The sequence below is a fragment of the Ochotona curzoniae genome, unplaced genomic scaffold, assembly GCF_017591425.1.
Source record: "Ochotona curzoniae isolate NIBS_2020 unplaced genomic scaffold, NIBS_Ocur_1.0 contig_43, whole genome shotgun sequence".
NCBI lineage: Eukaryota > Metazoa > Chordata > Mammalia > Lagomorpha > Ochotonidae > Ochotona > Ochotona curzoniae.
Window position 1 is genome coordinate 30,139,637 of NW_024466218.1, and position 288,358 is coordinate 30,427,994.

Here is a 288,358-nt window from a genome sequence, read left to right on the forward strand (position 1 = left end):
CTCATGATTGCATGGGTAAATGATATGCAGATTTTTCTCTTTTCTGTGGGAAAGAAATGGCAAAGGAGAATTAGCAGCAATAACTGGAAAGGATGATGAGAAATGTTTCAGGTCAAAAATGTTACACTTTTGTTAATCTGATTTTTGAATCATGGTACTTCCATTTTTAAGAGCAGCATTTTAACTTTGCAGAATTCCAAATTGGAAGGGATTATCAGAGGTCATTTGTTTCAAGCTGTACTTTCTAGAGAACACTAAGGGAAAAAAAACAAAACCCAAATGGTCATTTAAAAATATGCCTTTTAAAAATAAACTAGCCCTGGCCGATGAAGCTTCTAATGCCTGAACTTGTTGAATTAAAACTGCTTAACCCAAATACTAAAATAAGCTCAAGGGAAAGGGATTCAGGTGCTCCACATGGCAAGGAGGTGTTCCTAGCTAACCCACAGGCAGCGCCTGCGACCAGCTTGCTTCTGCTTGAAATCCCAGGTCAGCAGGAGTAAGGCCACTTACTGATTCCTGTGTCATCAAATCAGCCTACTTCTTCACCCGTGCTGTTTAACAAATTAGTTAATACTGGTATTTTTAGTGATAGAGGTTGAGAAGACTTATCTTGAGTTAGTTAATTTAGGTCTACTCCTATAAGGCAGATGTACTTACTCAGCAGTTAAAAATGTCTAAGAAATTGGAGAAACTTTCAGCTTACAAGAAAATGTAACACATTGATTGGTTTTCTAAAGCAGAAGGTGAAGGAGCAGGAGATTTGCCAATAAGCCCTCGTATTACTTAGTGTGGAGTAAGATGAGGCAACAGCGGCATCCGATCCTCCAGGGATGACTAAGAAAGAGGAAAAAGGACCCGGAGCGATAGCGTAATGGTTAAGGTCCTCGCCTTGAACATGCCGGGATCCCATATGGGCGCCAGTTCTAATCCCGGCAGCTCCACTTCCCACCCAGCTCCCTGCCTGTGGCCTGGGAAAGCAGTCGAGGACAGCCCAAAGCCTTGGGAGCCTGCACCCGCGTGGGAGACCTGGAAGAAGTTCCTGGCTCCCGGCTCCAGATCGGCACAGCACTGACCATTGTGCTTACTTAGAGAGTGAATCATCAGACAGAAAATCTTCCTCTCTGTCTCTCCTCCTCTCTGGACATCTGACTTTCCAATAAAATAAATAAATCTTTTAAAAAAGGACAAGAAAGAGGAAAAGGGAACCAGAGAAATAGAAGGAGATTACAACTTCACTACTGCGGGAGAATGAAATACAAAGATATGCAGACAGCATCACCCGTAAGGTAATGTGTCAAAACCAGGATGGGGCCACCGGGCAGAGAGATAGCAGTAACTGGCTGAAGGTCACCTTTGTGTGCCGGTAGAGTAAGGCGAGCGGAAAGCTTCTGCTGGGTTGGAGTTGTGCGATAGAACAGAGATATTCCAAAGGCTGCATGTGAATAGAAAGTTGTACAGTGCATGAACACCTGCCAAGGGTGAAAGGTCCACCCTGAGCACTGCTGGCTAACCAGGAGGGACTATGCCCCCAGACCGCCCTTGGCAATGTCCACAGGCATTTCTAGTTGTCACAACCAGCGAAGAGGGAGCTGTCACTGGGCTCTGGGGAGTAGAGGCCAGGGCTGTGGAGGAATGTCACACAAACATAGAGCAGGGAGTTGTTCAGTGCGAAATGTCAATAATGCTGGGTTGGGAGAACCTGATCGAAAGGAACTGGTCAACCCAATAAACGGCTCTAGGAAGTCCTGGCAGGACTGGCCAAGGACCAGGACTTATTTCTTCTCTTTAACCTGCCCAAGCAGGGGTGTGCTGGAGCTGGCTTGTGCCAGCTTCACAGAGCCTAACACTGCTTTGAAAGCCTGGATCAGGCTATTGTGGCAGTATTGACACCAGAGAAATGGGAAAATATTGTATCACAGATGATACTGTGCTATCCCATACCCCACTTCCTGAGAGTTGGTTCTAAATATTTACCAACTCACAGTGGCTGGCATCATGGTGCACTGGGTTAGGCCACCACCTGCAAGGACTTGAGTATCCTTCACTGCTTTTCCAGGATACAAGCAGGAAGCTGGATCAGAGATGGAGCAGCCTGGACACGAAGCAGTGCCTACATGGGATGACAGCCCTTGCAGGTAGAGGATTAGCTTGCTATGCATGCCACTGTGTTGGTCCCCCAGGTGGCTTTTTTTTTTAAAGATTTATTTATTTTTGTTGGAAAGTCAGGTATTCAGAGAGGAAGATCTTCTTTCCATTGATTCACTCCCCAAGCGGCCCAACCATTGCAGCTGAGCCAATCTGAAGCCAGGAGCCTGGATCCTCTTCCAGGTCTCCCACATGCATACAGGGTCCCAAGGTTTTGGGCCGTCCTCAGTTGCTTTCTCAGGCCACAAGCAGGGAACTGGATGGGAAGCAGGGTCTGCCAGAACATGAATCAGTGCCCATATAGTGCGTGCAAGGTGAGAACTTTAGCTGCTAGGCTACTGCGCTGGGTCCCCCAGGCAGCTTTTTTACAACATACATTTTTTCATGAACTTCCTAAGGCCATTTTGCATGGAGTCCAGGACTTTTTGCACCAAAATAAACTTGGAATTCCTTTTTCCCTGAACCTTCTAATGCACCCTTCCACAATCTGCTGCCCTTCAAGCATGCGTGGAACTGACAGTTTCTGCTGTTTCTAGACAACAAGCATGGGACAAGTGATGGCCATTGCTGTGGCAACTGAGTTGTGGTAATTAAATTACAGGATATTGTGAGACCTGTGTGAGAGTCGTCGCTAGGCATTTAATTGTGTGAGGCAAATGGGTCAATTTCATTGTTTCTCAATGATATCTCAATAAAGTTAAAAAAAAAAAAAACTTTGGTTTCCTTCAGATAAAAATCTGATTTACTTTTGCAGTATGTTCTTCATCAGAACGTCATGTTAAAGACCCTGAACTTCCTTTGTTGTGTGTAGATACGGAGCCATGTCTGAGATGAAGGGGTAAGTGAAAAGCAAACAGTCTAGGTCAGTGTGTGCGCTGCCATGGGCGTTGAGATCTTTCTGGAATGCGACCCAGGAAGCTGATTACACTGGTTTACTCTGGAGAGTGGCAATGGGCTAGGAACTTTTTCCTGTAAATCCTTTTGTAGCTTTTGAATCCGGTGCCACATACGTGTATTAACTCTTCAAAAGTGTGAGAAATGAAACACTTGATAAAGTCTCAGCACACCACAAACCAAAGTATACACTCAACACTGCGTGTGGCTTTCCAGCAAACAGCAAAGTGGTGTTTTCTCCCAAAGATAATGTTTTCAGTTAATAAGCAAACCGCTCAGAGCTCCTTTCTGTCCTCGTGCGTTAAGAATATAGTTCATGCCCGTCCACCTGTGAGTGGGGTTACATGGCGAGGACGGAGTTTTAAGTATATGGCCGTGTTCAAGAGGTGTTGTGTTTTACTGGTTTACTCCCTTTACTTGGAGAAATGGGGGCATATTTTTTTAACATTTACATAATTGGATTACACAAGCAAGAAATCATTAAAACAATGTGATTGGTAGGGGGTGGGGAGGCCCTATTCTTACAAACTCCCCATACTAATCTGAGAGCTCTTATTTGTTGGACCGCAGTTAAAAAGGAAACTCTTACATTATTTCCTTGTCCTTTATTTTCAGTGTTGCTATTTATTGATTTGTCTTCATTCTCTTTTTGCTCTTGTCCTAATCATAAGATGCAAACTGAGATGAGCAGAATTTCCTGAAGTGCACTAACTGGCATCAGCAAAGAGATTCCTATAATAAGCAGCAGATATCCAAAGAAAACAAAGGAGACTCAATCGCCCTTTCTCAGAATGCTTCAGAGACCCAGAGTATATCAGTAGGAGATTATTTTGGGAGGGGTTCAACTTTTTTTTTAAGATCAAAGAGACAGAGACAAACATAAAGGCCTGTTCCATCCACTGGTTGATCCCCGAGATGCCTGTAACAGCTGGGCCAGGACCAGGCATTCTGGCCCAGACACAAGGACCCAATGCAGGTCTCCCATGTGAGTAGCAGGGACCCACATACTTGAGCCATCACCTGTTGCTGCGTAAGGTGCTTGAAGAGGAAGTTGGCATGGGAAGCCAAGCCAAGACTCGTACCCAGACCTTGAGTCTTTCATTGTTTCTGGTCCTTCCTGTCAGGTTGTGTGGTCCTGGTAGCCGAAGGACGCTGCACAGGGCTGAGTTCTTTGCTGTATTCTGCACAAAGACCTAAGAAAACACACGAACGTCACACTCCGGGAGCTTTCATTTCCTCATCGTGTCTCACTGGTCTGCCAAACTACCAAAGACATCAGGACCTTCACATAGAGAGCTGCTGTTGTGTGTTAATACAAGATTTTGGTTGGTTTGGGATTAGAATAGAAAAAAGGAACTATTTCCTCAAAAATGTGTTTTTCTGAGCCCAGTGTAATGGCCCAGTTAGCTAATCCTCCCTCTTCAAGTGCCTGGAGGGCATCAATTTGTGTCCCAGGGGCTCAGCTTCCCACGCAGCTCCCTGCTTGTGGCCTGGAAAAGCAGCAGAGGATGGCCTAAAGCCTTGGGACCTTGTACCTTTATGGGAAACTGGCAGATGTTCCTGGCTCCATAGTGAATAATTTGGTGCCTAGAATATGTATCTTCCAAATGCCAAAGTATTATTCAAAACTTCCATCGCTCTTTCTATAGTTTACAAAGTGTAGTCACAGGTTAATTTCATTTGATTCACTTACTGCCATTTTAAATGCAATTTTCCCAGTTCACAAATGAGCAAGGTCCAGCAAGACTCCATGAATTGCCCAGAACCGCCTCACTAAGCCCTGGCAATCGCGCTGCAGCATGCTTCTGGAGCCAAACGCTATTTGCTCCGTCCTTGCTCTAGCACCTGAATTCCTTTATATTCCCATTTCTTCTCTACCCTGCAAAAGGAGTTCAGAGTTCCTGACCATGACATGCTGTGTAACCCTGCAAGGATCTTTCACTTTTAAGGGATGATTACATCCATAGCATGAATGTGCCTTCTGTAATGAAGGACTTCCAGGCACTAGAACAAACGGTGATTGAAAAGTATTGATTCTTCTGCCTGTTTGCCTGAGGCCAGGTGTGGACATGTTTCATGGACCCTTCACAGGCTCAACAGGGCAGATGTTGCAATAAGCGCTTCTCAGACGTGGAGCTGAGGCTAGGAGGGAGCAACGCTATTACTCTCATGTGGGCAGAGAGTGAGGATCTGGCTCGGGGTTCTTGGAACTGAATTAACCAGCCCAGACTACCATTCAAGATGGTGAGAGAAATGTGTTGGTTTATTTATTTATTTTTCTTTGTATTCACCAATGACTCAGATGTAATGAGCACTAGATTTGTAATCAGGAGCCTCGGATAAAAATCCCATGTCTCAGAGCATTCACTTTTCCTGCAGCAGGTGGAGTTGCTCTTTCTTCATTCAGCCTTCCTATTTCCTCCACAGTCCTCTCATCACTCCTCAGTAGTTGAGTCAGGCACTAGGAGATCATTAGAAAAAATATTTGTGAGCAGCCGGTGTTGTGATATAGCAAGTAAAGGCCTCACTTGTGACGCTGGCATCAACATCGGTACAGTTCTAGTCCCAGCTGCCATTCTTCCAGTCCAGCTCCCTGGTGATGTATCTGGGAAAGCAGTGGAAGAAGGTCCAATTCCTTGTGCCTCTGTACCTGGGTGGGAGATCTAGAAGAAGTTTCTGTCTCCTGGTTTCAGTTTGGCTCAGCCCTGGCCATTGCAGCCATTTTGGAATTGAACAAGCAGATGGAAAATTCTCTCTTTTTGCCTCTCCCTCCTTCCCCCATTGTAATTGTACATTTAAAAATTTTAAATATTAAAAATATTGTTGCAGGAACTGCAGCAAACTAAGCTCACCGTGATTTAATATGTTACAAATGTTTCTTGGCAAGCATGCTGAATTTTCTCTTTGTTTTCCTCTCCTCATTTTGGAGGATACCCATTTAAGGATAACATTAAGTAGTTTCTGTGTCATGAAGAAGATATTCCAGTCCATGATCTTCATTCACAACTGTAAATACTTCTAAAAAGTTATTTCATGTTAAAGAATTTTAAACAACACTGGATTGTATTATAGAACTTTGGCTGACACTCAGCTCTCAAGGAAGCAGAGACATTCGCACTTACAGCTTTTTCCTTTAAGCTCGTCTCTAACCCATACATGCCACGCTAGAACCCCTACTCAATAGTGTCTAAAGGCACATCATTGACCTCCCCTTGGCCATGGGTTGTCAGGGTGAGAAAGAGAGCAAAGAACACATTGTAGGTAACACTGTGTATTTGTTTTCCATTGTTGCTACAATAATTAGCCCGATCCTGTGATTTAAAACACTCAGTGGGATGTTTAGCTTGGCATTTAAGATGTCTGCATCCGCATCACAGCTTGATGCTTGTGCTCCATTTCCAATTCCTAGAGCTAAGGTAGACTCTGGGAGTTGGGTAACAGCTCAACCCACAGGGAGGCCAACTGAGTTCCCTGCTCCTGGCTTCAGGCTGGCCCAGGCCTGACCATGGCAGGCATGTCGAGCGTGAAATGGTGAATGGAAACACTTGGTCTCCGTGTAGGACTCTCAAATGAATAAGCTTTAAAAATACTAGAAATCTTTAAAAAGAAAAACTCACATGTATGTATATAATCCTGTAGTCGGTTGGGAATGTTAGACATTCTAAAATCAAGGTATTTACAGGACTGCACTTTCCAGAGGCTCTAAGGAGAATACTTTGCCAGCTTTTAGGCTTGTGTGTCCAAAGCCTTGGGTCCCAAGCTTGCATCCCTTTGCCCTTTTCTTCTGCCTTCTTTTTCCACTTTCATTGGACCCTTGTGGGCATCTTGAGCCTCCCAGGATGGAGCCTATTATAAGGGCAGCTGAGTAGCAAAGTTAATTCCATTTGTATCTTTGTTTCCTCTTTGCCTAAACATGTGCTTCAGTTCTCAGGATCAAGAAATGGTTATCTTTGGGAGGTCACTGCTCTGGGTGCCGCACATGGTTACCTTACCTGCAGCCACCTGCCCATATTGCCCATATTGCCCCATTGGTACCATTGCTCACCTTGAAGGTCTCCTACCAGCCGATTCCCATCAAGGTCTCATTCCTATTCAGAACTATTCTGAAACCTTCTCAGACTTAGACCCAAGGAGCACCAGCCGTGTGATTTGAAGGATTGCAGTAATTTATCTTGTTAGGTATTGATTGTATTTCCTATTGGTGATCTGCTGAGATTAATAAATACAAATATTTCAAGGAGGAGTGAAAATTGAAGACCAGCAGTCAGGTTTTTTATAGTGTGACTTTAGAAAGACACCTTCCCCATTTTTGCCGTCTCTGAGGTTTCCAGGTCTTCTGTGCAGGTGCCTGGAGGACATCAATCCCCAAGAGACAACTGCGCTTTGAAGTAGGCCTGGCAGTACACTGGGGTCCCCTCCCCGATGGCTGGCATTGGTGTGTTTGCCTTGTTTTCTTCCCAGCAGATGAGGACTCTGTCTGGCACCATCATTGAGAAAGGACAGTGTGGGGCAGAGCTCCAACTTGAAATGGACAAGAAACGTGAATGAGAAATAAACAAACCTTTGTTGGTTTTGGCACTGAAAAAGTTTTCTTATTATTTTATTTGAGCAAAGAGAGTGTTACCAGAAAGATCACCGATCTGCTAGTTCACTACTGAGATGCTCACCCCACAGTTAGGGCTGGGCCAGGCCAAGGAAGGAGCTGGGAGTTCCATCGGGGTCTCCTGTGCAGGTGGCAGAAACTCAACTGCTTGAGGCACCATCTGCTGTCTCCTAGGTTGAGCATTAGCAGGAAATTGAGACTGGAGCCAGGACTCAGACCTAGGCACTCTGATATGGGATGTCCCAAGCACTGTCTTGACTGTTATGCCAGTGCCTGTTTTTGGAGGTTTTACTATATGCTTGTGGAATATTTTTGAGTATGAGGGGTCTTAAAAAATTCATGAAACATATATATTATGAAAAAACTTGGATGCCAAAAAATTTACTATGGCAGAAGAGTTTACTTCTAATTCCATTTTCCCATGAACCTCAAAAATTTCTATTTTCTCTCCTTCCTAAAAAGACCCACACATATGTTTTGAAGTGCCCTCATCTATATAAATATAAACAAAAGTAAAGGGAAGAAGGTAACTAACTCCATGTGGGCACGTCACCAACTTTATTACCAACACATGGCCCGTCTTGTTTCATTGACATCCTCTCTCCCCTTGCTACGGAGTAGTTTAAAGCAAATTCAGCAATTGTATCATTTCAACTGTAAACACTTCCATCACTGAGATGTGAGGGTTTTCACCACAGAAACACGCATATTTATCTTTCTTTGTGGCAAAAAGCCTGAGCCACAAGTGAGATGTAAAGGGATGCCATATGCCCTCTTCCCGGAGCTGTGGCTGATCTCTGAGATTAAAAAAAATATAATAAAGATGGTCATTTTCATTGATGACAATGATGGGGACACACAGGTTCTGACAAAGATTGTTGCTAAAAAGAACATATATGTCTTTAGGAAGCACCTTGGCAGCATTTATCAACATGTTAAATGTGTTTAGATTTTGTCTAAATGTTTACAGGAATCTGCACTAAGCAATTAATCCAAAAAAGAAATACAAATTATATTCTAAGATGTTTGATGTAGCATTGTTTAATTTGTACAATGTTGCATTTTGTGTAGGGAAAAGCTAAAGCAACAAAGAAGCCCATTAGTATAGCATTTAAATCAACTGAGGACAATCAACACAATGGAAGGCCATTGAAAGGAATGGTCATGAAATAGCTGTGAAAAGGAATGGTCAGCCCTCTGCATGTCCCAACATGAGCAATTGAACAATGTAATTTAATACAACAATTACATAAAAAAATCAGTTTCAGAATAGTAAGTAGAATATGCTCTCAATTTTCATTACAAAACAAATATAAAGGAGTGGGTGTTAAGCTTGTTGTCATGGTTCTGGTTAAAATGCCTATATGCCCAGTTAGAATGCTTGCATTCATTGCTTGCCTCCAACTCCTGATTCCAGGTTCCTGCTAATGAAAACCCTGGGAGGGCAGTAAGTGATGGATTAGGTGAGTAACTCCTTGCCATCTCTGATAAAGACCTAGATTGAGTGCCAAAATCCTGGCCTCAGCCTGGCCCAGATTCAACTTTTGTGGGTATTTGGGAAATGAACCAATAGGTGCAAGTCTTTCAGTTCTCTCTGTGTCTTTCAAACAAAATTTTAGCAAAATAAATTATGAATGTTAAAAATGAAGAATTCTCAATTAACTTAATTAATTAAAAGTAAAAATTAAGAATATGTCAGAGACTTTGGGATAAGGTAGTCCAGATAATACGAAACTTACAAATTTTACTTTATCCCTAAATCTTTTTGTAAGTAGTAAAGATAATAAAAATTTTAAAGTTTGTTCAATAACAATGAGAACTATTTCTTTTCTGTATTTCATTTTGATTACAAAAAGCAATACATGTTCTTAATTTTAAAAACTCAACTATGTAAGCAGGAACAATAGAAGTTATAATTCTTTCTCTATATCCACAGTTTTCCTGAGAGATTATGGGTTACTACTTGTATACAGTTGCTTTTTCCATTTAACAATGTATTCGTGAACATTTTTCATTATTATACTCTGTCATCCCATCTGTCACTGCTGGATAGGTAGGCTTTCATTTTTCTATCGTCTAAAAAGGACTTTGAGAAACTTTTATGGCTTTCCACCCTGCCCATGTATCCACGACTATTTGTTTAAAGTCTTAATCTTGAGTATATTTGATGACTCACTGCTTCAGAAGGAGGACATCAATTTATGACTTTACAGATGTTATCATCATACTTACAGAGCACACATTGTATGCCAACTTTGGCTCGCATTTTGCATGAAGCACTTGTTTAATCTTTAAGGACCATCCTATGACTAGGGACTATCACTTTGCCAGATTCAGAGTTGACCAAATGGAGGCAAAATGCAGATGACTTGCTCAGAGTCACATGACAAGTAAATGTGGGATTGGAGTTTTGAGCAGGCTGTCAGCACCCGCACTCCAGGCACTGACACTGTTCTCCCGGCTGGAAATGCCTGCTTCTTGCCACCTGTTTTTGCCTGACAAACAAAATACCATAACCTGGAGCAAACACCGGACACAGTGGCTAAGGTGGATTCCTCCAAGACAATTTATTTTGCCACATGTAGTGACTACCTTTTGTGTTTGCGTATTCTAAGACTTCTTAATCATTCTACATGAAAGTTTGGAGAAAGTATATTTATGCTTTACCTTTGAGTGTTTTTCTGAAGATGTATTTATTTATTTGAAATGCAGACAGCAGTGGGGATGGCATGATGGCATATCCGGTTAATCTGCCTGCAGCACCAGCACCCCCTATGTGTGCCAGCTTTTGTTCTTGCTGCCCCACTTCTCATCCAGCTCCCTGCTAATGGCCTGGGAAAGCAGTGGAGAGTGGCACCAAGGCCTTGGAAGACATGGGAGACCTGGAAGAAGCTTCTGGGTTCTAGTTTTGGACTGGTCCAACTTTGGCTGCTGTAGCTGTCTTCTCTGGCATGTTAGCAATAAGATGGTTTGAAGCATACCATATGGCATGCCAATGTCGCATGTGGCGTTTTAACTTGCTATGCCACAAAATTGGTTCTTTATCTTTGAATTTAAGAGCATGAAAAGAAAGTTACTGTTTCTGAAGACATTTTAGGACTTTTTTGGAGAAACTCCAGCAGGGGACCATTAGAAGCACGCCTGCTAGACACTGCAGAGCAAGTGGTTGGAGATAGAGGATTCCTCCTAGATGGCCTCACCCCACATCATCTCTGAAGCCCCTCAGTGTCCTGGAAAGGAATATGGCTAGATTCTGGAAAAGTTCCCCATCTTCTGTGTTTCCACAGTGGCTCCATTGGTCTTTAGATGTTCATGCATCTTCTTACTGCTCACATGGTACCACTGGCTTGAAAATGAGCAAAAGAACTATGACTTCATACTATGTATGAATATAGCCCCCGCAGCTGAAACTACTCTTCCCCATAACTGTTTGTAATACATCATAAACATTTGTACATTGCTAATGAGTCTGTGTCCATTTCCTCAGTGCCTTTTTTGTCTTCAAAAGCATTTAGAAAAGAGTGTCCAAATTATTCACTCCTTTAAAGAAATCCCTGTAGTTTGGGAAAATATGCATGTGAGAGGGGTACTGGGGTGCTTGCTCATTCCAGGCTCCAGAAACCCAAACAGTAAAGATTCGGAAATGCTTCTCTGTCCCCACAAAAGTCACTCATCTAATTGAGAGTTCAGGGCACAATGTCTGCCAACAAGACTCTCTGGAGTGTTGGGAATGGACTTGTGTGAGCTTTTCAATTTCCAACTTTATATCATTCTTCTAACTCTAGTGCCTGTGACAATGTCCAGGATGGAAATGTCCAGAAGACAGCAGTAACGTATAAAGATGGGAAAATTTCAGTGGCACGATGGGATTCAAAAAGTGCAGAAACTAAACTTCCATGTTTGTTTTACATTTGTTTGGGGGACCTGAGAGTGTGCAGCACAATCTATGATAGAAAGAGAAAGTGAGAAACAGTCTTGAGATAAACTGGGAAACACTTGCTACCAATTATGCTTTCAGTTCTCAAACCAGGCTCTGAATTCAATTCAGAAAAATGACATGATGAATCTTTCAGCAAGTCAGCTTTCATCGTAAGATGAAATTTAATATGACATTTGGTATTTTGATTGTCGCCACTGACACCAGCAAGGAAGAGCAGTTTCCCGTTGTTTGTTTCCATGTACAGCCTCCTTGTTTGGGGTGTCAACAATACCACGGCCTATGACAGGCAGCTGATCACCGGGAGATGCAGGCAAGAGGAAGATCCCCGCCAAGCCATGAGCGTTTGGTCAAACGCTCATCTCTCACAGACAATGCCATCCCTTGTGTGGACCAAAAAACGGGGACAGGGCTTTATAAGGGAATGGGAATGACAATATGCCCTCAGATTCACTTTCTTATTAATGCAGGGTTTGTGCTGCCGCACCATGAAAGACAACTGTGTATTTACTGAAAACAAGGTCATATTCATTGTGCAGTGTCCTGAAAAAACACACTATCCTTCCAAATGCCAAACTCTTTTTGTAAATGTAAGGCTCATTAAAGAGTGTGGGATTAATTCTGGGCTTAGAACACACATCCTGTTTAGAAAATTTGCAACATTTATTCTGACAATCTAGCCCTCTCTGACCCTGTGAGCACTTGTCTTTGATCACCACTTACTGCCTCTCAGTGAAACTCATTTCCTTTGAGTTTCTTGGTTGCTTTCTTAACAAAGTCTCGTTCTCTCCTGACATGTATAAAATGTTTGCCTTCAAGTGTTCTTACTTTGCAGTCACATTTTTCTTATGTAGCTAATTCCCTTGCAATTTAAATAATGACAGGGTCTCAATTCCATGCTGTGTCTTGCCTGTTGAGCTTCGGTTTCCCATTTCTGCTTACCTAAGTATTTTGGTTCTGTTACCAATGAAAACTGATTTAATAAAAATATTTATTTGTTTATTTGTTTGTTGGAACGACAGAGTTGCAGAGAGAGACAGAGAGAGAAAGAGGTGGAGAGAGCTTTCACTCCTCAAAAGGTCACAACAGAACTTGGAATTCCATCCTGGCCTCCCATGTGGGTGACAGGGGCCATCTTCTGCTGCTTTCCCAGGCACATTAGCCAGAAGCTGGATCAGAAGGAGAGCAGCAGGAACTTGAACCAGCGCTCATATGGGATGTCAGTATCTTAGTGCAATGATGGCACACCAAAACTTGATATTAAAACCAATTGCTGGGCCTGGTGGCGTGTGGCCTAGTGGCTAAAGTCCTCGCCTTAAATGAGCCGGGATCCCATATGGGCGCCGGTTCTAATCCTGGCAGCTCCACTTCCTATCCAGCTCCCTGCTTGTGGCCTGGGAAAGCAGTGGAGGATGGCCCAAAGCCTTGGGACCCTGCACCCAGTGGGAGACCTGGAAGAAGTTCCTGGCTCCTGGCTCTGGATCGGCATAGCACCAGCCGTGATGGAAGATCTTCCTCTCTATCTCTCCTCTCTGTATATCTGACTTTGTAATAAAAATAAACAAATCTTTTTAAAAAATTAAAAAAAAAATAAAACCAATTGCTTCCCTTCTGTCTCCTTAAAACAAAAATATGGTCCTTCTGGTTTTTAACTTGACATTTCTGTTTTAACAAAATTCCATATTATTTAATGAGTCAAATGGGTTTACTTACTGGATTTTCTCTTTTTTCTACTTTTTACTAATTTATTTATTTATTTATTTATTTTGGATAATCTTACATAGTTGATTAGGGCACAAAGGGTCAAGGGCTACAGAAAAGTGGGTGAGAGCATTGTTTCCACACTAATATCATCATTTTTTCTCTGTATCTGGGGTCAGGGGAGAAACAAAGGGAGAAGCCCCACCCAGCCTCCCACCCATCCCAGGTCTTTGATGTGGGGCATGCCCCGAGGGTCCTGTTCATGCAGTTTTGATAGTTCAACAGTTCTGAATTGCTGCCAGTCTCGCTGCTCCAAGCACGATGAACTCTCTTCAGAATCCAATGGCTGACATAGGCTCTTCATGGTTGAGGTTCTGAGATCAGCAGTTCAGCTGGAGGGATCTCCAAAGAAAATTCCTCTGAGGTGATCCCAGACCTGATTCTTATGTGTGTTTGCTAGTACAGGGTCCAGCACCATCTGTCGCCCCAATCAGCTTATGCATATACTGTTCTTTGCTTTTGCTGGGTCAGTTCTGTTTCCAGCCCTGTCTTCCACACGAACCAATGGTTGTTACAGTCCAGTCCAATCCTGCCCATCTCATACTTGACACTCTCACAAACTAGTGGGAGCTGCAGCCTAGTCAGAGTAATTCCCCATAACCCCCACCAGGTCTGCCCCTACTCTGGTTCCCATGCTTGCCAGTATGTGCAGCAGACTAGTACAGTCTGTTCCACATCCTATTCAGCTCTCAGACTTGTCAATGGGCATTGAAACCTAGTTCAACCCAACCAGCCCTGTTATCCAGTCCAGTCCACTCACATACTGGCCTTTCTGTCTAGCCACTCCTGCCCCTGTCCTGCTTTTCGTGCTCTCCAGTGGGAGTGGTTACCCAAGAGGGAGGTGCCCACTATCTCCCTACTAGGCTACTCCCACTCCCTGATTATGCACTCTAAAGGTGGTTCTGGAGTTCAACTTGACAGATTTAGCCCCCAGGGCCAGCCTCTGATAGCTGATGCTGTAGCAAACCCCAGCCAATCCTCACCCACTCTACTTATGCTTGCACCAGTTGGAACAGTCAGCCCATCCTGGCTTTTCTCTGATCTAGCTCACATGAGGCCCACAGGTATTGTAGTCCTGCCTGGTCTGATCTGCCTCCATCCCAACCCATGCTCTCCCAGTGGGAGTGGCTGTCCAGCAGGGGAGCCCACATTCCCCCTGCCAGCTTTGCTCCCTTCCTCCCTGGTTCTCACGTGTGCTGTTTGGGCATTGTGGCCACATACGGTACAGGTCAACTCACCTTGGCATTCCATAATGTGCACTGGTTTGTGTCACAACCGAACCTGGCCCAACCCACACTCTGTTCTGGTGCTTGGATTCACTAGTAGGTGATGTGAAGTGGTTCAGCCTGGTCTGCCCCCAACCTATGCCAAATGTATGCTGGTGGGTATCTTTCTCTGGCCTGGTCTGGGTTGCTCCCTACTGTGCTTCCTGTGCTCACTTGCAGGGACTGTGTCCCAACAGAGGAGTTTCCCAAGCTCCTCCATCAGAACCTATCCCAATGCCAATCTTGCGCATATTGGTGGGTTCATGGGCCAGCCCTACTTAGTCTACCTCCTGTCCTGGTATGAACAGTGGCCTTTCCTTGCTGGCCTTCAATCCATTCCAGTTCTTACTACAGGATGTTTCAGCCCAGTCAAGGCTTGTCCATACCCAGACACAGCTCACACATGGCTCAATAGGGGCAGAGACCTAGCCTAGTCCATCTTACACCTACTCAGGTTCTCCAGAGCACCAGATGGTGCTGGTGTCTAGCCCAGCTAGGTGTACGCAGCCCTATTTCACACTTGTGGCAACAGAGATTGCAGCTGTATCAGACCAGAAAGCAGCCCCCACTCTTGGTCCTGCACTCACCAGGGGGAACCCCCACCCAGCAAGGGTGTACTCTCACAGCTCCCCAACCAGGCCTATTCCCAGCCCTAGATTATGCATTTGCCAGTGGCTGCTCTGACCCAGTTGGCTTAGCCCCTCAACTGTCTCAGCCTTTGCCTTTGATGCTGTGGCCTAGTATCCCTGGCTCATGCAGACAGTCAGTGTAAGAGCCTAGTTAGACACGACCTGTGCTCCATCTTGATTTCTGTTATTCTCTGTGAGTTGAGGTTTGCTTGGCCCTGCCTGGTCTGCCCCCTTCCAGTTGCAGCTCAGCTCACCCCATATCCTGTTATAGGATGCACATTTGAGTGCTGCTGCCTTGACCTGCCCAGACTGTTGTCAGTTCCTTTACCTGTAGTGATGGCACGTACCATGGTCACACCTAGCTCAGCCCATCATGACCCCAGCTCATGAGCTAACCAGCTGGACTTGTATTTGCACAGGGTTCAACCCACACATCCCCCACAGATTCTACCCCCGGATCTGGTTCTCTCATGTGCTAGTTAGTGCCTTAACCCTGCCAAGTATGACCTATCCACTGTTCCACCTATCAGTCAGGTACTGGTACCTAGCCCTGCCAGGCAGGCCCCCATCCACAGCTTTGGTGTAGACTGGTGTGTGGAAGTCAGTGATGCTCTATGCCAACAGCCCATCTTAGGATTCCCATTTGGGCTGGTGAATCAGTCTGGGCCAAATAAATCTTCTGGACTCTCCCCTCCAAACCACCAGTTCTCAGTCTCCATGCTTTACCAAAAGTTCCATGATCCCATTGTTGGGAATCACCCAGAAATCATCCCTCACCTACACTCACATTGGCCGTATCCATGGATGTCCCTAGGCAGCAATTACATACCCCCAAAACTCCAGAACCTGCCGCTTGGTGGCCAGCAGGCAAGCCTGGTGCCAAATAGGTACACTGGCCACCCAAAACCTAGGACTCAGTCCCCACCTCTCGGCAGTGACTTTGGCCTGAGTCCCCAGCACTGTGTCTGGTCTGGCCGGGGCACCCTCCATAGCCGCTACACTGCAGGGAGCTGCTTTTGCCCCAGCCCCAGCCAAACCACTTCATGAATTTTCAAGTAAGTCCTCCGCTCCCCCAGTTCTCCCCTAAAGACAAACACTTTCACTCCTTTTATTTGGCATTTTCTCAGTGGTACAGAATAACCCGCCAACACTACCACTTTGTCTTTCAATTTTAAGTTGTATCTGTCTTCTACGCTATCTATTCACCCATTCTCCAAAAATATTTAAGTCACAAGGTTGATCAGATGAATTTTCAATAATTGTTCTAACCGTGTAACTCCGTGCTCTGAGTAACGTGGTCCTCTCAGGACTCCCTTTCCTTGCATCTGAAGCTGTCTTCCCTGATGTCAATCATTGCCTTAGCGTTCACGGGATTAGCCATGCAGCCAGTGCCAGCTAAGCCCTGGACTCTTCCCTGAATCCTACCAGGCACTTCATCAGTGTCACCTGTGGAAACACTGCACAGGAGCCTTTGAACCTGCTCTGTCCCATGGGGGCTGCACTCCAGGCCGGCAGCACAGTTCCTCTGTTCGGGATCTGCCTTTGTCATCCACTTGGGGACTGCTTTCCCCGTTCTTGAGTCTAGGTCTGTGTTTCCTCAATCTGTTACTTTCCTGTTTTTTGGCCCTTATTTCTCTGCAGCAGTTTTCCCAGCATCCTCCAGAGAAACAGAAGGTGATAGGTAAAATTTGGGAGACCTTGTGTTTCTGATAAGGTATCTTTATTTTATCTTAACTTTTTGTATTTTTTTATTTATAATTTTGTTTGACCAAGTATTAAATTCAAAGTAGAGAGTTATTTTCCTTCAGAAATGTGACAACAGGTTCCATTGCCTGATGATCTTTAGCAATCTGAAGCCATTCTGAGTCTTCAAACTTTGAATATTACTTGATTTAATAATTTTTGGTCTTAATAATCTCAAATTTTAGGATTATATAGCTTGATACAGAATTATTCTCAAATTTACTATGCTTTCAATTTTCGTTTTACTTTGTTAGAGACACACAGAGAGATCTGTCTGCTATTTTACTACCCAATGCGGGCAGCCCGTGGGTCTTGGTTAGAGCAACACCAAGTGCCTGAACTCAATCCAGTTCTCCCGTATGGGTGGCACAACTCCAACTACTTCAGCTGTCACTGCTGCTTCCCAGGGTGTGCAGAGCAGCAGGAAGCTGAGCTGGGAAGTGGAGAATGGAGTTAAATGCAGGGACACCAATAGTGGTGTCTGAGTCTCAAACAGATCTTAACCCAGGCACCAAGCACTGGTCCCTGTGTTGGGTTCTTGATACATCCCAACACTGAGAACTTATGTCCTTTAATTCTAGAACATCACCTTTCATGGTGCGTTCCTATTGTTCAGATAATAACCCTTTTATTCCTCGATTTCCCCAGTTGATGCAAGGTCTCTCTCTCTCTCTGCTTCTCTCTCTGTAAATCTGCCTTTCAAGTAAAAATAAATATATATAAATAAATATTTTTTTAAAATGTCTTTCTCAGACTCAGTTTTCAGTGGCTTGCAGGTGGTTGAGGTGAAACCAGACCTGCAGCTTCCACTGTGAGCTTTATGCCCAGTAACCAGGCTGGGCTGTCACTGGGGCTTGGAGAGGCATATTGGACATTCCTCAGAAAGCTGTCTCATGGAGACTGGTTGTCAGATTCCCAGACAGGACCACTGCAAGCGGAAAGGAGCAGTTGACGATCAGGGGCTGCTTCCCCTGGGCACACCTCACACTGGGGCAAACGCTGTGCAGAGGAGCCATGTGGCTGTGGAACTGCACTCAGCTGCACTGATGGCTTTGCAGCTAAGATGTAAAATTTCACTTGAATTCTCCTAGTTTCAGCACAGTGATCTTTAAGTGCTTAATGCCCCCTGTCCCAAATGGCTTTGCTAGTGTTTTCCAGAGAATTTATTTGAAAGTAAGAATGACAGAGGGGAAGGGATTTTTTTCATGTACTGATTTATTTCCCAAATTACTGCCACAGCCAGAGAGAGCTAAGCTAGACTGAAGTAAGGAGCCAGTAATTCTGTGTTGACCTTCCACACGGGTAGCAGGGTGCCAGGTACTTCGGCCATCTTCTGCTGCCTTCCTCGGTGCATTAGCAGGAAGCTGGATCCAGAGCGGAGCGTGTAGGTCATGGGCCAAGGCGCTGACTTGGGATGCTGCTATTGCAAACCATGGCTTCTGTCTTATGTATTTCTCTGGTGAATAATTATGGTGAGCGTCTTTTCAAATACTACTTAGCTTCTCTCTCTTTCTCTCTCTTTTAATTCCAGAGAGACAGGAAGACAAAGACATCCCATCTGCTGCTTCAGTGTCCCCAAATGGCCACAATAGTAACTAGGATTCAGCGAGGCCATAGTTGGGATCTGAAAAACGAATCCAGTTTCCCACCATGGATGGCAGGAATCCAATTACTTGAGGCACCACCTGTTGCTCTTCATTTGGCTCTTCATTTGCAGGAGGCTGGAGTCAGGAGTTAGATTCAAGAACTGAATTCAGGTAAACCCAGACACTCCAATATGGGTGCAGGTGTCTTACCTGCTAAGCCAAACACTTTTTTATGTCTTGCTTTGTGAAATGACTGTCATTTTGAAAGTATCATTTGTTATTGATTCATAGGAGCTCTGATTTGGAATATAACTCACTTGTTTCCTAGCAGGCTGTGATTTACATTCTTTGCTCTCTTAATGATGTCTTCTAATGAGAGTTTTGTCATGCTAAAAAGTTCAAATTACAATTTTTTCTTTTATGTTGGAGTTTCTCATGCTTAGACCTTTATCTACCTCAAGGTCACTTTTAGAAATGTTATTATCCCTCATATGTAGATCTAAGACTCATCTCAAATTAAATTTGGTATGATGCCCCATAGAATTTTAACAAAGCCCAAGGGCAAGGAGCTCTGTCTCACTTGAAGACCGTGGTCCTGGAGTGTATCATTTCTCTCTCAGTGGGCCATTTGTAGGTAGAGAAGCTGTGGAGATGTATTTATGGAAGGACACTGTCTGTCTTCTCATGTCATACCTCTTGGGTGCCCGCTCCTGCAGCGTTGAATCCATGTCCAATGCTTTCCATGACAAATTTAATTCATATACATCATAGCAATGTGCAAAAAAATTTACTGTTTTAAAAGTCATGGAATAGGGCCCGGCACGGTGGCGCAGTGGTTAAGGTCCTCGCCTTGCACACCCGGGATCCCATATGGGCGCCATTTCTATCCCCGCAGCCCTGCTTCCCTTCCAGCTCCCTGCCTGTGGCCTGGGAAGGCAGTTGAGGACGGCCCAGAGCTTTGGGACCCTGCACCCACGTGGGAGACCCGGAAGAGGCTCCTGGCTTCGGATCGGCATAGCTTCGGCCATTGCGCTCACTTGGGGAGTCATCGGACAGAAGATCTTTCTCTCTGTCTCTCCTCTCTGTATATCCACCTTTCCAATAAAAAAATAATAAAAATAAATCTTTTAAAAAAAAGGTCATGGAATAATCAGAAACTTGATTATCCCTCCCAAAGCAAGCACTTTACAAGACAAAGTTAAACAAAGGAGGAAGACTTTCTTCAAGGCTGTCCCAAAGAAGCAGAGCAGAATCTGCACTGAACTCAGCTCCACTGAGGCAGGGAACAGCAGCATATTCAAAAGCTGAGTAAGCAGGCAGCAAAGTCCTGGAGGATGCTGGGCTGTTTTCATTTTTCTCTAAAATGTTTATGATAGGAAGTCTTTTTCCAATTTGCAGTGCTATAGTTTGGATGTGGTTTGAGCGTCCCACAAGGGCGTTGGAAGCTTTGTTCCCAGGATGACGGTACAGAGAGGCAGAGGAACTTTCAGCAGCTGAGGTCTACTAGTGGTTGTTGGGTCCTGCCCCCAAAAGGGATGAAGATCGTTCTCATAGGAGGGCTGTTACCAAAGCGCCAAGCCTCATCCCATCCACTTCCCACTTCTTCCCGATGCGACGCTTCCACCCTCACACGCCACTTGTCATGGAGTTCTTACCAGAGGCTGCATCATGTTGGCTGGACTTTCTGTCTCCAAAACTGTGAGCTAAATAAACCTTTTTAATCAATGCCTCTTTATTACAAAGCTAGCCTGTGTCAGGTACTTCATTATAGTGATGCGGTGCTAACAGACAAGAGTGGCAGGGAAGCCATGTTTCTGATAATTACATGGCAATAGGATATATTCCAGATCCTTCAGAAAAACATTCCTGTGCTCTAAAACTGGCAAATGGCATTTTAAAAAGACTTACATACCTCTTAAAGAGGTAGAGAGAGGATTTAAAATGACAAGTTTTCCAAAGTAAATGTTTTAAGAAAAAGGAGGTCACAGCCTTGTGGCTGCGATAAGTTTGCCTAAAGCTTGTTCATGTGGAAGGGAATGGGTGAGTTACTTCATCGTGCTCTGGCTGGAGACCGGGTGAAGATGCTCACAGACTCCTGCTGGACTCATTGGTAATGGTTTCCTTTGCTTGCTGCCTCATCTGTCTACAGGTGAGAGAGTCCCTGTGGTGAGCGTGCCAGGACCCCCAAACCGCTTCTGCTTTGGGGCTGGCAGGCTGCGGCTCTGAGGTTCTCAGTGCTTTACAAGGGAAGTGCCACTGCTCATTCTGCCAGATGTCAGGTGCACTTCTGGCACCTGTTTCTCCTCGTGGCAGAAGAACAGCCACGGTTTCTTTGGTTCAGAGCAACTGGTCACATGTGTTTGCCCACAGTGAGAACTGTTCAGTAGGTAGCACGTTGGAGGTTGTGTCTTTCTCCAGAGTTTATCAAAGACCTCACCTGGACTTGATGTAATAAGAGCCACATTCGGGACTCATAGAGTACAGGTCATGCTGGGGAACTTGGTTATCTTTCTAGCTGCAGCCCATTCAATTTTCTGGGCCCACCTGCCTCAGACGCTGCTACCCTTGTAACCTCCTCACGCTGAGCCTAAGGAATTTTATCTCCTAAGAGAAGCTGTGACTCTGGAGGATTTGTTTAGAAAGAATCTGTATAGAGGAGGGAGGTAGGAGTGAGTAGGGGTCAGTGAGCAGAAGCAGCACGCCCCTGGCTCGGTTCCTCCAGGAACTTGGCCCCTGTCGTGCTGTGGGGCTGAGCTGGCGCCTGGTCGGGAGGAGAGGAAGGTCACTTACACAGCCCCCATGAGCCAGTTCTAGAAGGTTCACCTCCACCACTATTTATCTGAAACAAAAATTTAAAAAAAAAGTGGGCAAAACCCCATCAAAACTGAAGCCCAAGTACTTCGCCTGGGGCTCCCAGGCGTGTCTGAGGTACCTGTCTGTCCTAGATGCCATAGGAAGATGGGACCATGAGGTGCAACATCCGGATTGCAAAGGGCCAGAGAATGTGTCATGCGCCCTTGGAGCCAAAGAGCCTCTTCTACTGGGTTTTGTGTTTTATCATGTTCAGGAGCTGGTTCTATCAGCTGGGTCCCGTGCTTCCCCTCTACTCCATTATGAAGGAGTAATGGTAATTCTCAAAAACCAACAACAACAACATCAAAAATGAAAACCCAGGACACATCTCTGAGTGGGGTAGAGTTGGATTCACAAGAGCTAGTCGCTGGAGGGTGGCCCCAGTCCACTGTCTTACTCCTGTCATCAGAAGTTTTGAGTTTCCACAACCTTGCCTTGCACCTGCTAGCTGTGTGCCCTTCTATACCTTACTGATCCTTTCTGAGCTCTTCTTTAAAATTGGAATCCTACCTCACCGCTTAGAGGGGCCAAGGAGATGAAATCAGCAAACATACTTGACAGCCCTGGAAGTGCCTCCACCAAAGGTGGGCCGGACACAAGATGCCCAGTTCAATTCCAATCTCAGGCACACAACTAATAATTTGTTCACCTATTTAAATATCACAAGAATTGGGTGTCCTGGGCCCAGCGCAATAGCGTAGTGGTTAGAGTCCTCGCCTTGCACGCGCTGCGATCCAGTTGGTCTCCAGTTCTAATCCCGGTGGCCCTGCTTCCTATCCAGCTCCTTGCCTATGGCCTGGGAAAGCAGTGGAGGACGGCCCAATGCTTTGGGACCCTGCACCCATGTGGGAGACCCAGAAGAGCTCCTGGCTCCTGGCTTGGGATCAGTGCAGCTCCAGCCGTTGTGGCCTTTTGGGGAGTGAACCATCGAGCGGAAGATCTTCCTCTCTGTCTCTTCTCCTCTCTGTATATCCACCTTTCCAATAAGAATAAATAAACCTTAAAAAAAAAAAGACTTGGGTGTCCCGTATTTTTAATTGCTACACCTGGCCCTTGTACCCTGGCATGTTATAGGCATGTAGTAAGCATTTCCCCGTTTAACTTCCTCACAAGCTTGCATAAAAAGGTTTTCATACACTGTGATTTCAATGCTCCTGTGTTGTGGTTTGTAAGATGGGAGGATAAAGAGAAGAATGCAACAAAATTGAATATAATCTTACTCTTTATTATTATTATTATTTTTATTGGAAAGGTGGATATACAGAGAGGAGAGACAGAGAGGAAGATCTTCCGTCCGATGATTCACTCCCCAAGTGAGCGCAACGGCCGATGCTATGCCTCTTCCGGGTCTCCCACGCGGGTGCAGGGTCCCAAAGCTTTGGTCCGTCCTCGACTGCTTTCCCAGGCCACAGGCAGGGAGCTGGATGGGAAGCGGGGCTGTGGGGATAGAAATGGCGCCCATATGGGATCCCAGGCATGCAAGGCGAGGACCTTAACCACTTGCGCCACTGCGCCACCGTGCCGGGCCCTATAATCTTACTCTTATTTCCACAGGTAAAACAGCATAAAAATGAAACAAAAATGCTGAACTACAATTTCTGTTCTATTCATTCACTACGAACCACTTAAATCATGATTCTACTGAATACTGATCCAGAAATTGAAATTATGTTTATACTGAGTTCTCAATCACACTAAAAACAGAGCCACATTCACTGTCGAGGACAAGTCCTGGAGGAGATACGTGAACGTAACTCAATTTTGGCTTTTTTTTTTTTTCCATCTTACATCTATATACCTCTTATAAAAGTCCAAACTTTCTAAAATGAACTTATTACTCTTAGGTTAAAGTAATTTTTCAAGGTTCTTAGATTAAGTTTATAAACTAAAAGTGAAATTCTAAACAAACTATTTGTGAGAAACACCTTTTAAAACTCTTTTTTGTTAAGATCTATTAATTTTTATTGAAAAGGAAAGAGAGGAGAGACAAAGATCCTTCATCTATTGGTTCACTCCCCAAGTTGCTGCAATGGCCGGAGCTGAGCTAATCTGAAGCCAGGAGCCAGGAGCCAGGAGCTTCTTCTGGGTCTCCCATGCAGGTGTAGGTTCCTAAGGCCTTACACCATCTTCCACTGTCCTTCCAGGCTACAGCTGGATGGGAAGTGAAGTAACTGGGACATGAACAAGCGCCTGCATGGGATCCTGGAGGTTGCAAGGTGATGATTTAACCACTAGGCTATTGCGCCGGGCCCCTTTAAACTCTTAAGAAAGGAGAAAACATGGGAAGGCAATCAACAAAATCACACAATTGATCCTTCAAGAGAAAAAACTCCAGCTTAGTCTCCCACATGAGTGCTAGGAACTCAAGTACTTGGGTCATCATTTGCTGCCTCCCCAGTTACATCGGCATGAGGTTGGCTCAGATGTGTTTCAGCTGGGGTCAAACCAGTGGCCCACTAAGCGATGCTGATGCCGCAAGTGGTGGCGGGTTCACTTGCCACACCCCAACGTGAGTCCCTGTAACACTGTTCAGCAGTTGGAAGGCATTTGGGCCGATTCCCAGATCTGGCATTATGAATTGTCACTGTTGCTAACGTCCGTGTCTTCATCTCCTGGGACACAGGTGCTTACTGGAGCTAACGTTTAGATTCTGTGAGCTGACTCTACTTTGTAATAATGAGATTTATACACGTCTATGGTCATAAAAGAAAAAAACGATGAAGACCCTGCAGTTTGGGTTTCTGAGGCTGTGGCTCTTATTATGAATTGGTCCCTAATTGTGATAAATTCATATTTCAAAAAGCTGAAAAGCCAGCAGTATTCTTAAATGTCAGAATAAACCTGCTGTCACTCTAAATGCACTAAAAATGCTTTTAAATGGCAAGAATGAGCTTTAAAAGTGTTTTTTTTTTCAAATTAATAGCATCTGAATATGACTAACAGAAACATTTGTCAATATTCCAAAAAAAGACCATTTTGCTTCTAGTCAGAATCAGAAATCTCCTTAAGCCAGAAGAGACTGGGGAGACTCTTCTGCCCCAAGCCCTTTGTTTCTTGAGTCAGTAAAGGAAGGCTCCTTGAGGTCCAGTGTCTGCCCAAGGAGTGCTGCGCTAGTAATACAGAACCAAGACTTCTGGCTTCCAGTCTCGAACATTACGAACACTGCATGGTGCTACCTTTGAGGCTGTGGCATGTACGGGAGCCTGGGACCGTCCTTTGACATTGTCGTTCTCATCACACTAACCCGTTTATTAATGAACCCTCCCGAGCGTGAGACACTGCTGGCTTTTCTGGCATCCTGTGTTTGTAACACAGAAATGGCACGATCACATATGGCAGCAGATGGTATAAACTGGTCAATTCTTGAAAGCCACAGTCTGTACTTCCCCTGGCTCCTCATTACTGGCTTTACATTGGCAGGGTACTAGAGACAGTGATTCTCTTGGCACTGTGAGTGCTGTGACTCCAAAATACCAGCCCGAGACTGGGTACTTGTCTTGAAATTTGGTTTGATTTTTATGTGTGATCAAAGTGACCTTTAAAAATACAATAATCTATTTTAATAATATCTTTGAGGACAATGATTGCAACAGTTCTACTTACTGTTATAAACTTAGTTCATTGTACTGTATTTAGGCATATATCACCAATGCAGTGTGTGCTTAGGTAAATAAGTAAAAAGTCACTAAATCTAGTTTGGTTATCAATTTTATTTGTATATTGCAGAGGGAGGTTTAACTAATATCTAGAACCTGATACATTTCAGACTGTTATTGTTTTAGAATGGTGCAAAATTATCTAGTGTATTGGGATTGAGTGTTCCCCCAAGACACACCTACTCTGAGACTCTAGATAAAATAAAATTAAGATGAAATCATGGTGAATCTGGGTGGGTCTTTATCCAAACACTGATGTCTTTATATATGAATAATTTGGACCCAGGGGCATAGGGATAAGACCATATGGCGACAGACACCAGAAGGCGGAGACTTGGAGTGATGTGGACAGAATCCAAAGATTATTGGCACCCAGCAGAGGCTGGAAAAGGCACGGAAAAATCCTTCCCTATAGCTTTGGAGCGAGCATGGCTCCACCAACACCCTCATGTTGCACTGCCAACCCTCAGGACTATGAAGGGAAAAACAGTTCTGTTGTTTTCAACAAGCAACATGGAGAAACTTTGTCACAGCAACCTTAGGAAATGAGTATATTAAGGAATCCAGATCCCTGAAGAAGGCAGCAGGAGAGGGGAAAGAACAAGATAGATTTCTCGCGAGCCACGATGCCTCCTTTCTCTCTAGTGTGGGCCAAAAAGGAGAAGAGCGTGATGAATGACATGTCTGCGTGGTGAGTCACAGGTTGAAGGCATTTTTCCACTGTTAGTCCTGAAAGAATCGGAAGAAATGCTTTGGGATGTTTAGGAAGAATTTTTGGCAGCTCTGAGTTTAATGAATCTTGATGTAAAAAAGTGCTAGGTGCTTGGGATAGAGTACATCGCAGAATGTGTTTCTAAAACCTACAGATGAATCAAACTTAAAATTAATACATCTTAAATATATTTATTAAAGCAGTATTTAAAGCAAATGTATCATTGATTTATTTATAAGGGAAAGAATAAACAATACTTGAAATGTCTATATTCACAGAGGTGGAGAAAGTTTTCCCTTCCATAAGCCAACTGGATGTTTGTAAAATCATTCACAGGCCATACAGAATCATAAACTTAAAGTTTAGCCTCCCAAAGATTTATTGAATTTTGGGTCTCACTTGCAGTTGCCTTGGCAGACCCAGATCAAATGATTTTGCGGGCCTTATATGACCCTTGGGGCTACATATCTCCTACCCCTTCATTATTAGCTCAATTTATAATTTGTATATCTAGATTTTCATACTTAACATAAGTCTGTACAACAGAAGAGAGTAAGTTGATTTTTAACTGAATTTTTTTTTCTTTTTTAATGTAACAGCCATGCCTATCTCTAAGCTTCATTTGGGTTTTGTCTGTTTTCTCCTTCAGGTACATGATGTACACACACAATTCAATCAGCATCTCCTGAATGACTGTCCCACGTAGTTCACCTCGTTAGAAACAGAAGCTAGCAAAAGAAAACTTAAAAAAAAAAAGAAAGAAAGAAAGAAAAGAAAAGAAAAGAAAAAAAAAAAAAGAAGCAGGCTAGCTCGACAGGGCCTTGATTTCTGGCCTAAAACGTCTCCATTGTGACATACGCCACACTGTTTATTTGGGTGAAGTGCTATGGAAACCATACAAAAAAGCTGAGTAAAGGATTACAGAGGTTTCACTAAAATCTAAAACCATATCTATAAAATGGGCTACTTCAGACAACGGTGGCAACCTAAGTTCTGGCAGAATTCAGATTCTATATTTTATGAGGGCGGGGTAAGATGTCAGCGAGACCATAAGGTCTCATCCTGCCACTGAACAGGGAACATATTAATTCAGCCTGGCCACCTGGGGCCCATTTAGTGCACTAGAGCAGTAATTTGCTCAAATGGGCTCCTCATAGTAAAAAGAATGAGTAAACAGTGAGCAATTTAGGCATGGTAAACCACTAGTAGCTCAAGGGACATAAAAATGTGAAACTATAATTAGATCCCTTGTTCATAATGTACTAACTAAATGTATTACATCGTATATTGCATCTTTCTGAGTTTATTTCCGGACACAGCTGAGCCCCTAACAATTTAGACAGAAACCTCCCCGGTTATCAATTCATGGCTCCATTAAAATTCCAACTGCTATATTAGATTAAAAAAAATCCCGAAGACAGTTCCTTTTATCTTAGATCTAAGGGTGCACGCAGGATTAACTCAGATACAGAACACAGCCAGTCAGTTATAAATCACACAGCATGAAATAAACTATGGCAGTAAACTGAGAATGATATTCTTTTTCTAAACTTAGCTGTGAAAATATTTTAACAAGATGGCACGGAGGTTTACAACTTCTGTATCTGATGTTTCTTTCCAGGATTATCGTTTAGCCTTTTAAGATGTGATTCTTGGAAACTTGTGGCCAGTTAGGAATACACGCTTAGTTGGCACATGTGGAACATTGTAAAGGGGGAGGCAACACAACATCCATGGGTCTGGCAGTGTAGTGTGTCCCCTCTCTACTTCTAGGCAGAAGCTGCTGCGCTTTGATAAGTGTCTAGAAAAATATTTGTCTTTTATTGGAATCTTTTTCATAATCAGAGAAACTGTACAATGTGGGTTGGCACCTGCGGTCCGGATGCCATTCCATGATATTAGTTAACTCTGTTGAACTGCCCTGCATCAATTTGTTACTTCAGTTACAAGGATCTTGTTGATCTAGTCATAATGAGAATGTCTATTCTTGATTTTTAAATTTATTCGGCAGAATTGAACTGTTGTTGTGATGCAGGGAATGAAGCCGCTGTTTGCAATGCTAGTGTCTCATATCGGTGCTGGTTTGTCCTGGCTGCTCCACTTCCGACTCCTTGCTAATGGCCCCATCACCGCGTGGGAAATCTCGATGACGCTCTTGGTTCTGGCTTAGCCCAGTCCTGATTCTTGAGGCCATTTGGGCAGTAAACCAGCTGATGGAAGATCACATTGCCTTTCTGTCATTTTGACATTAAAAAAAAAAAAAGTGGAATGCCACACAGTCTTCCATCTACTGCTTCACTCCCCAAATGCTGTAATGTGTGGAGCGGGGCCAGGCTAAAGCCAGGAGCCAAGAACTCTCCCTGCCTCTCCCCTGCCTTCGCAGGCTCCTCAGTAAGCAGCTGGGTTGGGATCCAAGCAGCCAACAGGGCAGCAAGCCCTCTGATGGGTCATGCCCGGGTCCCAAGCCTTGGTGGCTTAGCCCCTGTGCACCACAGTGCCAGCTCTGGGCAACGGCTATTGGTGAGGAAGTATTTTTCTGTCTTTCCCTCCTTTCTCTCCATCCGCTCGCCCCCAGGTTGAATGCCTTCATTGAGAGTGGAACAAGGAAAGAGACCTACTGTGAACCCTGCCCTCCTGCCTTCTTCCCTTCCCCATGACTTTTATTATTGTGACTACAATGGAATTTGCTGTTTCAAGTTACAGACTGTGCATGAAATCCCACCCCCCCCCCCAAACTGTAGTCTTTATCTTCCTCCCGTTTGTGTTGAGGTGGGAATACATTTTCCTTATGCTGAGATACTTCAACTTATTTTTTGCCTCTCCCTCCCCCCATTTGGTGTCTGGTATCCCTGAAACCAAGTACGTGTTTGCTGAGAGACTGTGCCTGAACGCAGAGTCTCTGAGCAAGGCTGGTTCTTCAAATCGTGTGCTCCTGCAAGAGATGGTCTGGTTATAAATACTAGCACAGAGTAAACAGAACTCCTGGAGGATAAAAAGGGAGCGCCATGGTGACTGTGTAAATGCTAGGAATTAGACAGAGAGTAAATACAGGACTGGATTTTCTTAGGACAGAATTTACAGCTGGAAAAACTGTCCTAAAGTTTGTGATATTCGTTGAAGCAATGGAGCTCTGGAAGGCAAGTGGGCGGGAATTAATATCCATTTTCTAATATAGTAAAAATTAAAGTAGTTTTCTAAAATATCACCTGTGGCACTAATGAACATTAAGAGGTGTGAAATGTAACACATATTTGATTTTAAGTCGTAATAAAAGATGTGTAAACTAATCTACCTGTCTAGCCCTACACTAATAGATTATGTGACGTGCCAGTCTGGGCAATATAGGAGGTAGTACAGCTTAAATTTGATTCAATATCATCAGCTCTTTTTCTGCCTTTTTGTCTGTCTAGAGACTGGTTCTTGAACAAGTGCTTACTCTCACGCACTCCAGAAAATTTCACCGTGAGCCTCCATTTTCTGACTTCTTGGGTCAGGTCCGCCTCCCCGTGTTTTGAGTCTGTTCCCATGAGTCCTTGTATTTTTGTACATGGCCCACTTGAACATTCTTATTTATTTATTTATTTATTTATTTTTAATTTTGACAATCCTTACATATTTAATTGGGGTAAAAAAGGTTCAAGGCCTAAAGGGGGATATAGAGGAAGAAGCCCCACCCAGTTTCCCACCCACCCTAAGTCCCGGATGTGGGGCATGCTCTGAGATACTCAATCAAGTGGTTGCAATAGTTCACCATTCATGGGTCGCTGCCACTCCAAGCACGATGTGGTTGTTTAAGAGTTCATTGATTGACACAGTCCCTTCTAGAGTCTCCATTTGCCCAGTATTTTGCTGCCAACAGATAGCTGAGGTTGTTGCTTGACTTGTTCTGTCCACTTGAACATTCTTGCTAATTTATAAATTCTTTGAAGGCGTTGACAGTGTCTGACCTAGTCAACTGCTGTACCACAATGACTGGCTCATAATATACACGTACAATAACTTTCTAATTCATTGACTTGAATTTGTTATCGTATAAGAACGTGCAGTATTGCTAACTTTTAAAGTGTCGGCTGTACACTGAATTCAAACATTTAGTTTCACAGGACCAGGTAAGACTCAAAAAGAACAACATAAAAAAAATCTGCTTCCGGATATTTCAAGACTCCACTTTCTGAATAAGCCAGGCTATGGCTTCCAGGTGTCTCCCCTTGGCTCTTAGCAACTTTATCTTAAAAAGAGGACAGGTTATTTTAAAAAGTCTCCCAGGTTAAAATCCTGATTTACAAAGAGAATGAAACTCAAGTAAAAGTAGAAAACACTCTACTAGCCTTGGACAACACTTGCTTCAGCTGACGGAACAGATGCTAACTTTTCAGGCCACAACTAAACACAGTAGCCGTGGAGGGGAATGGGGTTTTTCTGCTGAACGGGACTAGGAAAAGCCCGGTGGACGAGAACATACACGGAGCATCTAACTTGGTCTCCATCTCTCCTTCTCTTCCCGCTCCATCCCAAACTTCATCAACTCTTTTCATCACACATCTTCCTTCCAACGGGAGAGAGAGGGGATCGCCTACTTTCTAAGCACTGCCTTGTTTTCGAAAAAGGCCGGTGATGCTGAGGTGCTGTGGGCATGTGTTCGTGTCTCACACAACGGACGGGGGCGAAGACCAAGTGTCTTCTTACAGTTTAGAGTCCCTGGAAATCCTCATTTTCAATTAGCAAGGAAAACAAAAGTCATCAGGCTAGCGAGAATGGGCGTGTTAGGCACAAGTGAATGAGCAAGAACAGACTGGGACACGGAGTCCAACAGCAGAGGGCACACTACCCACTGGTCACGGCCGGGCCAGGAGGAGCAGGGTCCAGGGATCGCTGGGGCTCGTAGTTCACACCGGTCGTCTCAGACGCGCCGGTCTCCAGAGCAGAACTACAACGACCGAGATGCCTCGCGCGCCCCGCCTCTTCACCGCCCCTCTCAGAGGCCGGCTCAGGAACCTCCCGGGAAACCGCCCCTGCCCCGCCCTCGCACGCACGCGTCACGTTTGTTTACCCTCAAGCCCCGCCCCCGCCGCCCTCCGGCGCTCCCCGACTCCTCCCGGGAATGCCGTCATGCGGGCGATGCATATTCATGAGGTGCGCGGCCGCCTCCCGCCTTCCCGCTCCCGCCGCGCCGATTAATATTCAATGAGCCCGGCGGGGCGGCTGGCTCGCGGGGGCGGGGCCTGGCGCGGGGGCGCTCGCGACCCGGCGGGGCGGGCGTGTGTGTGTGGAGGGGGGGCGGTGGCGGCGAGGCGGGCGCGCGGGATGGAACACCGAGCCACCGGCGGAATGCGCCGGACTGCCACATAATCCCCTGGAACGGCCGCGCCGAACGCCATTGGCTTCTCCCCGCTCCGCGCGCCGCCGCCGCCGGCGTCTCCCACCTTCGCCTCGCCTCTCTCGGCCCGCCGCCTCCGGAGCCCCGGGGGGCAGGAGGCGAAGCCCCGCTGCCATGGAGCCCGCCGCCGCGGCCCCGGCGCAGCGCCTCGCCGATCCCGGCCGCGAGGACCGAGCTCCGGCTCCCGCGGCCGCTCCCGCAGCCTCGGCGGCGGCCCCCGGGGGCGCTCGGAGCCCGGAGCCCGCGCTCCCCGCTGCGGCCCCGAGCGGCGGGAACGGCGGCGGGGCGCGGGCAGAGGCCCCCGGAGAGGCGGCGCCGGGCCGGCCGGGGGGCCCCGGGCGCAGGAGGCGGCGCGGGACGCCCCAGCCCGCTGCCCCGCTCGCCGCGGCCGGCCACGGCGCCAACTCCCTGCTGCTGAGGAGAGGGCGGCTCAAGAGGAATCTGTCCGCGGCCGCCGCCGCCTCGCCGTCCTCGTCGTCGTCCTCGTCGTCGTCTTCGGGCGCTGCCGTCGTCTCGCCCGGCCTCCCCGCCTCCTGCTCGGCCTCGGCGTCGCTGTGCACCCGGAGCCTGGATAGGAAGACGCTGCTCCTCAAGCACCGGCAGATGCTGCAGCTGCAGCCGTCGGACCGGGACTGGGTGAGGCAGCAGCTGCGGCGGGGCTGCGTGCACGTCTTCGACCGCCACATGGCCTCCACCTACCTGCGCCCGGTGCTGTGCACGCTGGACACCACGGCCGGCGAGGTGGCCGCGCGCCTGCTGCAGCTCGGCCACAAAGGTGGCGGCGGCGTGCTGAAGGTACTGGGCCAGGGGTCCGGAGCTGCAGCCGGCCCGGAGCCGCAGCCCGCGGGGAACGCGCCGGGGGCCGTCGGGGGCCCTCCGCGCGCGCCTCCCACCGACCTGCCGTTGCCCGCCGGCGGCCCGGGCGGCTGGGCGCGGCGTTCTGCCCGCAACAGCCCGATGCCCTCGGACTGCAGCGCCAGCGAGCCGATCGCGGGGGGCCCCGGCTCGCCTCCGCCCGGCGGCCCGCGGCCCCTGGACGGCGCGGCCGCCACGCCGGCCTCCGACACCGAGAGCTTCAGCCTGAGCCCAAGCGGGGAGAGCGTGTCCGATCGCCTGGACCCCTACAGCAGCGGCGGCGGCTCGTCCTCATCCGAGGAGCTGGACGTCGACCCAGCCCCGACCCCGGCCCCGACGGGGGTCCCCGGCCAGCCCTGCGACCCCGCGCCGTCCAGGCCGGCCTCCCCGACTGCCTCAAGCCGGCGGCCGCAGAAGCAAACCCCGAGGGTCGTGGATGTCGTGGGCGGCGTGGCCCCCGAGGAGGGATCTCGAGGGGAGGAGCAGGCGGCGGCAGCTGAGACCCCGGGAGGACCCCCGGCGACCCCCGGGAGGAGCGAGGCGGCGGCGCCCGCGAAGCTGCCCCCGCCGCCCACTCTGTACGTGCAGCTCCACGGAGAGACCACCCGGCGCCTGGAGGCGGACGAGAGGCCATTGCAGATCCAAAATGACTACCTCTTCCAGCTGGGGTTTGGAGAGCTATGGAGGGTGCAGGAAGAGGGCATGGACTCGGAGATCGGCTGTCTCATCCGCTTTTATGTAGGTAAGGCAACCACCTGCACGAGGACGTGCAGACCCTCGCTGGGACCGAGAGAGGGCTGTGTGCCCAGGGAGGCGGTGCGGGGTCCTGGTGAGGCTTTGTTAACTTAGCGGCGCGCAGGAGCTGTGCGGTGCTAGGTGGAAGGATCTGGAGACCTGCCCGCCCTAGTCCACGGGCTTCTAGACTGGAGAGCAGTGCGGAGGAGGCGGCTCGAATCCCCAGGAAGTGCAGGAGGCGACACTCCCGCAGGACGCGGGGGCCGGTCCACTCCTGGGGGCTCGCTGGGGCGCAGGGCTGTCAGGCGGAGGACAAAGCCCGAAGCCCGGGCCCCACGTCTGCTTGTCCAGCCCCAAGCACGGTGTGTGCTGCCGGGAGCTCCTTCCCTGCCAGGCGGGGCCCTTGTTTGTCCTGCTCTCTGCCTGCCTGTTCACCCAGGGAGTCCTCAGAAGCTTCAGGAACACGATCCATTTTTAAAGTGATACTTTTCTGAAGCAGTGTTTTGTGAACTTAATCCTGCTGTTGAGTCTTGCATCAAAATCATTTTTGCCTGTTTGTTTTGTGCCTTCCGGCCTCTGTGGTGGGCACTGACCTTGGCAGGGGGACTTGCAATAGGGGTTCAATATTACAAGATCTCGTCTTTCTAGTTGAGCCCTAAAGTGCTGCTCCTGCTTTCCAGGACCAGGTCGAAATGTTGATACAGCATTTCTGCTTTGGCTAAAGATTTGGCTCCACTAAGTTCAGGAGCCCTAGGTCCTGGTTATGTGTTATTTGTGTCCTGTACCTCCAGCGAGTTAGATAAGATTTTTATTAATGAGGACTTCTATTTAAGATGGAGTTAGTAGAGTAGAATTAAATGACAGCAATTAAATCTTGACCATCGTGTGTGTGTGTGTGTGTGTGTGTGTGTGTGTGTGTAGGCGATGGCGGGAAAAGAACCATGTCAGCCCCATTTATCTGTAGGTATTCTTGCAAACTTAATGTGTGTTTTGATCCTAGAGGTGATTTCGATTTGAATGAAGAGACTGTACTCCACGTTCGATAGGCAGGATTGGTAGCATTCCTCGTGACACTTCCTCCAAGTCTCATTGCCAATTTGCTGAAGTTCTTAAGTACATTTCAGGTCAATTGTTGCCTTGTTAACAAAGCCAGGTCATGATGCAGTAGCATTTGCAGTGTCAGCTGAGTGCCACGCCTCCTGCAGTTTATGGCCCGGAAAGTGAATTTTTTTTTATAGCAATAGCTATATCGCTTCCTCTTATATAGTTCATGAAATTTGTAAAATGTTGTTTTAGAGAAACACTGAATGCTAGTTTTACTTGGAGGGAGAATATTTAGTTATTGTGCAAGTGGTGAATGCCCTTGTAATTACACGGAGGAAATAGGTGTGGGACAAAGCAGGTGTTAAACACGCGGCGTGTTGTCCAATGTGGCATCCTTGCTTTGCTGACGATTGGCCATATGATCTTGGTAAGTGTCCATGAAAAAGGTTTTGGCCTCACAGTCTTGGAACTTAAATCTGCAGTTGTGTCTTCTTCAAGACTGTCTAAAATATTCTAAGGGGATGACAGGCAGCTCTTTGGGGGTTTTGTTTATTAAACTCAATCTAAAAAAATGACAGTTTTCCTTCTGGTTACGTCCATTTCTGGTATAGTCATTTTAATCTTTTTCCCTTGTGAGAAACAGTGGTTGTTGCCTCATTCTGAACTTTCTAAATGCGTAACAGGACAACCTGTCTACCTCTGTTTTATGCTCCTAAAAATAATCAAGAGGGGATGCCACAGGCAGCGCCCAGCGCGCTCTTGCACCTGGGGTCAGCAGGCGGTGTCACGGAAGGAAGACTTGTGGCTGTTGGAAAGAGCTTAATTAGCTCTTTCGGTTTTCCAACAAGGCTGAGTTGCTCTGACACCTTATACACTGCTGAGACGCCTTTGCCCAAGAATCAGATGTCAGATGTAGTGCGTGGCGAGTCCATTTGAACATTTTCAAGGAACTTTAGCTACACCTGCCGCCTGCTCCCCTAGCAGCGCTGTGGCCATCCTGGAGTGCAGGCGTGCCAGGCTGCAGGAGCCTCTCCGTGCAGAGAATTCATGTTTTCGATCACAGCCTTAAAGAGAACGTTGGGAAGTTGTTGTTATATGATTTTACGTAGAACTTTGATGCTTTGCTGCATTTCTTTTTGTTTGTGTGTAGATGGAACTGGTAGCTGGAAAGCTGCTTTTGGAATCTTTTGAGTATTCTCCTGTGTTTCAGTTGAGCTTGTTATTCAGGCTCCGTCTGGTTGATCGGTCAGCTCCTTGTTTGGGGTGCTCTTGTTCAGCCCAAGGCTTTCGCTGTCTGGAGGGTCACTGTTCAGTTACATCTCAGTGTGGACAGCCTGACTCAGGTTGTCCTTGCTTTCAGTGTTTAAGTGTTATGGTGAAGCTCTTTAATGAACTGAAAGGCACTGGATGAAAGAGGCTTATTACAGAGTTGCTCTTGGAAATCTTCAGTTTGAAAATTATTATTTTACCTATCAAGCAAACATTCTCTTAGCCGTTTTCACCTGTGAGCAAGTTGTGGCGGTCTTATCTGAAGTTGCTTAAGTATGTCAGGTTCTAAATTGCTTTTAAACTCGGACCTCTTCCATTTTACCTGAAAGGGTAATTTTAGATTTAAGCAGTTTAAGTAGTTAGGTTGCCTGGCATAAGTTACAGACTCATGGACATAAATGAGCTTGCTTTTGGACTCTGTGGGGAGTCTGTCTTTGATCACGTGTAGGATTAAATTACACATTTTACGTTCTGTTGACTTTGCCCTGCCATCTTTTAGATCTGGTAATCCAGCTAGTTCAGTTCAGTTGTTGGAATGAGGAAGGGTGTGGACAGAGGGAAGAGCACTCCCCCAGCCCCGCAGGAAGTCTCACACAGCACATTTCATGTGTGACTCCCTGGAATTGCTCAGGGGACAAGTTCTTCACTCCTCTCCTATTTCTTCGCTTTTTCTCTTCTGGGAATGAGCAAACCCTATATGGTTTCCTACATGGAAATCAAGAAGGGACGGTTCAGCATTAAGCTGTAATATTGACAAGCAGGTTCTTACTACTATAATTACAGCAGTATTGAGTGACATAGTTTGAGATGTGACACCAGTGTGTGATTGAATGGTCCTTTCAATTTTTAGTACAAAGGCTTTGTGATTGTTTTTGTTTTTTACATTTAACATTTTTGTGTTTGTTTTTTCTGATGTCAAGCCTGTGCTTTTTCTTTGACTGGTCTGATAACATCTGTAGCACACTGGATGTTATTATTTTTAAACACCTTAGAGGGCTCTCACTGGAATTATCTGACTTGTCCTTTCCAAGCTGCATGAGGGGAGGAGGCAGCTCGGTCCTCACACATGGAGGAAGTGATGTACAGTGGTTTGGCTCTCGCTTGTGGTTTTCCAGTCTCTTAGCTGAGATGAGGAGAGAGAGCTAGGATATTCATATCACTTAATATTCACCTTCCATGAATTGATGCTGAGTTTCACTTACATTTGAATTTTTCACTTAGTTAACAACATTTAGAAAATACACCAGTTTTGTTGGGAATGAGGTAATACTTTTTAATCCATGGTGATATTTCTCATGAAATTAACGAAGACTGGTCAATAGTGGGTCATACAGAATATCCTCTGAGTATTCTGGTTGGAAACAGTCATACTTGTATTTAAGTTGGTATGAAATAAAACTTACATTAGCGATGATTATTATTTTTTTAAAGATTTATTTATTTTTATTACAAAGTCACATATACAGAGAGGAGGATCTTCCTCCAATGATTCACTCCCCAAGTGAACACGACGGCTGGTGCTCCCACGTGGATGCAGGGTCCCAAAGCATTGAGCCGTTCTTGACTGCTTTCCCAGGCCACAAGCAGGGAGCTGGATGCGAAGTGGAGCTGTCGGGATTAGAACTGGCGCCCATATGGGATCCTGGCACATTCAAGGCGAGGACTTTAGCCGCTAGGCCACGCTGCCAGGCCCATTAGCGATGATTATTCTCTTACTCAAACATGCATCATTTGGCTGAGAAGTAGGAAGCTAGCATGTCACTTCATAGGGTTTGAGGGAATGTTCTTTTAAGTGTATTTTATAAAATACTGAAAATCCCCAACATTAAATGTTATTTGCCTAAACTTTTCGTTTTGAAATAAGATAATGTGTACCTAAATATTAAAGAATGCTTTATTGTGCTCCAGCATTCCTGTACAATTTTTATGTGATTCATGTTATAAACCTAGTAAGTTCTCACTGAATTCTATAGTCATTCCAAAATGGTACATCTCTTTGACTGCTTGGAATAATTGTGGGGAGTGGAGATGGGTGTAAATCAGTTTGTGTAAATTTCAAGTTGAAAGTTGCATTTTTTTGCTGTAAGAGTATCAAATCAACTAACTTAAACAATTAGTTGTGCAAAGATGAGTATTTCTTGATAGTTTTCTTGATCGGCAACATGGAATTTTCACTGCAATTATACTAGGCATTTTAAAGTTTCATGAAAAAATGGAACTAGCTATTTATTTTGGAGCATTTTTTTTTGTAATCCACTTAGAGTTCTCTCTTAATACACATTTTCTGTGAATTTGCTGAAGACCCCCTGTTGTGTGACTCAGGCCAAGCCTGATAGTGGACATGTTAGTTTGGCATTTGTTGGATTGCATTTGTGGAGTCCTTTGCACCTGTGGTGGTGTGTGTTGGGGTTGGGCAGCCTTCGAGTCCCCGCCGCTGTGTTAAACATGCAGATACACGGAGGCGGTTCTCCACAGGCAGGATTTAGGTGGGTCACAGGCTGTTGCTGTCTTCGGTTTCATCTAAGTAAAATCTGAGCATTTTGAGAAAGGAGCTCCCTTTCAAAGTTTCCTTAAAATGATTTTTTTTTTTTACTCACCTTTATAAAAGCATGTCTCACCTCAATTTCTTGATGAATTTATGGAGCCATCTCTCTGAGGTCAGGAGGCCGCTTATACTGTTATTTTGTTATATGCCAGGGTTTAACATAGTTCAGTCTTATCTGGCCAGGAAAAGGGCTTAATTGAAGTGTGAAAGTTGGAAAATTCTGAAGCCACTGAATGGCAAAACTGTTCCTTAAAAGACACCTGACATTTTGAAAAAGATAAAGAGATGCTATCAAAATGTCTAAAACTGACTGGTAAAAGAAAGCTGCTTTTTTCTCCCCTTTTAAAATCCCACCTTCTAGAACGCACTCCACCCCTTTAATCACATACAGCTGAAGGAGCACCGGTAATGAAGGGTTTTGAATCTGGCCTAATGTCACTGTGTTTGTAGCACAAACCCTTTTTTATACTTTGGTTTATACCTTTGGTTTTCTAAAAATAGTGCAATTAAGACAAACAACAGCAGAGTTGTGGGTGGAGTCTTGGGCGCAGGGATGGCAGGTCCCACTGTGCTGAGTATGCCTGCATCTGTGTGATACTTCAGCTGCACGGGATCCGAAAGTTTGATAAATTGAAATCCAAGGGTCTGAAAATGTATTTTCCTGGCACTGGAGCGCTGGGGAAAAGGGTAGTTCTTTGAAGTTGGGTGATATTGTATGTTTTATCAAGCATAGGAGCAGTTGCTTGTTAATGAGTTACTTACACTTTGATTTTAGAGGAAGAATGCTTCTGTTGTGTTGGTGAGCTGATTTTGTAAACCCTAATGAAACAAAGCATGACCCTGCCAGTGGGCAGTGTGTATGCTGGAGTAACTTTCCTGCTGTGTTCCTGCACTTGAGATTTTTCTGTACATGGTGAAACACGCTCCTTGGTAGGAGACTGAATCTTATTGAGGTATAAATCTAATGACCTCCAAGCGGTTGAGTATATGATCTGCTGGAAACTGGTTGAAGTATTTTATTTCTACCTTGTACTTAAAAGATATCAGTACTTTAGCAGAATGCTAAATGTCCAGTGTTTCTGGCACATGTGATCCCAAATGAAATTTAAATATAATTAGTCTCATTTCCAGTAATGAGAAAACATTCTGGTTAGAGATTTAATACAATTGAAATAATTTAGTTTTGAACCATTTAAGGAATGGGAGAAAAATCTAATTAGTAATTTGAAGTTTGAGATGATTTGAATTATTTTTTCCTGCATTCTTTAGAAGCAAGAGAATTATTTTATTTGTCGCTATGTCTTCTGACCCATATCCCAGCACTTGGAGAAGACTCTTCATATTTCTGCTTCAGTTAACAATATGTTAGAATGTTTGGGATTTCTTTTCAAATACCATGCATGTCTTAAAATAAAGCAAAACAGCGTGGTTGATTTTTGCATCTTTGATTATCTGGATTTTACAATCATTTCACTCCTCAGACATGTCTAGATCTTGACATTTTACATACTGAGCCAGTTTTTGACCAGCACTGTACTAGGAGGACATATTGCTAAGGAGTTCATTCTTTGCTTTCCTCCATGTGTTTTGAAGCATTGTGTCTGTTTGATACCTTATTGTTGAGTGGACATTTCTTGCGGCTTTTGAGATTGGTTAGTACTTGATGCATCTTTTGATGTTCCTGATGTTTGCTATTCAGAATGGAAATTTTACCAAAAACAAAAACTGGGGACAGTGTTGTGGCACACAGAGGATCAAGCCACTGATTGACCCGTTGGCGTCCTGTGCCAGAGGTCCGGCAGGGTCCAGCTGCTCTGCTTGGAGTCCGGCTCCCAGCTGTAGAGAAGGGCAAACAGCACAAGGTGACCCGAGTGGTAGGAGAGCGGGTTGCAGATCCCAGCCTTTATGGCTTACCGGGGAATAAACCAGTGGTGGAAGATTTACCACCCTCCTTCCATAAGGAAATGTATTTTAAAAAATTGTTACGTTTTATACTATTGGTAGTTTCTGCCTCTCCAGGATTTTCTAGCTTTAAAAAAAAAATTCTAATCAGTGTTTTTAAGAGGTTGCATGTCACTTTGACAGATTGTAGAGGGGGAGCTTCTAATGGAACAGCTGGGTATTTTAATTGCACAGAGGGAAATTAGATTTCATCAGTGATATTGCCCTTTGGAGATTTGTGAAAGAACTTTTGATAGACAGTTGGCTATGCTAGAAAACCAGTGTTGATGTGTCCTGAAGTTTAAATTGTTAGTCATTTCTTTCTTGGGCGTTTTCATTCTTCTAACTATAAAAAATGTATTTGGGAGGAATATTTAAGATTTGATTTTGAAAAGAATTCCCGTTCCAACACATTAAAAAGATTTTAGTGTTCATTGTGTTTTTCATCTCAATGTATTTTAACAAGTATGACCTCTCAAAATTAACTTCAAATAGGCAAATATAAAGTGCATTTATATATAGTTTTACTTTTGTATAGCCTCCCACATTGAAAGAAGTCTGTGAGCAATTATTGTTGTGTGCTGATCTTGGAAATCTTTGTCACTAAATCTGCAGAGAGAGGAGCTGTCCTCTTACTGTGAACTCTGGAAATAAGCTTCCAGATTTTAAAAAAAGGTTTATTTATTTTTATTGAAAAGGCAGATTTACAGAGAAGAGACACAGAAATATCTTCCACCCACAGGTTCACCCCTCAAGTGGCCAGAATGTCCGGAGCTAAGCCAATCCAAAGCCAGGAACTTCTTCTGGGTCTCCCACGTGGGTGCAGGGTCCCAAGGCTTTGGGCCATCCTCTTCTGTTTTCGCAGGCCATAAGCAGGGAGCCGGGTGGGAAGTGGAGCAGCTGAAATAGGAACCAGTGTCCATGTGGGCTCCTGGCACGCATAGGGCCAGGATTTAGCCACGAGGCTACTGCACCTGGCCCAGATTTTTTAATATTTCTAAATGGCTAGGTTGGGGATGATGACTAAAATGTGAAACAGTGCTTGCATATGGAAGTTTTTCCTTTATATTTTAGAGCCATTTAAAAACAGCAGTGGTGGAGCAGTGATCCCCATTTTCTTGAGTTTTTGAACCCTTTGAATAATTTACCTTGTTAGGCAGCTGTGTCAGCTGTTAGCTGAGGACTACCTGACACACATGTGGTTTGTCTTTTCTCTTTAGGAAAAGGAAGGCTAACTTGGCTGTAGGAACCTGCAGTGTCTGGAGGTTTTCTGTGGTTGACCTGAGAAGGTTGACCATATGAAGTCAGGAACTGACGATTGTTCCTGATTTGAAGAATGTATCTTGGGATTTCTGCGTTAAGACAGTAAGCATGGTGGGACCACCTTAGTGCTGTTGAGTGAATGAGCTTGTAGCAAAGATGCGGTCATTTAGAAATAGAATGGTCCCAGAAAAGGAAAAGGATGCAAATATAGCAAAGTCAGATGAGCACACCTTCCATACCTTCGTGGTCTAGTGACCAGTTCTTAGCTCTGAAGTGACCACAAGACACAAAGTATGTTCCTGCTTGGTTTTGTGGCCTCCTTCCTGCAGGCTTCCCATTGTACTCCTTATGTTCCAGCTCACCATTGCGGAGTATTCTAGTATTGGATTCATTAATGCTTATGGGTAAAATCTCCTGACCTTTGCTTTAAAGTACTACTAAATGCATGAAAACTGAGAATTTGCAAGTAATATTTTATTTTATTAATGCTTGTGCTGTGTCAGATCAGATGATTGTTTTAAAGTTTGAAGAATGCAAGTACAGCAGAATTACATAGCTCCAGCATACTTGTATTTAGTTGAAGAGAGATTGTGTAGTGCTTGTTATTTTTTGATAGTATAGCGTCCTTATACTGTCAGGCAAGTGTTTTATAAATGTTCACTAATTTAATCTTCACAAGACCCCGATGATGGAAGGCAGTGTTTTCACTCTGGTATCATGAGTGGACCAACGACCTACAGAACAGTTTGGTGACTTGTCTGGGTTTGTGAGGTATACAAGGCTAAGGCAGAATTCAAATTGCACCATTTGATGCCAGTGTTAACTGGTTAGCTAGTAAGCGTTCCCCTTGATTTGTTGAATAGGAAAACTTACGTGGCCACACCAGCATTTGGGAACTGAGACTTTCGAACTTGTTAAGATTAAGTCTTGGATCTGGCTGTGCCTCTGAGCTCAGGGCTGCATGGCGTCCTTTCTCTGTAACAGGATGCGGTTCCTACCTGCGGCATGAAGTGGGGGGGGGGGGGGCAGATGAGTGCAGGTGCCTAGAACAACGGTCCTTGTGTTCTGAGCCCTGGTTCCTTTGGGCTGTTATTTTGCCGCTGTTTCTTGAGACAGCACACTGGTTGAGGAACTGGAGACCTGTGCTTGTGTGGACTTCAGTGCTGAGTGAGGCCGGTGGTACTTGCCCTAGCCACCTTCATTTGGCCTTGTTGTTAGAGAACAGGAGGGACAAAAGGCGAGACAAGAAAATGTGTTTCCGAGAATCTGCGAGGTTCAGATTTGATGATACACGTGGAAGTGCTTTGTAAACTGTGAAATGTTATACAAATGTAATGTGGTTTTATTATTTTTAGCAAGAATAAATTACTAGCAATCTTAATTAGAGTTAATTAGGGCTCATTAGGGAAGGTGGGATATAGTGTTGTCGGGCACTGACACGCAGTTACATGAAGACTCTATCTACACCTTCATTCACTAGTATCTGCTGGGAGTATCTACTAGGACAAAGGTGCCCGTGGCTCAGAGACGATTCATCTGAGTGGTTGAAGATTCCTGGAACTTCCTGTAGATTTGTGGGCATATTTGTGAAGAATGTTTAAAATGAAAAAATGGAAGATGTTCTGATAGAGTTACAGTATTCATAGGTTATTGTAGTAGAAAAAGACCCTTTTTTTCTGTTAAAAATTTTTAAAAATTTTATTTGAAAAGTAGAATTACAGGAAAAGGGAGAGAGAGAGAAAGAGAGAGAGAGATCGTTGTCCTCTGGGACTGCAACTGCTAGGCTGGGCCAGGTTGAAGCCGGAAGGGTTTCTGGTGTGGGTGGCAAGGCCCAAGCACTTGGACCATTTTCTGCACTTTCTTGGGTGCATTGACGGGGAGCCGGATTGGAAGTGGATCAGCCGAGAATCAAACCTGTGCTTGCAGGAGGTTCTGGCATTCTGGGTGGTGGCTGTGCTACAACACCTATGTGCAGTTGCAGAGGGCTTGAGATTCTGAAGGACTGAAAGAGAGTAGACTGTTGCCTTCGTTTGGGGATGGTGAGTTGATTTTGGAACAATCAACGTATTGCTTCCAGCTCCAGTCCCAATTGAATTTAGGTTTAGTCATTGCAAGTTGAATCTTTAAAATTTTTCGAGTACTTTGCTATTTGTATCTAGGCTTTTTAAATCTTCTTGACTCGTTTTGGGCTCTATTTGGTGTCATGAAGAACAATCCTGGGTAAGAACATATTAATTTTGCCTTTTTGAACGGAAGATGCAATGTGTATTTGCTTGTGGTTGTCTGCAGCCTGGCAGTAGGCCTGCAGCACCCTGCAAGATGTTCTTTTCTTTTTTAATGCCTGCGAGGTTTTGTTTTTCAGTGGATTTATGAGATTTGTGGAAAAGCTACGGTGTTTATCTTCTGAAGCTTGGTACTTTGGCTTAGTTTGGTGTGTGCCTTGTTCATTTGGAATTAGTATGATGACGCGTTAATTATGACCTGGGAGCATTCTTTTAACCTAGTCCATCTACTGTCTGGATAGTCATGGACGTGGGGATTCTTGTTGTGTAATCTGTTCTAGTGTGATAGAAGGAAATACAACTGGTGAATGTTCATGGAAGCAGAAACAACTTATTAGCTCTTTTACCCATGGTCTCGCAAAGCCTCTGCTACACATATGGCAGCTTAAGTCTCTACTAATGAGCTGTTATGAATTATTTTGGCCCCAGGTGAATGGTAAGTGGTTCTGTGAAATACTGTCTCGTGTGTAATGTGGATGATAATACTGGAAAAATAATTTCATTTGGCTTTTTATGTCAGTTTTAAAATTATGACAAACACCATGGTAAAACCATTATTCAGATACTGTCTGATTAAAATAAGTCATGCTTCTAATTCAGACTAATCAACATGCAGGTTAATTACCTGCCAATTTGTATTTTCCACCAGCATTAACCTGTTTTTGCCCTCTGTGAAAGATTTTGTGGAGACTTCAGGTGACTCATTAGAGCAATATCAACACCTGACAAGCTGATTTTCCTGGGGAGTAGTAACAAATGCTAGTGACATAATCCTAAGAATAATGGCTGGCTCTTGGGATTTTAGAGCTCTGGAAACGAGCGGTAGAAGGCTTGATATTTTATGGTATCACCTCCTTGGCCAGTAAATGTGATAAAGTTTTAGAATCAGGTGTCTCCGAATTGCTTAAGATTGTCCTTCTGAAGATACCACACAGAAGTCTGTTTCAGAGATCTGGGATTTTCTTGTGGTTAGGAAAATCAGAATCTTGTTTTATGGCCTCATGTGACTTCTAGTTGCTCGTAGGAAGTTGGGAGCTGCGGTTGCTTCCTGCCTCTGTGGATGTGTATACCTCTTTTTCCCCGATGAAAGCAAAACTTATTACTGGCCTTTTGGTTCTGTGTAATTGACAAATTAATTCAAGTGACATCAACTTCTTAATGATGCTGATAGATAAAGGGAAGTAACAGAAAAGGAAAGTAGTTGCCTTTATTTATCTTTAAAATTCTTTTATAAGCATAATCACACCGTATTTTTATCTTTTAGAAACGTTTGTACTATTGGAATGGGCTAAACCAGAGTTTCCTCTAGATAATTACTAAGAAACTGATGAATGTGATCTGTGAAGTGCAAGACTTGCTAGAGTGTGGCTTCGAGCACTTGCTGCATGTCCCCAGAGTAGACGTGGAATGGTGGCGCAGGAAGGGACTAGAACACATACCTGGTATAGAGGCCTGTGCTTTCTATGTTCTGGTGGTTGACAGTACACTAGGCATTTTATTTCAGAACAGCATTGTGTGGAGTCTTCTTGAAATGTGATCTGTGGACCTGTATCGATGAGTCTCTCCCAGAGCTTGTTAAAAATGCAGAATCTCAGGCTACTGAATGTCAGCATTTTAACAAGCTCCCCAGGTGTCGCATCTGCACAGGACAGTTTGAGAGGCTCTAGTGCTGGATAAATTTGGGAGTAGCAGAGATTAGGAGATGGAGGGAGACCCTCATGGGATTTAAGTAACACTTGGAGCCTGAGTGGAAAGCAGTGGGCAGGAGAGACCAATCCCTTGAGATATTGTCCTGGAGTCAACATGCAGTTGGCTGCTTTTCTTTCTTTTCTTCTTCTTCTTTTTTTTTTTTTTTTTTTTTTAAGATTTGTTTTATCTGAAAAGGCAGAGTTACAGAGACAAAGAGATGTATCTTCCAATCACTGATTTCTCCCAGTTGCCCACAACAGCCAACACTGGGCAGGCTGAAACCAGGAATTTCATCCAGGTCTTCCATGTGAGTTCAGGAGCCCAAGGACTTGAACCATTCTCTGCTGCTTTTCCCCTGTGGATTAGCAGGGCACTAGATTAGAAATGGAGCAGCAGGTGCTTGAACCACTGCCCATGTGGGATGCCAGCGTCCCAGGAGGCGGGTTGACCCACCAAAATACTGACACAGTGATGCTTTGCTAATACAAGCTGATAATTTGTAGTTTGGGTGATGGGGAGAATTGTGGGTCAGTTCATAGAAGTGACTACAAAATACTGCGCAGAGATTATCAGTAATTAGCTAGTAGAGTAGGCAGTGCATTTAGCAATTGGTGATGGGATGAGCGAAGGTCCTCTGCTGTCTTGGCTGGGGGACTGATCCTGTGAGCTGGGAATGCTAAGATGTTGATTGCCCTGTCTGATTGGTTGGAAGTGGCCTGGCCTTCCATTCAGCTTCTGACTCTCACTGGAGCTTGGTTGCTTTCTGCTGGTTACCTGGTGGTAATCCTCAGGATGATGATATTGTTTATTTACTTCGTTTTCCTACAAGAGCCATTTTCTTCGTTTTCAGAATAAAAAATAGCACTTGTTACTAAGGATGTGGGATAGAATGAAAGTGGTCTAAAAAGAATGTATCTATAAGCTATCAGAATTAATGCCTTTTGAACTTCAAGGTTTTTCTATCGAGCAGTGGGAATTGCATAAACAATTAAAATCTGAAACTCCTTAAGGAGACATCTATATAGTGCCAAGGGAAACCAGCCGCTTTGCCTGGAAGCAGAATCCTCTGGAAAGACCTTCCAAGAAGGCACCTGGGTCCGGGGTCACTAGTTGTTGCCCAGAAAGGCCCTGTCAGATACTGAAGTGGGTAAGGAATGAGTGGTAGCTCGGAAGCGTTACCTGGGCTAGGTATGAGATAAAAGTTAAAGGGAGAGGGTGGATGGCACGCTGGAACCAAATGAAGAAGTCTTCATGCTAAGGACTTCACGTCATCAGCTGTGAAGTGAAAGAAGGATGTGATTAGGTTGCTTTTCTAGGGTAGTGGCTGGCACCCAGCTGGAGGCTGGCATAGAGGAGCTGCTAGAGGCTTGTAGACTGCGTCACTGTAATAAATATTGATTGACTTGAGTATTTATTTTATTTTTTATTGGAAAGTCAGATATACAGAGAGGAGGAGAGACAGAGAAGAAGATCTTCTGTCTGCTGATTCACTCCCCAAGCAGCCGCAATGGCTGGAGCTGCACCGATCCAAACCCTGGAGCATTTTCCGGGTCTCCCACATGCGTGCAGGGTCCCAAGGTTTTGGGCTTTCCTTGACTGCTTTCCCAGGCCACAAGCAGGAAGCTGGAAGGGAAGTTGGGCTGGCAGGATTAGAACCGGCAACCGTATGGGATCCCGGCGTGCTCAAGGAAAGGACTTTAACCGGAGTTCTGAGCAATCAATGGCTGTTAAGCTGCCTTTGCCTCAAGGAGCTAGCAGAAAGAATTGCAGAATGGAATGCACTACTTTTGATGATTGTGCAGTGCAGTTGTCTTACTAAATAAGGAAGCAGTTGCCTCTGTTGTAAGCCAGGTGGGAGAGTTTTGAAGATTGCAAAGGGTAGAACAGGACTAGAGTGGCTGGGACAGGACATTCCTGACTGGGGACCAAGGGTTACCTAAGAGCTCCGAACGGGAGGGCTGCAGGAGGCGAATGCAGTGAACCCCAGATAGAATTGTTGGGCCTTGGTGAGTGATCAGATGTGGAGGGAGAGGGAGTAAGTGGTTTGAATTTTTAATTGTTCTTGAACTATTTTCTTAATGAATTAGAAAATGGAGAAAACTGAATCAATTATTATCACAGTAAGTAAGCTTTTTTTTTTTTTTCCTGGAGCTAATCTATCAAGTTATTGTAGTCTGTGTCGTCTTTTAGGAATTTCTGCTTCCAAAGCAGCCTGCTGCCCTGAGGTGGAGCACTGGCAGCCACCGGCTTGTGTTGGTGGCAGTCTGTGGCTCCTGTGGCTGGGCAGGGTGTGGTGAGGTGGAGAGGCTGGGAGGTTGGAAGTCAAGTATCCAGGGAAGTGGTGCTAGCAGTGAACTATAAAACTGGGATTATGTCATATTACATTCTGTTTCTCTTTTAAAAATTATTTACAGATAACTTCTTAGATAGTCTCAAATTTTTTTTGAGAACATGTTGATTATACTTAGAGTTCGAGCTAGTTCTGAAAAATACAGTTTCTGTTCTAGATTTTCAAAGTAACTTATGGCTTAAATCTGTTTATAAAGGGAACACAGTGCTTGGTAAATTTTAACTTTAGATAAATGTAAGCCAGATGCTATAGAGGTCAGTTATTGTAAATAAGAAAAACTGTGACGAAACCGAGCTAAACCTGTCCTTGTTCCTCTTGTTAAAAGGAGCAAGCTTTGAGTTTCTGTTTTGTGCTCAGTACTGGGCTAGATGAGATTTCAGATTGTGGCTATCAAAACAAAGGGGAAACTGTCATTATTTTGGTTGCTCTTAAGAATATAATTGCTCAGTATTTACTGAAGACACTGGATCATGTGCTATTTTATATTCCAGTTGCAAGGTTAGAGCCTGTAATTTTTTTTTTTATTTTATTCATATATCTAGGGTAAAGGGAATATTGAGGGAGAAGCCCCACCTAGTCTCCCACCCATCCCAGGACCCCGATGTGGGGCATGCTCTGAGATCCTTGCTCAAGTGATTTTGATAGTTCACTGGTTATGAATCGCTGCCATTCTCGCCGCTCCTAGAGGCTGTAAATTTTTAATAAGCATTTTTTAAGATTTATTTTATTTTTTTAATTGGAAAGTCAGATATACAGAGAGGAGAACAGAGAAGATGATCTTTCTTGCGCTGATTCACTCTCTAAGTGGCCGCAATAGCCAGAGCTGAGTCGACCTGAACCCAGGAACCAGGAGCTTCTTCTGTGTCTCCCACGAGGGTGCAGGGTCCCAAGGCTTTGGGTCATCCTCAGCTGCTTTCCCTGGCCACAATCAGGGAGCTGGATGGGAAGTGGGGCCATTGGAACACGAACCAGTGCCCATATGGGATCTCATTGTGTACAAGGTGAGGATTTCGGCCACTGGGGGCTACTGTGCCGGGCCCAGTAAGCATGTTTTGAGAACTAGGATAAAAACTCTTATGAAAGAACCACAATTGCTCACTCTACATATCTAGTGATTTGGGAGCAGTAACAGTAGAAAAAATGGATTATTTACTTTTTAAATAATTATTTATTTAATAATCAGAGTTAGAGACACAGAGAAACCTTCCATTCATTGGTTCACTCCCCCAGATGACAGTAGAGGCCAGTGGTGGGCTAAGCCAAAGCCAGCAGTCAGTAGCTTCATCCGGATCTCCCACATGGATGGCACCGGCCCACACACTTGGAGAAGCTTCTGCTGCTTTTTTCAGGCCAAGTAAATGGATTATTGCTCTTGATCTTAGAGGGCCTGATGGGAAGACTGCATGCACAATTTTGTTGTCAGTTTGTTTTGCAGAAGATTCCTATTTATTGGTGTAGCAATTGCTAGTTGTTTGTGTTCAGAAGTCGTTTGATTGGTGGCAAAGGGGTTTTTAAATTTCAATGTGGGTGGCCTTTTTTTTTTCTCAGTCTGGTTAGGCCATTACAACTGTTGTGGAAGGCCTGGCACAATGGCTCAATTAGCTAATCTTCCCCCTGCAGCCACCAATATGGGTACTGGTTCACCTTCTGGTTGCTCCACCTCCCATCTAGCTCTCTGCGTATGGTGTGGAAAGCAGTAGAGGATGGCCTAAAATCTTGGGACCCTGCACCCGGTTGGGAGACGTGGAAGAGTCTCCCTGTTCCTGGCTTCGGATGGGCTCAGCTCTAACCACTGCGACCACATGAGGAATGAACCAGTAGATGAAAGATCTTTCTCTCTTTCCTTCTCTCTGTAAATCTGTCTTTCCAATAATAAATAAATAAATCTTAAAAAATAAAGAAACAAAACAACCTTGTGGAATCCTTGCTTCCCAAAGTAAGAGGTGCTTTGAAGGTTGCCAGTGAAAGATGAGTCAGTCTGCTTTTTGCCAAGATTCAACCAGTTGAGCAAAGGACTCCGGTGATCATGAAACAGTGCAGGGAGGATTTTCCCTCTTTCCTTGTGTGCAGATGTTTCTTGAGGTTTTAGTGCTTTCTGCATCTCAGGCTTTGACAAAACAGGCAGGATCCCTGCTCTTGTCACATCACAATAAGGAAGAAATTTATCAAAAGGCTACGTAAATAATCATTTAATTGTAATTGTAATGTGGGCTACTAAGGAAGGAAAAATGTAATTTACAGTGAGTCTTTATTTGAGATCTAAGATGTGAATGAATAATGGGTAGGGATACAGGATAAATGGAAGAGTGTTCCGGAAGAGGAAACAGCACTTGGGAGAAGTCCTGGAGGCAGGAGGGGGCCCAGCAAGGACCCCGAGGGAGGACGCACGCACGCACGCACGCACGCACGCATGCAGTGCCGCGGAGGAGTTTGTAGTCTGGGGCCTGCAGAGTTGCAGAATGCTGTGGTTACTACCACTCCCCCCTCCTCTCCTTAAATGCAAAGCACACAGGCATGCGGCCACAGGTAAGCTTTAGGAAATTATTTCAAGCATAATAGAAACCATTTTATTGAGTTAATAAACATCTTCTTTTCTTTTTCAAGGACAGGTGCTGTGACTCATTTTTTCAGAGATTGATTTATCTGACAGGGAGTGTGATAGGAAAGGAGCCAGAGGGAGAGAGAGAGAGAGATTGATTGATTGATGTTCTGTCTTGGTTCACTGCAAAAATTGCCTTAAGGGCTGTGAATTATTGTTTTTGTTTGTTTGTTTTTTATTGGAAAGTTAGATACATAGAGAGGAGGAGAGACAGAGAGGAAGATCTTCCATTTGCTGATTAATTCCCCAAGTGGCTGAAAGGCTATAGCTGAGTCGACCTGAACCCAGGAACTTCTGTGTCTCCCACACGGGTGTAGGGTCCCAAGGTTTTGGAGCAGCTCAGCTGCTCTCCCAGGCCACAAGCAGGGAGCTGGATGAATCTATCAGCTTTTAGGGATAAAGAAAGGATAAATATAACACTCTTTTGTGTATTTGTTAAGCCCCAGTTCTGGACATCTAAAGACACACCTTTTCATCAAGTTCCTTATCCAGCTGAACTGTGCTCTCAGATCCCAAGATGCTTGCAGATTTCCACAGGCTCTGATAGAAATGAAACTGTTGTTGTCTTCACGTTAATTTCTACAGGAAGCTGTAATTTCCCTTTCTTCTGTCCCATCCCAGCACATTCATTTTCTGTTTCTTAGAAAAGTTAGTGCTTGTGTTGAATGAGTGTGTGCCCTCGCACTTCCCTAGGTTAGCCCCGCAGTAGCAAGCTGTGCTGAAGCCCGAGGGAGTGAGACAGTGACAGAAACATCAGCTCATTGTGTTCTCTAGGCTCTTCAGCAACCAACTTCCTTGTTAGTGAACTTGGAATATAGCATTATGATTTTTGTGTCCTGTTGGGGAGACATTAAATGAGATTATACCTGCTTAGACTTTTTAAAAAAGAATTATGCATTTTTTTTCCACAAACAAAAGTTCAGGTCCTTTGCACACAAAATAAATCTTTTTTAAATTAGGGAGAAACAGATTAATTAGTTTCTTTATTGTTATTGAGGCTAATGCTTTCTTGTTTTTGCCTCTCTCAGTCTTCTTAATCCTTGGAATCATTTCCCTACTTTTCAGGAGATCAGATGATAGTAAATGGGGAAGAAGTGAAAAACAGATTTTCACTTCAGGTGTTTTACTTAAAAGTTTTATTTATTCATTTATTTATTTATTACTTGTTTGAAAGAGTTTCAGAGAGAGGGAAGGAGAAACAATTAGCGAGATCTTCCAACTCCTGCCTCATGCCCCATATGACCACAACGGCTGGAACCACGCTGGTCTGAAGCCAGAAGTCTGGAGCTTCTTCCAGGTCTCTTAGAGGGGTGCTGGGGCCCAAGCAAGTGCGCTATCTTCTGCTGCTTTCCTGGGTTAATTAACAGGGAGTTGGATGGGAAGTGGAATCCAGGCGGCAGTACTGGGCAACACGGTTCTGTCTATTGGAGAAGTAAATGGCTTCTTTTTTTTTGTTATATATTTATATTTTTTCTTTTTAAGATTTATTTATTTGACCATCTGCTGCTGCTTTTCCCAGGATCAGAAATAGAGCAGCAGGACATAAACTGGGGACCACATGGGGTGCTGTTTCCTTGACCTGCTGTGTAGGGGGGCTGGCCCCCCTGCAGGACTTCCTGAGAGTGGTTATTAGAAACTTCTTAGCTGTGTCACCCTTCCACTCAATGAATGCCGTTGGCAAAGGGTGTAGGTCCCCTTGGACTAAGGGAGCCAGACAAGAGGCTGGGCGTTGCCTTTATATTAAGGGATTTGGTTTCAGTCTTTCATGGAAGGACACCTAACAAATTTATTTTAATTTCACCTCTTTCAGTGTCCTGTCTTGAAAATACAGTTGCATTCTCCCTCCCCCCTTTGCTCTGTGTGTGTGTGGATGGATGGATGGATGCGTTCTCTCTCTCTCGGTAAAGCTACCAGGATTCAATTATGGAGCCTCAACCCTGGAATCCACCCAGTCATTTTCCAAAGGTGCTCCGCATGTAAATCCTGTGAGACTTTGGGGTTAACCTTCTGTGTCACTTCAGAGGGTAAATCATACTAATGGCCTTCAATGTATGAGTTTTGAGGAGGTGCCTCCCAGCACGGAACACCCATCTTCCCTTTGTTCTTCTGGCAAATGCTGCTGATTGTCACTCTGTGTTCACTGTGGCACCAGTCATATTGGCTTCTTGGTATCTAGGTCGTTAAACTTTCTTCTGGAAGGAATTTAGGAGGTACACAATAGCAAATCTTGAGCAACAAAGGTTTTACAGAGAAAGCAAAGACACTCACTGTATAGTCATGGTGGGGCCTGTTCAGAGCAGGAGGACCCTGACCTGAACTGTGCTCAGTGTGGTATGAATCCTTTCATGAAAGGGCGGGTACCATCTAATGGAGTGCAGGTACATTCTGTTGAGAGTTTTCCTAGGTTTTTGGGGGGAAAGTTCTCAGAATCTAACAGCTGCCTCCTTTTGCTCCTTACATGGGCGCACAACACCTTCTTGCCTGCCATGTGTGTTACGTCACATGCTGGTGTGTGAGAAAGAGGCGGTGATGAACTGTGCATCAGTCTGTCAGCGTTGGTCTTCTGAACTGTTATGAGCTTTATCTAGGCAGAAGGTTTGTCTAACTACAGAATCTGGAACCACCATGTTCCTGTAGCTCTTGAGATGCTAGGAACTATTTTTCCAAGTGTCTGAACTGTTTGCTTGCCTGCCTGTCTGAACTGAGGATACAGTGGTGAATGAGGCTATAGCTGATGTCCTTCACAAGGCTTATGGTCTAGACAAATCTAGTGATGACTTCTTTCTCTTTTCCCTCTGTACACTGAATCAGACACATACACAGAAGTATGTGTGGAATCATATTACAAATCATTGCTTTGTAATCATTAACCACTCTATTTTACATACACGGGGGGAGGGGATATAATAAACTTTACAGGCTTGAGAATCTGGTGCTTCTGTTTTTCTAGCTTAAGATTCTATTAAGTTTTGTGTTTGGGTGTTTTGTTCTGCCCTTTTTTCTTATATTTCCAGCTATTTGTGTGATTGGCACTGTTAGGGAAAAACTATTGTCTCATTTTAAAGTGGGGAAGGTGAATTTTCTGGGATGTTACCAGCTGTTAGACTCTACCTCTGTAAGTCATTAATACATTTCCTTTCTTGATACATCTGGGGAAAAAAAAGCTACAAACTGTCATCCCCTCCCTGCCCCCTTAAGCTTTAGTTGTTTAAATCTCCCCATTTTAAATGAGTGAGGTGAAAAAGTAGAAAGAATTCAAGGGTAATAGAGCAGGAGAAAAGAAGGAAGTTTGTGGAATTGGCATGTGTGGATGGCAGTTCACTTTAAATGCTGCTCAGCTACGCAAAGTGAGAAATGCATTTAAAAAAAAAAAAAGAAAGAGCAAAGAAGACAAAAGCATTCACATGGTCAGTAAGTACTGCAGCTGAGGTGCCACTGACCCCCGAATGCTTTTAGAACAGCCTGAGGTGTGTGGTAAGGTTTCTCCCAGTTTTTTACGTGTGGTAGGCAGAATTGGTCTGGAAACAATTTTGCGTATTTTTTATGATCATTTTAGAAAATAAGGGTGAAGCACACAGCATGTTCATGTGTGGAAGGAGGCAGGCTTTCTGAATGCCGTTTCTGTCATCAGCTGCAATCTGGGAATCTCTAAAGGAGGGACACTTCAAGTCCCTCAGAGTTTGACCTAGGTAAGAAAGTTTGTACTACTTAAGAAGGGTGGGTGGAATCATTGTCATCTGGCTAACTTCTTTCTGAAATGTTAGTCTGGGAGTGAGCACATCATCAACCCCAGGGGGAAACGGGCAGTGTGGACAGGAGAGTTCTTGGCCTTGTTAGTCCAGTTCAGCTCCTTGGAAAAGGCTTTCATTTGTATGCTGCCTAATTATACTGCAAAATAAAAGACTGAATCCATTAACTAGCCAGGCCCTTTGTGTTGCTCCTGAATCCCTTTAATTTCACTGCTGCATAGGAGCTTTATTCAAAGCGTTCCTAGTCCTTGCACTATCTTTCCTGTCTGGATGCCAGGTCCTATTCATGGTGTTCTCACTGCAGGAAGTTCTCACAGTCATTTGGGGTAGACGGAGGGGGAGGGGAAAGATGGGGGGAGGCTGAGGACTGTGTGGATCTTTTTTCCCTCCATTTCCTGCTCTGCCTCCTAATAGCCAAACAAAACTTCAAACAAAAAATAAACTCAGGAAGATTCTCTCAAGTGACTCAATGGGTTGATAACTCCTGGTAAATAACAGAAAATGTGTCCACCTCTGGCATCTATTTACAAAACACCAGACAAAGCATTCCAGGTCAGATGAGGGTAGGAGGCATAGGAAGAATAGTTGACGGTGTGCTCCAGAGGGCTGGGTTTGTTTTAAAGGTCTATGGCTCCCCCCCATCCCCCCCCGCAACTGCTGGCAAATCGTTCTAAAGGTTGTATTGGCAATTCAGAGTTGACACATAGAAGCAGGGGTTCAAGTGAACACCTTAAAATCTAAACTGAAGAGGCAACAGAGGTCAGGGAGTACATTACTGCCTTCTCTTTTCTGCAGTCTTTAAAAATAAGGTTGTAGGCTTGTTTTAGAATATGTGAACTGTCACCAACTGGTGCTTAATAGTATGTTTCCAATTTTTTTCCCCTCCCACTAGGTGTGCACATAAGGAGGGGAACCAAAATGACTTGAGGTTTGCTTTATTTTGAGAGGCTGGTGGTGGTGGCCGGCAGAGAAGCGGATAGTGTAGATGGGCATGTACCAGGCTTGAATTGTCAGGAGTTACCCTGATGATTGTATTTGTGTGGTGGAGGGAAGCTTTATCTGGTTAAAATGTATTTACCTTCACTTCCTGAAGAGTGGATTGGAGAAGCTGGGGATAGTCAAGGTTGGCTTCCACGCTTGTTCATATTCAGTGTCTTACTAAAACAAAATGTTGGGCACATGAGTTCTGATCTCTGTCACCATATATCTTTTATTGAAGCCGGCTGTGCAGTTGAACAGTAAAATAAAATTCAGTAAAACTTCAAATCTGCAAGATCTGCGGTAGAAAATGAGAGTGAATTATTGTGAGAAAATTAAAGTGAAGAATGTAGTTGCATTCTGTTGTGCCGTGTTTTCTGCTTTGAAGTCAATTTAAGAAAATCTTAAACACAGAAAAATGGCTATTTAAAGGATCTGAGAGGAAGAATGAATTCCTGATATGTGGATTCCTTGACTGACTTCATAGGAAGCCGAGTCATAGAGTTACATAGGGATGGACAACTGTATATTCAGCAGCTTTCATTGCGAGAAATAGTGTAGCAGTTTTGTCTGTTGTGTTTTGCTGAGATGGGCCTGGTGATATGTTGCAGCATTTTATTAATTTATGTAATTAGGCAAGTAGTTTGTGTGGTCTTGCGCAGATGATGCTGCAGCTTCATGAAGTGTGGTTCTTACACATTACGTTCAGAGTGGACAGTGTGCTACTGTCGCTTTCAGGCAGATGATCAGGATGAGATACTCTGAGACCAAGAGTCTGTTTTATCCACTGCTGGATCCCCAGTGTTACAGCTAGGCTGTATATAGGGATACTGATTTTGTTTGTATACTCTTGCATTCACTGTTTGCTCTAAATTTAGTAAAATTAAACTAAGACTTAAGTAGCAATTATTAAAACTTTTTTTCTTTTTTAATCCGAAGTTCACTTTTCCAAAGAATTTGTCTGGCACAGTTGGTTTTCAAGATGTCTGAAACTCAGTCCAAATTACTGAATACCTATGCACCACGTGTCTGGAAATATAAAAGAAAAGGAAAATGATTTCTGCCAGTGTGCAAGACAGTGCCTGAAGCCAAGAGTCATTAGCCTCATCGTCTGTCACCTGGGTTGGGTGGTTTACGAGAGCCTTTTAACTTCCTGTGTACCTGTGTCTGCCCTTTCACACGACATGACCCTGACAAAGTTGAAGTCTAACCGTGTCACTGTTTTGTAAACCCACCTGTGGTTTACTAGTTGGTGGAACGATGCTTGGCTTGTAGTAACCATTGGCATTTATTGGATAAATGTATGGCTTTTGTGACTTACAAAGAAAAACTGAGTGTTTCAGTTTTAGAAGAAGGAATTATAAATATGGTTCATATCAGAACCATAGATTTACACTTGGCTATGCAAAAAATGACAGATGCATATACCTTTTTATTATATCAAATTCAGTTATTTAAGGTTTTTGTTTACATTAATCTATATTTAATGATCTAGGAAAATAATTTTGGACTTATTTTAATATAGCAAGTCTAATTTTTTAACCCAACTAATGTCTTACGAACTACATGGACACTTTGCATGCAGTGTGAATATTTGTGTGCTATTCCCTGGCAGGTGTCTGAATCTTCTAGTTGCTGCCAATATGAATTCCCTCTGTTGTAGTGAGTTGTGTGTTGCTCCATTTGGTGGCCTGCTGAGTAGAGAGACTTGAGGAATTCCTCAGTGTCTGCTGGCAGCAGAAGCATTGACACAGGAGCACGTCCTCCCCTTTGTGGGTGACATGGTGACTTCATGATGGGATGTGGTGACTACTGCTGATGAACCTTCCAACAAAGAATAATAAGCTGTAATTTCCTCAAGGTTATGGCTTTTAGAAGTTTGGCATTTTTTACCTCTGTAAATTTGTTTAGACATATTGGCTGTTTTGTCATAGTTCTTATCATGGCCAAAGGAAAAGAAGCCACAGTCATTTTTGGTCCTGTGGGATTGAGGGTGTTGCTTTTCCCTGGAGTCAGCCCTTTTAGATTTGGGCTGTTTCCTTGAGCTGTTACTTCTTTCTGATTGCCAATAAGGGATGTGTGGTGAAAGTATTTTGTTACAGCCCTTCAGCCTTCATCCTGCCCCAGCTGTTCTGAACTGCTTGCCTACCACCATACCTTCTCTAGAGCCTGGAGTGTGTGCCCATTGTGCTCTGTGCCTGACTTCCTGCTCAGCTGTTCCTATTCCACTCTGGAATTCCTTTCATTGCTGGGCCGCAGGCAACCCCATCACCTGTCTTGTCACTCTAGCAGACTGCTTGGAGACAGGGCCCTGCAGTTGCTACTGGAGGTGAACTTTGGGTAGCAACAGCATGTGTCTGTGTGTAGGGGGTCATCTCTGCAAGTTTGGCCACTGGCCAGGGGGTGTGCAGACCCTTCCTTTGTACCTTTCTGAATTGTTCCTCTACCCCAGAGTTGACATTGTAAAATAGGTGGCTGTGAAGGAAAGCTTTCTGGTAAGAATGAGTGGGTTTTATTTTGGAGTTATTCTAGGTAAAGAGGTTAGATATTTTCGGGAGCATGATGGAATGCACTAAAAGAAGGCATAGTCTACCTTGGGTATACATTATGAAATAGGGTTCTCTGATTGAAGTGCCAGAAGGCAGGGCCTCTCAGCTCTGGTATAAAAGGGTAATGGAATTCTCTTCAGCTAAACTTAACAGTGGCATACATAATATGCCAAATTTTGTATGTAAATTAAGAGTTTACATTACAGTTGTAATTTTTGCAATATGTAATAATGCATCAAATGGTTGTAGTATTTCTATAAGGTCCCAAATACATGCATCCAGGGCCACACTATTGTAATTAAATTTCTTGCAGGATGTAGAGGTTTAGGCATTTTACATCTTCCTTTCTTTGTTGTCCGTTGGATGGATGGCCTTGATAATCCTTTCATGGATTGTGTGTTTAAAAGGAGAACTTGAAAAGCATTTCTGAAACTAGCCAGAACATCCCAAACTGACCCTGTCACACTGTCACCCCATTGGCTCATTCTTTCCTTTCAAAAGGAAGGAAGATTCTCACCATCTCCAGACGTGTCTATAAATAACTCCTTTTCCTCTGATGCTTCCCTTGGGGAGTGAAGAGGGAAGCGTTGGACCCATTCAGTGTCTGGATGTTTGTGATATCCTGCCTACCATGCTGAAGTTCTGACCCCTGAATGTTACTATTTCTGATCCACACCTGAGATCAGGAGAAGATAGTGACTCAGAAGGTGCAGATTTGGGGGGAAGATAGGGAGAAGATGTGTGTCTAGAATGCTAGTAACTGGGGCAGTGGTAAGGAGCACCTCAACATCCAACCTTTTCAAAGAGAGGGGAGTAAGTCAGGGTTTACTAGGGAACCTGGAATTTAGCTTGGTGACTACATTCATCATGATGCCTATTAGGGCGATGTTTTATCACTCTCTGTTTATCTTGTGACCAGATTATCTGTGCTGGGCTAAGGGGAAGTGCAAATAAAATCATTCATCACAGTAGGTAGGGGGTGTGGGTCAAATCCAGGTTATCCAGGTTAGCCTGTGTGCCCTCTTTGCATCTGTGCTGGCTCCTGCTCCACGTGGAGGATACAACTGGCTTCTCAACTGCCTTGCTTGTTTCCAGATTAGGGGTCTTCAGACTCCAGGTGGCCTTGAATATGCAAATTTGTATGACAACCAGACCAACATCTGCCATGGCAATTTGGATGACCCGGACCATCTCTCTGTGGATCCCATGCCTTCAGGGGCCCTTACTCAAACGACGCCCCGTTTCAGCAGGAAGCAGCCAGAAGACACCATCGCCCTTTACCCCTACAGAAGTAGGATGTGGGATTTCAAGAGGGGGATCTGAGACCATCCAGGCCTGCTGAGGTCTTGGCCACACCTTCAGGTGGGTGGCACCTGCACTGCCCACCCATTTCCTAATTAATCAGGAGACCACCTATGGGGAACATCTTACCTGTAGGTTTCCCGCCCAACAAGGAGGGGTCAGGGAATGCTTAAAATCCCAAGACCCTTCCTCAAACTTGTGGTGTCTCTCCCTCCTCTTTTGAGAGGCACCCTCACCTCCTGGCTTTCTCTCCAGAGGTGCTTCCCCTTCCCTGCTCAACTGGTCCTTTCTCAAATAAACTTTTCTGTCTACAACAGAAAAAAAAAAAACCCAGGTTAATAAAGGGTATAATGTTAGCCTATTGACAGTATATTAGGAGGTGGGGCCTTTTGGGAGGTGGCTGTGGCATGAGGGCCCACCCATCCTGTCCTGATGCAGTGTAGGGTCAGTGTCTTCCCGAGAAGGCCCCAGAGGGACTCCAGACCACCAGCTGTGAACTACCCAGTTTGCGGAATCTTGTTTTAGCAACTAAAAGAGACTATAAAAAAAACTGCTTCAGCTCAGGGGGCAAAAGTAATGGCCCCACCCAACTGCCCAGGACCCTGGAAAGGTGTTCCTGGGAGTGAGTGAGCCTCATGGGCTTCCTTAGTCCTTACAGCATGTGCATGCAATTCAGGCTTTTGTCTCTAGAGATGATGAGATGCTAATTTTCACAGGACATAAAAGGGAGACTTGGATGGACAAAGAGGGTCCTAAACTTGAAAAATTCTGTTGGAAGCTCAGCAGGTATGGCTTATCAACATTGAGTGGTGTCACAGCAGTAGGTGCAGGTTATGCAGTGTGGAAAGTTCTGTGCCTCCATGCATAATCCATGGTTAGTTTATCGAATCCAGCCAGAAACAAGCAGAGCCCTACAAGAAGTAAACCAAAAGCAGGCAGTTAATTCTAGTACCCAGGAACTTGTGTAAGGTAAAACGCAAGTGTGAATTTAATTAGCTTTTGTTTCATTTCTTGCTCTCTGTTAGAGGTGAATTAGTAATTTGTACCAATTTGTCCTGCTGTGGTTCAAATAAGGTTTGGTGTTTTCCATTTGATTTTTTATTTTAAGGCTTGATTTTTCTCTTTCCAGAGTGCAGGCGAGAGAGTTTTGGCTACTCTGCACACTTGGAACTTTACCCTTCTGTCTAGTGAAGAACCTAGGCGTTTCCTGCCTTTTGTGATTCTGCCTTAATGGTTTGGCTGGGGGCTGTGTGAACCTCAGGCCTGATAGTCTACGTGGCACCCGGCAGGACACCTGGCAGGTCACGTAGGCAGACCACTCCTCAGGAAGGAGGTACCTGGTGTTTGATAAGATTCACAGCCCAATAGCTCATCGATTTGTACTTTTTGAAAATTGCTTGTTTCAAACCCACCAATAGAAGCCTACTAAATCATGACTGTATAATTAATGAATTTCTTAATAAATTAATAAATAAATTTATTAATAAATTTCTTAATAAATTAATAAATTATTTTAAATTAATAAATGTATAAGAACTGGGGGGCTTGGGCTCTCAGCCCTTCCCTTGGGTCTTCTGGCTCGCGCTTCTTTTGTCCTCCTTGTGGATCCTTGCAGCCTCGGCTGCGGCTGCCTCTCCCCCGCCCAGCCATGCTGGGCTGGGGGAGGTCGCTGGGTTACCTAGGCTAACCTGAATAAACCACCTTTTTGCCTCAGCACCGACTTCAGACTTGATGATTATCTGGGGGTTTCAAAAAACCGGCACAACACTAGCACCTGCAGTGCCTGGACAGGGTGTGGGTCCTTGGAGCTGGCAGTGTGATAGTGCAGCCGGACTCTGTCTCTGCAACTTTATGTTGCGTTTTGGTGTCTGACTTGTTGGGAGGAAGCCTGTGCTGTGTCGCTCATCTCTGGCCGCCTTCATGCTCGCCTGCTTGCAGCCACACAGCTTTGCTGCTTCCCAGTTCTGCCGATGAGTTCTGTAGCTTGTGCTCTCACCTGCTTGTAGACTTGTATGAGCAGATCTGCTTGTGAGTGTTCTGTGGGAAACCCTTTTTGTCCTGCCCAGTTGGCTCTGGGCCCTTAAGGTGTCTGGTTTTTACGAGAAGGCCCTTTTACATTGTGTATTTGGGTTTGAAGGAAATGTGTCCAGTTTTTATCTGTGGAAAGTTTCAGGTTGTGGACTCTTAGAAATAAAGTCCTGTAGATTATAGTGTAATGGAGATAGCTCACATTTTTACCCCCTGAGACAAGTTTGCATTTGTAAAATGCTTTGTTTCTTAAGAGCTTTAGAAAAAATAAAAATGAAAAGGTCATTGTAGAAATCTTTTCTAAGATTTGTTGAGTATTTCATTAAAACTGGGTGAATGTAAGTTTCTCTGTCTTTTTATGTTTTAAGGTACCTCATTTATTCAAGTACAACATACCTAGACATCCAGTAATTAATTACACAGTAGGTTTTTTTTTTTTTTTAAAGGCCAAATGGAATAGTGCGTTCAGGGCCAGTACACTGACATTTCGAAGTATAGGAAACAGGCCTGTGGGGGCTGAGCACTCCAGATTGTCCAGCCAGGACTGGGCAAACTTCCATCCTCTGCAACTCTGTTACGATAATGGGCTCACACTGCATTCTTTTAGTTTTGCTTTTCTTTTCTTTCTTTTTTTGTCTTCTTTTGATGCAGCTCACATCGTATTTAGAAAAAATAAAGGGCCAGAGCCACACATTTTCCCACGTTTTTGCTGTTTCAGACTGGTGACCGAAGGAATTTTTTTCCTGAAGGTCAATCAAAAGCAAGATTTTTTGGGGATAGTCAGGGCAGCTTACAGTGACTGCTGCCTTCGCTGAGGCCCACGGGCTCTGGCACCTTGGCTTTCTAGATACTGTGTAGAAAGATGGGTGAAACCTTCAATTAAGTTTGTGATTTCCCTCAGTAAACCATGCTTGCATTTTACATAGGGAAAAACTGTCTAGTAGTGAACTGTTTCCTTAAGGATCTTCAAAAACATGCTTTCTTCCTTCTAACTCTTTGAAAATTCCTCCCTTTAGGGATGAAGAACAAAATGTAAATTAGCTTCTTTTCACACAGTGATCTCTGTACCAGCAGGTGGCAAGGTTAAGTCCCAGTGCAGAATGGAAATGCTTGTTGAATCCAAGATTTTCCAAATAGAAAAAAGGAAAATGATATGTCTGATTCCTGTGTTTATAGAACCAGCTGTGATACTGGTGATAAAAAAACAGACAAAGCAAAGAACAAATCCTAGGAATATGTGTATTTGTTAAATTTGTGAGTCAATCTCCTAGGAAATAACAAAGGATAGAGAGAAGCATCCTTATAGTAATCTACAGCTACTTTAAAAAAAATTCCATAAATAGGGCCCGGCGCGGCGGCGCAGTGGTTAAAGGTCCTCGCCTTGCACGCCCGGGATCCCATATGGGCGCCGGTTCTAATCCCGGCAGCCCTGCTTCCCTTCCAGCTCCCTGCCTGTGGCCTGGGAAAGCAGTCAAGGACGGACCAAAGCTTTGGGAACCTGCACCCGCATGGGAGACCCGGAAGAGGCTCCTGGCTTCGGATCGGCATAGTATCGACCCGTTGCGCTCACTTGGGGAGTGAATCATCGGATGGAAGATCTTCCTCTGTCTCTCCTCTCTGTATATCCGCCTTTCCAATGAAAAAGTAATAAAAATAAATCTTTAAAAAAAAATTCCATAAATATTACAAAGTGAGTTAGTAGTTGTGGAGGGATCTGCATGCATGGCTCTATATCAGGTGGCCAGCCTGTTTAGGAGATTGCCACAGAAAAAGAATCATCTTGAAGGGTCAAACAAACAACTTGGAAAAGTGACTTTTGTTTGAAAACTTGAAAATTAGCCTCTCCCACCCTAATCAATTATGTAAACATCATCAAAAATAAAATTAAAAAATTTACCTCTGCGCCCATAAATTAAAAAAAATCTTTTCAGTCTTAAATCGCTTTCTCCTTTCAGAGATTCTGTTGTGTTTAAAGAATGGGAAATGGAAAGAGTTAGCAATACTGGGTATGTTCTCATTTGGTGCCAAAATCTCTTGGGACTTGGTGCGATGGCTATGGGTGCTGGTTCCTATCCTGTTTGCTCCACTTTCCATCCAGCTCCCTGCTTGGGTCCTGGGAAAGCAGTTGAGGATGGCCTAAAGCCTTGGGACCCTGCACCTACATGGGAGTCCTAGAAGAAGCTCCTGGCTCCTGGCTTCAGATGGGCTCAGCTTTGGCCATTGTGGCTACTTGAGGAGTGAAACAGCAAATGAAAGATCTTTCTCTCTCTTATTATTCTCTTTGTAAATCTGCCTTTCTAATAGCAATAAATCTTTAATTTAAAAAACTCTCCTTGAACTTCTAAAATATTCATAAAGTTCATGCTAAGATGTAATCTCTGCATTCCTTCCCTTGGCTCTAATTTGATGCCTAAATCAAAGTCTAATATAAATGACTAGTTCTTCCTTGCCCAAGTTAATCTTGTTAAGATTGGGTGACATTACTGTTTTCATTGCTGGAGACTTGACTGTCTCAGTTCCAAGTAGGTTTTGTTTGGATGTTAAAATCACTGTTATATTCTCTCTCTAGTGCTCTCTAAATTTGGGGAATTGAAAACAAAAGAAAACTTGAGAATGAAGCATATGGCTGTAACTAATTCCAGCTTAGGTTAAAAGGATAGAACAATTATCTAATTTTATAGTCTTCCAGCTGTTCTGAACTGTGTGCCCGCCCTTTGGGGTCCACACTTGTCTTTCACCGTCCAGCAGCAACACTAAAACGATGAGGCACCCTCTTGAGGGTCCGGGAAAAGCCGGAACCACAGCCGGACCCCTCACTGCCAAAAGCAGCTAAGCTTTCCTCCCCATTTCTCCAGCCCTCTTTCTGGCACCCTTTTTTCCCATTTTTCTTCCCATACTTTCTGCTGCATTTCTTCGTTCTTGTCCCCGTCTCTCCATACTGCTCTTACTGCTCCTATACTGCTTCTGTATCCTTCTCTGCTGCTTTTCCTCCCCATACACCTTAGCTTTTCCACCCGAAGATCTAAACCCTTCTTCCCCTCTCTGCTGCCCTGTTCTTCCCGTTTCGTCCGTCATTCTTTCCCGAGTCTTTCTCATTGCCTCCAGTCTTTTTCTGTCTCTCTCTTAGTCATCTGCCCATCCGTTCTGTCTGTCCTCCGTCCGTCCGTCTGTTGTCCTAGTCCATCGTCCTTCTGTCGTCATTTGTCTGTCCGTCGTCCCTTGCCTAGCTTTTACTGGCTACTTTTATATCGTTCTCCACCAATCACTTCTCCCCGTGGGTCTACTTGGCACTATCTGATAGGCCAGTAGCAATGACACAATCGCAGCGAGCGCATTAGCCTATCCCTGTGACTTCCTGTTTACCTGCTGGCTAGACCAACTCTGTCTCCTGGCCCTGGGTCAGCCACCATCTTACAATGGCCATTCCCAATCCCAGGAGTGGCTTTAGCACCCCGCTCCCCACACTTGTCTTTTTATTTCCGCTTCTATTAAAAATGATTCCAGAGTAGTTAGTCTGGAGTCCTGAAGGCAGAAAACTGGCAGTTCTAGCAGTCCACAGATTTATATTGGTGTAGCAGTGGGATGCTTAATTTTTAAAAGTTGTCAGTATCTGAAAATAATGAGACTACCTCTCATATCTCTTGGAAAGCAGCAGACAAGCTGGCAACAGCACACCAGGCCCATGTTCCTGCAGGAAGCGAGGGGCAGCTGCCGCTGTAGATGGCTCACGTGGTGCTTTGGTTCCTTCATTTGATCCTTCTTGCTACAGGTGCTGCCCCATTTTTATGCATTAGATCCTCTACCCTTATTGCTGCTCATTCTGTGCATGCCATGGTTCGCAACTGATGAAAAGAACTGAGTGGTTTTATGAGCCAGATAAAATTGATTTCGAATCTTGGCTTTATGTCTCCTCCCTTAAATCTCACATTCTTCCTAGACAAAGAAGGTATAATTCCCACCTCAAGTTCTTGTGGCTTCAGTTGTAGGCCCTTTCTCTTTGTCTTACTTCCTTTTATTTATTTTCACTTCCACTCTTCCCTTAAAAATGTGTTTATTCTAGTTGTTACAGTATAAAGTAGGTAACATATATTGGTGTAAAATCCAGAGTTTTGAGAAAGGAAGAACATAAATAAAACAGGATTTCATATATAGGTGGGTATCTCGTTTGATTGTCGCCAGCCTAACAGAACTTAATAAAATGTGTAGTCTTATCGCTTGGGATAGTTGTCTTGGCATTTTTACTAAGGAATTGCACATTCTCTGGAGGTGGAAGAATCTTAGGTTAAAACTTAAAAGCAGAACAGCATTGCTGAATATTCTGACAGGACTCTGGGAGGTAATTGTTACGTAGCACAATTTTCTAAGCAAAGTTATAAAATAGATTGAACATATCAGTATCCTTTACATAAAAAGAGGTAGTTGATGTAGCCTACAGTCTCCTAAATCCCATATTGGTATGTCATTTTACGTTCTGTTTACTCTTCAAATCCAACTTTCTACCAGGCGTCTGGGGAGCCAGCTCAAGGACATGGGTCCTTGCAACCCACATGGGAGACCTGGATGAAGTTCAGGGCTTCTGACTTCGGCTTGGTCCAGTGCTGGCTGTGACAGACAACTTAGGGAATGAACAAGAGGATATTTAGCTCTCTGCCTGCCTTGTCACTCTTGCTTTCAGGTTGATTAAAAAACATTTAACAATAAAAAAATTTGGAGTAAAGGCACCTAAGATGATATGTTTCTATTAAGAACTTTTTAATATTTAGTAAAAGCTAACAAAAATCTCCTAGATTCTGTTTTCATTTACAATCAGATTATCCACAACCAAATAAATATCTGATAGGCTTTACTAATATGTGATAACTTTGGCTTCACATCAGCTCAGCTCTGGCTGTTGCGGTCACATGGGGAATGAATCATCAGATGAAGAATTTTCCTCTCTGTCTCTCCTCTTTCCAGTAAAAAACCAAAAAAACAAAAACTTAAAAAAAAATGTATGTGATAGCTTAAGTGATGACATTTGCTATTTGTAATAATCAATATTTGATTTTTAAAATGACTATTTATTTGATAAGCAGAGGGTGAGAGAAAGCTCCCAGATATGGGTTCATTTTCCAAAAGCTACTAACAACTGAAGCTAGGACATGAACTCGGGCACTTCATCTGGGATTCTAGCATTTTAACAATGCTTTGACTAGTACACCAAACACCCACCTGTTTATTTTATTTGAAGAAAAGAGAGAGGGAGAGAGACAGACAGACAGACACGCAGACACACACAGAGTCTTCCATCTGATAATTCCTTTCCAAATAGTGGCAGCTGCTGCGGTTAGGCTGGGCAGAAGCTAGGAGCTGGGAGCTGCGTCCTGTGCTTGCACTTGGGTTATAGAGGCTCTAGCGCTTGGCCATCTGCTGTTGCTTTGCCAGGCACATTAGCAGGGAGCTGGGCCTGAAGCAGAGCAGTGGAGATTTCCAGTGGGAACTCTGACATAGGAGCCAATTTTTCAGGTGGCAGCTTAACTCATCTACCAAAGTGTAGTTCCTCCACTCTCACTGTGCAACTAGAGTTCTGTTTTGTCCTAGAAATTGATTATCAGCATTCATGAGCTTGTGATTTTGATGTGCTTTGAATCTGGTTTAGTTATGTTCATTTACTGTGTGTAAATCGTGTAAGTAGCTGTCGAGTGGCTGTGAACCCAAGACTTTTCCATTCCGTTAATCTTGCTGTAACTTAAATTTTTCAAGAAATAATTTCTATTTTTTTATTACTACATGATTTTCATGTAGGTTAGGTGCTTTGAACTTAAAAAATAAAAATCAGAAAGATTGCTTTATGGCCTTGGATTTTATGAATAACCAAAATGTAATAGTAATTGCTCAAGAGTAACAGCTTTACTGCATATCTATAATCTGTTTCAAAATACTGACTCTATCCTACTGTATCGAATATAAAAGAATTATCTCTGGGAAAGTTCTTAGTGTATTTATCCTAGAAATATACATTGTAAAACAAAATATGTAAAAATCAGTGGTTACTTTATAATGCTACTTTGTAGCCCAATTCATAAAATCATCCAGCATGGTAATGCACCTAGCCTGTTCAGTTTTCATCCTCAGATCTCCGTGGTGTGACTCAGTTACTCATTTTTTGTCCTGTAGCAGTTGATTCTACCCTGAGGATATGGTTAAACTCCCAAACTGCTTAGGGAGTTGTAAGCGTGTCTGTTCAGCTCAGGTGGTTGCAGTAACTTGCTCCTCCGCTGTGCTCTGACTCTTCATTTCTCCCCATAACTTTGTATGTGTCTGACCTGAGTATGGTATCATGGTCTATAATCACGCCATCTGATCTGTATTTCAGGAGGAAGCAGGTGCTACCAAAAAGAGCAGGAAGGTCCCCATGCCTTCCTTTCTGCAGGTTGTGTGGGACCCATGGGCAGGTTCATACATTTCCCATGCAGGAAGTTAGACAGATACCTCATTTAGCCTCTTACAGTCCATTCTGCTGTTTTGTCTTCTATCCTTTTATTCATTTACAGGCAAACTCTATCTTTCATGTGTTGATCAGCAAATTAGGTGATAATAATACCTCATTAGGGGATAAAATGATTTCAAGTAAAATTCTTAGGATAGTGTGCCTAGCATGTGTGGCAAACACTCAGTCGATACAGTCTTTTATAATTTAAGTGTGTTTCCTTTTTCTTTTCTGTTGTAGCTTCAGAGCTCTTGTTCTTGTCCAGTGTTATTTATCACTTTTGGCTTTTTATTGCTTTATATTCCACTTTTCGTTTAAATATTTTTGCTGAGTCTTTCTATTAGTACTCTTCCCTTACATTGTGTTCTTCTGCTTTTCCATTTTGGATACTGCTGTTTCGTTCACTGAATCACTCAGTATTGTTGCCTTGGAATTATCTGACGTGTTATCACCCCCCTACTTCCCTTTTTCAAACCACTCTCAAATCTCACCTCATTCCAAATTTTGTTGATTGGACGACATTATGTGCATGACGTAGTGGTGTTTGTGGCCACTGTGCCATTTGAGATATCTAGTTCTTCCCCCCTTTCCTGTCCGTACTGCTGCCAGAGTTCCCTAAGCGTTCGTCTTGGATGATGCCTCTTCTGCTGGAAGTCAGTGATGGTCTCCATCACAGGACATTTGCTTTGTGGGGCAGAAGCTCGTTTGCGTGCTTCAGCTGCACTACTCATTTGATGTGGGCATCAACGTTGTCATTGGATCCTAAAGTCATTTGGTCATAGATCTTGAAATTGCTCAAGGGGAAAGAGTACAGGATGAGTTAACAGCCCTCCAGTTTTTTAATTGCTTCGTAGCATTTTACAGTCTATTAAGGTTTATATGTGCCTGCTTGAGTGGATTTGCAGAACATATCAGTTGTTAATAAGCAAGTGCTTCAAAATGGATGACTTAAGCAAAAACTTCTACAAAAAAGGAAAATTGAAGATGTTCATGCAAGATGAATAGGATTTGGATAAGGGAGAGGCAGGTGTTTCAGAGAAACAGAAGGTATGCGGGAACTTGGGGACGAACTTCTGGTTTTGTGCTGCTTCCTGTCTTCTGGTTTGCTATTGGAGATGACATATACTGGAGTAGTCCTCTCTGTCTCTGAATTTTTAGTCCATTTTCTAGAGTCTGATCTGCATCGCTAGTTATTAACTGTTAGCTTTACAGGGCCAGACTCTATGGAAAGGCATGTGGCTGCTATGCTGTACCTGTAATTGGGTAGAGAATTTAGATTAAATCTGTTGTGGAATATTAGTCATGACAACTTGACACTGACTGAGCTCAGCCTGCTTGGCTTTCTTTCTGTCCATGCTGATTTTGAAGGTGGGTAGGAAAAATAGGGTTAAGTTAAGAATGGAATGTTCTACTTCAGCACTAAAGCCTTTCTCTCTAAAGTCAGCTTGCTTATCACTAACCCAGAGAATTGTTTTATGGGGATGGATGTATATAAAATGCAGACTTTTTGAAAAACAAATTCTCTACAAATGTATAGGTTTATGAGTGGTCTTAGGGGTTGAAAGTAAAAACTGGTTGGGACCTATTACTGTTATAGTTAACAGCCATTCACAGATTAAATCCTAGCCAGTCACTCCGTTCTCAGATTCTTGGATTATAAGAAGCTGGACAGTGGTATGAGAGTAGTATTGATTGGAACAAATAGGTAGTAGCTCACTTAGAACATAAAGTGAATATCAAACGTTAAGTCATTGTATTGTCATATGACATGAAAATTAGGAGATATGAGGTTTAGAAAATTAGTTTTAGAGAATAGGAAAGTTAAGTAATTTCAGGAGGGACCATTAAAATGAAGAATCTCTGGGCTTTTCCAGAGTACTCTAGTGTTATTTGGTCTTCCCTTTGGTAGTGAACAGTGGGGAATGTTTTTGCATTGAAGTGAGGGATGTATAATCATTGTTTCTACTACCATCTGAGAGAGTGCTGGAATTAGGAAGAATACTCTTGTTCCTACTAAAAAACTAGAAAGAACATCATTTGTAGTTTTCTGTTGGATTTAATTCTTCTCTCTGCATATGAAAAAATACAGTCCATATGTAGCAAAAACCCAGTTCACTTTTTAAGAGCTTTAAATGAAATAATTTAATAGTTTGGAGCATGACTCACTTGTGGCACAGGCATAAAATCCTAGCAAATGACTCACAAGGGTTGCTGCCGCTACAGAATTTTAGAATTCAGAGACGTAACCATCTCTGAAAATATTTACATTTAATCACATTTATAATATTTATTTATTTAAAAGGGAAGGAGCAAGGGTGGGAAGGTGGAAGAGGGGGAGAGAGACAGATCTGCAAGCTACTGCTTTTCTTCTCAGACACTTTCAGACGGGCCAGCCTGAAACCAGCAGCTGGGAACTTAATCCAGCTCCTTCCCACACGGTGGCAGGGACCCAAGTACTTGAGCCATCAAGTGTGCGTTTGCAGGAGACTGAACCCACACTGTGATGTGGGACTTGGGCATCCTAAGATGCATCTTAACTGCTATGCCAAGCACCCATTCTCAGTTCTAGTTCAAAAAGTTGAATAGGTAACTGCTGTTTGTTGGGTTCCTGTGTCTGGAGACATGGGAAAGTTATTAAGTATACGGCTTTTAGGTATGAGACATTGTATTTCCCTTTTCATTATGTTTCAAATAGAGTAAAGCAGTAAAATCAGGAGTTTAGGGAGTGGCCCAGGGAGTGGTCTGGCACTCTTGATTCACAAGCAGATAGGAATCCTAGAACTAAGGTGCAGTATTCTGCCTGGTACTTGTTAACCAGAATATAGAAGAGAGAGTTGACAGGAAGCATATGTCAACTTAGGGCTCCCAAGTGAGGGATGCGAATGCATTGGCACTTCTGCAGCTGGGAAGACAGGGTATTGGCAGGAATCCCTGTTTGTAAGTTTGCTTCCATTGTCAGTTTCTATCTTAGAATCAATCAAGAAAAGTATAAAGTTAAAAGTTGGAGAACTACAGTGTAGTAGTCAGGGAAGCTGTCTCTTGGAAGAAATATTTCTGTTGCTGTGATTATAAATAAATAAATAAACCCAGCATTGTCCTCCACTCAAGTCCTGGGTCAGTGGGTGGGCACCTTGAGAAGCAAAGCAGTTGAACATAAAGGAGATGATCCAAAAAAAAAAAGGGAAGCAGACATGAGTGTGAGACAGAAGTGCAATTTGAATTGAAAACAACTCAGCAATGATATCATTGGCTGGTGGTGAAAGAGTCTTTTTTATAACTCCCTAAAATATGCGTTTGATAATTACATTACTCTGTAAACAGCAGAAACAATGCAATGAGAGACTGTTACAAATGTATATATATGGACTACAAGCAAAAATGAGAAAATGGGCTAAAAGTCTCTGAATATCTTAGTTAATATCACTGATCTTACCACTGTCAGATTTTCGTTGTCTAATTCTGCTAAGCTGAGTTATGTGGTTAGAAATGTGCAGTTGGAAAAGAGTCTGCTATTGACACTCATAGTGACAGTATCAGGCAAGTGTGTGGGTAGGGATGAAAAATGATTACCTAAAAATGAGAAAGGAAATGGAAAAAACAAAAAACCTATGGAAAGTAAATACAGGGCTTGAGAATCTTTTTTTTCTTTTTTTTTAAGATTTATTTTTTTATTGGAAACACGGATATACAGAGAGGAGAGACAGAGAGGAAGATCTTCCGTCCGATGATTCACTCCCCAAGTGAGCACAACGGCCAATACTATGCCGATCCGAAGCCAGGAGCCTCTTCCGGGTCTCCCACATGGGTGCAGGGTCCCAAAGCTTTGGTCCGTCCTCGACTGCTTTCCCAGGCCACAGGCAGGGAGCTGGAAGGGAAGCAGGGCTGCCGGGATAGAACCGGCGCTCATATGGGATCCCGGGCGTGCAAGGCGAGGACCTTAACCACTTGCGCCACTGTGCCAGGCCCAGGGCTTGAGAATCTTGACAACTCTATTCTATCCTGATGAAACAAAACAACTTGTACCTTAGCTAGCCTTTAATTATCAGGGTGAAAAGATTGGTTTATGTGCTGTGTTCTCTGGAGAGTTGGTAGTGGGGGTCTGTTAGTGATGACTGCTACCCTGATTGATCATCACGGTTGGACAGAAGGTAGACTTTGCAACTTTCAATACAAAATGTGTACCACGCTTGCTACTAATCAACCTTAAAAAGAATGATTTTCATGTTTAGAAACTATTAAGAATTTAGCATTCTGTGTATTTAATTCTAGAGAATATTTAATTGAAAGAAATGGAAAATCAAATCTGGTTAGAGGTTGTAGATAGAAGTACAAATGATTTTAATGCACCATTGAATATATGTTTTAATAAAACCTTTCTGTAACAAGAATCTTTTTTAATTTTATTTTTTTGATGATGTTCACATCGTTGATGAGGGTTGAGGATTATCGGAAAGTGCGTGAGACTATTGTTTTTACATGTTCTTTTTTTTCCTTCCTGTATTAGGGGAGGGGGTAGATAAGCAGAGAAGTTGCACCCAACCTCCCAAAGCCACCTCAGTCCCCAGGAATGGGGAGCAACCACCCGATGGTCATCCCAGGGTGCCTGAGGTGCAGCATGCTCCCAGGGTTCTGCTCACGTGGTTTCGGAGTTGTGAAATGCTGTGGATCTCACCTAGCCATAGGATGAGGAAATCCTTCCAAGGTCCCTTGGCTGACATAGTCCACCTTACAATCTCCATTCGCCCAGACATTTGTTGTCAACACTTGGTTGGGGTAGTTGTCCAGTTTATTCTGCCCTTCCTCCTCTGCTGTGGTACCAGGTGTCCTCTGCTGGCTCCAACGGGTTGCCCTCTCCTCCATGTGCATCTGGGCATGCCGTCTACTGTAGCGAGAATCTAAAGAGGGTTTCATATGATCCCTGATTTCTGCCAGAGTGTTCTGCAACCTATCAATTTAGAGGTTAAAAACTGGCCAATTGAAAACATGGCTTTTGATTTTGAAACAAATGGAATAATTTAGAAATGATTGCTGTGGGTAGGGAAGATGTGCAGTATCAATTTAAAACAAATTCTTATTTAATCGTTCTGGGATTCAAAAAGAATATAGTCATTGTTTCCAGAATGCAGCTTTTCAACATTCACAGTCATGTCCTAAAGCTGCTTTATCTCCCGTGTACCAGCAAAGATCGTCTATTACCATTTTCTGTCTGGGTTCAGTGTAAGCTTTGGGATTTGTGTGTGTGTTTTTTTTCAGTTTATAATTTACAAAACAATAAGGAGATAGGAAAGTAGTTTTGTTAGAACTTTTACTAGTAATTTAAGTATAGCAAACTTGAATTTTTATTTCATATTTTATAGGATTTGAAGGGACAGCTAATCCAGAATGGATAATATTCTCTGAACATAGTTAATTAACTGTTTCTCAAATGTTATGTGAATTTATTTATAATATAGCTACCTTGTTAATACCAGTTTCAGATTCCAGATACATCTCTGGTAGCTGGTACATTATCATTACTTCACTTAAAATGTTTTTTTTTTTTTCCCCTGTAGTTATTTGAAAGAAAAATTGATGAGGGGGAAAAAAGGTGAGAGAGAGAGCGAGCGAGCGAGCCTTCATCCACTGATCAACCCAACATAGTTAGGGTTAAGCTAGGTTGAAGGCAGGAACCAGGAATTCCACCCAGCTGTTCAGTGTGGGTGGCACAAACCTAGGCAGTTAGGCCAGCACTTTCTGTCCCCAAGTACATTCGCGGGAGCTGGATCAGATGCCTGGAGTAGCTGGTCTCAGTCTGGTACTCAGTATGGAATATATGCTTAACTTGCCATGCCTCAGTACTTGTCCCTTTCTTTCATTATTTCTTCCTGTTCTTGCACTTTCAAATCTTAGACAATTTATAGTTCTGGTGAAAAGAAGAATGTTTTCTTTGCTCTGTAATTTTTATTCCTGCATTTGTAAAAAAAAAATGGCATTCTCAATCTAATGACCATTTTCATTTACCTGTCATGTATTTCCTTAGTCATCTTATGATCCGCTGACAAACCAGATTTATATGAAGTAAATTTGGACAAACTTTATAATAGGTGGGTGAATACTGTCAGACCTTTTAAGCGAAAGTGATATAGCATTTGTTCTTGCTACAAAATGCTGCTTGATCTAGGAACACAATATTTTCCCCAGAATTTACTTATTTATTTGAGGCAGAGTACAGAGAGACAGGGAGATGGAGAGAGATGCCTTGCATCTGCTGGATCACTCCCACATGTTTGCAACAGCCAAGGGTTGGAGCCTGGAACCAGGCACCAGGAGCTTCTTCAGTCTCCCCCTGAACACTTGGACCATCTTCCCCTGCTTTCCCAGGGACCTGGATTGGGAGCAGCTGGGACTCAAACCAGCACCCATATTAAATGCTGGTTTCTCAGGTGGTGGCTTAACCAGCTGCAGACAGTGGCAGTTCTAGCATTTTTGTACTGAGAAATATTTGATCATTTGTCAGTTTTTGAATCATCTTCAGAATTTCTTCATTTGAAGGCTGTTGGTTTGATTTTATTTATACAAGTCAAAAGCCTTTACTTGAAGTGCTTGAAATCTTGATTCTTGGTTCTAGATTTTTTGAAATTTTGAAATAGTCTCATATATATAATTATTCCATGTCTAAACATGAAATTAATTTAGATTTGATATACGTTTATACATGTAGCCCAAAGTTAAGTTCATATACTATTTATTCATTTATTTAAGATTTAAAAAAAAATTTTTATTGCAAAGTCAGATATACAGAGAGGAAGTTCTTCTGTCCGATGATTCACTCCACAAGTGACCATAACAGTCGAAGCTGCGCCAATCTGAAGCCAGGAACTTCCTCCAGGTCTCCCACATGATGGGTGCAGGATCCCAAGGCTTTGGACTGTTCTTGACTGCTTTCCCAGGCCACAGGCAGGGAGCTGGATGGGAAGTGGAGCTGCTGGGATTAGAACCGGCGCCCATATGGGATCCTGGCGCGTTCAAGGTGAGGACTTTAGCCGCTAGGCCACGCCGCTGGGCCCTGTAGTCTCTTTAAAAGAATGGGAGAGCCTGGCACCTTGGCATTGCATGTTAAGCCTCTGCCTAAAGCACTGGCATCCTCTCTAGGCACTGGATCAAGTCCTGGCTGCTCTACTTCTGTTCTACCTCCTGTCAATGTGCCTGGAAAGGCAGCAAAAGATGGTCTAAGTTCTTTGGTCTCTGCACCTACATGGAGGATCTGGAAGAAGCTTCATGCTCCTGGTTTCTGGTTCCTGGCATCTGGTTTCTGATCAGCTCAGCTCTGACCCTTTTGGCCATTTAGGGAGTGAACCAGCAGATAGAAGATATCTCTCTCTCTCTCATCCTCTCCTTCTCTCTGCAAATAAGAAGAAACAATTTTTTTTTAAAGAATAGGAATAGTTGATTAGTAATAAAAATTTTTTTAGGGTATTGACATGCCAACATATGTATTTTGAAAAGATTTATTCCTTTACTTGAAAGGCAGAGTTAGAGAGGGAGAGACAGAGATCTTCCATTTGCTGATTCACTTCCCATATAGTCACAATGGCTGGAGGTAGGCCTGTTTGATGCCAAGAGCCAGGAGCTTCTCCTAAATTGCCATGGGCGTGCAGGGGCCCCAGTACTTAGACCCTTAGACTGCTTTCCTAGGTACACTAGCAGGGAATTTTGTTGGTAGCAGAGCAGCCGAGATTTGAACTCGTCCTCACTGGAATCATGGGATCCTGCTGCTGCTGGTGGTAGCTTTATCTGCTATGTCACAACATCAGCCCAGCAAAGTTCTGCTTTGCTTTGTTTTTTTAGATTTATTTCTTTTCAGGCCGAGAGTGGTAGCCAGTGGCTAAATCTTCTTGCATGCACTGGGATCCCATATGGGCACCAATTTGTGTCCCTGCTGTTCCACTTCCCATCCAGCTTCCAGGTGGCCTGGGAAGGTGGTGGAGGGTTGCTCAAAGCCTTGGGATCCTGCACCTGCTTGGGAGACCCAGAAGAAGCTTCTGGCTCCTAACTTCAGATTGGCTCAGCTCCAGCCGTTGTGGCCACTTAGGGAGTGAACCATCAGACGGAAGATCTTTCTCTCTGTAAATCTGCCTTTCCAATAAAAATAGGTAAATCTTTAAATAATTTTTCCTTTTTATTGGAAAGGCAGATCAGATTTATGGAAAGAACAGACTAAGATCTTCAATCCACTGGTTCACTCCCAAAATGGTTACAGTGGCTGGAACTGAACCAATCTGAAGCCAGGAGCACGGAGCTTCTTTTGGATCTCCCATGCAGATACAGAGCCCAAGGGTTTGGGCCATCTTGTACTGCTTTCAGAGGCCAAAAAGAGGTACTTGTTAAAACACAGGAAAAATAACATCACTAAGATCCCCTATTGTATCTTGCAGTGTAAGTTGTATGGAATTCCTCTAAGAAAAAATAAAAGTCATGAAACATAACTGTTGCAGATAGTTTTAGAGAAACTTTAGAAGAGAAACTTGACAAATTGAAATTGAGGAGCAGGTGTTAGTCTCGTGATTGAGATGCAGCATCCAATATCACGGTGCGAGGGACTGCTTCCTGGCTTGCTCCTGACTCCAGCCTCAGTGCAGACTCAGTGCAGCCATCACTGTGTCCATCCATGGGTTCCCACCACTCCTGTGGAAGGCCTGGCTTGTGCTTGTCCTTGCTTAGTTCCTGGCCCAGCCCTGGCTGTTGCGCATATTTGAGAGTAAATCATGGAAGCCACCAAGTCTGCTTCTCTGTCTTTGAAATAAATAGAAATAAAATTAACAAGAAAAAGCTCCTGAAGGTGTCATACAGTGGACCTCAGGATTGGCTGAAGTCTGATCTGGTTTGTAACTAGTCTGTATTACTGTTTTCACTCTTGCTGCAGCTAAATCAAACTGTTCCCCTGTGATACTTCCGCAGTTAGGTACATAGTATGGTATGGGGAAGTATTAGGGGACTGGAGTCAGACCAACAGCATTTTGAGTTATGCTCTATTGCCATGTAGGATTTTGACCTTGAGAAAGTCACTTGCGCTTTCTAAACTAATTTTTTCATCTACAAATGGATTGCAAAGTTGTGACATTTAAGTAAATGATAGTGTGAAAGAATTTGACAGAGGTTGTACAGTAATCTTCTCTTTCCTTGTTCCTGATTGGGCTCATATCATAATGATCCCTACTGCTTTTTAAAAAGAGGCATTTTAAAAAAAAGGTTTATTTTATTTGAAAGACATAAAGAGCGAAAGAGAGAGAGAGGTGTCTTTGGTTCTCTGGCTTGTTCCCCACGTGGCTGCAGTAGGCTGAAATCAAGGGCCCTTGGTGTTCTGGGACTCCTGCTGAGGTGCAGGGACCCAGATCCTCTCCTGCTTACCAAGGTGATTGGCAGGGCGCTGCATGCCAGTCCTGCTGGCTCCTAAAAGGAGTATTTTAAAATATATGCATATTCAGTTGAAATTGTGGCAAATTGTCTTGAGCATTTATAGTATTCATCGGATAATTTTTAAATGTGAGATTCATTTTAATTGAAAGTTCAGGTTACAAAGGAAGAAGGAGAAAGAGATCTTCTTTCTGCTGTTTCACTCCTCAAACATCCTCAGTGGCCAGAGCTGGAGTGGTGTGAATCCAGGAGCATCTTCTAGATATGAAAAACAAAGTCTTGAAGAGCAGAAGTTTAAATTTATAGTGTCTAATTTGTCAGATCTCTTCTTGTCAACCCAGAATCACAAAGATTTTTCTTCCATGTTTTTTTCTAGAAATTATGCAGTGTTCTTGTATTTAAACCTGTGATTTATTTTCTTTAGGGGAAAAAAATTACTTATTTGCAAAGTAGAGTGATGGAGAATTACAGAGGAAGGGAGAGAAAGGGAGAGGCATCTTCCAGCCAAATGGCCACAGTGGTTGGGGCTGTGCCTGGCCAAAGCCGGCAGCCCCTGGAACCACGTCTGGGTCTCCTGCGTGGGTAGCCGGAACCCAGGCACATTGGTTCTCTTCTGTTGCCTCCCACACGTCTTATGAGCAAGTGGGATTGGAAGCTGGACTTGTATTCTCCCGTGGGATTGGGCATCCCATTCAGCCTTGAATCTACTGGGTTCAGTGTGTCTACACCAGATGCTGTATCCCTTAAAAGAACCGCTTAGTTTTATATTGAGAGGCCCTAATTTAAAGGAAATTTAGGATGTAGTTTTTGTTTACTAGTAAAGGAATTTTTGAGAATTATGAAAGTATCACTGATTAATTATCCTGATTTTCTCTGTCATTTTGTCAATTGTCTATTCCATCAGAACCTTGCTGTTGTTTCTTTTGTAAGGAGATGACATATTTTTAGAAATACAGAGCTTTTCTTCTTTGGAAGGTTTTTTTAATGAATGTATCCCTAGAGCTCTAAAAGGCATCTTGTAAAGCTCTTTCATTACTGCTATATTCTAAGTAGCACACAGGCTGTGTGTCCAGGAGACAGAGTAATGTAACCTGTGGAATGTTAGTATGCTGATTTAGTGCTTATAGCTTGGTGCAGGTTTTGAGTGATTTCTCATGTTGGCTCATAATCTGATTTGCAAGTCTTTAACATGAAACCCTGACTGCTTTGATCCCATGAGGTTGGTAGCTGTGGGCTTGAGTCTATTTAACTCAGGGGAATGATAGTTGCTGGCTGATTGGGGTGGGTGCAATCAATGCCAAGGCTGTGGAGAAAATTAGTGATTTTGTTGTGCTTATTTGTAATTAGATCCTGTTGTGCTTCTAGGGGTTTCTCCTTGCAGTTTGAATGAAACCCCAGCACCCTCCTGGGCTCTGAGTTCCCGCCTGCCTGTGAGCTTTACTAACCAGTCCTGTGCTGTCCGTGGGGCGGGGTGGGGTGGGGTAACCTTGCTCAGGTGTTAAGTACCGGGCAGCAGGTACACTGCCTCCCTAGGCCTCACTTGTGGCCATCTCTGCCTGGCACCATCTTCCTCCAGACCTTCAGTGTCTCCTTGAGGCTGCACATCAGTGTGAGCCTCTCAGAGAATGTTCTGCCAGTCTCACTTCCTCTTAAGTCATTTGGTCCATTACGCTGTTTCCAGTGTCTTCTTAGTGCTGGTCATCATCCCTCTTATTGGCTGGAACCCCCAGGAGATGCCCGTACTTGGCTGTGTCTTCATTCACTGCTCTGTCACTGAGTCTGGGGAAACAAAGCAGTGCTTTATCAAGTGTGCCTGGGGGATGAATGTCTTTACCCTCACTGAAATAAGTTGGCGAGTCAAAATCAACCTGCGACTAAATAGGCACTAATTCAGATGACTGCCTGTTTAAATTACTCAATAATTGATTCATCTTTTCATTACATGGTACAAAATCCAATTATCATAGAAACAGATAGTGTCTCTTGTGGCTAGAGCTGTATGCAGATACATGATCTTGCCTGGTTTTCAATTTCTTAGGTCATGATTTCCTGTCAGGGCTTTATAACTAAATATTTGTCCAGTTTCTAAAAAGCTTTAAGTTTATATTAATTTAAGAGGCTTTTTGGAACTTGCTAAAGTCTCATAAGGTCATGTGTCCTGTTCTTTTAAAGTCAAGGCTTCTGGTCTTGGTTGTCCCAGCAGCCAGCTGCCCACATGAGTCTTCTGGCCCTTAGTTCCCTAATTTATAAAATAGTAGGGTTGAAAAGAATGACCTCACATGTTTGTCTTATTTTAAAACTATGATTATGTAGTTTTGAGCATGAACCAGCCATTTTTGCACTTCTGGGAATTTTTATGGGCTGTTTGGGTATGTGATTTTATTTTTTAAAGATTTATTCACTTTTATTAGAAAGACAGATCAGGTTTATGGAAGAAAGGAGAGACAAAGAGAAAGATCTCTCCTCTGGTTTGTTCCCTAAATGGCTGCAATGGCCAGAATTGAGCTGATACGAAGCCAGGAGCCAGGAGCAAGCCTCCTCCACATGGATGCAGGGTCCCCAAAGCTTTGGATATCCTCTGCTGCTTTCTCAGGCCTTAAGCAGGGGGCTAAATGGGGAAGTGGAACAACCAGAACGTGAACTGTGGTACCCACATGGGATCCCTGCACCTGTACGGTGATGATTTTAGCCACTGAGCCATCAGGCTGGGCTCTGATATGTGATATGTTGTCCAGATAATGATTAAGCTTTTGAAAGAATGAAAAAAAAATGTTTCTCTTAGCTCCTGGAGAATTCAGATATAATCTTGTTTATTTCACTTCATGTTTGTTTCTGGAAGTGGATTGTAGTAAGAAATATTAAACATAATTTTTTTGGAGTAGTTAGTTTTAAAGAGTTATTTACTTTTTTTTTTTTTTTATTTGAAAGGCTAAGTTAAAGAGAGACAGATCTTTCGTCTTCTGGTTTGCTTCCCAGATGACTGCAGTGGCTGAGCTTGGGCAAGTCTAGAGCTCCATCTAGGTCTCACGTGGGTGGCAGGGGCCCAATCAGTGTAGCCATCTTCCTCTGTTTTCTCCAGGTGCATTGGCAAGAGAGCTAAATGGGAAGTGGGACAGCCAGGATGTGAACCAGTGCATGTATGGGATGCCTGTATGCAGCTTAAACTCCTACACCATGGGGTCTTGTCTGTGTTTTTTTTTCAAAAGAATTTCAGAAAATTTGTGGGAAATGTGCTTAAAGTTCCATGACCTTTTTGAAGCTGTTGATTTAGATTGTATTTCTGACCCAGAGTCTGAGTCTTTCCGTGTTGCATACAGCGCGACTCGGCATTACTTTTTCTCCGGCCCCCTTCACCTTGTGGTCCCGTGGTTCCTTCCTGCATGTTCGGTGGTTCCACAGATCCTTCCCCGCCTCTTGGTAAGTGTGCACTGTAGTGCCTTTTTAAACACAAGTGGAGTCCTTAGCAAAAAGATGCTGTCAGTAATCCTAACCTTTGGTAGTGTTTTAACGCGAAAGATGCACCTAGAGGTGCAGTGAGGCTTTCCTTGTCAGAGCTGAGAATCCCTGGCTCTGGAGTCCAGAAGGCTCCGAGGTTGGCTCCATTACAAATGGGCTATTTGAGTTGTGGAAAAAGTAGCATTTCTAAGTCCTAGCTTCTTTATGTCTAAAGCGAGATTGATAGTATTGACTCATAAGATTTGGAGGGTGGATTAAGTTTGATAAGATGTCTAATACTTTGTAGACACTCAGTAATTGGTAGTTTTAGAAAAGTTCCCGGCAGTCTAAGTGGTCCTAACTTCTGTATAGTTTTGGATGATCTTACTCTCAGAGTGTGATTTGTGTTTGGCTTTAGTGGAAGTTGCTCACCTAAGCTGCTTCCTGGATCTCAGCTAGGGGCAGCAGTTAGGTGTCTGCTGGCTGCACAGGTCCCAGTGCCCTTGTTTGGAAATGTATCTTTTTCCTGTCCTTCAGGGCGCTTAGCTCCTGGTTCCCTGTAAGGCCTTTGTGCTCTGTGGACCTGTCGTGACAATGTTTCTCTGATTTGAATCTTCCTTGCATTCCCCTATGATCTTATGGTCCCACATTAAAATCAGCATTATTAGAGGTAGAAGCTCTACATTCCTGCTTGGGACTAGATGATGTTATACTGCAAGATTAACCATTTTAATCTTCATATGTGTTTCAAAGTATATGTGTTTTAATTTGCCTACATGTAAAAACTTTTTTTTAAGCTTCAGTTTTAGTACTGTATGTTCATTAGAAACAGCCCAATGAAGAGGTGATTTTTGTGGGTCTCATGTGGCCTGTGGCCTGGACATTCCTGCCCCGCCCCCCCGGCATAAAAAACCTACATGCACCCATAAACACTACACAATCACTAGATTGCTTAAAAAAAACACAAACTATTTATGGGCCCAGTGTAGTAGTCTAGTGGCTAAAGTCCTCACCTTGCATGCACTGGGATCCCATATGGGCGCCGGTTCATATCCCAGTGTCCCGCTTCCCATTTAGCTCCCTGATTGTGGCCTGGGAAAGCAATTGAGGATTACACAAAGCCTTCGGACTCTGTACTCATGTGGGAGACCTGAAAGGAGTTCCTGGCTCCTGGTTTTGCGTCGATTCAACTCTGGCTGTTGTGGTCACTTTGGAGTGAATCAATAGACAGAAGATCTTCCTCTCTGTCTCTCCTCCTCTCTGTATATCTGACTTTCCAATACAAATAAATAAATCTTTGAAAAAAAATTCTTGTAATTTTTTTTTGTTGGTAAGGTGGATCTACAGAGAGAAGGAGAGGCAGAGAGAAAGATCCTTCATCTGTTGGTTTATTCCCCAGATAGCCACGTTTTCCAGATCTGAGCTGATCTGGGTCTGCTACATGGTGCAGCATACAAGGCTTTGAACCATTCCTTTGCTTTTCCAGATCAGAAGTGTGTGTGTGTGGGGGGGGGCGGGGGGATGAGAATTTGAGTAGCTGGGACACGAACTGGCACTCATGTGGGATGCTGTCACTTAGCCAATTGAGCACTGGACCCACTGGATGGCTTCTAGTGCTTAGTAGAAATGTAGCTAATTTGTAAATCATTGTGCTGCATTGGTTTAGAAATAATGGTAGGAGAAAAGGCTACATTTTCAGTAGTCACACACAGATCTGTGGTTGGTTAACCTTGCAGAATTCAACCCTATCTGTATGGAGGAGCAGCTGTGATCGTGCACTGCTCCCTGCTTGAATGTTTCTTCACAGCACAAACTGAGCTAGATTCCCTCCATCTTTTGTATTCAATATAATCATACATGTGAAAGAATTTACGAGGACAGTTTCAACAGTATTAGATTTTATCCTAGTTTTCTTTGCTATTAATATCTGTTCCTGAGTAAGATGTAATTTCCTGTAAATTGTTTGAGGGTAGGAGAAGCAATGAGAAGTAACTTCTTGTGTTGTTAAAGATGGTATTGAAAGGACCATTGTGGTGGTGAGTTTTGGCAGATTAAGATCAGGTATTTTTGGAGCAAGCAGTTATTTTTTGACTTCCAGTTGTCTGCTTTTTGGCACTTCCTGGTGCTAGAGAAAAATAAATTTATTTACTTTCATCTTTTTTACAGTTTACCATAATGTGGGTTGATTTTAGTTTTCATAGGTAAATATCTTCTATGAGAGTTTTTTAAAAATCTGTTTAGCAACCAGACGTTGTTGCCAGAACGTAGATGGAAACATACTCATCAGTGAACTTGTTCTAAAACTTGGTGGTGAAGATCATTTTTCTGAGTTTTTTTTGACAAATCACCTGTAGTTATCATTCTTCTCTCCACAAGACTTTAGATAACTGCTATATTGTGATGGCTGTTGCAACAAGAAGCTGTTGTTCTACACTCATGAAATGAGTGTCTTTTCTGATCCATGAATAGCACCATTATCAAGGGGACACTTGAAGCCTTGAAGAAAGCTTTGCTTTTGCCCTTTCTTCTTGATACAGATTTTTTTTCCCTCTTAGAGCAGCTACCAGTTTATCCTGGGAATACAGTCTAGTAACTTATGCCTTAATCTAATTAAACTAACTTTCATACGTGATATTTTGAATGACTGTAAGCATGGTGATCTCTGTAATGGAGATAAGTCTTTATAAAGCCTTTCAGGAAACTCGCCCTTCTCTGAGTTTTGATTTGACCTTCTTGGGCCCGAAACCGGAAAGAGGAATGATGGCCCAACAGCCTGCTTGTCAGTCAGAATCTCGGGAGTCAGTTTGAAATTATTCCCAGTTTTGATCTTATGTTTCTCGTCCTAGACTTTGCACAGAGGCAGGCAGTCATGCATTATGTCTAAAGCAGTGGTTCTTATCAGACCGTTTTGCCTCTCAAGGGTCATTTGGTAACATCTTTAGAGATTGTTAAAAAATGAATTTATTTGAGAGGCAGATACTTGCTAAGGGACAGGGCTGGGCCAGGCCAAAGCTGGGAGCTGCAACTTACTCTGTGTCTCTTACGTAGGTGACAGGGAACCTACCTGCTTAGCTGTCACCTCTGCCTCCCAGAAACCTGGAGTCAGCAGTGAGGCTGCTACTTGAACCCAGGCACTTGGGAACACGGGTATCCTAGCATGAATCAGAACCACCACCTAGGAGTGTTGCTGCTGACATGTGTTATAACTGGACAGTTGAACTTCCTGCAGTACGCAGGATAGCCTCTCAAGGACTCATCTGGCCCAAAGCGTTGGTAATACCAAAATTAGGAGCCTGGATTTCAGACATCATTGTGATGAGAGGGAGAGAAAGATGTAAGAGTTTCTGGTATAACTTTCTCATCCCAAAGGATAGATTCAGGAATGAAAGCAGGGATAGAATTCTTACCTTTTTCTTACTTTACCTTAGAATGAGAATAGTAGAAATTGGTGTCAAACTCATGACGGGTTTTGGGCTTTATTTATATAGTTTCATGTTTAGAAGGAAAAAAGAAAGTTAGTGCCACTTCAGGCCAACTTGGAATTAAACTGTTCAAGTCACAAATGTGTTTGTGTGCTCCTAACTAAACATCATCATCAGTAAAACCCTGTTTGGTTTGCAAAGTTGAATACATTAGACTATGAGACTGTGTGTGACATGGTGGGACCTGCATTTTCGTGAAATCCATTCAGTTCTAATTGGACTTTTGGAGAGTGAATTGGAACAACACAGATCTACTTTCACTGACACTTAGGTCAACAGAAGATTATGGGGATCTTTTTTGAATTTAATAAGCATGGTTTCCTTTCTGAAGTAGCTACCATAATTGAGAATTGGAACATGGTCTGTTCAAGGGAAAATGAGTCATGAAGTCAGTAAACATATAGATGTTTGAAAGAAGATTAATATAGTATAGATGCTAGGAGAGGAGGGAACTATTTGAAAAACTTCACTTTTAAGACAAATAAACCGGAGTTGCAAATTTTCTTGTTATAAAACAAAACCAGATAATTGGTATGTTTTCTGTTTGAGTCTCGTTTTCAAAAGGACTCTAATTGATGTGTTGTTTCTGTTGTTCACTAAACACAGTGCTTGAATGATGGGAGGGAGTAGAGGCTGCACGTGATGCAGCTCAGATGTGCCATGCTTCTCCCCAAAAACAATGACAGCGTGCTGGCTGCCTGCGCTGATGTCACAGCTCGGAGATAAAGAGCCCTTTAAGACCAAGGGCATCAGTAGAAGATAGAATGTGTGCGAAATCTGAAGCAGGACTTGCAGTACTTACAGTCCTACTGTGTTCTCTTCTGCTTCAAGTGATAATGCTTTACCATTTAATTACTTATAAGCTGTAGATGACGGTTAACTCCGTCCAGGAAGGCAGAGGGTACTGTCTGGGGGTCGGCTGGCTGGAGACGAGGGGAGCAGTTGCCCTGGGAGAGGGAAGGCAGCAGCTCTGAGTGGGACCTTGACTGAGCAGGGATGGCAGTGCTGATTTCTGACTCTGTCGGGCAAGATCACGTTAATACTGTTGATAGGTGAGTGACATTTCTTCGGGGAGAGGAAGATGGCAGCCTTATAGACTTGAGTCATACATGAGGAAATAAAGCTTCTTCATGATCTGGGACAGCCTCATTTAAAACTAATCCTCAGAATGCCAGCGACCTTGGCATATTTTTTCCTGACTCATTTCCCTTCATGCTACATTTGAGGCCTGAGTAAGAAGGGAATCTGTGGTCTGAAAGTGAGGGAAACTTGCACTCATCTAGTGTGGCAGGAGTGGGCTGTGCAGGGTGAGAGAGTGGCAAGTGGTGAACCTCGGGGATAGTGAGGTTGGGTCATGGTCTGTATTGTATTTCATGAGTGTTGACCCATAACCAGCTCTTCTATTTATTTAAATGTAGTAATAATGATAGGTAAGTTCTTATAGGGACTTAAAGGTAAATACTTACAGGTACCTCTATCCCCTGTCATCTTTGACTTTCTAATCCTGCCTTAGTGTTTTGTTCCATAGCTCACTTAAATAGACAATGATGACCTCCAAAATGATCCGCTGTCTCTAGGTGGATGCCAAGTAGCTCCCTGTAGAGGCATTTTGTTTTATTTATTTTTTTAAAGTTGTGTTTGTTTATTTGAAAAGCAGAGTTAGAAAGCGAATGTGTGCACTTCCACCAATTGGTTCACCACTCAGCCAGGACTGTGCCTGGAATGCCACCCAGGGCCATTTTCTATTGCTTTCCCAGGCACAATAAGGAATTGAATCAGAACTGGAACAGTGGGATGCTGGCATCCCAGGTGGTGGCTTAAGCCACTACAACACAGTGATGGCTCCAGCATTTTATTTTTTTCTTTTCTTTCTTGCCTACCTTCTTTATCTCCCTACCCCATTCCCTATCCTTTTTTAATTTTCTTTCTTTCAGAGACAGAGAGGTGGAGACAGAAAGGGGTCTTCTGTCTACTGGTTCATTCTCCAGAAGACCATATTGGGTTGATGCTGCTGGGCCAGGCTGAAACCAGGAACCAAGGGCTTCTTCAGCTCTCCTACATAGGAGCAGAAGCCTAGACACATGGGCCATCTTATGCTGGTTTCCCAGCAGGGAGCTAGATTGGTTGGAAATGGAGCAGTTGGGAGTTGGACTGGTTCCCATATGGGATGCTGGCATGGCAGATGTCAGCTTAACTTGCTATACCACAGTGCCATTCCCAAGATAAAGATTACTTTGCTTCTCCAGTCTCTTCAGTAGGCTGATGAGTCTATTGCTTCCATCTTCTGGAACTTTGTGATTGGGTGTTTTCTGTTATTTATTCTCATTGTTATGTTTGGTTTTTAAAATCACGATTCTTACCATCACTGTTGACTTGGTTTGAAAGTGAAGTCTTTGGAACCAGGCTGGCTTAGCCGGCTCTGAGACCTGGTGTCTCATGGCTAGTCACTTGGGCCCCACTTTAAGAAATGGTGTCCTGTGAGATTTACTGTCGTCTTCTGTTTTCACTGCACATTTTCATTTACATATTTCATTCTCTTGATTAGTATCAAGGAAAAAAGTCATCGTCTCTCATTGAAGCATGCTGTGTTCACTGCAAAGGACAAGCCCGTGACTCCCTGTGTGCACCTTGCAGAGGGTCTGGCGCTGTTGCCTGCAGCTGCACTTGAACGGATTAGTCTGGAGAGAGTGCCCTGTGCCCCGCCATTCACACACACTGACTTTCCACTCTAGTGAAAGCTGCCCTGCGAATCAAACATCCCATTGAATGGTTTGTGTTAAGTTTACTTAATTTGAAACTTATAGCTAACATAATTAGAACTAGTATTTGGTTGATTATTTGGTGAAGCTGATTAAAGCAAAAACCTTAACAGCTTAAGGTAATCTACTTTCTTCATTCTAGTTTTTGTAGAGGAGCCGGATACGCTGTTTTGAAGGAAATGGGAGGCGAAGAGCAAGAGTCTCTAGTGTTCTGAAGCAGGGAGAGTTAGGAAGGGACTTGTTATTTTTGTTCTTGCCGTAGCACCAAAGGTTAGTTTTTTTATCAGGTGATACTCGTAAAACTTCTCCCCAAACCCATTTTTTGAAAAGATTTATTAATTTTTATTGCAAAGTCAGATATACAGAGAGGAGGAGAGACAGAGAGGAAGATCTTCCGTCTGATGGCTCACTCCCCAAGTGACCATAATGACTGGAACTGAGCCAATCCGAAGCCAGGAGCCAGGAGCTTTTTCTGGGTCTCCCGTGCAGGTACAGAGCCCCAAGGCTTTGAGCCATCCTCGACTGCTTTCCCAGGCCACAAGCAGGGCACTGAATGGGAAATGGGGCCACCGGGATTAGGACTGGTGCCCATATGAGATCCTGGCACGTCCAAGGAGAGGACTTTAGCTGCTAGCACAGTGCGCCAGGCCCCGCAAACCCATTTTGATGCTTCACTTTATTGGGTTTCTGCAAAGCATTTGGACATTTCATTTTGCTTTCCTGTTTCACTGGTATATGTAAAGCTTAATATAATTGGGCAAGTGCAGTTAGGATTTTCAGCTTAATTTGGACTCACTAATTAGCAGGGCTGATTAATTAACATAAAATGTGTTGTGCATACTATATATGTTGCGGGTGAGGGAGTCCCCATAGTTCTGTGGATTTCACTGACTTATTTTACTGGAGGTATAGAAGTGTGTGATTCATGTGATGGGTTGGCTGAGGCTTGGATAAGAGTATATTATTTTTGCTCTGAGTCTTTGTCAAGTCTTCTGCCTTTTGGGAGGATATTGTAAGCTTTTTCAGAGCTCTGTTGCACAGTACCCAGTCTCCTCCTGTTATAAACATTTTATATCTGTTTTATGTTGATTGATGTTTTTCAGTAATATGTCATTGAGTAAGTTATTATGCAAACAGCAGGTAGTCTCTTGAGACCGAGCAGAGGCCCTGTTAACAGGCTTATCTCCACTCCTTCCTTTGCGTTGATGGTAATGAGCAGCCTGAGACTGAGCCCAGTGAGGTGGCTCTTCTTAACACTTCCAGGTGTTGCCTAGTTTGCCTGTGTTTATTAGTAGGAGCTGAATGCTGGGTTTCCAGAAGGAAGCCACAGTGGTAAAGCAGGAGCTGGGACTATGAGAGGAGGAAGTTTGGCTGTGCCAGAGACAGCCAGCACAGGGCAGGACATGCAGTACATGTGTAATCCCACAGTAATTACTGGGCACAGGTCTAGCATGAATGAAATCACTCCTCCCATTCTCATTTTATATTGGAATTGTGCCTCCTGGCCAAAATAAGTAAATAAATAAAAAGGCTTTTTCCTTTTGTACGCTATTTATAACAAAGCATCGTTTTGTGCAATTCAGGTGTAGTTTCAAAAATGGTTGGTGAGAGCGTTTTGGGTTTTTTTGTTTGTTTGTTTTGACCTTTTTATTTATTTGAAAAAGTTAACAGAGAGAGGAAAAGACAGAAGAAATATTTTATTGGTTCACTGCTAGAGCAAAGCCAGGAGTCGGGTGCTCCAGCAATCTCCCACATAGGTAGCAGGGGCCGATTACTTGTGCCAGCTTCTGCTGCTCTCCAAGGCTCATTAGCAGGGAATTCAGTGGGATAGAGAGCAACCTAAGCTCAGAGTGCTGCTCAGAAAGAACATCAGCATTGCAGGTAATTAAAGCTTGATCTGGATTGGAAAACACCACTCTTTTTTTTTCTAAAAAAGATTTATTTTTATTATTATTATTTTTTTATTGGAAACACGGATATACAGAGAGGAGAGACAGAGAGGAAGATCTTCCGTCCGATGATTCACTCCCTAAGTGAGCACAACGGCCGATGCTATGCCGATCCAAAGCCAGGAGCCTCTTCCGGGTCTCCCACGCGGGTGCAGGTTCCCAAAGCTTTGGGCCGTCCTCGACTGCTTTCCCGGGCCACAGGCAGGGAGCTGGAAGGGAAATGGGGCTGCCGGGATTAGAACCGGCGCCCATATGGGATCCCGGGCGTGCAAGGCGAGGGCCTTAACCACTTGCGCCACCGTGCCGGGCCCGAAAACACCGCTCTTGAATTTAAAATAGCCATGCTAAACTCTTGATAAAGCACAGTTGCTGTTTTTGATGCTAGAAGGAACTTTTTAAAAGTATTTTGATTTCCAGAGAAAAGATTGTTTACCTAGAGTGCTTTTTCCCTCCTCTTTTTAATTCTTTTTTTTTTCCCTCTTTTTTTGGTTAACAGGTTGGTTTCAGTTATTGAAATGTAGCCAATGCCTGTGATCTGTATATGGACCATAGACAGATAGAACTTGCAGAATTTCTAGGCCCCCTCTACCCAGTTTCCCTTCTGTTTCTCTTGCAGTCATTAGCTACTACCTAAATTTATAGATTGCAAACTTCATTTTGTTCATTTTGGTCTCAGCTTCAGGAAAATTAGTACACACTCAAAAAAGTGGTTATTTTGGAGTATCTGAAATTGCACATGCTTCATCTTAACATGTTTAATTATATACAGAAAATGTTTATATGTCTTATGCTTTCATCTGTATATGCTCTTATGTTTATTTTTCAATTGAAGGAAGAGAACCAGTTCTGCCAGGCTCTTTCATCTTGGTGTTAGCAAATAAGAGAGTCAGAAAGCCAGCTCTAACTTGCTATTGGCTGGCTTGCTTTATTTCCCATTGCTGGAGATGTTGGTGTTGTGGCAAGCAAGCCCGTAAAGCTAAATGAGGCAGGCCCACATCAAGGCTTGTGTCAGCAATAAACCTGATGTGGAGCGCTGTGCCGGTCCCGGTCAGACGCACCAGCACACGTGGGGACACGGTGGAGCAAGAGGAACTAAAAATCCTTGAGGACTGTGAACTGTGATTTCTTTAAGTGTTACTGAGTACGTGTAAGACTCCATGTTTGTTTTCATGGAAACAAACGAAACAGTGGAAATTTTCATATAAGTAGGTGGCGTTGTTGTCTGATAGGAATCATTGCTTCAAATATCTCAACTCTGTGTGTGTGTGTGTGTGTGTGTGTGTGTGTGTGTGTGTGTACATTGATCACATGGTAGACTTAATTGTTTTTGAGTGGAAGTAAAACAGTATTATTGTTTTCATAGAATCAGTGGAAAAAAGCATCTCAGATTTTGTGAAATAACTGAATTTTTACCAGAATTTTCTGGGCTATTTTTATAAAGATTTGCAGAGGTGAAATGCTGATGTTACTATCTGCCTGCCACAGTGCAGGATGGCGTAGTGAGAAGGAAAACCCACGAGTTAGCAGTTAAGGGAGGTGACTGGTGACTCCTCCCCAGCTTCCCAGTGTCAGCTTAGCAGCATAGAACCTTCTCCACAAGTGTTTCTAGTCTCTAGGTGCTGTACTTTTCAATCTCGGCTTCCTCTTCTTTCTGGCTCTGTTTGTTTATTCTGCAAATCCCTGATGGTCATTTGAAATGCAGCTTTTGAGTTCTGTTGCTGGGGAGCTCTCAGAATGGTAAATCAAGGCTGTCCTTGAGGTCAGTTGCACACACATACACACACATGCACACATATGCAGATATACACATTAATGTAAGTAAAAACATATATGGTGCATTTCATAGCAACAACTTGGATTTTCTCTGGCTTTTTCTTGAATGGCTTCTATAAGCCATTTGTTAGGAAGTCCTATGGTAAGTACGCTTATTTTCCACTTGATTTAAAAAAAAAAGGTTGAAAAGGCAGAAAAAGGGCGAGACAGACAGAGAGAAGTCTTTCATTGACTAGTTCACGCTCCAGATAGCTATAGTGGTTGACGCAATGGGGTCTGAATGTTTTTATGATTCTCATTTATTATACTCTGTTGTATAAATGTATTTATACTTTTGTAAAACTTTATGTTGTTTTATTTGAAAGGCACAGTTATGGGAAGGCAGGTAGAAAGAGAGGGATTAAGGGAAGGAGGAAGGAAAGAGGAGACAGACAGAAATGCCTTGCACCTGCTGGCTTAGTCTCCCAGTTGGCTGCATTGGCCAAGGCTGGGCCAGGTGGCTTGTAACTCCATCCAGGGACTCGAGTACATGAGCCATCATTTGCTTTTTGTATCAGAAGCTGGATTGGAAGTGGGGCACTGGGACTTAAGCAGATGCTTATATGGGCTGCTCGTATTGTAGGTGGCAGCTTAGCCTACTACACTACAACATTGGTCCCATATTTATTATATTGTCATTTATTCTTGTAACAATGATGAGCCAAAGTAAAAAAGAAGTATTATTTACTATTTATTTGTTTTTTTGACAAGGCAGGGCAAGTTATGGAGTATTCAAAAGTACTGTAATAAAGTTATTGCCAAAAAAATTTACTTCTTGGGCGTATACAAAGCTCAGTAGTCTGAAACAGCACATGATCCACACGTTCAGGGAAGTTATAATTATTAACAAGTACAGGGATTTACAGTGTTCCACTGTGAGTCTGCAGTAACGACTGGTGCTGGTTGGCACACTGGTGATAACGTGTGGCATGGAGCAGCTGGGGAGAGAAAACTGGGGGGAAGGAGGTTGAGTGGGAGTCAGCCACTGCTGGTGCTGAGCTGAAGAAGCTGAGCCTGGGTGCTCTGACCTGGGAGAGCGAAGGGGATCTGTCAGGAGTGCTGCGCGGACTCCAGGCTGCAGAGACAACTGGATCCTGGCGGCGGAGGAGGGAGAGTTGACCGAAGACCCGATTTTGGAGCTTACTCCTGAGTCTGGGAGTTCATTGTTCACTGCTGCGGGGATTGCACAGGCCGTGGGGGTTTGCAGTAGGAGGAGTGGCTTTGTTTTCCTAGTGCTGAGTTGAGCTGACTAAGAGCTCCTGCTGGGGCTTGGGCTAGCTGGGCCTTGAGCTCCAAGAGGCTCTTTTTGGCAGTTCCCAAGGCAAGCAAAGACAGGCAAGACTCATTGTTACCTGGGAAGGACTTACTAATTAATTATTGGTTGGTATGTAATTCTTTTGAGTCTTGTGGGATGATTGGATTTGCGTGGAAGCAAACTTTTTTCAGATGCATGCTTTTTGCTTACAAGTAAAAGGTCAGTGCTGAGACCTGCTTTTGTACTTGGAGTAAGTGGAGGCAGGCTTGCTGGCCTCCTGAGGCCATGTGTCCTCTTGAAATGTTCTATAAAATCTGTCTCTGGTAGGGCTATGTGAATCTAGCTTGCAAAATTAAAAAGGTTAATAATTGTTGTGAGCTGTAATGAGAACTTTCCCACCGCCCTTGTCTCACGGTCCCGCTCCCCTCAGCTCACCTCTCGGTGAGGATGCTTCGCTCTAGCTTGCGTTGAACTGTCCAGGGACGTGCAGCTTCCTGCCAGCGGGGTGACAGATGGCTTCCAGTGTTCTTTAGGCGACTCTTCTAAACGTACTGACTGAGCTTTGTGAAATACTGTTAGGAAAAGCAAGATAATGCAGCCCCATATCACTGGAACTTCTTGTGGCTGGATTTACAACGCAGCGATAGAGAATTTACTAGGAGTACTCCGTGCCACTTTCTGTTGTTGAAAAATGAACTCTGGACAACTTGAGGGAAGGCAGCCTTAGGTGATTGAGACAGTACCCATTTGTTTTTCTCTTGTATAACTAATTAGCAATCCAGTAATTAATGAGCACACAAGTTTTTTTTTTTTCTAGAATGAGACATTTTTCTGAGTAAAGAAATGATAAAAATAGCTTCTTTTTCATTCTTAATATAGTCAGTTTGGATTACTATTGCCAAGGAGATTTTGTTATTATAAATTTAAGCATGTGTTTTTCAAATCAGAGTGATTAAATCAAACTCCTTCACTCCCTTCCCTCTCCCTCCCCCCCATGCTGCAAACTGTCATTCCAGAGAGTGCTGTAGAAAAAGGAAACTAAACTCCAGGGAGTGCACAGTACTGACTAAGCTTTGTTTCAGGGCTTGGAGACTTTCCCATCTTTTAAAGTGTTGGAGCCTAAAGGCCGTTTAGAAGCATTTTCTCAGGCATGTCTTATTGAGTCTTTAGTGGCTATTTTTCAGCAGAAGAATAAAACTGTAATTCATTTGTGTGCTTGTGGACATTGATGTGAAACAGTTGATTTTATTGCTGATGTTTAAAAGATCGCTCATAACTTTTAGATGGCATCGTTTTGGGAAAATAAATTCTGATTTTGCTACCCTTTTTTGACTAAGTGACGGTTTTTGATTTCTGGTGACTTTTCTTTATTATCACCGCTTGCTTTCTAATCTGTGTAGTCTGATGACATCACAGATACTTATTAAATCTCATGCAAAGGGGCACCAATTGATAAATTTTTAAAAAATCTTACTTTTTACAATCTTGTTCTGGATTTGAGTTATTAAAAAATTTATTTATTTGAAAGGCAGATTTGCAGAGATAGAGGGAAAGACAGAGAAGTCTTCCTTCCCCTACATGGTCACAAGACAGAAGCTTCTTCTGGGTCTCCCATGTGCACACAGGGACGGGGCCAGCTTCCAGTGCTCTCTTAGGCACATTAGCAGGGAGCTGGATCAGAAGTGGAGCAGCCAGGTTGGGAACTGCTGCGCCTGTGACTGCAGCTTTGCAAGCAGTGGCTTTACCCACTACACTCTAACTCTGGCTCCTGGATTCAAGTAAAAAATAATTAATTCAACAATCTCAAAGATTTCTTTTAAAATTGGTATCCTTTTTTTCTTCTCACTTGAAAATACGGATTTTCTCTTTGGTTGATGTTTTGTATCACATAAGAAATTACTTTGTATTTTAGGATAAAATTTATATTACGGAATAATGAAGACATTTCCTTTATAAAGTTTATACAAGGAGGTGCCAGTTTGTGTTATAGTGGGTAAAGCCCCCAGTCTGATTTTTGGCAACCATATTATGTAAGCACTGAGTTATAATCGGGCTGCTGCAGTTGTGACCCGGCACCTTGCTGATGGCTTACACAGAGCAGTGTAATACTTAGGCCCCTAGTACCCAACTGGGGCCTCTGTCTCTGTGTCTCTGTGTCTCTCTGTTGCTCTGTAACTCTCACTTTAAAATAAGTGAATCCAATAAATAAATAAAATGAATCAGTCTTAAAAGTCAAAACAAAATAAGAGCTGTACAAGGCATTTTCAATGCGTATTTTGGAAAAAAAACTTGCATGGATTTAAAAATTCTTTTGTAAGCTGTTTATTTCTCCATGTCATTTTTGAAGTAGACATTGAAAACATGTCTAATAAATGTTGATTGCAGTGCGGTGTTTGTCATGATCTGTGGGTCACTTAGATATTTGTACTGGAAAAATCAGTTCTAAAAAATTATTTAGTAGCAGACTATCTGGGTCTCCTGCATGGGCTGCCTCGGCCACGGAATTTGGGCCATCTTCTACTGCTTTCCCAGGCATCTTAACAGGGAGTTGGACTGGAAGCAAAGTGGTATAGTCGTGCTAGCTTAATCCAGTGTCACAGTGTTGTCCCTGCTGGTGGTGTTTTAAATACAAATCACTAGTTATAATTGTAGTTGTATTGTTGACAAAAAAAGGATAAAGGTGTCTTAGGAACTGTCCCTTACTTAAATTCTTGAAGTGGACTCTGGTGTTTGCAGTGCTATTTAGGATTAGTGTTAAAGATTAAATAGACAGGGCAAGGAACAAAAGTCTTTCTCTTTAAATATTTTAAACATTTATTTATATAAAGTGAACAGGATACACGTATTGCACAATACAGACTTAGGAGCCCAGAGATGGTCCTACCCTGCTTTTCCTTTGTCCGCATTCCCTATTCTCTCCTCTATTTCCCTCCAATTTTTGCAGTGGCATATTTTCATAGGCTTAATATTTCATTAGGTAAAGTTACCAACACATAGCAACTAGATTTAAAAAAAAAAAAAGAAAGCCTACTATTCTTCAGTTCTGTAAAGGCTGTAAGCAATAATCATACTCCAGGATTTCCATGTCTAGTTTGCAATTAATTCCCAGATTTCTAAATTTGTCATAAAGAATTGAGCGGACATACATTGAAGAAAATGAGTTCCAAGTTTATAAAACTCACAGAAACGACTCTGTAATTTTGAAATCTCAAGATACGCAGGCTGGGTATCTTTGATTTAACAGCAAACTGATGAGAAGGGAAAGAAACTAGCAAACGGGAAGGCGGAGTTAGGTGGGAGATAGAATTCACTCCTAGACTTATCTGACTTTGGAGTCTGTTTTTGAACCACTGTGCAGTCTTGCTTCCATCATGAATTAACAGTTAAAATCTTTGAACCTAGTGGAGGAGAGGAAGGAATCACTCAAAAATGGCTTTAACCTCCGTTCCTTTTCCTGGCAAGGTCCCAGGTCTCTGTATTTTGTTGTTTTGCCAGATAGCTTGTGACCTTGGCTGAACTTTACAGATGTGACTATTTGAACATTTGAAATAGGGAAGAGTTGAAGGTTATCGGAACAGAAAAGGTTCAGCAAGTTTCGCAAAGCACAGTCAGGCAGGTGCCTTGAAACTGTGTGCCGGGACGCCATCCTCAGACAAAGACAAGAGTATATTTCAGTGTTGTTATTTGTTGTGGAAAAATTGTTGACAACAGCAGCGGAGTACTGTTTGGTCAGCCATCTGCTGGCAGAACTTGTTAGGAATTTGAAGTTGTTTCAGAAAACTTGAACAGCATTTTGATTATGGGTTTTATCATCTGGGTTGTTGATTGCTTAGAAAGATTCTATTTTCTGATTCTTTCACAATCTATGCCTAAATTGCCAGATCTTAGAATTCTGTAGGTAGACAAATAACTTATGACTATTGACTGAGATAAATGTATCTTATTAAACAATAATTAATTTCTGTTTTTAACTTATCAGTTAAAGTCTCAGATATATAACTAAAAGAACTGATAAATATGATTCAGGCTTTCCAACCTGCTGAGAATAGGTAATTCTTTTGTAACTTTCTGTCATGGTAGAACACACCTTAAATTTATTACCTAGCTCTTCGTTCCATGATTTTTTATTGAGACTACGCTGTGTGAAGTATTGAGTGATTTGTTTATCCTGTCTACTGTTGTGTGGCTCAGGATATATATGTCTATAAATGAAACAGACTTCTGTGTCCCCATGAAGCTTATATTCTCATGGGGGGCATAAATAAGCACCAAGCATAACAACAGTACATTGCATATTAAGTGAGAGATGCAATTTAAAAGGGGTCAGTAGGCAAGGCAGCGCTAGGAGTGGAGGCAGGGCGGGCAGGAGGCAGTATTACACATAAGGCGGTCAGGTCCACCTCGGGGCTCTTAGGGAAGCCTTAAGAAAATGAGAAAGAGAGCCAGGTAACTAATTAGCTGAAAGCTTGTTATCTTGATTAATTTGAATAAACATGTTTAAGTATCTCAGCCTTCCTTACATTAAATGGTGTGATTTCTAGCCTCTTGGTAAGATAAAATGATGAATAGCTGTGCCTGGACCAAACTTAGTGATGACTCGGTGGGAGAAGGCTATTAAACTGCTGCATCATTTTGAACTGTTAGTTGGCTGGTGGGAAGGGAGAAAGTGTGTAGAACAAGAGCTGTTTAATTACTGCTATTTCCTAGTAAGTTTCAGTATATGTTTTGAAAAAGAATTATTGAAAGAATGCCTGATGTTCTTTTCTCAGCTAGGAACTTTGTTGGTTCCTTATGACAGTGCTTCCTGAACTTGAACATGTATCAGAACCACCTGGAAGACTTCTTAAATACAAGTGGCTGGCACTCCCAGAGTGTCTGGTTATGTGCTGTAAGGTCCACAGATGCACATTTCTAAGTTCTCAGGTCATCCTGATGCTGCTAGACCCAGTACTGCCACCACCTGCCCCAGAAGTCGCCATGCCTGCGGCTTCCAGCCCCGTCTCCAGACTCCCACTGATCTTTCCCTGTTCTGCCTCCTGCTACGTTTTTATTTGCAAATAAGCAAAATATATCACCTTTTCTTTATGCTGTTTATTCATGTAATGCTGATGTGTGCTTTTGCAGCAAAACTTACCCTCAAGTGTAATGGAAATTGTTTGATTCGTAATTCTCTGTAGGACTTGTCTCCTACAGTTTTGTTGTAGATCACGTTAGATCATTAAGCCCCGTTTAAGGGTCCTCAGAAATATTTTTAAAGTATGTTGTTGAAGAGTTGGTGAGAGTTGTATGGGCTTGCTTCAACAATTCAAGGAAACGTGAGTCTTTTTCTCCTGTGTTTTTACTGTTCAGTTGTTCCTTAGAGAGTGCCCCACGAACTGTCCTTTGAATTATGCTTGAGCTATCTGGGTGGTCGCTGCACATAACTGATCCACTAATCTAAACAGCCTTGATAAGAGCCAGAAAGGTCCCCAGGGAGACCCAGTGGCTGGGAAACGCGTGTTCCTGGGTCGCCTTGTGCATCTACCTCATACCTGGGACAGATACATGGATATTTAAAAAACAAAATAAAACCCAAGAAAGTCTGACAGATCTTAGTTAAGCTATTAGATTGAAAGTCAATACTCTCCCCATGCCGAAATGTTTTCATTGGGTTATTAAATAGCAAGCTTATATTCTCTACCACATGGAGTTTATGAAAAGAAAGAAAAGCAGCCATGGGCCCAGTGCGGTAGCCTAGCAGCTAAAGTCCTCACCTTGCACATGCCAGGATCCCATATGGGTGCCAGTTCTAATCCTGGCAGCTCCGCTTCTCATCTAGCTCGCTGCTCGTGGCCTGAGAAAGCAATCGAGGATGGCCCAAAGCCCACCCATGTGGGAAACCTGAAAGAGGCTCCTGGCTCCTGGCTCCTGGCTTTGGGTTGGCTCAGCCCCAGCCATTACAGCTGCCTGGGGAGTGAATCATCAGATAGATCTTCCTCTCTGTCTCTCCTCCTCTCTGTATATCTGCCTTTCCAATAAACAGTAAAATAAATAAATAAATATATTTTTTAAAAGAAGCAACAATGATCTTGGATAATCACCCACAAGGAAAGAGGAAGCTAGAGAGGTGTCAGATAGCTTGGTATGTGAGTTAGGCATCGAAGAGAGACTCAGAGTGTCATTTTCTTTCAGGGCTGTCATTTGGTTCCCATCAGTGTGCTTCTGTTTACTCACACACAGCTCTCTTGTGGAGAAACTGAGGAGGTAGGGTGTGCCATCTCCGAGAGCTGGCACCCTCGAGGCGCCATGCTGCTGCTGGAAAGCTCCCGACAGTTTGGTTTAGAGTACCTTCCAACCGGCAGGCCCTCAGAGCTCCAGCTGGAAGCTGGATGGAGGTCATCAAGGTGCACGGCTACGGGCAGCAGGGTCTGGAATGGATGGAATGACAGTCATGGTTTGCAGGCCCTGGATCTCCTAGCTGTTCCTCAACCCTCCCAGCCACCACTTGCTCCGGTCGTTTCTGCAGACCGGCCATTTGTGCACTGTGTTCTCCAGCAGGCCAGAGGAACCGTACTGCCTTGGCCTTATCGCACATTGTTTATATTGAGAAGTAACTGATTTTTCTTTTCTTTTTTTTTTTTTTTTCAGTACTGTTTATTGACAGAAAGTATCTCTTGAATGCTTATTAAAGCATTTGTTTTTTGCTGACAAGTGTCCCAGTCCGTGTCCCCATGCTTCAGTCAGGAGAACCTGGGGATGACGTGGGTAAGCTATAGGCAAACCACAGGGCTGTGTAGCATTAGTGCCCGCTGAGTGACGGCAGTGGACACCTGGAGGGCTCCTTGCATCTCGGGGGAGCCTTGGGGCAGACATAGCTGGCTGGAAGAAGGGATTAGGGGAACAAGTGCCTTAGTCACATTCTCCTCTGTCCCTTTTTCCCTTTTTCCGCTGGCTGAGTCGAGTGGAAAGCAAGACGGCGAGCCCTGCGCTAGTGAGCGTTGGGTTCATGAAGTAGTGCATGGCTGAGAGGAGGGAGGTATCAGAATGTGCTTTGGGTTTGGTGGTGGGGAATGATACAGTAGTTGTTAGGCAAGAAAGGAGGCAGCAGGGAATGGTAGCCCGGAAAGTGACTTTGATGTTTAGGACATCTCTCCTGCACCATTGCCCCCCTGCCTCACCCCTGCCTCCTTGCTTCTTCTAAAATCTTTTCTGTTGTGAACCTAGGACTCAAAATGGAAATTTGTTTTTCTTTTTTTAAATCGGAATGTCAGATTTACAGAGAGGAAGAAAGACTGGAGTAAGATCTTCCAACCGTTGATTCATTCCCCCAAGTGGCCACAACAGCCTGAGCTGCACTGATCTGAAGCCAGGAGCTTCTGGGCCTCCCCTGCACGTGCAGGGTCCCACAGCCTTGGGCTGTCCTCAACTGCTTTCCCAGGCCACAAGCAGGGAGCTTGTTGGGAAGCGGGGCCGCTGGGGTTAGAAACAGTACCCATATGGGATCCTGGCATGTGCAAGGTGAGGACTTTAGCCGGTAGGCTACCGGGCTGGGCCCTAAATTTGTTTTATTCTAAATGGCAAAAAGGGAGATGGTGTCAGGTCAGAGCAGCAGGACAAAGAAACCGCAAGGTACCTCAGCATGGTTCCTGTCCCACTCAGTATCTGCCCCAGGGCAAAGATATGGTTGGGGTTTTTTGTCAGTACTAGCTACCAAATCCTGACAAATGGGAGTTTCTAAGCCCTGCTGGTGCTGACTGCCTGGCACTGGAGTTCCTGAGACACTCTGGGTCCAGTGTCAGAAGAGCAGTACCTGAGCAGAGGTGCGCAGGGGACCAGCCCAGAGCAGTCATTTGGTGTGTGTCACACCAAGTACATTCCATGCTCTGCAAAGAAAGAAATGGGTCTCACACTCATGAGTGCAGGATTCAGAAATGAAGTTGAGATCATTGTCCATACGTTTCAGTCTCAGCTCACGATCTTAGATGATTTTGTTTGTTATTATCAGATATTGTGATTCCAGCTTGTTTTTGTAGTAATCATGTCATTTTATGTAACTGCTGTATATTTAATAGCACTGAACTTAGTAAGATATTTCTGACAATAGAAATAATTTGACATGTAATGAAGCCATGTTCTGACTCATTTCAGGTTCACAGTTTATAATGTCTTAATGACATTAAATTGTTAACTTGTGTGAATAGAGCCTTATTTTGCTGTATTAATTCTTTTCATTTAAAGAATCATTGAGGCAACCACCATTGTGGTGCCACAGGTTAAGCCACCTGCAATGTTGGCATCCCATATGGATTCCAGCTGCCCTGCTTCCATTCCAGCTCCCTGCCAATATGCCTGGGAAAGCAGTGAAAGATGGCCCAAATGCTTAGGTCCCTGGAGAAGCCAGGATGGAATTCCAGGCATCTGGCTTTCTGTGACCATTTGGGAAGTAAACCAGTAGATGAACAATCTTTCTCTTTCCCTCCATTTCTGTAATAAAATAAATCTTTAAAAAATTCATCAAAATAATTTGATAGTTACGTATGGGACAAACAGCATATCTGAACTATTTGAGAATAAATGACTAATATGCTGCCCAGTCATCTTCATGTACTTCTGTGTATTTCCTACACAAAAGGAATTCCTTCGATAGCACCATCATATAGTCATGAAAATCGTAGCTACATTCTATCCTTGGATCCTCCTGTTTGCACATTTCCAATTGTACCAACAGTTTTCTTCCAGATGGATCCAGTTCAGAGTCATGGTTTGGACTTAGTTGCCAGCCCCTTTCCTTTTCCTTTTCCTTTTCCTTTCCTTTCCTCTCAAGGTTTTCTTGATTTTCTTGGCCTTGACACTTTAAAGACCACCTGCCATTTATTTTATAAAGTATATCTCACAGTTTGGGAAAGTGTGACATTTCTGAATATTGTACCATGACTGCCTTCAGGGTTTGGATCTTTGGCAGCCAAATCATGGAAGAGATGATGGTTTTTTGTTTTTTTTGTTTTTTTGTTTTTTAAATTTCTTCCTAGTTGTCATGTAGTATCAATTTGTACCATTATTGGTGATGTTTTTTGATAACTTGATTAATGTGATATCTAGCAAACGTCTCTGTAAAGTTGTTCATTTTTTCTTTGTAATTAGAATAAAATTGTTAAGAAAGTTCATGCATGTCCTGTTCATTTATAAAATGCTTCGTTCTTTCATTCACTCTCATTGGCAGTTCCTGTTTCTGTTAATTCCTGTATGAGTGACATTTACTTGACTTAACCTGTGGCATTTTTTAAAATAATTTTTAAGAATCTATATGAAAGGTAGAGTTATAGAGAGAAGAAAAGAGAAAGAGATCTTTTATCGTCTGTTCCCTCTTCAGATGGCTTCAGTGGTCAGAACTGGGCTGATCCAGAGCTGGGAGCTTTGCTGAATCTACCATGCGGGCACAAGACCCCAAGGCTTTTAACCATCCTTCACTGCTTTCTAGGCCTCAAGCAGGAAGCTGGATGGGAAGTGGAGCAGCTGAGACCTGAACCAGCATTCATTTGGGATGTCAGCCCTGTATTAGAGGTTTTGCCTTCTCTGCCATGACACCATCTTTACCTTGTGAAATTTTGAAACTATTCTTTGCCATCACAGAGCAAATAAATTTAGAGTTTATGTTATGTATAATGTAATTTACTAGGACTGTGTGGTTTTTGTCGTTTGATTATTTTTGGCAAGTTCAGGCTTCAGTTATATTAAGAATCACCCTAAAATTGTTATTAAGTAAGAGTGCCTAGTAGTGGTCCCAGCAACTCTTGACCCTCTAGATAATTGTGTAGTGGCCATAAGCTCTCACCTGTCGTTCACTGTGTGTGGTAAAAATGACTCAAGGGGGAAGAGAAGAGGACATTTCCTTCTGGGGAGCCAATGGGAGGGAAACCGGTCTTTATTGTAAAGTACTTTGTAGCAGGCTTTGCCGAGGTGATCTGGTAGATTGGGTTTAGGTCTAAGAGATGGTATCGCCCAGTAGAAAATCTTTTTATGCAATAGTACAATTTCACCACCAAAATTACTTACTTATATGAGTGAGTTGATCTTGTCAAAAAATAATTATAAAATACTTGGGTAGTTAATTGGTGGGATCAGCTGCCTGGCCACATGTGTTATTGTTTGGCTTTTGTCCTCTCAGAGGCAGCTGGCCTGTTCTGTCTGTATTGTTAAACTGCTGAATGGAAGCCTAGAGGATGATGGTTAAGTTCTGATTTTGCTTAATTACTAAAATAAGGTGCTTTGTCAATGGGAGCCATGTTTACCAAATCTGAGAGCTTGGTAAATTTCAAAATCTTGATGTAAGTTGTATTCTGGAATTTGGTAAGTTGCCAGCACAATATTGTTTAAGACTAACTGTAAGAATATTACTTATGTTCCCTATTGTAGCAGTCTTATGGGAGTTACACTCCTCAGTAGATGTACTCAGATTTCTGCAGTTATTAACATTTAATGTCTAATAAAAACCCCGTGGGATGGCATGCTTGCTCATGCCTGCTGCTCTGCCGGCCTTAGGCGTGTCTCACAGTTGCCATCTGGTTTGGTGTGGCCTTCATTTTGTAGCTGAGGAAATGTCAAGGAGAGCCTAAGTGTGCTCACTCGTTTGTTCACTAACTGCGTGGAGTCTATCTGTGTGCCTGGAACAGCTCTTGGAGTTGTAACTCAAACAGCTGTCCAGGAGCTTGCCCGGAGTATCCAGGAACTGTTCCTTGCGCACAGACAGAGCTGGGACCTGGACCCTGGAAGCTGACAGCAGCTGCAGTTCCTCATCTTTTCTCATCCTTTGCTGGTTTTTTTCATCCTCTTTTGTGTTACGTTGTATTCAAATTCTTCCACATTAGGCATCTTAGTCTCTATGATTGGCTTTGTGTTGTTTTGTTTCATCCCTGGTACCACTGATATTTTACCTCCTGACTCTCCTACCTCTCTTATTTTCCTCACTCCGTTGATGACCTTCCTTCAGGGACCACAGTGTAAGTGTTAGAAGGTCTAGGGGATAAGCAGAAGTGGGTGATGTGAGCCTCTGTTGAACTGCCTGGCCTAGTCTGAGCAGCCAGCTGAGTTCCCTCTGGGGGAAAGCTTTGGGCAAGTGGAGACTTTAGTTCCCTGGAAGAAAGAAGAGAAACCAAAGGATGTGGGGATTAACCCTTTCTCTTACAGAATAGTTTTCATGATTGAATCATTACAGTTGAAGCATTTGTGTCTCTGGAACATCATAGTAACAAGCTAGTAGGGCATGTACAAAGATGGCAAGGCCTGGACTACAAAATGTAACTGAATCAAAACACTTTATTCTTGACCTCCTTTTTTTTTTTTTTTTTTTTTTTTTTAATTTATTTTTTTTATTATTTTTTCATTGGAAAGGCGGATATACAGAGAGAGGAGAGACAGAGAGGAAGATCTTCCGTCCGATGATTCACTCCCCAAGTGAGCGCAACGGGCCGATACTATGCCGATCCGAAGCCAGGAGCCTCTTCCGGGTCTCCCACGCGGGTGCAGGGTCCCAAAGCCTTGGGCCGTCCTCGACTGCCTTCCCAGGCCACAGGCAGGGAGCTGGAAGGGAAGCGGGGCTGCCGGGATTAGAACCGGCGCCCATATGGGATCCCGGGCGTGCTAGGCGAGGACCTTTAACCACTTGCGCCACCGCGCCGGGCCCTTGACCTCCTTTTTAAAACTAAGTATCTTAGATGAAAAAAACATGTATTAATAAATATAAATGCTGATAAAATTGAAACTACTTTGATCTAATCCTGTAAGTTTTTTGATGCACACATGCATGCTTTCATCCATCTTTTTGTTTTGTTTTTTAAAAATTTATTTACTTGTGTTGGAAAGTCAGATTTACAGAGAGGAGAGAGAAAGATCTTCCATCCATTGGTTCACTCCCCAAGTGGCCACAACAGCCTGAGCTAGCCAGTCCGGAGCCAGGAGCCTCAAGCCTCTTCCACATCTCCCATGTGGGTGCAGGGTCCTGATGCATTGGGCCATCCTCAACTGCTTTCCCAGGCCACAAGCAGAGAGAACCCATCTTTTACTGTGAATGTACATTTGTATGAACCAACACCCGTTTTTGGCAGGTGGAAGCCTAGTGATCGAAGGTTGACAACTTGTTGTCAAGCATATAAGCTCAGTGGAAGCTTATCAGTTATGCCTGATGGTTAGGAGTGCAGTCTTGCAGAATCCAAGTGAAAAATCTGGTTGCAGTTTTAGAAAAGCCATTTCACACAGTGGGGCGGCAGGGTTGAAGGCAAGGCAGATCTAAAGGTGGGCAGGGTGCGGGTGTTAAGCCTCAGTGGGGGGGAAGTCTAGCATGGTGACAGAAGGGGAATTTGGAGAGTAGGGGGAATGTGGTGGGAGAATCCTGCCTAGTGAGTAATTGTAGATATTTATTTTATGCCTGAAGAGTCTGTTAAATCAGATTTGGAACTAAGTCAAAAAACAAGCCATCCTGGAAAAGTGTGGTCTTTGGATGTGTTTAGTGTTCTGATTTGATTCTAACGCTGTGAATATTAGAAGGTTGAAGTTCAGAATTTGCTCCTTAGTTTCCTGAGTCAGGTGCCCTCTCTCCCCCCAAAATTAAGTCTTTTCTTTGAATATAATATGCATTCTGAAAGCTGCACATGTCTGAAGCACCAAGCAGCTACCAGTGAACTCGAGAAAGAACATGATCAGCATCCTAAATTCCTCCGTGCCCAATTCCTAGCCCCGTGCTCGGGTGGCCCTTGCGTTGAACTTTACCCGAGTGGAACTGTGCCATGTATGCTTTCGTGTTGAACTGTTTTTGCTGAAGTTAGTTCGTGAGAATCAGCCAGGTTTTTACATGTACCTTGCTGTGTGTTTATCACATCGTACAGGTCTACCAAAGTTTACACTGATAATGGACCCTAATGTTGTTTATAGAGTTGTTTTGATCCCCCTAATTAGAGCTTATACTGTCATGAACATTCTTTTGCACCTGTATGTGTTTGTTGGGTGAATCTCTGGTAATGGATGACTCCAACCAGGGTCCTAATGTTCTAACTTTAATCCTGCCTGTAGTTCTAAAGCACTGTTGAGTTTATATTTCAACCAGCAGTGTGAGAGAGTTCCTACTGCTTCGTATCCTCGTCAGCAGTTGCCGTTTTTGGTCTTAAGCCATTCTGATAGGTGTATAGTTTGGGCTAGTTGTGATTTTAGTTTGTATTTGCTCAAAACTAAGCTTAAGTACTTTTTTTGGGCTCTGTGTGTACCTGTGAAGTGTGTGAGTGGAAGCTGTATGTTTGGGAGAAAAGGGACAGGTTTTTTTTTTTTTGTGTGTGTGTGTGTTTTACTAAATTATATGTACATTGATTTTTGTTGTTTGTTTCTTTCCAATTGTAGGGGTTGTCATTCTAGTTATGAGCTTTCTTACCCAGATATGTTGCATCTTTATTCTGTTGCTTGCTTTTTCCAAGTTTTCTTGATGCTATCTTTTGATAGCAAACATTCTTACTTTTAAGACATTCTAATATGTCTGTTGTTTTCTTATAATTTCTCATAATTACTTTTTCATGTTACATTTGATAAATCTTTTCCCAGGTTAAGGACACTAAGATACTCTCTCCTCGCCCCTAGATTTAGTTTATTCATTTGAGAGGCAGCGTGGTGATGAGGGAGGTCAGAACAGAGAGAGATCTTCCAGCCTTGGTTCATCTTCCCAAAATACTGCAACGGCCGAGGCTGACGCTGGGAGTGTCTGACTACATCTGGGACTACCACATGGGTGACGGGGTCCAACCGCTGGAGCCATCGGCTTCTGTTTTTCCAGGCATGTCAGCAGGGGCTTGATCAGAAGCAGAGCCACTGGGACTTGAACCAGTTCTCAGATAGGCGATAGCAGTGTTGGGGTAAAAGCCTGCTGCTCCAGGGTATACTGTTACTTTAATGTCTCAGTAGGGTGTAAGATAGAGTGCCCCCTCTTTCTTTCAACCATATAAATGGTAGTGTTGCTTTTTTTATAAAGTTCCAAATCCTGGGACAGAAAATTTTTCAAAATGTTGTATCTAATTCAGTCTCTTCTATAAATACTTTAAAATGATCTGAGGTACTCTCTTTTAATAGAAGTAATGGTTCTATTTTTGTTAGAGTTTTCTAAATCGCAAACAAATTGATTTTTCTGCCTGTTCTCTTTATGATGACAGTAAAAGCTTAATTTTAAGAATTGTATATAGTGCCTTTACTCTGAGAAGTTATGGTTTTGGACTGAGCACCGAGAAGGCATACGCAAAAGAGTAGAGAATTGACAGGTTAATTTAGGAAGGCGGGTCATTTCTTTCACCTTACTCCTTCCTCTGTTCTTCTTCTAGGTTGGTTTCCTATAGTGAGTCCAAAAAAGACTCCGTTGTTAGATTTACAAGGAAAAGAAACCTTGTATGTTACTTCTCCCAGTGTTTATTAATTTGTTTTTTTCCTGTTTTTCCTGTTGTTCTTCAAAGATGTCTTGAGTAAAAATGTTACAATAGTGGAACTTACAAACAAGTATTACACTTTCTAAATGATAAAAAAAAAAGGGTATTACACTTCCAGGATAACATGTTCTTTAGTTGGTTCTTTCACTGTTTTTATTTTTAATCCTGGTATTTTAAGAAAACTCTTCTGAAAGTGTACTTCCAGAGCAAGTATTTTGTTTAAAAAAAAAAACAACAAGGTAACACAACAAGGACTTTGTGATGTGTGGGCCTTCTCCCTTAATACCCCCCTTTAAACATGAAAGAAACAATATGGGAAAAATAATAGTCTTACCCACGTTCCTGTAGCCCTTGAACCTTTTTACCCTAATTTACTATGTAACAATTGTCAAAATACAAAAAAAACCAAAAAAAACAAAAAAACAAGGTAACACAACAAGGATTTTGTGATGTGCTAGTTGTGCGTTGCTTTTTGTAGTTGGGCTGTTTGTTTTTTTTTTTTTTTTTCCCCAATTTTGAAATTATATCTTTGAAGGTTACATTGCTACCTGTTTTGATATCTGTAATTTCCTGTTTATCTTAGGCAGAACTTTGTTCTCAGATCTTAGTGTGAGATTATATTCTTTATCCCTAAAGCTCTTAAATACAGTTTTGTTTTCTGTGTAAATTTGTCTGGGATTATATGGTCTGAAGGGTTGTCTGTACGAGGTAAGGTAAAGAGAATCAGAACTATTTGCAGGAACTCCAGGGACTAGGAACTTCAAGGTAAATGAATGCCCACTTTGTCAGGAATTAGCTTAAATCAAGATATTATTATTTATTCACAAACTGTCAGCTTTTACTTTCCAATTTTTGAGCTTTTGTGATACTTAGTGATTAATCAAATTTTATTGCAAACTTAATACTCACTCTGTTATGTTAAAAATACACTGTGGCAATACTGAACAGAGGTGATACTGTAAGTATTTAGTCATTGAAATAAAAATAAAGATTGTAAAAACCAAAGATAAATGGTTGTTTAGATCAGAGATCAATGGTATAGTGAATTGTTGTCCCACTGGTGACTCAAAGTGTGCCCTTGGTGAGGGGAGGGGTGTTAAGTCCTGCCTGGTTAGAGCAGGCCCTGAACAGTGACTGGTGTACACAGACTATGTACCTAAAGATGTATACAGAGAAGAAGGTCATGTGAAGACAGCGGCCAAGACTTGAATTAGACAACCACAAACCAAGAAGCATCAGGGATTGTTTACAGTCCCCGGAAGCTGGGATTTATGCCTGAGACAGTCTCTGGAAGCCTCCCCAAGGAACCAGGCTGATCATTACCTTAATTTCAGACTTCTAGCCTCTAGCACCAGGAAAAGATGCTTTGCTGTTGTAAGACATCAGGTTGGCAGTAGTTTGTTTTGGCAGCTGTAGTCAGCTAATAAAGGTAGCTGAGGAGTCTCAATGAAACATGGTCAGTTGTGATCTTTGCTTGCTGCACAGACTCACTGCCTCTTACCCTAACTGAGAGGCTACCTTGCACGCCTGCCCCTCCCCCGGGACAGCAGGATGCTCATAGGCTTTTAACTTGTGTGTCAAGAGTGGTGTCTTTTTTTTTTTTGAAAGTCAGGATTTCAGAGGAGTAGAAATTGGGGGAGAGGGAGAGACAGGTAAAAGAGAGAGAGAGAGAGAGAGAGAGAGAGAGAGATAAAGATTGAGCTCCATCCACTGCTTCAGTCTCACAATGTCCAGTCATGGGTCAGACTGGAGCCAGGAGCTTCCCCCAGTCTCACAGAGTCCAGTCATGGGTCAGACTGGAGCCAGGAGCTTCTCCCTCCTGGATGCAGCGGCCTGAGGATTTGGGTTATCCTCTGCTGCTTTTCCAGGCACATTAGCAGGAAGTTGTATCAAAAGTGCAGGAGCTGGGACTCAAACCTGTGCCCCTATGGGATGTGTACATCTTAGGTAGCAGCTTTACCTACTACACCACAGTGCTAGCCCCAATGGTGGAAGTCTTGGCACATTATGTTTAAATGCTGGGATTCCCAGTTCTGAAAGTTTGCTCCTGGGTTATGACAGTTCAGTTTACTGTGTTAGAGAAATTCCAGCTACTGCAACAAGCATCCGTCAACATTTTATAGTTTAACATATAAAGGGTCTTTTATCTCATCATTTCTGTCGCTGATGTTTCTTTCTAAGCACATCCATTCCAATCAACCCGGCGACCTAGACTCTTTCCATCATGTGACTTGCCTATCTCCAAGAGCCTCTGCAGAGTCATCTGGACTCTATTCTTCCAGCTGGTCAGTGGGCGCTGACAGCATATTTAGATAGTGAGGGCCATTTAATAGGTTAATCTACAAATAGCATATCTATAGCTGCCCACATTTTGTTGGCTGGAACCAGCCTCGTGCCTAGAACTGCATTCAAAGAGAGGTTAAGAAATGTACCTGCTGGAGTATCTCTGCCTGTGATGCTCACATCCCGTATCGGTGTTGGTTCACATCCTTCTTGCTTCAGTTCCGATCCAGCTCTCTGTGCAGCTCAGTTCTTGGTCTGGGCCCATGTGGGAGACCCAGAAGGAATACCTGGCTCCTGGCTTCAGATCATTCCAGCTTTGGCCCTTAGAGCATTTGGTGAGTGAAGCAGTGGAAAGAAAAACTCTGTCTTTACTTCTATCTAACTCTACCTTTCCAGTAACAATAAATCATTAAAAACAGAAAGAAAGAGAAAAAGAGAGAAAGAAAGAGGAAGAAAGAAAGAAAGAAAGAAAGAAAGAGAAAGAAAGAGAGAAAGAAAGAAAGAGAAAGAAAGAGAGAAAGAAAGAAAATAAATTTAGCTGTTATGTGTTTTGTGTGATAAAATGACTTGGTACATGTTGAACATCTACCCAGTCTACCAAAATAGTATGAGTAATTTTGCTGCGTTCAGATTTTTAAAATTACGTTAATATTTTTTGTTGCCCTGGAGCTTTTATTAATTTGGAAAAGAGAATTAAATTTTCAAGTGAGTATTCTAAGTCCTCTCAAATTGCCCTGCAATTTTTTGAGTAATGACATTTTATAATTTGTCATCCCATTAAAATTAAAACTTGTCTTTGATACTTTAAAATTTAAAAGTATTATGATCTCACATTGTATTTCATTGCAACATATTACAAACCATAGTAGGAACAAGAAAAATTAGCCTTTTAATCTTTTAATGTGTTTATCTGAGAGAGAAAGAATGCTCCCATCTGCTTTTCATGCTCCAAATAGCCATACTTCCCAGGACCACGGAGCTGAAGCTGGGAACTCCATCTGAGTCTCCCAGGTGAGTGAGAGAAGCCCGGTTATTGGAGCTATCACCACTGTCTCCAGGGTGCTCCAATATGGGATGCAGGCGTTTGACCAGCATTGCAAGTGCCAGACTGCAACACCTGTCCCTGGAAATTCACATTTCTCTGTCTTCTGGTCACTTTATTATAATCTGAGGAATGATCCAGGAAATACTGCTGGTTATTATCAGCAAATTTGGGAGACAGATTTTGCTTCCTAACTACAGGGGCACTGAAGTCATAAATGAATTCTTGCCCCTTTTGTAAACCACAAGCTCTCTCTTAACCTTCCAGAGTCTTGCTAGTGTTGTCTCTTTTACCTCTGATTTTGTCATATCGGCTTTGTGTATTATATGCATGTGTATGTGTGTGTTTATTATCATCTCCTAATGCACTTATTATGAAGATAGTTATAGCTTAGTTTTTTGAAACCATCTTCATTGCTGAGGTTTAATTCATTGCCCATTGGAAATGCTCTCTCCTAGAAACCGTTCCTTTAGTTTCCAGAAAAGAAGTTTGTGACACATTTGGTTAGTAATACTAGGCACATTTTCTTCAGTTATATAAACTAAAGATTGTTAGAGGCTAGAAAGTTTTGTTTTGAGCCACCTGTTTTCTCTCCTACACTATCTTTTTTTCCAAACATAGCTTGAAGTTGTGTGGTTTTAGTTATTTGTACATGTTGAGAAATGGCTGTTTTCTTTGGCCTACACGTAGGAGTGTATTAATGTCTTTAACAGATAGTTATTGAGTACTATGTATATGTTATATATTGTTCTGAGCTTTGTGGCTGGGCGTAGAAGACTATAGCTCTTAAGCCATGTGTTTAGCTTCTCCTGGAATCTGCAAGCCAAGAAATGGGTCAGTTGGAAAGATTCCAAAGCCCAGGAAGACTAATGTGGGCGGTTAGAGAACGCCTGAAGGCTTAAAAGACTCACTTATTGTGAATAAATGATTTGGTCACTAAAAGTTAAATCAGTGCCCTAGAGCCGAAAGACATTAAACACGTTTTTATGATAGCATAACAAAATCCATTATGATCAGTTATATCTTTTGTTGTAGTTTGGACATGGATTTTTAATTCATTGCTAAATGTTCTGCTCTTTATACTAATAATCAATTAATGAATTATGGCACAATAACCTGTCCTTTTCCCTTTTCGTGGGAATCTGGTCTTTTCAGGAGTTTCAGAACAAAAAAGGAAGCAGTATAGAGCTACATAAAAATAGAATGCCTTTCATTTAAGTGCAAAAGTCATCACAGGAAACACTACAGGCTTTTTTCCTTTCCTTTTTTAAAAAAGTGTATTTTTAAAAATGGTGTATTTATTTTCTTGAAAGGAAGATTACACAGAAGCACAGAGAGAGAGAGAGAGAGAGAGAGAGAGAGAGAGAGAGAGAAGTGCAGTCAGACAAGCAGACAAAAACTGAAACAGTAATCTTCCATTTTTTGGTTCATCCCCACATGGCCACAGTGACTATAGCTGAGCCAGTCGGAAGTGAGGAGTCAGGAATTCATCTGGATCCCCTGTGTGGGGGCAGGAGTCCAAGGTCTTGGGCCATCTTCCACTGCTTTCCCAAGTGCATTAGGGAGCCGGATTGGAAATGGAGCAGTGAGGATTCAAACCAGTGCCCAATTGTCAGTTTCACAAGAAGCTGTTTTACCCACTATACCTTTTAAATTTTATTTTCTTTAAATTGTTCCTTAGAAAGTAGTGCCTGGGGACAGACATTGGCTCACTGGTTAAGCTGCCTGTATTACAATGTTCTGATTTCGTTTTTGGCTTTAGTTCCCAGTTCCAGTTCAAGTAAATGGGCCTCTTCCACCCATGCAGGGGACATGCATTGAGTTCCAGGCTTGTGGCTTCAGCCTGGCCCAGCTCTGGCTGCTGTGGGCATTTGGGAAGTAAGCCAGCCAATGGGAGTTTAATGTCTCTCCAATTTAGAAACTTACTTTAAGTAGTTTAGTAGTGACTTTGCATGTCTTAATCAATACAATCTACTAATAGTGTGAAGCCTACTTCCATTTTGGTAGTGAATGTGAGTTTACACTAATAAATAATGTGGTTCAAGGGGCAGTCGCCCTCATATTCTTAGGATGTCTGGAAAGCTACTTTGAGGGAAATACCCACTGTTGGCAACATGCTTATTTTTGCTCATTTTGCTTAATAGCTGCTGGATAGAAAGATCTGATAGCATGAGGAGTGATCTGGAATTATTAAAAAAAAAAAAAGGGCCTTGCTGCTTAGCCTAGCAATGCACAAAATAGATAGTAAGAAATAATCATCAAAGCTGAGGATATTAGAATAAATAATAACTTATGTAATGTTTTGCAATTCTTTTATCTTAAAGTATGTTTGATATAATTTGAAAGGAATAAATATAAAATTGTGTATAATAATTATAAGTAGGTGAAAGTGACGCATTTTAGAAATTGACAAAAAGTCATCAGAATGTTTATAGTACCATAAGAATAATGGAACTGGACTTGTATTTTTTTTTCTTTTAAAGTTTTGGCAACGGAGTCATCATTAAAATAATTGGAAACAATTTAAAGTTGGGGGATTTCTGTCTTGATTTTATGGATGGTTTTAAGAAGGTTTGTAATAAAATCTTAAGATTTCTTGTAGGTAGATCATAAGAATGAGTTAATTGTGAAATGTGGAAGGTTTTAAAATTTTTTTTTTTTAAGTCTTAGTCAATAGAGACAGTTACCTGTTTGGAATGGGTGAGTTTTATACATTTATGAAGTGATGTTTGTACAAGGTAGCATGTTATAGCCGGTTTTAATATCTACTCAGAACCATAGTTGCTGTGGTTTATCTGTGGTTTATTCTCCAGTAGTTCCTGGGTTGGAACTGTGGTCCCTGCTGTGGCCATGTGTAGTGGTTAAGAGGTGACAACCAGGGTGAATTTTTGGTGAAGTAGTTAAGTTGCTGCTTACCTGCTTCATCCCATTGTTGAAGTACCTGTTTGAATTCTGGCTGTTCTGCTTCCTGCCAACTTTTGCTAATGCATGCTCTAGGAGGAACCTGGTGCTGAAGACTTGGTTCGATGCTCTGGGTTCCTGGCCCTGATCTAGTCCAGTCCCAACTCTTTGGATCTCATACATTGATTCCCACTATTGAGACGCCATCCTCCACGGAGGTCCCTACCAGAGCCAGACAATTCCAGTGAGGGTTCAGTTCCTCAGAACTGTAAGCTTAAGTAAACTTCTTTTCTTTATAAAGTTACTCATTATCAAGGATCTCATTAAAGTAACAGAAAATGAACCAGTACACTGCTGCAATCAGTAGAGTATAAAATTAATTTTTTGAGGAAATTGTTTAAAATTTTTTTTGTTTATAAAAGCCACACTTACAATATCATTATATATTGGAAAGTTTAAAATAAATTCTATAGCTCCACCTCTCAGAACCGCTACAGAAAGTAATTTTGTGGTTTATGTGGTTGTAGACAATGTGCTTTGCAATCAGTCTTCTTGACTGACATTGAGATGTAGTCAGCTTTTTTCACCATGCTCAGGAGGGAGGAACAGCAGTAAGGATTATCCAAAAATCACTCATGCTTGGCCTTCGGATTTTTGTTTTAGTGTTTACTTAGGGATGGGTGTATGCCTGGGTTGAACATCCAGACACTCCTAATGAAAGCATCTGGCAGTGAGAACTCGGCTCAGGTGGAGCTGGGAAGCTCCCCGGCAGCATCCCCCGATTCCCACACCCACAGCAGTATGCATCACCTCTGATACAGTCACAGTTGTTATCCAGTCAGTAAGCCCACAGGTTTTTACTTCTTTTAGAGGAACTAAAAAATAAGTAGGAGTAAGCTTGAGTTTATGAATTCTCAGATTTAAGATTTGGTTATTCCCAAGGCCTCTAAAACCTTATGATAGAGATTAATGTGTAATTTTTCTGAGTCCTGAATTGGAATTAAGCCCTTGATGCCTAACTTCATCGTTTCAGCAAACTTCCTCACTTACAGCATTTTCCAGTCCACTCTTGGGTCTTGTGACCTTTTTTGTGTGTGCAGAAGGTGCCGACAGGAAAAGCAGGTGATAAAACTATGAAGTCTAATCAAAGTGATGGTTTTAAGCCAGAAAATGGAAGCTTTGGGTAACTTGAAATGTGGAATGTGGCAGAAGCTTAGTGAACCCATGTACATGCGCAAGCCTACCATCTATTATACAGGAAATGTCAGTGGCAGAAAATTGTCAAAATGGTTTCAGTGATTGTCCAGCCAGTGAAAATATCACACACATGACAAAGAACATTGAGGATGCTGAGAAGGACTTCAGGTGGTGCATTTCACACGGGAGATATGAGGCACCCATTTCTAGAGGGTAGCAGATGGTGAAGACCTGGGATGGGCAAGGGAAAATTGGTTTGAAAATTTTCACATGCATTTTGTTAGCCAACTGTGAAGCTAACAGCGAGAGGCCACTCCAACTCATTATATATTGCTCCGAGAACTGAGATGAAGAAGCTCATAAAATAAAGAGGTACGGTCTCTGAGTACAGAATTGTAAATTCAAAGCCAGGTGTGAAGATTCCTTCTGTAAGCACACGCTGGGACTCACATGGTGCAGTGGGTTAAGATGACATCTCCCAAGAGTACTAATTCAAGTCGCAGCTGCTCCAGTCCTGCTCCTGCTCCCTGCTACTGTGCCTGAGACAGCAGTGGGTGCTGGCTGCTACCCACACGGGAGACCTGGTTGGAGTTTCAGGCTTCTGTTTGCATGGCTCAGCCCTGGACATTGAAGCCACTTGAGAGAGTGAGCCAGTGGATGGTAGATCTTTCCTCTCCTTTTCTCTAACCCTTTGAAATAAGCAAATCTTTAAAAATACATTGCCATGACGAGATCTGAGCCCTGTTGATGGACGGGAGGAATGTAGATGAGGCCTTATAAATCCAGTTCCTTGTGAGGAAAGGGTGTGGGGCAGCCAGGAGGGAGGGAGAGGGGGAGAGGCAGCACCAGGTCTGGCTGATTGTGCTTGGAGGTTGTTGCGCTCATTTCTCCCTGACTTGGTTTACCTGCTTCTTTGGATGAGGTTGATCAGCCACATGCCATGACCTACCAAGTCCAAAAGACCTTGCTAACTTGGCCTACCGTAAGTTGGTGGGTCAGAAATCATGCTCTCTAAGGTCGGCAACATAAGCAAAATCTTAGCCCCCACCCCAAACTGTTGTATGGTAGATCTTGGTGGTCTGTGTTGAACAAGCCTTCCAGTTGAATTTGGTGCATACGAAACCTGCCAACGGTTTTTTCTCTTTTGCTATACTTGTGTATCACAGAAATGGAAAGTCTGAGCAATAATGTTTATGACTTTGGTTTTGATGTTTTGAAAGCTCCTGGTTAATTTTGCTGTAGTTCATGTAAGAATTTGCTTTGGTTGATACCTTGTTTTTCCTTTTAAATTACCTTTACTTTGTGTTTATATAATCTTTAAGGTTGTGGAAGGATAGCTTACATTTTTCAGGTACTGTTTAATAAATATGGTAAGGGAAATGATAAGAATTTAGAGATTAGAGGAAGGCTCAAGGCATGGCATTTATCAGTGATAAGGCTCTAGTGAGTTGGGAAGATCTGAATAAACCTTTAATTGAGTAACTTAGTAAGAAGTTAGAGGGGCCATTGACTTTCTGTGTATGGATCGGGTGCCTAAGTGAGCCCTCTCCCACCTGTGTAGCAGCTGGTAGTCATTTCCATCAGTCACAGAGCAGCTACGCTTCAACCTGGCTCCCAGCCCTGCCGGTGCACCTTGCTGAGCTCCTTTCCCCTCTGCACTTCAAGAAGAAATTTCCAGATGTAGTTTAGTGCTTGGTTCTCCATCCTTGTGGAGTGTTTCATTCCTTCTGCAGCTCTTGAGGTGACCTTAGGCAAAGAATTTAATTCATTCTTTCTGTCCCTGGAGATAGTCACAATGGATTTAAGGATTTATATCCAGTAAGAAGCATGCTTCTCCAGTTTTACCAGCCCTGGTGCTTCAAAGGCAGAGAAAGGGAAGTGAGAGCTAAGTGTTTTCACTCATTCCAGACCAGCTTGGTTTCCAGGGACATGATGAATTCTTCCATTAATTTTCTATAGTGATCAAAGTTTCTGTGTTTTTGCTGCTATATTGATATCAATGTTTTCCTTCTCTTGGCATTTTGGAAACTAGTGATAGCCTCATGTGCCATTTTTGGACTATTTCTAGTTGCAATGGACTAGTTTATGCAAAGCCCTGAAAATAAGTCTGTAGCTTTTTTAGAGGAAATGCAAATTATTAAAGTTTTACTCTGTTAGTTGATAGAGTGAACTAAAAAACAACAGAGGAATATTATATTGGTTAATGTTCCAAAATTTAGTGGCTTAAAGCAGCAAATATTTCTTTACTACCTCATTGCTTTCTCAGGCGGTTTTACTGGATGCCTGGCTCCTTGTTGTGAGGTCCGCCTTCAGGATGTCCTAGGTGCGGCAGTTCTGGCCCTGTGACTCACTCAGCCCGTCCCTTCCTGCCTGTCCTTACCCAGTTGGCCTTTTTTGCAGGGTTGTGTGTGTGTGTGTTTCTGGCACAGCAGCTGGCTTCCCCAGGGGGACTGATCCTGGAAAGTGAGCAAGGAGAAAGCTGTGTGCTTTTTGTGAACCAGTTTTAGAAGTTACAAGCTGCCATCTTCACTTCTGTCACATTCTATTGCGCTTCTAAAGTAAGCCTCAAACTGAGTGGAATTAGGCTCCACTTTTTGAAGGGAAGAATTTAAAGGAATTTGGGGACATACCTTTCAACTCGTACAAAAGTAGGATCTAGAAAACATTTCACAGAAACATTCAGTGACAATATATTTGTACATATTTGTATGCTGTGTAATGGCTTGGTTAAAATGGGTATTTCTTGTATTGATTGTGTGTGTGTGTTTATATGTATGTGTATGTGTGTGTATATATAAACATTTCTCAGAATTCTCATGTACTTCAAAAATCATACATTAAAAATAACGAGGCATATGAGAAAATGGTTTGGGGTGTGGAGTGTAAAACACTAAGTCCAAGATCAATAATTAAAACACTAACAAAAATGATAGCTGGTACCTTAAGATATGGGCAATTCAGGCAGCTTGCTGTGCTTGTAGATTGAGTTGTTTTAGAAAGTAGTAATGATGCAGTCATTGATGAGAGGATATGCTCATGGATATTGAGCTTGTGCGTTTGCTGAGGACATTTTTCTTTTCCTGGTAGCATTTACAGTTCTGTTCCTGCTGTTCTGGCTGTCCTTGCCCAGGTTAAATCCTTATGAATTAACAGAAAAATACCTACAACACTGGAAGGGATCCTCTGTTTGCAGTTGTAAATGAACCAATCGATATACATAAAATGTATTCTGCAGCAGAACCAACTATAGCTAGTTTCCCCAAAATAAAAATACTCTCTTCTTGTCATGTTTATTAATTTGTTTGTAAAAATTTCTGCTAATAGATAAGGCAGGCATAAATTTCAGTTTCAAGAGCTTTTGGCCAAAAATCTAAATTAGTGCAGTCAAAATTAATGACATTTTATTCTTTGTAAAAATTCTTACTCATTTTTTTTTTTTTTGAGAAAAAAAGAAGTAGAGATCTTCCTTCCACTGATTCACTCCCCAGATGCCTGCAATATCTGAGGCTGAGCCAAACTGAAGCTGGAAATCCAGAGCTGAATCTCAGTTCCTCACTTAGTGAGGACCCAAGGTCATAGAGGCGTCACCTGCCTCTGTTATTTTTGTGTGTCTCTGGAATTAGGTTTAGGGGAGCCCCAGACCTAGACTTCTGCTTAAATGTTTCTGATGCACACCGCTAATTTTGCCACATCCTCTCATCGTTCTCCGAGGTGTCACATCTAGTGAGCTGGAATACTTGACAACAAGGGCATGCTTGTGCTTTCCTTTGACTCATTTGTGCCGGTCATTCTTCCCTTACCCTCTGTCTCTTCACTTTCCTGCTCTTCAGATCCAAAGAGTTCAATGCCATCACCATCTTTGCTACTGATATCTTGCTTCCTGTGGTGTCTTCCGCATTGGCAGGGCTGTACTTGTCCAAAGTTCTTCATTCCTTGACGACTGACATTTTCCTTTTCATGAGTTGATAGAGGGTAGACTAAGGAATGATACAAGTTGGCAGGCAGTAGATCAGAGACCACTTCTCACACTGTGGTTTCTACTGGTGACATTGTGCATCTGTGTGGTGCTTAGAGGTTGTGGTGACTGCCCTGGGAGCTCCAGAGATGGACCTCTATGTATGTCTGCACCAATCCGAAGCCAGGAGCCAGTAGCTTCTTCTGGGTCTCCCACACAGGTGCAGGGTCCCAAGGCTTTGGGCTGTTCTTGACTGCTTTCCAAAGCCACAAGTATGGAGCTGAATGGGAAATGGGGCAGTGGGCACATGGGATTCTGGCACATGCAACACTAGGACTTCAGCTGGTAGGGTTCTCAATGGTTTCTTTTAAATTATTATTATTATTATTATTTTGAAGAATTGCATAGAGCAACATGGAAAAACAGGTCTTTCATCTTCTGGTTCACTCTCCTGGTGATGACAATGGACAGGGCTGGGCCAAGCTGAAGCCAGTAGCTTCATCTCCCTAGTGGGTGGTGACCGGAAGTACTTGGGCCATCTACCACTGCTTTTCCAGGTTGAATTGCATGTAGATCAGCTGGAACTCCAACCAGGGCCAATATGGGATGCTGGTATTGCAGATGACAGATGAATTTGCTATGCTGTGATATCAGATTCTGGGTTGCAGCAGCTTAACTAACCTTAAAATACCCTGGTCACATGAACTCAGAAAAAGTGTTTGAAGAAGTAATAACTGGAAAAGTTTTAACTTATTCATATATTCGAGACGTTTCAAAAGAGTGGGTAAAGTCTTAGAGTATTCCGACACTGAATCATCCTGCTCTTGGTGCTTGTCTTCTTTCTGTTTGCTCTTTAGTGGGTATTAGACATTTATCAGAACTACTGTTAACACAGGATTGAATGATTTATGCTAATGTAAAATATTAAGAATATAGTCCCTCTTGATTATTCTGCTGGCATTTGGCAAGTAGTCAGATGTATATATAAATATGTTCTTCTAAGTGGTTTCTACTGTTAGACATAAATCTCTTCTTAATTCAATTCTGGGTTAGGCCATGGGGCTGGGGCGAAAGGAACCTCCTGCAGCATGGCTGCTGTGGAGGGTGTCCAGCCAGGCCAGACCCATTGCTGGGACTCAGGCCATGGTCAGTGCAGCCAAGTTGTGACCAAGTCCAAGGCTTTAGGAGGCAAGTGCACCTATTTGGCACCAGGCTTGCCTGCTGGCCACCAAGCGGCAGGTTCTGGAGTTTTGGGGATATGCAATTGCTGCCTAGGGACATCCATAGATATGGCCAATGTGAGTGTAGGTGAGGGACAAATTCTGGGTGATTCCCAACAATGGGATCATGGAACTTTTTGTAAAGCATGGAGACTGAGAACTGGTGGTTTGGAGGGGAGAGTCCAGAAGATCTATTTGGCCCAGACTGATTCACCAGCCCAAATGGGAATCCTGAGATGGGCTGTTGGCATAGAGCATCACTGACTGCCACACACCAGTCCACACCAAAGCTGTGGATGGGGGCCTGCCTGGCAGGGCTAGGTACCAGTACCTGACTGATAGGTGGAACAGTGGATAGGTCATACTTGGCAGGGTTAAGGCACTAACTAGCACATGAGAGAACCAGATCCGGGGGTAGAATCTGTGGGGGATGTGTGGGTTGAACCCTGTGCAAATACAAGTCCAGCTGGTTAGCTCATGAGCTGGGGTCATGATGGGCTGAGCTAGGTGTGACCATGGTACGTGCCATCACTACAGGTAAAGGAACTGACAACAGTCTGGGCAGGTCAAGGCAGCAGCACTCAAATGTGCATCCTATAACAGGATATGGGGTGAGCTGAGCTGCAGCTGGAAGGGGGCAGACCAGGCAGGGCCAAACAAACCTCAACTCACAGAGAATAACAGAAATCAAGATGGAGCACAGGTCGTGTCTAACTAGGCTCTTACACTGACTGTCTGCATGAGCCAGGGATACTAGGCCACAGCATCAAAGGCAAAGGCTGAGACAGTTGAGGGGCTAAGCCAACTGGGTCAGAGCAGCCACTGGCAAATGCATAATCTAGGGCTGGGAATAGGCCTGTTTGGGGAGCTGTGAGAGTACACCCTTGCTGGGTGGGGGTTCCCCCTGGTGAGTGCAGGGCCCAGAGTGGGGGCTGCTTTCTGGTCTGATACAGCTGCAATCTCTGTTGCCACAAGTGTGAAATAGGGCTGCGTACACCTAGCTGGGCTAGACACCAGCACCATCTGGTGCTCTGGAGAACCTGAGTAAATGTAGGATGGACTAGGCTAGGTCTCTGCCCCTATTGAGCCATGTGTGAGCTGTGTCTGGGTATGGACGAGCCTTGACTGGGCTGAAACATCCTGTAGTAAGAACTGGAATGGATTGAAGGCCAGCAAGGAAAGGTCACTGTTCATCCAGGACAGGAGGTAGACTAAGTAGGGCTGGAAACAGAACTGACCCAGCAAAAGCAAAGAACAGTATATGCATAAGCTGATTGAGGCGACAGATGGTGCTGGACCCTGTGCTAGCATGCACACACAGGAATCAGGTTTGGGATCACCTCAAAGGGAGGTTTCTCGGTGATCCCTCCAACTGAACTGCTCATCTCAGAACCTCAAATGTGAAGAGCCTATGTCAGCCATTGGATTCTGAAGAGAGTTCATCGTGCTTGGAGCAGCGAGACTGGCACCAATTCACAACTGTTGAACTAACAAAACTGCATGAGCAGGACCCTCGGGGCATACCCCACATCAAAGACCTGGGATGGGTGGGAGGCTGGGTGGGGCTTCTCCCTTTGTTTCTCCCCTGACCCCAGATACAGGGAAAAAATGATGATATTAGTGTGGAAACAATGGTCTTATGTACTTTCTTATAACCCTTGACCCTTTGTACCCTAATCCATTATGTAAGATTATCAAAATAAATAAATATATATATCGTAAAAAAAAGTTCACTTGTGAGCATCGGCTCTAGAATATACTCTGATAGAAAGTATACTCATTATCTGGAACTGGGAAAATATTTGCTGCTTCTGCAATCCCATCAATGTGACAAGGTAATCGCAGTATTCTCCGCTTAAGTTGCCTGCACTTTCTGCTTACAGTTGTGCCGTAGTTACTTCCTGGGAAGCAGAGAGGTCGGGTTTTCTCAGCCTTCTCTCTCTCAGTCTCAGCGCTAGTCTTTGTTTTCCAGTCTCTATAAATCACAAGTTTCAGAGAACAGATCCTTCCTTGATTACCATTAGGTTTATGTTTGAGGGCTTACCCAATTGGAAAAACCTTCACTTTTTTTTCTTTTCATAGTAAATATAAATTGAATTTGAGTACAAGGGAAAATAGCAGCTAATTGACTAGTTTGTCAGATGCTGTTTTCTTGTTCTGTAATATTTTCTGATTGCTGTACCTACTTCTTGACATCAATAAGAATCCTGAATTCATGTTTTAAATAAAAGTGAATTGTGAAGGACACTGAATGAGTGAAATAAGGGAAAAAGGGGAGCTAAAATGGCCTGTTGGAGTTGAAGGGAAAGTTGCTTTACATAATGATAGGGTGTGTTTGTGGAGTACTTATCACAGTCATAGCTATAATGCTTTATTGCAACTCAGCTGTAAATTAGATTGTCACCCTGCAGATGTACCCTAGTCTGATTAGTTTATCTGGTGTCCAGATAAAGGAAAAAAAAAAGGCTCATTTTTTAAAATGCCTTGTTTTCTTGTGTTTTAGGAAAGCCTCACAGTACCAGTAGCTCTGAACGGATTCAACTCTCAGGAATGTATAACGTCCGGAAAGGCAAAATGCAGCTTCCGGTGAACCGGTGGACAAGACGCCAAGTTATCCTGTGTGGGACCTGCTTGATAGTGTCATCTGTGAAAGACAGCCTAACCGGAAAGATGCATGTTCTTCCACTTATAGGTGGAAAAGTAAGTGAAAAACAAACTCTTCCAGATTTCCCAACATCAGTAAGGATGCTTGAGCTGCTTCTATGATAAGGAGGTGCAGATGGTTTATAACTATCTTAGATATTACTCTGTTGTTGTGCTCTGCCACAGCAGCTTTGATTGCAGGAGCTGTGGGAGATGATGCCATTGGCTCATGTGAGGTTCTGTCCATCTTCCTGCATGAGTGCATTCACTTGACCTAGTATAGAGAAAATAGAGCAACTGGCATTTCATTGTTATGTTTTAGAGTGTCGATCAGAAATTCTTGATTTCTAAGTGGACATATTTTGGGATCTTGAGCTTATATCTTGTAGTAGAGAATACTGATCCTTAGTCCCTGACCCGAGGAATATTCAGGCGTAATTACCAAGGTGAGACTCTCAAACTCACGTCTGGTCACACTTTCCTTACCTCCTTTTTGTGTGAAGTGATAGATGAAATTCACGTTTTTAGTGTATAACTGGGTGTGGTCATATATTTTGAACCTGATATCAACTCATTTCAGAGAAAATTTGTGATATAACCAATAAATATCTCATATTTCTGGCTGCCTTTCTTTGTTGATAAAATGTAGAAATTCAAATTGTTTGGGAAGTTATTATTTCCTGTGCCAGATTTAATTTATAAACTCCAAGTATTTATAAGGGTAGCACCATTATAATATGTCAATATATCCCAGTATTTAAATGAGATAATCTGTGGATAAATAGGAACAAAGACTGGAATGAGGAAATACATTGTTAGAAATAGAGAACTTGTTAAATACTTCGCTATTCCCTCCTCATACTTTCCCAACCACACCTCATCCCTCCCCAAACACACACACACAAATAGGCATGAGAAAGCAGACAGGAGAAAAATATAAAGTACAAATAATAAGTCAACTTCTGTTAAAGTAAACCTTTTAAAATTGACAAATATCTGATCTTCTAGAGGTAGCAATGAAGGCCAAATGAGTGTTTTTGTCACCCACCTGCTGTGTGGCATGCTCATTCTTCATTCAGTTATAAGTGTAAACTAGTCCTTACTGTTAAATAAATAACAAAGACTAAATTGCTTTCCTTTCTGTTATTATGTGTACTAATCGAAAGAATGCTGATACTTGATAGTTTTCAAAATCATGTAGTCACTCATTTTGAAACCATTGCTGTGTAAACTTTGTTTTAAGCCTTGAGGAGTTAGTGATTGATACTAAGATTTTGTCCTTTGGATGTGCTGCTGAAAATTAGTCATCAGTACTACCACCTTAAATCATCATTAAAATGCATATTCAATGTTTGATAGTGTGTTAGGTCAACAGTCTACCTCTAGGATACTGGACATTTGCAGGCAAATCAATATCATTATTTGTTAGTTGGCACCTGAGGAAGGCACTGTGTTTGTAACCCCAGACGCACTGAAGCAGGAAGTCCTCATCCCTGCTTTTGGATAGGTTAGTTGGTTTCCAGAGGTGTGGAACGGACACAACAATGTCTGCTATAAGAGAGGTGCAGAAATGAGGGCTCAATGTGGTAGCCTAGTGGCTAAAGTTCTTGCCTCCTATGCACCGGGATTCCATATGGGTGCTGGTTCTAATCCTGGCGGCCCTGCTTCTCATCCAGCTCCCTGCTTGTGGCCTGGGAAGGCAAGTGGAGGACAGCCCAAAGCCCTGGGACCCTGTACCTGTGTAGGAGACCCGGAGGAGGCTCCTGGCTGCTGGATTTAGATCAGTGCAGTTGCAGTCATTGTGGCTGCTTGGGGAGTGAGTCACTCTATGGAAGATCTTCCTCTCTGTCTCTTCTCCTGTCTATATATCTGACTTTCCAATAAAAATAAATCCTTTCTTTGTTTTTTTTTTAAGAGAGGTGCAGAAATGAGGGAGCACTGTGAGAGATACGTGCGGAGATTGTCTTGTGGGTATTATATGATGAAAAGTAACGATTACAATAGACAGTGAAGGGTGAAAATTTTTTGACACATGAAGATGATCAGAAAGATTGTTGTATATTCAGAGAGGCTGAGGCAGGAAAGCATGTGGGATGTTCAGATAAGGTCAGATCTAGTTAGAGTTAGCATTTGCATTTGCTGCTGGGGACCTGTCCTGTGTCCCAGGCCTGTTACTGAGTGTACTTCTATCATTGAGTGAATTGGAGGCTACTAGCTCCCTCCTCTTATAAGCAGACTTTGTCAAACCTGTTCTGCATTGAATAACTGAATCTTTAAAACCTGTTGACCAAGTTAGCACGAAATATTACACTTTTGAGATAATGAGATTTAATTAATATCTGTTCCTTGTTTTCAATCTATTAAAGACAAAGCTAAGAATGAATTTAGACTCCTCCCCTCCTACTCTTTCTTTTAAATTAATAAATACAGAAGGGTCCATTGTGGTAGCCTAGTGGCTAAAGTCCTCACCTTGCACACAGTGAGAACCCATATAGGCGCCAGTGTATGTCCCAGTAGCCCAGCTTCCCATCCAGCTCCCTGCTTGTGGCCTGGGAAAGCAGTCGAGGATGGTCCAACACTTTGAGACCCTGCACCCGTGTGGGAGACCTGGAAAAGACTCCTGGCTGCTGGCGTCAGATAGGCCTAGCTGCAGCCTTTGTGGCCATTTGAGTAGCGAACTAGCAGATGGAAGATTTTCATCTCTCTCTGTCCTCTTCTCGTGTATCTGACTTTCCAATAAAAGTAAATAAATCTTTTTTAAAAATTTAATTATTCTTATTACAAAGTCGGATATACATGGAAGAGGAGAGACAGAGAGGATGATCTTCCGTCCAAGTGAGTGCAATGGCCGGTGCTGCACCAATCTGGATGGGAAGTGGAGCAGCCGGGATTAGAGCCGGTGTCCATATGGGATCCCGGCACGTTCAAGGTGAGGACTTTAGCAATTAGGCCATCATGCCAGGCCCAAAATAAATCTTAAAAAAAAAAAGATGTCAGATAAGATGTGTAATAGCTTGGTTATAACCTACATGCAATTGTTACGATATCAGATTAATGCAGAACGTCGTTGTTAGTTTACATTTTCAAATAACATGAATTTGTTGCTAAAGCTTTCAGTTTTTATTGTTGAAAAATTTGGTAGATGTGTTTTTATTCATTTTGCAGCTTTTAAATTAATCTTTTATAATTCAGTTTTCTTTTAAGATTATTTATTTGAAAGGCAGAGTTTTGGAGGGAGAAGGACAGATGGCTGTATAGATGGACTCTGCCATCCACTGGTTCACTTCCCAGATGACTGTAATGGCTGGAGCTTCATCTGGGTTGCTATATGAATGTCGGGACATAAGGCCTTGGGCTGCCTTCCACTGCTTTCCCAGGTACATTAGCAGGGAGCAGAATCGAAAGTGGGTTGTCTGGTGCCCATATGGGATCCTGGCACTACCACCAGCCCCAAGAATTTAGCAATTTTAATAGAATATAGCTTAGTTCTTTTATTGAAATTTGCTTACATTGTGAAGTTGCATAAATTCACTTTTTTGCTCTTAAAAACACTCTACCTATTTTACTATATCATATGTTTTAAACACTGACATATAATTTCTTGGTAAGGTAAAATAAAGGCATTATTTATCTTCTTAGAAATAAGTACACCACCACCTCATAGTCTTGAAACATTATTGCATTTTAAATTTTCACTATTGGACAAGGCATTTGTGAAATTATCTGCAGACTGATTTTAATAGGCAAATAACAACTTACGGCAGACAGGATTGGCCTAGTTTATTAGATATGATTTTTTTGCAGGCGTATGTGTGTTAGCAATAGTACAGCTGGAGGGTGGTGTGCGTTGCCCAAAGCACCCTAGAAACACCCTTAGTGTGCTGAACTGTGGCTTTTCCAGAGCCATGCTGCTGCTGCTGTCATCCCTTTCATTGCCCTGACCTTATGGACTACATTGGGTGGTCTACTCGGTGCCAGATTTCTTCTGATAGTTTTATGGAGTGAATTAGTGAGAATGATCTCATGGAATTTGTACATGGAATCCTCACCAACCTAGTAAGAAATCAGAATTCTTGGAATCATACTGCATGTGGCCCCCTGATCAAATTCTTTTCTTCCAATATTATATTTCATGATAAGATTCCATGTTACTCATGTGGTTTTCATTTCTGTATGATGATCCACTATGTAAACATTATATCATTTAAGTAATTTTCCTATTGACAGACATTTGGGTTACTTCCAGTTTTTTATTGTTACAAACAATGCTGTTGACATAGTTTTGTGTTTTTATATCTCCTGCTATGCAAGAAATTTTTTAGGGAATAATTTGCAACAGAGTTTTTATACCCAAGGTACATTTGGCAATTTGTAGGAATGTTTTGATGGTCAAATTGTTCATCTGTCAACATGTCAGTTAAAATAGTCTGAAGTTGTGCCATCGTGCACCCTGCCTCCCTAGTTCCTAGTGACATTTCACAGCTGTTCACTATGAGAAAAGGGGTTGAAATTCCTTTTTTTATGTAGCTGCACAAGAAACCATCCTGCTGATGGCTTTCATTTTATTTTTAAGTTTTCTTTATTGATTATTCTTGAGGAAAAGATGAGCTCCCATTCATAGAACCGCTCGCTGTATACCTGCAGTAGTTGCCCCAGAATAGGCTGGCAGCTGAAACCAGGGCTGGGTGTGTAGTGTATAATCTGTATGGCTGACAAGAACCTAATTATTAGCCACATCAGTGCTGCCTCACACGGTCTACATTAGCAGGAAGTAACAGGCAGGTAACAGGACCTGGTACTGAACCTGTACTCGGACGCGGGCCATGGGAAGGTGGGCGTCTTAACTAGTAGGCCAAGTGTCCACTCCTGTGCTGTTTTATCATTCCAACGCTTGGGCCATACAGCCTCTTTGGTGCTTTGGCAGGAGGTAACTGAAGAGTCAATCTCTGGTTTTTGTATATTTGGAGATAGAAGTGGCACAGAGCTAGAACTAGTTATGTATGATTCCATGTTAATTGCAACAGATCTTAGAAATATGGAAAAAACTAATAAAGTTAGGAGAGGGACTGAGAGTTAAAATGACACACAGAGCGTTGGACCTTGAAGAGCTTTGCATGCTGTTTTTACTCTCCATTACTGTCCTTTAAGCCAACAAGTATCTCCTGGCCATAATAACACTACCCACCAACAACCTTACCTACTTTTCTGTATTTCCAAGACCTAATTTCCTATTTCCTAGTTGCAACAATTAGCATACAGCCAAATATAATGACCTCCTTGAGAAATAATAGGATGGATAACAATGAAACTGAATTTTGACTATTGAACTTTCTTTGATGGCATCCTACAGATTTCTTTTAGTATTGTGATCATATGTCACATGATGGCGTGGCAGCATCTTCCTTTTTTACCTGTGGGACTCTTGTACAGTATTAGACAGAAGTAGCAGGTACTTGTCCTCTTTTAAGATTAATTTATTTGAAAAGCAGAATTAAAGAGACAGAGACACAAACAGATCACTCTTCCGCCACTGGTTTGCGACTGAAAGGGCTGCAATGGCCGGAGCTGTGGCTGGTCTAAAGCCAGGAGTCAGAGCTCCGTCTAGGTCTCCTGTAGGACCCTACGCACTTGGGCCATCATCTGCTGATTGTATCAGAAATGGAGTGCTGCTGTCGCAGGCATTGGGTTTCCATGCTGAGACAAGCTCAGCCACTAATGACCTGTTGTTTTGGTTTTGTTCTCTGTTGCATGCTTGTTTTTTATTTCAGTAATTTCTGATTTTATCATTTATGCTGGGATTTACTCAGTCTTTTATTTCAATTTTTTCCTCAATATGTGCTGCATATTTAAAAATTTAACTTTTCCTTCATGTAACTAATGTCATTACATTTCTCATATCACTTTTTTACTATTGTTCTAAGTTTTTTGGAATTTTGATTATGGTTTCATTTTAGACCCCTGTTTTGGAGCTTGTAGATTTAAAAATTGTTTACTTAGAAGTATATTGTTAATATTCTGAACATACATGGATTTTTACATTGATTTTGGAAAGATGAATTCAGTCATCTGAAAGGATTACAGAGAGAGGGAGAGACATAGGATGGGATCTCCCATTGGCTGATTCAGTTCCCAAGTGGCCATAACAGCTGGTGCTGGGTCAGGCTGAAGCAGGAGCCTCATCTGGTCTTCCAGGTGGATAGGGGACTAGAAGTATCTTCTGCTGCTCTCCAAGGTGTATTAGCAGGCAACTGAATTGGAACTAGAACAGCTGGGACTCATACCAGCACCCACATAGAATGCCAGCATTGCAGGTAGCAGCTTTACCTGCAACACCAGGACTTTGGCCTCTTAAATTAGTTTTTAAAAATTGAATTCCAATGTGATTGTGTTTTTGTGCAAGAATATTGTCTGTGTGATTTCTATCTTCTATAAAATCTTTTTTACACTTTATGCCAGTTTATGATCATCTTTGTAAATGACATAAAGGTGTTTGTAATACATTATTTTATTTTTATTTTCTCCATGTGTAGAATTTACTGGGAGTGTAAATTAGAATTCTCTGTTACTATACTATTAAGACTTAGAAGTTCTCATGGTGGAGTTTTATTTTGAGTAAATTTCACATTAAATTTTTTAACGCACTTAATGTGCTTGAAAGACCTTTTATGGAAAGCCTCAGCACACAATATGAATAAGTCCCATAAGTAAAAATTCTTAAGTAAAAACCTTCCTAATGAAGTAAATATCTTAGCATCCTATTATGAGGGTTCAGATCAGGGAAAAGGGGGGAGAAGAAAAGTTTACATCAATTTTAAAACAGGAAGAAGTGAATTTCACTCTGATGGGGAAATCTGATGAAGGTGAAACTCCCCTTTTTTTGGCTTCCTAGTAATGAAAAGTGGTTGGTCAGATACAAGAACTTGGTTATTTTCAGTAACCAGAGGAACATATATAGGGAAAGATGCAAATTTGTGTTGGCTCAGTGCTTCAAGGTGAAGTTGGTGAAATGTGTCCGATGCTGCTCATACTTGTTTTCCCTCTCTGTTTTTTTAGGTTGAAGAAGTGAAAAAGCACCAGCACTGTTTAGCATTTAGCTCCTCTGGACCCCAAAGCCAGACTTACTACATCTGCTTTGATACTTTTACAGAGTACTTACGGTGGCTGCGGCAAGTCTCCAAGGTAAGCGGGTGCTTCGCAGCATCTGTTCTGCTGGGTGCTGGCTCTGGGTGTTTTTCTGCTTCACTCAAAATAGATTTACATACTTTTTTTTTTAAGGATATTTCCCATGGCTAACGATATTTTAGTTTTTTAAAAGCTAAAAGCAGCTTTTAAGAACTGTGTTTTTATTTTTCAGATTGTTGTTACTTTAAAAAACTCACAGCATAAATTATCATTACAACTTTAGGGTTACAGATAACAATGAGGAGTCAAAGATTTAAGGGACTAACCCAAGGTAGAACAACTACAAAACCACAGAATACCCAGAGAATTGCTACAAATTTCCCCTCTTTGTCTCAATTTAAGCAGTCTAATCTTAGCAGATGGAAGATATCTGTCTCTGTCCCTCTTTCATTGTTTCTGTAAATAAAATAGAAAAGAGATCATGCCATTTCCTTTCACTTTTTTTCTTCCTTTTTTGTGATTCTATCTCATGGGCCATTTCAGATTCCCTTGATTAACTAAAACCACCATGTTCATGAAGTAATATGCCTTTGTGTGTGTAATTCAAACCAGAATAATACAATAAATAAGATTTTTAAAATGCTGGTATTTCATCTATTGAACAAGAGGCTGGTGTTTCATAAGTTATTTGTAGAATTATGTGTAAAATGATGGGTGGTTTGCAGTACCTACTACCTTGGTTTTGTGTATGTTTTTGAAATGATGAAAGCTCTCTAGGGCATAGGAATATTGCAACAGAATTTGCTCTCCTGTTTTTGAATTTATAATCTAATGTGTGACCCAAGTTCACTGAATTCATTTGGTTGTGTGATATCATGATTTGTCCCATGAGTAAGTAATAGAAAAACAATGTAAAATAGATAACAGAAAATTAGAGAATGATGTGTACAAAGTCTTTTTGCAGTCCTGGCCACATTTGAATGGTCAAGTCATCCATTCTCCAGTGATGTGATATTGGTTAAGAGCATCAGTTCTACCTGAGCCAAAAACTCTGCCTGTTGCCTCTTAGAGAGGACTTGGAAGATTCTACCAACTTTATAGGCAAAGTTGTTTCTGGATGTATGGGGCAGCCACCTCACAGGAGAAAATGGGGACAATGACACTTTTCTTGCAGACTTACATGTTGGATTTTAAGTAGAGTATGGGTTCAAAGCAATCAGTTAATTGTCTACGCACTGCTTTATTCAGAGATTATGCTAGTATGTACAGGGTTTATCTACATACTTATGAAACCATAGATAAATCTTTAAAAAAATGTAGCGATTCAGAGTGGTTGGTTGGATATAACTTTCTGAGGTGGGGATATTTGAAGTAAAATTTCAGTAAAAGATTAGCTTATTCTTTAAAGGTCTAGTGGAAGGAGAGTTCTATGGGGAGGAAATTGACTTCTCTGAGCTTCTGTTCTGAGAGAAGACGAAGAAGTAAAGGGCAAGAGTTAGAAATGGGTCTGGAGTCGGGTGTGAACATGTTGATTCCCAACTTCTTACCTGTGATTGTCAGTGTCCATTGTTGGCTTGAGTAGTACTTTTCCTGTTCCTGATTAGCTGATATCTGTAATGAGACCAGCGTTCTGATTGTGGGAACCTTGATTCTCATGTTAGACCTTTTCAGCTGGAGGTGGTAGAGAATCTTGGGAGATCCGTGACACCTTAGCAGTGATGATGGCAGAGTCGGGCAGAGCAGTGTTGATACTGCCTCCACTCTGTTAGTTCTTGTATTGTCATTAGAAAATGTTTCGGGATTGGCCAGTGGAGCAGCAGTGAAGATTGTGCTTGGCATGCCTTGCACCCCGTGTCAGAATGCCTTGCACCCCATATTGGGTTCAAGCCCCAGCTCTGCTTCTGATTCTATAGCCAATATGCACCAATAGGTAGGTGATGGCTGGGACAACTGCATTCAGTTTTGACTCCTAGCCTCTCTCCAACCCCACCCCAGCAGTCATGGGCATCTGGGGAGTGAAAGAATAGGGTTAAGTTCTCTCTCTACCTATCTCTCTCTGCCTTTCTAATAAAGTGAACAATAAAAATAAGGTATTGACATGGAGCATGTACAAGATAATTTATACTCATATACACGTAGCAATATACATAGCATACAAAAGGAAGAGGAGCTATGTTTTATTACTTTAGTTCATTAGGCTAAGATGAGTAAGAAAAAGAACTTTCAGAAACGGTTTGAATGTTTGGAACGGCTACATATTATAAGAGTAGAGTTTGATTTTCAGAGTTGGTAGACATGACCTCTACTACTATGTTACAATATTTAGGTTTTTAAAGTTTGAGCTGTTTCATTTGATAAGAGGACTAATAATCATTCCGTTGAAGGCTTATGTGAAATATGTATATAATGAACTTAAAGTGGTACAAAGTAAGTCAGTGAATAGTTTGTGTGCTGTTTATAAGACCATCATTCTTATTGTTGTCACCATTGACTGACCAGTTTTAACTGTTAGCTATTTATATGGTTGTTTTCAGAAGTATAAGGAGTTGTCCTTAGTATATCTGAGTAAGTTATCTTTCATTGCTCGTGCATTTTTTTTTTTATTTGAAAGGCAGATTTAAGAGACAAGGAAAGAGCAAGTTTTTTCATCTTTTGCCTCTCTTCCAAATGGCCACAGTGGCCGCAGCTAAGCTGATTTAAAACTGGGAGATTGCTCCTGGTCTCTGATGTGTGTGCAGGGTCCCTAGGGCTTTCCCAGGCCACAAGCATGGAACTGAATTGGAAATGAAGTAGCTGGGATACAAACCAATACCCATTTGGGATGCTGGTGCTAGCAGACAGGGGATTAGCCTATTGAGCCACTGTTCTGCCCTCTGTTGCTCTTAAAATGGCAACAACTTTAAACATTAGCTTTTTTCGGTGTCTGTCTCTCCCTCCTCTTTGTAGAGGCACCCCACCTCCTGGCTTTCTTTCTGGAGGTGCTTCCTCTTTCTTCTTCCTTCCCTGCTCACCTGGTCCCTTCGCAAATAAACTTTTCTGTTTGCAAAAAAAAAAAAAAGAAAAGAAAAGAAAACTCTAAACATTAGATGCAGGGAATAGAGAGTAACATATTTTAGTAATTGTAGATTTTAAATACAGTCTCTTTCTCTAGTCTTAAGAATCTGATAGAGGGAATTCAGAAATTTTAAGAAGTTCTTATGGTTAGGGACTTTTAAAGAATAGATGAGTCATAAAGGCAAATCATGAAGAAACTCCCCAGTTGGATATGATTTCTAAATAAGTTATGGCTATACTTTTCTTTAAACATTGTAAATGAAGACTTATTTTTTGAATCATGGGGATGTTGGAAAGAGGATGCGACTCAGTGTATTTGGGAATAGGTGCTTGTGGGGAGTTTGGGGTGGCCAAGGCTGCCAGTAGAAGACCCTTCTGCTTATTTCCAGCTTCCACTTTCAGTTGTCATCTGCTCTTCCTCATATGTCAGTGTTAGGAAGTTACCCATTTAGTCACATTCAAGGTTACTATAAAGACATTTATTTTTCCTCTACTTTGAGGAACAAAACATTCACTGAATGGATTGACTTTACATCCTGGTATTTAAATGAGCATTTATTTTCATAAGGATCTGAAAAAAAAAACCAGATAGGAATGTCTGAGTGTTTTTGTAAATTTTTAAATGACCGTCTCTACCATTGAGTAGAAGGACAAAAGGAGGGACCACAGCTATTCATAGAGGCATGCTAGTTTGAGTCTCAGCTACTCCACTCCCAATCCAAGTTCCTTGGGCTCCTGTATCCATGTGGGAGATATGGAAGAAGCTCCTGCCTCCCAATTTGGATGGGCCCAGCTCTGGCTGTTATAGCTATTTGGGGAGTAAACCAGCGGACGAAAGAAAACTCTGTGTCTTTCCTTTGTCTCCATAACTCAAGTAAAATAGATCTTTAAAAGAAAGACAAAAGGAGCCAAATATCTGCTGCTATTATTATTATTATTAACTATTAGATAAGTAGCTGGGAAGCAACTTTTTTACTTTCGGTTTATGCTTTTAGATTTAGCAATGACGAATGTTCATCCTTGTTCTAATTTGTTTCAGCTGTTTTTGAGAAAATTTATGGAAGTTATGTATTACCAAGAATAGGGTCTTATATACATACTATGTGTTTTTAAACCTACTAGCATTTAGTATTGCTTACCAGAATAGTATCCAAGAAGTCCGAGGAGCTGCCTTGGCAGGATTTCCATATTGACTCTAGAGTCATTGCTTAGATCCTAATTCTCAGCCTGCGTCAACAGCAAACTTGCCAGCAGTGCTGCATGCAGAGGGCCTTTGTCTCCTCCCTGTAGGTACATGTATGCAGAGGATCTTCAGAGGGCGTGGAGGAGCAGTCATGTCTGAAGGCAGAGCTGGAGGAAGGGCGGTGACTGGAGAAGAGCTCCTGCCAGGATGTGGGGAGTGCTTTGGAAAGGCACGCCTGGCTGTCATCTCTGTGGCCCACTTTTTAGACATGCTGACTGATCCTCTGAATTCTTGTCAGACTTTGTCTTTCATGTGAATCTGTAGCCTCAGTCTCATTCTTAATTTAGAAGTCTTAGTCACATTTGTGACACTGTATTATTCCAATTTAAAGTCTTTTTTATTTCACATATCGTTAGGCATGGATTCAGATCACAAAGTTAGTGTTGTGATTTTGACATCAGAAATGGCAAATATTTTAAGTAGAGCTGATAGTATTGTAACACCGTGCTAGGTGCCTGTAATGCAGCTTCCCAGTGGTCAACTCAAGACCAGTCTGCACATTCCTCCTCGCTCCTGTTATACAATGAACCCCAGATGTCTGTTATTTCACCTGCAAGTATTTGTGTGTGAATATATGTGTGTGTCAAGAGGAGGCCTCTTCTTATGAATATAATCACACTACCATTTTCCATGTCTTTTTTTTTAAAGAAGGAATAAACAGAGCAATAATTATCCTTTTACACATCTTCCATTCATATTAGAAATAGAATATTGGGCCTGACATGATGGCTTGGTGACTAAATCCTCACCCTGAATATGCTGGGATCCCATATGGACACCAGTTCATGTCCTGGCTGCTCCATTTCCATCCGGCTCTCTACTTGTAGCCTGGGAAAGCAGTGAAGCATAGCCCAAAGCCTTGAGACTCTGTACCCATATGAGAGACCTGGAAGAAACTCCTGGCTCCTGGCTTTAGATTGTCTCAGCTCTGGCTGTTGCAGCCACTTAGGAAGTGAAGCAGTGGACAGAAGATCTTTCTCTATGTCTCTCCTCCTCTCTGTAAATCTGCCTTTCCTACATGGATGTTAATTCGGGGGACAGCACTGTGGTATAATGTGCTAAGCTGCTATCTGCAAAGCTGGCTTCCCATGTGGGCCAGGATTGAGTCCTGGCTGCTCTGCTTTCCCTTCCAGTTCCCTCTAATGTGCTTGGGAATGCAGGGGAAGATGATCCAAATCCTTGGACTGTTGCACACATGTGCAAGACCCAGGAGAGGCTCTGGTTTCTGTGTGGCCCACTGCCATTTGAGGGGTGAATCAGCTGATGAAGGATCTCTCTATCTCCCCCTTTCTGTCCTCATAACTCTCTCAAATAAGTACATCATTTTTAGATGTTGATTTAGATGTCTGTCTTCTGAAGTAATTTTGTGAAACGTAAGATCCGATGGAATATACAGCAATTATATAGGACAGGGAGTGTTGTAAATTGCTCTTGTTTTTGTTAGACAGGATTGGATACTCATTACTTACTGGCTAAATGAAACGAAAAGTATTTTCCTTCTAAGCCCATTTCAAGGTTCGATATTTTGAATGTGAATACCGAAGTGATGGATTTCTGTAGTTAGGAATGCATGTGAAACATCCTCAACTGAAATGCTTAGAACCAGAAGTGATTTGGAGTTTGGAATATTTGCATATGTGTAATGTGGTAGCTTGAGGATGGGGTACAAGTCTAAAACATGAACTTTATTTTTGTCTTACAGTCACTTTACACATGTGGAGTAAGGTGATTTTAGTCTTTCTGGTGTGCTTGCATTTGATTGCAGCGTGTCATAGGAAATCAGATGTGGAATTTTCTGCTTTTAACTTCAGGTCATTGTTCCAAAGGTTTTTGCATTAGCGAGCAGTTTGGAGTTTGGATTTTCAGATTAGTCATATTCAGCCTGTGTTTTATCTAATAATAAGCGCTTTTCTCAGTGCAACCTCTTCAGGTTGGCCCAGTTGTGTACTATAGGAAAAAGAATCTCAAACCAGTTTAGTTAGTGAAACTTGGTGATAGTAAGTCCAGAGATAAAATCAGACCTCGTAAGGACTGTTGGTCTCAAGGTTGATCTGTGTTGATCAGTGGTTGACTGGCTGGTGGTTGTAGGTGGGCCATATTGGGAACCCTTGGTATTTACCACCATATTCTAACTCCAGGCCACTGGCTGAAGTTGGGGAAAGACAAAGTCTCTATAGTGAAAGATCAGGGCTGTATTTCAGGCTGCTTAAGGATCACATGAGGTGAGTAGACCTCAACTTTTAAATAAGAATAAAATACATGGAAAATCATTGAGCTTTTGGTGTCTGATGTTTAAAAGGAGCATTTTCTTGTGTCATTTTAGGGAGGAGGGGCTCTGAGTTGTTGACATACTTGCAGAAGTGATGTGCTCAGCACAAAGTGTCTGACCGTGATTTTTTCTGCCTTTGCTGTTATGCCCAAAGTGGATTAGTATTCATTTGTAAAGTCAGCACCTCCTCAGACTTGATGAGGTATTGTTGATAACAATTTATCTTATTTATTTATCCTACTGAGTTGATGCTGTAGAGGTAGCAACAGCTGAGGCGCCCTGTGAGAGGAGTGCTGACAACAGTTCTACAGCCACAGGGAGGGTCTCTGGGAAGGTGTTATCATTTTCATTTTGTAGGTGAAGGACCCGCTGCTGTTGCCTTACTCTTTTTATTTAATTGTATTGGGTTGTTTCATAGTGATATGAAGGGCCTTAGAGATTGAAATGGCAACTGAGAATTATAGAAACTGACCATGTTAAGTACTACACCTGCAGTTGTCAGCAGGATCCAGCCAGCTGACTGGGATGATGAGAGATGTGTCTGCCAGCAGTTCCCTGCAGTGTGCTGGTGAAGGATAAGTGAGCCTAGCCAGTGCGCACTGATCACAAATTTTGAAATGATGACCAGGAGGTAGTCAGGAAATCCTAGATGCCTTCTGAGTCATCCAAGTCAGATTAAATCAGTTGCAGTGAAGAGAGAGCTACTATTTTCTAGTATTTTTTTTGGAAACTGATGAAGAAATGTTATATTAGGATCATAGCGTATATTATTAACAGGATCTGTGAGTCTACTTATGCTTTGAAATTAAGTTGTTTTAAGACCAATTCAAACATATATGTAAAAAAATTCCTAACACATTCCTATTTATGTTAGGAATCGTCAATATTTTTAACCCAGAGGTTTAAATTTCTTCAACTGCTTTATCCACAGATCTAAGTTATAATTTTATAAAGGAAGGGATAGTAGAATAGTTGTTAAATGTATTGGACCTTCATTATTAACTTGGAACTTGAACATTGATTTATTTTGTTTCACATACAAAACAAGTGGCTTACTTACAATAGAATGATTTGTATCTGTCCTTAAGTTATTTTAAACTAGCCGGGTTATGCAGTATGTCGTTGTGGTTCACTTCTCCTTTGTGGAGGAGGTGCCACCTTTTAGGGATTGCTGCTGGGACTTTCAAATGTTCTCAGGTAGTGGCGTTCCAGCAGGTTGTTTACATGTGTTTTGCCAATAAGGAAATGAGGAAGGAACTCTGAGTTTAGAATGCTCTCCACCCATGCTGAGTTCCATGTTTTTGTTGTTGCTGAGACACAATGGGATCTGTGTGTGTGCAGGGAAGATAACTGTTGGACTGACACGATTTGTGATTTTGGAACACTGTTGGCACCGTCTCCTCTGACCCGGTGAAGTTACTTTTGGCTCATCAAGAGTGAGGTGCCAGCTTGGTGTTTTCAGATTAGGCTACACAGTGAGCTCACAGGACAAATAGAATTGCCTGGTTTTTTGTTTGTTTGTATGTTTTTTGTTTGTATTTTAATTCATTTGAAAGGCATGGAGAGAGAGGGGGAGAGAGACAGAGATCTGTCTTTTGGTTCATTCACTAGTTGACTGAAGCAGCTGGGTCTGGGCGAGTCCAACCCAGAAACCTGGAACTCAGTCCAGATCTCCCATGTGGGTGACAGGGACCCATTACCTGCTACTCTCGTGATGCACATTGGCAGGAAACTGGGATTGGAAACAGAGCTAGTACTGAAACCCAGGCATTCTAATAAGGACGGTGGTTATCTCACATAGCATGTTAACCTCTGTGCCAAACACCTGCCCTTAGAGGCTTGTGTTCTTTGTCTTGTGTGTGTGTGCATTACACCATTGTATATATACATTATTGAGTTATAGTTTGGATGTCTTGTCTTCAGCAGTATCAAGTTTAGTGCATTCTTCATACAAGGCAACTAGCGAATGCTGTATCAGACGTGTCACTCAGGGTAGCTTGATGGCTTTAAAGATACTAATTCCTCATCCTCAACCTCTCTGCGCTCTGGAAAAGGAAGGTAGTGATGTTTTGCAAGGTCTCTTAATCTCTACTTCTCTGTATTGATTTTTCTAGATTCTTACAGTCTTGTGCTTGAACAACAAGTCAGACATTTTGTTCTACAATTTTCTCCATGACCTGTAATTTTTGGATTCCTTAACTATATTTTAACTGGTGCTTGATAGCCTGTCATCATAAAGCACCACTCTGCTTCCCTCTTGAATATTCCTTCCCTTGGACTGTCATCACTTATTTCTGTAGTTAATCACAGCCTCTCAGGAATTTTCTGTTGTTCAGTCTCATTGACATTTCATAATCTCTAATAATTTGGATTAGTATGCACATTGGCGTATTTTATTCCTTGTGTTTTTTCATATCATTTAAACTTAAGGAAAACAAATGGAAGATACTGAAATTCTAGATGGAATTTACTGAGTTCAAAATTGGCAGCTTGATATACTCCTGTTAGAACTTCAACTCGTATTATAATTAACTTTTAAAAATATTTATTTATTTTTATTGAAAGGCCAGATATACATAGAGGAGGAGAGACAGAGAAGAAGATCTTCTGTCTTGTGATTCACTCCCTAAGTGACCACAATGGCCGGTACTGCGCCAATCTGAAACCAGGAGCCAGGAACTTCTTTCAGGTCTCCCACACAGATGCAGGGTCCCAAGGCTTTGGGCCATCCTTGACTGCTTTCCCAGGCCACAAGCAGGGAGCTGGATGGAAGTGGAGCAGACAGGATTAGAGCCGGTGCCCATATGGGATCCTGGTGCGTTCAATGCGAGGACATTAGCCGCTAGGCCAAGCCGTCGGGCCCTGTAATTAATTTTATAAGAAAGCTTTTTGTGTCTGCTGTTAAGCAGATTCTATAAAATGATCATTGGCAGAAGATCAAGAGATAAGCTGTCATTATGGAAAGGTCTGGAGTTCTTGCTTCAGTAGCACATATAGTAAAATTGAAAAGGTCTGTAGTCAAATTGCGTTGATAAGTTAAAACTGAAACAAGTTAACGGTGTAAGAGTGTGTCATTGATTTAAATTATATGCCCCCCTCTCATTCCTTCTTAAAGCATTTTGGCAGAGGTGGGCAGTGAAACCTAAAACTAGGTCATTTGAGGTTAAAAATTGTTTAGGGAGCTCTGGTAACTTCGCAGAGACTGTCCCTGTAGCCAGGGGCATAATTTCCTAAGCCACTACAGACTGCGCCACAGCAATTAATGACTCACAAGGCCACCTCACAGCAGTCTTATAAGCCGAGTTATTTGCGCTATTTCAGCTGCTGTGACCAAGCTTTTTAGAGTCATTTGGATTAATTTTGAGCATGCTGTAGGTATAATAAACATAAATATAATTTTGCTACTGTATAGAGGGAACTAACAAACATCACATGAATATTATTACTCTGAACTTCCTTTGGCCAGTAAAAAATGATTACCCAGTAAGCAAACTATCAAGAATGGTATGATACATTGCTTCTTGGCCTTTTGGCTAAGATCAACTGAAGAACGGTATGATGCAGAATTTAGTCCTGTTGTAAAGGAGCGTGACAGATTACAGGGTAAAGGAGATAGTTAGGGATAGAAAGACATAGTGGCTTAGAAATAAAGCTTAGCGGGCCTGGAGTAATGGCTCAATTGGTTAATCCTCCCTTTTGCAAGTGTAAGGATCCCAAATGAATGCCAGTTGTAGTCCAGCTGCTCCAATTCCCGTCAAGCTCCCAGCTTTTGTCCTGGGTAAGCGATGAGCATGGCCCATGTCCTTGTGACCCTGTACTCGGTTGGAGACCTGGAAGAGGCTCCTGGCTTCTGGTTTTGAATCAGTTCAGTTTCAACCATTGCAGCCATTTGGGGGATGAAACAATAGACGGAAGATCTTTCTTTCAGTCTCTCTTCTCTGTAAATCTGCCTTTCTAATAAAAAGAATAAATATTTTAAAAGCTCAAAAGATACAACTTAGGTAGACCCAAAAGAGAAGTCATTTTTCTCCTAAATGTCTCTAGGAGAGGTAAAGAAATGATTTTTGGAAAAGGGTCAAGCTGAAGAGGAAAAAAATGTGTAAAAAGCTGTTAAGTAAAAATTTTATTATTCCTGTTGTTTTATTTTACTCTGCAGTATCCCTTGGACACACTTTGAGGGCCACATGAACTTCACTCTCACATATGTTTATAAATCATTTGGAGACTTTATTGAGCAGGTCATTGGGATCCATGTTTGTGTTAATGTTTCTCCCAGGCATATAGGTGGGAAAATCCGATTTAATTTATCAACCTTTACAAAAAAATTGTTTTATTGTTAATACAGACTAGAACTGGCTTCCTAATGTGTAGTTAGCTCACACTGATTGAAAGTGTGAACCCATTAATTGGTAGGTCATTAATGGTCTCTGTTCCACCACACTCTGGGTAGCTGTTCAAGGCTGAGGCACTGGCCTAGACACAGCACTCTTTGTTCCATAGATTTGTATTTTGTCTTTTTGGCTGTTGGTGCACACTTGGTGGCCTGGAGAGGCCTCGTGATCCCACCTAATTTGTATTTTTAAAAAAGATTTACATATTGCAAAAGCAAGAGAACCAGAGAGAGGCAGGGACGAAGAAAGAAAGATCTCCCTTTTGCTGATTCACTCCTTAAATATCCACAATAACCAAGACTGGACCAGGCCACAGCAAGGAGTCAGCAGTTCCATCCTGTCTCATACTCGAGTGGCAGAAACCCAAGTACTTGGACCATCATCTGGTGCTTTCCCAAATTCATGAACAGGAGCTGGATTGGAAGCGGGATAGCCTGGACTGGAATTGGCACTCCAGAATTCCAGCACTACAAACAGCAGCTTCGTGCACTGCACAACAGCATCCTCCAGGATTTGTATTTGGACTAGGGATATGGGGTCCACAGAGCCTCCCCTGCTGTTTGTTAAAATGAGAAAAATGATTACAGTTACTTAGTAAGTTTATCAGGGCTGATACTATTTAGTCCCATTTAAGAACGAAACAGAAGGGTTGATTGAGGCCATGTGGTAGTCAGGGACAGAGCTGTAGACTGAAGCCTGTGTTCTTCTCCTGTGACAATGCTTGGGTGTTAGCTGTGTCTTACACTGTCTGGATGTTCGTAGGCGTAGTAGAAGTACACTAGTTTTTGTGGCAGCTTCCAGAATTCCTATTCCATAATGAATATTTGAGACAGATTTTAAACTTGTGCTTTTTTTTCTTAGTTTGTTTCTAGGTTTCTGTAGTCTTCCATACCTTAAAGTTTTTTTTTTTTAAAGACTTATTATTTATTTGAGATGTGGATTGGGGGAAGGGTAGGGCAGGTTGAGAAACCCCCTATCATTGATTCATATTCCAAATGGCCACTGGTGCAGCCGGGTCAAAACTAAGAGCCAGGAACTCCATCGTTTTCTTCACATGATAGGTGCTCAGGTGTTTGAATGGTCCTCCCCTGCCTTCAAGGCACATGAACTGGAAGCTGGCCTGGGACTCAAACCAGCGCTCTGACACAGGATACAGGCCTTCCATAGTGCCTAACTCTTTGTGCCAGAAGGGTGATTTCTTAAGGGGTTTGAACAGGTTTTTCCTGTTCGGAAGAATTTATTTTCATTCATTGGAAAGGCAGAATGAGAGAATGAGAGAGAGAGCGAGCTATCAGTTGATCAATAAATTAATCTGTCTTCCATTTTGTGCTTTGTGACACTGGGGGCTAGGCCTGGCAGTTGGAATCCAGGAACTCTGTCCCCATCTGTCACATGTGGCTTGAGAGCTGAAGCACCTGGTTTATCCTCTCCTGCATTTATCCCAGCATTTACATTGGTAGAAATGTGGATCAGAAGCACCGATGGGACTCAATCCCAGGCCCTAGGATACAGCACATTGGCTTCCTAAGTGGTGGCTCTAAACCCACTCTACCACACCCATACTCACCCTTTAAACTGAAAGTTTAATGAGGTGCTCACCAAGTTGGACATGCTGTGTGAAACTGGAGTGAACAGAACTCAAGATGTCCCAGAGTGTCACTCCCACAGGGCTTCACCCCTTCTCTGACATCTGTATTTGGTGTGCAGATGGGCTTCTCTGCTTCTCTTGTCTGTCACTGCCTTGTCTCCATCCTAAAGTGTAAGCTTATCTCAGGAACTACTTCTAATTTTCTTTGGTCTGGTTATGTCATTTTATCACGAAAACTAAGGAAACTCCTTTCAGCTGAGATCTGAGCTGTGTTCAGGGCTGGACCTGTGGGCTTGGAGTTAATGGTACTTCTTTTAGACTGTTCTTGTTGATGCTTTAAGTATGCGATCTTTATCTTTGAAACGGGTAAGTCCTAACTGTACTGATTTGTTACAGTGAAAACAAACATCATGTATTGAGAATCGCCATCGCAAGGGGAGCATTGTAAGCTGAACAAGGTCAGGGTCATTCTGTTTTGTTCAGATATTTCATGCTGACACTTGGTACAGCCCTCAATGCTTTTTGCTGGAGAGTGGGTCCTGGACTCTTTCATGTGGAAACTGCCTTGAGGAAGACAGATTACAGGCCAACTGAAGCATCACACTAAATATTCCCTTTGGACAACTAAGAGAAAATGATTAACTGTCAGGATGTGTTGCTTCCTTTCTTCTTTCTTTCTGTTTCTAATCTAGACAGGTGAGAGGGAACTACATTAACAAGGCTGAGAGCAGTCTTGAGGGAGCTGTGGCAGATCTGGGGACATGGATAATGTGAACATAAACTCAGCATGCCGTGATGACCGCAGGGCAGTGCTGCCAAGGTGACCATGAGAGCTACCGTTAGCTGCTCCATTACCCAGTCCCCTGCCCTGGCAACAAGATAAGAGAATGAAGTGCTTCCACCAAGAAGCACTGGGCATGCCAGGATCCCATCACAGAGAGGGAAAAAGCACTCTGGCTGAAAGGATTTGCTTGATTTTCAGTAAAAACTACCAACTGCAACTCGCTGACTCAGCAGCTGAATCCTTCTCAAAGGTACAAAGAGGAAACCAATTGTGTGTTTCTCATAATAAGTCATCTTTATTATTCTCACTTTTTTCCCCAAGTACTGAGAACAATAAGTTAAAATGTGAGTACAGACAGGCAGATAGCTAGGGAGCTGCAGGGAGCCAAGGACTGCCAACACTTGGCACTGCTTCGCTGCCCAAATCTCATTTTCCTCCATGCTTACTCATCAGGACTGAAGGCTCTCACCCATTCCCCATCATGCAGTTTGGCCTCACTGTCTGTCCCATACCCAGATGCCACAACACCTTTTTGGTGGTCATACCAGGTGAGCTGCAACCCAGTGCAAACCCTGCTTCCTCCGAATATTTATTCGGTCTGGTATCCTGACCTCCCAACATATGAATGGGCTCATGTTTGTAGAATGGTAAAAATTCAGTGAAAGCTGAATTGTGAAAATATGAACTTAGCCTTCCTCCTGAGATCATTGAAGATGGACACTGCCCAGTTCTTTTCACACTTGGCTTTTTTAGTTTTCCTTTGTATGCTGTAGCTTCTCTCTAGCCTCAAATAGATTATCAATATAACCATGAATGTTATTTTTTATGTAGATTTACCTCTATGTTTTTGGCATCAGGAGAATTATAACAACTATAAAATGTAAATCATTCTGTTTGGAATTAGTATTCATTGTAATAATGTTAGTGATAATAATAAATTAATCTTTGCATTCAGTAAATATTTTTGTGTGCCAGGCAAGAGATTGGTACCCTTTTTACACCTGTCATACATGTGAGAAAACTGGGAGTTGGTTATTTCTGTCTGCCAGTAGTGGTGTTACAATGTGCATCTACATGCTTTAAGCCCAGAGCCACACTCCCAAGAATTTGTGTCTTGCTGCCTTCTGTAATCAGGGTAGAGAAACCAGGGGTTATAGAAAAGACCATCATGTTGGTGACAGATCGGGAAGGATGTTTCTGTGTTGAAGTGGGAGAATCCTTGCATCCCCACAGCCTCTGTGAGGAGAGGAGGTACCCCATGTGTCAAGGTAGAGCTGAAGCCATGTGCCTTGGCACTAGCCGGCACTGCGATACAGGAGTAGCGAAGAGACCATCAGAAATGCAGACTGCCCAGCGTTTTCTGTTCACAGTGTGCATTGTTGGTCTGTAGTCCTGGGATCCTGGCCATGGTGAGAATCATTAAACCGGAAAGGCATTGTACATCTCAGTAAGTGTTTAGATAGTTAAATTTCACATTGAGACAAAGCACCAGTTTATAAGCGTCTCAACTGATACTGTGGAGAGACAACCAAGAACTTTGTAACATGTGTGTGAAGGAATCTGGTTATACCGTACTGCGTTTATTAAAGATAGGTATGAGACAATTGATAGGTACTATCATTTTTGTGTGCTGTTCTAAATCATTATATACAAAGGCTTTCAGAGATTCAGTTTGGACTTCAGCATCTTGTTATATTCTAAAATCTTGTGTTACTGAAACTTACATATTCTTAGCATGGATATTTTCAAGAATAAAACTTAAGACGTTGAAGAACTATGTCCCCATCAAACCCGATGGAATGATCTGTTCTCTTGAGAGTCTCCCTCCTAGGCTAGGTTCCTGAAGCATCCTCCAGCAGGAGACTTTTATGACGCTTGGCTCCTTTCTGTACTAGGTGAATAGCCCTTGGATATGTTTTTGAAACACCAGTGGTTACCTGTATAGAGAGTCTTGCTCCCAATTGGAGTTTTCTTATTTCTATACATAGGAAGTAGTTTTAGGAGAAGAGGATATTAAAATTGAATTGTGTTTTCATCTTCCTCTAGGTTGCATCCCAGCGCATTAGCTCTGTGGACCTCTCGTGCTGTAGCTTAGAACACCTGCCTGCCAACCTCTTCTACAGCCAGGATCTCACTCATCTCAATTTAAAACAAAACTTCCTAAGGCAAAACCCAGGTCTTCCATCTACCAGGGGGCTCAGCGAACTACAAAGGTGAGTATGCAGAATGGGTGGACCATACAAAGGAGGAGGCTGCATTTGCTTTTGGTTATTTTTTTTTCTGGAATATTTTGACTTAAACCTATATTGTGTAAACTTTCATGGGCATTTATTAAGGAAGACATTAATTCTCATTCTCAAACATTTTCCCTTATGATTCCTGCCTTAGAAATGAATGATTTTATGGTATTTACCGGCTGGTTTGATTTAGATAAGAACAGTTCTTATTGAGCTTCTTTCATTCCTCAGTTTATCTTCAGCTGTGAAGTTAATAACATTGATGTACTACTTCAGAAATTCAGAGGTTTGTTCAGTTAAAGTGATTGTTTTGAAATTTGCGAAGGGTCAGTTGGGTGTGTGTGTGTGTGTGTGTGTGTGTGTGTGTGTGTGTGTGTGTGTGAAACCAGACATTTCTTCAGAAACATAAGAACCAAGAATTACACTTGTTAACACTGTTATCTCAGTGGTCACTGTGAAGGTTTTGAGAGTTGTATAAATCGGATCTGTTCCCTTGTGATGGGAAAAAAGGAAGTCATATCTCTAAAATGGTTTAAGAATTTGCCATGTTAATTTTCTTTTTTAGAGTAATGATACAGTCTTGCTTCTGTGGTAAATTAGACCTCTGATAAATATTTGTTGCAAATATATAACTTGTAAGCAGATAGTTAATATTTCATTTACTTTTAACTGAATCATAATATTTGTGCATATTTATTTTATATTTTTAAATTTTTGTTTTAAATTTTGAATTTTATGGTACAATTCTATTGAGTCTGGGATTCTTCTCACCCCCAATTCCCACCCCCTGACTGGTTTCCCCATATCGTCACAATAGCATAGTCCTTCATAAGGAGTTATAATTCCATCAGTCTGCTATTTAAGTGTGCCCCGACATTGCTGATACAGGCAATGTTAGACAGTCCATCTCTAGATACGTCCAACAGTTCCACTGGGAGTCCATCCTGACTTGGAATTTACATTTAGCATTGCTGTGTCTCACACTGTGAGTGAATGTTCGTTCATACATCATCTGGTTGCATCAGGTGTTGATCAGTTAGTACAACTAGGTAATTGCATAATACACGTATTTCCATTGTTAACACAATTCATGATACAGTTTCAAAAAATCACATATGTTAATAACTGATCTCATTGTAAAATCCTTCAGGTAATGGAAAGTGTCAGTCTCATTTGTGGAAATAGTTTTGTTCTCATTTTAATTTCTAGTCGAAAGCTGGAAGTCTGTCATTGACCACAAATGGCATCAGTTTTTTTTTTTTTTTTTTTTGAGGCAGCATCTCACTTCATTCTGAGAGAATTTCTGCTCTATTGTGTGACGACAGTGGTCAGAGAAAATAGTGGCTAGTGTGGCTGACATCTCAGATGAGCTACAGGTGTTCCCAAGATTACCGTCACACTTCAGTGTGCATCAGAAGTGCTTCACCTGCACCTCTGATTCTATTATTCTGAAAATTAAAAAGACAAGTTACTCAAGGGCTGAGATGTGATTAAAATAGCTTTCTTGCATCATCAAGAATGCTCTAAAGTGTGCTCGGCGCAATGGCATAGTGGTTAAGGTCCTTGCCTTGCACGTGCCGGGATCCCATATGGGCACCGGTTCTAGTCCCGGCAGCTCCGCCTTCCATCCAGCTCCCTGCTTGTAGCCTGGGAAAGCAGTCGAAGACGGCCCAGAGCCTTGGGACTCTGTACCTGTGTGGGAGACCCGGAAGAGCTCCTTGCTCCTGGCTTCGGATCGGCACAGCACTGGCTGTTGCAATCAGAAGAGCTTCCTCTCTGTTTCTCCTCTCTGTATGTCTGCCTTTCCAATAGAAATAAATAAATCTTAAAAAAAAAAAAAAGCCAGAATGCTCTTAAGTGAACTAGTAATACAGATTGCGTCAGGGAACGTTCTGCTGTGACTGCCTTCAGGGTATGACGCAGTGACAGCCGCTGGGGGTGGCTTCTGGTCTGGATTAGAGGCAACAGGTTTCTGGTGTGGGTTTTGTGTACAATCCCGCCTTAATATTGCTCCCTGTGGCTGAGGGTACAATGAAAGTAAATCACAGTGGAACTGTTAAATACAAGTTTTTACATACCCTAATTATTGATAATATTTGCAATGACATTTCTATTTAAAGTTAATTTTGTGTAAGCAGGCTATGTCCTCAAACTATTGAGGTTTGAAATTATTTGGAAGCCTTTTTGTATATGTTACAGCAGTTTGGACTTTTGTTGTACACATCAACAACTTTCCGACAGAATCCTGGTGTCTTAGAACTGAAGGGAACATTGATATTCATCCAAACAAACATTTTGTTTTAGATGAGGTCTGTGGTGATGCTGAAGGCCAGATTCAGGTTCATGGTTAATTTGGGATAATTGGGGTGGTATGATTAGGTAATGATTTAAAGAGGGTTTCAAACATCTCTAGTTTTTTGGTTCTTAGTGTTTATTTCTTTAAAAGAAAAAAAAATGTAAGTTTTTAAAGAAATCTTTAAAAAAATTTTAACAGAAAAATTTAAAAAGAAATCTATAGAAGAAGTATTAATCAAAAACTTGAAATGCAAAGGCAGTGAAGATGCTTCTTATTATGTAGCGGAATGTCATGTTCTCAGCCTTTGTGGGATGAGTAAATATCCAGGTGAGAAGATGTGACATGTTTAAGCTTTCCCCAACCTTGAAAATAATAGCATATATTCAGTTTTTAAATCTTAATAAGCAACCAGGCTTATCATAAGAAATAGTTGCTGAATAGCTATTGAACTTTTGTGTTGTTTTCTTCCATCTTCCTTAATATTAGACATACATTTCTGGATATCTAAGACATTATGTGTTGACTTATTATTATGGATGATAAAGGATTGATTTAGTTTGTTTTGCATTGTCTCATGCCCCCTGTATTGCAGTATCACAAGTACACGTTTCTACCATCTCAATGTAGAGTTGGTAATTTTTGGAAAGGCCAGTGAGAACTGTTGACATGAGTGTGAGCATACTTCAGTGCAATGATCCTACGCTGGCTTGAATAAATAGCCTCTCTTTTCCCTGGGTACAGTTGTTTAGAGATCAATGATTCTTGCCCCTTTTTCTTGGAGCCTTCTGCACTCGGAGCCAGTGTAGGCACTTGCTTTTTTTCTGTTGTATCACAAACTGAGTATGTGGGTCTGTTTCCTAAGCAGTGCCATTTTTACTTGAGGAAAATCCAGTGTGGGCTTCTGTATGGACAGTGCATGCCACGACGTGGGGCACCGACTTGGGAAGAGAGCTGGAATCTCAAGGTTTCAGTGTGGATTTTAGTATCTTTCTGTTTTCAAACCGTGCTACTTTCCTTGATATCTTTGTACCTGCGACTCTGGCTCGCTCGCTTACAGGAAGTAAACTGCCTCCTTCTGGAAGTGGGGAGTCTGGGATCTGTTACCTGAAGAAACTTAACATAAATATAGACAAGGCCCAAATGTAAGCACAACTTGATGAATTTCAACTAAGTGAATGCGCTCATGGAGCCAGTCCCCAGAATTGAGAGACTATTCCTAGTATTCGGGAAACTCTCCCTATGTCCCCTTTAATAGCTCAAAAATAATCACCATCTCAACCTTTGTCATCATAGGTTCATTTTGCCTGTTTTTGTAGTTGGTAGTCAATGATTCACACACTTTCAGTTGTGTCCAGAATCTCTTATTAACATTTCTTTTTGAAAAGGCAAACAGGGAGTGGACTGTTAGCCTAACGGTTGGAGCACTGGGTTCCCCCACCAGGGGCCTGGGGTCCTTTCTGTCTCTGAACCTCACTCTGGCTTCCTGCAGACACACCTGCAGGAGGGCATGGTGGTAACTTGAGGGGTTGAGCACTGCCGTTCCTGGGGAGACCTGCATAGTGTGTTCTCTTCCTGGCTGCAGCTCTTGCCCATTCTGCGCATTTGGGAGCGTTTCTCTCTCTCTCTCTCACTGTCCCTGCCTCCCCAAAACAAAAACAAGCATACCAAATGACATTACCAGCTTAACTTTATAGTGTGTAAAGCAATGAGTTTGATTTGTTTAGATTTTTAACAATGCAGTAGAAGGTTAGTTTTATTCTTTTGTTGCTTTAGGCGTAAGGATTGGTGAGCAAGGAGTCTTGTTATGACAATTGTGCAACTGGTAGGCTGCTGCTCTTACCCTTGGGGAAAAAAAGCAGGCTGTAAACCAATTTCTTTTCACCACTTACATGTATGAGGTACTTGCCACCTTCATTATTGCCACATTTTCAAAGTAGTAAATTTTTAAGATATACATAATGTCAAGAATAAAAATATGCATCTTTAAGAAAGGCATCATCAAAAATCATTATTGTACCTTTTTACATTTGTACAATAAGTGATGGTCTTGAGATATATTTAATTGCTTATGGATTTGCATGTGAAGAATTTGTGCTGATCTCTAGTTTCACAGGGAATCTGTAAGAAATACTAAAGGGAAATTTTGTTTTATATTTTTACCAGAATGTCAAGGAATTAATTTTTAGATGACAGTGTTTGGACAAATATCAAGGGAGAATATGTTTTTCTTCCTATTGCAAGTTTTTGCTTTGAATGAATGAGTTGTTTTCAAAGAAGAGTTAATTTGGTGTTTGCCCCAGCATTCTAAATCTGGAAAGATGGCATGCTGGTGCACAGCGCACACACGGATCAGCAGTTTCAGAGGGGAAACATTGTTCTTGGAACTAACACTGTTTATTTTTCCTTTATTGGCATTGGAACCCTTCAACTTAGTTTTCAAAATAGGAGACACAAATATCAAAATAAGTTTTGATGGTTGTAATGACTGATTATATATGTCACTGATAACTATAATATCTTATTTACATTTCTGCTTATAATAGTACTAATGTCAGCTGTAAGTGTAGTTAAATGACCCAAGTAATCTTAATATTTTTATGTTTTGCAGCAGAGAATTTTGTTTAATACAATGTCAGTTTCTTTAGAATCATTGCTATTTTAAGAAATAAAAAATTTCACTCTTATATCTTAACTTTCTTTACTATGGCAAAGGAATATGTATTTACACCAAATTATGTTGGTGTTTAAGCATCTTATCATATCACACTGATAAATTTAGCTTAATTCTATCAGTTTTTTAACATTTATTTATCATGTAAATATAAGGGAGGCAGAACCTTACTAGTACCTTCTAATATTAATCTCCATTTGTATCTGAAAAATTGATATTTTTAAGAAAAAAGCTTACAGTTTTTTCCATATACATAAGGTGAGCCTGTAGGAAAATGACCTGAGAAAGTGCTAACACCTAAGTGTTAGATGCTGGATTGAGCAGAGAGGCAGTGGTGGGAAAGTAACTAAAGTTTGGGGAAAACAAAGGAAGATAATATTTATTTGAGTAAGAGAGAGAGGGCTCGCATCCACTGGTTCTACTCAAATGGTTCTGCACAGCCGGGGTGGCTCAGCTGAAGCCAGGCTTTGGAATTGAAGCCAGCTATCCCACATGGGTGGCTGGAGCACCACTGTTTAAGTTGTCAGGACTGCCTTGAGGACCTTTATAGCAGGAAGTAGGCACCAGGAGCTGGGCCTGGAGTCAGATACCGATTTGCCACCATGTGGAATGTTGGTCTCCTACTGATACCTTAACAACTAGACTGAACACCTGCCCTAGTAAGCCATTTCAGCAAGGCCTGTTTGTGTGGTGTTTCAGCTTTGACCTCATCCCTCTGGTGATGAGAAAGAATGTTGCTTTCCTCTGGGGTAAGGTGGGTATCATTCACACAGTTTTCTCTCACGCTTTAAGGTAGAAAGGGAAATCAGAGCACTCTTTCACTTCCTCTTTCTCAGATGGCATATTTTGGGGTAACATTCTGCTGTCATTCGTAACAGGTTGGGTATCAAAGAACTCTTTAGTGTTGAGAAAGAGAAGTATAGAGAACAAACTCAAAGTTTGGTGCAATATTTGACAAGTGATCATTGAAATACACATACATTGCTCGGTTTTAAGTGGTGCTAATTAGATGGTTATGGAGTGACTACTTTTTAAAATGGAAATGGACTCTAACTTTTCCTTTGCTCTGGATGCTTCTTGGTTATCACTTCTGTCCACTTACATCTGCCATCTGTAGGGGAACTGGTACAGAGAAACAAAGGTCACTTAGCTAGCAATCCAAGAATGGAATGCACTGTCACATGGGGAATTTTAATTTCAGTAGAATTTGAGTTTTAATGCCTACATAAAATATATGTATCTGTGGAGTTACTAGCAGAATTTTTTTAAAGATTTATTTGTTTTTATTTGAGAGAGAGATCTTCCATCTGCTCATTCACTCCCCAGATACTTACAGTGGGCAGAGCTAAACTGATTCCAAGCCATGTTTTTCCAGGTCTCCCACATGGGTGCAGGGGTCCAAGAACTTAGGCCATCCTCCACTGCTTTCCTGGGGTCCCAAGCAGGGAACTTGGATTGGTAGTGGAGCAGTCTGGTAAAAATTCGGTTCAGCAGAAAGAGGTTTAGGTAGCTATACCACCATGTGGGCCCCTAGCAGAATTTCTATACCATGTGTGTATGTGTGTGTTTATGCGCAAGCACAGATATGGTATTATATTTTGTTACTGATGTCCCTTGGGAATTTCACATCTTGTGCAATAGTTTAAGAGAGCCTACTTTTGTAAGAAGTGTAGGTAACTTGCTTTAACTTTTACTTTTAATATTTATTTGTTTACATCTACTTGAAAGACAGGATGATAAGAGCAGGGAAGAGATCTTTTATCTGCTGGTTTACTCCCAAATGTCCGCAATAGCCAGAGCGGGGCCGGGCTGATGCCAGGAACTTGGAACTCCATCTGGATCTCACTCATGAGGAGCAGGAATCCAAGAACTTTCCAGGAAACATTATCATGGAGCTGGATCAGAAGAGAGGCTACAGGCACTTTCACCCCACTTGAGATGAGAGGCATGCATCGCAAGCCATGGCTTGACCCACTGTGCCATTATTCCTGAGTGTGCCTTAAACATTTGATACATTTAAATTTTAATTTTTTAAATTTTTCGGTAATCATTTGCACTGTAGTTTCTGTAAAGAAAGAGTTGATTTCAGTCTGTTCCTTTTCTCTTTACCTTGTTTGCTTGGCTTGGAAGTCCTAGAGGGCAGGAATGAGGCTCCTTCAGAGCAGAATTCAAGTGATCATGAGTACATGGGGTTGGAAACTTGTCTTTCCATTTGGTAACATGTTCAAATATGCCTCAGCTGTGTGTAAGAATTATTTGTAGCAAGCTGTAGAAGGAAGTCAGCTGGTGGTCATTTTATTTCTCTGGGTGAAGATACAGTGTACACAATAAGATATTTCAGAAAACAGTACATCAGAAACCTTGTGGAAAGGATTAGTACGCGGACAGTGAGGGCAGGACACTGCACTGCCTTGGGAGAATGTGCCTTACTTTTCACCCTTTACTGCTTGCTGTGTGCAGCTTAGCCAGGTTCTACTTCATCCTCAGTCTGTTGGTTATTTCCAAATTGCACAAGTCCTTTTCCTTGTCTGAACTGTTATCTTTTTTATACTTACTGTATTCACCAATTAATAGTTTTTATAATAACTATTTAAAAGCTCTTGAAGTTGCCTGTGATTAATTCATTAAAAGTAGAAATGGAACTTCTGGTTTTTTTTTTTTTTATTCCTTTCCAGTGCTCCCCTGCAGTACATAGTTGTGTGTGTGTGTTTGTGTGTGTTTTAAAAACATTACATAGAATTAAGAGAGTTGATCATAAATGTTTCATAAGAAGCATCTAAAAATGCTTTGAGCTAAGTTCCCAAAGTGACTGGTGTAAGAATGATTGTAAATCAAAAAAAGAATGTAACTCAATCACATTACCTTTTATGGCACCCAAAGATTAATTTCAAGGAATTTAGGAGTGTGTGATTACTTTTAGGGGCTATGGTATAAATGAGTTTTACATCATCTGAAATAAGGTGAAGATTATTATTGTTGAATGAATTGAAGACTTGGGACAAAGAGTGATTTGATCTCTGGTTTAATATGAAATTTATTTCAGCTGAGAAGAATAGGGGAGGCAGCAAAGTGGACTTTATTGGGAGAAACAAAGTTGAGTAGAGTATGCAAGGATGTGGGTGTAATAGAATGAAAGTTATGGAGAAATGAGAAACTAATCGTGCCTGGCATTTATCAAGTACCTTTCTTCTTAGAATGCTCACATTTCCACATTTTTAATCCTCACAGAGTAGAAAACACAGTCTTATTTCCTATTCTCTTCTTTTGAGGGATATTAGCATTCCAAAGGTATAAAATTACTATTAATTATTTTCAATCAAAGTTCACAGTTTCAGTTTTTTATCAAAACACTTTAGTTTTTCCTTGCACCCCTTTTAGTAGAGAAATGATATATTTTTTTTTTTTTGAAAAATGGTAACTCTTTAGGGTATTGAAATAAAAAGTGGCATGTTGGAATGTTTCACATCTCATTTTCTCAATTTAGAGTGCAGTACTTAGGAACAATACCAGTTTTTTTTTTTTTTTTTTAATATATTCTGCTTTAAGAGTGTAAAAGTTAAAAACAAATGAATTCCTAACTACTGGAGAAAGGGTATGGCTAATGTAAAGGAAAAAAACATTTGGTACAAGTGCTGCTTAGAGAGAGATAACCTTGGGAAGGAATTTTCATACTGGGATTCTGTGAGGCTTGCCAAATGTTTAAGGAATTTCATGGAATGTATGGAATGTCCCTTTTCATCGGTTAACTATTCTGTCTGCTAACAGCAGAGCTGGGGCCTGCTTTCTCATAGAGCTGTGCTTTCACAAGCAATTCAGATCCTCTTGGGAAACTTTCCATTTCATAGGATTCCCATTTTTCTACCCTGAGCATTTGATCAAAGGAAAGGCTTATGGTGCTTAGGGCTGTCTGATTGTATAGTCTCCTTGGCTCGTTCTGCCAACCTCACTTCTCACAATAATAGCCCATTTTCTCTTTCTCTCATACACCACAGTTTGAAGAGAGGAAACAAAAGGTTTATTTATCAGCTAGGCTCTATAACATTATAGTTTTCCCTGTTGACCTCTTAGAATCGCTTACAATATTCTTTAACTCCTTCTCCCCACTTATATATAACTTGACTGTTATATTCTGCCCAGTTCCAGTCTTCTGAGCTTTAGTTGAGCTCTTTGCTGTATTCTGTAAACTTGAACCTAACAGCAAGAGTTTAGTGTTAATAGTCATGGAGTTATTTGCTCTTCTGAGTATTAATCAACCCTTCGCTCTGCGTGGCTCTTAGGCTACAACAGTGATCATAAAATCAGAGGGCTGAAGTTGTTTATTTTGCGTTGTCAGTGGTGAAGTGTTCTCATAACTCAAGAATTGAGAATATGATGACGGTCATTATTGATGACTTCTGAAATCATCCTTTGGTTGCCAGCATGAAACCCGCTGCTGGCGGTCGCAGTGCTCCTCCGTTCTAGTCGAACACGCACCTCTGACCATGGCGTTCATGCAGACAACATGTACGGGTAACTTCCAAAGACCCATGTGACTATCTCTTTTTCTTGAATGACTGTCATTTTGATGCTGCTCACTGTCCTTCTGCATAATGGAGCTTATAATGGGAGGAGTCCCTTATTATTTAATTTCCCAGGGGTGCGTGAGGATGAGGACACTAAAACTGGCAGGATGCTTGATAGTGGCCTTGGTTAAAAGTGGGACACACCCATCCCTCCCTGAAGATGTTTTTTGGGCTTAGTAATTAGCAAGAAAATCTTAGGGAAAGCTGACTTTTAAAATTTTTCTATCCCCTAATGTTAAATTTCCTGCTGGAATGTATGGTCTCACGCTTTACTCTGTGTGAATGTGCATGTCAGGGAAAGGAATCAAGGAGAGGGGATGTGTTATCTAATTTCTGTACACAAATCTGCATCCTAGGCTGGATTACTTCACTTGATTCAGAACTTTCCATGGATGAGTACCCATGCCTTCCTCTGCAGGTGCCTTGTGGTGGGCACTCTTCAGTCTCCCTTCCATCCACAGAGGTCTTTCCTCTTAGTAACCTGCCTTGCTAATGTTTCCCAAATATGCCCTGCACATCAGTGTTACCCACATAGGATTCAGGACCACCTGCCTAAGAATCGCCTGCAAGTCCAGGTCCCTCTTGTTCATCCCAGGCCTGCGGATCAGAAGTGCAGTGATGGGGCCCAAGAACGCTGTGCTGAGGTGTTCTTCCCTGGTCCCCATCTGCCTGTTCTAGTCTTGCTCACATCCCTTCAGTAAAAGTGAGTTTCCTCTTCTGTAAATACTTGTGATTTGAGTTTGTGAAGAGTGAGACTGTTCATAATGTAGGCTTCAGTGCTTTTGTGCATCGAGTATACAGAGTGACTGAGAGTGATGTTCAGTCTATAACTTCTGGATATTGCATTTTTATGTTTGTGAGTTTGTTTTTGATTCCTATTTATGTTGTGCAGTTTAGACTACTCGGGTCTAAGCATGTTTTCATGGTCATTAATCTTTGGCTTTTGCTTGAGGTGACTTTCTTTTCCTTGAGTAACTCAATACCCTTAACACAGATGCTATCTGGTTTTCATTTTATATGTTCTTAGATGACACAACTAGGCTTTTATCCAAATATGCTGTTTGGCTCTTTTCTCCTTTGCTTTAGTATGAGGAGTAAAAATCGTGATCTATTTTCCACCTTTTACTAAAGTCTTTTTACTTTCTATTTGTCCTGTTAATGTGCTAGTTAATATTAGACTGCTCTTGAATAGTTAAGTGGACTAATTATGACCAGATCTGTTGTCGAGAGTATGAAAAAATAAAGCCAGGGAAGCATTAAGAGAAGCCATCATGTAAGAGAAATATGCCTAAATGTAGTATAATGTCCTTATTGTTTATTTTGATTTTTTTCATTACCAATTTATGAGAATAATTAAAAATGGTAGATTTATGCTGCTTATGACTTATTGCTTTCAGGAAGTTAGTACAAGATCACCGTAGATCTAGCACTGCTGTCTCCCTATAACTACGCCAAGAATTTGGAGTGGTTGGTTCTCTATGTGTTGTCTTTCTAGATTCACGGGAGCCTGTCCCATACCACACATGCACAAAGGTGGGCTGTGTCTTTGTTGTGTCCATAGGGCTAACCTAGCTTAGGATCTGACATGTGGTAAATAACTGGGAAGTGCTGCTTGTTTGAATTGCTTTAAAACAAAGATTTAAGAATAAATAAGACTAAAAGTTTCTCTTTAGGGAATGCTTTCATTTGCTTTACAGAAATGGACATTGTTACTATTACAATACTAAGTGTTTTCGCTTTATTACTTTGCAGAAATAAAAACTTCTGGCTTTGCAGGTCTGTTTTGTTTTGTTGTTTTGTTTTTGACATCCGTAGCAATTATTTTCATCAAATCCTCTCTTGACTGTACATTTTTTGCTTTTACCTATGTAAAAATATACATATATTTTCTGGTTCTCTGGGAAGATGATATGGTTCATGTGCTTGTATCAAGAGTCATTTTTGCTTAGGATTTCAGTAGGGTGGTTTCTGTTTATTTTGGCTGCAGTATTGAGAAGCTTGTTGTGTCACATTAGCATCCATCTGCTGTCAAAACTCCCAGAAGATGATGGCAGATGCTTAGGGCAGGAACGAGGCTGGTGGACTGCTTGGTCCCTGGAAAGGGTGTGCAGTAAGTTCATGTAGATCCATTTCACGAGTCAGAAGGGGATGACAGGAAAAGCATTGCACCAGGAAACTGAGAAGAGATGAGAGTTCACTCTCAGGGCAGTAGAGCTGGGTGTGTGGAGAGCGGTGTGAGAGCCAAAAGGAGTTGAGTCACTCCCTGCTGGGTGGTACTCCCACGCGTTGTGCAGCAGACTCAGAGTGCAGCCACAGGCAAGTTCAGGAGTAAAGTGGGACAAAAGACAATCTTTATTTCCTTCTGCATATAGGAGAGAGAGCGCTCTTTGCCAGTTAGTTTGGTTCCTTATGTTACTACTACAACTGTACAGATTGGCCTTGTATCATGCCCAGATGGGGTAAACATAATCAGACAGCTGTAGGATTAAGTTCCAAAGTGAGTGAAGCCCCACACTAAGGGAATGAGGTTTGAGACTGTGGAGATAAGTCAGCACATTGCTGACCGGTGGCTGCCTTTCATTCCTTTACTGTTGTTTCTTATGTGCCAGGGATTTCAAAACATTCTACAGCATATTTGAACCCCTTCCCTAGATTTATCCTTTTAAAGAGAAAAGCTAATGTAGCCTTCTTGAAGCACTTTGTTGATTCAGAACCACGAGGTGGGCTCTTGGGACGAAAACCAGCATACACTTGGTTTTATAAATTGTCCTGACGAGAAGGAAACCAAAAGTATGTGTAACCTGTTTTCTCAAAGTTTTCTTCTTTGTGTATCTTGCTTGAACAGTACTAAACTTTTTGTCTTTTTTTCTCCCTTCCTGTAGTGTATAAAATTTATTTAAATTGAAATGGAAAAGGATTATTTATTAAATAAATGGTGATGCCATAGTTAGAAAAATAGTATCAGGTGAAATTAAGTTTGAAATGTGAAAAATAAAATGCATAAACATTAGCAGGACATGTAAGAGAACGTAAGTGTGTGTGTGAGAGGAGTGGTGTGAGGGGTGGTGTGAGAGGAGCTTTTCCTAATGGAAAATATTGCCTAGTGTGAGCAAATAAAAAGTTAAAATTTGTATGTGGCAAAAGTCACCATTAACTGAGAGAGGCAAAGCTCACAGGAGGTTGGAAGGGAATATTTACAACAATGCTAGCTCCTGTTCAGGGAGTACCTACACACTGGTCCGTGCAAGGCAAGCAGTGTAACTTGGAAAGTGAATGGAGTGAAAGGGTATGAATCTTTTTCACAAAAAGAGCATCCTCATTGATAAACTGAGATGATTGTCAAAATAAGAACAGCTGACAGAATGTTAACTTCAAATGCTACTCAGCACAGCATAAAGGAACCCAGCTCCCATGACTGATTGGGCATTATGAATTTCTACAGTATTTTTGTAATGTTGCGGTACGTATGATAATTTCCAGTGTACATACTCTTTGGCTCATGGATTATGCTCTTAGCAATAAAGCTCCCCAGTCCCCATTGTGTTTCAGTTGTCAGAGCTTTCCAGATTGCATCAATGTAATACAATACACGGCAGCAGGGTCTGGGAGGGAACAGCACAAGCGTCAGTCGAGTTTTTAGAGGGAGCAAATTAATATTCACTTCACTTCAGATTAGCATTGCCTTTACAGTGAGTGATCTTTGCATTTCCAAAATGTTTCAGATTTCAGAAATAATGAGGGATGAGAAAACATAAATATTGCTAATTTTGTGATGTACAAGCAGATATGTGGCCAGAATATTTCTTGTGGAATTTTAACAGTGAAAAACTGGATAATCCTGGAAGTACATCTAATGCCAGCCAGTGCAGGGATGCAATGCATTATGGTACTCCTGTACTCTGTTATGTTGCTGTCAAAGACTGAGTTGGAATTTACGTACTGACCCAAAAAGAGGTCTTGTACTAGAGAAAACAAGGTATGGGGAACAGGTGTGTGGTATAATTCTACTCTGAAAAATAGGGAGGGCACCCTGTCTCTATGCATTGTGTGCTGTGTAGAGCAAAGCTAGTTCTGGTTATCAGCTGACACTCAGGGGAATGGGGTTTGGATGGAAGTAGGAGAGATTGTTAACTTTTTCTTTAATTAAATGAAAGCAGACTTTGTTTCCCAAGCAAATATCTGAATCCTATAGAGCACTCAGGACCTGGAGACTATGTGGGTAGAGCTGTCCTAACCCCTCTAGGGATCCGAGTGTCCTTATAATGCAACACAGGCACCCGCCCCAACTAGACTTACAAGCTGGCCTCAGAACAGGGCCTTCAGTGCTTCAAGTCTAATAATTTTCAAGGTGTATTTGCATGCTTTCCCTACATGGAAAAAACAAGTTAAACAGGGCTGTTACTATCGAATGGAAATCCATTCACTTTGGGGATTTTTTTTTTTTTTTTAATAATTGAGCTGTTTGTGGTGAATAATAATTTGGGAAAACAGTAATTCTTCTCCACCAGAATCATTGACTAAAACAAGTATGATTTTCCAAGTGTCCTTTGTGATACTCATTTAGAAATATTTTTATTTGAAAGACATAGTGAGAAACAAATTGATCTTTCATCAGTTGTTTCAGGCTCCGGTCACCTGTAACAGATCAGACTGGGTCAGGAATGGTAGAGGGCGGGAGCTAGGAGCTCGGACCTGCTCTCCCAGTGTGGGTGGCAAGAACCCACCAAATACTTGAACCGTCTCCTGCTGCCTCCCAGAGGGTGACACTCTTGTTAAAATTATTTTTGAACACATTCAGAATATGTTCAAAAATAGAACTATTTCCATTATACTGTTTCCAGACTAGTTTTCCAGATGTGTCATTTATATCCTTAGTTTTTGGAAAGAAAGTTACTAATGGTTGTGATGTGTTTAAATCTAATTAGTTTTTCCAAATAGTCATCGTCCTTTTGTTTGGTTTTATTCCTTATGCTTTTAACAAAATACAGCCATTCCCTATAACATACAAGAGGATTTTTGTACTTAGCTTTTTGGTTGGACGAAAAAATGCTAAGAAGGAGAAATGATTATGTATCTTATGTTAACAAAACCAGCTCAGAAAGTAGAAATGTATGAGAATTGGGCCCAGTAACGCATATTTGTTTGCCTGTCTCTACTTTGATATTGTTAATATTAGTTGTCTTTTTCCTATGAATAAAAATGGCTCCACTGCCTTTTTCTCAGGGCACCTGTTTACTAGTAGTTGTTTGGAGGTCAGAATGAAATCGATTTATTAGGTCTTTGTAATAAAGATTGGGAAGCTGGAGCCTGGAGCAGTACCCTAGTGGCTAAAGTCCTTGCTGTTCATGCACCGGGATCCCATATGATCACCGGCTTGTATCCCAGCTGCTCCACTTCCCTTCCAGCTCCCTGCTTGTGGCTTGGGAGAGCAGTAGAGGAGAGCACAAAGCTTTGGGACCCTGTACCTACGTGGGTGACCCAGGCTCCTGGGCTCCAGACTCCTGGCTTTGGACAAACTCAGCTTCAGCTGTCGCAGCCACTTGGGGAGTGAACCAGCGGATGGAAAATCTTTCTCTGTCTCTCCTTCTCTCTAAAAATCTGATTCTCTAATAAAAATAAATAAAATCTTTTTTTTTAAGATTGGGAAACTGGAGGTGATAATTTATGATTAAGAAATTAAACACTTCGCTTTTGTAGTTAACTAATTTGTTGATTTGAATAACTTGGATGATTATACTTTAAGGCTTAATAATTGAGGAGAAAATCCATTGAAACAACAACACATGGTTTACTCTTGTCTAGATGAAAGGGAAAGCTAGAAAGGCACAGAGACAAAACCTAATGATCACCTGGCTCCAACAGCAGCTCTTTGAAGGTGTGAGCTATTTTTGCTTTCCTGTTAATGAGTTACAGTGGACAAGGTGAAAACCTTGATAGTTTGCACCTGTCGATAAATCAGCACCTGTTGTGTCTAGAGACAGTATCTCTAACTGTACCTCTGTCTTAAGTGTAGGAGATGCGAATTGAAAGGAATGTCATCAGTTTGGCAGAGGGAGATACTGATTGCATTTTGCCGTCCTTTCCCTGTCCTTGCTTTTCGATTTCTCAGGTCAGGGCCCATCCTTGGCAGATAGTCATACAGGTTGTGATAAGGAGCTTAGGATACCTGGTGGGGAAGGGACTTTGAGGTCCTTTTGCAAGAAAACTACAGTCTCTCTCTTTGTAAGTTATCAGTGTATGCAGTTGGTTACACTTTCCTGTGACAGTATTAAAAGAAGTAAATGTGTACGTCAGAGCTTTGCAGTAGGTCAGACCTGAGCCTGCAGTCCCGCAGCGCCTACTGCCTGCGGCTTTCTGTGACGCTGTCTTACTGGCTCCTTTGGCTTCGTTTTGATGATTAACCCTCCTGTTTATTAGGCTGTGCATCAATGTTAACTTGGTTTCTGAAGTCAGTCTTTTCAGATTGCTTCGTAGTTGGCTTCTATTGGTTTGAATGTCATTGTCCCCCTTTGGTGATCATCTTGCTGTTGATAGGGAAACATGAGAGTGAAAGATAGTGTTTTTCATTTAACTAAAGAAATTAAGCAAGGCTCCTATTTGTGCAGTAAAGTATTTCGCTTAACTGAGTAAATTTGTAAAATTACATCTCGAAGTGTAGTGACTAAGGAAAAATCAATTTAAAACTAAAAATGAACAGTGATACACTTACATGGTGTACTGTTGTCTAAATTAAAATGGAAGTTAGACAAACACAGGAGCGAAGCTGATGCTGGCTATTCTGGGGCCGACCTTTCACCTCTGGCTCAGAATAGGCAGCAGCAGGTTTTGATTTATGTGAAGTGAAAGTCTTAATACAATATAATAGAAAAACAGCATAGATGAGAAGGAGTAGTGGTATTGAAAGGCAATATTTCAAGGTTGTATGGAGTGGTCACACGATTTTTTGAGCTTTTTAATATTATCTTTGGAAATGAAAGAAAATGACTTTAGTTTTTGGTAGTCCATGTGAAAGAATGCCATTTGGATGGCTATAGCAAGTTAGCTGAGACTGTCAGTTCATCAGCAACAGAGATTTGTTCCTCACAGGTCCAGATGGTGAGTTGACGATCAGGTGCCAACAGGTTTGTTGTCTGTTGAGGGCTTGCTCTCTGCTTTTACAGGAGTGCGTCCTTGATCTGTTCTCACGTGAGCGGTGCTCCCTTCCTGCTCTTGGACCAGGACCTTAACGCCATTATTCATCATCCCCTGGAGGCCCCAGCCCTTACTCCCATCACACTTCTTTCAAGATAGATTTTGAGTGGACAGGTCCCTCCCTCCAGTTTAACTAAGCCTTGGATTTCTGTGTGTGTGTATGTGTATGTATACACAAGTATAACAAGAGATGTTAAAAAAAAAAAGCCAAAATCACCCCCACAAGTTTCTTGTCCTAAAACATGAAATAGACTCATTCGTTATTATTACTCAGTTGACCACTCTAGTTATTGTAATTTCCATTAAGATAATTTTTACTGATTTTGAATTCTGTAATGCTGATTATCATTTTACCTGTATTAAACATGTATATGGAAATTTCTATAGCCTGAATAAATATAGTGGTAAAATGGAAGGTTATAGCATGACAGAAATGAAATATTAAAAGAATTTGAAATGTTTTGCCAAATACATTTTTTCCAAGCCAACAGTTAGTTGGTCTTATTTTAGAATCTAAGTGTATACACATTTGATAATTTATTTGGCTCGCATATTAGCATGACAGAGCTGTAAGTCACACTTTTTATAGAGATGGAGATTTCAAACCCTTTCTTATATAATAGTTTGCAGGCACCTTGCTCTCCCCTTTCATTCTCTTTGCCTGAAGCTTTCCCATTGGGTTTCTTGTCTCTCAGAACTTAAACACTGCCTCTGAATATCTGCTTCACCATTTCAAATACCAGAACAAAATGGACTTTCCCTGCCTCTTTCTCTAAAGGGCTTTTTGAACCTTTAAATGCCATTAATCTGATGGCTTTCTGGATCTGAAGAAAAAGCCAAATGCTAAAAGTTTCTAAAACCCTCAAGTTTTAGTGTTGGTGGATGTGTTCTGAATCAACAACTTGCTTGTGACCCAGGCTTTTCAAATCTAGCTGTTAAGGACCATATCCAATATCAGAATGCCTTGAGTTTGATTCTGAAGAATAGCTTCTGGCTCCAGCTTCCTGCCAGTGCAGGCCCTGAGAGGCAGTGGCGATGGCTCAGGTGTTTTTGCCCACTCCTGGAGGGGTTCTGAATTGAGTACCTGCGCTGGCCCAGCTGCTGTCAGTATTTGAAGAGTGAAATAGCAAACGAGGGCTCTCTTGTGCTCTTTTTCTTTCTTAGAAAACCAAAAGTTTTTTGTTTGTTTGTTTGTTTGTTTTTAATGTGGATTCTCAGAAACAATTCATGCTTTTGTCTGAAGAACAAGTTGGGTGAGCATTCTGCTCTCTCAGGGGGGTTTGGAGTATTGGTCGATTAGGGAAGAACGCAAGGGAGCAGGGAAAGTGGTGAGCAGTGAGAAGTCAATGATACTTGTAAATGAGCTCATGAGATTTACAGGTGTAGGGTGAGACTCTATTTGAAGACTCACCTCTGTATATTCAGATGTTTAAGTGATGATAATTGGTTCTCAAGCTCTTCAGTGCATTCATTACCTCTACTTGTACTGATTCAGGTTTAGACCCTCCAACCCCTTAGGGCTTCATATTAAGTATGGCAGGCTGGGAAGACATGAGCCAGTGACGTAGTTCTCTTTTCCCATTCCAGTTCCATTCCTCACCTTACTGGAAAATGGACATTGCAGCTCACACAGCCCAAATCCTTCCTGCCTTAGAGCCCATAGGTCACACACATGAGAGAGGTTGCAGCCAGGGAAAAGGCTCATGTAAGTTCTGAAAAGGTTGATGTTATTCATATAGGGAATTCCAAAGTTCTACTCACTCCTCATATGGAAAGAACACTTATTTTAAAATTTTTATTAATATAAAGAGAATAGCTTTTATGTATTTCATAGATGCGGTTTTAAGAAGATTATTATACTATTTCCCTCCTTCTTTCTCTGCCTCCCTCAATCCCCTTCCTTCCCTGTTTTCTTTAACATTTGAAAAAATAGTGTCAATTCATTCTATAATCACATGATTAGTGCACCACTAACCATGGTATTCAGTAAAAAAAAAAAAATATAAAGAACACACTTCCAAAAAAGCATGGACATGGGCAAAAAAAAAAAAAAAAAAAAAAAGAGAGAGAGAGAAAGAAACAAATCACCAAGTGTCCATTGTGTTTTTATATATTTTGGTATTCTATATTAACCTACTACATGCAAGAGAAAACAGAATGTTTTTCTTTTGGGGATTAGTTTATTTCACCAAGCATAATGTTTCCATTTCCAACAAAATGTATCTATTTTGTTGTTAAAGACCGGATTGCATTTTTTTTAATGTCTGAGTAGTATTCTGTAGTGTGTATATACCACATTTTCTTTATCTAGTCATGAGTTGGTGTACATATGGGATGGCTCCATATCATAGCTATTGTGTATTGAGCTGTTATAAACATGGGAATATAATTGCCTATTTCATATGTTTGAAACGCACCAGACCATGAAATTCTAGCTTGTGCTTTAGGTTGTAGATAATTAGAACAGAGGATAAATATTGTTTCTCTTAATAAGGTCTAATGAATCCAAGTGAAATATAAAACAGACCACTTAAAATTATTATTCATATTTAGCAGTGTTTTTCATTGCATTTATTATTGTTAATTTGTAGTACTGTTGGGTCTGCACTCAGCCATCCAAGAAGACAGCTGTTACAAAAAAATCAAAGTTTAGACTCTTAGTCTTTCAGATAGGTGTGTCGTCAGCTTTCTGTTCAGGATAAAATTTTTTCTTTTAGAATGTTTTTATTATGAAACACATAATTTAATCTTTAAAATATTTTTAAATTTTTTACCTAGTTGAAAGGGATGCACACCCATGTGTGGGCCTCTAATTAGGGTGGGGCAAATTTTTCAATTATATTTTTCCCCTATGTCCACAGGAGGATTAGGGGAGAGGGCCCACTCCTTGCTGTCAAACTACAGCAGCACCCAGGCATGAGGGAACAGTCATTTGCTGACACCTTAGAGACCCGAGTAGGGAAGTCATTCTGAGGATGTTACTTGAGTGATTTTGATAATTCTAGGACACCGTCGGTTTCATTGTTCCAGGGTTGAGAACGTCTTTCCAAGGTCTATTGGCTAACCAAGTCCACCTTAGTGAATCCACAAGTCCAGGAACACGTTACAAAGCTTGGACAGGAAAGTGGTCCATCCTGTTCTGCTTTCCATCCTCTGGCTGTCATGTCCTCTGTGTGCATCTGGACATGTTTGTCCACTGCGCAAACATCAGCTACTGAGGAGCCCCAGTCCCAACACATGCACTCCAAGGTCGGATATATATTGTGATTTTCCCTGTGGCCCAGGATTGAGTCCACTGATCTAGTTGGGGAGTTTCTTATGAAACTTCTCTTGGGGTGACCTCCAAATTGACTCGTGTGTGCTAGCCAGGGTAGGGTCAGGTCCAGTCTGTTACCTGTACCAGCCTATGCACATACAGGTGGATGCAGCTGCCTGGTTAAGTTTACCCCCAGCACCATCCCTCATGTGAACTGATAAGTGCTACAACCTGACCCAGCCCAGTCTACCACAGGCCAGTTTTTCACACATACCAGTAGGTTCCATAGCCTAGATAGATGACTCCCACCAGGCCCATCCCCAGTTCAGGTTTTTTGCATGTGCCAGCATGTGCTGCAACCTAGCCCAATCTGCATCCCATCTAACTCTCGTGCACACCTATGGGTGCTGCACCTTAGTTCAGTCTTACCAACCCCCAGACCTAGCCCACACATGTGCCAGCAGGTGCTGCCACCTTGATCAGCCCAGCTTGCCTCCATCCCCAGCTCTCATGCTCACCAGCAGGAACTGCAGCCTTTGAGAGGACTGTCCACAGTTACCCTACCAGGCCTGCTTCCATCCCCAGATTTTGACCAGCCTAGTGAAACTCACACCCAGTCCTGGTACTTGGCCAGTGGGTGCAGCTGCCTAGCCAGCTGACCCACACCCATTTTGCCTGCAACAACCTAGGCCTGCCCCAAGGCCCAGTCCAAATGCCAGTTAATGGGTGCTGTAGCCCTGCCCAGATCAGTCCACCCAAGCCCCAGCTCTGATGCTCACCAGTGGAAACAGTGGCCCAGCAGGGGAGTCCCAGAGATCCTAGGCCCACTCCCAATGCTGGATCTTGCACATGCCAGTGGGTACTGCAGCCCAGTCTGAGATAGCCCACCCGCAGTCTCAGCATTCAGCAGCAATTGCTACAGCCTGGCTTAGCCCGGCCCACTCCCAGCCCTTGCACTCATGTGAACTGGAGGGTGTTGTGGTCCAACCAGGCCTGCATCCCATCCTGGCTTTCACTCATGCCAGTGTGTGCTATAGACTGGCCTAACCTGGCTCACCTCCAGACCCAAACCATATATGTGCTGACAGGTGCTGCAGCCTGACCTGACCTGCCCCCAGTCCTGGCTCTCATGCTCACCATCAGGAGCTGCATCCGAGTGGGGATGTTCTTCAAGACCTCATACCAAGCCTGACCACAACCCCGATCTCTCAAGTGCCAGCAGGTGCTGTGTCCCAGCCCGACATGATGGGTCTGCTGTGCTGGCATTCCCCAGCAGGTACTGTGGCTAGCCTGAATACCCTGCACCAATTTCAGCTCTCACTAGTTGGTGCTACAATCTAACCCAGTCTGGCCTACTCCCCAACCAAACACTCATATGATGACATGGTAGATGTTACAGCCTAGTGCAACCTGTCCCACACCCATTCTGTCTCGTAAGCACCAGCTGAGCCTAGCCGAGTCTAGTGTAAAGCTTAGCACCTTTTATTGCAGAACTTATCAAGTAAGTCACATGATGTTTTTAACCTGCTGATTGGAATGAGTCAAATATATTTTTAGAATATGTTATCAGTCTTAGGAAGAGACCACACTTCAGCAGTTTTTAAAAAACAGCATAACGGGGATGGCACAGTGGTGTAGCAGGCTAATTCTTCATCTGCTGCACTGGTTTCCTGTGTGGGCATGGGTTCATGTCCCAGATGCGCCCCTTCTGATCCCTCTCCCTACTTATGGCCTGGGAAAACAGCAGAGGAAAGCTCAATTCCTTGAGCCCTCATATCCACATGGGAGATCCAGTCTAGCTCCTGTATTTGGATCCACTCAGCTCCAGCTGTTGCAGTCATTCAGAAAGTGAATGAACAGATGGAAGATCTTTCTCTCTGTCTCTTCTCTGTAAATTCTGCCTTTCAAGTAAAAATAAATAAACCTTGAGAAAAAGCATAATACAATAATTGCTGTGATTTTCATCTCATAGAAATAGTGTGAAGTTGGGCAAAGCAATAAAAATTAAAGAGCTCATTTAATTGCTTTAGTTGCTTGAGTAATTAAGAAAATGAAAACAAATGTAAGAAAATAGAGTCAGATGAACTGCTGGTTTGGGGGTAAAGACAATAGGTTTATTTTGGGTTAGAAATGTGAGATAGCTCAGGACAAGAAGGAGGCATGTGATAGGACTCAAAGCTAGATAAGATTACCAAGGATGATGGTGCAATCGATAAAGTATCTGTCAGAAGTGCTTCATTTTGGGGTTGGAAATAAGGAATGAAATAAAAGAAAGCGATGTATGAAAAGAGGGGAAGAGAGATCTGAGAATAGACCGTACCAGGTGAGGAAAGTCGTGGTAAAGTGAGGAAAAGTGCATGGCCACCAATATCAGATTGAAGGATGATGATTGGTCCTTACGTCCTGGTTATCTTAGACAGTGTGTTGTTTTGGAAATTTGGTAAATTAACTTCATCCCTTCTAGGTTTGAGAGAAATCGAGAGCTCTTCATTTTTCTGGTGTAACAGTTCAGAATTTGGTGTCCTGTTCCAGCTGCTCTCTGTCCTCCACTGATACCATTTACATGTGTGTGTTACGCTAACCCAGGCACAGCTGAAATCTGATTGTAGCACAAGTTACCTCTTCAAATACTCAGCCTTGTGTTAGAGTGAACAATCTGTTTCTTTTTAATATAAACTTCACCTGTTAGATACAACACTGGACTATAGCTCTTCTGACCCCTTAAACTCTGAAGGATCCCCTTCTCCTTCTGTAGTATCTGGAGGTCAGACTAAATTGTTTCTTAAGGCTATTTCATAATTATTTGATCAAATGCTTCTGTAACATTTGCTTATTCTTTTGTTTTCTTTTATTAAATAGGTTCACCAAGTTGAAGAGTCTTAACCTTTCCAATAATCATTTAGGAGACTTCCCATTAGCAGTCTGCAGTATTCCAAGCTTGGCCGAGCTGAATGTGTCCTGCAATGCCCTGCGAGCAGTCCCAGCAGCCGTCGGAGCTATGCACAAGTCAGTACTTTTTTTTTTTAAAGATTTATTTTTATTATTTTTTCATTGGAAAGGCGGATATACAGAGAGGAGAGACAGAGAGGAAGATCTTCCGTCCGATGATTCACTCCCCAAGTGAGCGCAACGGCCGATACTATGCCGATCCGAAGCCAGGAGCCTCTTCCGGGTCTCCCACGCGGGTGCAGGGTCCCAAAGCTTTGGGCCGTCCTCGACTGCTTTCCCAGGCCACAAGCAGGGAGCTGGAAGGGAAGCAGGGCTGCCGGGATTAGAACCGGTGCTCATATGGGATCCCGGGCATGCAAGGCGAGGACCTTTAACCACTTGCGCCACCACGCCGGGCCCACAAGTCAGTACTTTAAACCCCACTGCAGGGAATCTGGGAAACTCCAGGAAACTGCATCAAGTTGTAGCACATGAGATTAGTTAACTTGGTCCCAGATCAGGATTTGAAGCAACACATTCCTTTGTTGGAATTTATGGAATATGTTTGTTTAGAGCTAGAAATTTCTACAGATGGGCAAGTCTAACAAGGATTTCTTTCTCGTTTTCTGAGTTATATTGAATTCTGAGACATGGAAAAGGAATAACAATGGAAGATGAGTATTTGGGATGGTTCACAATGCATTTCCCATTTGTGCTTGTGCATGTTGGAAGAGTTGATCATAATTTTTTTTAAAGATTTATTTATAACATAGTAATAAGTTTTGAAAGTCAGAGTCACACAGATAGCTGGAGAGACTAAGAAATTTTCCATCCCCGGCTTCACTCCCTAGGTGGCTACAATGGCCATCCCTGAGCCAAAGTCAGAAGCTAAGGGATTCATCCAGATCTCCCATGTGGAGATCTTCCAAATAGCTGTACCATCTTCTGCTTTCCCAGACCATTAGCAGGGAGCTAGATTAGAAGTGGGACAGATATAGGACAGGAACCCAGGCCCAATGGGATGCTGTCCTTTTAGGCAGTGACTATATCTGTTGGACCACAGCCATAACCCTGGCCTCATTGGTTATAATTTCTGTTTTTAATGAAAGATGAAGATGCATATGTCTGAACTTTTCTCTCTGGTTCACTCTGGTCTCCAGTCATACCATTTTGTGTTTGGTGAAGAGTGATGTATTTTCTGATATAATCTGTAGGTATAGAGCTTGTCTGTTGATAAAAATGTCAAGTTTGCACATTGGCTTTGTAATTCTTATGTTTTCTTTTGTAGCTTGCAGACATTTTTATTGGATGGAAACTTTCTCCAGTCCCTTCCTGCTGAATTGGAAAACATGCACCAGCTTAGTTATCTTGGTCTCTCCTTCAATGAGTTTACTGACATTCCAGAGGTATTGGAGAAGCTGGCTGCTGTGGATAAACTGTGTATGTCTGGAAACTGTCTGGAGACCCTGAGGCTACAGGCTTTAAGAAGAATGCCTCACATTAAGCATGTGGATCTCAGGTAACCATTTTGAGTGATTTTCTGTAGGTAGTAGATAGTAGATTTTTGGTGAGATAAGCCATGATTAACTGCCTAATTAGTTGAATTAGGGCCCATTTTTCTATTTTCTGCCCAAAAGAATAATGGTTGATGGTAGCATTTGCACATAGCTACAACTTGTGTTTAAAAAATTCTCATTCGTAAATGACTGTATCTCTAAAGGTCTTAACTTTATCTTGCAAATCTGAATCCAGGTTTAATTTGTACGAATAGACAGAACCATTGAGTCACAGAGCTATTTACAGTGAGTGAAAACACGTCATTGGAAGCAAAGTGGCTATTTTTTTTCTCATGGTTAGTTCTTCCTTTTGTTTGCTTATCTGAGGCATTTGACATCATTGAGGATTTCCTCTTCCTCAGTTGTTTTTCCCTTATTTGGCTTCCTTGATATGTAGCATTTCCATTAAGGAAATTAATGTAACTTATTTAATTTCCCATTTCTCCGTTCAGTGGCTATGCCCCTAGTTTTTTCCGTTCTTTACCTATAACTGTGTTAGACAGAGGTTATTAAGAGCAGATCTGCATCTTGAATCTGTCACACTGAGCCCTTCCTGGCGTTGGCTAGCCCACCCCTTACTGCATGGTGGATGCCCATGAGCATCCCTTGGCAAGTAAGGCCTGGTTTTTGGTTGCTTAGGTGTGAAGACCCAGTTCATGAAGAAGATATTCTAAATTTATCTATCAGAAGGGAACACAAGAGCCTCTCTCAGGCTTGAGTTCTTCTAATGCAACATACAGATTTTAGGCTTTAATACTAATTTGCCCAAGCAATTCCCCCATTAGCCAGGGGTCGATGTCTTTGTAATAACCTCACAAATATTTCCTTTAAGCTTTTGAGTTCAGAAGGGAAAAATCTGGTTAGATTGGCATATAATTCTGCCTGAATAGCTGGTAGGATAATTTAAGGGGAGTTTTGCTTAGTTTTTCTAAGTGAGAACTTCTTTCCAGTGGAAGTGTTGCATCATATTAAGACAGACCATTTTGTTTTAGTCTTTCTTCATCACATGGATGTTCCTTGAGTCTAATGTTATTTCTTTTATAGCATTAATCTTTCCTCCTCTTCTCCTCTCTAGTTCTTTTACTAGTTCTTCCCTTTTGTCTGCTGGCTAGGCCATGTGCTCTTGTGCAGCCTCTTAGGAAGGAACATCCTGCTCCACTTTCAGGTCTCTAGTTGGTGGTTTGAGCCAGTAGCCAGCAAGTCCCTCGTGGATGTGGCTGTGTCTCAGAGCTGCTCAAGTGTAGTCGTGTAACCTGTGCTGCCAAGCCAGGTATTGCTGCAGCTCCTTGAGACAAGCAATTTAGAAATGTGTAGTGGTCTGACGTTGCTGCAACACCCAAGTGTGTTATGAGTAGATGCAGCTCATTTTACAAGGAATCTGTGGGTGCTCACTGTGTGCAATAGGACACCACAGCAATCTGCAGTGAATTAGGAGCTGGTATTGTGGCACAGTATGTGAACACCACAGCCTGTGATGCAAACATCCCATAGTTCATGTCCAGGCTACTGCTGATATAGCTCTTGGTTTTGGCCTGACCCAGGGCTGGCCATTGCCACCTTCTGAGAGCTTAAGTGAAAAATGTGTCTGTCTGCATGTGTGTGAGTGTGTGTCCTCCATCCCTTCCTCTCTCCCTTTCTATAAAACTTTGGCTTTCAAAATAAATAAATCTTTTTCTTTTTAAAAAAAAAATTATTTATTTATTGGAAAGTCAGATATACAAAGAGGAGGAGAGACAGAGAAGAAGATCTTCCATCCGATAATTCACTCCCCAAGTGAGCGCAACAGCCAATGCTATGCTGATCCGAAGCCAGGAGCCAGGAACTTCCTCTGGGTATCCCACACGGGTGCAAGGTCCCAAAGCTCTGGGCCATCCTCGACTGCTTTCCCAGGCCACAAGCAGGGAACTGGATGGGAAGTGGGGCTGCCGGGACTAGAACTGGCGCCCACATGGGATCCCGGTGCGCTCAAGGCGAGGATTTTAGCCGCTAGGCCACGCAGCCGGGCCCAATGACTCTTTTTCTTAACAGGGACAAAAGGGCCTTCTACCAGAGATAATTTGCACATTGCTCTGATTTTTCCTTGCACAACATTCCTACTGCTGTCACTAAAACTTAAAGCACAGCGTTTGATAAATATTTATTTACTAGCCTGCTTTCTAACCAGGTTATCCCTGTTCTTACAGACACTGGACTCCTGAGAAAGCTGTGCCCCAGGCACGAGCTGCAGTCCTCCCTCCAGCCGAGCCCATTGTGCTGCCTTCTCTGTATTATAAATATCGTTTCTTGCACTATTGCTTGTAGCCCTTATATCTTACATTTTAAGCATTTGAGGCTATTCACTCATCTTTGAAACTTGTTAGCAAAATTGTTTTATTTCTGTCATTGCCACCAAAGCTACAGATCATCACACTTACCACAACCACTCACACTCTACCAAGTATCAGCACATGTATTATGCATGTCATCTGCTCAACTACTCCGTATGTCAAGGGAGGCATTAGCCTCATGTTGTACCTTAGAATTAGACTCACTAGCAACTCTATGCAGAACAAGGAGCAGCCAAGTGAGGCTAGAATATCGTGCTCCTTTATACTGCCCTTCTGCACATGGGAATTACCATGAAGTATTTATGGAATAAACAAAAAAGCAGTATTAGCCCAGGGAATTACTGAAAGGAAGTTTTAGTTATATTTTACCTCTTAAAAGTATATCCTAAATCAATGTGTTACTATGTGATACTAAAAGCTTTTGGTAGTTGAATTACAGTAAGAGTTGCCAATGTAAGCTAAATAGTGGGAATGTTAATTTTCCTTTCATCATAGATTTTTCTTTTGTCTCATTAAACCAACACTTACTGTGGTGGTAACATTTGTACTCTCGTGGCTGGTCTGAAATCAAGACAATACTGACATTATGAAGGTTGTATTAAGGGTAGTTTTCATAAAACATGGAACATTTTTTTGTAAGAATTATTTTTATTGCAAAGTCAGATATACAGACAGAAGGAGAAACAAAGAGGAAGATCTTCTGTCTGATGATTCACTCTCTAAGTGACCGCAATGGCTGGTGCTGCACTGATCTGAAGCCAGGAGCCAGAAACTTCCTCCAGGTCTCCCACGCAGGTGCAGGGTCCCAAGGCTTTGGGCCATCCTTGACTGCATTCCCAGGCCACAGGCAGGAAGCTGGATGGGAAGCAGGGCTGCTGGGATTAGAACTGGTACCCATATGGGATCCCAGCGCATGCAAGGTGAGGACTTTTAGCTGCTAGGCCACTGTGCTGGGCCCAACATGGAACATTTTTTTCAATTCCTACAGTCTGTTTTATCCAACGTGATAGTTGTTTGTCTTTTTTATTCTGTGTACAGACTCTAATAATCTAGTGAGCATTTGGCAATTGGCAAGTTGCTGGATTGAAGCCAGCTTCTAAATCTTACAACCTGTAATAGAAAAAAGGGAAGGAGCTAGCAGCACCGCCTGGAGACATTTGAATAGGCCATATGCTGTGTTCACAAGTTGACAAATCCCAACTCTTTGCTGTCGCTCATCCTCGTGTTGGCAGTAGCTTTATAATATTGCTGTTAATCAGTTGAGTTACCATAGTTTTATTTTAATTCTTTGTAAGGGTATAAACTCACTGTAGAGAATCTTTGGCTTTTTTCTAAACTCCAATCTTAAGATTAGTGTTTTTCCAACCAGGAGCTTGATCTTGGCACTTGACTGACTTTGTTATGAGATGTATTTGAAGACATTTGTCGTTGTTTGTTTTTGGAGAAGTTAGGCATAGCTTAACTGGGAGCTGAGATTTTTATGTATTTTCTCCTCTTTGATGCTAAACGTATTTTTCTTAACATTGGTTCCCAGTCACTGTCACTACCTCCTTATGTTCCAATAGCTCTTTCCAGCGACTTGGCAGGAGTTTGGTCAGCCTTTCTGCAGAAGAGTGGACCCCATCCTTGTCCTTTTTATCGTTTCTCAGTGAACCCAAGATACCAAGTTTCAATATTTTCTACACTTTGCTCTTTCCAATAGGTAGAGGTAGCTTTGATAATTGATTCAGATCCGTAGTAGTTGAGAATCCCTGCACTCTGCCACTCCCATTAGTTATGCAATTTTAATTTGTTTTTTCTTCCCTGTTCCTTTTATATTACATTATTGCTCATCTGCCTGCTTGCTCATCTTCTTGCCTTTCTTAAACAGTCTTGTTATTTATAATGCAATTAGTAAGTCTGGATTTCGCTTTCTTTGTTCTGTCCTGTATGTTATCAGTACTTTGGCTAATTCTTTGGAAATGAATGCCTAGCGGGGTTTTTTTCCCTCTTTTGAAATGAATTGAGGTAAAATCAAAGTGTTTGTTCATTTCCTAGCCCTAGTGGTCTAAAAAACTGTTTTTCAGAATGTGTGATGAGGGTAGAGACTCCTTGGAATTAGAGCTGACGTAGCTACCCTCGGGCCAGTGAGGCCAGGCTGGAGGTTAACCTTGGAGAACCGAGCAGAGATGGGGGTCCTTACTGGGTGCCCACCATAGTCACGTGTGGACATTTTTTGATGGCATTGCAGTTAATTACAGTCTTCATTTGTTTTCTTTACTCTCAAGATTGAACACAATTCAGAAGATAATAGCAGATGGAGTGGACTTTCTCCAGCATATTACTCAGCTTGACCTCCGGGACAATAAGCTGCGTGAGCTAGATGCCATGATTTTCAACAACATTGAAGTTTTGCACTGTGAAAGGAATCAGTTGGCGACATTAAACGTTTGTGGCTATTTCCTGAAAGCACTGTATGCCTCTTCTAATGGTACGTAAAGAGACCCCATCGGAGCGTCTTTTGGTCCCAAGATCTTACTCAGCACCATAGTCTCTGCCCTTCTGATTTTTCTCTCTTCATTTGTCACTAAAGTTAGTGTTAAATTTTGCTAAGCTAGAAGTCATATGCAAAAAATACTGATATGGTATTTAAAGAATCCAAAAAGGAAAATTTTGCAGTTCCTACCTTTTTAAAAAAAAAATAGATTTTGTCTTTAAGTCACGCCCAATTTAGATTTTCCCTTGTTAATTGAAGGGTGGAGGAGAAATGAACTGTTTCTTGGGCTACATTGTTAAGACAGGAAATTTGGTAAGTTTGATTGAGTACAGGAGTGAAAGATAGTCCCACTGTGGATTCCAGTTCAATATTCCACCCACAAAGGATTCACCTTAAGATAGCCTGACTTTTGTATCTACAAAGACACGTAAAGCAGACATCTTAATTATTTAATAAAATTTGTTCTTCAGAATTTAAAAATCATAACAAGTGCAACAATGAATGGTTTCTGTGGACATAAGCTTCCTAAGGAAGATGACAGTCCCATACAATCGCAAACAAATGAAAACAAGTATTCACTACTGCACATTGAAGCTGTGTTTACCAGGCTCTTGTTTGATGCATAGTGTAGCCCACAAGTGCGGAAAGGGGGTTGCAGTTTGTTTTGATATGCCTGTTGTCCCTGCACTGCTCTCTGAAGGCCAGAGCCAGCCTCCAAGTGGCATAGCTTCTGGTCTAATCAGTGCTGAGTGAGCAAGAATTGTAGGGTTTGGCATCAGGGGAACGGAGTGGGAGGAGAGAATCTCTGTATGATTTAATCAGCACTTGGAAGGCAAATACGAAGTCCTGAACGCATAGAAGTCATTATGGGGTGCATTCCTTGGAGTCGATTGTTGAAGCACTTACCTTGGTACATAGTAAGCAGCAGAAATCAGGAAAGATTAAGAAGTAGAGATGTGTGATGAAAGTTATACTATAGGATAGCGAGCATGAAGGGAACGTGGTTTGGGTGCATTTCTGGGACAAGAATGGGAATCCAGTGCTCGGCTTATCCGGGGTATTGTGATGGGCTTTATCAAGTGAGCTAATCAAAATTTGCCCTGAGACTGCATGTTTTGACTGAAACTCAGCTACTTACAGAAACTACCTGATGCTGCAGGAGAAGGGTAATTAAAAGAGAAGAAAGCTGTAACCAAAACTGGACTTAGAAGCCTCACAGAGGGTCTACCGAGGGCCGGGGCAGGCAAGCAGAGAGGAAGTAAGCCTTGACTGAATGAGAAAAGCAAAGCAGAAGGACATTTAGAAGCCATTGTTTCTGAGAAACAAAGCCCAGGTGGACAGTGAGGCCGCATGTCATAAAATTTTGAAGAAGTGTTGAGATTTGAACACAATTCTTTAGTGACCTTCTCGGGAACTGGTTCAGTACAGAGCTAAAGACAGAAGGTAGATGTGTTTGGCTTTGTAGCAGAAACACTGAGTGTTACTAAGGTGGTGTTGAGCTGATCTTCCAGGTACAGTTAGCATGCCTGACATGAGAAGGACCCTGAATGGCTGGAGAAGAGGCGAGAAGTAGAATGAATGATTTATTCTTGTCTCTGAATAAGATCTTGTGATTAAAGTAGAAGTTATCTTGGCTTTCCTGTAATTCCAAAGTTGAATGAATGCTTTGTACTTCCTAAACTAAACAAACAATGGAGAATAAAGCACAACAATCATATTCTACATACAAAGAGTCTCTGTGTCACTTGAATAGTAAGGTTTTTGTGTCTTTATTTTCCTTCTAGAACTCGTGCAGCTTGATGTTTACCCAGTACCAAATTATCTCTCCTACATGGATGTTTCAAGGTAATAAGATTCAGAGCACTGTTGCATCTGCTTAAAAATTGTTTCGTTTTGTCTGAACTTATGCATAAGCACACTTCTTTTTTGAATTTTAAAAAGTCATGGCTTTCACATACTATCTGAAATGTACTTACTGTCTAACCATTAAAATACTGTGTATGGGGATGGGTTGGTGTTGGTTGAGGTGTGCACATCCCGTAGTGGAGTGTCTTGGTTTCAATTCTCTTGCTAAGAATGAAACTGTTGGACATATCTAGACAATAGAATGCTGGACTGTCTGACACTGTACCAGCAGTGTCGGGGCACACTTAAATAACAGAATGATGGAATTATAACTCCGTCTGAAGGACTGTACAATTGAACATGGGGAAAAATCAGTCAGGGGTGGGAACCAGGGGAGATCTCCGACTCTACAGAATTGTATCATAAAATTCAAAATTTAAAATAAAAATTTTAAAAAAGAAGAAAATAACTACTAGGCTTGCCAAAACAGGAATTCTGTAAACCCTGCTTGGTTTTCTTAGTTCACTTTTAAGCAGGCTGATCAACTTATACTTCATGCAAATTGGCTTCCATGGCATACCATTCTTACTTTATTTCTCAGAGATGCTATAGCTGAGTTTTTCCAGAAGCAACAAATGCATGACTCTTTCTACAGAATATATTTGTACAAAAATTGAGACTCATTTCAAGGGTAATTCCAAAGGAAGTACCCCAGATTTCCTAAATACATGGGAATCTGTGACTCTCTCAAGGTGACAAGTATTAAGTCTGATTTTCATGTTTGTTAACAGTAATCATGCTTTGTAATCATGCTTTGTAATCACAATTACAGTTTGATGGATCTTGTACAGAGCTTTGTCATTCATTGAGAAAGTATAGATATTTAACTATTTAAGTAATCTCAGTCATAATTATGTAAATTTTGTCAATATTCAGTTATTAGAACTGTTGCTGTATTATTACAAGCTTATAATTGTAAAATTCCTCGGCTGGTGTATTTTCTACTAAGGATGAAAGTAATTCAAAAGGTTTGTGGAAAATGTGGAATTAAAAGATAATGGGGGAAAAAGGCTAATGTATCTTTCTATAAACGTTTTGACATATCTTTATATATTTCAGAGTTTAATTGGATGAACTTGAAGTTAGGCATTACCTGATTTAAAGTCCATTTCGTTTCCTTTTCTGTCATTGTTATGTGTTGTTATTTTTGCCTTTTTACTAAGAACAAGTATGTGGCCTGGTGACTAAGGCACCAGTTGGGGAAGCAGGATACCCTACTGGAGTGTAGATCTTCCTAGTGCTGGTTCAATGCTCTAACTGCCAGCGGCCAGGACTGGGATGGAGACAGAACCGGAAACTCCAGCCAGGTTTTATGTGATGGGGGAGGAGCCCATCACCTGCAGCCCCCCATGCTGTACACTAGCAGGAAGCTTGAATGGGGAGCAGAACTGGGACTTGACCTCAAGCACTCGGAATGCCCAAATGATCTGTTATGACAAACACCTGACCCAGAAAATGATTTTATTAAAAAAAGATTTATGTGTTTGTATTACAAAGTCGGATATACAGAGAGGAAGAAAGACAGCGAGGAAGATCTATCCAATAATTCACTCCCCAACTGGCCACAATGGTTGGAATTGAGCCGATCCGGAGCCAGGAGCTTCTTCCGGGTCCCTCATCCAGATGCAGGGTCCCAAGGTTTAGAGCCATCCTGGACTGCTTTTCCAGGCTACAAGCAGCGAGCTGGATGGGAAGCAGCGCCACGAGGACACAAACTGGTGCCCATATGGGATCCCAGCAAGGGCAAGGCAAGGACTTAAGCCACGAGGCTACTGCACCGGGCCCCAGAAAAATGATTTTTAAAGTTTGTGCAAGATGATCACATTAACATCACCACTATTTTATACCCTTTTACTCTGATGTCACTCAGGACTTGTTCTAAGCAGTATATTTTCAGAGTTTTTAATATATATGTGAAGAAATACATGGCAATGTGATTCTTTGTGCCTGGCCAGTTCACAAATCAAAAGAGAAGATAAAAGGGAGGGTTAGGAAGACATTGAAATGTGGATTTGTTTAAGTAATGGACAATTCAGTAAAAGTTTCTGAGAGCTTAGTTCAACTGTTTCTAATTACTAGCTTCTAATGCCTAAGTAAATGTTTTTTGAATAATTAATCCTGAATCTTATTAACCATCTGTACATATTTACTTGTGACAAATTAAAACTGCTTATCTTTTCATTTTTCCACATTAGGTTTTTGTAATTCCAGGTAGAGTTAGGAAATATTATAATGTTAAGGGTAAAAATGTAAATTTGAGCATAAAACTACATTGTGCTATTTGATTCATTGATTAAACTAGTAATATGTGTGTCTTGGGTTTACAATACAAAGCTCTTCAAACTTGCATGGGTCTGTAGGCTTTTTGCAAAAGTGCTTATAGAAACTAGGCTTAAAAAGACTTTGTAGGTCCCGGCGTGATAACGTAGTGCCTGAAGTCCCTGCCTTGAGCAAGTGCTGGGATCCCATATGCGTGCCAGTTCTAATCCCAGCAGCCCTGCTTCCCATCTAGCTCCCTGCTTGTGGCCTGGGAAAGCAGCCGAGGACGGCCCAAAGCCTTGGGACCCTGCACCCACGTGGGAGACCTGGAAGAAGCTCCTGGCTCCTGGCTTCGGATTGGCTCAGCCCCAGCCGTTGTGGTCACTTGTGGAACGAACCATCGGACGGAAGATCTTCGTCTCTGTCTCTCCTTCTCTCTGTATAACTGCCTTTCCAGCAACAATAAATAAATTTTTAAAAAAAGACTTTGTAAATAATGATATGGAGCTATGTTCTTTTCCTATCTTTTATCACAGTCCATCTTGCTTCTGAAATGTGGTAAAAGTGTATATGGCATTTGGATGTATGCTCACTGTTCTTTAATGTTTAAGTTTTGTTTATTCTTTGTAGTATCTTGAATTTAAAACCATATTGAAACCACAGTTAATACTCCAATGATTTTTGTGTTCTTGTATTTAGGAACCACTTAGAAAATGTGCCTGAGTGGGTATGTGAAAGCCGAAAGCTGGAAGTTTTGGATATTGGCCATAATCAAATTTGTGAGCTTCCTGCCCGGTGAGTATGAAAGGAAAGTGAGAGACTCTCAAAATGCATGAACCATGCTTTTTCCCTAGGATATGACATTGTCGGGGAGCAGAGTGCTGAATTATTAAACATTGGAGGAACAGATGGAATTCTCTTTCTCTTGGTGTGACATTTGGAGTCGGAGATCCAAGAACTTCTCCTTTCTCCTTTTAACTTGTCATGTGAATTTTTAGTAATTTACTTATTTTTAATATTTTTTGAGAGCTCAGCACAATGGCTCAGGGGCTAAAATCTTTGCCTTGCATGTTCCGGAATTCTACATGGGTACCAGTTCCTGTTCTAGCTGCTCCATTTCCCATCCAGCTCCCTGCTTGTGGCCTGGGAAAGCAGTCAAGGATGGCCCAAAGGTTTAGGACCTTGAATCTGTGTGGGAAACCTGGAAGAGCTCCTAGCTCCTGGCTTCGGATTGGCTCAGCTGCAGCCATTGTGGCCCTTGGCGATCTTTCTCTCAGTCTCTTCTCTTTGCATTTCTGCCTTTCCAATAAAAACAAATCTTTAAAAAAAAGGAGGGGGGAATGATTTATTAGAGAGACTGAGTGTCAGAGACATCTGCTGGTTTACTCCACAAATGACCCAAACCAAGGGCTGGGCTGGGCTGGGCTTGGGCCTGATGGAAGCCAGGAGACGGGGGTCTCTTTCCAAGTCTCGAATAGTGGCAGATCCACTTCATTGGGCCAACTTCTGCCATCTTCCCAGGGTTATCATTAAGAAACTAAATCAGAAACAGAGCAGCTGTTACTCAAACTGTTACTCGGATATAAGATGCTGGCTTTGCAGGTGGCAGCCTCCAGTCCCTAACTTGTGTTGCTTTTCATTTCAATGTTTTCATTTTAATGGAACGATGTGAAGCTATCTAAATAGAGACAGATGTTTTAGATTGATAATTATGACATAAAATGTCATTAATGAAATGAGCTACAATTAGTAACAAAAAATCTCATTGTTATCCTTTATAAGTTTCTGTGATGATTGAAATTCTGTATTGAAATGTGGCTTTCAAACACTTAAAATGTGATTAGTATGCTTGAATAACTGATTTTTAAAATGTATTATTTTATTTTTAGATTTTCTATCCTTTTTAAAAAGAGTTTATTTTTTTGAAAGGTGAAGTTTCAGAAAGAGGAGAAGGCAGAACAGAGGAGATAATCTTCCATCTGCCTATTTACTTCCCATATAGAAGATGCAGTGACCAGGGCCTAGGCCAGGCTGGAGCCAGGAGCCTGGAGCTTCATCCAGGTCTCCCATGTGGGTGGCTGGTACCCAGGTACTGGGGGTGTCTCCCACTGCTTTTCCAGAATCATTAGCCAGGAGCTAGAGATGCAGCAAAGCAGCTGGGACTGGAACTGGAACTGGCATTCTGGACAGGGAGGCCTGTATCCCAGGCAGTAAGTCAACTTGCAGTGCCACACCACTGGCCCCAATTTACTTAATTTTTAACCAATATACATGCATTTATTTAAATTTTATTTATTTGAAAGGCAGGAGACCGGGATGCACAGATCTCCCTTTCACTGGTTCACTGCCCAAATGCCTGCAATAGTATTGCTAAACCAAGCTGAAGCCAAGAGACTAGAATGCAGTGCCAATCTCCCATGTCATGGCAGAGACCCGGTTCCTGGTGTCGCCTAGGGTCTGCATTATCAGGAAGCTGGAATGGAGAGTAGGTCTAGAACTGGAACTCAGGTGCTCTGACGGTGATGCAAGCATCCCAAGGCATGCCGTAACCCCTGGGCCAAAAACCTTCACCTGGTTTTTGGTTTTGTTTTGTTTGTTTGTTTTTGTTTTTGTTTGTTTGTTTTTAGGATTATTTACTTATTTGAAAGGCCAAGTTACAGAGAAAGAGAGAGAGAGCGTCCACCTGGTGCTTCACTCCCTGCTTGTGGCTAGTAGCTATCAAAGCTCTGGCCTGTTTATTTGAACCATTCTCAGCCAGTCACTAAACAGTACTCAGTTGTTTTTGTACTGTGTATAGCCAAAAATAACAGCTGCAACATTGTAGAATTCTATCACTATATTGGAATAAGCTTTTAGCTACATAATTTTTTTTAAAGTACGCAATATTTGTGTTTCCTTTGAAAGAACGGAAATTATGAAATAATATACTCTTGGTAAGAATCATTAATGTATTAGCACTGAGCTATCTAATAGCCAGGTGACTATTGAGCAAATGAAGTATAATTTAGTCTTGATTGAAAAATGCCAAACATGCATTGGATATAAAATCTTAATGTTCACTAATTGCACCTTAAACTAGGATTTAGGACTCAGGTAAAATGTACAGTAAGCACTTGTTTCTGCTTACTTTGGCTGTTAGATAATTTAAAATGTGTCTTACGTTATATTTCTGGTAGATAACACTGTCTTATGTTTAGCTCTTATGAAAGAAATGAGTGACCTTTTCAGTCCCCGAAAAGGCTCAGTTAATTTCACTCTATTACTTAGCCAAGCGATATACCTGGAAATCTAATTCGTTTGGAAATGCTTTTTGCCCTGGAGTGTTACACTGACTGAGCATGAGGTGACTTGACATCAGCTTTATCAAGAGGCTGTGCAAGGGGTGTGCTTGCACCTGACCCTTTTAGAACAGGGACAGGAGCTGGAAATAATTTGTTGAAAACAATTTTTTAAATGATTTATTTCCTTAAAAGGCAGAGCATCAGAAAGATGTGGAGAGACAAAAAGAGAAACAGCTATCTTTTCTCTGTTCTCCCACTTTGCAAATGACCACAACAGCCAACTCTAGAGCAGCCAGGAGCCAGGAATTCCATCCTAATCTCCCGCCCACATGGCAGGGGTTATAGTACTTGGGCCATCTTCTGCTGCTTTCCCAGCCGCTAGTGGGAGCTGGATGGAAAGTGGTGCAGCTGGGCATGAACCAGCTGTCCAGTAGTGGATGCTGGCATTAGTGTGCCAGCTTTGCCTGCTGTGCTACAATACCAGCCCCTGGAAAAAAAATTGAATGCATTTCCTTCTGCCTGCTCTCTTCTCTTCCCCATGCCCCTCCTTGGCCCCCACAGCCAGTCCACTGCTATCTCAGACATCTGGATTTCTGTAGCCTACAGCAAAGATATTGTAAATATAAACACACAAGCAAATAAATACAAGATAACTGATGTTTTATCCAATTTTCTTCAAAGTTCATTAATCTTAGATTTGATTTAGAGTAATAGAGGCTTTTGGGGGTCTCAGGAAATGATATTCAAAGCCAAGTTCCAGGTGCTTTGTTGTCAAAGAATTTAAACACTGGTGTGTTTGTGTATCTGTCTTTCTGTGTGTGTTTTTAAAATGAAGCAGAAATAATTACTTTCTTATTTGTATGGTTTAGTTGTGAACTTTATGTAAGCCCTGATGTTGATGTGATATTCTGGCAACACAGTGATTCTTGAGAATTGACTTATTATTAAGACTTTGAGTAAATTGTATGATTGGATTAACAAATGCATTATTACTTAGAAGTGGGAATATCTTAAAAAGGAAAGCAGTTTAAAATTTGATATCTGAAACAATTGGTGCTGACATCCCATATCAGTCTTGGTTCAAGTCTTGTCTGCACTGCTTCTTACCCAGCTAATATGCCTGGGAGAGCACTGAAAGATAAATGAGCCACGTTTCTCAGTTTGTCTCCCATGTTGGAGACCAGGATGGAGCTCCTGGCTTCTGGCTTCAGCCTGGTCCAAACCTGGCTGGGTCATTTGGGGAGTGAACCAGCAGATTAAAGATTTTTTCTTCCTTTCTCTCATCCTCTCTTTTTCTTTTTTACTTTTTTATCTCTTAACTTAGTAAATCTTCAAAAAAAAAAGAATAGTAAGCAAAATTATTCCCAAATTATTAATACTTGTGAATAAGATTCAAAAATTTTAATTTGACAAGGGGAATAAATTTAAGATCTATTTTACAACATTGGAAACTATTTAGTGACAGTGAATTCTCGAAAATTATTCAACACAAAAAGATAGGTAATATATACATTAATTAGCTGGGTTTCACCACATTATTCTACAATATATGCATACATTAAAACATCATGTGTGCACCATAAATATATATACAATTTTTTCAATTGAAATTTATTTTTCAAAGTATGGATATCTGCAGTTGAGTTCAAAATGAAGTGGTGGGAAGCAGGAGCTGCATGAGGAAGCGTCTTTCTGCTCCTGCAGGGTAAATTCATGTTCTGATGTGGTCATGATTAAGTTATAATCTTATTTTTCGGAATTTTCTGTTTGTCTCTGTTGAAACCCAGACTCATTCCCTACAACGTTTGGAAGAGTCTGGAGTGATCATGAGACAGATTTAGTTTGAGTTAACCAGAATGCTTTGTTGTAAAGTTTTGATAACCCTTAGAAGAAACATAGCCAAGTTTCCAAACAGCTCTTTGAGGCTCACAAGAAAATAATGGATTAACAAGTACACTGTGCTCTCCTGCGGAGGGTCTAGAATTAAACCAAGGAGAATACAGAAAATATACAGGAAAGAGAGAAACAAGTATGATTATGAAACCACTGAAGAAACATGGAATGTTTTCTCCCTTGACTTCTGTAAAAGTTTAATTGAACAGAGGTGTTTCTGTAGCTGAGTATTCTTCAGCCCAGTTTCCTCAGTCAGATGTGGTTAGAACACCCAGCATTCTAGAATATTCCAAGACAGAGTTTTACCGTAGAGAGGCCTGGAGCCTTTGAAAGCTGATCACCTCTGTCCAATAGCATGAGCCTGATCACCCCAGTGTCTGCTTCTGTGAAAGGTGATTTTCACTAGGAAGAGCTTCTTTGTGCAATGCTCCTTTTCGCTTTTTCCCACACTCCTTTTCTTTCAGTGTATAGGAGGTATTATAGGATAAGCAGCTCCAAGTTTGAACTTTTAGTAGAATGGCCTTGGAATGGTTTTGAATGGATTTACAATTTTTGGACTAATGATTTTAAATATTTTGTTTATTACTCATTTTTAATTCCTGATCCTAAATTGGCTCTAATTAAGTTGCTTTCTGCCTTTTTTTCCTTCCGGTACAGTTTGTTTTGTAACAGCAGTCTCCGGAAACTACTGGCAGGACACAACCAATTGGCAAGGCTGCCTGAAAGACTTGAGAGAACCTCAGTGGAGGTCTTGGATGTGCAGCATAACCAGCTCCTGGAGTTGCCGCCGAACCTTCTGATGAAGGCCGACAGGTAAGCAGGTGCTATCACACATTCATCTGAGGCAGTAAAATGCACGCGCATTCGCAGTTTTTCTTTCCCAGTCTTAGAACATTGGCGTAAGCTTTGTGCTTGCGTTAGTCCTGTCTCACTTGGGATGTCGCTTTCTGTGGTTGCAGATCCCCATAGTCAACCATGAGCTGAAGTTACTGATACCTGTCTTGACTCTTGAGATCAACCATAGTCACACAGTTTAGAATATTACCTCAATTGTGCTATTTTGTTCATTGTTGCTGCTGTTAATTTACTGTGCCTATGTTGTTTTTGTTTTAAGATTTTTTTTTATTGGAAACTTAGAATTACAGAGAGGAGGAAAGACAGAAAGATCTTCCATCCACTGGTTCACTACTCAAGTGGCCGCAACAGCCAGAGCTGAGCCCATCTCAAGCCGGGAGCCGGGAGTCAGTTTCTTCTGGGTCTCCCATGTAGATGCAGGGTCCCAAGGCTTTGGGCCATCCTCTGCTGCTTTCACAGGGCACAAGCAGAGAACTGGATGGGAAGTGGAACAGCTGGGACACAAACTGGTGCCCATATGGGATCCTGGCACATGCAAGGCAAACTTTTACTACTAGTCTACTGTGCTGGTCTCCTGTGCCTAAGTTTTAAACTAATGTCCATCAGCCAACTCTGGAAACAAAGTATTTGGGGGAAATCACATCTTAATAGCCAAGTGCAGACTTTTTGTCATTATTCCCTACATAATACAGTGTAACAGCCATTTACATAGCATTCACGATGTATCAGATATTATAAGTAGCATAGAGGTTGTTTAAGACGTGTAGGACGATAGCAGCTGTTACACTGTTGGATGTAAGGCATTTGGGCATCCACGGATTTTGATATCCGCTGGGAAGGGGGCCCAGAATGACTCCCCTGCGGATGCCAAAGGATGCCTCTTTATAGAGATCTCGGTTCTTTCTGTTGCTTTGAGCACCAACTGGGAATTTTAGAACATTCCTTCTTTGACTGGCGATGGGAAATGATGGGAGTCCATATCTGGCTGTCCTATATGCATGATGAAAATGGTTTACCCAGCTGCTTTTCTTGCCATGTTGTGGGAGCTGGAGCCATGCTCGTGCTTTGGATTATTTGTTGCTGCTATCCGAAAAGAAGTTGTGAAGTTGTAGATAAACCAGAGTGTGTAGGTGTAAAACGGGAGTTAGACGTGTACTCCTGTTTTGCTATCTGATCAAAATCCATGCAGGCCTCTCCAGGCTTAGCTTGATCATCTAGAATTCTCTCTCTGCTGCTACAAATCTGAGTTGTGACAGAGATGAACTTTTCCTAGAGTTTGCTTAGTTTCTTTTTTAAAAAATTAGCCTACCCTCATATTTAAGTGAATTCTTTCAAACAAGAAAAGAATATTTTTTACTAACTAGTACATATTTAAAGAAGTTGTGGTTGTGGCGGTTAGTTAAAATATTAGGTGAAATTCCCTGTTCTAAAGTGCTGCCACATGCAGAACTTTCTTTAAAGAAAGCCTTAGCTGAGCCCAGTGCAGTAGCCTAGTGGCTAAATCCTTGCATTGCGTGTGCCGGGATCCCATATAAGTGCCAGTTCATATCCTGGCTGCTCCATTTCCCATCCAACTTCCTACTGTGGAAGACGACCCAAAGCCTTGGGACCCTGTATCCTGTGGGAGACCCGGAGAAGCTCCTGGCTCCTGGCTCCAAGTTGGCTTAGCTCCCACTGTTGGGGAGGGAACCAGTGGACAGAAGGTCTTTCTTTCTCTTCCTCTATCTGTAAATCTGCTTTCCCAATAAAAGTAAATCTTAAAAAAAAAAAAAAGAAGAAGAAGAAAAGCCTTAGTTAAGAATGGCTATTCATTTATGTATTTCATGAAGAAGACAAAAAAGTTAAACTTAATTTTGTGCAAAGATAAAGGAAATGATTAATCTTTTTACATGAAAAAAATTAATAGAATGTAGGTATATTCTAGCTTGCAGGATATTTTGTGAGCAAAGTAGCAAGCAGTGCAAGAATTCCATTCTCTCTCCTGAGCTGAGCAAGTTCATCCACATGGTGTTCCCAAATGCCTGTGCTCTGTCACAGTGCCCGTCAACACAGCGTGTAGTAACGTCTTCGTTCCCTCTACCTTGGCATTGTTAGGTTGTTTACTCTGTGACACTGAAGAGTATGTCTTTATGACAGGTTCTATTATGAATAACTTATTCTATTCCTGAAATGAAGATACTCAACAAATATTTGATTAATGAATGATAGAAAATACTAGGAATTTTTGCTCTTCTTTTTCTGTGGGTTTTTTTTTTTTTAAGATTTAATCAAGTTACAGCTTAAAATGTATATAGATTCTTGCCCTGTAACCCATTATCCAGATGAGGGCACAGACCATTTCCAACCCTGCCTCCTTCCCCTCCTTTTGCTCTGTTTTCATTTCAGATGAAGACAGCTGTCTTTAATGTACTTAATAAAGTTACAGTGAATTTCTATTTGAAGGATTATAGAGAAGCAGTGAAATTGCCGTGTTGTCGTTGACCAGTGCTGTATCATTCTGATCCATTGTGCAGTGTTTCAAAGACATCTTAAAAATTCTTGCTGCTTTTACACTCATATAAAATGAGGGATTCTAAATGTCTTTTTGTCATTGTTGTGAATACAATAACATTTGCTTTTTTCCCAATGAAGACTTAGAACTTGTATTGTAACCTGGTATTTCCTTTTATCACAATTCGCATGTGCTTTTGAAAAATCCTCTTGTTCCTCTAGAATTCTACACTCAGACTACATAATCAGTTACCATAGATGGATTCAGATTGCACAAGTCTTTGAGTCACATAAAACAGTCCTTAATCCAGCCAGTCTGATAAATTCACACCTGATAGGTAGATAGTACAGGAATTTCTGATTGAGAATAATTGTTACCCATTTCTGAGAGTTTGTGTTTTTTTGTTTTGTATTTCAAAATGTGTTCATTTATTTGAAAGCCAGAATTATACAAAAAGAGAGGGAGAAACAACCATCTCCCATCTGCTGGTTCACCCCCAAGCAGTTCTAACAACCGGATCTGGGCCAGGCCAGAGTCAGAAGCATGGAACTCCACGTGGGGGTCTCATGTAGGTGGTGAGGACCCACATAAACAGGTTGTCTTTTATTGCTTTCCCAGGCAGATTAGCAGGGAACTGGATCGGAAGTGGAGCAACCAGGACTAGAACCAGCACTCGAGAGATGCAAGCAAAAGTGGTGGCTTAGCCTGCCATGGCATCACAACGCTGAGCCCCAAGGGTTTAAGCTTTTAAGATCAGTTCTAGGGCTCAGTGTGATAGCTCAGTGGCTAAGGCCACGCCTCGCATGTGCCGGGATCCCATATGGGTGTTGGTTTGTATCCAGACTGCTCTACTTCCCATCCAGCTTCCTGCCTACAGCCTGGGAAAGACGGCCTAGAGCCTTGGGACCCTGCACTTGCGTGGGAGACCCAGAAGAAGCTCATGGCCTTGGGTCAGCTCAGCTGCAGCCATTGTGGTCATTAGGGAGCGAACCAGCAGATGGAAGATCTTTCTGTCTCTCCTCTCTGTAAATCTGCTTTTCCAAAAAAACCTTAAAAAACAATTTTTTTTTTTCTTAATTGAATCTGCTTTTCATTCCCTAGAGGTGAGTCAGAAAGTAGTCGTTGTGTGTACTTGACACCAGGGTAGACATGGAAACATCTCCCTGGAGGAGCTCACCACTTCCCAAGTCAGTTCTTGCTTTCAAGTTGCCACGTGTTTGAACAAGGATTTGAGCAAGGGCAACTGTAAGTTTACATTGCACCTCCCAGTTGACAACCACTGCCTGCCCAGTTGGCTTTGTGACCCCTTGCAGGTCAGACTAAACCTCAGGCTTTCTCATATTGTTTTGTACGGTTCCCAAGTGGAGCCTGTGAGCTGAGATAAGAAAGAATTGTGGGAACTTTAATATTTCTAGTGATGCAACATGGACAGATGAGGACAGGAACTGAGCCCCTGAGAGGAGACTACTGTCATAAATGCTGCAAGCTAAGCTAGTAGTGTTTGCTAAAGGCTTTTAGGCAGCAATCCCCATAGTCCAACTACTAGACTGGTCTTATGTGGAAAACAGAGGCTGTTATGGAGCAGTTGGCCGGTGGGGAGTCCTTCAGGGAGGGCAGGCACATGAATCTCCAGAGTAAGATGAACTCTAGGTGAACAAGATGGAGCGGGTATCCTGGTTTTATTTTACAAAATAAAAACCAATGACCAAAAAGGCCGAAGTAAGGAGTTTTGTCCAGATGACAGAATCTAGTGCCTTTGAGTTCCAACAGTAGCATAGCTCAGTCTCCAGCGTGGCCCAGCGGTTGATCTCTTAGTCATGACTGAGTCAGAATGGTAAGTCAAGAGAACTGGGTATCTCAGGCAGGTAGCATTGCGAAAAGGGTATTATTATTACTGAACTCTTTTTAAGCCACATTTTTGTCCTTTCCCTTGCTATAAGGCAAGAAAAGCAAAGCATGTCGTAGTAGTTTAAGGATCCATACCCCTGTTAGTCTCTTTTGCACTAGAGTTTAGTTAGTAAGTGAGATGGTTTAGTGTCTACACTAGGTAGAACTTAGGCTTAGAAGGATTAAAGTGTCAGAAAGAAAAAAGCATTTTTGTACAAAAGCAGAAGGGTAAGTGTTGACTGCTCATCAGCTCTCCTTTGTTGTGCATCTGGCCTGCTAAGAGCAGTCTCATGGTCTCCCTCACATGTAACACCGACACATGTGGGCGTTTACTATGGCAGAGTGCCTGCTCTCCCCCTTTCTGACTGCACTTCCTGTTGGTACGGACTCCAGGATGCAGCACTGGTGGCGCAGCCGATCAGGTCCCTGCTGCTCCTGCACAAGGCCCAGCTTTGTGTTCCCAGGTTCCTGCTGGCCTGGCCCACCCCCAACCTTTCCAGGCTTTTGAGGAGTTCCTGAGAACGCAGGTGGGAGGACTGGCTCACTAGCTGGCTGGCTGACTGCTTAAATAAAAATTGTTAAGATTGCATCTTTAGAGTCATATGAAGTCTGCCCTACATTTTCATAGGAGTGTTATTTGGTAAACAAATAAGGGAGACATCTACCTTGAAACAAGACTTTTATCTTCCTTTGAAAACTTGAACCCAGTTTTATTAAAAATTCTTAGGACTTGAATCAGAAAGTTTGATACATGAGTTTTCATGTTCCTCTTTGAGTTTATTTTGATTTTCTTTTCCTTGGCTGCTCAAAGCTACACAGAGATGTGATGTATGGTGGAACATGCACTGCCAACAGGTTGATAGGACAGAATTCAGTTTGTCTTGTAAACTGGGAAACATCCTAATCTAGATCTTACTGGCCTGAATTTTACATTTTATGGGTTTGGGAAATTGATTTTTTAAATGGAAATCTCCAGAGATAATTAGTTGTCATCACCAGATGGGCAGGGGGGCGGGTTGATCTTCCCTTTGGGTCAGCAGTGGGATGAGGTAGTGCCAGAAGAATGGCCATCCTTCTGCCTTCCTGAGATCTTGGCAGCAGCGGCTCCCTGCCCAGCCAGCATCTGCAGGTGCCCTTGACAGCCGGGTGACTTCTCCTGATGGAGTCGTCTTAATTAACAAAGCCAGAACGGCTACTTGAAAGGAGAGTTAGAGACTCCTGTTGGGGATGGGCATTCGGGTCTCTTTTTCTCCCTGTGTGCAGCAGTGCAAGGTATTTTCCGAGGCAGGAGTTGATGGTAATTATCCGTTTGTATTAACAGTGCCCAGAGTATCAGTCACATTACACACCATAAGTTTCAGTGACTCAGACAGAATGTGTGTAAATATCAAGGAGGCTAAAGGAGAAGAGAAAATTTAGAAGATCGTGGTTGATTGATCATGAAAACTGGTACATTTTGGCAAAGACAGACGCATTGTGAAGAGAAAAGTTGCCTACCAGTATGTCTTTAGTGAAGAGAACCATTTATGTGAAGTTCTGCTGTTTAGAGACCCAGGGTTGATTGAAAACCAGTGTTTCGGTGTGTCCAGAGTGTGATAGGCTCTGATTATTTCTGCAGACATGTCGATTCTTGGCCCTTACCTCAGTTCTATCCACCTACACATTAGAAAGGCAGCCTGGAGATCTGCGTATCTATGAGGCTCGTGCCCGCCCCCCAAAACTGAGATGGGGTTACCCACCCACTGAAGACTGCAGGTGGGCTCTGCTGCTCAAACAGGCTCTATAGAGTTTTCGTGTGAAAATTGAATGGCACAAACATCTCTTCTGTTTCATTCTCTCTCTCTTTTTCTTTTAAGATTTATTTCTTTTTATGGGAAAGTCAGATATACAGAGAGGAGGAGAGACAGAGAGGAAGATCTTCCGTCCGATGATTCATTCCCAAGTGGCCACGGTGGCTGAAGCTGAGCCAATCTGCAGCCAGGAGCCAGGAGTTTCTTCCAGGTCTCCACACTGGTGCAGGGTGTCAAGACTTTGGGCCATCCTTGACTACTTTCCCAGGCCACAAGGAAGTTGCTAATGGGAAGCAGGGCTGCCAGGATTAGAACTGGCACCCATATAGGATCCCAGTGCGTTCTAGGTGAGAACATTAGCCACTAGGCTATCACACCAGGCCTTCTTTTTCATTTAAAAAAAATTTTTTTTAGCAAATTCAGTACAATTCATAGATACAGTTCTAAGAATATAATATTCTTCTTCCTTCCCTCCCTCCTCCTTCCTTCCTTCCTTTCTTTTTTGAGACAACATTTTAAATTTTCAGTCGAAAGCTTAATGCTTCAACATGTAAGAAATTTGCCAAGCAAAAAATCAAAAACACTTAGTTTAGGAGGAATATAGGCAAGGACTGTAAATAACAAAAGGAAACATGACCATTTTACCCGTATCCAGTAAATTTTAAAGTAATCACAGATTTATATATTAAATATAGTGGTACAACATCTTTAACCTTTGGTTTGGCAAAGGTACAGAACCAAGACTGACAAAAATGTATTTGCAGCATTACTGATACATACATTTCTTTTTGTTTTTGGATATTTTTTTCTTAAGTGTAGTTCTCACATATAAGGAAGGTCACCTCTGGTTTTTAATGTGTTGAGTTTCTCGGGCAATAAGGTTCGAAATACTACAGAGAGCATTAGACTTGCACATGCACAGAGCCCTGCCCAGGATCTGCCTTGGTACTGCACGGAAGGCAATGACGCCGAGCCTGGAAGCAGGAACTCCAGGACCATGGGGAATTCCTAACACCCAGCCTTTTGTTTGTGACTACCATTCTCCAGGAAAGGAACTGGAAGCCATGGAAATGAGCTTGAGTCTGTGGCTAGAGCAGTGTAAGTACAGGAGGAGTCCAAAGGTGAACTCTTCAGAAAACACTTGAAATATGTCAAGGAAGAATGCAGCAGCTCTTGAAGCTTTCACTGGCTACGTCTAGAACGATCTGAGGAAGGAACACAGTAATCATGGATTGTATCCAGTAAACTGAGCAAAAATATCTGTGAGTCTTTTACTGATAAAGATGAATAATTGAATAACTAAATAGAGACTGTCCAATTAATAAACTGTGCATAGAGGGAGTGAGTTATGGAAATATAAAAGCCACCATTTGGCAAATATCAGAAATGATGGTTGCAAGCAAGAATGCTGAATTAATGTGTGAAAATATGATGAGAAACAGGATATTAGCCTAGTCTCAAATTATCTCCTGCAAATTTGCTAACTGCAAAAAACATTCTCACTTTACAGGGGAGGTACTTGGCAGACACCGATGAATCAAGTAGTTGAAGCTCAGACCAATAGTATGACCTTGGCACCAGCCATGTAGTTGATAGCAATGCCTGTGATGCACCAAGACGTACCAAGATGTGCTACAGGATACGCTGAGACACATGGGACTTTTGTGACATTTTTGCCCAAGATGCACTACCTTATTTCAATGATGGTAAAGTTAATTGAAGAGACATTCTGCAAAATAATTGTTTGGTGCTACACAAAAGCGTTACGATTGTTTTAAACCAGGAATAATGGTTAGAGAAAACTAAGGATTCCAGGATAACAAAACGTAGCTTGGGATCCTTGATTGGATCCTCAGTCATATAAACAACATTAATGCGATAGTCATTCAGTTAGGATCGGGCCCGTAGATCAGTTTATACTTTTGCATCAGCATGAATTGATTCTTTTTTTTATGAATTGATTCTTTTTTGTTTTTAAGATTTATTTTATTTCCATTAGAAAGGCAGACATATAGAGAGGAGAGACAGGAAGATCTTCCATCCGATGATTCGCTCCCCAAATGAGCGCAACGGCCGATACTATGCCGATCCGAAGCCAGGAGCCTCTTCTGGGTCTCCCACGTGGGTGCAGGGTCCCAAAGCCTTGGGCTGTCCTCGACTGCTTTCCCGGGCCACAAGCGGGGAGCTGGAAGGGAAGCGGGGCTGCCGGGACTAGAACCGGCGCCCATATGGGATCCCGGGCGTGCAAGGCGAGGACCTTAACCACTTGCGCCACCGCGCTGGGCCCTGAATTGATTCTTTTTAAAATTATTTTTTTGACCTTTTGCTTGACAATTATTAAATCTATGTAATGCTATTTCCTCTACTTTTTGCCTTTATAATCTTTGCTTCCCAAGCTAGGCTGTTTCTCATACCTCCACAACAATGGTGTAATTTCTATTAACTTATTACATAGAATTCTTTCTTCACTTATAATCTCTACTACTTAGGTGATTTTGTCCAACCATAGATAGTGGTGGGCTGTTTTTCAAACTGATTAGCAGGTTGTATCATTAATGTAGTAGTGTGTCATAAGCAATGCTTAGAAAGTTTAGTGTAGGAAATATCAGTAACATCAAAAAGTAAGAGCTAATGAAACTTGCAGCAGTTACACGTGTGTAGCATGTGTACTTGCTGGTCATACACAATACATATCCTTTGTTACCATCGTACAAAGTTGGAAAGCCGCAGCTTTAAGAGTTCCCTGCTTTGTGGAAGTAGATGAGCTTGTCAAACATGCTGTATTCTGAGGACAAAAGGAGGAGTTCTCACTGGGCTTGGCAATTGTAACAGGAAAGCCGGTCCCAGTATGGACTTACATAAAAATGATTCAATGCAGAATACCTTCCATATGTCCCAACAGGTGAATTTGTCAAAATCCTGTGCTCTTTCAAGGGACAGGATCTGACTGTAAAATTTAAGATTGTTTTAGAAATTACTCAAAAGCAAACAAAACCAAAACCATAGATGAGACAGATGGACAGAATGTGCCAAAACAGAACAGAGCGTTTGCTCCGAAGGCAGGAAATGGACTTGTCCCACTGCTGTTGCGGGCCACTTTCCAAGTACTCCTGGGCGGGAGCCATTTTTGAGTGTCTTTCCTACGTGATGTTGGCACTTTTTGCTTAGACAAGTTTCTAAGTCCTGTGCTATTTGCTGTTCTGTGGTGTCTCCTTACCCAATAGGTGCTGCCTGACTTCCAACTTTTTTTGGAGGAAAGGGACCATGAATATGTTCTCTCAAAAAGGCCTTTAATGTTTTGTTTTGTTTTCATGTTGAAGTTTTGAGGAAATGTGTTTGTAAACAGTGGCTTTAAGGTTGACAAGATCTGGTTTTATGTCAGTCTGTGCCACCAGTTACTACTTAAACTTTGCCAAGCAATTTTACTTTCATAGCTTTATTTTCAGTCTTTTGTGAAATAGAGGGGGCTGTCAATGGGATGATAGGAGAATCTAATGAGAAATGAAATTGGGAAGAGCTGTGACCTACACATATCACCTTAACAAATGAAAGCAGTGATGTCATGTACTACTTTTTCTCTAATTAGAAGAGAGCTATATGATGAGAAGGCACCTATAGATGAGCCATTTCTTGACACACTGAACAACCTTATACAACTGTTACAAAAATGTCTAACAGAAAAATTTGAGGATAATTAGCATATCAGAGTAGATGGAAACCAAACCTGGTGCTATAAAAATTTTTATAGGGTTTTTATGGGGTTAAAAGCAGGGATTCAAACTGATTATACAACCCGTTTATTAAGCGAGACTGTCACCCATACTGTAGAAGTTTTGCAAAGCTGGTGAAGAATTCCTTGCGATGAAGAATGACACCTGGAGCATCAGTTTCCTGTCTCCTGCTGCAGCTTTGTGGACGTGGGAGGAAGTGGTGTTCTTAGAGGATGGGTGATAGATTTAATTTTCCTAAGACCATGATAGTTTTAAAAAAAATCAGTCTAGTTGTTTGCTCTTTGACCAGTATATAATGAGGCGATTCAGTTGGATGTTAGGCCATTCAGTATCCTTCGGAACCAGCCCGGGTAGTTTTTGGGTTTTATTGTTGTCTTGGTTTTATCTTTTTGCTTTCTTTGCTTTTTGCGACCCCAGTGTAACTTGAATACTTTAATGCTGTGACCCATGTAGTTTTAAGTAAAGTAGTTCCGTTTTCCTGGAAAGATATGGTGCAGGGTTTTTTAAATTTTCCATAAACCATATAGTTATGTAAGTACAAATTTCAGAAAGGCGAGAGAATAGATCTTTTTGTAAGTCCTGTTCTTCCCTTCCCTCAGATTCCATGAGGTTTCTTTAAGTCCCTTTGGCAAACTGTTAAGATGAGCATTGCCTTGTCAGTATTTTTAAAATGACATTCCTCCTTTTCCTAGCCTAAAAATATGCATTCATGAGTTCATTCTCCTCTCTTCTTCTGTGTCTGTAACCGCATATTTCCTAGAGAATTGTATTATAATGAGATTGTCAGACAGTTTCCCAACCAACCTCAGTCAATGATATTTTGGGACCTTAAAATGTATTCTTAAGAGTTTTAATTTATTCTAATTCTACATGGAAGAAATTCCTAACAGGATATTTAAATCAGATGGTATAAATGGGACCTAAAGAAACAGTCATAAAAATACTTTAGAGGATGATGGTGCTGGACCTGGTTTCCTTCCTGGTTCAAAACCGTTTCAGACACTGCATGAATGACCTTCATTTCTTCTCTGTAGCACACATGACAATAATTTCCCATGACTATTTATGGTCTGTGCAGCCCTTCTCTAACTTCCTTTTTTTTTTAAAATGTCAACAGAATACATGTTTCTTTAATGGAAAATGTTCTATTTTAGGGAAGCTGCTTTTCCTCAGATAAGTAATGGAATTGGTGTGTATATAAGTGCGTGTGTGTATATACGGTATGTGTAAAAATGGAGTGAGTAAGATCAGCGAATTGGGAGCCTCGGATGACAGTCCTAATAAATCCTTTTTTTTCCAAGATTAAAAATAAATGTGCCTACTAAGGAAGATTTTATTCTTTTTCCATAGCACATGGCAGAGGAGGCTTGAATCAAATGCGGACAGTTTAGGCACACGAATCTGAAAGAAGAGGAGGGTGTGGCTTATTAACAGGATGGGCAAAGCACTTATAACTGCACTGACTCTCCCCGGTGGGCCTGAGCTGGGTGCTCGGCCTCCCCGCTTCTCCCCAGTTCCTGCACCTGTGCGCAGATCACGCCGTGCCGACGATCACCTGACTCGGAAGCAATGGGCCTGGTGCGCTCCTGCCCTATCCGGCTCATTCCTTCAGAATGACTTGGAACCTGATCACAAGGAGGATTGTGTTTCAGTCCCCAGCTTTGTATTGTGCTTTTATCTGTGTCTCAGTAACTGGAAGAACTGTGTGGCCTGTAACAGGATGGTTATCTTAGCAGTGAAACTGTCCTTTAGCTTGTATCTGTCGTCTACTGTTAGCATGTGGGAACCGTGGCAGCCTATATTATCTTGCTTGTTTGTAGTGGACATTTGATTGAAGTATTGATACAGAAAAGTGGCCAGATAATAAGTATCTCGCTTGAATTTTCTCAGCGTGGTCACTGACTGGTAACTGGTGCAAGCAGCATCCAGACCAAGAAGCAGTGTAGTGCAATATGAAGAGTGTTAGACACCGTAGCCTCACTACCGAGAACTACCCATCCCTGACTTGTATCTCCATGCTTAGTGTTGGCTGACTTTGAACTTCATGGTTATAGAATTGTGCAGTGTATGTTCTTATGACTGACTTTTTCATTCTGCATTATATTTGGGAGATTTATCCCTGTTGATACAGATGTCTGTACTTCTTCCTTCTCTTTACTATATAGTACTCCATTGTTTTTAACACAGAGCAAATGATTACCTGTAGTTGTGAGTTTGTAAGTCAGTAGAATGTGGTGGTTTGTTCATGATACTGAAAAGGACTTAGTCACTATGTGATTCAGTTGTGTAATGATCTAATACCTGAGATTACTAAACCTTTTATTTAAAAGAAGGAAGTGATTGCTTTTCTCTGCCTTAAGTCAGAATGTATACCTCATCAGTTTCCCCTCTACTCACCACCAGCTGTAAAATAGTTTCCTTTGTGCCTCAGTTATTATCTATTTATGTCTTATTTACTGTGCCTTAATAGTTATTGTGTTTATCCTAACAAGTGGGCCAGGGATCCTATGCCTGCTACATCAAATTGCTTGAAGCCTGGGCCTATCTTTCCATCCGTGTTTCTCAGCCAGCGTCTAGGACGGTGCCATTGATCACTTTCTAGGTTTGCTGAGGGTTCTGGAGTAGCGCTCTGGCTTGACACAAATATGCTGCATTTTGTCATTGTAGCCTGAGATTCCTGAATGCATCTGCCAACAAACTGGAAAGCCTTCCTCCAGCTACACTTTGTGAAGAGACAAACAGTATCCTGCAAGAGTTGTACTTGACAAATAACAACCTCACGGACAAATGTGTGCCCTTGTTAACAGGGCACCCCCATCTGAAGATCCTTCACATGGCCTATAACAGACTCCAGAGTTTTCCAGCAAGGTAAGAGAGGATATAAAGGGGTTGGTGTTCTTAACAGCATTTTTTTTGTTTGATCATTTGTCTTGTTTATTAACTGATTTCTTGGTGTAACACTTGACATGTATTAGATGCTCCATAAACAGTTTTGAAAAATAAATCTCTAGGTAGAAAGGGAAAACATAAAAGCTGATGTGGTTATTTCCCAAGGGTGTAAAGCTTCCTTGCTTGTTTCTCACTCATCTACAATTGTCTTATCCAAGCTTTGAGTGACATTTTTCTTTTAGCAATAATCGTGCCTAGGATAAACCTCATTGGCTACGATACTGCCACTGCGCAAAGCTGAGTGACATTTTCCTAAGAAAAACTGTGTTGATTTGTCTAATATGATTGCATACAAAAGAAAAATCTCTATATATTCTTAATCATTTGAAATAAAAATATCTTACTTTGTAGGTTAATTTTTTTCTTTGCCTCTGCTTAACCAATCAAGCAGAATTTTTTAAGAGACACCAATATGGTGTGTGGGCATTGGAGTGTAAACTGGGAACCTGGAGAATCTCCATTAGCTACCGGCTTTTTTTTCTGTGCTCAGGGTGTATAGAAAGCACTGTGTGCCATTGCAAATTATGCCTCTTGGAAGACTTCCTTGTTTAGTTTGTTTTCATTTTAAGTTCTGCTTCTGAGGAGCAGCAGCATTGTGTTTGCTCTTGAGGAAGTCTACGTTGAGCCTGCCATGAGGGTCTCCTGCATGTCCACTTCATGAGCACATGTCCATCTAACAGGTTGGAACATGGAACTCACACACATCAAAACAAGCCTTCTGGTATTCTGCTGATAGCTAGAACTCAGCATCAGGGCCAACTCAGAGCACTAGCACAGCTGCCCTCTGCTTCCTTCCTTCCTTCCTGACCCTACCCGACCCGACCCTACTCTACCCGACCCTACCCTACCCTACCCTACCCTACCCTACCCTTCTTCTCCTTTCCTTTCATTTCATTTCCAAAGCAGAGCAACAGAAGGGAGGGTGGGATCTTCCATCTATTGGCTCACTCCCGAAGCGGTCACACAGCCATGGCTGGTTGGGCAAGGGTAACACCAGTAACTCCATCTGGATCTCCCACATGGTGAGGGACCCATGTACTTGGACCATGGTACCAGGAAGTTGGGTCTGAATCAAGCCAGCTGGAACTGGAACTGACACTCCATCATGGGGTGCGAAGGCTGCAAGTGTTGGCTTAGCATGTTGTACCATGATGTTATCCCCTAGGACTACCTACCAGTCTTTCAAGCCTGGAGCCTGGGAATCAGTTCCTGACAGTCCAGGCACAGCTCTGGTCATTTCAACAGACAAAAGGAAGATCTTTCTACCTTTCAAATAAATAAATAAGTAAGCAAAACATTTTTAAGAAAAGATTGAATGGACTCAGTGCCCTGTTTGGGGGGGATGAATGATCCGAAGTTATTTTTTTTAATAAGATTTTTTTTAATTGGAAAGTCAGATATGCAAAGAGAAGGAAAGACAGAGAGGAAGATCTTCCGTCCAATGGTTCACTCCCCACGCAGCCACAACAACTGGAGCTGAGCCAATCCAAAGCCAGGAGCCAGGAGCTTCTTCCCGGTCTCCCACACGTATACAGGGTCCCAAGGCTTTGGGCCGTCCTTGACTGCTTTCCCAGGCCACAAGCAGGGAGCTGGATGGGAAGTAGTGCCACCAGGATTAGAACTAGCACCCATATGGGATCCCTGCGCATGCAAAGTGAAGGCTTTAGCTACTAGGCTACTATGCCGAACCCATGAACTTAAGTTCTAATGCCAAGTGACCCTTGCCAGATGTACTGCCTTAATTACAGAGCCATGTTCAGTGCATCTTGCTACAGTCTGTCTATGGAAGCTGTAATACAGCACACAGGCTCCCTGGGAAGACCTAAGCTCCTTAAGAGTTAGGACTAGGGCTGGGTTGTCCTGTCTGCTTCAGCCTCAGACCTAATACCAGGTCTGGCCCACGGTAGACACTCAGCAAATGGCTTCTGAATTGGAAAATGTGTCCCAGCAACCAGGTTGTTCATTGACTTTCTATGATAAAAGATGGATACATGTTTAACATTTCCTTTCTTGGGTCTGAGTTCTGTACCTTCAGTCATTTTCGATGCTCATCACCCAGTGGTTGCGCCATGTTTCTCTTAAAGTGACATTTATTCAAGTAATATTCCTAAATAAATCCAGGCTATCGTAGATGGATTAGTTCACAATCTGTGTGTGAATGTTGTTCGTAGTATGTCCTCATAGCCCTGGGTGTTCATGATACCACAACTTATGTCCTTATAAAACTCAGTTCTTGCTATATTCTAGGCACATACTTATTTTCAAGATAAGTAAATAAAATAACCTTTAATAATTGAGATAATGGAGACAGAGTGTGGCTGTCTAGCTAAATGTCTTCAAAATGTGTTGTGTGTTATAACAAGTGACATGATAAGCAGAGAAGGTGCTATAAGTGAAGTACTTCATACTACAAAGTTAGTCTAACTGGAATCACTGGTAGAAAGAAAGCCAGAAAAATGGATGCTACCACGGTGATTGCAGAAGTTAGAAGGGTTATTTTTTTTTTTCCACACCAACTTTACACAGTGCAAGAATCCCTGACTCTTGCATTTTTTAAAATTTAGTCACTGTAATCATTAAGCTTATAAAGATGTCAGCTGAATAATAAAAGCAGTGTTCTTAAATGTTAAATTGCTAAATTATTAAATTACATTTATTGAGGTAAGATTGGAGAGGTTTCTTCTTTGTAGGTGGTTAACAAGAGTTGGGGGGAAAAGGCCTTTTCAGTCTGTTTTGAATGTGGTCCCTCCCAGAAGGGCCAGATCATTGAACTCACCTTTGGACACAGCCCCTGCTCCTCACCACTGCCTTATTTATAATTGTGAGTGGTCATTGGACCTCGGGAAGCAAGGTTGAAGAACACATATCTTACCTTGAGCTGTGGCCCTGTACTATTCTACATCACCTTGAATTTTCTGTCAGTAAAAAGAAATCATGATCAAAACTAGCTTTTTTAAAGCAGTTACATTGGATTGATGATGCTGTTTGACCCATTTCAGTAGGATTTTCATTGGAGTGCAGACTAAGCTACACAGCAAAGAAACTGTTACCAAGGTAACTTAATTTAGACACAAGCTTTTATTAGGAAAGGGACAGCATTTTATTCTTTTTGTCAGTTTGAAGACATGAAGCTACATTTTTGTTCTATAGTAAGAAAGGGGGTGTTAAAATATTTTAATGCAGGGCCTGGCACGATAGCGTAGTGATTAAAGTCCTCACCTTGAATGCGCCAGGATCCCATATGGGTGCCGATTTTAATCCTGGCAGCTCCACTTCCCATCCAGCTCCCTGCTTGTGGCCTGGGAAAGCAGTCAAGGATGATCCAAAGCCTTGGGACCCTGCACCTGTATGGGAGACCCGGAAAGAAGTTCCAGGCTCCTGGCTTCGGATCAGCATATCATCGGCCGTTACGCTCACTTGGGGAGTGAATCATCAGACGGAAGATCTTCCTCTCTGTCTCTCCTCCTCTCTGTATATCTGACTTTCCCATAAAAATAAATAAATCTTAAACAAATATTTTAACATTAAAAAATAATAAAAGAGCAGTAACTTGGTTGTAAAAATGACTATTAGGAGTGAATCTTTAAAGTGATAATAAATTATTCTTTCGAATCTCATTTTTTAGGAATTGCTTTGTAATTATTGTATAACTCCCTTACCCAATGAATTGGTCTCTTTTAGTAAAATGGCAAAACTGGAGGAACTTGAAGAAATTGATATCAGTGGGAATAAATTGAAAGCAATTCCAACAACTATCCTGAACTGCCGGCGCATGCACACTGTGATTGCTCACTCCAATTGCATCGAAGTCTTCCCTGAAGTCATGCAGCTTCCAGAAGTCAAGGTGTGTGGTTTGATTTCACAAGCTCAGCTTGGTGTCCTCAGTGAGGGCCGGTTGCCATCATTCACCAGTTCTGAGGGTCGGGGTCTTCGCTGTGTTTCCTCGGGCTGCAGGCTCCCACTGGCCCTGTGCCACCCTTCCTGATGGCCTGGGCATGGGCAGGTTGTGTCCCTTCACCTCGTAGATAGCACAGCTGCTTTCCTGTGCAACTCTACATATCCTGCTGATTTCCAGAGTGCTCGTGAGACTCGGAGAACGAGCCTGCTCTAGCAGCAGTTTGAGAAAATGACTAGTACCAGTACACAGCCTTCTTTCCTAACTCATCTAGTTACATAGCACACACACTACCACAGTAGTGACCATTCCCAGTATATAGTACAGTGTCACTGTTGTCGCCAAGCAATCGTTGACATGAGCAAATGTTACTTTCATTTGATACATGATGCACCAAAGTGCTGAAAAGGGAAGTGATATATGTAAATGAAGACACCAAACTCGTGGCAGTTTGCAATTCCTGTCTCTTTTTTAATTGTAATTGACACATGTAATGAAACTACCAGGAGTGAAAGCTATCTGGCAACTTTGTATTACTGATTGGTTTCCTGTGGTTGCTGAGTGGGTTGGAGAACAGAAGTGTAAAGTTTTTTTTTTTCTTGATCACACAGTGTTTGCATCTTTAACATTTTAATTGATCAGTTTTGTGGTAATAAATAACTGCTATATGTAGACTTAAATACACCCTGATCTCTTGATGCAGACAAAAATAATCCTACTTGGCCACCTTCCATCTTTTACACACCATGTGATGGAAGCCTTAAGCATCACATAAAGGAACTGTATAAACGATTAAAAACATTAACTAGCATGTATAATTGCTCATTATACCGATTTTTATACATTTACGTGGTGATAGTGTACAAACTATTCTGTAGGTTTGTATGTGTGCTTGTACTTTGGCATAACATTTTATTATGAGCCTTAAGAGTACTATCATATATCACTACAGCATTTTAGAATGCTTATTAGACAACCTGGAAGAAATGTCCTTGCACTTCCTGTGTAGCACTTTACACGTGGTAAAGTGCAGGGCTCATAACTTCAGGGAGGCAAATATAGAATTGGATCCCAGCTGAATATTGTTGAAGTGGTCTGTTTCCTCATATGTAAACTAGGGAAAGAATAGCATTTCCTTTACAGTCTTGTTAGGCATGATGAAATAACACATGCAAAGTGATTGAAATAGGGGTGGCACAAGGAAGAACTCCTTTAAATGTTAGCCATTGTTAATAGAATTCCACTGTGATGTTGACCATGTAGAGCAACTATTTTGCATAAAGCTCAATAAGATGTAGGAAATGCAGCTGAAGCAGACCCTCTTTGTCTCCGGTACAGGTAAGATACGGACAGCTTGGTTTCCGGAGGTCTGGAAGCTGCCTCTTGCTTGCCGTGGTAGCTGTGCAGTGGCATCTCCTATAGGACCTTGCCGAGCCGGGCTCTGTCACACACCTGAAGCACAGGCTTGAGATTAGCATCCTATTTGCTAGTCTTATTTTCCACACCTGTTACGTATTTTAATGTTATGTCATTCTTAAGTCGAGGTTAGATCATTTTTTTTTATTTTTTTAAGTGTCTGATTGAAAAATACAAACCGATTCACGATTTGACTAGACTGTATGAAATATGGCCTTGGTGTATTAAAATGAAAGCCTTCCCCAGAATTTTGCTTATGCTTCTGGATTCTATAGAATATGCCTTCAAGTGCTGTTGGAACTCCATGCCCGTTGTCTTCTCTCTGTACCCTGCTGTACAACTCCTTGTCAAGGGTATTTTTCACATGGCTTTTTAAATGGTTTCCATTCTTCTCTTATTTGTTGGTTTTCTTCCTTGGCTCCACAGCTGTCATATCTTACGATTTTTTCTCCTGTTAACAGTATCAGGCTATTTAATGGTAGATGGAAGTGTACTAAATACTAGATTTGTTCTTAATAAATCTAGAGGAGAGGTGCAGAGTTTAAATAATTCTCCTTTGAATAGAAAATATAAATTTTGCATCCTTGAACACATGTTATTTTAAAGAATAGTAGTCAAATTATTTTGGACTTCTGAGTTGATATTTTGGTGTTCTTTCATATAACACTTGATACTAATTTTGCACACATTTAAACTGTCTAAAATACAATTTCTGATTAAAAAACCACTTATGCTATCCCAAGTGATAAATATACCTGTGAAAGCCTTCCCTGCAAACTGAGCCCTAAAGCATGTTTTTAATGAGAAATGAGTAATTTAATAACATTACACTGTATGCATACTGCTTGTTTAAAGAATAATATCATGGTATGTTTAACTATTTTTAAACGTTAAAGGAAATCACAGGATGGGTGTTATGGTGCTGCGGGCTCAGCCACCAGCTGGGACACTAGCCCCTCTGCTTCTGATCCGGGTTCCTGCTGATACGTACTGGGAGGCAGTGGGTAATGGCTGCAGCGCGCAGGCCCTGGCCGCCCATGAGAGAGACCTGGTTGGAATTCAGTCTCTGCCTGGCCCAGCCCTGGCCGTTGTGAAAGCGGGGGCGGGGGCAGGGTGCGTCGTGTGCCTCCCATTGGGTTCCTCCTCCTTTAAGGCAGGCTGCTGGTTCTGTGTGTTCTGACATGTGCGTGCACAGTGCTCCCCTCTGATGGTGAGCCCCTTCTCAGCTGTGTGTTACCTCACTTTTTCTCAGAGTTGGATAATTCCATTTTCAGTCATTTTTATAACTAAAACTTTAATCATAGCAAAATAATTTTAATAATAACTTTGGTTAACCATGTCCTACAGTGAACTCTCAAAGAGGTTATTTGCTATTAGTCATGTTTTAGGCAAATTTAACATTGCCTAAAAATGTGTTTTCAAGAAGTTGTACATTTAACAGAGGTAAACACTTTGATGGCATAAAATATTTTAGTACTGTTTTTTTCTTCAGTCCACCAAAATGTTTTCAATTTTTCAATTATTTATCCAACACATGTCTGTTGAGTACATCAACAGTCATTGTTGAGAACAATAAAGGAATCCCAAGTGGTGCCTTACATAAACCCCAATAGGGCAGCATCTCTCGCCCTCCTGTAAGTTTTGCAAGGATTTATTTATTTATTTATTTATTTTTATTTGAAAGGCAGATTTACAAAGAGGAAGACAGACAGACAGGTCTTCCATCTACTTTTTCACTCCAGAAGTGATCCTAATAGCCAGAGTTGAGCTGATCCAAAGCCAGGAGCCAGGGGCCCTCAAGGTCTCATGTGAATGCAGGGGCTCAAGGAATTGAGCCATCCTCTGTTGCTTTTAATTTAGGTCATAAGCAGGAAGCTGGATCAGAAGTGGAGCAACCAGAACACAAACTGGTGTCTATATGGGATGCCTGTATGCCAGAGGATTTGCCTGCATACCACCGTGCTGGCTCCAACCTCCTATAGTTAGTGTGAACAGACTTAATGTATGGAAGTATTAAAGGGTGATTTCTGTGGTTTTCTTCTAGTAAAGAAACTTTTGCATCTTCATGCAGATAAGTAGCATTTTAAATGTATCCAAATTACTTTACAGTGCCATTTACTCTAGGTTGAACTTAACCTAGGCACTTTTATCTCAGTTGCCATCCTAGCAGAACTAACTACTAAAGGACTTTAAAAGATTGATTCATTTGTTATTCAGCAAATAATTGCCTGCCATGTGCCAGGCCGTGAGGCCTTTGTTCATCCTTTTAAGCATCCTTTCCTGTTGAGCTTCTTCCCTTTCCAGTGTGCTACATTTAGGATGAGGGAAGAGTGGCTGTGCCTGCTTTCTCGGAGGTCAAGGTGTAGTGAAAGAATTAGTAAGATAATTATAACAAGGACATCCAGTTGAAACAGAACTCATGGCAGAATTTGGCATGGAGTTGAGTCTTAAAAGGAATGAGGCAACTTTGATTATTAAACAGCAAGAAAAGCTTGAAGAAGAGTCCCAAGGAAAAAGAGCAGCACATGGAAAGATGTAGGTAAATGAGCATGTGGCACAGGCAGGAAGGCACTGCTTTGACATGGCCGAAGTGCAGTGTGTGAGGAGGCGAAGGGCGAAGCGGGGCTCAAGGACCTCACTGGCCATGAGGGGGTTGGTGAGCGAACTGAAGGGAGCAGCTGGCTCCAGCTGACAGACGGAAGCTGAGCTACGATCAGGCGGGATGGAGCGCAGTGCAGAGAACACCCTGAGAGCATGATGAGTGAAAGCACAGTTATGCCTCACCTCCAGGGGATGTGCCAGGTGGCTCCAAGCCAGGACGAGGAATTAGGTGAGATGGACAGACTCGGCCAGGGGGCCCAAGGAGCCCAGGGGCCTGGGCAGCAGTGTGCATTGCAAAATAAGATCTACACCACAATTCACCCCCATTATCATTATCACTAAGCACCCTACTAAACCCGTTTTGTAATTTGGTCATTTTAAAAATTATTTTTCATGGTAACAGTTCCACAGGCACAGGGATTTCCCCTTCTCCTCCCCAGTCCCTTCCCTCCTGTTCCCCTGTAGATTGTAACAGTAACGGAGTTCCTCAACAGAAGTCACACGTCCAGCATTCTGCTGCTTAGTGTATTGTGACATTGTAGGTGTGGACAGTGGTAGTTCATCATTGGTAGTCCTCCTTTTACTCAGGCCTATTGCAATATATTTTCACTTCCTGGTATGCTAGTCTTCATAATAAAGTTCATATATGAGAATATGGATATACATGTTTGCCTGTTATCTGATGATCTTGTATTTTGCGTGGAGATTACCTTATATCAGAGAGAACATGTGATATTTGTCCTTTGGAGATTGACTTATTTCACTGAGCAGAATGGTCTCTAGTTGGGACCATTAGTTGCAATGACATAAAGCGTTTATACGAAAGCATTGTATTATTTGAAATCCATTGAGAAAGCATTTCTCCAAAATACATTTTACCCAATTTTTGCCTCCTCGGTTCATAACAGATTTAACTTATTTAGGAATGTTTTCCAATAAAAGGAAGATGTTCAGTATACCTTATTTAAGCCTTACATGAATTTCATGAAAGGAGAAATAATATGATTTACAAGTAGCACTATTTTTGATTGGATCAGTGTGATGGCCCTTTAGTTCAATGAGGGAGAACCTGCTGGAGAATCCAGATACTAGATGTCTTGAGGCATCTCCCGATGCTCAGTAGGATAGGCACACCTGCTACTCTTCTTTGACCAGTTCTTATTTAGCTTCTTCGGAAGTGTCTTACCATTTGGAGTGTATATATATTTTTGCTGATTTTGTTTCCTTTTGAGAAAGCCCATCAAAGTTGTAACTGTAGTTTTCTTGGCCACAACAGGCACAGAGATTTTGTGAGCAATAAGAAAAACTCCTACGCTTAGGATTTTTCTGTTCATGCTTAATTTAAAAACAAAAAATTTTTTAACTGAAAGGCAGATAAAAAAAAAAAAGGCAGAGAGATGGTGAGAGGGTCTTTCATCCACTGGTTCACTCCCCAAATGGCCACAATGGCCAGGGCTGGGCCAGGCCAAAAACAGGGGCTAGGAGCCTCCCTGCTCTCAGCATGTGGGTACAGGGATCCAAGGACTTAGGCTTTCCTCTGTTGCTTTCCCGGGTCACTGTGAGAGAGCTGGATCAGAAGTGAAGCAGCCGTGTCCCATATGTGATATCTGCACCACAAGTGGAAGCTTAACGTGCTGTGCCACAACACCAGCTCTAATTAATGCTTAAGTATAGTAATAAAAACAGAGAAACAAAGAACATAAATTTTCTGCTAGTCAAAAAAAGTCTATTGCATTTATAAAACTTTTATAGCTTTATGATAGAATGGCGCATCAACTCCTCTTTCCTCATTTGAACAGTGTGCCAGACCATGAGCCTGATATTCACAGATCAGAAATACTAAGAAGTGGTCATTTCATGTGTTGGTGCAGATGCCCATGTCCCGTATCAGAGAACATGGATTCTGTGCTCCCGAATCGGCTGCCTGCCAGTTCACATCCTGAGAGGCAATGTGGATGGCCCTGGTCATTGAGTTCTGCCAGGAGCATGGGAGATGTGGGTAGTATTCCTGTTTCCCAGCTGTAGTCCCATGCCATTCATCCCAACCACCCAGCGTCTGGGGAGTCAGCTCGCGGATGAGAGCACTCACTCTTGCTTTTTTTCTCCCTCTCTCTTTCAGCTAAATATATGAATTTTTTTTTGGAAAATTGCATCTGTACACTTTATTTCCTTGTTGTCATTTGCTAAACAATAATTATTGATATAGCATTTAGATTGCATAGCATATTGTAAATGTCCTAGAGAGGATTTACAGTGGATTATAGCATGTCACGTGAAAGCATCCTTGGCTGTTCTGTTGGCAAGCGGGCCTGACTCTTACCTTCCTTCAGACACCACGTGATGACTGCGGTCTAGTGGTTGGTCAGGCTGTCAGCAGCAGAGTAGAGAACGGCTCCAGACATCTTTTTGTTTCCACTGACCCTTTAGTGCGTGGACCTGAGCTGTAATGAACTCAGTGAAGTGACTTTACCAGAAAACCTGCCTCCCAAGCTGCAAGAACTGGACCTGACCGGAAACCCGCGCCTTGTCCTGGACCACAAGACCCTGGAGCTGCTGAAGTAAGTGTTTAGAAAGCAGGGGAGCCCCATCGTTGCTCATGAGAAAGGGATCTGTAACGTTAGTAAAAATACAGGCCAGAAGATGAAGCATCCCTTGACTTAGTGACTGGATCTGCACACCCACCAGGCTATAAACACTGAGCAGGCCTGGCACGATGGCTTGGTGGCTGAGTCTTTGCCTTGCATGTGCCAGCTGTTCTACTTCCCATCTAGTTCCCTGCGTGGACTGGGAAGGCAGTAGAGGACTGCCCAAGGCCTTGGGACCCTGCATGCATGTAGGGGACTGGGAAGAGGCTTCTGGCTTCTGGCTTCAGGTCAGCTCAGCTCCAGCCACTGTAGCCATTTCTCTCTGTAAATCTGCCTTTCCAATAAAAATAAATAAAAAATAAATCAAAACCAGCGAACCAAAACATGAAGTTAAATCGCAGCAGTTCTGATAACATGGTTGTGAGACTTAGAAGAGGTGTTAAGAAAGAAACTGAAAGAGATAAATGATACAGGGAGAGCTAATTTCCAGATTTTTAAACAGAATTGGTAATGTAGGACAGTTAGACCCTGCTTTGGGAAAGAACTCATTGATGCTGTCTCATCTTGGTGTTGGTGGTGTGGAAATGCAGCTTGCGGTGATGTTGGCTGTGTAACATACTAAGTTACAGTTAAATCTATGAAAGGAAGTGATTTGGGGCCCGGTGCAGTGGCCTAGTGGCTGAAGTCTTCTCCTTGAACGCATTAGGATCCCATATGGGCCCCAGTTCTAATCCTGGCAGCTCCACTTCCCATCCAGTTCCTTGCTTGTGGCCTGGGAAAGCAGTCGAGGACAGCCCAATGCTTTGGGATCCTGCACCCGCATGGGAGACCTGGGAGAGGTTCCTGGCTCCTGGCTTCGGATTGGTGCAGCACCGACCATTGTGGTCACTTGGGGAGTGAATCATCGGATGGAAGATCTTCCTCTCTGTCTCTCCTCCTTTCTGTGTATCTGGCTTTTTAATAAAAATAAATAAATCTTAAGAAATAAAAGAAAGTGATTTTTAACAATGAGGAGAAATCATATTTATATAGTCATGTGGATATAACTACAAGCTAAAACACAACTTTTGAGGCAAAAAGGGGGAGAAAAAACTTAGAAGAAATCAGTATGTAGATTGATTTTAATATTTGTTTTATATAAGTTTAAACATGAACTTTTTATATGTAAAGTTTGCAGATGTTTTTATCCAAGCCTTTTATACATAGAAGTTATAAATATTAATATTCATAAACTGTGAAGAATAAATCTAAAAGACAAATGACAAACTAGTAAAAAGAGTTGCCTTCTGCCCCCACAGCCCAGAAGCAAAGCAAAGCATCAGTCTGGGAAATAGATTTAGTTCTTTGAAGACTTTGTACTGTGTGAGTGTTTTAGACATGAGCCTTCACATTCCACAGAATCTGAGAAAGCAATGTGGTGAGAGGCTGGGATCGGGGCTTTCCGAGACGCTCGGGGGCTGAGGTTCCAGACAGGTGCACCTGCGTGCCGGCCAAGCGTGGAGAAGTGTGGAGAACTGCCTTGTTCAGACGTCTTGCTTATCAATAAGAAAACTTGGCAAAGAGGATTTGAAGCCACGCTAAAATGAGGCATTAATTTGGCTTAGATGTTTTCTGTTGCCGCCCTACATGGTGTATGTTTTCTTGGCTTTTTAGGATATGAGGAAAGTGAATGTTTAATAATTGGCTAAAAATTTTTGATGTAATTGAAAATAGAAATTGTTTAGACAAATATTTTTAAATCAGTGATTTTTGTCTCTAGTGGTTTCTAGAATCAAGGTGGGTACCAGTTAAACTTAGGATTTTAACTGAGTCTACAGAAGGATATTCAATGTTAGATTTGGGAATTAAGAAATGGCAGCGCATCGTTGGAGTTCTTGGGACCTCGGCAAAAGTAGTTAGAGGTTGTTGAAAAGAGGTGAGGCATATACTTTCATTGAATGGGAGAAAAAATCCTATGGATTACAAGAAGGCATGATTTGTTTAGCCACGTGGGAGCAACCTTCTGCTCTCCTGCTTCCCCATCTGTCACAGCTCCTGTCTGTGGGCACTGGATGCTCTAGCAGCCCGGCTCGTAAGGAAGAGTTTAGCATTTGCTACTTGTGTTTGGGATCCTTGGGGACCAGTTATGTCCACTGGAGCTGAAGTCCAGTTTAAATACATGGAGGTTTTTTGTAATATATTAAAATCCCTCTTGTTTACTTAGCAATTTTACATATAGATTTATTTCATGCTAGCAGTCTTAACACGGGTGGTTTTAGAAGTGCTTGGGAATGTCAAGTTCTTGATAAGATTCGCTAATATTTGAAGCAATGATATGGGTAGAAATTGAATTTGGGGAGGGAAGTTGCAGAATTCTTGCCTATCACTTGAACAGCATAATTGTGGCTTTTGTTTTATTTTTTTTCAAGTCTGGGTATTCATATCCAAGAGTTGATCAGTCCTAATAATTAAAAGACTTTGTTCATGCCAAGGCTATCTTCTACATTCCCAGAACTGAACAGCCTTGAATGTAGAGGATAGCAAACTCTCTAGTGACTGCTTTATAATGTCCATAAAAACTAATTTTTGAAGGATTTATTTTTATTTATCTGGAAGAGAGAAAGAGGTCTTCCATCCCCTTGTTCACTGCCCAGTGGCTCTGATGGTCAGTCTGAGCCGGCTGAAGCACGGAGCCGGGAACGGCATCTGGGTGTCGCATGTGGGTTGCAGGAACCGAGTCCCTGGGCCATCTTGTACCTCTTCCCCAGGTGTGTTAGCACAGCCGCTTGACTCAGATAAGCACTCCGGTATGGGGTACTGGTGTTAGCAGGTAGTGGCTCAAACTGTAGTGCCACTACACCATCCCCTAGGGCTGTTTTGCTGCTCTGTTTCTATGCCCCTTGGTTTTCATTACAACAGATAGCTGGTTCTGGTTGCCGGTAAGTATTTCAGACATAGGACACACAGTGGGCAGTGGTGAGTATAAAGTGCCTAGCGGTAGCTTTTCATTTCTCGAATGAAGATAACAGCTGGCAAAGCTGGTTTTAATGGTTAGTGTTCCCTCCCTGTTTCCCTTGCTAGTAACATCCGCTGTTTCAAGATTGACCAACCTTCGGCAGGAGATGCATCTGGAGCCCCAGCCGTGTGGAGTCATGGCTACACTGAAGCATCGGGGGTGAAAAACAAGTAAGTCAGACCAAACTTTGAAAGCTGCACTGCGTTCTGCCAGCCTCACTTCTCCACTGGGGAAGCAGCAAACACAGGCTGTGGCGAGTCTGCAAAGCGAGACTCCCTCATGACTTACATTTGAACGGCAAGCCGAGGTCCCCCTTGGCGTCACATGCGCTCCCTTTGTGAGACCGTTGCTAGGCTACGGTGTAACTGCCACATTGTATCTGTGTAAGGCTCCAGTGTTTGGAAAAGGGCTAAGTATTGAAATGCATCCCTGCTCCTTTGAAAAGACCCTTTCTCTTTCTCTGAAGCCTGTTTACCAAGCCGAACAGGGGTACTATTAAGGATTGGTAGCCTTGATTGTCCGTGCTCGGGATCGCTCACCTGATGCACTGGGGCGCTGTCTTTCTGATGCACATCACCTTGGCGGGAGTTGGAAGTCTGCTCCCTGTGATGTCACCTGCACGTCTTGCCACCGAACTAATCCGCCTTTATCTCTGTCTTTCCTGTGTCTACCAGCTTTCTCTCCGAGATAAAAATGTTGATTTTCCTGAGAAACATCACCCAGCTTTTCAGGCTCACTTGTGTTGTATGAAGAGATCATTACTAGAAAAGAAAAGGACCTTACAAACTAGGATAGTCTAAGCTTAGTTAGTTTAAGAGCACAAGGTATCGAGAGTAGGGGAAGGAAGACAGTGGAAGAGAATCCAATACAGGATACCACTAGTGTTCAGCCCAGGGCTTGTGTTAGAATCAGGTGAAGAGGTTAAAAAATCCCAGGCTGGACCCATCAAGTCAGTAGGACCCCGGGTGGGTGGGATGTATGTATGGCTTGAACCACTTACTGGCTCTGTGCCCACGTGGGAGGTCGAGGCAGAGCTTGCTGCTGTGCCCACTGCTAAAGAGGATAGTTCTGGGTCTCACACACAGATCCTGTCCCCTTGTCCGGGGCTGTGGTGGGAAGAGGAACTCCCGCTCTGGCACCTGCTTTCTGTCTGCTCAGCAGAGGAGGCTGGCATCTGGCGCCTGATTTCTGTGCACTTTGCACTAGATATGATTGCATTGGGTCTGTTCATACACATCAGTGAAACAAGAAAACATTAGATGTGTTTTTTCTGCATAATTTTCCCTTCCTCAGTTACTGGTTGTAACGTTTGCTATATTGATGTGTGAGCCAATTACAGGAAAACACCAAAGCAGCTTTATGAACTGTCCTCAGGTGAATCCCAGCCAGCTCCAGGCCTGGCAGTGAGCAGCGCCAGGAAGTCCCGGCCTGTCTGGGCCCTTGCTCTGTATCATTGGGTTTTGCCAAGGTTTCTTCGGTGTGTTTGGCTTCTTGCTTTGTTTGCCTTCTGCATTGTGGATAATGGTCATGTGAGCAAGGAGCCTGCTGCAGGGGCAGGGCTGGGGAGAGCGGGGAAGGGGGCTGTGCTTGTCCTGCTTCCCAGTCTCAGCGAAGTCTTGTTCTCTCCCTGCCTCCTTCCCCTGGGGGCCAGTGTCAGTGCTGTCAGCTCATTTCAAATCCTCTGGGGGAACCCAAGTGGGGAGCTGCAGGTGGGTAATTTAGGCTGCTCCTCGGGCTAAAAAACAAATGAGAGTATGGCTGAAAGAAATTCTGAGTGGCCACTGCTGTACTTTGGGGTTGTGGGGCAGTATTTCTTTATGTCCTCTCCACATGAATCCATTCCAACAAGGGGGAACTTAGAAGACACGATTGTGGTTATCAGGTTTAATTATGCCAGTAATGACTGTATAATTTAGTGTTGACTTTTTTTTTTTAATATGTGGAGGCAAGAATTTCAAAGTCTTGAAACAGAAGCCCAACTGCCTGGTTTTGAATCTGGACTCTGCACTTGTTACGTAATCATGAGCACCTAGGCAAATCTCGAGCTTGAGTTCCTCTGTTAGTGAGGGGGAAGCTGCCCGTCCTCCTGGGGCTGCGGGAGGATCGCCTGAGTTCATTTACATGACCTACTTAGAGCAGTGTGTGCCAGCCGATGAATCTGATTTCAATATTGCCTTCTGTTAATACCAACGATTGCTATCATTATTGATCCCTGAACTCCGTAAGGGCAGGGATTGTATTTTATATATGCATTGTATCTATCTATGATCCGTTGTGGTTACTCAGGATTTGTTTTTCTGTTATTACAACAAGAAGGCACAGTATGCGTTTGGTAAAATTCATCCTTTCTAGCATGCTATACTGCATGTTTGGTGAAAGAATATCCCTACATTCTCATCACCACAGTGAAAATAGAAAGCAGTAACTTCATTAATGCCTACACTCACCCATGCCTGTTTTTTGTCAGTTTTTCTCACTCCCAGACCTTGGCCACTCTTGCTAGATTTTGGTCCCATTATTTTTCAGCATGTCACCCAGATGGGACTCCTCCGGGGTCAGCCTTCTCAGTGTGACTGCTTGCACTTCACATGATGCACTTGAATTTGAGTTGCTGCATGTCTTGTAGTTTGTTCCTGTTTACACTGAGTAGAATTCCATTACATGGTTGTATAAGGTTGCCTTTTCATCTGTCATTTGAAGAATGTTTAGATTGCTTCAGGCTTTTAGCACTTACAAATAAAAAATGCTCTAAGCAGTTGTATATTGGGTTTGGGGTAAATGTGTATTTTCATCTCTTGGGTAAATAATTGAGGTAAATGTGTCTTCTATTAAAAATATCTTAGACTTATTTCCGCATCAGTTAGGGTGATCATCTGGCTCTTCCTTAGTCTTGATTCATTTTAAAATAGTGCTGGCTTCCTGCAATTAGCTGCTGGGTTTCCTCTTGAGTTTTCTAGAAGGGTTGATAGAAAATTGATATTACATCTTCTTTTATTTAAAAAATTCACTAGTGAGAACATCTGGGCTTGCGATTTTCTTTGTGACTTTTTCCATTCAAATTCTTTCGAATTTTGACTTTTAAATAAACATAGTTTCTTTTGTATAAAATTACTTCTTACTTTCTTGAATAAATGGTATTTTCTGTTTCTAGATTTTAATATCCGTGGATACATGACAACGCCCCTGAATTGCTCATTCCTTCTGTTGGTAATTTTACCAATGATTTTTGTGCTGCTGTGGAGTTTATCAATTTTATTGATGCTCTCAGAGCAAGGTTTTGCTTTTGTGTCTAGGCTCTGTCTCAGTAAAGCCTGTCTGTGCATTTGGGAAGAATTGCTCTGGTTGGGTGTGGTGCAGTGTCAACAGCGATTGGTAATATTGCTCAAGTCTAAATACCCGTGCTGATTTTCCTATCTTCTTTCTTGTTCTCTTGGTGATAGGGGTGCTACTTACAGATGTGCTTTGTTCTTAGAGCAGTTTTTGCTTCATATATTTTGAAAGTCTGTACTAAGCATGTTACAGCTTCCTGATGAACTGATTTCTTCATCCTTATGAAAGACCCTGCTTGGGCCTGCCACAGTAGCCTCGTGGCTAACGTCCTCACCTTGTATGCACCGGGATCCCATATGGATGCCGGTTCTAATCCCGGCAGCGCCGTTTCCCATCCAGTTCCCTGTTTGTGGCCTTGGGACCCTGCACCCACTTGGGAGACCCGAAAGAGGCTCCTGGCTCCTGGTTTGGTTTGGCGCAGCTTCCATCTGCCCTTTCTGTTGCTTGGGAAGTGAATCAGTGGACAGAAGATCTTCCTCTCTCTCCTCCTCTCTGTATATCTTGACTTTCCATTAAAACAAACAAAAATCCCTGTTTGTTTCTGTAGAGTTCTTTGTTCTGAAGTACACAAAAAACTATCAGCCATTTTAGCTTTCTTTAGATTAAAGCTGGCATGGTCTACCCTTTCTTATTCATTTATGTTTAACTTACTTGTCCCTATATTTAAAATTGCTTTCTTCTAAGTGATTTATAATTAAGGCTTGCTTTTTTTCTTTATCCTCTCTAGCTTTTTTAGTGTAGTGTTTAGACCCTTTATGCCTCATGATATCTTTGAGACGGAAAGTTTTAAACCTTCCAACTTAATGTTGTTTTCTGTTTGTCTCATTGATTTTTTATTTTCTTTTTCTTCAACCTTTTGTGTTCTTTCTTATGCCTCCTCTAACTTTATCTTTTTTTTAGTTCCAGCTTTGTGGGCAGGTTGTTGGGGTTTATGACTGCTGTCCACCTTCAGCTGGCATTGTGTTGTTTCCTGTGTAGGACCTCACGGGTCCGTGTGCTTCCTCTGTGCCTTTTGGTCTGTTAGCGTGAGTTTTAGTTCTCTGCCTGTTGTGAACTACGTGATGTTTCTGCCACAGTGCCTCTCAGCTTCAGTGCTGTGCACACTCCAAGGCAGGGCTGGGCACCACAGGGTGTTTAGTAGCTTTGCTGGCTCTGCCCCCCAGATGCCAGGAGCACAGCTGACCCCACCCCCATCGTGTCAGGAAAATGTTTCCTGGAGGCAGAATCGCCCCTGCTTAGACTCACTGTTCCAAAGTGATTTCAAAAAGATTTTTTTTTCGTATTTACTCACCTATTTGTCATTTCCAGTGTGCTTCATCCTTTTGTATAAATTCAGATTTCCATCTGGTGCCGTTTCTTTCTGCCTCAAGGATTTCTTTTTACATTTCTGCAGTGCCAGCCTTCTGGTGGCAAATGCTTTTATTCATGCTCTTGGAAATGTCTTTATTTCACCTTAAGTTTTGAAAGCTGCTTCTGCTGGTGGATGAGCCTCGGTTGTCTTTAGTGTTCCCTCTTTCCTCTGGGTGCCGTAGACTCCATTGTCCCCAGCGCTGTTGCCCACGAGATGTCACCGTCACCCGTGGCCTTTTGCTCCCACCTCATCCTCCTGCACTTGTTCTTGGCTTATAGCAGGTAGATTTTAATGTGCCCCAGGTTCTGCTTGTTTGCAGTTTGTTGAGCTTCTCCTGTTGATAGGTTTACAGGTTTCATCTAGTTTGAAATTTTTGCAGTGACTTAAATGCTTGAATGTTTTCTCTTTCCCCTCTTTGGAAGATTCCAACTTGATGTGATTTAAAGGAATTCTACCAGTTACAAAGGTCTGCTCCTCCCCCAGCCCTTCCCCCCACACACCCAGCCCTCTTTGTTGCATTTTGTATAGTTTCTGGGACACAGTTAAATGCAGGTGCTTTGAGTTTGGAGTGGGAAAGTGTCCTGCCACGCCAGGGCTGGCTCCCAGCAGCTCTACTCCTGCAGGTCCTGCCTGGGTATGATTGCGCTGCCACTGGGCCTGCTTGTCCTGCCTCAGCTGCAGACCCACCTGCTGGGGCCACCGCCACTGCTGCCTGGATGCTCCTCCCAGGGACGCGGCCTGGACTTGTGCCGGCAGGCAGCAGAGCACCAGGGACCTCCTTAGAGGCCGTGGACTTGGGTGTCTCATTGCCTGAGTGCTATTGTTTGTTTGTTTTGCTCTTTTTTTTTAAATTAAACTTTCATTTGTTTTTTTTTTTCAGCATTTTGGTGTTTATTTTGGCCAGATATGGAGATTTCACCTCCTTTATTTTTAAATTTTTTTTCACCTTCTTTATTAAAGAAATCTATAAATACAGATGTATTATCTTGTATTATTTCTCACACCTTCCTCCTGTTCTCTTTCCTCCCTTAAAAAAATCAAATCCTCAAAAGTGACAGGTGGGAAAGCATATTGTGTGAAGCATAATATATGTTGGAAATTCTCTGCTTATAGGAATTGGTTGGCGTAAATTAGCTGGGAACAGTTTACCCAGAGTCTGCCCAGAGTCATTAAGAAAGAGACAAAGCTGCAGGAGCAGATCGGGAGGGAAAAGTGGAGTTCGGTTGGGCAGGGAGAAGGACAGATGGAACAGACTCAACACAAAACATGTGCTTTGCAGGTTGTGTGTGGCAGCCCTGTCGGTGAATAACTTCTGCGACAACCGGGAGGCCCTGTATGGTGTGTTCGATGGAGACCGGAATGTGGAGGTGCCCTACCTTCTCCAGTGTACCATGAGTGACATTTTGGCTGAAGAGCTGCAGAAAACAAAAAATGAAGAAGAATACATGGTCAATACATTCATTGTTATGCAGAGGTGGGTCCTTGGTGTGTTTTCTTGCTCTTGACGGGCTTACACACTCATTTCAAAGTGCTATGCTTGGTGACGGGCACCAGTGTGCACTTAGTTCTGGTGCTGCCCAAGCGTCAGGGAGGGCCCAGGATCCAGTTGGACACACGGGTGTTTAGACAACTTTCTAGAGGGTTGAGTCATAGCCAGGAATTTGGTTTCTGTGAGAGCTGGAGCTCACAGGCCTGTGATACCGTATTTTTTCCAGCCTGTTAATGATGACAGCCACCCCCACTCCACCCTTGGCACCACCCAAATTGCTTGAGTTCCGCGGATTCTTTAGATCTTCTGATGTGTGGAGTGTTCTTTGAAATGCACCATTTCTACCCCCGTTTATTGACCCTTATGAAATACTGTCACTGGTTTAAGATAGTGCGAACCTTGTGAAATGGAATAGGCATGTTATAAGCAGGAGTTATGTAACTGTTTTTGTGTTGTCCCCGTCCTGCCCCCTGTTAATTGTCCAAAACAGTCTGACCAGCAGGACCTCCAGCCAGTCCTAGAGCTCCCACCTACGGCCAGCTTCGGGCTCCTCGGGCATCTCAGACCCGAATGGTGCAAGGTTTCCCTTGCTCAAATAATTACTCCTTCTTATCTTAGCGTCAGGGAGTTGTCTGTCTATAAGTATACTGTAGACCCTTCCTCATGTCAGACCCATGAGCAGTCTGAAGATCATGGGCACAATGACCCTCCCTGTCAGCTGCTCCTCCCTCTTTGTGCTCGGCTGCAGGATGTTCCCTTCTCTTGGGAAGTGGGAGAAATGCCTTCTCAACAATGTGGGTACATGAGGTCTTGAGAGGCATAGCTAAGTCATGAACAGTTCTTCTTAAAGGACCCGGGGAGACAGGCCTGATGTGGTTCTTTGTGGCAGCACTCACCCAGTGCAGATCCCAGTGGTTGCATATGGTTAGCCATGGAGCAACGAGGATAGCTGAGAGGCATCAAGCCCCACTATGTCTGCACAATCGTGTTGGAAGTGCCTTGTGTGCTTCCTGTAGACAGGCCCTGCTGCTCTGCTCATTTCCCTGAGCGGAACCGAGGTACGAGACGTAAGGCAGGGAACTCTGAGTGTAGTAGTTGGTGTTGCCAGTGCTTTCCCCTGGCAGTAAGAACGAGAGAGTGTTGTGTCCAGTGTCGACTTAGTAGTCTTGTTGTAGACAAGCCATGAGCACGTGTCCCACATGCACACAGGTGTGCATGTTTGCACCTGCACCCATGGAAACTCCCAGAGTCTCCTTTTCTGTGGTCCCTCAATTTCTGGATAAGAATTCAAAACTGAGAACCTCACACTCTGATCACTGCACGTCACCAGTCACCGTGCCTTGGGAAGGAAGTTAGCAGCACTGCCCTGGCAGGGCCTAAAACCACAGCCAGCTGTGTTGTCTGCAGGCTGCCAGCCTAGCCCCAGGGTCTCATGTGTGCCTCCTGGGATCCCTGTCTTAGAGCGCGATGGTGTGTGAGGAGCTCTTTGATGCTTAGAGTAGCTGTTTGTTCCTGTGCCTGCTCTAGCACATGCAGATACGCAGCCGTGTCTCCAAGCACACTGACACACAACATAGCTGCTGTGGTCACACAGGGGAACCTGTTTATCTTAACTGTCTTACTCTCTGCCACTCAGGAAGAGCAGGACATGACAAGTGTCACCATTTGTTGGTGGCACTTATTTGCTCCTTTGGGTTGTCAGAGTTTGCACACACTTCATGTATTTCGTAAATCTGCAGGTCAGTGGGCATGCAGGGAGGGTAAAGCATAAGCACATCACAACATTCCTTCAGTGCATCTTCTGGAATAAATAGTGCTGGTCCTGAAATGCTTGCTCTGTAAGGCAGGCATGGGAACCAATTCAATACTGAAAGACTCTTACGGGGGCGCACACTTACTGAAAGGAGGGAGGCTGTTGGCCTGGTCCTGAGGTGCAGTGGCTAGTGGGTGTGTTGTGTGAATTCATACCTGGTGATCTGACCTGCTCTCCTGGGAGCAGGGGCTAGCTGGAGAGCTGGGCACTTTTCCTGCTGTCTTTGGAGCATGCAGTGTAGTTGATGGGGGCACAGCAGTCCAAGGGCTCATTCCTTCCAGACTGGTTCCCCACCTCCTGGTATGGGCATGGGTGCTGTCCAATTCCTCCAAGAGGTTGCATCGTGCATACTTAGATGATGGAGGCTGAGTTCCCTGTGTCCCCAGGGCCCAGCCCTCTCCTGGCCCTCCGGAGCAAGGGGTGCGGTCCTCCTGATGAATAAAAACAAACTCTTTCTGGATTCTAGGAAACTTGGAACTGCCGGGCAGAAGCTTGGAGGGTCTGCTGTCCTCTGCCACATCAAGCATGACCCTGTGGACCCAGGAGGCTCCTTCACCTTGACCTCTGCCAATGTGGGCAAGTGCCAAACTGTGCTCTGTCGCAACGGGAAGCCGCTGCCGCTGTCTGCATCGTATGTCATGAGCTGTGAAGAAGAGCTGAAGAGGATTAAACAGCACAAGGCCATTGTCACTGAGGTAAGGAGAAATGTCGCTGCGTGGATCGGTGAGGAGGGCTGGGCCAAGGCAGAAACCAGGAGGGAGCAGCTGCCTTCCAAGAACGTTGTTGAAGTTGGTTTAAACTTAGAGCTTCAAATCCAGAATGACACAGAGCAAATTGCTTGTCCAGCATATCCAAAGACATTTAATGAAGAGGAGATTCAAGCATTTCTCTGTGCCAGATGCCTGGCCGAGTACCGTCTTGGTGACACCACCATTTAACCCCATGAGCCCCTTTGTGCAGGCACTGGATTGGGTCGTGAGCACCCCACACTGCTGGCTCTCAGAGCTTCACTCTGCCACACGAGGGCTATTGCCTGAATGTGCCTGAGCCCAGCTTCTTGTATAGACAGTGAGAATGGTGTTGTACCTGGGTCTTTCTGGTCTTAGAAGGTATGTGTGCCTTTCGGACAGTGGATGTGTCCTTTTGGGTGACATCTTGTATTCTTTTGGAGTGGCACAGTGAGTGGCTCCCAGCTGGTGACAGTTCCTGCCCACCCCTTGGGACATGGGGCAGCATCTGTCTGTGTTTTGATCATCACAGCAAGAGTTGAGAGTGCTAGTGGCATCTGGTGGGTCGAGGCCAGGGTGTTGCAAATCCCACAGCAGGCAGGATAGCCTGTAGTGTGACAAGGTTCATGACCAGGAAGTTATCCCCAATGGGCTCCGGAAGCTCTATTCTACAACATGGAATATGATGCGAGTCATCTGCTGTGTGGATGGAACAATGTGGGGCACAGCGATGAGAGCCTGTGCGGTCCTCTCCTTGACGGAATCATACACACTCAGGAGGTAGAATTTAATGAAAGTTTGTAGTCCGCTACAGAAAAGGGCAGATTCTAGATTTAAGGGACTCATCATATATCACAGATGGCTGTGGAAATGAGTACATTTCAGTTCTGCCTATCGTAGGAGCAGAGAAGATTTAAATGTACACTACCAGGAATCAAAATCAACCTATTGTGGTTCTGGGTGTGTTGAGTGTAAGCCTCAACCTGATGCCTAATGGGACTCAAGTTAATGATCAAAAATCAGATACGCAAAACCACTGGTTCTGAGTTGGGGGAGAGAACCAAAGGCTGGGCAGGCACTCAGAGCTTACTGTGCAAATGCTGCCTGCTTATGACTGGATGAGGAGCTGACAGCAGCTGCGTGTGCATCGTCCCTCATAGAGCTGGAGAGAAATGCATGTTTTCTGAAAGCAACAGTTGCTCACTAGGTGGGCACTGAAAGGTGCATTTGTCGCACTGGAATCTTCTCTGGAAAGAGGTGTGAAAACTAAAGGTGTGAAGAGGCGTGTTACAGACCTGAAGACTTCAGACTGGAAGAATCAACAGGTGCATGGGGGTAGGAAAAAAATAAAGGTCTTTTTGCTGGCAAATGGTCTGGAACTTTGGCTGTTAATGTAAATGGCTTAAGCACAGCTGAACCAAAGCCAGAAAACCTTGCCTTCTCCATTTGCTGCAAGGAAATCGTAAGACTTGGCACCTCTCCCTTAGCATCTGCTTCCACAGGCATGATCACTCAAGCCAGCTGCCCCCAAGGTTTTCTTCACTGGTTAGTAAGTCCTGGCAGTGTCTGTCCTTCTTTGGGACCTTCAGACACTCCAGCTGCTTGAGAGCAGCATGCCGTGGGGGCGTGTCTCCTGTGTCTGTGTTCAGGACATGCATGCCCCAGCCCCTTCGTGCCCTGGAATCCTCTGGGCTTGCAGGCAGAGCTCCCAGCCTTGCTAGCTGTGGGATGCTGGCAGACGGTCAGCTTCACAGAGACGGGTCTCACTCCCGATGCGAACAGGATCCCAGCAGAGCGGGCGATCTCAACACTTTGGTTTTGCGCCTGCTTCTCCTTCCCTGCCCAGTCCTGCTGCTGGGGTTTCCGTGACAGGTCCTCGTGCAGGTAAGCGGTCCTTCTCTCTGCAGGCCACTCACATTCAGAGGCACAGTGCAACTGCCAGCTGCCCAAGGCAACCTACAGAACTGTCTGATTGGGAATCCTTCTTTTCCAGGATGGCAAGGTGAACGGCGTGACTGAGTCCACACGCATCTTGGGCTACACCTTCCTGCACCCCAGCGTGGTGCCCCGGCCCCATGTGCAGTCCGTGCTCCTGACGCCCCAGGACGAGTTCTTCATCCTGGGCAGCAAGGGCTTGTGGGACAGCCTGTCCATTCAGGAAGCTGTGGAGGCCGTGCGCAATGTGCCTGATGCCCTAGCTGCTGCCAAGAAACTGTGCACGTTGGCCCAGAGCTACGGCTGCCACGACAGCATCAGTGCCGTGGTAGTGCAGCTCAGCGTCGCCGAGGACAGCTTCTGCTGCTGCGAGCTCGGTGCCAGTGGGAGCGTGCCGCCACCCAGCCCTGGCATCTTCGCGCCCTCTGTTACCATGGTCATCAAGGACCGGCCCTCTGATGGGCTTGGCGTGCCTTCTTCAAGCAGCGGCATGGCGTCCGAGATAAGCAGCGAGCTCTCCACCTCTGAGATGAGCAGCGAGGTGGGGTCCACGGCCTCCGACGAGCCCCCTAGCGGGGCCCTGAGCGAGAGCAGCCCCGCCTGCCCCGGCGAGCAGCGCTGCATGCTGCACCCCGTGTGTCTGTCCAACTCCTTCCAGCGGCAGCTGTCCAGCGCCACATTCTCCAGCGCCTTCTCGGACAACGGCCTGGACAGCGACGATGAAGAGCCCATCGAGGGCGTCTTCACCAACGGCAGCCGCGTGGAGGTGGAGGTGGACATCCACTGCAGCCGGGCCAAGGAGAAGGAGAAGCAGCTGCTGCAGGGGCCGGCCGAGGCCAGCGATGAAGGTATCGTCATCAGCGCCAACGAGGACGAGCCGGGCCTGCCCAGGAAGGCAGACTTCTCCGCTGTGGGGACCATGGGGCGCCGGCGGGCAAATGGCTCCGTGGCGCCCCAGGAGAGGAGCCACAACGTGATCGAGGTGGCCACGGATGCTCCGCTGAGGAAGCCTGGAGGGTATTTTGCTGCCCCAGCTCAGCCGGATCCTGACGATCAGTTCATCATTCCTCCAGAGCTGGAAGAGGAAGTCAAAGAAATCATGAAGCATCACCAGGAGCAGCAGCAGCAGCAGCTGCAGCCTCCGGGTCCCCCGCTGCAGCCGCCTCTGGTACAGCCGCCCCCGGCGCACCTGCTGCAGCCGCCTGTGGTGCAGCCGCCCCCGGCTCCCCTACTGCAGCAGCCCCCGGTGCCCCCGCTGCAGCCGCCGCTGCCACGGCCGTTCCCGGTGGACCAGCTGCCAGACTATTACGATACACCACTATGACCCGCTCTGAGTACTATTTAAACAATAAACTAACCAAGCAAGGCCAAGTGGCAGAGTCTCCCAGGCTCACATTAAACCAGGGGTTCAACTCCACATCCTTCTCCCACACACTGTTCCCGGCTGTCTGCAGCTAATCTGTAGATTCTCCTATTTTTTTTAATAACCACTTTTCTTTTAGTGATGCTTTATGAATATGATTTAAATTTGTTAATTTCTTCTAACATATCAGATGTGTAAAGACAGAACAAAAGGTTTAATATATTACAGAGAGACAATTAATGATAATGTAATATTTTTTAAAATGGCTTTTGGTTTTGTTTGTGTGGCAAGGCAGGGCAGGTTGCCGTTGCTGAATGACTTAATAATATTGTAATTCTGTATTTCTTTCGGGGGGGAGGCTTTTTTTCTTTTGTCTTGAAAATGATAGACATTTGTAGAATATGGAGACTAACTCTTAGGAGTTGCTGTACCCTGTCAGGTGACCCAAGTCACTGAGACCCGCTCATTTTCTCTGAGAGAACAGTTGATTGAGAAATTTCTATTGTAAATAGTTGAGTGTTGTATAGCAATGCTTCCGATGTTTTGTAGTCTTGGCATAAGGATACAGCCCTAATAACTGACTCTCCTCGTCTACGCCGTCCCTGGGGTCTCGCGGACCCCTGCAGCACGCACACCTTCGGGGCGTCCAGGGAGGAGGCCGAGCACAGGCAGCGGGGAGGCGGATCTGGGCCGCTGGACGGGAGCCTGCCCCCCGAGGCCCCGGGCCTGCGTCCTTCCCCCTGCCCGGACACGGTCTGTGTTCCTTGCTGCCGCGCTCAGCATGCCTGTATAGAGCTCCCACAGACCATGGAAATACCCAGAGTTCTATTAAAGCAGAATGCACAACGGACATGTCATAATTTTTGTTATAATAAATATGAAATTTACAAGTATTGGACCCATCTGCTTTTGTCTCAGCAGCCAGATGTGTCAGAGATAATCACAGCAGCTTGGCTCTGGGGGGTATGGGGGGCATTGGACGTTTCTGACTTCGATTATTTTTTTAAGGACCCAACTAAATAACTCATATTGAATGAAGTAGTAAAGTTAACCTGTGGCTGGGCCGTGCATATAGCTCCCTTGCAGCCTTTTCATTTCTGATTATTTTTATGTAAAGTTGAGGTTGCTTAGATGAGATTCCCTGGGAAACAGCTACTCCCACAAAGCCAAGTTCACACTCAGCTCGCCGGAACCCCGAGCCCACAGGCAGGTTAAAATGCCTTTTATTTGAGCAGCGAAGGTAAGGGCTGGCCGGCCCCTCTGCACCGTGAGCAGAAGTGATTTGCTAGAGACTCAGTGTCAGTCTGCATCCCGCCCTGGGCAGCCAGGCCAGCACTCTGGCTTCGTCTTGGTGATGGCTTCATGTCCGTCAGCTTGCAGATGGTGCCCGTCGGACGCCACAGAGGCCGGGCCAGAAGGATCTGTTCATCTCGGGCCTCTGAGTGACCCAGGGACCGTGGGAGCTAGACTTGCTAGGCGCTCCCAGGGCTCTCCCCCTCCGGCTGGGTAGGTGGAGGCACAGCCACATCAGGAGCTGGCCCCTGTGACACTGCAGTCTCTGCCTCCTTCAGTCCTCACCCTCCACCCTGCAGATCGGAGCTGACGGGCAAGGCTGTGGGCTTGGGCACAAGTGCCCTGGCCCCTGCCTGGCATCTGGACTGTTCTCTGCCTTGCTCTTTAGGTGCTGCTCTGGGCAGAGCTCAACGTCACAGGCTGCCGGGGTAGACCACTTGCCCCACAGCTGTCGGGGGATGGCAGGAGCTTCGGGACTCTGGGTCCCTAGTACTGGTGTGTGCCAAGAAGACATCTCCTTTCCTGACTTGCGTGATTGGCAGCCAATGCGTGCTTCCTTCCATGTCTCATGGAAGTCTGGAGTTCCATACTCGTGCTGCACGTTAGCTGCTGTGCAGATCAAGGGTGCAGTGGCACCCTTAGGAGCTTGGGACGAAGAGAGTGTGCAAATGATGAGTTGTCTAGTTGAGCATGTGTTGTGTGGCCAAGGAGACGGAGACACGGGTCTTCATGCTGTTGCATAGGAGACTCCTTTCATTCTCATATGTGTTCATGAGATAGTGCCTAAACGGACGTGTTGAGCTGTGCACCAAATTAGGAAGTGCTTTTTGAATATTCTTAACACTTTGAGCATCTTGGAAGTCTTGGCTCCTGCTTGCTATAGTTTGCTTTCTGCTGGGAAATTCAGGTAATTGGGAAAGGGCTCGTGCAGGCACTTAGCGCAGAAGCTTCACTCTGGCTCGCAGCCAGCTGATAGAATAAAAGCACCTGACTGGGGACCCTGGAGGCTGGGGAGCCCTGGGACAGCCAGGGAGTACCGGCTTTGACAAGGGGCCTGGAGACCAGGCCTGTCTGACTGGTTTTCTTCTGATTGCTTTTGTCACAGCGCCACCTGCTGGTGAGTGTAGACTCTCGTGGAACTGGACTTGACTCTTTGTCCCCCCAACCTGCCGCAGTAGCGTTTCTTACTTCCACCTAGAAGCCTAATACACAGCTGTCCCAGAACCGTCAGATGTGGCAGGGACACAGGAGTATGTGCACTGTTTCCTGTGCCATGGTCCTCTGCTTTGTAAGGTGGTGGTACTGACAACGACTTGTTCCTGCAATGGGTCCTGTTTGCATTGGGAACTTGAGCTATAGAAATAACAAGAGGAAGAATGAGGAATTATAGTTGAGATGTGAGAGTCATCCGTGAACACCGTCCGATTCCTTATTCCTCGTGGGCAGGAAAACAAAAAACAAAATTCTGCAAGGTGCTTTGAGCCTGTTGCTTAAGGTGCCTGCTGGACCTGCCCATTGGGGAAGAGTCACTCCCATTGGTCAGGTGAACACACGTACCCAAACACACCAGAAGCCAGCAAGGCTGTAACGTGTGGGGCCCTGGGACCTGCCCAGGCCAGTGCATCAGGTAGCTGGTTTGTGAATGGAAAAGTCTGATGTGTCGTTACCATCAAGTAAGAACTAGCAGCGATCAGAAAGGAAAAGAACGCAGCCAAGGGACGGTTTGGAAGGGGGAGCTCCTGGGATCATGTCTTTCAGGATTGTTGCTGGAGAGAAGCAACTGACAGACTAATATTTCTTATTATCACAGAATTTCACTTGTCTTCCAGTTCATCCCGCCCAACTTATATTTGTTTTTTGTTTTTTTTAAGATTTACTTTATTTTTATTGGAACGGCAGATATACAGAGAGACAGAGAGGAAGATCTTCCGTCCAATGGTTCGTTCCCCAAGTGACCACAACAGCTGGGGCTGAGCCAATCCGAAGCCAGGAGCCAGGAGCCAGGAGCTTCTTCCAGGTCTCCCACATGGGTGTAGGGCCCCAAGGCTTTGGGCCGTCCTTGGCTGCTTTCCCAGGCCACAAGCAGAGAGCTGGATGGGAAGCAGGGCTGCCAGGATTAGAACTGGTGACCATATGGGATCCTGGTGTGTGCAAGGCAAGGACTTCAACCACTACACTATAATGCCGCCCCCCCCCCCAATTTATATTTGTGCTAGTGGCTGTATACCAGCTCTGGTTTGGTCTTGTCATTCATCTGTGAGTAACCAGTTGTTACTGTATTTAAAAAATGACTTAGCATGTTTTTGATAAACCCCACCCTATTCAGTACCAATATGACAACAGAATTCATGTTTAGTTTGGTAAACATCTGGCCCTGATGGAGAGGTGGACGTAGGCCCTGCACTGGCAGCCCAGGCTATGCTAGTGACAGACCAGAAACAGCACAGCACCCCATTCATGGGTCAGTCCATGGCAGGGAAGCCCCTGGGCTTGGCGTTAGGATGCCAGCTGAGGAGCACCCAGTGCCTGGCTTGGCTGCAGTGGCGAGTGCCCAGCCGGAACCCGTGCTGGAAGCCCCACATGTGCCTCCCCGTGTAGACAGTGGAAGGAAGTAGGCTGCCTTCCATTGTTGGTTGTGCGGTCAGGGAGACCCATGCTGCCCCTGCCCTGAATTTACCCATAAACAAACGCTGCCTTTATTGGCCTTGGCTTCATTAATCCCTTCATTCCTTTCTAGATCAGAAACACGATGTTCTGTCCTGTTCAGAGGGGAGGCAAATAGGACACTTGGAGAACAGGCCTCTGTCTGCCTGTGCCGACTTAGCCCATTTCCATTCCTCTCAGTTTCCGAGGACTTGGAACTGAAACTGGCTTCCAACTAGAACATCAGGAACTTTCTAGTCGTTGGTGTTTCTCAGGTCTTACTCCAATGAACTTAAACTTTCCCCTAGTTACTGCTGATTTTTCATCTATTGAAAGAAAGCTGAAATGGCATCCAGGATGGTTTTCCTGAATGTTAACACCTGCAGCTGTTGATTCTTGAACCCATTTTGAAATCATTCACTTTTCTGAGTCTTCATGAAAACTGAGCCACAGTTAACATAAACCAGTTTCCAAGAACAAATGAAACCCACAAAATTAATGTGTATCAGACTTAAAAGTATCTGAAGGGGCCATTGTTGTGTTAAGCCGCCACCTACAATGCTGTCATTCCAAATGAGTGCCGGTTCAAGTCCAGCTGCCCCACTTTGTATTCAATTCCCTGCTAAAGTTTCTGGGAAAGCAGTAGAAGATGGTCTGAGTCCTTGGACCCCTACACCTGTGTGGGAGACGTGGGGGAAGTTTCTGGCTCCCAGCTTTGCCTGACCCAGCTCCAACAGTTACAGCATTTGGGGAATGAACCAATAGATAAGAGACACTGCTCTTGCTTTCTCTCATACTGTGTGTGCGCGCGCGCGTGTGTGTGTGTGTGTGTGTGTGTGTGTGTGTGTGTGTGTGTAGTTCTGAACTTCAAATAAATATATATATATTTTAAAATAAAAATTATCTGGGAGGCAGAAAGAGAGGAATCTGGATACCTGGATTGTCACATATTGACACTTTGTCTTGCCTGCTTGCCTCTCCCAGCACGTGTCCTAAGGCGGAGATGGGTTAGCATAGGGAGGTGGAGCAAAGGCCAGGACCCCAGTTTTTCCAGAAAGGGTTACTCTCATTCTTGTGTGAGCAGCTTCATGGCATGGACAAGAACTCAAGTGTCCCTGCTGCCAGGCAGACTCCAAAGCAAGGCTTTGTGTGAGTGTCTTTGGTCCCAGAGGTGGTGTGCTCCCCTGTGAGAGCTCCCCATGCCGAGCACCAACAGGAACTGCTGGAGCACTGGCTCTGTGCAAAGTGCTGTGGGAAAGGGGCCCAGGGATGAGCCAGCATGGTACTCGACTGGGAAGACAAACCCAAAGAATCAAGTGGGGCAGGCAATGGACCCAGACTTATACCCAGTCTGAGATTGCAAATATGCTACCCCAAGTGCCAAATCATCTAAATCCCAGCTCTGCCTGTGGGCATAGAAAATTTGTTCTGTTGAGGTTCCTGTTGGTCATCTTCAAGCACCTGTCTGCTGACCTTCCACTTTCAGGGCTGAAAGAGGAACAAGTGTCTCCATCTCACACACTGCTTGCCTCGTGCTGCCTCGACAGCCCGTCGCCACGGCTGCCCTGATGCCCTGGAGGCCCTGCGGAAGTCAGCAAACACAGAGGATGCAGGGGTGAGAGAAGGTCAGTGCCCTCTGCTGAGGGAACACCAGGGACAATGGGGCAAAGGGAGCTGGAGGGGCCTGGGCTGGTGTGCCCTGTGCCCTGTGCCAGCTCCAAATGGTTCTTGTGGATGGACAGGTCCGCTCTGCTCAGCTTCGGGTTCTACACTCTTGTGGGAAATGGGAACAGCAGCCACACTCCATTCCTCATGCCTGCCTTGCCTACACCCAGAGGCCCCCTCTGTTTTATTTCAACATGTTTTCAGGGCCCAGCATTTGGCCTGGCAGTTAAAATAGGCTGCCTGTGTGTCAGCCTGTGGGGGATCCAGCCCCAGGTCAAGCTTCTGACGTCAGCTTCCTGCTAATGCAGACCTTAAGAGATGACCAGTGATGGCTCGAGCAGATGGTTCCCTGCCACCCATGAGGGAGACCTGGGATGGAGGTCCCAGCTTTGCTCTAATCCCGCAAATGTTTCCAGCCATAGCGCCTCTTCTAGCCTGCTGAACATGGCCTCGCTGGGTGTCAGAGTGAGGCCTGAGCAAGCAGCCAACCCCTGGGAGTAACCCAGATGACCCCTCGCTCCAGCCATGGGCAGGACTGTAGAAATCGCAGTGACTTGGGGTATGCTATTGCTAGGAGCATCCTTAAGCTAAACAAGGAGCCAGCTCTTGAGAGCAACGCAGGTCTTGGACCTTCTCCTCTCCCTCCTGGGGCTGTGGAGATGGCTCATCCCTCCCAGTCTTCAGCTACAACTCTCCAAGGGGCTCTCAGAGCTGCTCACTCCCCCCTTGCACTTGTCCCTGACTGCCTCCTCCTCCAGTTCCTCAAAATGTGAGTTCAAACTTCCTTGCCACCGTGCTGAAGCCCCTTCTGAAACAACCCATCCAGACTTCTCCAAGGAAACTTCTAGAAAGGAGACACTTGCAGCGACCTCATTCTATCCCCTTCCCTCCAAGGAGGGAGTTTATCCTGTTACTTTCCCCTCCCAGCCCCTGGGGACTGTGAAGTTGTGTCCCCTGCCTTCCTCCTTGAGAGCATGCACAAGATCCCTCCTTGTCACAAGAAGGAAAAACATCTCTTCCTGGCCCTGATGTGGGTCAGGCTCTTCCAAGCCCCACCCCCAGGGCAGGCCCCGCCTCCTCCATCCCCATTCTGCTCTCTCCCAATCCCCTAGACTCTCTTCCCTACTGGCCCACCTTGGCCTGTCCCAGCTACTGGCAGCCTTGCTCACGGGCCATTCACCCTTTCAAGCTCTCCATTTCAGCAGTCACCCCTCTTGCTTCACCTTTGTCCTGGCGTCCGGCTATGGCTTTTCCGCCCCATTCTTCACCTGATCCTGTAGGGTGGTGACCCCAGAGCCTCCTCTTGGCCCCTCCCTCATGCTTGCCCCCCCCCATTGCCCCCTGAATATCCCCTTCTAGGCCTGCAACTCTGACACTGGCTCCAGCACTACCTCCCGCACTGCCAGGACCCACCCGGCTCCATCTGCCTCCTGTGACTCTGCTCTAAACATCTGTGTGCCAATCGAACTTTATTATTTATATCCTCTCTGTGGCTGATTCTGTGTTACAAGAAAAGAACTAAGACATTGAGAAAGAGACTTGATGTCCCATAAAGCATAAAATATTTACTGCTGGCCCTTCTCAGGAGAAACCCTGCCAGTCCCTGTAGTGTCTGCAGTGGACACTGGGCCACTGTGGACGGTCACTGTGTTGTCTTACCTTCCTCAGAGATGGCCTTACTTTATTGTCCAAACCCTTTATGGAAAATACCTCCTCCAGCCATCATCTTGTAGTGTCCAAGTGCTTTCTAAAATCACCCCCAGCCCCGCCCCATTCCTTTTGTTCCAGCATGCTGTCTGCAGAGAGGGACTCCAATGGAACAGGTTTTGTTTGATGGGGCCCCTTGCAATCTCCTCTCAGTTGCTGCTGCCTTCTGGCTCAGCCGTGCACCAGAGGCTTTCTTTCAGGGCTGGGACCGGCGTGGCCAGACCTCAGGGCTCCAGAAGAAGAGGTGTGGATGAAGCTGAGATGGAGGTCAAGGAGAGGCAGTGCTGTGAACAGGAAGAAGAGAGGGACTTGTTCGCTGATAGGTAGGGTGGGGTGGCAAGTGGACGGATGGATGTGACTAAGGGTAAACAGCAGGGCTGAGGGCTTCAGGTTCAACTGACCTAGCAGGATTCCTGAGGAAGGCAGGCCTGGCTGATAGGCTGACCAGGGTGGGGATAAGGAACTTCATCTTCAAAGTGTTTTGTGGGATTGTTGATGTAACCGGGGAGCATGCCCTGGCTCCAAAAGGGGACCTGGGGGAGTCAGACGCAAGTTCAGGCAAAGGAGAGGCCCTGTGCCCCTCTGACTCCAGCCATAGCCCTTGGGCTGCGAGGCCTGCCCTTGGGAAGGATGCGTTGGATGGAGTGGCTGCTGTATCCACAGCCACTGAATCCCCCTGGGATTGGAGAGCAGAGTGGTTTCCCTCTTTTCCCAGGAAGACTTGGGCCAGGACGTCAACGCTGTGGGTAGTTTGGGATCTTTTCATCCTGGGTAGATGAGCTTGGGCCAAATTTAGCTCCTAAAAAAGGGCTTTGAGGTGCTCTTGGCATCTCCAGATCTGTCGCTAGTGATGCAGTGAAGGCGTCACTGGGCCAGTGACGTCCAGAGAAAAAGCCAGCCCCTCCACCTCCCTGGGTGGATTTGGGGCATACAAGCCAGGGTCCAGAGCCAGCTTGGCAAGTGGCCTGTGCAGAGGAAGGATCGGTGGCTTATGGGAAGGAGCTGCTGAGATAAAGCTTGACACAGTCCTGTTGGTTCCCTCTGGTACCTTCCTGGGCATTGCATTGCTGGGGCCAAGGGGAAACTACAGTCAGGTTTATAGAAAATATCTAGGATCTCCTGTGGGACGGGGTGGGTTATTAACTCTCACATTTGGTCAAGGTTGTTGAAATTCCTGAAAAGTTCTTTTTTCTTCTGGAAGGATTTTGGCATTCTTTCCTGATTCCAGGATTTCACACAGGCATCTGCCGCCTTGGAGGTTTCATGAGGAAAAGGCTACCTTACTCCTGCTTTGTGAATCAGGCTGCGTGTTATTAACTTGTGACACAATGACACAATGTTGTGCCTCAAAGAAAGCCCTGACTCGGCAGAGAGCATGGCCCCCATGGGCTTCTGGTTGGGTACCCTGCTTTTTCAGCACTAGCCATAACCAACCATTATCAGAAAGGTGCTGGGAATAAAACAGTGCCTCCCTGTGCCCCAGAAGCTAGAAAGATAGCCAACCATCCTTCTCCTATGAAATAATACTCAGAACAATGTGCAATATGAAACTTGCAAGTTGTTTATTTCCAGAATTTTCCATTTAATATTTTTAGACTATAGTTGATCTCAGGTAGTTGAAACCACAGAAACCCAACTGTAGATAAGAGGACTTGCCATTTTGTTTCTCAAAATCTTCACCACCCAGGGGAGAGGAAGTCATTTTAAATCTAGGGTCCTGGAACAGGCAGCCCTGAGTTCCATCTTGATCTGAATCTGCTCCTAATTGGTTGGAGGTCTTCTTTGGTCTGAGTGTCTGTCTTCCCCTCATTCCAACACATACACATTCTTTTTTTTTCTGACTTATTTTTATTGAAAAGGCAGATTTATGGAGACAAGGAGAAATAGAAAGATCTTCCATTGACCACAACAGCCAGAGCAAGCTGATCTGAAGCCAGGAGCCAACACTACCCTCAAGTCTCCCACATGGGTGTAGGGTCCCAATGGGCCATCCTCCACTGCCTTCCCAGGCCACAAGCAGGGAGCTGCATGGAAAATGGAGCAGCTGGGACACGAACCAGCACCCACATGGGATTCTGGTGGTTGCAGGGGGAAGGTTAGCCAATTGAACCATTGCGCTGGATCACACACATTCTAAACTTGAAAGCTAGTTACTACTGTGATTGTATTCAGAAGTGGAGCCTTTGTGATATGTTAAGATCATGAGGGTTGTGTCCTGACTTGTAGCCTGCCACATCAATGACCTAAGTCATTGTAACTTTTTTACAGAAGGAGACCTTAAAGGGACACAGCAAGGAGGAGCCATCTGTGAGCTAGAAAGGGGGTGTTTACCAGACCACACTGCTGTTACTCCTTGATTCAGGACCTCCCAGGTTCCAGGGCCCTGAGGCTCTACATCCTTTTGTTTGTAAGATATCCACCCAGGGTATGGTGTGTTATCCCAGCAGCCCAAATAGACCCAGACAGAGACCTTGGCCACTGGCCTCCCAGGGCTTGGGTTAATTTGTCTGCACACTGGGACTTGGTCCACAGGCCTCAGACTCCACAAGGAAACAGAGCTGATAGGACAGACTGGCATGGCTCATGGGAAAGGGCTCATTTGCAAGGGAGCAGCCACGAGCTCAGCAGCTGAGCTGGCTTCACAGGCACTTTCTTCCCACAGTGGTTTTTAGAGAATGTTCAGGAGGCCCGTGGAGAATTACGGGAGCAGCATCGCTGGGCAGCAAATGGTTGCTTCAGGTGTGGGGAATTTGGACTCCAACAAGAAGTTCAAGTTCTCTGAGCCTTAATGCTAACTGCTTCTGGGGGCTTCTTCCGCATCTGTTGCATCTTCTTAAATCACACGGGAGAGGGAGCACTGTCCCACTTTCTAAAAATAAATTCTCCTAAAACTCTTATATTATTATAGCTTAAGTTTTTCTAGGCAAGCAACTAGAAGAAAATAGCTTCTGTTTTACTCTGCTGTTGAATTTAGTGCTGTTGACGTAGTCTGCCATAAATTGACAGAGTGTTGTTGTGGTGCAGTCATCTTATCTCATGACGTCAAACACATCTCCTAGGCAACACCCACTCATCCCATCCAAATTGGAACTTCCAGTGTTCTGCACTAAGCTATTCTATCTTAGCTTTTCTTGTCACAGGAAGGCCACTTCTATCCACCTGTTTGCCAGGTGTCACCCTGGATTCCTCTGTCTCCATTCTGCCTAACCAGTTCCATGACAGTTCCAAACCAGCTGTGTCTATCCATCTTCACTGTTACCCAATTATTACTTCTCCTTTGTGCCTCTATAAGAGATCCCACTGTGGTACCCAGTCCCATATACTTCCTAGCATAACCATCATTATTAAATGTGAAGGCCATGGCAGGCTCCCCAGGCCAGGTCTCCAATGGCCTCCTGTCATTTGGAGTAAATACCAACTCCTCATCAGAACCCATGTGACTATGTATGGCACCATCCTGACATCTGTCTGTGCTTGGCCTCTATGCTTTCCCTCTGGTCTCAGCACTGTGACATCTTCATTCAGGCGACATTCTGTACACTAAAGGTGTTCAGAGTCATCTTTAGCCCTGCCCCACAAAGCAGCCGGCAAAGCCCACCCACACCTGTGACAATAAAAATGCATCCAGACACTAGCAACTTCTCCTGGACGGGGTATGCAGATCCTCCTGGGTGACAATGCTTCCTGCCTGTCACACGAGCCAACCGTGTTTTCCCTACAGATCCATCCTGGGGTTCTCCCTTTAGTGTTCTTCCTTATCCCCACGTCTGATGCCTCCTCTGCCCTGACCTTCATTGGCATGTTGCCCCTCAGAAGAGTCTTTCCTAGCCCCTTCAAAGTCACCCTGCCCGAGATTGCATTTTTAAAGATTTATTTTATTTGGCAGGCAGAGCTACTATGAAAGGAAGAAAGATCTTCCATCTGCTGATTCACTCCTCAAATGGCCACAACAGCCAGGGCTGGGCCAGGTCAAAGGAACCAGGAATTCCATCCCAGTCTCTCACATGGATGTCTGTGACCTAAGCATCATCTGCTGCCTTCCCTAGTACCCCAGCAGGAAGCCAGATCAGAAGTGGAGTACCACTAAAACTTAAGCCAGTGATCCCATGTAGGATGCCGGCATCGCAAGCAGTAGCTTAACTTTACCAACTAGCTCCAATGCTGTTTTTTAATTTCTTCATCTGTGTCTGAGATGATCTCATTTTTCTGTTTGTCTACTATCCCCTCATCCATGAAAGCAGAAACTTACCTGTCTGAAATGTCCCTAATAGGCCAAATTGTATCAGGCATAATAAATAACACGATGTCCAATGAATCGTAAGTAAGTTCTCCTTTAATGAGAACTTTGGAAGATTGGGAATCGGTGGCATGAGGGTGTTAGAAAATGCTTAGTTAGTGCCAACATATGATTATAGTCATGTGCCATCCAATATTTCCACCAGCAACGAGCCATCCACATGACAGTGGTCCCATATGTTATATAGCCCGATGATGGCATAGTCGCTATGATGAGCACACGCTGTAATACTTGCACAGCAACAGCACGTTTCTCAGAACTCTGGGCACAGGCGACGTGTGGCTGAGAGTGGGTAGTTTTGCTTTGCTGTAATAGTCCCCCAGCCTCAGTCTTCTCAGGATGATGGACGAAGCTAGGCAGCCCAGGAATCCAGTCCTGAGGCTGAGGAGGTTTGCTTCAGTTGTCTTGGCCCTGACCCAGGGGTCACTTCTGGGACAGTCCGGGCTGAAGTGCAGCGGGCCAGGGATAGTGTGGTCTGGAGAGGTTGGGACTGCTGAGGGCATTGAGTGTTATTTTTGGTGCCGGAAGTCGGATGGGGAAGGGGAAGGCGCCCTGCTGGGAGCCAAGGTGTGTGTGCGCGGGGTGGGGGGTGCTGCAGGCGCCCAGGGTCTCCCCTCCCTTAAGCCACGGCAGCAGCTCTGTCGGCCAGAGCATGCCCTGTGCCTGGATGCCTCACTCTCCCAGTCTCTTGGGATGTGATTCTGCGTGGGCTCCAGCCCAAACTCTTGACTCTCCTCTCTCTGTCAAGCACCAAGGCCAGGTCTGTCTCCTCCCCTGACCTCCAAAGCCCCTCATGTTGTGAATCACTTTCTATCCTAATTGCCTCCTCTGCTCTTGGCAGGCTTCCTTACAGGAAGCGAAATCCTTTGCAAGAGGAATATTAACCACAAAGGAGATGTTTTTCCATTTTTTTAAACATCTCATTTTTCAATTTCAACTGATTCTGCCAACAGCAAATACAATACATTACAATTAATTATTGGCGGCACAAACTGAGAGAGAAAGATGATATTGACAGAATATGTATTGACCATTGAAGTCTGAAATGTAAGAATGAATCATGCTCTTACTTCCTATACATGTGCGGCTGCTGGAACACAGCACGGTGCAGGCTGTGCACGCGGTACGGATCAGCGAGCACACCCTGTGGGCCTTGAGCTCCACGTCCAGGGCCGCTGGTGCTCTTGTCCTCAGGGGAAGGAACCTCCTGCAGGAGTCTGCAGTTCTCACGGTAACAGCATTAGGGTGTGTCCAGCCTGGGAAATCCGGCGTCTTAGGACATGTGAGAATTTGTCATTTTGATGGCTTCGCAGTGAGCTCATGTCCGGGACACTGTGGCTGCAGCTGTGCGTCCACCGGGCTGCATGGTGCTGACAAGAAGCTGGAAGGGAATTGGAGAATTCCTGTTGGAAGACAAGATTCCAGATTGTTCTTCCCAAGGCCTATTACCATTGGCCACCTCCACCCCTCCCCCCGCAGGATACTCCGGTTAGAACTCAGCTTGAAGCATTTTGAAATCACTGTGGAATATACTGAATGATTTTTTTTCCTTTAAGTAGATGAAGGCATTGCTCTTCACCATTTTTATTTTAATTTAAAAAAACTTTTTTTTTTGGAAAGGCAGATTTTATAGAGGAGAGACAGAAGGACTTACATCTGCTGGTTTACTCCCCATGTGGCAACAATGGCCAGAGCTGAGCCAATCCAAAGCCAGGAGCTTCTTCCATGTCCAACACACAAATGCAGGGTCCCAGGGCCTTGGACCATCCTCTACTGCTTTCCCAGACCACAGGCAGGGAGCTGGATGGAACGTGGAACAATCTAGACACAAACCAGCGCCCTTATGGGATCCTGGTACTTGCAAAGTGAGATTTAGTCACTTAAACCATCGAACTGGCCCCAGTATAGTGGATTCTTAAAGCAAACAAACAAAACAATCAAACAAAAATTCCAGGAGGCTTTCTGTCTCCAGAGGTTAAACTCCATATATCATTTGGGGGGGAGGGGGCGACTCCAGTACAAATCCACTTTCGCTAAAATTGCTATCATCTGATAACATCCTATGTCTGTTTATTTAAGACACAGCAGGGGCAGATTTGATACAGCAGTTAAGGTGCTGGGCAGTCCACGTCGGAGTGCCTAGGGATGAGCTTTCCCCTACAGCTCAGCAATTCTTCTGTGGTAGGCAGCGCATGGTGGACCAAGTAGTCAGCTCCCCTCTGTCTATGTGGAAGGCCCAAATGGAAGGAGGGAAGAGACAGTGGGTACAATTCTGGAAGACTTGGTCGGACCATCCCCTGGGGAAGGAGGTTGGAGTGCAGCCTGACTGCAGCTTGCAGGGAGTCCCTGCCAGCCAGCTCACCAAGCTTCCCCTCTGTCTGAACAGTGGAGGGGCCTGCAACAGCAGGTGCAACATACCTGGGACGTGTGCACCTGTGCAAGATGGCAGGTGCCAACAGGGAGGAAGGAATGAGACCCAGCCCTCGCGTGTCCTGACTTCCTCAAACCTGCACTGCTCTCGACTGGCATTGTGGCACAGCAAGCTAAGCTGCTTCCTGTGACACCAGCAACCCATATGAGTGCCAGTGTGTGTCCCAGTTGCTCTGTTTCTCATCCAGCCCCTCTGCTAACCTCCTGGATAAAAGTGGAAAATGATGCACCCACATGGGAGATGCAGGTGACGCTCCTGGCTCCTGGCTATGGTCTGGCCCAGCACTGTTAATTCTTTCAAAATAAGTAAGTAAATCATAAAAAAGAACACTACAGCCTGCACATCTGAGGGCCTAGCAGAGAGGGAGGGAAGAGGTGTGTGTTTCTGAGTTCAGGTGGGGACCCCAGGCAGAGGGACTGCTGTAAGGGAAGCGGGGGCACCTTGGTCATGAGCCCCACCTGGTGATTCAGCTGTGGATGTGGAGTCAAAACACGACCTGGGGACAGGAGGCTGTCTACCCTTGTGCGCTTGCTGTCCAGGAAAGGGACAGCGTGGGGAACAGCACTGCTGGGCAGCTAGGATGGGAACGGGGAGCTTGAAAGTGCTCCGTGCTTGCCAGAGCCCCAGGCACACGGAGCCTTGCAGCGACACCAATGCCATGGCCTTTCCACGGTGGGCTCTGTCTCAGCAGGCCTGGGGATGGGAGCCACCTTGTTAGTGCAGCCCGGGTGATCGCCTGCTGGGTCCCACGTGGACAACCACAGGGACTAAGGACACACGGAGAATGCCCAGAGGTCTGTTTCCAAGGACCCCGTTTAACACTGAGCTGAAAACCAGGACACGCGTTCTTCACACAAGAGCGCCTTCTGGGAGATGCCCTTGCCGCTGGAGCCACCCAAGTGGAGAGAACAGGCCGCTGGGAAGCCTGCTGCCCAGGGGATGAGGCCCGCGCCTGGTGCCTGAGCTGTCTGCAGGTGCAGCCACCATGACAAGACCTCTGGGACAACCTGCAGCCCAGCAAACTGAGCAATAGACAGCCTTGGGGCCTGTGGCTGCCTTAAGGGTGCCGGCAGGGACCCCAGGCAGCCTCGATTAGGTGGGAAAGTGGCCCAGCCCCTCTTCCTAACGTCATTTCCAAAGGTTAATCATTTTGTACCAGCTCTTTCATCAGGGCCTCTCCCTTCTCTCTGCACTTGACTCCTGCAGGTGTGACTTCCTGTTCCCAAGTCCATCAAACTTCAGAGCAGGGGACAGCTACAATAATGACACCATTGGCTTGAATTCAGAGACGAAGGTGTGAGGCAGCAGCAGGGCTGGGGTTTACCAGAAGTCAGAGTTGTCTTATTCTAGAAAGGCAGGGTTTGTACAGAGAGAGGCCCGTGGTTTACAAAGCACACCCCATTTGTCACCTGGCCCATTCATTCAGCTGTACAGCCAGACGGAAGTAGAGCTGAACCTTGAACTGTCTGTGTTGTTGGCTGTCTGAAGCCTCTCATTCCATCCTATCTGCCTGCCTGGGCTTTCCTTGTCTGTGTGCGTGGTGCCAGCTCCATGGAGAAGCAGATGGTGAAACAGAATCCCATTACACAGGTAGCTGGTGTCAGCCAACTGTTGTCCCTTCCTGCACTTTGCATATTCATAGACTCCGTGGTCCTGTATGTGTGTGTAGGCACATAACTGACATACACAGATCCAGGAGGGTGTGAATTTTGGTCATGGGGTTCAGATCAGTGCAAGTTAGAATTCCCTATCCACCTTGCACCAATGCGTCCAAGTGCCCCTTCCTCCTCGGAGTGCCGTTTTCCATGGTTTCAGTTACCTGTAGTCTGCCACGCCCTGAATGGCTAGTACTTACAGTGACTCTTTCAAGACTGGACTGAGTAATATTGATCGCAGTGGATTGCTCTCATTGTTCTATGTTACAAGCAGTTGTTCAGCTCTTGCTGTGCTTAATATGTAAATTAAACTCTCCCACGGGGCCACACATTTAGAAACATGCTATTTGGGAGTTGATATCCTTTGAGATTTCTCGGGGTTTCAGAGTGCAACATCCCTCCTTGGGCAAAGGGGAGGCCTGAACTGATGATGCAGCCCAGACAGATCCATTTTCCCGTTCCGTGTCACAAAATGGTAGGTTTCTAGCGGTGACGTCCGTCTGCAGTGTGAGCTGAGGTCTGTAAGATCAGATTTTGCCCTCGCAGGATCTCTGGCTGCTGTGTTACAGTTTGTTCAGCAAAGGCAGGATCGGCGCCAGCTCCGCTGCCCTTGCAAATCCCCTTTGAGCGCAGTGCCTTGCTGCCCCGTCCTTTCCAGCGCCCAGCAGTGATTTCTGCTCTTACTCCAGATCATTATGTGTGGTGTTTCCATATTTAATGCATTTCAACTCATCGCATTTATTATTCTTTGAAATGTGCAAAACTCAGCAGGGTTGGGGCCCTTTCAGATTTTACCTCATGTAACCAGTTTCGAATTAATCTGCTGTTTTCCTTACTCTTTGAGCAGGGTCCACCAGGTAGGCACAATCTTGTCCTGCTTGTGTCAGCTCCTGCCACCTGCTTCCTGTACATTAGGGTCATTATATTTCTTTCGATTTCTCTATGCTTGGCTATTTCAATATATATATATATATTAAAAATGCATGGCACTTCAACATTCCTGTCTCCAATACCCACGTGACAGAAATGAAAGCCGCCACCCAGTTTCTCTCTAGGGAGTCCTAAACGTAGGATTACTAATGCAACAAGTAAATGCACAGGCAATTTTAGTAGCAATTGCCAAATTCCCTTTCAAAAAGGTCATGCTGTTTTACACGCTGGCGCTGTGTGCGTTGGCCTGTTCCCACAGCCTCACCACAGAGTGCCAGTTAGCTTTAGGAATATTTGCCAATCTGGGTGGTGAGAAATCGCCTCACAATGTAATTTTAATTTGCATAATAGGGGACGTTTCATAGCTTTTTAATGACTTTTAAGGCCCTTTGCATTTGTTTTCTGTGAATTAACCATTGTATTTTTTGTTTGCCAATATTTTTCACCTATGTTGTTGGTCCGTTCTCAAATGTTCAGCCCGATATAAGTTCAGGAAATTAGTCTTTTGTGAAAAAGTTGCATGTATTTTTTGTAGTTCTTTGACTTGGCTTATGTTATTGTTCTAATTAATAGACTTTTTTTAAAAGCACATTTTACTTTTATCAAAGAAATTGAGCATGCAATCCGGAGTTCCCGTATCTCCCGTCCCCTCCACAGTCCCCCCATTGTTAGCATCTCGTGCTGGTGCAGCACATCTGTTCACAGCTGATGAGCCAGTATTGGCGCGTTGTCATTCACCACCTCCATCCTTTAGATGAGGGCTCACTCTGTGCGGCTTTATGCGTTTGGATAGATGCACAATGCCATAGATTCCCCATGACAGTGTGGGGAACCATTGCCCCACTGACCCCCAAGTCTCTTGCACCCCACCTCTTCGTATCTCCCTTCCTGTTTTGCTCCAAACCAGTGGTATTTTTTTAAGATTTATTTAATTTTTTATTGCAAAGTCATGTACAGAGAAGAGGAGAGACAGAGAGGAAGATCTTCCATCCGATGATTCACTCCCCAAGTGACCACAACGGCTGGCGCTGAGTCATTCCAAAGCCAGGACCCAGGAACTTCTTCTGGGTATCCCACATGAAGTCATTTATATGTTTAATGTATTTTGAAGGAAGTCAGAGACATTGAGAGATCTCTCTCTCTCTCTTACTTACTGGTTTACTCCCCAAATGACCACAACAGCTGGGGCTGGACCAGGCAGAAGCCAGGAGTGTGAGCGGGGTCTCCCATGTGGGTGCTGTCTCCCACAGAACGCACTAGCAGAAGGCTGGTCTCGAACCCAGGCACTCTCATATGGAATGCGGCCTTCTAAGTCACTCCTGCCGCTATGCTGAACGTCCTCCCCCAGTCCACTTCTCTCCAACAGTGTTCATAGGTTTCTCGTCTCAGTTGTATGTATTTTATGTCAAGCTTATGCCTAGCGATTTGATTTTAAATGCTTTTATCTTATAAATCTCTTCTTTTGTGTCTTATAATTTATCATTATATAAATACATAGGGGCTATTGTCTGCTGAGTGCTAAGCTTTTGTTGCTTGTACTCAATTTTCCTATTTTTTAGTACATTTCCACTCATTTTTGTCTCCCAGATATATAATTATATCATCTATGAAGAGAGACAGTTTTATTCTTTTTGTTTCCAATTATTATTCCTGTAAGTGCTTTCTCTTGTTTGATTTATGGGTTGATGTCTTCAGTCCCAGCTTCAGCACGGACATAACGGTCAGCCATGTCGTTTTTATAAAATTAGTGAGAGTATGTCTAGTATTTCCTCGTGAAGTAAAATGTTGTCTTTGGGATCAGATAAGCAGAGACATCTGCTGGTTTACTTCCAAAATGTTTACAATAGCCAGCCAAGACTGGGTCAGGGCCAGGGTTCCTCGATTGGGTGGCTGGGTCCCAGCATCCTGAGCCACCACCTGCCACCTCCCAGTGTCTGCGTCAGCGAAATTCACCAGGACCCAGAGCCAGGACTCACACTCTCACATAGAGTAAGGGCATTTTTAAAATACAGTGTGTATTTATTTATTTGAAAGACGGCATTATAGAGAGACAGAGACAGAGAAATCTTCCATTGCTGATTCACTCCTGAGAAGCACCTTCTGCAGCCAGGGCTGGGCAAGGCCAAAGCCAGGGAACTGGGATTCTGTCCAGGTCTCCAACGTGAATGCCAAGGTCCAAGCTTAGGCCACCCCCCCACTGCGTTCCCAGGGCATCGGCTAGGAGCTGCATCAGAAGTGGAACAGTCAGAGTTTGAATTCGGCACCCATATGGAATGCTGGCATTGTAACATGGAAGCTTAATATGCTGCTTTACAATGCCAGTCCCAGGGCATTTTTAACTGCTAGGCCAAACGTCTGCCACTTATGCCTGTATAGTATTCTGTTCTTTAGGTATAGCACACTGAGCTATGCATTCTACTGTCGATGGACATTTCAACTGTTTCTAATTTAGGGCTTTTCTGGTGACTTTTGACTTCATTTTTTGGATGAGTTTCTATTGGACCTATACTTAGAAAGAAAGTAGAATTTCTGAGCCAAAAAGCATGCGTATCTCAGCCGTAAAATGGAAAGATATTTTTCTGGGTGCCTGTACCAAGTTATGCTCCCAGTTGTTGTACATGAGTTTTCATTGTTCCCCAGCTTCCATCAGGCCTTGGCAGTGTCTATTTTATTCCATCCTATTCGTTGTCAGGTAACCCTGTGCTCAGCAGTGCTTCCTTATTTGCCACTTGCAGGTCCCAGAATGCCCTGCTGAAGAGGGCAAGCACCTTGGTTGCTGGACTTGGAAGCAAGGAGCAAGGCCGTGTGTTCCTGTATGTGGCTCCCCAGCTCGCCTTCTCCCGTCTGTGAACCGCCCTGTGGCAGGTGAGCTATTGACATGTGAGTTTTGTTATTCACAATGTTTTCCTGCCCTCCGTTCCATGCAAGAAACCAGGCTTCGAGAGGCATTCCCTCAGGGAGGACTTGAAGACAAATCTACCCAATATCAAGGGCTCTTTCTGTGTTTTGGAATTGCTTCAAAAGTTGGTCTTAGGGGTTTCCAGAAGGAGGAAAGAGGTGGACTGGATCCGGAGTAGCAGGTCGCAGCCTTTTGGTGGAGTGAGGCACTAAGAAAGGGCGTCTGTGTGTGGTGCCATTGCTTGGGTCCTGGACGCTAACAGAGTTTGGGGGACCAGTGGAAATGGCTCAGTCGGCTAAAGCTCTCCGTGTAAATCCCAGGATCCCATATGGACACTAGGCCATGCCCTGGCTGTTCCACTTCCCATCCAGCTTCCTGCTGTCGCCTGGGAAAGCTGTGGAGGTTTTCCCAAAGTCTTGAGGCACTGCACTCACATGGGAGAGCTGGAAGAAGCTCCTGGCTCCTGGCTTCAGATCAGCTTAGCCCTGGCACTGGGGAGTGAACCAGTGGATGGAAGATCTTTTCTCTGTCTAGCCTTCTCTCTGTAAATCTGCCTTTTCAATAAAAGTAAATACATCTTAAAAAAAAAAAAAAGAATTTTGAGCCCCCAGGCAATGAAAGGTGGCGCCTGACATGATCCAGGGGTCAGGAGGCAGCTGACTCAATAGGCACCTGTTGGATTTGACAGAGGAACAAGTGCAGATGTAAGTGGCATAGAGACATAGTTCACACAATCCCCGTTTCACCAGAACTAACTAGCTGGTGCTGTGATGGGCACTGTGTTCAGGCTAGGGTCCAGTTCTCTTGAGCTCTGTCCCCTGGTGTTGATGTGCTCACTGGCACAGGTGGCGGCTGGGAGCCAAGGCCTTGGTGGGAAGGGCACTGCTCTCGGCCTGCACAGCACACTGCGGCTGACAATGACGTGGAAGCAGGTCAAGTTCTAGGTCGTGGAATGCACCTAGGGAGGACATGAACATTTCAGGCAGGGTCAGGTGAACTGTGGAGCAAGGGTTCCCAGAGTGCTGACCGATTGTCCACCAAGGCTCATGGCCCTGGGGGAGGCTAAGGAGAGAATCGCTTCCCATGTAAGTCCCAGGGCACTCAAAATCTTTGTGTCCAGGGCCAAGCCTCAAACCACACACACATTTTCCAGGAAAAGTGTACCTCATATGCGTTTCCTTTTCGACATATGGTACTTTTGGGTTCTGTGAGATTAGGGAAGTTGTCTTCTAAGACCAATATTAAAAACAAGAACAAGAGAAAAGGAACAGAAAAAATGAGGAAGATTGCCTTTAAGAAGCAATGTGTGCCCCGATATTGCTGGTACAGACAATGACTGATGGAATTATAACTCCCTATGAAGGACTATACTATTGTAACAATATGGGGAAAAGCAGTCTGAGATAGGAATTTGGGGGGCATCCCAAACTCTACGGAATTGTACCATAAAATTAAAAATTAAAAATTAAAGATGAAGCAATTCGACATGAAACCACTAGAGGGCAGAGTAGGATAGCTATATGGAGTCATATACACACACACACACACAAAAAAAACCAAACGGGCAAGCCCAGTATTTTTTCACCTAAAAATGCTTGTGTGAAAGAGAATGTATAGCTCAAACCAAAAATGGCTTTATGATTATAAAAGAATTTGTAGTATTCTAGGCTAGGTTCTACTTATGTTTAGAAAGCAAGCATTGGATGCATCTCCAACGTGAAATTCCAGGAGCAGGAACTCCCTTAAGCTTGCCCCTTAGCAGTTTCCTTGCAGCTTGCCCACACGATGTGCAAACGTGTGTGTTGTGGTCACTGCTCTCAAAACCGCTTGGATGAGACGCCCGGGTGAGCGGCAGACGGTGGCCACAAGGAAGGGTGCATCTCTGTGGATTAAGAATCAGGGGCAAAGACAGCCTCACCTACTAAACAAAGACATCTAGATTCACAGCAGCCCTCTGGGTGTCCCCCCACAAGAGGAGTTGTAAGTCAGTACACACCCCAACAGAAAATATCAACCAGCATTCAAGAATGAGGGAAAAGAAAGAAATCTTTGGCCACAAAGAAACTGAAGATTGGTGCCTGCAGGAAAAAGCCAGTCCGTGAGTCTCGCAGCAGAGTGGGCTGAGCAAAGGCCTCTGCTGCCCAGTCCTTTTTTCCCCCCTTCTCCCTCGTCTCCCACTTAGGAGGAAGTGCACCCAAGGGTGCTGGCAGGAGCACACCATGGGCCCTTCTGTGGCCTGCCCGAGCCGCCCCTGCACTGTGCATGCTGCGTTCCCTGTCGCTCACCTCTCGTGGGACTGCAGACACTTGTGGCATCTGAGTAGACCCCAACCTGCATCCAGACTGTACATCCCGTGTCCATCTCGGGCTGTGGAAGTCACTACGTGTTCTGATTTTGTGAGGCAGTCTCCCACGCGTCTGGTACCTAAGCCACTGCTCGAGTCAGACCCAGAGACGAAAATCCAGATCAAGTGTCTCATCTGAGAGATGATGCCAGGTGATGCTGGAAGGGATGTGGGAGAACAGCTGTTCAAGCACACCTGTGCCACACAGCCACGCCCTCGGGGGGATGAACCTGCCGTCCACCTGGGCAGCTCCCGAAGCCACTGTGGAGCTCAGAGCCGAGGACATGTGTGCCCCAGCTGCTGTCATGGTTGGTGGGTGGCCGCTCCCAGAGGCATCAACACCCTGACACTGGCTGCACAGGTGACAAGGGGGCGCCACAGTAAGACCAAGAAACTGGAGGCCCTGTGGGCTGGAGGAGAAAGACAAGGTGATGTGACTGGGGCTCTGACAGTGTCTACCCTACCACCTGAACTCAATTATTTTAGCAGAAGATGCTCTCTTTATATAGATAAAAATGCAATGACCCTAACAAATTTAGGGAGTTATGCTGTCTTCTTCATAGATGGAAGGTACTTTAGGGGCCAGTACACAGGGTTGAAAGGCTAATCCCCCATGGGTGGCACTAGCGTCCCGTATGGGTGCTGTTTTGTATTCTGGCTGTTTCACTTCCAATTCAGCTCCCCGCCTGTGACCTGGGAAAGGAAGTTAGCCTGAACCCTCTACACGGGGGACCTGGAAGAAGCTCCTGGCTTCTGGTTTGGGTCGGCTCAGCTCTGGCCATTGTGGCCACTTGGGGAGTGAACCAGCAAAGGGAAGACCTCTTCTGGTCTCTGTCTCTCCTCTCTGTACATCTCCCTTTCTAATAAAAATAAATTTTTTAAAGAAAGATACTTTAGAACTTCCGGTTACTTACAGACATTTTCTAAATCGCATCCTGCTCCAAGCTACCAGTTTGCTGGCAGACGCTGGAGCCTGTCACTGTCGTTAAAGTCACAGACTCTAAAAGCACCCAGCTGTGTGTGCTGTGGTCCCTGGCTTTGCTAAGGGCCTTGGAGGAAGTCTAAGGTGGAGACGGGTTTTGGAAGCCAGGCAGGTGCAGCTGGCACAGAAAACAGCAGGTGATAGAATCCAAAGAAGCAGGAAACCCAGAATCTTCAAATGTATTACCAACTTACAAGACAAAAAAGAAAGAGGGCACATTTTATATTACTATTTGCGCAGATTTGAGTACTATAAAAAGAACCAGAGAGGAACAGAATTAGAAACACACCTTTTGGCACTGTTAAAATAGATCGCAAGAAAAATGCTTTCACGAGCAACAGGAAGAAGGCGGGGGCAGATGGCACCACACACTCTAATTAGCTTTGGCAGTAACCGCAGCAGCTGGCCTGTCCCATCTCCTAGAATGACTTTAATCGCCCTATTCGTTCTCATCCTTTGTTTATTTCTGTTGTCTTCAATATTAGCTCAAATTCAAGGTCTCCAGCAGCTTGTGCATTCATTATTCGCACGGAGAGTTTATTTAGTTACTTCACGTGTAAAATAAAGGTGCTAACCCTTGTACCTTCTTTCTGCCTCTCTCTCTCTCTCTCTCTCCCTCCCCCCCCCCACTCCCCCACCCCATTCTGTGGATGGAATGAGGAAGGACTGCAATGGGCAGTCTTGGATTTTTCTTGAAAAGCTGCCCCCCCTCCTTCCTAGAAGAGACTTAACTCAGTAATTCCTCCATCCTAAACTGAAACAGACAGGGCACTTGAATGACAGTGTGTTATCCTATCCACCTACCAACCTGTCCTTCCACCAGGAGGGGGCGCAGCCGCCTTTCCACGTTGTTGCTGGCAAACAATGTTGCAATGAGTGATTATGTACAGATGTCATCTCCCATAGCCTCCTGCAGCTACAGGAGAAAGTCTTAGAAGTAAAAGTGGGCATTTGTGGTTTTTGATAGATATGGCCAGATTTCCCTCTGTAATGGATAAACCAATTTACATTGCCTTGTCACACTCAGTGTTCAAGAGTGCTTGTCTGGGGCCAGATGGAGAATCAACAAGCCGATTCTCCAGCTACAGTGCTGGCATCCTGTATGGGTACCAATCTGAGCCCTCACTGCTCTCCTTTCAGATCTAGTTCCTTACTTATGGTGTGGGAGGGCAGCACAAGACGGCCCAGATCCTTGGGCCCCTGCACTTAGGTGGGAGACCTGGAGGAGGCTCCTGAATCCTGGTTTTAGACTGGCTCAGCTTTGGCTGTTGTGGCAATCTGGGGTGTGGACCAGCAGATGGAGGCTCTCGCGCTCTGTCTCTGTAACTTTGACTTTCAAGTTAAATAAATAAATATTTTTTAAAACGTGCTTGTCTTCTTGGAGTGGATATCACAGTGCGGTATTGCATTTATAATTTAGGTGAATATGATGGGTGAAAATGTCTTCTGCAAATGCCTCTCACAGTCTCTCTCCCTCTCTCTCCTTCTCTCCCTCTCTCTCCCTCTCTCTCCCTCTTCCCCTCTCTCTCCCTCTCTCTGTTGTCCCCTCTGTTTCTCTGCCTTCCTGTTTCTCCCTCTCTCTCCCTCTCTCTCTTTCCTTCTCTCTCTCTCTCTCCCTCTCTCTCCCTCTCTCTCCCTCTCTCTGTTGTCCCCTCTGTTTCTCTGCCTTCCTGTTTCTCCCTCTCCCACTCTTTCATCTAGTTTCCTTATGTATTAGGAATATCAGGATTTATTTACCATATAAACTAATTTTTTCCATTTCCATTTTTTAAAAATTTAGCTTATGGTGGTCATTTTCCCCCATTGCATGTGAAAGATTTGAAAATGCAGTTGGAGTTGGTGTTGGCCTAACAGTTAAGCTGCATCTTGGGATGCATCTATTCCATGCTGGAGTACCTGGACTCAAATTCTTATCTTTCTGGATTATAGGTTCCTGTTAGTGCACGCCTTGGGGGACAGCAGGTGTTGGCCATCTGCCACTCGTGGGGAGACCTGATTGAGAGCCCAGTTCGCACTTTCAGGCTGCCCTATCGGATGCTTTGGGGGAATAAACCGTTTGGGGGAATAAACCGTGAGAGCTCTTTCCGTGTGTTCATCTCTCTCTCTCTCTTTCTCAAATAATATTGCAGCAGAGCTTGTCTCTTCCTACTCTGTCTGGGTTGGAGGGGGTGCTCTTCAGGAATGAGCACACCCAGACCTCTGGGTAAGAAATATGGGGTGCCTCCAAGTCCCAGAGGGGCACTGCTGCCCTCAGGTTAGCAGGAGCCAGCAGCCTTTTTCCTTTCTTTTAAGCCTCGCTTCCTGGAAACAGGTGTGCTGTAAGTATCTCATAAGCCCATTCCAGGGAGAACAGAGGGGACAGAGTCAGGAGTGGGCTCATGCCAGGGGAAGCACCATTCTTTCCAGTCCTCTCTGCACCTGCGAAGGTGAGCCTGGGCAGGTGCACACCGGAGATGAACAGCTCTGGGAAAGGGAGGGTGATGATCCTGGGGGTGCGCAGGACTTCTTTTCGACCACTCTCATCACAGGGCTTCCTCTGTCCTATGGAAGCAGAGACACACATGACCCCACTGAGTAAGAAAGGCAGGATGCTCAAGGGCTCGGGTCTCACTGGACCTTTGCCACCTTGCCTGGCTGGGCAGAGGCTCCCGGCTTTCAGAACCATGCCAGAGAATTTGAAAAGCAAGTCTGGAAGCCAATGGTGGAGCCTCCCTCCATGGCAGCTCCGGGCCCTGCAGTCATTAGAATGCCAACGCCCACAGCATGCAGGGAACGCCCAGAGTCCTTTGCCAGGAGAGGGTTGGGTTGGGTCGCAGCCGCGAGGACAGCAGGACCCTTTGTCTTCACAACCCTCAAGGAGAAACTTGGGTGCAGTGGAGGTGAGTGAAGCGGGGTGCTCTTCTGCATGCTTCCCCAGCTAGGACAGCACTGCTGCCAGCTGCCCGTGTGGGGCAGAAAAGGGACCACTCCCCTGGTTCTGGGACCCAGGGCAAATTGTTTCGTTTTTCTTTATTTCTTTTGTGTTATAAGTGTATGATTCGTTGTATGAAACACCTGATGTGTACCCTTCACCATTATCTGGTTCCAGAACTTGTCAATCATTTCAAACAGAGGCTTGGTGCCCATCAGGCAAGAACTGCTCAGCCTCACTGCCCTGGCCATGTGGGTTCTGTGGTCTGCCCTGTGATGGGGCTGCCTGAGTCCCTGGTGGTGCGGCGTATCTCTCGCGGCCCGGATCCATGGCTTCTCCAGGCCTGGCAGGCATCAGACTCTCATCCCCTTCTCAGGGTTTGGTAACGATCCAGCAGGCATCTACACCGTGTTTTGTCCCTCCTGTCAAGGGACACATGGAGTGTTTCTGCTCTCTGCGCTTGGGAGGCGCGCTGCTGGGAACCTGACTGCACCGGGCCGTTGTTGGTGGAAAGAAGCAGGGTTGGAATTTTCAGTCAGGGAGGGGACCCTCTGTGCTTTAGAGGAGCTACCAAACACATGACCTTAAACAGGAGACTCACCTTCTCCTCCCTGTCTTCCAGGGGCTTCCCCAGGCCAGCGTCCCCAATGGCTTCCCCTCAGGACACCGACCTTTCCAGGGTCCGGTCTGTGTGAGGTGAGAGACTGCCCTCCACCTCGCACCGACAGAGGAGGGAACGGAAGCAGGTGTCCTGAGCTCCAGGTCCCTTCTCCTCATCTGACTTTGCCACAGCCAGACCCCATGGGCCCTCTCTTCCTTCTGCAATCCCTTTTCTTTCTTCATCATTTTCCCTGTCTACAGTGTAAGTTCTGTGAGGCCGGGGACAGCTTTTCTTGTGTTTTTTATTCTATCCCCAGAGGATTCAGTGATGCCTAGCACATAGTAGGTGCTCAAGAAAGGGTTGGTGAATAGGAGAAGATGTTAAAATTCTATTTGTGTGGGTCCGGTGTAGCTAAATCCTCACTTTACATCCTCTGGGATCCCATATTCATGTCCCAGGTTCTGTGCTTCCCATCCAGTTCCCTGCTTGTGGCCTGGGAAAGCAGTGGAGGATGGCCCAAAGCCTAGGAATCCTATACCCATGTGGGAGACCTGGAAAAGCTCCTGAATCCTGGCTTCGGATCAGCTCAGCGCTGGCCATTGCAGACAGGAGAGCTTTGCTTCTGCTTCTCTCTAATGTATCTACCTTTCCAATAAAAAAACCAAGCACTTAAAAAAAAATGTTTGTGCATGTCTCATTTAATTCTTACAACAACTCCATGAAAGGAATGCTTGCTGCTTTACTGTCACAACACGGGGCTGGGGAGTGTGACGCTCCTTGGTTACACAGCTGGGAACATTGATATTCTCTGCGCAATCCAAGTGGCCGTAGGACATGCCTGCACCTGCTTTGCCTCACTGAAGGAAGCTGGGACTCCTCAGGTTCCTCCTACGAGGACCCTGGGGTCTGTGGGCAGGCGCGCAGGTTGTCTTGGTCTCTAGGAAGGTCCCTGCCCTGTTGCATGACTGTCCCTTGTACCCAGAGGAAGCTCCTGGCCCTCCCCTGACCACCCCACCCTCAGTGAGCTCCCCCTCCTTAATGAGCCACAGAGAGGCAGGCAATGACGTGTGATAGCAACTGACTGGCAGAGAATAACGAGTGTGTGGCCTGGAAAACACATTGCAGACATCCTTGGGCTCTGAGCAAACCCAGGTCCCCGGGGGAGCTTCCAGCCTCCCAGCTAGCCCGGCTCCTGGTCCTCCTGCAGGACAAGCAGCCCACACCGCATGCCAAAGACAACAGGCATTTATTTTTTATCACGTCTGCAGGACCAAAGTCCAAGTTCAAGATGCTGGCAGTGGGTTTCTTATGGACTTGCTTTCCTGGCTGAGTGGTGGCTGGCTTCTCCCTGTCTTCCTCTCAATCTATGTCTTCTCTCAAGGACACAGCCAAATTGGCAGAGGGCCTGCTGATACAGCCTCCTTCTAACTTGAGTACCTGGGCCCAGTTGCATCACATTGTGCAGTACTGGGTACTGGGGGTTAGGACTTCTACAGGTATGTTTGGGAAATGGGGAGGCCTCACCAGGTTTACGAAGTGGGGCACTCTTAAGACCCATGGCAACATGCAGGCATGTGTGTCTAGTGGGTACAGTAAACTCGCAGGTTCCTCTGGCTGGAGAGGTGGAAAGGGGGGAACAGAGGTCCATCCTCTGACCAGAATTTTGCTTGCCTGACCTGGAGTTGAAGTCTCCCGCAGGCAGCAACTTTTCCGTGCACAGGATCAAAGTGATCGGCTGCCCTGGGGGAGCAGCATCTCCCACCTCGTATGCACTGACGCAGGACCACAAAGCACAGCTGGCTCTCGCGCCTGCACCCATCAATTCAGGCCGGTTCTGCGCTCATCTGTTCCCCAGGTCTTGGCAGCTACCTCTGGCTTGGGGCCGTGTGAGTGCTTGCAGTCTTTGTTCAAATAAGCAGCCTCCTGCTGGCTGGCCCAGATGGGAAGCCTACATCTGGAAACGATCCTTGATCATGGCCCAGGCCTTCAGGGTGCAGATCTGCATTTCAGGTACAACCACACCCTTTCTGTTGATGTGGGGGGCAGGGGTCTTCCAGGCTGGGAGAGTGGGGTTCAATCCCCATGCACGTTAGAATGCTGGGATCGCTTGCAAGCAGCACCATGTGGCACATTTATCCTACCAACCTTTCTCAGATATTCTTGGCAGGGTCATGGTGCCAGTCTTGCCACAGCATCCAGCATGCTGCCCCAGCTCACCGATTCCTTCCCCTGAGCGTGGGTCATGGATGGGAAATGGTGTGCTGAGCATGGAACCAGCCGTCCCAGCTGAGACTAATAGCATAGGCATGAAGGTGAAACAGTTCTACATCACAAAGCACTGAGCTCAGTGTTGTCTTTTCATTAGGGAACACACTGCTGTGAGGCCACTGTGCAGCCTGGCTTCGTGCAGCCTGGCTTCGTGCAGCCTGGCAGCACGTCGGGGAAGGAAGCACTCTGTTCCCCTTCCCCAGGGAAGAGCAAGCAGATCCGGGTGGTTCATGTCCAGGAAGGAGGACAGTGTTTCTGGGAGAGGTTGTCCGAGAACACTGTCTCAAGTAGCCAACTCTGCCAACAGCCTTTGGGTGGGACACGTCCGGAGAACCAGGACCCACACCTGCCTGACCTGTGTCTATGTTCTGGTCCTCGAATACACTTGAACATTTCTCCAGTGGAAACAAAAAAGTCAACCCTTAAATCTGGCATCATCACCAACTACTGCTAACACTTGGGTTTCTATACTCTTCTGGGGCCGATTGTCACCACCCCTCCCACCAATTCCTGTATTGAAATTCCACCCACAAGGGTGATTCTGTGCAGGGCTGGGGGCCCTGGGGTGATGATTACGTCACAAGGTGGAGCTCCCACATGTGGGATTGGTGTTTTTGTTAGAAGCTGCCAAGAGCTGCCATGCCCTTCCAGCAGGTGAGGTACTGCACCTGCGTGCCAGGAGGCAGGCACTCTGTAGACACCAGATCTGTAGCTGCTTAGCCACCAGAACTGTCATTTCCTATAAGTCAACCCATCAGTATCCTGGCAGCCCCAGGCAGCGGCCAAGATTTCTGTCACATGTGTGTGCACACTTCTGCTATGGAAGGGCGGCCACCTCACCTGTGTGCACTTCATACCGTGGGATAACACTCTGTGTCAACAGTATTTCAGCTGTCCAGGGATCTTTATGGGAGCAGTGCTTTCCCTTGGGGGAGCTGAGAAATCTGGGGAGATGCTTTTAGTTGATATGTGATGGAGTGGTAAGAGTGGGGATGTGTGGGAAATGTGGAAACAGCATTTAGAAGCCCAAGGGCCACTAGTTGTGTAAACTTCTCAGGTTAGCCCCAGTCCTGATGGTCTTGATGGACATTCACATGGGTTAAAAATGTTGAACCCAAGTCTAACTCCATTTTATAAATGAATGCAATGCTTTCTGGCATGGTTTCAATATATATTGAGTTCTTTTAACAATGCAGCTGCGTTTGTTTATACATTTTACTCTGAAACACTGACTCAATGTTGGGAAAAATCACATCGACAACAGCGATGCTCGTGACAGCCTTGAAGTCCACGTCATCCTCCGGTACCCGCTCTTAGAGTCATGGTGATGGGAGGTGTGACCATGTATATTGGCCTTTTATCTGCACGCACTTTCTGAAGAAAAGTATGCAATAGAACATCATCCCAGTTCCACTAGATCCCAAATTACTCCCCAAGCATCTGACTTCTTCCTTCTTTTTGATAAATATTGTAAATAGGTAGATGAATACTTCAGATATTAGCTTCCTTATTAATTTTTAAGATTTATGTATTATTTTTATTAGAAAGGCAGATATACAGAAAGACAGAGAGGAAGATCCTCCATCCACTGGGTCATTCCCCCCAAGTGGCCACAATAGCCTAAGCTGAGTTGACCTAAAGCCAGGAGCCAGGATCCTCCTCTGGGTCTCCCACGCGGGTGCAAGGTCTCAAGATTTTCGGCCGTGCTTGACTGCTTTCCCAGGCCACAAGCAGGGAGCTGGGTAGGAAGCAGGGTCACCAAGACACAAACCAGCATCCATATGGGATCCCAGTGCATGCAAGGCAAGGACTTTAGCTGCTAGGTTATTGTGCCGGGCCGTTCCATATCATTTCTTCCTGGGAATTTTTCCTGACTGTTTTTGGTCAGGTTAAGGGCCCATGCTGTGGATAAAATGAGAACTGCACTGTGACTGGGCACCCGATAACCGCGGGGCACAGTGTCAGAGTGCACAGGTTGTGAGAGTTCAAACAGAACAAGGACTGCTTGCAGGATAAGCAAGGTGCGTTTACCCAAATTTGGTAATAAAGACTTGTAATAATTTTGATTTTAAAAAATTAAACTTAAGCCTGAATTTGATCAGAGAGCATATGGTGCATTGTGTTGGAAACTAAATCCTAGTTTTGGAAGAGTGGATTTGGATTTCCTGTGGACAAAACTGGCCCAATGTGTTCAGCCGTGCTTGGATAGAATGTCTTTTTTTTAAATTAATTTATTTTTATTGGAAAGTCAGATATACAGAGAGGAGGAGAGACAGAGAGGAAGATCTTCCGTCAGCTGGTTCACCGCCCCCCCACCCCTCCCCCCCTGCCGCCAGCGGCCACAAAGGCTGAAGCTGCGCCAATTTGAAGCCAGGAGCCAGGAGTCTCTTCTGAGTCTCCCATGAGGGTGCAGGGTCTCAAAGCTTTGGGCCGTCCTCAACTGCTTTCCCAGGCCACAAGCAGGGAGCTAGATGGGAAGTGGAGCTGCCAGGATTAGAACCGGTGTCCATATGGGATCCAGGTGCATGCAAGGCGAGGACTTTAGCCACTAGGCTACCACACTGGGCTCTAGAGTCAGTCTTTAGGAACATAGTGCCCAAGTTCATGTCCCACTCAAATCTGACCCACAGAGGCTGTGTCATGGTTCTGAAACAGCAGTCTAATATTATCTGTGCTACCCAAAGTGCTAAACTCTCCCCTCTTGGTCTCAGTGGTTTTACAGTTCCAAAATCTGATAAAAATATGCAGAGATGGGGAATTCAAGAGACCCGTATTGTTAATGTTTAAATACTTAAAACTGTGTTTGGTTTACCTATAACTTTTATAACCAGAATGAACTACATAATAAATAAGGCTTAAAACACTTGAAACCTTGATGTATCAATTTTGTGATTTTAACTTGAAAAATTTTGATATTATACTTTTTTACTTCTAAAGTATTAGTTCATTTGATTGGACCCATAATCAGCATTTGAGAGTTGAAAAAGGCCGCCTGGTGCAGGTGAAGCCGCGGCCTGCTCTGGCAGTTCATAGGAAAGCAACTTGCCTATCTCAACTCTGCTGCGAGGTGGAGAAGGAGGAACGTCTCCTAGAATTGGTAACTTGGCCCTCATGTAAGATTTTATCTGAACTCAGTGCTGGTGGGGTCTGGAGATCTCCAAGCAGATTCTGCGTTAAAGTGCTTGGTGAGCACTACCTCTGGGTGATTTGTCATAATAAATGTCTTCTCTTAGGGAAAACAACAACAAAATCCACATAGATTCCCAAGAATTCCCATAATCACAAGAAATATGTCACTCAGAAAATATAAAACTTACAAGAAATCAAGACACCAAGAATGTGAAAAGACAGAAGCAGTAGATGGCAAAAATAGGCCTTTTTGGCAATTCACACTTGTTTTCAGGCAAAGAACACACATCCCGCACATCTAAGCTATTTTACAGATAAAAGGTAAGTTTCACAACGCAAACATGGAGCAAGAATGTTGGAAAACAACTCAAACAACACAACTTTAATAAATAGAAATTTTAACTTCTAAAAAATTAGATACATTGAAAAATAATTAGACAAACTGATTCAGTACAGCTGAAGGGGATTTTTTTGAATATCAAACATAGAAATCTACACTCAGAAAAACAGCTTATAAGAATGAGACCGAGATAAATAAATGTTAACATTAATACAAGCAAAGGGAATTTGTCATACATGACAGAACTCTGACCAACGGGAGTTCTAAAAGTTGTGTTGCAGGCCAAAAGAAAGCGGTTTCAGCAAATGAATGGTAAGAGGAACATTTGTAGCAGAAAGTTAGGATTAAATAATGAGCAATGATCACCTATAGCTTATGTGTGTTACAATGTGACTGGAGACCGAGTTTGAATATTCTCACCAGAAGCATCAAGTCGTGGATTAACTTTGTTTCTGCCTGCAGGTTAATGACCAGCGGACCACTGTCCAAGAGGCATCCTGTGTGTAATTTCCAAGTAAGTAGAGGGAGGGGAGAAATGAGAAAAAGATGAAAATATTTTAAAGTGAGAAAAACAATGACAGCATTATAAGCAAGAGACACATAATAAGCTGGTAGATGGAAATCCAAATGTGGAGGAATCAGTGTGAACATAAAAAAACTAAAATCTCCAAGGAAAAGAGAAAGCTTGCAGACTGATTTTAAAAGTTCAGATGTATATTCTTTTTCTTTCTTTTAAAAAGATTTATTTATTCTTTTAAATTGGAAAGTCAGATATACATAGAGGAGGAGAAACAGAGAGGAAGATCTTCCATTCATTGATTTACTCCCCAAGCAGCCCCAACGGCCAGAGCTGAGCTGATTTGAAGCCAGGAGCCAGGAGCTTCCTCCGGGTTTCCCACATGGGTGCAGGGTTCCAAGGCATTGGGCTGTCCTCGACTGCTTTCCCAGGCCACAAGCAGGGAGCTGGATGGGAAGTGGAGCAGCTGGGACACAAACCGGTGCCCACATGGGATCCCAGTGTATTTAAGGTAAGGACTTTAGATACTAGACTACTGCACTGAGCCCAAGATGTATGTTCTTTTACTTCTTAAATGGAAGACTATAGAAAGATGAGACATCAAAATAGGAATGAAAATTATATACTAAGGAAATACTTATTGAAAGAGAAATTTAGTTGTAATAGTAACGCTAACATCAGACTAAGCATTAAAGGAAAAAATATTATAGAGGTAAAGGTCATGATATAATGCATGATGAATGCTCTAATTTTCCAGAAACATTTAACAGGTATTAATTTGAATTTAACTAATAAGAGGACCTCAGATTCGCACAAAAGAAAAGTTGGTAGCTCTGTAGGACAAACTGCCAAACTCACCATCTCTGTGGTCAATTTTGGCAGGTTTATTTTGGTAAATATTTCAAAGGACTGATATACATATATCAATCATACATAACCATTATTTGATTAAATTAGAAACAAAGTGCTGAGGCGCTTTACGTACTAAGAAACTTACAAAAAATACTTTACATGATTAAATGTATTAAAATTCATGATAAGTTACACAGATATTTGGATGTTCTATATCCACATGTATTAGGTGCAGCCAAAGTGGTATTTAAAGAACAATTTGTAGCCTTAAATGTAAACATTAGGAAAGAAGAAAATCTAAAACCTAGTAAACCTTCGAGCCAATTAAAGAATCAGAAAGTAATTACAGAAGATACTAGTGAAATAGAAAAATGTGTATTAGAGAATCCACAGATTCAGGCTTTAATTGAGGGAGGCCAAAAGAAACTTATTGGAATACTAACCAATAAAACAGACACAAATGAAAGATAATGAGAATTTCAAAGGTAATCATAAACACAGTTTAAACAGTGTTAGTGAATATCATTAATATAAGGGTCTAGTTGTGCTGCCAGTCAGGGCCCTTGGGTCAGTCCATTCTCTTCCTTTTGAAATAGGTGAATTAATTCTGGCCTTCAATGTATCCTAAAGTAGTGCTTCTCACAATTTAGCAGGTGATGTTGCAAAAACCTCAGTTTTTCCGGTGTGGGATTTGGGAACGTGTTTATAACAAGGTCTTTCAGTGGTGGAGACATGGCTCATTCCTTCAGAGTTGCGAAGACAACACCCTTCTCCCCACGGGCTTCACTGGCATGTGGGCAGATCCTGTCCCGTATCTGCAAAATTCCAGCATCACTCTCAAGTCCCCAGACTCCTTCCCACGCCCCTCCGAGAGGGGAAAGCTAAACTTCATCAGAATCAAAGCCTCAGGTAACCTTATGAAGCAGCAAAGAATAACACAAAGCAAGTCCCATACCCTCTCATTTTACAAACTGAAATTAAAAGGACATCTTTGCTAAAAGAGGCTACCTACAGTTAAGCGCCCCCCCTTTTTGTTTCTTCTGTTTGTTGAGATGAGCCAATTTACTCTATATTGTGGGAACTGGATGAATTGTAAACTGTTGTATAGACACAGAGCAGGCCAATGACTGACTTCCAATGATACACAATTGTACAACGCATTCATTGACAATCAACACTCTGACAATTTTCTCCTAACTACATAAGTGGAATTTCTATTTTTCTTTACACACTGTTCCAGAGACTTATTTTAATTATCCCAACATCATTAGTAGCTGAATAAAAAGTCAGTTTGATGTGCAGTGTGGAAGAAAAAAGTTCCCTACATAAAGCCTTCTAAAGCTTGCACTTTCCCTTCAAACTCCCTTTGTGTGAGTCAAGGAGAAATTGATTAAGTCATTTTGCTTGAGTGCACAAAATGAGAATTTTCTTTTACTTACAATTTCTAACAGTAATAAGGGCTGTCATCTTTAATATTTAAACTCAAGGCTGGAGGGTAAAAACATTTATGCACACACGAAAGGGCTTTGGAAAGTTCATGGAAAGTGTATATTATAAAAAAACTACTCGTGGGTCTCAAACATTTTTTGCACTAAAATAAGACCACCTTTAAATTCTACTTTCCAGGAACTTTCTGAAGTAACCTCATAGCGCTTTTTGAAAACAAACTGACATTTATCATTTATTAACCATCTATCCTCAAATACCTGGCACCAAGAAGAAAATTAAAGTAGACTGCTTTGGCGATCCCAGAAAATGTGAAATATAAATTTTAAGTGAAACAAAACATTATGACTGGCATGGCAGCCACTCTGGGTGTTGCCCCTTTTCTCCTGGCAGCCCCCTGGTGTCCTTCCGCCCTCAGGTTGGGGCTGCAGCAAGCAGGGATGTTTGATGGAGCGATTAGGACTATCGCTGGAACATTCTGAAGCACAGGGCTTACAAAATGCCCAGTTCTTGATGCTGTCTTCAGATAGGGTTCGCTTAGCTCCATCTCAACACCAAACTCCACCTAGAACCAAATAGGTTTATGAATTCCAAGACTCAGACATCCAAGGCTCTCTCTGAAGGGGCAATATCTGATTGATGGGCATTTCAGAATGAGAAAACAAAGCAGATGCACAGAAAAACCGCCACGCACATATTCTAGAGCTCAGACACGAGTCGGCAGATTGAAACAACTGATTGAGCAACTAGGGTAACAAAGGGAAAAGCTCCTTGCCACGAGCAGCAAAGAAGAATGTTCCTGAAGGCTTTCCAAGGAGAAAAGCAAAGTGCTTGGCATCTTGCTTATCAACACTGATGCCGGAAGTGAAGGGTGCAATGTCTTCTGTCCTCTGAGAAAGATGAATCGTGCAGCTAAGAAGATCCATCATCTCCACATTTCGTTCATGTGGTCATGGAGTATACAGCTTAGAAAATCAAGGCATAAACAGGAAAGACAAGGCACCAAGATGGAAGAGAGAGCTGTGTGTCATCCCACAGCAAGAAGATTCAGACGTAAGGATTGTCAGACCAACGCTGAGCGGGGGTGGGGCAGAGAGAGAGAGCGCAGGGAAAAAGCAGGACTGCCTAGATGTCCCCACTAGGAAAGATAAAGGGCTGATGGCAGGACTGGCAGAAAGCTTGAAGCAAAGTGACGCTCATGTAGTCATAATAGTTTAATTTAGAATCGTGATTCATCAAAAACAGAGAATAGATCCTATCTAAGATGGGTAAATAGAGCTAGTCATATCGGCATAGTGGTAGTAATGGAAAGGGAATTGCCAGCAGCAACAGCTCCAAGAGTTCAAAGTGCTTGCCTCCGGTGTTGGGGGGCAGCTGGGAACGGTGAAAGATTGCTAGGATTTATTGCCCACCTCTGGGTTCTGTTTCATTTCTAACTCCAGGTGTGTGTGACTTTGATAAAACAATGTGAGGCCAAGGAGTGTGTCCTGAGAATGGGGGGAAGACACTGGGAGTTTGGAGTGGCTCTTGGGAGGCAAGCCTTTCCTACAAGAGGCTTGGTCACAATCATGTGACCTTGTGACTCGACCTACCTGCTGCTTGAGTCACCCTGCTGTCTACCATGCAGGTGTTGGAGCCCTGTGACTGGGCACAGACACCTGGACACTGCAAGCCAGCTCCCCGGTGGCTGGTTAGATGACTGCCACTGCATTTCTTGTATGATCAAGCCTCATCCTTCAAACAGACATAATGAGAACGCCTCATAGCGGTGGCATAAGAACCAAATGAGGCAGGGTTTTGTAAGCTGGAGAGCCGTATTAACATCAACGACTTCACTCTTGGGGCCACGAGGAGCATTTGTTGGTGGCTTTTGGGGGGCTTGGTGCTTGGAACCTTGGAGTTCAGGTAGTTCTTCCCCCTGACTTTACAGATGAAGAAGCCAAGGATCATGGGGTTATACAGCCAGGCCAGGGCAAGGGGGAGGCTGGGCTCCTTCTCTGCCCTGGAAGGCAGCTCATCCCAGTTTGTCCCCATTGGGCTCAGAGATTTCAGTTCAGACTCTTTTGAAAGTTCTGTAATTTAAGAGTGAACGGAGAGTTAAGCTGGATTCAAAGTTTCACGTGTTAGAGTCTCCAGTTGGCTTTGGCAGCACACAGTCTTCCATGTTATTTAAAGTGATGCATCAGCCTCTCGTGTCTCAAGACAGAGTGGACACAAAAGATGTGTCAATTTATGAGTGAATAAGAGCACCTAGGCCTGCACTCCTGTCCAGATGCATGGATGTGTATATTCTAGAAGCACCCAGGAAGAAGTTCAGGAGAGGATGAATTATATATAACAAGGCCCTGTGAAATTTCATTCCGGTAACTTTATTCCCAAGGCTGTGTGCAAAGTTAGTATTTAGAAGTTAGTGATAGAAAAACAACATTATTTATTGCATGCCTCTTTTGTGGCTAGGCATAAAATCCTCTTGGTATCAGCTCACATAATACGTTGAACCAACTTTTTGTTGGATTTATGTGTTTATTTACAAGTCAAAGTTAAAGAGCGGGAATCTTTAGTCTGCTGACTCACTCCTCAGATGGCCTCCCAGGTGGCACCTGGACAGGACGCAGGCATCACAGGTGGTGACTTTCTGCACCACGATGCTGTATCCAACAACCATTTTCCAAATGAGAAAACTAAGATTTCAAGATTTTAAGTGGCTTTCCTAAGTTAAGGAGTGAATATGAGACAAGGCTATGATTTAAACCAGAGAACGTGGTTTTAAGTCTTGTGTGTTGAATCATTAGCCCAAACAGTACAAAGAGAGCCTGTTGCTAATACACATGACTTAGAACCTGACAATGTAGCTGGAAGAAAGTGAAGTGTGTCAGGATGCTGGAGCCTTAAAGTAGAATAAGTGCTGAAGAATTATGGAACAGATATGACTTTACTTCTTTAGAGTGTTGGTTATGTTTGGTCTCCAAGTTGGAATTAGATGGCATTATTCATCCTTTGTTAACAAGGAAAATATGTGCTAATCGAAAGCTTGGAGTGGGGTTGGCAAGGGCCTGCAAAGCCCGTGGCCAGGGCTCTGTTCTCCATGGAGGACCTGGGCGTGGCAGCTTCTCTGCTCAGGGTGGCTCAGGGGATTGCACGTGGCACCTGCAATAGTTTAGGCTCTCACAGAGGTTACAATACCAGCTCCTGCATCTCGGTGTGCTTGTCAAGCTTCAAAGCTCCAGGGGGGACTTACCCAAGTACCACCTCATCCCAGTCTCTCCCCTTCTCTCTGATACATGAATTATATTATTTAACATATCTGTTATATGTAACAGATATAAAGTGTTTTCTTTTTATTATTATATCATTGTCATATATAGTTATAATAAACACAGGAGGGGCTTATGAATATACATTCATGCTTATGTAATGTATGTTTATTATATTAGTAGTATGATTATACATAATATGTAATATGTATAATATAATATAGGAAGAGCTTAGGATCCACGGCAGTGTGGCTGTAGCGGGTCTAGTTGAAACCCACAGCTCTTCCCCAGGGAAAGGATTCTTGGGGTACCTGGAAACAAAGCTGATCAGAGGTCTATACCAAGCGATGTAATAACTTGGATCCGTTGTTGAAATTACTTTTACAAACAAATTATTAAGTGCGTACTACTAATGTCAGGTACTTTTCCAGGCACAGTGAGCAGTTCCAAGATGCTTTTGCTCTGAGTTGCTTAGGGCAGATTGGATGGAAAATTTTGTTTCATGTCCTGCCTTCCCTGCACATCTTCTTGGACCTGTTTGAGCAGGAGAGATTTGCCTCTACTCAGCTCGTAGGAAAAAGCTAATTTCATATTGAGATTTTTACACTAAAACAAACCTTGATGTACGTGAAGTCAGGGCCATGTGGGCAGCACAGTGAGATCTGGTAGAGAAGCCGCAAGGAAATGCCATGGCATCACTTTGGGGCCAGCTGCCGGACACAATTGCCAGTAGCTGATCGGAGCCAAGGTGAGGAACTCATTGGGCTGGTCCCTGCGTCACAGAGTCCCAGGATGTGAGCGTCAGCCCAAACAACAAGGCTGGCGACAAAGCAGTCAGTCGCTGCTCTGTGTCAGCAAACAGCATCAACAGGCCCATTAGATCAAGTCATAATCTCATTGGGCTTGTGGTTTCTCTTTGATTTGTAAATTTGATTTTATAAATCAGTACATCAGAGATACGGAGTTGAATTGTTTTTGACTTACTAGAGAATCATTTGAGCCAATAATAAGGATCCACTGAGTAGTCCCCCTTTAAAAAGTGCCCATGCATTGCTCAAGCTTCACAGCAGCCGGGTGGCAGGAGGGGGAGCATTGAGTCACACTTGCCCCACCCCATCCCTAGCCAGGTTCACAGACACAGAAAGGGACAGTGTGAGGGAAGGACATCTGTGTGTCATCCAGAAACCTGAGGCTCCTAGACAGCAGTCTTCACATTTTTCTCGTGTAGCTTTTAGAATAATAATGAACAAAACAAAATGAAATACCCTCAATGTACCTTTTTTTAACATTCAAATTTTGCATCACACATTAAGATGCTCACAAAACACGTATTTTCCAGTGTGTTATAAATGCTAGCATTCGAAAAGTCATCCACTCTCGTTTCCCAGCCTTTTCGCTAAGATCAAGTGAAAAGTCATCCACTGGGGCCAGTGTAGTGGTGCAGAGGGCAAAGCTGCCATTTGTGCTGGCATCCTATATTGCAGCTCTGGTTTGAGTCCCAGCTTCTCTAGTTCTGATCCAGCTTCCTGCTGACATACTTGGAAAAGCAACAGAAGATAGCCCAAGTACTTGGGGGGCTCTTGTTTAGCTCTTGGACTGTCTGTATTACACCTTCTTCTTGAGCCCAGATTTTCATTCCTTTTCTCCTGAGTCATTCTGTCCCACTGTAATGTCTCTATGCCTCAAGATATTAATTGATAACGCTACCATATTTCTCTGCCATAGGAAAAGGCATATAAGTTGGAATTTTAAACTGTTTCGATTCTCAGTGACCATAACTTGCTAAGCATTCATTTCTACTTGCATTGACTTATAAGTGTTATTAGTTCCCAATTGCAGCATTACTGTAATTTAGAGGCAGTTATACAATTATTTTTTATAAAAGATTTATATTTATTTTTATTGAAAAGACAGACTTACAGAGAGAAAAATCTTCCATTCATTGGTTCACTTCCCAAGTGGGAGTTGAGATAATCCAAAGCTAGGAACCAGGAGCGTCTTCTGGGTAACCCACATGGGTGCAGGGTCCCAAGGCTTTGAGTCGTCCTCTACTGCTTTCCCAGGCCACAGCAGGGACCTGGACAGGAAGTGGAGCAGCCGGGATATGAACCAGTGACCATATTGGATCCTGGCTGTTGCAAGGCAAGGAATTAGCCATTGAGCCATTGCGCCAGACCCAGATATACAATTATTACATATTAAAGTTAAATATTATAAATATAAATAAACATATTTGCATCTGTTAGAGTGGTGATTTGTGCACAGATAAATATTACTTTTATCTGTAGTAAAGCAGGATTAAATTGCTAGTCCTAGTTTTCATTTTTACATGCATAGGTTCTTAGAAATCTTTGTTCTTGTAAGTCAATGGCACCCTTTTCATTACACGGGACTGAATTCTTTGAGTTCCTACCAAGGGTAGTCTACAAATCACCTCACCACCCATCATTAAAAATGATTTTCAAGAATCTATCAGCTGACAATTCAATTAGATCCTCCTTCAATTTTATTAAAAGCCCCTCCACCCCCAAATGAAGCCATTTGATTTAAAAAGATTGGAAAGGTTTTCAGTTCAGTCATCGGACTCATTTAGCTTCTAAATTTTGAGAATAGCCAGCAAGGCTTCTATGAAACCTCAGCAAATGATGATTAATTATACCTGTTAGTTTTTCACTTATTTTATTTTACCCATTATTACCAGAAAGGATGAGGGAAAGCTCCATATTGTTAGTTTTGTTACACGTTTGGCAATCAACTCTTATGGACAAAGTGGCTTTTCCTTGATCAGGATTCTACACCTGTTTTGTTGAAGACATGGGAACCGCTAATTGAGTTCAGTTAGCTTATGAAAATCTCTGTTACATGAGCAAATGGACAAAAGCAGTCCTTGTGGTACAAGAAATCAGTCACGTTGGACTTTGGCTTCTGGTTGGCATCTGCTCCATTTCTCAGTCGGTGGCTGTGTGCTGCGCTTGGGTCTCTGATGTAATGTCTCCCTTCAGAGGCAGCTTGCACACTGCAGGTAGGTCCCCTCCTTGCTTTCCTGTAGGAATCAGACAGGACTCCGCCAACAGTAAGGAGGTAAAAGAGAAGAGACCTTAAAAATAGACTAAACACCTGCCTGATTCGTGGGGGGAAAAAAACCCACAAAACCCTACATCCCAATGATATAAAACTTGCTGATGTTTGAGTTAAACCCCATTATGTCCAATGGCCCCAGACTCCCATGGGAGGAGGGGGCAGAACACCTGTTCCCTTCTCATGTAGGATTCCTGAGGAAGTCATGTAAATCTATTCAAGTTAACCCGACTGCATAGGCTAACACCAGAAGACTTCTGGGGAGAGTTGAAGAGTTGGGTTCATGGCAATGCCTCCCCAGATCCTCTACATCCTTGGGCATCTTGTTTGATCCAGATGTGCCTAACAGAGGCAAGGGCACCACCCAGGAGGTGGACCTAACAGCCTTTCTGCCTATCCCACTGAATTTGCAAGCGGGACCCAGAAGCTTCCAGACTCTTCCCTCCCCTTGGCTCTGCACCCTCTGCAACTCCACACAGAGGGTTGCCAGGAATTTAAGTGCAATCGTACCCTTTGAAGAAGAGCTTTGGAATGCAATGAAGGGTGCCCAGTAGGGCCAGAAGGATTTAAATTGTAGTTCTGATTCTTACAGATAATTAACCTAACACAAACTATGAGTGAAGCTGCCTTGCTTTGTGACTGTCAGGAGAAGCAACCCCAGTGAGATAATGCCAAGAACCCTTTGTTCTGCTTTCCCGTCGCCAGTTGTTTTTTCAAACACAAGCCAGGAAGCCAATATCCCAACAGCATGAGAACTCCCCCACTCCAGCAAGGTTCGAGCCTTACTCAGCAGATGGCTTTTCTTGAGGTTTATTTCAGAGCGTGCAGGAAGGCCAACAGTTGTTGCATGTGCCCCTGTGCCCCACCGCACGCGGGTGACTCCATCCTGAGCACTGGCCAGGAGGATGGGAGGGCTGAAATCTGTAGGAGGGAAAGGAAAAGAATGTGCTTGTCAAGTTTCCACATCTCAGTGCTTCTGAAATAGGTGGAAATTACAGCTCAAGTCCCTTCACCATGGGAACATCTGGAATAGAAGTACTGCTGTGCATATTCAGAGGACTATTTATAGTATTCTACGAATGTTAGGGAAGGCAATTATGTAAAATACTACTGTACTATTAGGTGTTTGAAAAATACCAGGCTTGCAATAACGGTTTGCAAAGAGCTAATCGTGGTACAGACTTTCAGGATCTGGCTACTCCATGTGCGTGAATGCTAGTTTCTTTTCTTCATGGAGCAACACCACCAAACCAGAGCTCAAGTCAGCTGACAGCAGTGTGGTGATGTCACCAGGGAGGCCATGCTTAGCACCAAGTCTCACAGCCTGCGTGCAGCCCAGTGGACACACAAGGCCAGGTCCCTTCTGGGATTATTCAGAGGGTCCTTCAGCGTTGGACTGTGGCTCTTCTGAGTAACTAAGTCGGGCTACAGACATGCACACTGACAAGCACAAACTCCCAGGAGCTTGCTTTTGGCAGAATATTCTGGTGCTACAGACCCTCCGAGGGTTGTTTGTAGTGACCCAGTTCTTAAATCTATCATCCCCTCTCTAGTACCAGCAGCACTTAGTTAGGGGAGATTCTCCTTACAGGCCTCAAAACCTACTTTTGTGGTTGTTATAGCATGCAGCCTATGACACTAATAGTGAAGACGAGCTCTCAGAATATGCCATCACGATTTGGCTCTTTCATTGCTTTGCTTATCTCACAAAACCATTGTTTTGTCTTCTCATGGCTTCTGACCACAGATGGGTAGGTGGGAGGAAAATCAGATGGCTGCTTGGCCACCTGGGCTCCAGGTGGCTCCACCACAGTTAACATTGCACCCATCCTCACACACCTCCTTTCTAAGATGCCACAGGCTTTAGGGGGTGGTCAGGCTTTCCTAGTTTGAACCTCTGTTTCACAGGGAAACTCTCGAGGGACCTAGGGGAGCCTGGAATTCTTTAGGTTGTAATACTGTAGTGCAATCTGCATAATATTACAGTGAGGTTTAGGGGAAAAACCATAATAATGCAGTTATCAATTGCATTTGGTTCTTCCTAACTTAGAATCCATATGTAAATATGTCTTATCTATTTATATCTATCTATCTATCTATCTATCTATCTATCTATCTATCTATCTATCTTTCTATCCCTCTATCTCTGGCTGGCTGGCTGTCCTTCCAATGCACTTTGCTTCGCATGACTCTCAGGGCCCTCTGGAGGCGAGCCAGCAGAGTGCAGAGGTCACTGGATGGGGACCCCCCAACCCCCCGCATCCTGGTCCCAGTGTCTGCTTTGAACTCATTAACTCTGAGATTTCTTGCAAAGGTCTTGGCTTCTCTAAGCCTAAATTGCGTCTGTAAAGTATGTGACCTTAATGCTTGCAGATTCCTAAGATCCCTTCTAAGCTGCAATCATTTATAGATGAGATAAACCATACTGTCAGCATGGAAAAGCAGCATCCTTGCCAGGAAGTGCCTCACCCCACAATAAGTAGATAGAAATCAGAAAGTCTGGAAATATGAGGATAGAGATGGTCATAAACCCATACATGACAGCACCGTTTGAAAAATAAGAAAACACTAGAAACATAGACATGAATCAGTGAAAGATGAACAACCCAACAATGAAATACTCTATAACCATAAAAGTATGATCATGTATTTAGTATGATCATGAACAAGCATTCATCTACTGTTAGGTCAAAAAGCCTGTATTCGGTAAACACAGCATATTCCCATTTTTTTCTGGGTATTACCAGGCAAAATATGTTGACAAATTTATCAAATCCAAGCTCAACTAACATATGGTTTTGCCAGCGTTTATTTCTTAAATATCCCCACTGTAATCAAACCCAGTTTTCTAAAGCAACACAGAACAATGAACAGCTCTTAGCAACCCACCCCTCTGCTATTGCTTACAGCCTACTAAATAAGCATGGGAATCCTGATCTTACGCGGAACATGAGTGTGTTGGGCCAAGCAGTTCTCTTTTCTTGCCCTTTCTTCTTTGAATTACATAATGAGAAACTACTAGAAAAGAAGAAATTAAATTCAGGAATAAAACAGTAGAGCCGTGAGAAAAGAGAAAGAGGCGCAGGAGAAAGGTCATCCAAATCCTGTTCTCTTCTTAATGAAATAGAAAAGTGTAGGTGCGGAAGAAGGCTTACTGAGTCATTTGGGGATTGGTTCTCAGAGTGGCAACAAAACCATGGGCCACTAATTCAGAGAGGGGCACCGTGCTGGAGACAGAAACTAGAAACATGCAAATCCAAGAATGTGGCTTGGGGGTGCCTCATAATGCATGTGATTTAATTTCATCTTGAGCCACTCAAATCCTCGCTTGAATATTAAGTTCCCCTGGACAGCATTGTTGGGGGAATTCTTGTCTTTGTCCATGAAAGAAGGAACAAGGTCACAAAGACTCTAAGCAATTACATTTTCAGTAAACTCAAGCCACTAGTTCCTGAATAGGTTGTCTTCATTTCACTTTATGATTCTTAAAATCTGTAACTATTATCCCTCCCCATTTCCACCAAATCTGCCTTTGTTTTACCAGGTGAGGATTAAGTAGCTGGTTGATTATTTCAAGAGATCTTCAAAAAAGTTCACTAAAGGGGCATATTAGGGAAAAGATGTGTGGATTTGACATTTTTTTCCTGTTCCAAAATGAACTTCTATCTTTTAATTCCATTTTCCATAAAATTTTTTGAAGCTCCCTCCCATTATTTTTTGCATACAGGAAAACATTGAAAATGCTGCAGTGTCCCAGATCAAAGACTAACAAGGCAAGCTCAAGGTCTGAGGGAGAAGAGGTTTGACACAACTTTGTCACAAGCCAGAGTGTCAAAGTCCCAGACTGGCTTTCCTTCAAGCTGCCAAAACAGCCTGAATGGCTGGAGAGGACAGGGTCTGCCGGGTCTAATGCCAAGACCAACACACGTCCTCCGTGAGGACTCACCCTGTCATTCCCCGGAATCCCTACTGCCTTTCCTGTGCCAGCCACACCAGACCTGACCTTCACCCTTCTAGCCCCGGAGCCTGAACATCCCCTTCCCAACACATAAACAGAGAGCAGAGCCCTCAAAGTCCAGAGCCTTCTGTCTCACCCTCCAGCGAATCCCAGCCTCCCCCTGAGGAGCCGGTGCCCCAGTAAAGGCGGCCCAGGGGCCCCACTTAGTAGTAAATTATTGTTTCAGTGTATTATATTGTGCCCCAGAGGCTTAAAGGAATTATGGAAAACAGTCTGATTTACTTTTACAAAGTGATTTACACCCTGGAGAGTAATCTGTCTCAATAAATATGAAGGCCCTACAAAACAAGCCACTCCTAAGCAGTACCAAAGAGGTGATCTCCGTTAAGTAGTTATTTACCACCTCACAACTCAGTTTCCCTGAGTCAAAGCCTGGGAACAGAAACACAGACTTTCTCTCTATTTCATTCTGTCACAGGAGGGCTGTTTTCTCACGTAGCAGAAGACAGAAAACAGAGGAGGGGCAGAGGCACACAGCACAAGCGCTCTCTTCCTCCCAATCCGCATTCCTGCCACCCTCTGTCTCTCCCCGTCTCCTCCCCCTGGGTGCCGTCCCAAGATGTGTGGACATTGGTATGTTCTCAGACACACACAGGGGCGCATCAAAGAGCAGGAAGGACCCATGTCCACAGAGGCCTGCAAGGACCCATGTCCACATATGGCTGCTCAACGTTGCACATTGACCTGCCTGTCCTGTGGTTCTGCAATCCGATGCCTCCTCAACAGATGACCGTCAAGTTCACGGAGCACAGCAGCTTGCTCTCTTGCAAACAGGCTTGGCAGCTGAAAACAGAGTCTATGTTAGGCCAATCCTCAGTGACTTTGTGTTGGATCTGGAGTTCACAAAACTCTTTATATAGAGTGTTTACTGAGGGTGTTTCCCCAAAGGGCATTTGTTCAAGTTGCTGATGGCAGCAGCTGAAAATACAATTACTTAAAAAATGGTTCTGTGTATGCAGCTTGAAAATATTTAATGTAATGGTTACAGAGTGAATGTTCAGCCCACTTTCTCTTCAGCCAATGTCCCTTTCCAAAATGACAAGTGGTACACTGAAAGGCCCATCAAGTGGAACAGAACTGGGTCTGGGTCCAGAAAGAGTGGCTAGGAGTCTGCAAGTTGTTGCCCAAACAGCAAAGATCCCACCCACACAGTTGATCATAATAAATCACAGATCAACTTCAAAATTAAAACACACACACACACACTCAGATTTCTCCAAGTTACTCTTCTACCTGCATAATTTCTTGAAGTCTGAAATTTCACACCCAACTGCTGTCTGTTAAAAGCGTTTCCTTCCTATTCCCATTCCCTTGTTGTTCCTAACATTTGGAGGGAAACTCCAGCCACCCAGCTCCAGATGGAGAGGCCCATCCTGCCTCCACACGGGTCACATCATGTGTGGACCTGTCCACATGAGCTTATGGGACACCTGCACATGATCGTTCTGAACAGAGAGGTGTCATGTATCCCGTTTTCTAAAATTCTTCCACAAGATAATGAAGAATATCTCCTGAAGATTTAATGAATTGAAATGACATTTTTAATACATTGGATAAAAAGAATTTTTCCCCCTTTTTCATAATATGGCTATTACAACATTCTTCCATTCCACATGGGGCAAGGATTGGGTTTCTGTTGGACAGTGCTGGCCTACCCTGTGCCGAAAGCAGTGGTTTCTGAAAAGGAACCACTGCCCCTTCGTCCTGTGTTGAGAAAGGCAGAAGGCGCTGCTGGTGGCTGGGTCTTCTCTGGCACTGGGCTCAACTGTCACTTCCAATACATTCCCTCCCTTGCTGGAGTCTCCGATGAGTCCACACCTCGTCTCCATCCGAGGCTGATGCGTGTGGGGCAGAGGATGGGAAGAAGCGCAGGGTGCTAAGGAGGCAGAAAGTGACCCATGAAGGAGAGCCCCAGGACTGTCACAGGCCACGCTTCAGGTCTAACACCAAGCCCTTGCAGGCACATGGCTGGATTGTCCCCTGCTCTCACATAAAGGAAGGCACTGGGCACATGGAAGAACCATTTTCAGGCCCTGAGATAATGGTACGAGGACGAGGGTTAGGGTCATCACAGAGTTGGGACAGAGCTGTGGCCAGGGTCCTGCCTGCCCTGCTGAAGGTGAGGTTGTTTTGTTTCTCAGCTCGCACAACTGAAGATATGACCCATTCACACTCACCTTGGTGTGATTACCAAAAGGACAGCAACAGCTCAGGTCTAGGACTCCCAGTTGGCCCTGGGGACATCCCAGAGGTGAGTGAGCTGTGTCTGGGCCCAGTGACCAGAGACTTTCCCCAGACAAGGCCAGAGTCGCACCTGTACTGTCTCCTGTCCTTAGCTGCCTGTCCTGGGTGAGACTTTGGCCTACAAGGCAGCTCAGATCCTTGCAGACCAGTTCTTTTCTGTTGGCAAGGTACTTTGGGTTTGTGAAAGAGGTTCAACATGTTGGGCAGACAATGTTGGGCAGGCAATGGTGTGCGCCCAGCTTCAGATAGCACCTGCCCAACATTCCTACCCAATGTGTGTAACAAGATTCTGGTCATCAGGGAACAATCAGGAAAAGCTAAGATGTGAGAGGTTTTATGAGACAATCAATTTGGACTTGAAGCAAAAGCAATGAAAACCAGACAAGGAAAATAAACAGGCACTACAAGAATCATGAAAACCAAAGATAGACTGTGAGCCACAGCAGTAAAGTAGAATTATTTTAAATGATTTTTAAAAATTTTTGTTGAAAGGTAGAGAGAGAGTGTGTGTGCACAATTCCATCTGTTGTTTCACTCCTCAAAAGGTTGCATTAGCCAGGGCTGGGCCAGGCTGAGCCAAGAGCCAGGAACTACATCCAGGGGCCCAGCCTTCCCAGGCACATTAGCAGGGAAAAGGACTGGAAGCAGAGCAGCTGGGGCTCAAAATGGTGCTCTAGTAATGGGATGCCAGCATCCCAGGTGGCTTAACCTACTGTGCCATGATGCTGCCCCTGAAGGAATTATTTTTAAATCTATAAAAGTCATTTTGAAGACTCTTGTAGATTATGCATTTGATATCATTAGTGTTGACTTTCCTAGGCATGATAACAGTGCTGTGGTCCAGTGCAAGGATGCCCTTTATAGAGATGCTTGGCTGAAATATTGTGGGGTGACTTGTTAACCATATTGGATTCAAATGTTTAGCCAGGGCAGGCCTACATAAAATAAAAATAATGTGCTGTCAGAAGAATCAGGAAAGCAACTGGAGTTTTCTTGTAAGGTATTGATGTTCTAAGGAACTCACTGAGGCTGCTTTCTGCTTTTTGCTCCTGGCAGGGACCTGAAGAATGCTCATTGGTGTTGTTCCTTTCTAGGAACAAGTTTAATATTATGGATGTAAAGAGCCAGTCATTCGGAACTGACGCTGTGACTTAACAGGTTTAGCGGTCACTTGCAGTGCCAGGATTGCCTATGAGCACCAGTTTGTGGCCTGGCTGCTCCACTTCCAGTCAGCTCCTTGTTAATGTACCTGAGAAAGCAGTACAGGACGGCTCAAGGGCTTATGTTCCTGCATCCACATGAAAGACCTGTAAAAAAGCTCCTGGCTCCAGAGCAACCCACCTCCAGCATTTGCAGCCATCTGGGGAGTGCACAAGCAGATGGAAGACCTCTCTCTGTCTCACCATTTCTCTGCCAGTTATTTCACCTTTCAAACAAAACAAACTTTAAGAAGTAGTCATTTGGGTGCCAGAAGGGACTCCATCCTCCTTGAAAGTGAGAATTCTTGGTGCAGCTTCCTGATAAACGTGCTGCCTCTCTTGTTCTTCTGTCTTAGCCTGCAATGAGGATGCACCAGGCGGGAAGGGACCAGATGCGGCTGCGTTATGGCTGATCAAAGTCCAGTCCAGTTGATAGATGCCCTCGGGAGGACCTCTGGCTGCATGGACATGCTCCCCTGGAGGAATGACGATGAATCTCACAATTGTGGGAAAAAGGTGGTGGGAGGAATGGTGCTGTCCACTTCTGCTGTGAAAAGTACCTATTGGGTGTCAGAGCCCAGGGAATTCCTGATTCTCTTCCTGCACAAGCTGCTGTGGGACGCTGACTTGACACAGAGAAGGGCTCCCTGCACCCTCTCGGCACTGAGAGGAAGTCTGGTTATTCCGTCATTTGAAGTGCCTGGAGTGCATGCTTTTAAGTACAAAACTGGCGAACCACATCCTTGATGTATCCACACCTCTACAGATCTGGGATTGGAGAGAAGGCTGTCTAACAAGCATCCACTCACCAATTACAGCGCAGCTCCTTGAGTGGCCTAGCAGATGACACACAGATTAGTTTGTTGAAAGCAACATAGTTGAGGAGCCGGTGTAATGGCTCAACTGTCCCCACCTCCAGGAGTCAGCAGGTTCATGTCTCGGCTGCTTCATGTCTTATCCAGTTCCCTGCTTACAGCCTAGGAAAGCAGTGGAGGATGGCCAAGTCCTTGGGACCCTGCATCTGTGTGGGAGACCCAGAAGAGACCCCTGGCTCCTAGCTTTGGATAAGCTCAGCTTCAGCCATTGTGGACACTTGGGGAGTGAACTAGCAGATGGAAGACCTTTCTCTCTGTCTCTCCTTCTCTATATAAATCTGCCTTTCCAAAGAAAATAAGTAAATCTTACAAAAAGAAAGCAATCCAGCTGAGACATGAGTCAAAACATTTCTAAAAAGATAGTAAATTGAAAACTAATGCACTAACCCCATTTTTTATTTTTTGTATACATTGGTAAATCTTGTTCATCAAGAGGCATCTTTTTTTAAAAGCTTGTTTTTCCTTGAGAAAATAAGTATTATTCTTCCTGAATTTTCCAGGTCTTTTTTTTTAATCCTCCTCCTCCTATATGTAATTTATTTTCATCCAATTATTCTGGCTTTGGTGGTCTATTTTATCCAATTACTGGCTTCATCAATTACTCTGGTGTTGGTTTGTTGGGGGCAAATTGGAAGTAACCAACTGTCTAGACCAAGAATTCAGTTCAAAGTAAACTGAAAGTGTACTAACAGAAGATTGGTTAGACAAATTACAAAAAGAGTCTTATATGAACACACTTTTAAAAAATGATCTGTTAGTTTATGCAGTATAGCTGTATCTGATTTTATTTTCATGCAAAATTTTTTAAAAACACATATCTATTTGAATGTCCAAGCTACAGAGACATAATGAGAGATCTGTTTGTTGTTGTAGTCCCCAGATGGCTGTGGCGGCCAGGGCTGGCTTCATCCAGGTCTCCCACGCAGTGGTTGGGGTTTCCATTGCTTTTCACAAGCCAGGAGTACAGCACTGGAGTGGAATGCTGCAGCTAGGACATGAATCAGCATCCAAGAGAGATTTTAATGTCGAAAGCTGAAGCTTTACCCACCACACCACAACACTGTTGCACCTTGTCCAACTTCAAAATGCCATGACCGCAATGACAGGCAAAACAGGTTAAAAATAAATTAGAGACAAATTTTAACCTTGAAAAAGTAGAGGAATTTTGTGCTTGTTTTTAGTATATATGGTTTAAGATTATTTTTTAAACTCCGTAATCTATGTGTCACCTTGAAAGAGTGGCAGTAGTTGAGCACAGAGCACACAATGACACCGGTATTTCTAGCTACCCAGAGACACCACTGTTATCATCTTGATAGGTTTCCAACCAGATGATTTTCTGTGCATTTGATCTGACTTCCACTTCCAAAATTCCATCTGAATGACTTTGTTCAAGGTTACCAATGCCTTCCATGTGGCTAAATTCCAGTGCTCATTGCACTTGACCTACCGATCAGACACAATGATGCTCTCACCTTGAAATACTTTGCTTAGCAAGTTTCCAGAACAGTGCTACCTCATGGTTCTTCTCCACCTTCCCTGTCTGCCCTTCATCCCTTCATTTCCTCACACTGGAACACTCCAGAGGGCAGGGCTGGGACCATGCCTCTGTGTACTCTAGGCATGCATTGTCTTCATTCTATTTTGCATTCAGTTTTGATTCAGCTGTTCTAATTGCTGGGGTTTTTTTTTTTAAGAATTTATTTATTTATTTGAAAGAGTTAGAGAAAAGGGATCTTTCATCTACTGGCTTACTACTCAAGTGGCTGAAATGGCCTGGGCTGGACAAGACTAAAGCCAGAAGCCAGGGGCCCCATCCAGGCCACACATGTAGATGTCAGGGGCCCAAGAAGTTTTACCATCTTTTCCTGCTTTCTCAGACACATAACAGGAAGCTGTACCAGAAATGGAGCAGTTAGGGTTCAAACAGGTGCCCATAAATTTGCTGGCATTGAAGGCAATGACTTTATTTGCTATGCCTTTGATGCTGGCACTTCACTGATGATTTTAAAGAAGAAAAAGAGAAGACTGTTTTCATGAAACTTGTAGCAGGAACATTTGTATGGGAATGGGGACTTAGAAAATAAGCAAGAATCATTCAGTTGTTGGGTGTCAAAGGGTGATATATGAAGTCTCCAGAAATCACACCTACATGGAATCACAGAATGCAACGTGCTTTGGAAATACAGTCCAGATGTAATTCATCAGAATGAGATCAGACTGGATTAGAGTTGGCCTTGGTCTCAGAGCAAGGTATCCTTGCCAGAAGGTCATGTATAGACATAGAGGGAGACTGTCAGGGAGAAGGAGGCAGAGACCGGGACCCTGCCTCAAGAAGCCGGTGAAGGCAGGGATTGGTGGAAGCCTCAGGAAGCTGGCAGAGAGGCAGGGCGGCATCCCCAGGACTCTCCGAAGGATCAGCTCAGTAGCACACTGACTGAAGACTTGCGGTCCCCAGAACTGAGGGAGAGTGAGCGTCTAGTGTGCAAGGCAGTGAGTGAAAGCAGCTCCAGGCAACCCTGGCAGCTGAGAAGTGTGTTCAATGGAGGATGAGGTTGGGACTCACCAACCTGTGGCCACTACAGAGGTTCCACTTGGATCACAAAGTGAGGAAAGTGAGAGAGGAAGCCACGGGCTGTCCAGGAGGGGGGTCTTAGGCAGAAGGAATCACTGCTTTTGCTCACAGAAGGACAGAGGGCATTTAGAGTGCATTTGTTGGAAACACAAATTCTTGACCTCTCCAAGGTCACCTGAATGAGAAGCTCTGGGATGAGACTGCCTGATGCACCTTCAGGTCTGAGACCCAGTGTCTGGCATAATAAGGGCACCCATTTTCACCGCACACCTCTTGCTGACTCAGCCTCAGCACCAGGCTCCATTCTGGGTGCTTTGTTTCTCACTGTTGCTAACGCAGCAAGACCTCCCGTCACACTCTCATGGAGTTCTCTTTGCTCGACTACTCTAGTCAAAACCATCATCCACACCCTAACACTCTTTCCTTTCTCTTGCTTTATTTTTCTCAGTAGCACCCTATTTCATGAATCTTGGGTCAGAGGAGCTGATGAGGAACCCTAAGGGTAAGGGTGACACAATTGGTTAACAAACCACAGTCCCAGAGTAAGGAGCAGGACTGCTTGGGCCAAAAAGAAGGGAGAAATGGTCAATACTGCAAAGGAAATGAGAAGCCACCAGAGACCTACATTTCTGCGCTTGCTTGGGGATTTGTCTTAGAAAAACACGTGGCTAATCACTCATAAAGAATGCAGCCAAGGTTGCCCAGGACCTCCACGCCTGTGGGAACTGTTGACCTCATTAGCTCATCTGTTAAATGCTGCAGTTGAGGCTTACAGTGAGGCTGAGTTTCTGTAAAAGAAATCAAAAGAACTGTCCAGGTCAGATTAGATAATCCCTTGGCATCATTAGCAAAACCGTTCTCTAATTGGATGTATTCTCAAGTCTCCTCCTTGGGAATCCCAAGCGTGGTGTCTCCTATGCCCCTCGCTGTGGGAGCACCAACTCAGCTCCAGCCCTCCTCTGGCAGCCTCAATCTCTCTAACGTCACAAATGCTGGCTCTGTCTACCTGCCCTTTGTCGTCTGAAACCACGTTCCCTTCCTCCTCTCTCCTAACTTCCCACGCTTGTTAGTTACTCCTGAGCCTTCAAAGGTGGAGAGCATGTTCTGTGATTCTAAACAGCACTGGGTGTCCAGGAGATGGCTCCCACATTCAATTGGCCTCAGAGCAATTGAGGCAATTGAGCAATTGAGCAATTGCTGGGGAGGAATGAATGGATGGAGTTGGGTGGAGAGGAGGCAAGGGTATGAATCATTGGTAGGAAGAGAGAGAGAGAGAAAGAGAGAGAGAGAGAGAGATGTGACGGATAGATGCTAGTTATCTTTAGCCATGATTCGTGTAGTTTATACTCTCTGTATCTTGCCCATTGCCATTCTGAGCAGGTAGCAAGCATGGCAGAGAAGCAAGGGGGCACTCCTCCACAGGTCGCTTGCCATGTGTAGCCTTGCGGGTGGGCTGCTGAGGTCACAGCTGTGAGTCCTGGAAGCTGTGGGTTGCATCTGGGATGGGAAGAACACACTCAGTGACTGGGTTGGCAGATAGTCCTCCTGCCAAGGGGGATTGGTCCTTGCTCAGATGTGGGTATCCTTCAGGCCTGTGTCTGTCCCCAGATCTGCCAGGAGGACAAGACAGGAAGAGAAGGCAGCCTTACTAGCCTCTGCCTCCTCCCCGCCCTACCATGACTTGCAAGCAGCAAGACATACTCCACATATGCCACCTGTGTTGTTCCAGCGAAAGCGTCTCTTCTTCCAAGAATGTTGGGGACCAGCCCTGCACCAAGCCCTGTAGGACACAGGACAGGTGTGAGAGCCCACCGCCTGCTATGTGTTCTGCCTTCCCTCCCCTCTGTAGACCTGAGTTCCCAGCCCTGGCAGGTTGATTACCAGCTGGTGCAGTATAAACAACAACAAGCGAGTCTCCCCCTAGGCACCTCCTGGGCTTTCCTTGAAGAGTCCCGGGTCTATCTGAAGGGACAAAGTGCAAGACATGGGAAGGGTACCCTATATACACACATGCCAAGTGCACCCTGTGTGGGACATGAGTCACTGACACTGTGGCCTGGGCATGCAGGGGCAATGAAGAGTACAGGTGGGACAAGGATGGCTGGAGAGGAGAATGTGCATGTGGGATGAGAGGTCGACAAAGAGCAGAAGAATGTATAAAAGCCTTAATCCTGAACTTCCATGCAGGTGGCACTGAACTACTTCATCACTACTGTCTGACTTAGCAGCAACATATGCATTGGCAGGAAGTTAGATGAGAGCATAGCCAGGCTTTGAACCCAGCACTCCTGTGTGGAATATGGGTGCTCCACGCAGCATCTTAACAGACAGGGCAAATACCTGACCTGTCTCCCTGTAGATTTTTGAAGGAGATTCAGAAAGATCTTTCCACTGGTTCACTCTCCAAGTGGCTGCAAGGGCTGGAAACGGGACCAATTCAAAGCCAGGAGCTTCTTCCAGGTCTGCCACAAAGATGCAGAGTCCTTAGGCTTTGGGACATCCTCCACTGCTTCCCCAGTCTGGAAGCATAGAGGTGGGCAGAAAGTAGAGCAGCCGGGACATGAACCGGCGCCCATGTGGGATCTGGTGGATGCAAGCAGACAAGGATCTAGCCACTATGCTATCGTGCCGAGCCCCTCCCTGTAGTTTTTACACAGTGTATTTGCCATTATTGCTTTTCTGATGTTTTGTCAGTATCCTACAGCATATAGATGCAACTGTGTCTTATTCTATGAAGGACAAAGCATAATTGGAGACATATGACCAAGTCTAAGTGCAGGAAATGAAATAAAACAGTCCCTAACAGCTGTTAACAACTGTAAACACCCTGCCGCATTTTTTTCCAGTATAAGATGACTCCTAGGTGCCCTCCAGTTGTCGCATTGTTGCTTTTCTTGCTGCAAGTGAGGCATAGCCCTGGTGTCATCAGCCATGTAAGATCCTGGCTTTCCAGCTTTTTTTTTTCTTTAACTTTTTAAATAACTACATGAATAAGAATTTGCCTTTTCTTATTTAAAATTTCCAAGTTATGCTCATATTCTATGTATTTTTCACTTAAGATATGACTGATTTCATATATATGCCTATTTCAGTGAAAAAATTAATGGCACATGAATACCATTATTCCATCTATATAATTTTTCTTTTTAAAATATTTATTATCATCATCATCATCATCACATTTTAGGATACAGTTCCATGGGCCCATGGGATTTCCCTTAGCCCCTCCTGAATTCCCCCCCTCATCGAGTTCCCCTATATCTTTACTGAAGTATAGCTCTTCAACACAGTCATATGTCCATTATGGTGGGCATGGACAATGGCAGAGAGTCTATCATCCTATTGTCATATAGTAAATAGTTTCATGGGGAGTCCATCTTTAGTTGGGAAGTAGCGATGCATACTGCATTGCATCCTCACATCTGGATATGTTAGTCTCCATTTCACAGTTACTGTACATCTCCTTAAATGAAAAGCCACAATCATAATCAAGCTCTCTTCATCTGAACATAAGGAAAAGATCCTTAAATGTACACATGAAAAAAAGTCTATTGACATATGAAGGAATGCAAATTAAACTCACAGGAGACCTCTCACAGGAAACTCTACAGGCCAGAAGAAAATGGAGCGACATATTCCAGATTCTAAAAGAAAAAAATTGTTGGCCCAGGATAACATATCCAGCAAAACTTTGCTTTGTCTTTGAAAATGAAATAAAATTCTTCCACGGTAAGAAAAAGTTAACAGAATGTGCCCTCTTTCAAACCTAACCTACAAATGATACTTAAAGATGTTCTCTTGACAGAGAAGAGAAATAGCACCCACCAAAACCAAAAACAAATGTGAAGAACATCCCAGTAAGATGACAACAGAAGCCTAAATCAATGAGCAACCTATTACTAAAATGACAGGACCAAATTACCACCCATACATATTAACCCTGAATGTAAATGGCTTAAGCTCAATCAAACGTTATAGATTAGTAGGTTGGATTTAAAAACAAAATCTATCTATTTTTTGCCTACAGGAGACACAGTTCACCAACAAAAATCAGCAGAAACTGTATCTCAAGGATTTTGATTTGTTATTGTTGTTAGTTTCATCTCTTCAAAACACTTTCTTCTGATTAAATTCTTCAATGACTCATAAATCATGCAGTAGCATCATTCTCTTCAAGAAGGTTCTTGATTTTCTTTTTCATTTCTTCAGCGACACATTCAGTAGCATGTTATTCAACTGCATGGTGTTGTTAATTTCTTTTTTTTTTCTTCCTTTTGTGGCCTTTTTTTTAAGGGGATGTATAGTAGTTGTATAATGAAGACTGTCATATCTAGTAACATCTTCTTTAACTTCATGGCTTCATGGCTTCTATTTTTCTTCTTATTGTTGATTTTGTGTTGTGGCTTTTCATTTAAGAGGATGTACAGTAACTGTGACATGGAGACCATCCATATAATTTTTGAATAAGATGTATTTGTAATAAAGACATTAGGATTTCCACTTCTGAACATTGCCTATTCTGTTTCTCCACTCACATCCTATTGGTAGGTATGAGCTTTCATTTATCAATTATTCTTCCTCCACTCAGAATAAATGTCTCTGGTTGAATAAATATGTGTGTTTGTCAATCCCTTTGTTATGGATTCTATAGATAGGTTTTCTCTTGGTCTTTCTTCTCTAACTTTGACATGATACTTTGTGACAAAGATTTTTTTCAGTTCCGGGCGGTTCTGTGTCGGTTGCTGTTGCAGTTGCAGGCAACAGAATCCAGTCAGAGCAATTTTAGCAGAAAAGAAACTTTGGAGAGGCAGTAAGGAGGTCGCGCAATGCTTGGGACAAGAGGGCATAGCTTAGGTGCAAGGGGCACTCCCAGAACCAGCCAGCAGCGTCGGGGGTCTGTGCCCTGTCCCCACCCCGAACCCGTCCTAACACCACTGTGCACAGCCCACTCATGGAAGCCTGGGTGAGTGGGGAGGGAAGGAGCTGCAGCCTGATGGCGTCCCCTTTGTCTGGGGCACCTGGTCTTTGATCAATCAGTCTGGGTCACGTGCCTGCAGCCCTCCTGGGAAGCAGTCTCAGGGGCTTGTGTTTAAATCCCCTTACCGCACCCCAACACAAGGGGTAAACAAGACTGCCGAGTGCAGAACAAGCGCACCCTTAAACAGGGAAACAAAGTACAACTGACTAGTTTCAAATCCTAAAGGCACTGTCCTCCACACTGAGAGTGCTTGGGTTGCAATGTTTCACCGTGGAATGTTTAATTGTTATGTGTGTCGGCTTGGGAATCAGTTACTGTTTTAGGGGACACGTCAGTGTCCCATCATCTTTCACTAAAGAAACCTTTCCTTTCTCCACTGATCTACCTTGCCATCCCATCACATTCTCCTTTTTTGGAGGAACACAGGTTTGTGTTGGGCTGTTTGTCCTCCGCCCTGGCTATTTCCTCTGCCCAAAGACTCTGTTAACATCCTTAACTTTCTAGAAAAGCTTGCTGTTTGCAGGGCAACTTCTTCAAAAACCAAACAAAAACAAAAACAGCTCATTTTGGCAATGGTGTTTTTCCTTTCCAAGTGAATTTAAGACTCAATTAACAAAACCCCAAATTCTGCAGGGATTTAATTTTAGAGTTTGGTGAAATTTATAGAGAATTTTAAAAGAATTGACATGTTTATGCGTTTGAGTCTTCTTCGCCATGTTTCAAATCTTCTTTTATATCCCTTAATAAAGTTTTATAAATTTTTCCATAAAGCTCTTTAAACACTTTCTGTGATGGATATCCCTGAGATTCTTCCCAGTGTTTACTGCCATGGGGATTTGCTGGTTTTGTTTTTCTTTTCCCAGGTTCTGTTGCCCGCAGAAGGGCAAGGCTGAATGTTGGATGCTGATCCCGTAAGTAGCAGCCTTGCTGAGCTCTTTTATTCATTACAGTGTATTGCCTGCTGATGTCCATGCATGTCTGTGCCTAAAAAATGAAATTTTTTGTTTCCACTGCAAACCTCACACATGTCTTTCTTCACTCCCCCGCAATGGGCTCACTGATATTTTCTGCAGATGGTAGCTGTGTGGTCAGACCAGCTGCCCTCCACCTTGATTCCTGTGCCCAATGGGAATACCCTAGAAGGAAATGACAAGATTGCTCTAGGTTTTCGGGAAAAACTGTTACGGAAATTCCCTTCCATTTCTAGTTTCCTAAGAGTTTTCTTTTAAATAGGAATAGGCGTTGAATTTCTAAAAGAAGATGTAATTATTTTCTTTCTTTCTCATCTGTAAATGTGATAAACTTCCAATGGCAGATTTTTCTCGCTTTCTGACATTGCCAGGATACACCAAAAATCATCATGATCGTTTTTGAAACCACTTTGGTTGTTTAATTTGCTAATATTTATGTAAGACTTTTTAAATCTACCCTTTCTTTGCTTTTGTAGTTCTTGGTTCTTGTTTCATTTTGATGTCAACTCTATGCTATGTGAGCAAGCAAGGCAGCCCCTTCTCCTGTCCTGTTGTCTGTGAGCTTCCAGGAGACAGCGTATCTGCTCCTTGAAGAGTGGATGCAGTTTGCTGTTGAAGTCATCTAAGACTTGTGTCATTGAAGGAGGTGACTGGGGCAGCCAGGATATTTGGTGCCAAAGTAACGGCCTTAATGGTAACTGCTTTTTCAGCTTTCCTACTTTTTAATCTGGCCAAGTTCAGATTTTATATATATTATATGTACATATATATGTATATATTATATTATATATATAATTTACTGTTCCATCTGTGTTTTGAAACAATTGGTATTAAGTACCAATGTTATGGATCTGCTTATCATTTTCTTCATTTGTACTATGTTTGTGATTGCATCCCATTTTTCTATTCCTAGTTTTGTTTATTCCTTCTCTTTAATGTTATTTATAAGCCTTACCAAGAATTTACTTTATTGGTTACATGTTAGTTCTCTTTTTCAAGAATCTTACTTTAGTTTTATTAATCTTGCTTTATTTTTAGTTTTTATTAATCTATTAATTTTTATTAATTATTGCTATTTTCTATTAATTTTATTAGTCTGTTGGTTTATTTTTAGTTTTTATTCATCTTACTTTAGTTGTATTATTAATACACCTAAACCACTTAGTTTCACACATCGTATAGTCCATCCATTTAAAGTGTCAATAACTCAACAATCCTTAATACAGGTGTGTATTGTAAAGCCCATAGAAAGTGATATTAAGGACTGGTGCAGTAGCTTAGCAGCTAAAGTCCTTGCCTTGCAAGCTCAGGAGCACATATGGGCGCAGGTTCTAATCCTGGCAGCCCTGCTTCCCATCAAGCTCCCTGCTTGTGGCCTGGGAGAACAGAAGAGGACGGCCCAAAGCCTCGGGATCCTGCACCCGCGTGGGAGACCCAGAGGAAGCTCCAGGGTACTAACTTCAGCTAGGCTCAGCTCCGAGTGTTGCTGCCACTTGGGGAGAGAACCATCGGACAGAAGATCTTCCCTTCTGTCTCTCCTCCTCTCTGTATATCTGATTTTGCAATAAAATAAAATGTTTTTTAAAGAATAAAATTAAAAGAAGAAAATGATACTAAAACATAAGCTTGTTTTGTCACAAATATGTTGAAATCCATGTGTAGTTTTCTTCATAATACGTATTTTCCTTGAAGGTTTTGAAGAACCTCATGTTTACAGTCATATGAGGTTCATATGTACAGTCATTGCCCTGACTCACCTTAGCACATCATTCTTATCTTGCAAGGAAGCCTCAGGTCCTTCAGCTTTCAGCCCAGACTCCCCATTTGCTTCAGCCCTAGATGATCATCTCTCTGTCCGCTCTGATTTGCCTAAGAAGAGCATCGCCTACTGATGAGTCCGCACCATGTGCCATCTTTGGTGACTGGCTCCTTTCACTTAGCATTCGTATTTGTAAAGCTCATGTTTGTGGAAGAGCCAGGACTTCATGCCTCTGGACTGCTGAGTAATCTCCCATGGTGTGGAGGTACCACATCTTATGTCAATTGATATGGTATCTGAGTTGTTCTCAGCTTGGGCCATTATAGATAATGTTGCACACTTGTGTACAAGCCTTTGTGGAAATGTGTTTTCATTTAGGGGCATACATTGAGTGTTCTGTGGTGACTATAAGCTGTAGAGGAGCTGCCTGTCTCCAACTTGGCTGCCCAAGGTTCTGTTGCCAGCAGCAGTGTACCAGGGCGTATTTCCTCACTTACCAATGTTTGTTATGAGTCTTTTTTTTTTTCTGCTATAGCCATCGTAGTGGTGTGAAGCAATATTTTATTGTATTTCTAACTAGCATTTTCTTCAAGATACTACAGCCACTCAGTGCTATGAGGTTGACCATTTATTTCTAGGCTGTTTAATTTCAAAGTAATTTTTCCAATGGACAGAGCTTCCTAGGAAATGCATTTTCTAGTACGTTGAGTTTTGACAGAGAAAAGTCATCAGGAGCTGATTCTCATCTATTTTAAATTTAAATTTAAGATCAGAGTTTTATTCTTTGACTTATCTTTGAATCTTTTTCCTCTCACATTGAAAATCTGGCTCCTAATAACATTGGCATAACTACATATTCATTTCATTCTACTAAATATATACAATAGTTTCACAAGAACAACACCAATTTTTAAAAAATGTGTGCAGTTTTATTTGTACTTCTTATATGTTTTGATAACACTAGTAATGAGTGAATAGGATTATGACAATGCATCCAATTGGTGGTTCTTGATGACCAACAGCTGCAGTCCTAAGAATCTCCGAGAAGTTTCCATCAGATGCCTCAGCCTATAACCATGAAACAGGCGGTTCTCATTTAGTCACGGGTGTTTCAAATCTGCCCAAAAGCCTGGCTCCATTCATATGGGAGAAGAAAAGCCTGAAGTTATCTTCTACCTGGCCAATCTCATGCAGGTGTAAACATTCATGCATAACCTTATGAAGAGGGGGATCCTGGGAGATGCAGTTTCTGGCTTCCCCAGTGCAGCTGGGAGAAGAGAACAGACGGGAAGAAGGCAGGAGTGAGGAAGCCAGGCAGTACAGATCCCACTGTCCGGAAAAAAACAAAAGCCTTGAAAGGTTAATTTACTGCTGCATGCATTTTACTTCAGTGAAAGCAAAGATATAACCTCTATGGTCATACATGCAAGATTATTCACTGCACATGCAAGAGGCTGCCTGAGAGCTCATCTTGAGCATTATATATGTTCTAGAATATCCTTTGAGAGAGAATGGCTTTGCATAAGAAATTAATAACAATATAAATTCTTTTTTTTCAGGAAGAAAAACGAAAATTTACAATGACATAAAATTAAGTAACTTACTACTGAGTAACTAGTGTGTCTTCTTTGGCTGTTGCTGAAGAAATGAAAAAGAAAATCAAGAATCTTTTTGAAGAAAATTATCTTGCTGTATGATCTATGAGTCATTGAAGAATTTAATCAGAAGAAAATGTTTTGAAGAGATGAAACTAAATTAAAAAAAAAATCCATGAGACATAGTTTCTGCTGATTTTTGTTGGTGAACTGTGTCTCCTGTAGGCAAAAAATAGATAGATTTTGTTTTTAAATCCAACCTACTAATCTATGATGCTTGATTGAGCTTAAGCCATTTACATTCAGGGTTAATATGTATGGGTGGTAATTTGGTCCTGTCATTTTAGTAATAGGTTGCTCATTGATTTAGGCTTCTGTTGTCATCTTACTGGGATGTTCTTCACATTTGTTTTTGGTTTTGGTGGGTGCTATTTCTCTTCTCTGTCAAGAGAACATCTTTAAGTATCATTTGTAGGTTAGGTTTGAAAGAGGGCATATTCTGTTAACTTTTTCTTACTGTGGAAGAATTTTATTTCATTTTCAAAGACAAAGCAAAGTTTTGCTGGATATGTTATCCTGGGCCAACAATTTTTTTCTTTTAGAATCTGGAATATGTCGCTCCATTTTCTTCTGGCCTGTAGAGTTTCCTGTGAGAGGTCTCCTGTGAGTTTAATTTGCATTCCTTCATATGTCAATGGATTTTTTTTCATGTGTACATTTAAGGATCTTTTCCTTATGTTCAGATGAAGAGAGCTTGATTGTCCTGCACTGCCTGTCTGGGACTGCTGCTTTGTCTCTGCTCCAGGTAAAATCAAATAGACAGCAGGACAGGCCGTTTTCTCTCTGGGTTCATCTCCTGAGCCCCTGGTGAATGTCCCTTCCCATTTTGTTGCTGGTGGAGAATCAACAATATCATTTCTTATAAGCCCCAAACCCTGCAGGACATCTGTTACTGCACAGAATCACTTCATGTTATGACTGATTTAAACCAAAAATAGAGCCCGATTTTTAGATAGCTACATTTGTCCATTTGAAAATATTATGCCCTGTTGTTGGATATGTCCCCACCCCACTCCCATCCTTAGGACCTCCTAAGAACTGTACCACAGGCCATGCAGGGTGAGCCAGCCTTGGCCATGTCCCAATTTGTTAGAAGCCTGGCTGTGGATTCCCTACATGCTCAGCTCCAATAAAATTCCCATAGACAGTTGGCCCTGTGCATTCATCTCAACATTGACATCCAAAGGAGAGTTTTCAGGGATGTTTAATCCTCATTTTGGTTTTGGTTCATTTTTCCCTTAACCCATTGAAACGAGATGATGGAAGATTGCTTTGATCTCAAGCCGGGCTTATTCACGACAGACGGGAGGCCATTGCTTCGCAAACAGGAAGTTGCACCTTGCCAAGAGCCCGGCCTTTATTCAAGCCACTCGGGCCCTGGAAACTCACCAGGGTCCTAAAATCGGCTTAGGGAGACTTCACATCCAACCTAATAAAGTCCCTTAATCAACTGTCAGGCCAGCTGGGTAACAACTGAACTTTTAGTGGCTGCAGCTTTTTCTTGGTTCTAGGCCAGAAACTGTAGGTATAAAACTTAACACCACTAGTGAGACATTTCAGAGAGAAATCAATGTTTGCATGATAAAGGCTTGCCTTCTGAATCCAAAGTGGGTAAATTTGTAAAAATTAAATTGTAACTAAATCTGTTCATGGCAGCCTTCTTTGGGCTTTTCTGGATGTCCCAGCCACTTGAAGAGCAACCGGCAAAGGCCCTTTAGACTGTGCCATTGCTCTGGTGGGGGTGGAGTTCAGTTCCCAGGGCAGAGTATGAAATGAGCATTTCATAAAATAATGTCCCCAGATCCTCATTCTGCAAACTTAAACTACCCCCTTGCAGTGAGATGATGTTGTAGCAGACGCTAGTCTGAGCCAATAGCTCAGTTCTTTGACTTAATCATAAATGCATGAAAGGCCAGTTTGCATAGCAAGCATCATTCGGTGGGAAGGTGGCACAGTGCCCTGGAGCATGGGTGCAGGAGTGGTCGCAGTACCTGGAAGAAAGGCCCGGCCTCATGAGCTCAGGGACTGGTGCCCCTCCTCCTACAGCTCCCTCACTTTCGGGTTGCATCATGGACGAAGAGCAGGTGGCACAGGATGAAGTTCTGTGAGACACAGAAGCAGAAAGTGAGGAAGCTCCCATGACAGCCTCCTCAAGAGATGGCTGCAGGGGAGTGAAGAACAGATTTAAACAACCAGAGAAAACCTGAAGATCCATTAGTCTTATTTCTTCTTTTTCAGGCCTGGCACTTGACATGGCACGTTTTCCATAATGGAGCACGTATTAACTTATGAGGACAATCTCGTCAATGACTGGCTCAAAGGAAAACATCTATCTCCTGAAAAGAAGTCTAGTCTGCCATCCAGGCTTTGAGCATGCAGATCAAGTCCTACACATTCTCTAAGGATAATCCTTATCTGGTTGAAGACTGATCAACATACTGCCCTAGGGTTTCCTTTTGTTCTAACTAAACATATTTAACATCTTCAAATTGTTTCCTATGGCAGTAGCTCTCACTCTGTCCAACTTCTGCCATAATTTAGTCTCAAACGGCCTTCCTAGAATGTAATACCTGGGACTGGGCATTTAGTTCAAACATAATCTGGACAGTAAGATTGCCTGAGCATGGTTATAGACTACACCAGCATCACTGTGTTGGAACGGGTTGTGCTTACACGCAGTTCGTGGACCCTTGCCAACGCCCTGTGATGTTCTTGTGCAATTAATATTTGAAGCATAAATACAGGATGGTATGCAAGTCAAAAAGGAATAATGAGTTGTTATTGTTCAAACTAGTTTAATTTTCTAGTGACTAATGAAATTAAAAAAAAAAAAAAGCAAATTTAGCAAACCAGAGCCAAATGCAACGACTTTGATCTGCATGGAACTAGCAGAGCTCTACAAATGGACACTGAGCACTAGTCTATGGTATTACACCATCTATGCATCGTCCTAAAGTGCTGGGAAATCTCATCATGTATCTGATAAGGGAACTGGTCCTCTTAAGACTGACAAAGTATGTTTATATTTTTAAACTCTATTTATTGGAGAGAGAAAAATGCCTTCAATAACTGGGACGAGGCTGGGCCAGAGCCAGGAACGAGGAATCCAATCCAAGTATCCCACACAGATGGCAGGAACCCAACTAATTGCGCCATCACCTCTGTCCCCCACTCCCTTGAGCTACATTAATAAGAAACTCGAATCAGGAGCCACAACTGGAAATCAAGCACAAGAATGTAAAAGGCAGACTTCTTAAGCATCAAGCTAAAAATCTGCATCTGGTAAACTTTTTTTCCAAAAGTTCTGAGTTAGAATGATTGTGCCCAGTGAATTGTTAGAAACATAGAATGTTCTGTGCATGTGCCCTTGTGTGAGGGGAATCCAAGCCTCCTGTCCAGCAGCAGGGCTAGTGTCTAGTTTATCCAGCCCAGACTCACATGGGGAGCTTCAGCAGGTATTCTGCTGAGATCCAAGTCTAGTATACCATACCCCTAGCATGCTGAGCTCCTCTGATCCATGGACTCTCTCAAACCAGGAAATAAGGACCAAGAGCACTTGAGCCTTAGAGTTGGAGACTATTAAACATACCTGGTGGCTGGAAGACTCTGGAGACTTGAGATCCTGCTGTTGACTTGGCCAAAACATTAGGCTGAAGAGTGGGAGACAAAGATTGAGTCACAGGCTGAGGTCAGACAGTGGCAGTGTGCTCTGTGAGCAATGGCATCAACCCCACCTTCCTGGCCAGCGTCCAGCCCAAATGGACACTGGGTTTGTTCCTCAGAATCAGAGAGTTGGGAAGCTTCTTTTCTGCACAACCTGTTAATATTGCACTGCCTGCCCCAGCAGGGCCTTCTTCGTTCTTCTGGGCAAGAGGTGAAAACCGTAAAGTCTGCTGCCATTGGCAACCCTCAGTTACTTTCAACTTTAGCCTTCATTACAACCCTCTTATTCATTTCCTGGCTATGTTTCATCTTTCTGCCCTAATAATTTTGTATAATTTTAGTCTTTTACATGTTCTAAATACTCAGTGTTACACTACAAGTGTTCCTTGGCTCAGTTAAATATGCAGGTAAAATGGATATATTCCTGGGGGTGGGGAGATATTTCAATAAATGAACTCATTGTTTTAAAAAGATTTTATTTGTTTATTTATTTATCTATTTATTTGTTTGGAAGGTAGAATGTTCGAGAGAGAGTTACAGAAAGAGAGAGAGATCTTCCAAACACCCACAACAGCTGGGCTGGGGCACACTGGATGCAGGAACCAAGAACGTCATCTGGGTCTCCCATGGGATTGCAGGAGCCCAAGTACTAAGGTCATCATGTGCTGCATCCCAGGTACATTGGCAGGAAGTTGACTATGAAGTGGAGGCAGGATGCGAAGCCAGGCACTCTGAAATGAAATATGGGCATTCCAAGCTGCAGTGTAACTTACTGCATCACAATGCCTGCCTCTGAATCACATTGTTATCATCCATAAGGAACTTGAAAGCGATGGACTCTACAAAGCTGACACGTGCTTGGGTAAGTGAAATAGCCTCGAATTTGTCAAGTTAGCTTTGTTTTCTTGAGCAATAGTTACTCTGACTCACAAAAGCTGCATTTGAAGTCCCTCAAGTAGCAGAGTATCTGACCAGCTGGCCAGAAGTAATGAATGTGGTTTTATGACTCTGGTTGACTTTGTGGTATGATTTAAGATCAGCACTTAGTAAATCAAATGAGATCATTTTATAACAACTCATAGCACAAGACCGACGCTCAGTGTGTGATGTGAATGATGCAATCACAAACTCACAGAAGCCCAGAAGGCACTTGCTATTATTGTTGACTCCAACATCACATATTCATCGACCAAACATTAGCAAATGCCTGGCATATTCTGGAACCTGGGTCCAGAATAATTCACATCACACAATCATTTGGATGGATTCTCTATCAGGCACCCAATCCTAAATCCATGCAGATATGTTGGTTTCAGATTAGGTGAGGATTGACCCCGCCCAGAGAACCCTATAGGCTTACAGATTGGCACTGAGGTGAGAAAAGTGCAATGGGAACTTGGCACCTGCTAGAGCTCAGCTGGGAGCTCTTTCCTTAGATATGGAAGGTCAAGAAGCAGTGGCAAGGGTATAGAATGATGACAAATTTAAATTCAATTCCGGCCACATCCTTGTAACCAAGAGAATAAAGAAGAGTGTTACAGCTGAGGGATGACTTCTGGGAAATTTCTGCCAACAAGACCACTGTACTTGTAGCAAGGGGGCTGAGGCTGAGCAGTTTGGAGAAGGGAAGCTAGAGGCCCTTTCTGGGTCAGACTGATGTACCCGTCCACATGGGAGACAAGCTGGGCTAGTTAGCATCGATCACCACCCACCAGCACAGACTCAAGTTAGGGCTGGGGACCTACCTGTCAGGGTTAGATCACAGTACCTGCTAGTGAGTGTCGAAACAGATGACGGGTAATGTTAGGCTGGGCCATGACACTAACAAGACAACCTGCAAGACAGCCTGCAAGATAACCAGGTCTAGGGGCAGATTCTGTGCATAATATGTGGACTCAACCCTGTAGAACTGCAATATCCCTTGGTTTTGCTCAAGACCTGGGGGTAGTGACAGACTGAGCTAGGTATGACCATGGACCCTCCTGGCACTCTTGGGTACTGGGGTTGAGAACAGGCCAGGGTAGTCCAGGCTGCAGCACCCAAAGGTACATCCAGCAATAGGATATGGGGCAGGTTTGGCCACAACATCTACCAACACACACAGAGGCTGAGACAGAAGG

The 288,358-nt window shown here is 43.5% G+C and overlaps 1 protein-coding gene and 1 pseudogene across 1 annotated transcript; one reads left to right on the forward strand and one right to left on the reverse strand.

Annotated features, from left to right (window-relative positions):
* The first annotated feature begins 31,117 nt into the window (after positions 1-31,117).
* On the forward strand, positions 31,118-221,925 carry PHLPP1 (PH domain and leucine rich repeat protein phosphatase 1). The gene is made up of 18 exons (XM_040985088.1): positions 31,118-32,761; positions 120,427-120,623; positions 127,620-127,745; positions 143,064-143,230; positions 166,090-166,236; positions 167,447-167,677; positions 172,309-172,511; positions 174,302-174,362; positions 177,381-177,476; positions 182,513-182,668; positions 195,277-195,477; positions 199,240-199,402; positions 205,898-206,028; positions 209,116-209,220; positions 215,011-215,205; positions 217,500-217,728; positions 219,755-220,827; positions 220,930-221,925. Exons 1-18 carry the CDS (start codon positions 31,279-31,281, stop codon positions 221,018-221,020), a joined length of 5,055 nt encoding a protein of 1,684 aa, XP_040841022.1. The 5' UTR covers positions 31,118-31,278; the 3' UTR covers positions 221,021-221,925.
* On the reverse strand, positions 195,588-195,797 carry LOC121159771 (annotated as a pseudogene).
* Positions 221,926-288,358: the final 66,433 nt, after the last annotated feature.

Coding starts and splice junctions, on each gene's coding strand:
- PHLPP1 (XM_040985088.1), top strand. CDS start 31,279: ATGGAGCCCGCCGCCGCGGCCCCGGCGCAGCGCCTCGCCGATCCCGGC. Junction 199,403..205,897: donor TGCAGCTTCCAGAAGTCAAG/GTGTGTGGTTTG, acceptor CTGACCCTTTAG/TGCGTGGACCTGAGCTGTAA. Junction 215,206..217,499: donor ACATTCATTGTTATGCAGAG/GTGGGTCCTTGG, acceptor TCTGGATTCTAG/GAAACTTGGAACTGCCGGGC.